Genomic DNA, 288,358 nt, shown 5'->3' on the forward strand with positions numbered 1-288,358 from the left:
TGCCGAGTGCTGCCGGCCTCCGTGCGGCCGCGGGTGCGGGGCTTTGCCTGCGGCTCGCAGCGTGGCCGCCCGTGAAGGGAAAGGCGGGAGGAGGAGATCCGCAAGGGGAGGAAGGTCGCCGAAAGGCGGTGAGAAGGAGGTGGGGAAGCTGACGGGCCCGCCCCCCCGCCCGGTTTGCAGAAGCTCCCAAGCGCTGAGTTGGTTTTGATTCTGACGAGTCGGAGTCGCTGTGGAGAAGGCACCCGGCAAGGGGCGGGGGCCCGGGGCATCTCCCGCCCGCGGTGGCTCCGCTTCCACGGCCGCCTCTCCCTCTGCTGGTTCTCCCTGGCGAGGAGAGGCAGCCCTACCGCGGCCGTGCTACGGCAGCCTCCCCCTGCGCACTGCCGAGTCAAGAGTTTCACTACGGCTGATTTTGATTTTACTTTTCCCCCTAAGCTTGTGCTTCCTGCTTGAGCTTCTGATCGGTTTCCTCGTCGCTATCGCGATAACATCTCTTGTCAACAGCAAATCCGCCACTTACTGTAGCTGTTAGTTACTAGTCTTCTCCACCTGAGAAAGTACCTGGACAAAGCTTTGCCAGCCATACAGCATCCGTATCCTGGTCATTGCTAATTGTAGCGACTGTCCCCGTTTAAATGTGTAGCAGCAGCGGCGGTAACTCCCAGTACACGTTGTTATGGCCACCGTTTTAACCCTGCCTACAAATAAAAAATCTGGAGCTGAAGAGCTGCTCTGTGTAATTTGAGACTACATGATTATTTCTGCAGAGAAGGGTCATGTAGAGCTCAGGTCACAGCCCACTGTAGTCTGAACTGACAAAAACTGTCGCATTTGCGGTATTTTCATACTGTTACAAACCACTCTGCTCATTTCCTGAGCAAACAATTTTACTTTTTTTTTTTTTTTCCAGTTTAACCATCTAGTTTATGCAGTCTGGTTTATCAGTTGTAATTTTCAATTTAATATTGTTGTTTGGTAAGACCTCAAATATATATTCTGTCATAGCATCCTACAAGCCTTAAGGGACATCCTACAATGTCCCTTAGGACAGGGGAGCTAATGCAAAAAGTCTTATGCAGGCTGAATATGTTCATATGAATATGAACATGCTTTAATATGTGCTACAGCGGTAGAAGTTAAAGCCAGACTGGACTTGGTTTCCCAAACTGACTGTTTCCACACTTGATCATCTGAACTACTGTACTGCTGTACAGCAGATTTTACAACCAGGGTAATTAGAAGAATAATAGCCAAATTTTGTGGATCACAAACCTAAAAAATTTCTTCTCCCTCACTCTGCACAGTTAGTATTAACCTTTTGACTGAGAATGGTGTTTAAGATTTGTGCAAGAGCACTGCAGAACGACAGTTTGTGAGCCTCTTAGCAGTGCACCTGGAAGAAGAGCTCTCTGGTTTCTGGCAGCAGCGCTGGCAATGGTTTAATGCTGCAGCGAGCTGCTCCTTTTCTGCCACTTCAGTTCCGTGAGCCGCCTCTAATTTAAGTGACAGCGCTTACAGAGGGAGCGCTGTTGGCACAAAGAGAGCGGGAATGGCTGCCCGGGGGTGAAGAGAGCAGCAAGACCACTCGCCCCTTTGGGGTACGCTTGGTTAGACGATTCATCTAGAGCGTGAAGCTGCAATTCAGTCATTTGAGCGCAAAGATCCATTTAACCTACCTGGGAAGTGAACTAAACACTGGGCTTGCCCTAGAACTGCGGCAAAACCCCCTCATGCATTCTTCCGCAATTGTTTCAGATGGGATGATCATTAAATGACTCCAATGGAGCAGCCTAATGGGGAGGCTGCAACTTACTGAATAGCTACAGTTGCTTACCAACACCATCCCTGGGACTCCTGGATCCCTTTTGGTTTATGTTTGTATATGAACGAACAAAACCAGTTTGTGGACAGCCACCCAGGCTTTTAGGCGCTACGGCGGTACAAATATTTAATAATAATCAGGAAACTTGAAGAAAATCATGCAAACACATTAAAATGGCAAAAAAAATATTTTTAGCAATTACAGATGACTTGATGTTCTCGCATCAAACAAATGGAACAAGAAATTTTCACTTGAAGGTGTTACAGAGCTGTGTTTTCAGCTGATAAGGATGCAATTCAATTACTTCAAATTATCAGGTAGAAATGAAATTCTAAAATGTGAAAAATGAATATGAAATTCTTCAACTGTCATCATTGTGCCTGTTTTGTAAAGCTAGTTGGTTTTTCCTTCTTTTGGGTGATTTGCAGAATATGGTATGAGATCTGGTTATTTTGACTTTATTTTTGTTACTGAATTCTTTATACAAATCCCTTATGCTCCCACTAATATTTTAACTACCTTCAAAATCAAATTCTCTGATGTTAGTCCAAAGTTTTCATGCTTTCTTCTTGCTTCAGCTTTTTATGTCTCTTTGAATCGATTCTTCATAGTAATCCCTTTTAGCTGTCCCTTACTTTTATCCATTTACTTCATCATTTCTTATCCTTTAATCTGCCTAACACTTTTTATCCCCCCATCTCATTAACAGTGTTTCAGTAGGAAGACAGTCTTTTTGTTATATAACTTTTCTTCTTGAAGTCAGTCCCCTTTTCCCATTTATTTTCAATTGTAAGATTCAATGCACATTTAAGTTTAAAATCACAATTTCTCTCATATTGAGCACAGTACTCCTTTGCCCATGACATCTGACATGCCTCTCATGTAATTCTAGTGTTTAAACTATAATGATAAGGAAAGTATCATTCTCAAATTCTTTACACAATGTAGTTAGGTATTAGCATAAAATATATAGCTCAGTTAATGGGAATCAAAAACTTTGGACAAAGAAAGCAACTTTCCACAGTCCTTATCCACAGAGCTTTAAAAATACATGTCTGTTCTTGATGAAAGAACAGTTTCTCTTCAGATCATCCCAAACAGAAGTGTAAATGCAGCACCCATGCCAGAAACAGATGTAGTTTTTGGTGAGAAGCTACAGGTTTTTAACAATTCTTTTTTTATTACGATCATTAGCATTGTCCAAGCTTCTTGAAACAAATTGTAAAATCTGAAGGGAGCACTCTATTGGAAGTTCTGAAGTACATAAAGTACTATGGGCAATAATTGCCATAGCATGTGCTGCAAGTGAAACCAACCACAGACTCAGACTTTTTTGAATTGTTGATACCCTGCCATTATTTTTGTTCTAAACATAGACATTAGATGCAAATCCTCTTAAAGTAAGGGATATTATTGAAGTGACCAAACATAGATAAAGCTAACTAAATGTAAGTGCCTCTGAACACTTTGGATTTGATATGCTTATCAATGGAGTACTACATGTAAAGGTTATTTTTCCAAATAAAATGGAAAATGTATTCTTTCTGTTTATTAGAGGATGTATGTTTAGTTCTCTAAGACCATACCTTGATAATATATGCTGTTTCTGCACATGGCACCACAGCAGCCATTTCATATATCATATCTGGGTCTTCAGTTCATACTCAGTGTTAAAAGGATTAAGACCTGCAAAATGGTAAGCAACCACAGCTCTCAGTAACTTCTTAAGCAGCAAAGAGACCTCAGCATCTCATATGATCAGACTGTTAATTGCTAGTAATTATCCATCCCTTTAAGCTTTCTAGCCACAATTTTAATTGCAGAAAAATATTAAGTTATTAGAGGAGCTGTAGGCTTGACTTTACAATCCCATAATTTATGCATAACTTCAGTCACCTTGGACTATTATTTCAGTAATATGCCCTGAAGCTGGAATTGCTTCTGATTCAATTGCTTTTCTAAGAATGATCTCACTTAGCTGTCTGGGAGTTCATGCTCCATTTCCATATTTGCATTAGTTGAAACTAGTCATATTTTATTTTACTTTCAGATCACCTTTTTTTTCAGATCTGAGATACAGGTATTTTTACTTTAAAAACCATTTAATTAATTTAAAGTACCCATTCTTATTTGAAGACTGTAATGAAATAACTTCTAGAGAAACAATTCAATTACTAGAAAGTTCAGTAGAATGGATGTATTACCTGGACTTTAAGCTTTAGCTTAAAGAGAAACTCTGCTAGAGAAACTCAGGTGCCTCTTCTTTTAAAGTACATAAAAACCCTCATTAAAAATAACGAAAATTGTACATTTTGCAGGGTGTATAAGTATTACAATAGTTTAAAATGCAATGCCAAAGTTTTGAGTAAGGCAAATTGGTCTTCCAGAGATGAGTCAATAGCAGAGGACAATTGCTGCAATTTGTAAACAATAAAAATGATGAAAATTTAATCTGGTAAGAGGTGGATTTGTTTTAGTGTTTTCTTCTTAAATGGCACTAATCTTTTTTGATCAAAATGACAGACTGAATTTGTTCTGCCAATAAGACCCACTCCAAAACAGATTTAGGGGAACTGGAATGAGCAAAGTTCATAAGAGAATAATCCCTAGCTAGAAATTTTATAAACATCTCTAGAACTTGAAGGAACTGGCACATTTTATGTCTCTTTTCAGTGTATTGTTATTCAATTTAATGTAGCACTGATTAAGAGAGACAATTTATTAAATTATGATATTTCTCTTCAAAGAGAAATTTGATTGGGGAAAGATTCTTACTTAAGTCATTTTTTCATACCACAGTCATCCTATGAAACTCTCCAGCAGAGCAGACTTTGAATCCAGTGAAGAACCACAACACATTTTATTTAAAACTCAGTTTTAATCTGGAGTCCTGTGTAATCACAGCACCTTTCCCTGTGGAAGCATTTGAAATTTGTTGGGGGTTTTGGTGTTGTGTTTTTTTTTTTTAATAGGGCCCCTGTCCCCCCCCCCCCAAACTGCATCACATCAGCTTACTGGAATCGCTGTTGTTGAGGTAATACAGAGTTTGGTGGCTGTCAGCAGCTCAGATCAGCCACAAAGCTAGTTACTGGAGGAGATAGAGCAACTTCTGCAACAAGGATTTCCATATTCCCAATTATTTCTTTTATAAAAATGAGCTATTTACTTCTCTACTATTTCCTAGCCACTGCAGTAACAGTACTACAAATAAGTACTACAGTATACAAATAAGAGAAAAAAATTAGGAAGAAGAGGTGAAGTAGTGACTGCTGGAGTCTATTTCTTTCCCTAACAGTGCCTGCTTACATCTACCTCATTTGTGATTTGGAAGGGATCCTGGTCCGTTCCAATTCTCTAGCAGTGGAAACTAAGACAGGATTTCTTGTTAATTCCAAAGCTAAAAGGAATGCATTGATATTGTTTCACAAATATATTATTACAAAGGATGAACCACAGGCTAGAAAGGCTAGCAAATCTGGAGTAGAGTGCAGAAATAACACGAAAGAGAGATGCTTTGGAAGGCAAGAGTACTTTGAAGGGCACAAATCATGTCTCTTCAAGAGGAAAATGCAAATGACTATTATGACTTCTAGTGTACCACAACTGAAGTGTTATTGCAGCTTCTCCACTTCATACTCTATGTGTGGTAAAAGAAGGTACAGCTTAGCATGAACAACAGGGCACTAGTAGGCTCAACACAATACCAAGAATGGTGCCAGTGTAGCTGCTAACATTAAAAAAAAAAAAGAACAGATGGGAACTCCTTAATCCTCTTTCTCATCGTCCTTGACTCTCTCCTAGGTAAACTGACATCTGTTGTCTTCACTCTGTTGACTGCCGAGTATCTCTCATCTCCCCACATTCCCAACTGCGAGAAGCAGCGTGGCACAGCACACCTGCACACACAGTGACTCAGGCCAGACATGCACTTACATTCCTCATTTTAAATGTAAACTTCACTACCATTCTAAAGCTTCATGTCTCATTGCAGCATCCAGGACTTCCCTGCTCAGAAGCATCACTAGGAAGGAAGCCTGTCTTGCTTTTATTTGGGCAAGCACTCAGATGAATATTTTTTTACAAACACGTGTAAACTGCCAAAGACTCAACAGTGATGACATTCATAGGGAACAGAAAAATTCTTTTCAGCTTCAATAATATCAAGAACATCTGAATATCACTTCTCAGATTCAGAAGAAATTCACAGAGGAATTAAGCACCCCGGCCGATTTCAGTGGCAGAGAAGTGTATTCCCAAATGTGGCATAAAGACACTGATACCTAGACTGCAAAACAGAATATGGAACAAGAATTTTAGAGTCGTCAAAGGGCATGAAAACCTTGGATAGAGAAATGAAAATTCTTTTTCTATGATCAAGATACAGATCTAGAAAAATCTCCTTGAAAGATGTATAAACAGGGAAAAGAGTAAAATGAGAATAGGTCCCAAATGCAATATGATACCATCTGAAGAGCGAGTCATAATGCAGAAATGTTAGTATAATTAAGTTAATGATGCAAACTGCTGCAAATAGGCAGTGTATGGTATGTATTCTGTTATCATTAAAATGCTGTTGTTTATGTAACTGGAAATCTTTGTGCTCATCTTGATAATAATTAAAAGAGAAGTTAGTTTGTTTCCCTACAATGTAAGAAGTGAGATGGAAGTTATGGTGACATGAATTCCTAGTTCCAGATCCAAGCTACAGAGGGGAAGAAACCAGAGGTCCTTATCCCATAGCCAGATGTGCTGCCAAAGGATTGCTGTGAGGCGAGACTGTATGTGGCAGTGCCACCTGGTGACCGATGCTGGGACGAAGTCCTCTGGAATTATTATCTGGCACAGAGATTTATTGTATGAAATAATAAATTTTCCTTACTTTTCCAAAGCTCATTATGTAAAGTGCAAAACTGACATTGACACTTCCAATTTATATAGATGTAACAATATTTGTAATGTAAACACTGACAGAGTATTTGGCAACTACAGTATTTACACATATCAAACAGAAAGGGTTCTTGAACAAGGGCAGCTTTGTCATTTGTCATAGCAGGGAAATGCAGTTTTAGGGAAGAGAAAACCCAGAAATACCCAAAAATTAGTCTTCCTTCATGGAGAAGATCAGCGATCTCAGCTTCCTTACTTCCTCCCTTCCTCAATGACACAAAGTCATACATAATTAAGAGACATACTCCAGTAACTCAACTAAATGCCAGGTCATTTCTCCGCCTTCTCTCAGAAAAGCCTTGGAAACAAGAATCAAGAAGTCTTTCCAAGCACCCAGGACTGGGTATGAGGAATGCTGAGCATCATCCTTCTGACTTGTGTGCTGGTTTTGCTGGGGAATAATTCCTTTTCTTTACAGCACCTACTAGGGGGCTGGATTTGTGAGATTTTTGTTGTTGTTGTTGCTGAGAAGTGGTAACATAGAGCCTTTTCTGCTTCTCACACCACCCCACCAGGGAGTGAGCTGGGTGTGCATGAGTAGTTAGGAGGGGAGAGTTGGGACACCTGATCCCAACTGACCCAAGGGACATCCAACACCACATTACATCAGCTCAGTATATAAAGTGGGGGGAGAAAGGGGGGGAACAGTTTGAGTGATGGTGTTTGTCTTCCCAAGTAATCATTACACAGGATGAGGCCCAGCTTCCCTGGGGATGGCTGAACACCTGCCTGTCCTTGGCAAGTGGGAAATGAATTCCTTGGTTTGCTTTGCTTGCCTGTGCAGCTTCTGCTTTACCTTTGAACTCTCTCTACCTCAACCCAGGAGTTTTCTCACTTTTGCCCTTCCAATTCCCCCTGCTGTCCCACAGAAGGGGGACTGAGCAAGCAGCTGTGTGGTGCTTGGTTGTCAGTCGGGGTTAAACCACAGCACCTCATACACTAAAGAGCCAAGAGCAGATCTGTATGAGTGTGGACACTGCTGTACAACGAAAGCAAAAGTAAAGGAAGTATTTGGCCAAAATTTCACAGTGACAAGCAAATCCAGTCATGAGCTGGCGGAGTCTCAGGAAGGAAGCACTGCAACAGCATACTGCAAGCTCAGGTCAAGGCACTCAGGTCAGGTACTGACCTGCAACAATCCAGCTTCCTAATGAAGCAAATGCCCGGCAAGTTATCAGCCCAACCAACGAGTGTGAAACTGCACTAAAAATCCATCTGGGAAAGGAGCTCTGGCATGATCAGCCACAGAATCTTGGACAGGATAGAGGCTGCTCAGTTTTAAGTGTTTCCCCCCCGGCCACAGTCCCTAGCCATTAGTAGAGGTTCTTCAGAGATAGGGATTTTTTTTTTTCTCTGCAGGTAGATCAAATGACTCAAGACAGGTTTTTGTGTTATTCTAGTACCCACAAAGTCTTAACAGAACCAGCCTGCATGCCTCTGCAGAGGAGGGAAAATTAGCCTCTCATTACACCTACAGCCAAGAAGGTAATAAAACATTCAAAAAGGGCAAACAAGAAAAAGAAATATTCTTCCCCCAATTTATCAACTCTCTACCTTTGTTTTTAATTCAGCCAAGGCTGAATGTGTCTTCTAATAGTCAAACAAAGTGCAAAGGCTTAAAAAGGGGAAGGTAAAAAATAAACGGGGTGGGCTCACAATGAACAAGGTCACATACCTTCCAAATGTGGTTAAAGAAAGGCAGAACAATTTTATGGAAGGAGAAATCGAGACATGCTTTTACTTGGCCAAAGTGTGCAGAAGCTGAATATATAAAACACTAGTGCACAGATATCCTCCAGCCATTTTTGCACTCCTTCTGTGGAGCTTTCTACAAAAATAGCTTTCTGCAAGTGGGCAGGTGTCTTTGAAATTCATGGAAAAAAAAAGTGACGTGATGAAGACAACAGTCATGGCTAGGACATTCCTTCATTATTCCCTGCCCTGAATTTGTTGATTTGTGCAAAACTCCACCCCCCTTTGCTTCCTCCTGGCTCTCTTCTAGGCAAATGTTGGAAAAAATTAAAATGTTTACTTGTCTCCTAAATAGAGTTAAGGAAAGAAAATCACTTAAATGCAATTTCCTGCAAAATTTCCTTAATCTCATGTGTCCTCTGTCTTTTCTTGGTTCAATACAACATTTTGTCTAGCTTTAGGTAATTGATACAAAGAGTCCTTGCAGCCTGCAGTTACCCATCACTGGTACCCATCACAGAGAAAGACTGCATATGTCTGAACTTCATCCTAATTTAATAAGAAATTTAGTCATTGTCTAGTCCTGAACTTTACTCACTGCTGTATTTACAAGATAGACTTCCATGCAGTAGGCTTAAAACAAAACACAGACTAGCTTTGTCTTTATTACCTACATGTTTAATGACTGTCTGTGGACTTACAAAAATATTCATGTTATACAATTTCTATTCATCAACAATTAGAATTAGGAACACATAAGGACTCCTGATTCTCTTTGAAAAGATCTGGTTTCTGCATATATAGACAAACAAATCACCAGCTTGTCTGGACATATGATATTGTTACCCTTAAAACTGTTATGGTTTTCGTTTGGTATCCTTTTAATAAAACACTTAATTCGTTCATTACTCAGTAGAGGAATTCCTGCTGATAGTGATGAGGACACATTTCAAAAGTTTGAGTACATAGCCAACTTTAAATCACAACTCTGAAAATTCTCAAGACAGTAAATTGATACAGTATTCATGTCCAAGCATCTTCCAGCCAGAATTACAACCTGCTGGAGTGCAGGGCCATTTAAAAAAAATATTCATCAATACTTCTAGGATATCTGACTTGACAAAATAAAAGCCTTTAGAAAGGCTGACAACTTTCTCCTCTTGCTGATGGAGCAAGCAAAAATGCTAACTGGGAGTTTCCTCATTACCTTCCAACATCTACTGAATTGTTAAGATATGATTAATTAAATCTTCTTTTCCATGCAGTTCCAATGAAGGCACAAGTATTTCCAGCTATATGAAGAATTTATGTGCATCAGAACCCATAGGAAGTTATTTGTGAGGCTCCAGCTTTACTAAAAAAAAAAAAGGCAACCTTATTTTTTTTCTGGAATTCTTGCATTGATGTAAACCAAATAATTCACTAGGTCAAAGCATGACAATGCTTTCCAGTTATAGCAGCCTTGCCCTCCAACTTCTGCAAATTAAAAAACAGCAACAACCAAAAGAAACAAAACAAAACAAAAAAATCAGCTGATCACTTTTCCATACACATTTGTTAGCTGTATGTTCAGCCCTGAGCCCTTGCAGACATACAAGGGAAGAGGCAAACGGGAAGTGTGCTCCCAAGAGCATTTTGTGACACTGCGCCAGGAGGGTCCCAGAAAAGGCCTCTGCCCTCCCCAGCCACAAAGCAAACACCTCAGATTTCAGCCAGCATAAAGAAAGTATCATCCAGATCCACAGTCATGGCCGAAAACTTCTGTCAAAACCAAGACTGTTCCACTTATTCAGGCTTCTAATCAATCCCAGGTACTGTTTTTATGCATCATGCATAATGCCTAAAATAGGGGCATTCCTGAAAGGACTGTAGCATATGCAGCACGCACAGTGTGCTGCAGTTTATTTTCACAGCACAAAAAGGCAGGCATAACCTGTATCAATGACTTTCAGCCAGCTCTTAAAAATGTTAATTTAAAAAACAGATTTGAGTTAATCAGGTAGAGTAGATGTTTGCATTTTAAGTGGGCCTGAAATAATTTGAGAACTTGTTCCAGTGAAGCTGGTACTCAGTCTCTACCAGCCTGATGCTGAAGCAGAAACTTCAGTCAGCTTATCAGTGTGAATTATCTTTCTTCAGATTAACTTGCTCTACTACACCACCTGCACATCTGGAGATGCAACACTATTGCATTTTTTACATCCCCCAATATTTGCAGTATGTTTTGTTTTATGGAAAATTCAAGGTAAAAATAATTAAGAGAAGAGCATGCAAGAACATTGGATTTATCATTCCCCTTTAGAAATGCCCCCACTCTTCAACATCAAAGTCAAAATTTTGTTTGTTAGGACACTTCTTAGGGCAAGTGTGCAGAATACAGTGCAGTGGCTGCCTGTTACAATGCAATATGGAAAGAAATCTTTTTGTGCAAAGAAATCTTTTAGTGGATGCCTGTTACAATGCAACACGCAAACAATCTTTTAGTGTGGTCCCTTCTCTGATGTGCTTGGCTACCTCTCCAGCCTGAATTCTCAAGTTTCCTCTTGTCCTTTCTAGTTCAGAGGTTGAAAGGAGGTAACTACATCAATATTTTAATTTAATTAGAAAGAAGATGGCTGACCAAAACATCAAGCAGAATGCTACAGATTAACAATGAATCAAATGAAAAAGCAGAAACCCATTAAAATACTTTGGAATTAATTTGCCTTTGTAGCTTTATTTAAAATTGACCTCTGGGCTTCATTTGAGAGAATTTTGGGTCTCTGGAAAAACTTAATGCATTAATTCAGTCTTTATAAGCCTAGGTGGTTGGAAATAAGTATTTGAAGCTGTTAAGACAAGTACATTCTGCAGTTATTAAAAGACTGGAAGCCAGATCTGCAAATAGCTGCAATCAATTACCTGACAATGCTATTCTTCAAGAGTAGCTGTATGCTAGTTACACATAACTTCATATTCTCCTTATACGTAATACTACTGTTGAGTCCAAGCCCATCCTAATTTTACAGACAAAAATATTAACATGGAATTTACACTTCTTCCCAGTAAACATTTTCAGGTGTCTTGCTGAGTTTAGTGTCTAGTTTCTTACTCGTGGCTATTAGGAAGTCTACAGAAATGCTTCTCCATACATGTCCTGATCTTTTGTCTACCAGGAAAAACACATGGACATGTTTTCATAAACACTGCAGAGCTGACTTCAAGTAATCAAAAGCGAAGAGATCTTCACAGCGATGCAAGGGTGATGCTGACCAGTTCCTGTCAAGAAGACAAGGATACATACCTTGCTGAACAATGGCACTTTATTCCCTGTGCAAAATGGAAAGTTTACTTGATCCTTCTCCAACATGTCACTGGAAATAAGAGTTCCCTTCAAACTGTTTCAAGAACAGATGCCATTTCCTTGAACTGTCTGATGAAGTTCTAAAAAGCAAGAATTGAGACAAACTTCAGTTGCTTGAAGAAAAGCTCAAACTAGCATTTAAGACAAAAACACACTGTCCATATTTCTCACTTCCAATGTACAGCTTGAACTGAAAGTTTCTGGGTTTTTTTTCTGTGGACCAGTTGGCATTTGAACACATTAATTACAAAATCTACAAAGGGGATGCCTTAACACCACGGGCTTGCCTATTAACAGGGAAAGATGCTACAAAAGAAAAATAAAAAGTAGCTGTCATGCCATAAAAAATAAAATAAAAAACCCTTTCTCACACAAATATTTCTACTGCCAGCTGAAGTAATCCAGACTTTCAAATGTAGCATTTATTTCTTGAAGTAGCTGAACAACAAATTATTAAATAGGCTTCAACCAGAATAAATACAACATTTCACAACACCCAAGGATTCAGAATATCCTTCTCAATTTTCTGCTGATCAAATTCCAATGATCTATTTAAGTTTGTATGATATTCTAGGTGATGTACTGACCCTCTGAACAGGACTGACAATACAAGGGCCATGTTTATGAAAAATTAAAATTACGTACATTCATAGATGGAGACATAGCAATTAAGAGTCAGTGGTGATAAAGCAGACTGAGCTCCATTCCTAATCATTAGCAATTGTTAGGCTTAAGCTAAGTTTTACATTTTCAGGCTGGGGAACAGTTCTGCAGATCAAAAAAATTTTATGAATTTTTAATATGGCTGATGCCAGAATGATAGCTGGCAAGCTCTGAAAGATTTTATATCTTTGGTTGTTAGTTTATTTGTAAGAGAAACGATCAATTACTGTTAAATTAACATTTTCAGCTAAGTGATATAGAACTAAATACTATGAAGTAAGTATTTAGCTTCCGTGTTTTACAGTTATTTAATGCTTCGTGTTTGCATGACTGTGAGTGTAAATAAGCAGCACAAAGATATGCATCAGGGTACACAGCTGACCCTCACAACGATGGCACTGATGTTTTTAGGAGACTGAACATTCAAGTAACACTCACTACAAACCTTGAACTGTGGGATTGTCATTTCAAAAGATTTGTCTGATATTTGTCCGGCAGGGTCCGCCACTGTTAGTGTCACTGTGACATACGGGTACTTCAGAGACCTGCATGTGTCAGAGCTCATGGCAACTCCAAGTTTCCACTTCATATCCACAAACTACAAAGATGAAAATCATTGGAAATAGTATCAAAGAGAGAGATCTACCCCCCATTGCTATTCACTTGGAGGGACAGTTCACAGACAATATAGGACATCTAGAGATCTTACCCAAAAGGAAAACAAACATGAACATTCAGGTGAATGTTTAGTGAATACAAATCATCCGCCCTTCCCTTTAATGGTGAATAAATAAGTAATTTAATAAGTTATTTCACTTTATCTGTTTTCCTTATTCAAGTACAATCAACAGTCAAGTACACTCTTCTTAAAATTCTAGTAAGAGGAGCTTAAGCCACAGAGTTCACCCAGCTCGTATATCATGCTTGGGGTTTTTTGTCATGTTTTCTTTGTTTTACAAGTTTCTAAATCAAAACCGAAGTTTATAAGTCTAAAGCAAATAATCTATAATAGCAATAACAAAGTAAACTGATGGCATTTCATAACTGCATTTTAGATAAATCAAAGTACAACAGATACGTTTCAGACAAATAAGTTATAATTTTTAGCCTTTCATGAAACAGGGCCTTTGGAAGTTTATACCAAGCCTCAGAAAAAGATTCTCCTTTCCTAATCTCAAGCTCTTTTCACCTGCTGTCAGAAAAAAATAAATCTTAAAATGTAAACAGATTTCTATTTTTTCAAGTAAAAAGGGAATGCTGGAAATTGACAGAAAGCATCCTTTAGAATAATGGTTAAATTTACGGGAGAAAAAGAATAAGCAGTCAAGTGCTAGTATTAACAACTTTAAAGAACAATTTACACTTAAAACAGATTTACATAATGAGCCAATACAACAGTCTGCCAGACTGAATGCCATTCATCTTCCCTAAGAGTACTACAAAACATGAATTTTTTAAAAGGTACAATATGTGATTTCATCATCCAAACAATAATATTAGAAAACTGTTCAGCATGTAGACAACCTTCACTGTATATGCTACTTTATCTGGGTAGGTATCTGGCAACATGTAACCATACACACAGGTAGAAAAGCTTTCAGCAGGCTATCCACCACTGCCTGCCTGACAGCACAACACAACACACACAGCGAGACACTGACATCTCTGACATGTTCATCATTACTCAGCTGCACTTTGTCCTTTAGTTACCTGTCCCACTGTGGCCATATTTCGTGCATCTTCTGACACAGCAATGGCTTTGCCCTGCTCGTTCCACACGTGACGAATAACCTGAACTGCATGTTTTGGCAGCGTGCTGACGCCACTGCCCAAGGTGGTGACAAGTTCTTCTGTAGAGAGGTTGTTTCTGGCTGCTGTGCTGTAATAGATACATCCGGAGATCACTGCATCAGTTTCATTCTCCACCATTTTAATACAGTTCCTCATTCCACCCCAAAGAGACAGTTTGTATTTCTACTTTACGTCTACTTTAAAACAATTCAGCAACCCGTGATTACTTTTTTTCCAGACTGTTACTGATCTTTTGTATCCCTGTGCAAAAAGCATGACCTTAATATGGCTTAACATGCAGAGGCCCAGCTTTGCTGGGCTCGCACAACATCCAACATCAAACCAAAAAACCCACAGCCTTCAAGTGCTGTAACAGCTGGAAGAGGGCACAAGTCAGTGAGGGGGGTGTGTGTAGAGCAGTTAAACAGTATCATCACTTTAGGAACAAAACCATTTAATTAAACACTCAGGAGGTGGAACTGAAGTACCACCAAAGTAAGTAAGGACGGACTTCTAGGTCTTGGTACTAACAGGAGTCAAATGATGCCATAAGTCTGAAGGAAAATTGCCACTTGATTTCCTCTACAGAAACAAGCAATCAAAAAATCCTACTCTATGTTTGTTCATGCAGGTTCATTCCTCTTAAAGAAGCATTAATACAAGAGACAGTGAGTTGGTCCTCCAAGTACATGGTTGAACATAACTTCAGACATTCTATTTTATAGATGGAAAAGTAATATTTTAAATTTCTCCTAGTATATTTTCCTGAATTGCATTAATATTACATAAAATGTTTAGATACTAGACATTAAAAGAACAAGATCTTGAAAATTTTATCTTTCTAAAAATAGAAAAAATTATGAACTAAAAATACTACCTAAAAACTCAGCTCATGGCAGAATGTAATATTATAAGCTCTGTATCCTTTAAAAAGGCATCAATGCTGATTTCTGATGACCAAGAAACAAGAAGTTTTTAAAATACACTTTTTCCAGGCAAAGGCCCAGCTGACTTAGCTTTATGTGAGCTTAACTTCCTCTATCTTGCGACTAGTTGTAGAGCTTGCAGACAGCATCTTGGAACAATTTCCTCTTTATTTTTTAATTACAAAAAGTGATACTATATATTAAGTAACTATACTTTTTGATGACATAAACTAAGCCCAGGTGTTCTTTTCTGTGTACTGAGACTAACAAACTTTTGCCCTTTTGCCAAATCAATTCATTTTATACCCACATTTGATATAACTTTTCAATACCACCATTAAGTTGTGATGGAAGGAAAAAAGATATGGTGCAAAGTAAACTATTTTGTGCTTACCTAAATAGAAATGAAAGAATGTTGGCTATTTTTGCCAGGTCACCAACATTAATGTCAACCCCCGATGTTTGAATTCTCTAGAAACAGAATGTTCAAACAATTACAAATAATAAATTACACATTCATAAAAGCATCTTTGTATATACACACACACAAGAAACCCCACGTCAAGCTGGGAATTCTATCATTAACAGCAGATACAGCTACTATTCTGGCTTACAAAGGCGGGTGTGCCAGCTTACCTGACACAATTCAGCTGTATTTATACCCGGGATCTTATGGTTCAGATGTTGAATTATTTGTTCACACTGTGAAAAAAACATGTTTGAAAACATTGTTGATACAAAAATGCACAACAAGAAGAGTGAAGACTGCAGAGTAAAGAATGAAATAATTGAAATGACTGGTTTTTAAATTCCATCAAACCCAAGGAAAGAAAACGAATCAAATCAAGACTTTAGTTTCTACCTCATTATTGCTAATTAACACACTAGTTTCACATTAACTGTTCAAACGCACACTGCAGTAAACAAGCTAAGTGTTTTTTAGATAAGTTGCCTTGACATATCATTTAAATGATAGACAAAAATAGATTTTTGGAAGTCTTCTGTGTTACAAACATAAATTTAAATCAGACCCATTGCTCTTAGCAGATCTGTTTTATGAGTCAAGTCAAGCTACCACATACCTAAGGTTCCTTTTGCATCACACAAAACTCGAAAGAGCTTAAATAAAAAGGCTTCCTGGAGTGCCAGAAGCCCTTCCCCATCCCATTTATCGCCCTACTTACCAGCTCTGCAAAAAAGTCTTGAGGTATTAAACGAATCTTGTCTGCTGCACCACCACCATCTGAAAAACAGTAGCGATCAGAAGCAAATTCCTAAATAAAATGCTACAGTAATTAACCTAATCTTTCTCTGAAAAATGCCTAGGCCATCATGCACGCATTTACCTTCACTTAACGCAATTAGTTTTAACCCACACGTACCTAGAGAGAGCCCCGGCTGCCCGAGCCCCCCCGTCCCTCACCGCGGGTCGCCCCCGCCCTCACCCAGCGCCTCCAGCGCCCGCCCGAGCGCGCCCGCCGAGCCGCCGGCCATGGCGCCGCGCGCCCGCCGAGCCCCGCCTACCGCCACGGGGCGCTCGCCGCGCTGATTGGCTCCGAGCGCCCCAGAGCGAGGCAGCGGCGCCGCGCTGATTGGCTGCGGTGCGGAGAGCACGCGCTGCTCCCGCCTCACGGACGGCATGCGGGAGGGGCCTCGGGGAGGTTGGGAAGTGCAGAACCGCCCCGGAGGGAGTGACGCTCGCTTGGAGCTACAAGTATTTTGCTGAGATTGGTTTGCTGATAGGGTTATCTTGGTGCTCGTTGTCAAAGGTGCAGGCACGCAAATCATAGAACCACGGAATGTTAAAGGGCTTGGAAGCGGCCCTAGAGATCATCCAGCCCCAATCCCCTGCCGTGGGCAAGGGACACTCCCACCAGCCCAGGTTGTCCATCCAACCTGATCTCGAGCAGTTCACAGATGGGACATCCACAACCTCTGTGGGCAATGCATTCCACTGCCTCACCACCTTCGCAGGACAGATTTTCTTCCTAACATGTAATCTAAATTTCCCCACTTTCAGTTTGTACCCACCCAATCCCCCTTGCCCTGTCACTACATTTCCTGGTGGAGAGTCCCTCTCCAGCTTCCATGTGGGTCCCCTTCAGACTCTGGAAGGTTGGCATGAGGTTTCCACACGACCTTTTGTTCTGCGGGCTGAACAGCCCCAGCTTCCTCAGCCTGTCTTCGCAGGGAGCCGATGCCTGTTCTGTGTGCGTGCTCTGCGCAGGGTAACTTGGTACTGAATGACCACACTTTGTACAGGTGGACTGTGGAACCAGCCCATACACCTTCAAATAAAATGTGCGGTTGGGGGATAACTTGTGTAGGAAAACTATTCCTTCAGCTTTACGGGGAAATAGCCACATTTTGTAAAACTACAAACAGAATTGTGTTCAATAAGCATTTCATACTAAGTTTGGACTGTGACTGGAGTGCTAAGGCAACCCTGACCCTTCAGCAGTTTCACTTGCAAAAATAATACTTTTACACTTCTCTAGTATCAGTTTCACATTTGCTTTTAACCTTTTTCATATATATAGAGAGAATAATATTATTATCTCAGTAGATCTATTTGGAGGCTGTGACAGTAGTAAAACATTACTGATCCCACAGTAGTGCTGACTAAATGTATATATTTTCAGTAAGTGTTAATGAAAGAATTGATGCCTATATAACTTAGATCAAAGTTACAAGGTGCTTATATAGCTTGAGTTATAAGATATCAATATAACCAAACTCATGGCTTTTTATATATTTATATAACCTGATACCTATATAACCTGATATCTATATAACCTGAATCATAGTTTTTATACATATATAACCTGAATCATAACTTTTTATACAATGTAATAGCTAGTATATTTTAACTATGTGCTTAATGCTGAATAGACAAAAAAAGAAGAAAACACTTGCCAGGTGGATAGCTTTAGAGATAGTTTAGTATAGTACTAAAGAAAAATTGACAAGTGCAAAGCCAATTAGCCACAAAACAAAGAATTTAGGCCGGTTAAGACCAGCAGGCCAAGGAACACTGTAACTGCACATGCTCTGAAGACAAAGCTGAAAAAATCAGATGCAATGAAGACCTTGGAAGCCTTCATCAAAGACCCCTGACGACCTCTGAACTGGGGAGGCACAAGCACAGTGCAGAAGAACTATCTAACAACCATGAGATCATACTATGTAGATTAGTTCCAGTGTGTATGTGGTGATGTTGCAGTGATACCAAGCAATGCTTACTGTATAAATACACCACAGCACTTGACAAAGGTGGGTGAATCAGGTGGAGAAATCCCCCTCACCACCAGCGCTGCAATAAACAAATACCTGCTCTGTAGACATCGGGCTATGGAGATTTATTTCCAGCCTGTCTTTCAGGCATCAGAATCTATAATACATTTCAGGAAAAGATTAATCATTATGGAACATGGTGTGTTTTTATGAGCTTTCTACATTTATGACCTGTCTGATCTTGGCCTCTCCCTTCTAAACTATCTAATTAAGTGTGCAGATGATTTTGAGTAATCTGCATTTTTACAATCTCACGGTTGTCAGAAACTAGCAATGTATGCATTAGTGAGATCTGTCTCTGATGCCAAGGACTTAACAATCTCTTTTTTCTTAACTTACCTAACTCTAATACATACTTTGTTATCTAGAGAACTTCACATATTATTTTATATTACAATTTCATTAAGTCTCTTAATAGTGCCCTAAGTACTATGACTAATATTCATTATGGTATTTTCTTTCTTACTTTCTATCTCCTACATGTGAGGATGGGAGGTGAAGTTTAATATCTTGGTGGTTATGTAATTACAAAATCATTTGCTGAAATTTTAAAATATTTTGGGGTTTTTTTCATCAGCATATAAATATGCATTAATTTTTTTTTTAATTTGGAACAGAAGGTGGTGAAATGTGAATGGATTTTGGCTTGTCTGCCTAACCACAGAGTTAAACTGTGCATCTTTAGAAAAGTCTACCTTCTGGAAGTGTTCTCTATGAAATTTTTCATGGCAGAGAATGCAGATGGAGGCTGAGACGGTAATCTGAAATTACAGGCCCATCTTTTAGCTAGAGAAGGACCAAGAACTTCATATGAGGAGACACTGTACAGAAACTAGAAGAGAAATGTCATGAGCTACAAGTAGATTGTATAGAGAGATGCTACAGTATACTTGATAGGCCAAAGCAGAAGCTTCAGGCATAGGTATGCAGCATTACCATAGTCCTGCTAAGTGATTGCAGGGGGTGAAATAAGAGCATCGTTAGGTAATTTACTTCATTTAGTACACTTAACATTTACAGAATAGGACATAATTTGTATCAAAACCCTCTAAAGAACTACACCAAGTTCTTCAAAAAGCTCTTCAGGCACACAGGAGAAAACATATCTGTTAACTGACCTCCTCCAATGCCTGGGCCCTGAGCTGTGGGCTATCCCTAACACTCTGGCCTTTTTAGCCTCCTGGCACTTGGGTACTCCCGGGTACCACAGTACCTGGAGACACCATCTGCTCCTCATCCTGCACTCCTTCCTCCTCTCAAGACACTCTGATTTACCTGTGAGCTGGCAAAGTTTCCAGCTTTCCTGCACCCTCTCCACTCACCCCAGATGTAGATTCACGCTCAGCTCCTGTTTCCCATTGTCTCAGGTCTTTCTGCTCACAGACTGCTGGGCAGCCTGGGAGGTCCAGCTCACAGACTTCTAGAAAAACCTTGTCCAAATGTTTGCTTCTGAAAGCTCAAGGCCCTGTGCAAATGCCGCAAGGGGCTGTGTAGGTCAGCTGCATTTGTAGAGTGGTGAGCAGCAGCAGTTGGGGACAGCTGGGGCTGAGAAATCATTGAATCAATTAGGTTGGAAAAGACCTCTGAGATCATCAGGTCCAACCTATGATAAAATATTCCAATGTTGCCTACACCATCGCATTCAGTGCCATGTCCAGTCTCTCCTTAAATGCTTCCACGGATGGTGACTCCACCACCTCCCTGGACAGTCCACTCCAATGTCTAATGACCCCAACTTGGCTACAGTGTCTTTCCGTACAGTTGTAGAGAGTGATAAGGTCTCCCCTGAGCCTCCTTTTTCCCAAGTTAAACAACCCCAGCTCCCCCAGCTGTGCCTCATTAGGATGTGCTCTCCAAACCCTTCACCAGCTTTGTTGCCCTCCTCTGGACTGGCTCCAGCACCTCAATGTCCATCCTGAACTGCAGATTCCAGAATGGACACTACTGGAGGTGTGGCCTCACCAATGCCATGATGTGTTCCTTTATTTTTAGCCTTTCTGGAATAAATTGAAAGAAGGCATAACACTAAATCTGGTATGTGCACATATATAAAATGTAATCACACTGTATATGTTCTGTATGTATTAGACTGTGCTTCATCTTAGCCAAGAGGTCAAGCAATGCCATGTTTTATGGTGCTGAGATGGGAAGTATGATGGGATTTGCAGCTATAGAAGGCAAATGCTGGCTTTAATCGTGTTTAACACATCTTGTAGTAATTTTCTGCAGGACATATGGCAACCTCACCACCCAAGTCCTTGCTGCCACACTGAGGTCTTCTCAGGCAAGATGAAGCTGGGGAGCAGGCACCGATCTTTTCTCTCTGGCAGTCAGTGCCAGGACCTGAGGGAATGGCCTGAAGTTGTGTCAGGGGAGGTTTAGGTTGGATATCAGAAAAAGTTTCTTCACCCGGAGGGTGGTTGGGCCCTGGAAGAGGCTCCCCAGGGACGTGGCCAGAGCACCAGCCCGGCAGAGTTCAAGAATAGTTTGGACAATACTCTCAGGCACGTTGTGTGACAAGGACTCCTGTGACTCTGTGCAGGCCGAGGAGCTGGACTCCATGAACCTTGCGGGTCCCTTCCAACTCAAAATATTCTGTGCTTCGATGGCATGGCGGTAATTTACTGCCACTGCTGCTCAGCAGCTCCTCTGACTCCCTTTGTCCGCCTCGCCCCGTGGCCTGCCCCGTCCCTCGCGGGCGTATTTCCCTGAACGCTGCCCATACCTTCCCGCCGCGGTGCAGCTTAGCTGAAGGAGGGGCCGGGCTGCCGGAGCGCTTGGCGGGCGCTACCCACACGCCCGCGGCTCCCGCCGGGACGGCTCCAGCCCGTGTCGTGCCCCGACACCGAGCGGCCGCGCCCCCCGGCGGCGGCGGCGCGCCCCGCAGGCCGCGGCGACGGCGCGGGAGAGGAACCACCCGTTGCCCCGCTGGGAGAGTCCATTGCCGGGGGAGCCAAGAGGGCGAGGAGGGGGGGATCTCCCGGGCATCGCCGCGCGGAGCACTCCGGGGACGGACGGCGGACACCGCCAGGCGCGCCGCCTCGGCTCTCCGCGCGGAGCGGCGTGGCGGGGCGGGCGGGCGCCGGGGGATGTTTCCTCCTTCGCCCGCCCCCCCTGTGAGGCGCGGCGCGGTGACGCGGCCCCGGGTCAGGGCTGAGGCGCGGCGGCACCGTGAGGCGCTGTCAGAGCCGCGCTGAGAGGGTCCGCCCAGCTCCGCACCGGGATCCGCCGCCGCCGCTGCCATGGAGCCCCATCGCTGGCTGCCCCTGGAGGCCAACCCCGACGTGAGTGCCCGGCCTGGGCCGCGGGGCGCTGCCATGTGCGCGGGGGGCTGCCCGCCCGACAGCCTGCCTGCTGTGCGGTGGGGAGGGAGGATGGCGGAGGGGAAAGGGCAGAGGGCTCCGGGCCGCGCCGGACCACATCGCCTCTTAAGTGGTGGCTGGTAGTGGCAGGGATGGAGGAAGGTCTTATCGCGTGGATCCGACTGGGTCTTAACTCCCTTCTCTTTTCTGCTTTCTTTTCAGGTCACGAATCAGGTAAGAAGCTTTTATTTGAGGTAACCTTTAGTGTCTGCAGCTTTGGGCCTGTCTCCTTTCGTTTTCATGTAGTAAAGGCTCCTTCTTGTCCAAGGGGAGTTCCCCCTTGCTTCCCCACGCGTGCCTGCGCTCAGTCTTCTCATGTCGGACCGTGCTGGAACCTCTCCCGCAAAGATACTACATGAAAGAAAAAAGAACAGTAAAAAGAGAATACTTGTGGCCTGGCTATTATTAATGTAATGAAATCTCTGATGTTTTTCAAGGTGGGTTTTAATTCATTAATTAGCGATCAAAACATTGATTTATGGATAATACGTGCCAGGTGTGGACCTGTACATGGTGGCTTTTGGGCATGTACGGATCTGCTTGCATCACGGTGTTGTAATCTCGTTCTTCTTTGGCTAACCATAAAAAATAATGTAATTTTACCGCTGCTTATTCACGACAATATGTTCATGTAGGGTTGTTGCTGTTTTTGTTAGCGTGGTAGAACCCACACTAGAGAAAGAAATCTTGTTCTAGTACACAAAACAATGCTCCGACTAAATAAGATCTGGCTGAAAGGAAGTCACACATACTGTAATCCTGCATCATGTTCTCAGTGACAATTTTGAGCAGTGTTAATGGTCAGTTGTTGATTTCAGCAGGCCTGTTGATAATGTTAAAAATGGTGTTTAAGCCAAAGGGCTCTGAAACTTTCAGCAGCAAAATTGTATTCTTAACAAAATATTGTTGAAATATTTTATAAACTAGGAATTTTTCTGTGTGAAGAATGGTTTTCTTGGGCTTTTGTTGTTGTGGTTGCTGCAATATACAAACTACATCTGCGGAAAGTAAAGGGTTACTTGATGCTGGGTCATTTTGTGCTTTGTAGTTTCATAGGGCAAATAATTTTACAATTCTTACAATGTTGCTGCTGTGGAGCAATTTGAGAAGTCTATAATCCCATTCTTCTGAGTTAAAATTGACGACCTTTCCTGGGAACCCATCTTGAACATGCTTGAACATGTTTCCTCTTTTTTTTTTAATTTTGAAATTCCGAGACTAAATTTCAGTTTGCAAGAAAATAAGTGAATGAATAACTAGCACCAATTTCCAATTATCTAACTTCTTCTGACTTTCCAGATGTTGAGATGAGCTCATTATGGTACAAATTAAGACCACCTTTAAAGCAGAAATTGAGGAGAAAAAATAGTGACATTTTTATATCTGAAATATCTTGTATGCCTATGTGTTTATGTTGTATGGAGAAAATCCTAGAGGAATGTCAAATGAACAATTTTAGGTATGTTTAAAAAACATCTCTTTTCGCCATTGATTTTGCATTGGTGATGGATGTATCAGTTGTAGATATCATGGATAATAGGAATTTGTACGCCACAAGGATTTTCTTGTTACTGTTTCTGTGTAGAAAAGGCCACTTGAAACCAATTAGACTTCCTCCTTCACTGCACTTTCCAGTCTTGACTGAGCAGGGATTATTATTATCTAGTCTGAGAGATGTATATTTGAAAAAAGAAAAAAAAAAAAAGCTGGGTGTTGAATATGAATGCACCTTGCATTATTAATTGCTGTTCTTTTAATCTCATCAGTGCAGTGGTGAACTGTGTAGCAACAGGGCTGTTAGTCATAAGTTATTCATATCCTGCTTGTGTTTAAAACAACAATAACGGTATTTTGAAATTCTAATGAAGTTGCAAACTAATTCTTAAAAAATCCTGTTAATTGCAAGGATGGACCTTTCTCATGGTACTCTGTACTGTGCTCTGTAAAATATTCTAGAAGTTTTTAGCATTAAAAACCCCAATGGTGTGCCTCCACAAACTGTAATATTTGTGTCTGGTAGTCATTTAATACATGTATTTGGACAGACATCTAGCCAATTGTTTCTTCCTCGGATTAGTTGTTGGTTTTTTTTTTTTTGGTTTTGTTTTGTTTTGTTTTTTGGGTTTTTTTGGGTTTTTGTTTGTTTGTTTGTTTTTTGTTTTGTTTTGGTTTTTTTTTGTTTTTGGGGTTTTTTTTGTAGTTAAGTTTTAGACTACCCCTAATGCATACTGCTTTCTTTAGTGTTAAAATTATTGCTAGGTGTGGTAGTGAAGTCTTAAAAAAAAAAAAAATCCAGTGACCTGTTAGATGCATAGATTCTTAGTGTTAGATTGTAATTAGAACTATCATTCCAATTCAGCAGTGCTTACACTGTTTTGATTATTGTACCAATAATATTCCCCTTATTAACAGTAACTAGTAAGGAAGTGTACTAAATGCAGATTCACTTGCTTTTAGTATGTTCTCACAGCACTGTGTCTTCTCTGGTTTTGAAATTGTTTTGAAATGGTTTTGAAATTTGTAAATTTGGGACTTTCAGTCTTAGAAATTCAGATGTGTCCTGGTTTAGGGCAGATTTTGGGAGGAGACTTCTGAAGGGTCTCCTTTAGAAAGCAGGTTTCAGCAGCCCTGCCCCCAGCTGGTTCGAGAGAAACAGATGATGGGGATACTGGAGTGTACAGTCACCTCAGGACAAGATGATAATGAAAAAAAATAGTATTTCTCTGTTAGAGGTATGTGAAGTCTTTCAAAAATATCTCAGAAGTTTTTCTTTATCTGAAAGTGTTTACATTATAACACAAATCCATGAATTTGTAAATCCTTAGAGATAGAGCGTTTCTTTGTGCATAGATATTAAAATTATCTGAAGGTTCAGAAACTGGCTGATGAGGGTAAACAGGAATATTCTTTCTTAGCTTTAAAGATTTCCAGTGGCAGTGGAAATCTGCCACATGTCTGTAGTGATGTTTTCAAGAGAGGACAGTTGTTCAGTGCAGCACACAGTGAAGCCAGGAGTTAAATGTACCATACGGTGCTAAGTGATTGTCACAGGATTTTTTTCTCCTTCACTTCTACAGTCTGACAGAATGAATTGTTCTCTACCTCTGATACAGAAAGAGTTGATGATTCAGCATTTACAAAGCTCCATTTTGTGTTCCGTGATGACAGGGAATGGTTTCTTCTCTCTGACCTTCTGTTGGGGCACCTGACATGACCAGTGCCACCCTCCTTCCTGGATATCTTATGGGATTTTCCTGAGAGAAAGCAAGAAAATCATGTTTATCCATTACCATATATATGGTGTTTGTATATCTTGTTCCCAATTTCTTCTGGGGAAAAAAAAGAAAAAAGGCAGCATGCAAATTTTTTGGAGTGAAAAGGTCAGAACACAAGCTAATTGTTCTTTGTCATAATGTTGCTTCAGTCTGGCTTGCAACCCACTACTGATTGCCTAGGAAATGTAGATAAACAAAAGTGTTGGTGGATATTTTTCTTGATGTCCCACCTTTTTCCATTCTTTTTTCCCTTTCTTCATCTTACAGATTCTAAAAAATATTCCTGCTTCCTGGATGGGATAACATTTCAACTCATGCCTTCATTATATCCAGATAAGGATAGAGTAATTGACTGCCTCTGATTATGAAGCTCAAGCACTGGCTTCAGCGTCCAGCTAGTGAGTGTTGGCTCTGGCTTGAGTTTCTCTTGCCTCATAGAGCGTAGTTGCTGGTTCTTAGTCACCTTCCAGTATTATTTTTAGGACTTGGGTCCTACTTTTTGGGGGGTGTAGGGTTTGGAGTTTTTTAAGCCATTAAGGTATTGAGAGCCAACTGCATAAAGAAAATTATTTTAGCTCATGAACACCATTGACAGCTGTGACTTGAAAGTTACAGAAACAATAAAGCACACAAAGCTTTAGAACAAATGGCAGAAGCTGGATTCAGCCAGTCTTTATTTATTTATGGAATACCTCTCTTCAGGGTGTCAGGCAAATATAGAGAAGAATTAAGTATATTGGATGCAGGCCTTAGTTTTCCTGAAAGGTCTTTTCATTTCCTGGACTCTGGAACACTATCCCACAAGCTTTCCCAAAGAAAAGCTGTAGTGATCCAAATAACTGAACATGCGATGTGCACGGTTCCTGAAGTGCGTTGAGAGGTAGCACTCGTAGGTGAGGTACTGCCTTGGTGTGAAAAGATGTTGGGTGTGGAGAAACACAGATGTCCTTCTAAAAATGGCTAATTAAGCTTTTTTTTTCAGATGAGGGAGTGGAGTTTAACTCTTCTGTGGTATGCAGAGTGAAAAATAGTAGAGATGGTGTACATGCTTGGAAAACAGCCTGTTATTAGTCATGTAGCCTCAGAAGGTGGGAAACCAGGATTCAGTTTGTGTCTTTCTGTAAAGACAATATCCCAGAGAGCCTTTCACAGAGCCAGCAAAGGAGGAATGTTGAGCCTGTGATACTGCGTGGCAAAGAATAAACACAAGGATAGATATGAAGGAATTGTAGGTGACCACAGTGAGAACACCTTGTGAATGACTTCTTCCGATTTAAAATAGCTCTCTGTGAGTTTAAATAGGTAAAAATGTTGCACAGGGAAAATTGTAACTTGTTTGGGGTTTAGAGTACTATTTATCTGAAAAGGTGTAAGATTGCCATAGCTCTGTCTTTGTATGCTCTTCAGTAACTGAAAGCTGAGAAAACCATGTATTTTATTGCTCAGTTTCTTAGTTCTTGTTACAAGGAAACCTTTACTGTCTTGAAGACAGGATGGGGTGCGACAAAGTTGAAAACAAGTGACAATTGTTTGTGCCTTATACAGTATCTTGCTGCACTGAAAATGCTGTTTCCCACTTCAACATTTTCCTTGCTTTCCTTGCTTTCCTTCCTTCCTGACTCCATCAGAGTCCAATGGTTGAATCCAGTGGTTGTTTCAGTAAACTGTAAAAAAAAAGAAATGTGTATAAAGCTTATATAGAAGAGTGGATTGATCCAGCTTGTCCCTGTTATGAGTAACTTTTTGGATCATGGAAACAGGTCTGCTCAATGTTTTTCACAGAATAACACAGTATTCTGTTTTGAATTGGTGGCTCAGTATCCACACCTCAGGGCTCTGCTGGAAGCATTTTAAAGCTCTTGCTCACTGAGTTCAGAGGAAGCCCAGGTCAGCTGGTTGGTCCAGATTTCTGTGTGCTTTTTTTTTTTTTTTGCCTTGCTGCCTGTGGGATGCTCTGGTTCAATGTGTACAGCAGTGCCTGGGCACACTGAGTGTTAAGTTTCAAAACTGCATTATGGATATGTGAAAAATACATACCTCTCATTTTGAAGAACAGGAACACTAACTGTGAGTCAGTGTTGCTCCTTCAGACACCATAAAGTAATGAACCCATGTGGAAGGATAAGAATTTTGTGGATGTAAATTTTCTCATGTTTTTGATAAAAAATTGCAGTGGGCTGTATTCTTTGAACTTTATTATGGTGTCCTGAAGTACTGAAACTGAGGATATTAAAGAATTTGTAATAAACTTTGATTTTCCCAAGGAAGTCTAATATAATGGATCATCTCTTGTTTGAACAAGATCATATTGTGGCCATTCTAAGTAAGGACTAGTGGTCAAAGAAGAATCATGCAGCTTATGTAAGTTCCAGCTATCTCTTTGCTCCTGGTGTGCCTTTTGGCCTGCTGCACAGAACTAAAGTTTTTACAGCTGCTACATATGACGGAAATGACGCTGTCTCTAAGGTGTACTGAAAAATTATTCCTCCATTTTAGTTCCATAAATGTCATGATAAAAGAATGAAGAAATATATCCTTATAGTGCCCCAACAATAGAATAATGTTTGGGTGGTTCCCTTCTGTAAAGGAATTTCACTTCTGAAACAGACTTGGTTTTGTTATATGCTTTTAGAAATGATGTGTAAAGAATTAAAAGCAAAATATTATGAATTTGTATTTTTAATATAGATTAATAAGAGTTAGATACTTTAAGAAATTAATAATTTTCCCTTTCTTGATGATGATTCAATCAGTTACATTTTACTCAGTGTCTTAGTACTATTTAGGGAAAAATTACCTTCAATTCAATAAAGTTAAAAAAATTCTTGTGCTTTAATGAAGAAGTTAGAAAACACTGATTGTCTTAATTGGTTTATTTACATGTTGTTCTTCCAATTTCCTAAAGCCATAGGAACACTTCGTTTTTGCAGGGGAAAGTCTTAGCTGTGGTTTTGTCGTGATATAGAGATACTTTAATGCAGTCAGCAGAAGTACAATAAAATGTAGATGCTGTGGGTGTTTGGTTTACATTTGTGCTTAGAAGAGGATGACAACAGTTCTTCCCACCAAAGCTCTCTTGACTTTTGCACCTGAGAGTCTGGATATGTTTGTGCATTTTGCCAGTTTTGTGTTTTCATGGTTCCAACTTTTATATAAATACCACAGTAAAATGTGGAAAAATCCAGGTCTTGAGTATAATGCCTTAGTATTTAAAATGTGACAGTCCTGAACTATTTGCAGATGCTGTTCAACTTTAATTGCACTTAAGTTTCAAACTCCTATTTTGTTTCAGTTTCTATTCTCATTTTGTTTTTACATGCAAGTGACAGAGTAGAAAAGCACATTGCTGCTTAGACGATTTTTCAACTGTGCATTTACTACATAAGTTTAGAATAAATTTCACCCTTTCATTGTCTTATCCCACTTACCCTTTCTGGATCTCCATAAGCCTGATAGATCAAATCTTCCTACTGGCTCTGTAACTATGTTGGCAGAAGATTTTAAACTCAGGTGAAAGATAATTGCTCTGTGCTTTTTTCAATGCCATCAGTTAGGCTGAAGCAGTGGTACCAGCAATGAAAACAGAATAGCTTATGCCACATGCTGTTTAGGTAAAGTGCCTGCTGTAATGTTTTTGCTATAATCAACATTTAGACAGATTTACAATTTGTGATCATTTAGAATAGAATGAGGTAGGCTGGAAGAGGCTTTTGAGTTCTGCAGACCAACCATGCTCTGTTCAAAACAAGTTGCTCAGCAACCTGTGAAATTCTGAATTTCTCAAGACACAAATTCCAAGTCTCCTGGACAGTTTGTGCTACTACTTACTATGCTTGTTATTTTTAAAATTTATTTTTAAATGCCTTTCTTATCAAGTTCAAATTTCTCTGTGTTTCAACCTTTTGTTTCTTGTTGTTTTACTGTGTGCTGCTGAGATGAGACTGTCTCCATCTCCTCTGTGCTTTCCCTTAGCTAGTTATAAACAACAGTAGTCAGGTGAGAAAGAAGGACCTTCTGGAATACTGGGGCAAAAAGGACAAATTCATGGGAAGTGCAGATAAGGGTGAGGGGTGTAAAGTAGTTTCTGAAGTGTTTTTTTGTCTATTGGTTAGCTGGACCAGTGGAAAACCAGGAAGTGTTTCTCAGCAAGGTCTTTTAAGATAAGAAGCAAAGAGACAACCAAAACTATGACAACTATCTGTAAAAATAAAATTATAAAAAAGTGAATACTAGATACAGATGTGTGGGGGGTTTTGTGCTGCTGTTGTTGTTCTTCCTGAGCTCGTCTAAGACTTCTATATAGCCAAGTATTTTTCTTTTTTTCTTTTCTAAGGTAAAAACTCAAAGAGCTCTAAATTAAGAATTGTCAGCGGAGTGATAAGCAGTGTCTTAGAAAAAGATTGTGATACTCTCTTGTGCAGATCTAGGAAATATGAGGCTGCTATTTTATGTTACCTTGCATACATAGTATCAGTAAATTAAGAGAAAGTGAGCAGCTGAAAATGGGTGAGCCCTCAAAGAACCCTAACTGTTCATTATAGTAGGAATTTGTAGAATAAAATTGTTTGGATAGTCCCTAGATAATAGGAAAGGGGAAAAAGCAGAGATCTCTCGCATTTTTAGACAGTGATGCTGTCTAAAAAGCATACTGAACTTCCTGCTGTCCTAAAACAGGAATGACTTTGTCTTCCCATGCTGCCGTCTATTGTTCATCTGTTACCCATCTGTCACTCTCTTGCACAGGGGCTTATGCTGCACCGTTTTTAAAATCTGCTTAATAATTTTCACAGGGATATTTCTGTCTTTTTTTCCAGGCCTGAATGAAACCCTCTCGACACACAGGGAGATATCTTCTTTGCCTTTTTTGGTTTCTAGATTCTAGACTAGAGTTGTTAGTCTGGTTGTGTGTTAAGATCACTGCGTGTCATACTAAGCCTATGCTCTTGCTGTTCTCTGTAGTGCTGACCATCAGTTTTCATTGTCACTCACGTTGTTTACTGGAAGTTAAAAGTTCTCAGGTTGTAAAGTTTCTAGGTGGTATGGTAACATGAATTATGAAAGGTGCCCTGTATCCATGGAGATTTAGTTCCATTAAATTCTTAATTCAGGAGTTTGAGTAAAGCATTCTTGGGTTTAGTTAACATTTTCTTGACTTGGGGTTTAAAGGTGTTGGTTTTATTTTTGTTAGTTGGTTGCTTAGTGTTTTGGTTTTTCTTTTCCCCAGTGGTGTAGAAAAGGACAAGAGATTCTAAATAACTGTATTTGTCCACTAACTTAATGGGATCCTTCATAATTTTCTTTTCTGGTTTGTGGGGTCTTTTTCTAGGTGAGTGTTTTGGTTTGGGGGTTTTTTGTTTGTTTGTTTGTTTACTTGTTTTTTTAGCATTTGTTCCCTTATTTCATATAATACTGCAAAATATCAAATGATATTGTAATGGAAAATGGAATTTTTTCAGTTGTGTTGCTTTTCCTGTAATAAAATGATAGATTAATGGCTGGCTTAGTAAGAGAGGTACTATAAGTACAATTAATATTTTAATGGATCCATACATGTAGTCTCTTCTCTTTTGAATTTTTTTTTTTTTTTTTTGCTATTCACAAAGTGGTAATTATCTTCACAATATAGAATGTTATAATAGAAGCTCAAAATACACTGTCTTCTGTTTCACCAGTTACTAAGTACTTAGCACTTCCCCTTTTCCCCGTGTTTATTCAAAGATCTGTATATGCCACAGTGTACAATTAGTTTTTTCATATAATTGTGAATGGCCACTGCGTGTGTATTCTAACAACAGTTCCTGAATTCAGTGAGGTTCTTCCAGACTGACAATGAAAAGATTTCAAATTGTCTTAGATCATCTCTGTAGTTACTAATTCTGCAACTGTTGTGATGCCTAGTTTACTTGAGTACAAAAAGAATATCCAATTAAAAAGTGAGCATCCAATCTTCCAGATACATTACTCCATCATAGTTTGAACGTATTTTTCCTGTAAAAGGCACACCTACTGAAATGTGTATCTTGTGTGGTTTTGCTCGTAGGAGCTCCAATATGAGCATGGTACCAGGTATTCTGAAGTGATGGAGTCAAATAATACCACAAGTTTCTTCATATGTGCTCTGATGATTTCTAGTTAATTTGAATATTAAATACTCGTCTGTTTTGTGACAGAACACTTTGAAAATGGTTAAAATGCTTTAATGCTTCAGTAAATAATGTTGGGAATGTTTCCACTTCTCTTCCATAAAGACTATTTCAATACATAAAACGTGGGGATTTTGTGTGTGTGTGTGATTTATTCTGCTGTATTAATTAAAATTTTTTCTCTTTTATTCTCCTTAAATTTTAGGAAGCATGGGGTTTTTAATGTATTTCACATTGTGGATACTCTGTTATGCTTCTGAAAAGATAGGCGTTTGAGTGTGCTTGTTAATGTTATGCTTTTTTTTAATTTTATTTTCCAGTTCCTGAAACAGTTGGGTATACATCCTGACTGGCAATTTGTAGATGTTTATGGTATGGAACCAGAACTGCTTAGCATGGTGCCAAGACCTGTATGTGCAGTACTACTTCTCTTTCCAATAACAGAAAAGGTAAATGTTTATTTAATAATCAGTTAATTGCTTTTGTCATAAGTGAAATGGGAATGGAAGTTTGAATCTTGTACTTTGGTGTTGTATTAGAATCAAGATGAGACTCAAGCTTTATTCAAGAAACTTCTTCATTAAAAATAACACCAAAATGCTTCTTTAAGAGCCTTCTTTTGATGACCTTACATGTATATGTCTGATTTCTTTTCAAATCAGAATGGGAAAAGCTGATGTAGAAGCACAGAGAAATATGCCTCACACTTTTCTATTACAGGCAATTTAAGATATTTTTATAATAAGCACTGTAAAGTGGCTCAGTTGTCTAATTTTAGCAGAAAGCTACAGTAGCATAAGGAAAATAGGAAATAGGGTGTAGCACAATATGCAACTCCTTTCTGAGTTTTTGTCCTGTTACACTGACAGTCCTTCAAACTTAATCCACTTTCGGTTCAGTCAGCAGTATTGACATGGCTTTCACTTGAACAGATGGGACATATTAAGACAAAGGATAATTTCTCCCCCGTCTTTCACTATGTTGGACTTCAAAGAACTTACTTTGGTTAAACTTTCAATGTGCTCATTTTGTGTCATCACATGTTTTAATGTAGTGTGATTCATACTGATCTTTCAATTTATAACAGTATTTCATGATTGTGATAAGGTCAGCCAAAAAGGTTGAAAAGAATCTGTCCACAATTCATTCTTTTACTATGTCTCTCAGAAAGAATATGTAGCATGTAAGGACAAATCACTTAGCTATTGAAGCTTAACTTCTACAACAAAAGGTGTTTAAATAGAGAGGAGTGACAGGTCAGTCTTCCTGCACATTATGTCCTGTAAACCTCTGCATTCTCAGTTTCTCCAAAGCAGCTATGCAGGCAGTACTTTTCAAGCTTGACTTCAGCCACCTTGATAGTTTTGAGCTTTATCAAACTTTCAACTCTCCTATCTTCAGGAAATGTCCTTTCTGTCACCTTTGAGGCATTGTTTTCTGTGTGCTGTCATTTCTGCCTGGCTGTTTGAGCTACAGGTCTGAGCACCTTTTGTGACTGTCACTTTTCTTTTGACTCCCTGCTTGTGCAAACCATATTTTGGATCATGCTATGGGAGCATTATCCCATGGGCAAGAACAACCTTGCTCTTGTTCCAGGTGTGTCTGATTTCATCCTAAAGAAATACATGAACAATACAAATACATGAGCAATACAAATACAAACAAAACCAGCGAAACAAGAGTTTTGTTGCTCTGTTGCATCAATCAGTCAAATCTGAGAACCAGCCAAGTGTTCAGCATGGTAATCCTTCTGAAACATAAGGACACAAGTGTTTCTATCAGCTATTTAGTCTGGCTGTGTGGGGGATGAGTGTTTCATGGGAGGTCCCAATGTTCTGAAGCTTTTGTTGGTCAGTGTGAACTCCACAAGACCCTTGAAAATTATTTTGTATTTCTAGAGTAGTTTTTCCCTCCTCAGCCTCCCTTTCAAAATGGCCTTTTGATGACCTCAAATTACACTTTTATTTAATTTATGATTTATTTGCTTCCTGGCTGTGTCTACATTTATGAATGTGCCTTTGTAAACACTTTTCTCACACGTCTGTCTGTTCTGTCTGGAAGTTCAGTTGTTTTGTGGTTCCTCTATATCACTTTCCTTGAACTTGCTTTTAGGGCAAGCTGCTCTTGTTAGCACACAGATAATTTTAGGATTGTTGTCCATTTTAATGTTGTCCATTTTAAATGGCTTTCTTAGTCTGCATAGTAGGTTGTAGACAAAGTTAATATTGTGAGTGTTGGCCATTCTGGGCCTAATGAATGAATAGATCCAAATGAATATAAACTATGGGATATAGCTTTGGTTAGGAGGAACCTCGTGAGGTGATCTGGTTAACCCTTGCTCAAAATTGTGTTTTTGGTATTCTCAGCATTTATATCTCAGCATCTATATCAGCTGTGGATTTTATTTTGGTTGGGAGGGAATGAATGGCAGCTGTATGGTTCATCTCTCTAGTCTGAACTTTTTGTCCAGTTAAACTCCATGAAATTTTTATTTCAAGGCTATTTTTGTTAGCTTGTAAATAAACCAAATTAAAATGTTTTATAATGCTCTTGCTATTACTTAGCCTTTTCAGAACATTGAGACAACCTGCAAATGTAGAATATGATGCTGGAAAAGTTTTTTAGTTTTGTTTGTCACTGACAGTACAGACAGCCCAAAGGAAATTTCTCAGGAATTTGCAGGAAGAGTTCCTTGCAAAAATTATGCATTCATACTTGACTTTCATCATACTTGTTTGAAAAGCCTGTCTACTTCAGAATTCTTTTTTTTTTTTCTGCAAAAATACCTAGTAAAGACGCAAAGGAAGGAGCATTGTCTGAAACATTTGTGGATTTATTTTTTGCTTTTTCTCTTTGAAATTAAAATTTAAAGAAAGAAAATAAACAAAACCCTCAAACAAATCCTGTCAAAAAACCACAATACCCCCCCCAAAAGAACCAACAAATTGCAGTCAGCAACAACAAAATAAAAAACACACACAAAACCAACACAGTGCTACACAGTGTAACAGATTTTAGTCAAATATGAGCTTTATAAAACAAGTACTTTAGTTTGTTCAGTCAAAGCAAATTCTCTTTTTGCTACAGAAAATAAGTTTGCTTTATGAATATGGCTTTAGAAGGACCTGTTTTGGTGCCTTGAGTGTTATATAGATCTTATTCTATACACCTGGGATAAATGAAATGTAACAGTGCAATTTTAAAAGAATACTTCATGGTGATTCGTCACCTGAAGTATTACAGTTTTCTTGATAGCCCTTTGACACCTCTGTCTTTAAAAAGCCTTTAGTTGCTTTGGAGAGAGATGGTGAGATGAGCCCAGATCAAAGAAATACTTTGAAAATTTTTGAAGTTATGTTAGATAACACATATTCAAAATGGTGTTTCAAGTGTGAAGCCATTGGGTTAAGAAACAGTATTGAGCCGTTCAGGTAAGTTCACCTACACTTGTTGGACCATGTGTTAAACATTTCAAATGTCAGTAATAATTAGCTGTTGTGTTTTGTAAATTGTTTTGTCTTGAATAATGTAGCTAATTGTACTATTTGTGAAATGTCTTTAACTTTCCTTCTAGTATGAAACCTTCAGAACAGAAGAAGAAGAGAGAATAAAAGCTAAGGGACAAGATGTCAAATCATCAGTGTATTTCATGAAGCAGACCATTAACAATGCTTGTGGAACAATTGGGCTAATTCATGCTATTGCAAACAACAGAGATAAAATGAACTTTGGTAAGATTTTTTTGGGTTTGATTTTTGTTGGTTTTTCCCTTTTTTTCCTCAACTGTGGGAAGCTGTGGAGGGAGGGGTGTGTTTCGTACTATTTTCTCTAAATATAACCATTCATAAAGGCTAAAGGAGTGCATTTTTACCTATAATCACAAAGTTAATATTTTAGACTAATTTATGAACTAAAGCACTTGAAACATTGTAGAGTACAGCAGGCAGCAGTTAACTTTGCAGTAAGCCTTCTGCATCTTAAAAATACAGTGCAATTCTATCTTCAGATCTTTTGTTGGATTCTGTAAGCTGTGAATAAAGTTGGAATAAATGTGACACTAATTATGTATTTTTAATTTTTTTTTTTAAGAAACTAATTCTTCACTGAAAAAGTTCCTAGAAGATTCATTATCTATGACTCCTGAAGAGAGGGCCAAATACCTAGAAACTTATGAAGTTAGTATCATGTGTTTTTGCTTTTATTTAAAATGATGTTAAGAATTACTTGCATGAGCAGGTACTGTCCTTGGGGGTTGACTTGGTGAAGCAGCTAAACAAATCTGATTTTACAGTGAGCTTGTGATCAGACAGTTGCTACAAAGGAAACTCTGCTTTGGTATTTTAGAGCATTCCTGCCTGCCCATAGCTCAGTCAGCAGAATGGATTTTGTCAATGTTCTCATCCATATTAATTCCCTGGCTTAGTTTAAAATTACTTTGAAATGCATGAGAAATGTGTGTATAATCTTTTTTTTGTGCGTTCAGGATGTAGTTTAATGGTCAATTTAAGCTGATCTGGGGCTGTTGCTGAAAGGATACTCCTTTTACTGCCTCTTTTAATTTGTGCCTTCTAGTCATATCTCCATGTCTTTAGCAGTTGAGGCACACAAAGGGCTGATTTGGCTGAAATAGGATCTCCTTCCCCTACCATCCTAAACCATGAGATGAGCTAGCTGATAATGTGTTTAGCCACATCATTAGTGTGTTTGAAAGGATGTGGCAGAAACATCTGGCCAGTGGTGGATGGAGAACAGTGCTGTTGCTCCTGGTGGTAATGATGGTCCTTTCTCAAAATGAAAATCTTGATGATTTTTAAGTCAGAGTTCACTTTTTGCATATTGTGAGGCCCTCAGGAGTATGAGTGTTAACATCTGGCTAAAGGAAGTAGTAACAAACAGAAACAGCAGAGATTTTCGACATTTTGTATGGAAACGTCGGACACAAAATGACTGATCAGAGCTTCTAACTAAATTACTTTTTCTGCTCAAAATGATAGATAAAAAAATGCTCGTTGTGTTTTCTGTGTGTAAAAGTGTTATTACAAACTCTCAGATATTTGCCCTGAATTGACTGTTAATGAAACTCAAGTAGTGGTCTTCTGAGATTCTTGGAGGTGGAGATTATTTGTTTATCTTTCTGAACAAAAATAGTTACATCTATGCAATTGATAAAATGAAGTGCAAAAATGGTTCTTACAACACTGAAAATCTCTCATTAAAGGTCTGATTGAAATGTATTTTAATTTTAGGCCATTCGTGTCACTCATGAATCCAGTGCCCATGAAGGTCAGACTGAGGTATCCATTTTTTTAAAAAGTCTTCGTTTATATCTACTTTGAGTTGCATATAATTGTCATGAAAGCAATCATATATTAAAGGTTTACAGTGAAATTGAGATTATTGCTTGGTTTTCAGTATTGTGTCGTTAGTCCAAAATTAAGTGGCATTGCTGCGAGGAAAACCAAGCTTGAAGCTTGGGGGCTTTGTTTGTTTGTTTGTGGGTTTTGGTGGTGGGGGTTGTTTGCATTAGGTTTCTTCAGCTCTTATTGAACATGAAAGATCTTTCTAAACTTCATTTCAGAGTAAAACAGACAGTAACAGAAACTTGAGGGTTTGATGTTGCACATTTGTAGGTAAGGCTGTAACATGCATAGTAACCATACAAGTGTAATGAACATTTTATGAGAGTTTGAAAAGTTACAATCCAGGAAAAGAATTAGTCTAACAGTTGGTTTGCAGTTGTGTGTGTGCTGTTTGTATACAATACAAATTCAGATAAATTCTTACTCATATATACATTTATAAGCATTTATGCCCCAACAGATTGTATTATATGGAAAAAACAACCTGAAAGTTGACAAAAAAAAAAAACCCTGAAATAATCATAAACTTGAACGTTCAACATTTTTCTGCTTCAGTCATACTAAGTCAGTTTTTCATCTTCTCGTTCAGATTTCAGTATCTGTTCCACAAAAAAACTGATTGAAATGTTCCTAGACTACTTTGTTTGACTTTAAGAGAAACAATTATATATTTGGCCGTGGCTCCACTGATTCATCCATTCTCTCCTTTTTAAATGCCGTGGGTGACGTTTCCTTTTTTTTTTTTTGTGCAGTGTCTTCTATACAATGTAGGAGAAAGCAAAGTAGTCCTTTCTGTTCCCCATTGCCCTGTCTGGAAATGGAAATGATGAGAATGGGTTTAACTATTTCTGTTATTGATACTCAACTTCCTTGGCGGTATTTTCTTTAAAAAAACCACACCACTCTCTCTTCTTTCCTCGTTCCCTAAATTAGTTGAGGTTCTATATTTCAAGAAGCAGCACAACAAATTTGTATTTTTTTCTTTTCTAAGTAAGAGACCTAAAAATCTGGTCTGTTTTTTTTTTTTTTCAAATGAGTCCATTTCTAGATATTCTTGGCCAGGTCAGAAAGAGTGATTATTCCAACAAATTGCTGGAGACTGAATCTTTTCCTAAGATCCTTGTGAAAGAGAAACTTCTTTAGTTATTTTAATGTACTGTGAGGTTCATGTAAGAACGCAATCTGTCTTTGCGTTCTTCTGGCAAGTATTATGGAATGATTGGGAAAGAAAAATGCAAGGGCTGTGTGTTTTGAGAGTCTTCATGAAGATTCAGGAAGCACCTAAGTGATGATGGAATCTCCTAATAATGGACAGTTAACTTCTTGAACTTCCACTAATTAATTTGTTTCCTGATCAAGATAACCACAATACAAAAGATTGATAATTGCATGGAAACATGAAGACTTTTCTTCATCTTCACATAATAAAAAATTACTAGATTGTCTTAGCAACCATGCCTAAACACAGATATTGAATAGCTAGTTTCCTTGCCAGTTATTAATTATTCCATTTTGTATAACTCTGTCTGTAAGCAATTCAATATGGATATTCCTTAGACTGAAAAAGTGAAATAACTTTTTCCTGTCTTTTTGTTTCAAAAGTTGAAATAGTACAAAGACTGAATACATTTCCCGGGATCATTTTTCAGAATAGTTCTCATCCATCAACCAAGGAGGGAAGAAACAAACAAGTTTTGTTACTGGAACATCAAATTGCCTGGAAATCCTGTCCTACCAGCTGATAGTTGAACAAGGCAGCAAGGCCTCCACATTCATTGGTACCGGAGGACTTGCTTTACTTTAAAGTAAAATTCTTCTTAAGTGAAACAAAATATGAAACATGAATATGCTGAGAAGTGTAACTGAGAGTTGAAGTGAGTTAATCTCTTCTTCCTTCCATGGGTACATTTTAAATGTCACTGTGTACTTTCCATGTAGTGTTTGAAGGGACTGATAAACAGCAGGATCTTGCAGGTGCTGCATATGCAGGTCATAGGGGTTTTTGACTTATCCTGTGGGGTAAGTTGAGGATTTCTAGCACCTTTTGGGTAAGAAAGAAAGAAAGAAGAGAATCCTATTCCTCCTGCATATCTGTTACTTGTTACAATTACTTTCCTGAGAATTTAAAGTTCCTTTAAGAGCACTGGAAAGGAATATGGTTGCCTTTCTATGACTGGGGTTTTTGATCTCCATGCAATCAACTGTCCAAACAGCCAAGGCATGTTGCATAGAAATCTTTCCTTTGAGTAAAGTGGCTTACTTAGTTGCTTGATGATAGTAGGTGCTGTATAATTAGTTCTTTTGAACAAAAAGTCCTTCCTAGGTCTCTTACAGATTTAAAAGTTAAGAAAACATGCAGGCCTGCTTTTTCTGAGGATGACTAACTTGGCTTGTGTTCTTCATGAGAAATGCCTGCTCTGTGGGTAGTTCTGTCCCTTAGATAGGTATTGAATACTACTGTCCATCATATTTTTAGAAAGTCATGCTTAAATTAATCTGTGTTAGACAGAATGACTTCCAAAAGTGGGATGGATAGCAGTCAATACCACTGATCTGTTTAGGAAAGAAGGATGTTCCCTTCCACCATGCAAAACACACCATCATACAATTGAGATAAAGTTAGATTTCCTGGAATCATGAGCTGCAGAAGGTTTAAAAATAGCAGAGTACAGGTAGGTTCTCTTCTCATAATACTGTTTAGTGGGTTTGGTTTTATTTTTTTCTAGGTTCTGATATTTCAGATATTTGAGGATTCAGTCTTTAATACTTATGAGTAAAGTCTTTATTTGTTGATTGCCCTTGACAGTCTTGCTATGTCTGCAGATTTGTCTTATAATCTCAGTGACTACTTAGTTTTTACAATATGCTAATGCATTTGCTGCTTTTTTTCTGTTTCATGTACATAAGTATTTCAAACCTCAAAATAAAACAAGTCAAAATCAGAAGTAAGAGCATAAGGCAGTGCCATCTTCCTAGTATCTGTGTATTCTGTCATCTTGTCTGGTGGGTAGGATTTGTTTCTTAGTATAATCTGTAATCGTAATGTTTTTTCTCCTAAATTTTATATGTTTAAAGAGTTCTTCTCGGGTGGGAAAAAACCCCACGCTTGGCAAGGGATTACTTCTGGTGGGCTTCTAGATTCCAGATGGTGACTGCTGGAATTTACAGTGATCAGTCTGCTTGTGGGATGTATCACTACTGTAGGATCTGTTTGGCTGAACATGAGGATGAATTGCTGAGCAAGTGGATTGAAGCTGAAAACTACAGAATGTTCTGCCTTGATGGGTGCTTTAACAGTTTTCCCAAGTTTGATAGATGTGATTAATTTGTTTAATTAAAAAATCCCCCAGAAGCTACTTTTCTTGAAAATAAAAGAGGGTTTTTTTCTTTTAAGAACTGTTAAGCAGTTTTCATTTTGATAATTCATTTCAAGTGTGCTAATTAAAAAAGTTGTAAATTTGCACTTAATCCTTCAGGTCAGGTTTTGGACCAGGTTCTGTTCATACTTCTGGATTGTGTGGCTCTCTGTCTCACTTGATTGCTATAGTAGAGCAAATGAATAGCTAAAACAGTCTTATGGGTACTTTTTATGGATACTTCTGTGTAAAAAAATGTAGGTCTGTTTAAAATTACTTTGGTAGCAAGCAGTAAGATCTGGGAATGGTTCCACAGAAGAAGTGTCTTGTTGGCCTCAAGGGTGGTTTGATTCTGGTTTGGTGTTCAAGTGCCATAATGAGGGCAGTTAATGTAAGATTCCTGTAACAGTATTTCTGTTGAAATTTATGGTGATGAAGCTTACACCTTCTCAAATGACAGGTATTTCATATCCAAAGCTGCCGAAAAATAAAGAATCTGGGTCTTTGCCTTAGAGCTTCATAGATCCAGTGTACTCTTTTCTGTGTGAGAGTTCCTGAACTGCAGATCTTGTTGAGGGCAGAATTGGTGCCAGACACTCAAGATCCTCTTTATTCTTCCATGAGTCTTCTGCTGAGCCTACACTTCTATTTATAATATCTAGGATGTCTTAAGATGTGGAAAATAGAACCTGTTTCTTTGCAGAACTTTTAATCTGATCCTTATTTTATTGCTTTGTGCTGAGCTGCCTTTGAGTTTTTCCTTTTGTTTTGCATTTGGCTTTTTTTCCCTTGTTCTTCTGATACCTCATTGAGCAGTTCATAGGCTTTGAAACCCTGTACTGCCACACACCTTAACATTTCTAATACCCTCTTACAAGAAACCAAAACCACCCTCTCCCTTTCAAAAATATTAAAATGACAGTTTGTGGATCTGCATTAGCTGTCTAATCAACAGTGAACAATAATAACAAAGTTATGGCAATATTTGAGAGAGGAAAAGTACCAATTTATAGCAGTGATCAGGATGAGGTTCACATCTACCTTTTGTTTGTATTGCATCTTGTATTCTTTACTTTCAAAACAATTGTAATTGTTAGCAAGTAACAGATTAGAATATCTGAGGGGAACATTTTTGGGAAACAGGAAAACGTGTTACTAAATGAAGTAGATTTCCAGCTCTAGAGTCTTTTGCAGAGTAAATAAATTTTGAAATTGAAGTTGGGGAAGAAACTTATTTTGTATCCTACCTCCTCATTTGCATTAGTAATATAAAGTTACTATATAGTTGCCTGGGAGGGTAGGAGAGGAGGAAAATGCAAAGGCACACTTTGTATAGAAATAAGCCAGTAGAAATTGTTTAGTTCAATTAAACAATTTGATATTTCAGGGAAGTTATTCCAGGTATAAAATATTATCTGTACCAATTCTTGAAATAAATGACCTTTTTAATATGTGACTATAATAATATGAATAGAAGATACTTTTGATCTGCTCTCATATTAGTGACATCTATATCCAGTACTTTTGCAACTGTGCTTCGTTACAGCTCAATTCTACAGTAAGGAAAATGGCAAGCTATGCCCCAGAAATCTTCTAAAAAGACTAATTTGCCTCTAAGCAAGGAATTAGATCTGGAGAATAATTCATATTCAATTTCTGCATTTCTCAAGGCTTTGACATGCTTGAACTCCTGTTTGAGTGCTATTTTGGTAATAGTATCTGAAGTTTTAATCAGCTTTGTGTATCTGTGGCTGTTAAAATCGTTCTGGATTGGCAGGTTTCCTACAGTATCTTCATGGGCTTCCCAAACAGCTTCCTGAAACAGCTGATCCTGTAGGCTTGTAGGAGCTAATGCTGGCACAGAGGGGTTACAGGCACACTCCTGGGAAGAGAGAAGAAAGTTTAACAGACGAGACTTAGATCAGCTTTTGTGAACAGCAAATACTCAAATAATTGTGCTATAAGTGATTAGCAGGCTGTTTTTGCATCATCAAGGTATCACTAACTGCTCTCAGTGGCTTTCCATATCAGTTTTTGATGTAAAGTACAAGTGATAGAGTGAACTTTTTACGATGTCATGTGGTACTTGTGGCATGTGGAACCACTTTTGTGATGGAGGTAAAAATTGTTTTGGACAGGGGAGTTTGAGCAACATTTATGCATTACTGCTTAGCAGAATGTGATTTGTGGTCTTTGGGAAGTTTACTTGTTTGTGTTACTACAGCATGGCTGTAGTTGGCAAAATGTTTCAATCAAGCAAATAAACACGAGTGATATGGCCACGTGAAATACCTGTGCTGGATATTGGTTAGAGAGTAGTAAGACCTATGCTGGATATTGGCTAGAGAGTAATAAGAACTTTTGATGTTGGAGCTAAATTCTTAGGGGACAATTAAGAGCTCTTACATGCATGTCTTTTCTTCCTCTTCCTCAGAGGCTGATGAGAATATCCATCTAAACAAAGTTTAACCTACAGTTTTAAGGATTAGTTGTTTAAGAAGAGGAGGATAGAAGAAAACAGAACTGCAGAATAAAATATATCGACTATTAAAGGAGGGCAGAGAAGACACTGCCTTTGTTCTGTAACTTCTCCTGTTTGGGTTATTTTAGTACACTTTCTACATCTCTTTCCCAACTGACAGCTTTGGCTACTAGAACTCTGTGTTGAGCGAAAGGAGGCTCAGAATTGAATGGACTGAGGTGCAGCATCTGGGCTGCTACTTCAAGTGGAAATAACGTTCTTGCACCTCATTAGACCTTTATCAAAAATATTGATTAAAAAATCAGCCTTTGAAGAAATCAAAACTGGTATTTATACCAAGAGAGTCAAATATCACAAATAAGAACATGTCTCAGATGTTCACAAAAAGCTTAAATACTGGCGCACATCAGTATGTTTACTTAGATACACTTCTTGTTCACGAGTATGATCAGGAATATTTTTAAACGTGGATTGAAGTTGTCAGCCTCTAAAAACACTACCACAGCTTGATTTCTTCTTTAACTCAAAACATAACTGCAAACTGTAGTCTATAAACTTGTTTCATGTGCCTGGAGAACTATAATCTTGCTTGGAATGCACGAAGTTAGACTTTGATCACAGTAACAGTCGTTAACATTGGCAAGAGCTAAGTAGAATCAATGCACTCTGTTCCCAACTGCTATAAAACTTGAACTTTCAAAGATCTCTGGTTCCCTGGGGCATAACAATTTATTGTTAGAAAAGAAACATAAAGAGCTTCCCTTTTGCTCCTGCCAAGCGCATATGGTAGGATTTTTTTCTTAAATTACCCATATTCCTTGATGTTTCTTCAGAACAATCCATAGTCTTCTAAAGAAACATTTGCATCTTGAGAGAATATAAAATCAATTATGTAACTGTTTCATACATGATTTTTAACTTGGCATTGGAGAACAAACATGTAATCTCTCTTGTAAAGGTGGTGAAGTTGCCTAAAATTTTAGCTATGGCTTTTTTTCTTTTACAGTCTACAAAGTAAAAGTGTAAAGAAAGGAGCTTACTAAACTCATGTGAAATGTCTTGGAAATTGTGCTTGGTTAGTCTGTGACTCATTGCATTGCCATGCTATCTAATGTGTTAGTGTTTGAGACATGCATTAATCTGATTTCTATACTGAGCAAATTGCTAATAAGGTATTAATACAGTAGAATTGTTATTCTGGATCTTATGCTTAACCATAAAATCTGCATGAAGGAATTCTGATTCATAGGATGAAACATAAATATAGAGGATATTCGCACCCATAAAGCCACCCATGGATTTAAATAACAAGTTTATGAGAAATAAATAACACAAGTAAAAAAACGTTTCTACAGTTTTGCACCCAACATCTCTACCAATCAACTGTCATAAGTTTGTTTGGTTTTCTTTTTCGTTTGTTTGGTTTTTTGCATCTCTCCAATCCATAATGCTTCCTGTGCTGTTCTTGCGCTATCTGTAAGAGACAGCAAGCAGCAGGGTATGCATGTGTGACAGGTGATGGCTGAGTTCACAGTCAACCTCTTGCCCTTAGGCAGAAGTGAAAATGATTTGGCTCTCTATTTTTTTTCTTTATCAAACCACTAATTCGGAAGGAGAAGATCAGAAGAACTTAAAATTCTTAACACTTGGAACATTTTACCAAGATGGCTGAAGCTAGACAGTGGGCTAAAACTTCACAGAGAACTGATGTTGCATCAACTGACCTTGCTCAAGAAAGCACTCCAAAAATACAGGATTTGGTGTGCAACAATGCTGTTTAATTTATTTCAGAAAAAATACCTTGTGAAGGAAAAACTATTTAATAAAAAAAATCTAGTTAATTTAGATTTTGCAGAGCTCCCTCATCTTTGAAATTTTTTTTTGTGATTCCACTTTTTTTGATCACAGAAGTCACCATTGTGATAATCTAGCTTGACTTTTGCCTAACATAGACCATAGAACTTAATTTTATATCTTCAGGGAGAGATAAATTACAACTAACTTTGGAAAGATTTTTTTGGGGTGCTCTGATCTCACCATTTTTCTTCTCTTTACCCATATGTCTAGCAAAGTAATGCTCTTGGGATATTGTCCATTCTTGTTCAACTTACATGGCAAATACTGTAAATATTTTTTTATAGCTGCAGAAGGACTAACCCAAGTGACTGGTGCAGATGTTGATCTGCTAGCAGATGTAGCCCAGTTTGGTCTGTAATCTCAGTTTCAATACATATTGATGTTGGTAATTGTAATGTTGGCAAAGCAAATAGGTCTGTGAGGACTGGAGTTTATGGATTTTAACTTCCTAAGAATTAGCATGTTGTTCAGGCTTTTGTTGCATGTAAGGAATATCTACAACAAGCTTTTCTTGCAGTCGAAATACACACAATGTCTCTAGTTCATGTGAATTCTGTGGTGTATTGTTGGAGATGAGCTCATGAAGCATCTTCTGCCTCTGTGGAATTCTTCTTTTGTCAGACTCCTCTCCTCTGTCTGGCTGCTTATCTTTTTATAAAAACTTGAAGGAAGTTAATGTCTCTCAAGATTTCACCACAGCCACCATAGGCTTGAAATACTGTTGAGAAATTTAAAACCCTTGTGAAGGAAAAAGGAGGAAGAGGATTTTTTCAGACAGTGTGATACATAGATTTACTTTGCATGTAAAAAACCCAGTAATGATAATGACTAAGGAAGAAGAACACTTAGTTTTAACTACAATGCAGACACTTTAAAATATTGGGTTTAATTCAATAATGAGCAATTATTTAAGAAAAGCAAAGTTATAAAAGGTGGTGGGTAAAAGTAATTGATAGCTACTACCCTCTCTGAGAATAATCTTAAAGCTGTAATAACCCTTACATTGCCCACTTGTCTGGAAAAGTTGTACATTTTATTGTTGCTTCAGCCTTCTCCCATCTCTGCTCCAGGGATTACTGTAGGGGATCTATATGGTGAACAGCATACTGGGAGGAGTCCCTGCACACTTATGGAACAGTGCAGCTGAGCAGATGCAGAATATGTGCCATGGCCTCTGATCCCAGGCTTGTACCTATGAAACAATGAACAGGACTGAAAGCATGCTATCTCCTTGTGTTTCCCAAGTTTCCAGACATGTTGTTATGCAGTTAAAGCCCATTTCATCTCTGTCCCGGTGCAGCCAGCGTTTCTTTCTACACAGTGACACAACCTCCAAATGGAGTAAAGAAAAGAAGCCTCTTTCTCAGCACAGGATGGGAGCTGACAGGCAGGGAAGCTTCCAAAGGGAAGAGTAGCATGGGCTTGAACTTTCCACTGCAAGGATGCTCTGAACCTGAATTTCCAGATAGATGAATTTCTGTAGCCACTAGCAAGTTAATCAGTAATATGTACTTTTTTTTAGAAATGGTCATGCAATACCAGATGCTGCTTTGTCCTGTCAGGTCTTCAGTGCATTACATGTGGACTGAAATAATTTGCTGGATTGGGTTCCACAAATAAGATGAGCAAACAGATCCCTGTGTCTAGAACCTGACAGGTTTGGGTATGAATTAAGCCATGAGCTCCTTGGGACTATCTAACTTAGGCACTTTTAGGTATGTGCAAAAGCATAGCTCTTGGTGCCTGGACCAACTTTGTATGTGATTCCTTTTAGATCTTAGATTTTAGTAACAGTTATATATAGGAGTGACTTTTGGACTGGGGCAGATGGTAATTGCATGAATATTTTCTGGATCTACTCCATGAAGCTTTTAACTTCTTTGTAATTTTTTTTTTTTTTTTTTTTTTTGCATTTCAGACAATAAACTTGATGTGCATACTGGTTTATGTGACAATAACATTCAATTCTACTTCAGGGCTTTTGTTTTACCAGTTCAGATATTTGACCTGTTATAATTTTCAGCACAGGAATATGCTCCTGTGATCTTTTCTTCTGGTGAAGTTAGACTAATTCTCTCTTTTCTGCAATTTCTAGCTGTTAATAAATTTTGTTTGAATAGTGTCTCAAGTTAGGATTTGTCTTCTGTATTTTAAATTAAATGTGAAATGTATGACTGTATTCTTTATTTGGAGATGTGTATTTAACATTCATTTCATAGTCATATTGACATGTAATTTTTTTTATATTCATTTGAAAACAACTTCAGTTCACATAGCCTAATTTGTGCTTAATATTAAAACAATGCATAGAAATTTCTGATTATTACAGCTTTGTTAATTAGCCACAATCCAGTATTAAGTTTGCTTTTCCAGAATTCCTGTATACCGTCTGCTGAAATTTCACTCTTACAGATGCAAAAGTATATTTTCCATGGAGAGGAAGTTTCTCGTTCTCTTAGTTGATCTCACTAGGGGATCCACTAGTACAGGAAATAAAGGATAAAAAGATTCAATGAATGAAAGTAAAAATCAGGACAAAAACTAACTAGAAATACTAAAATATGAGTTGCCCTAAATGGCATTCTATGGTATAAATTCAGTTTTGAAAACCTAAAGTATTTCTTGGTGTTGTTGCACTCAGGCAAGGGGTATTTTTAATATTTTCTCATTATTTTAGCAATATTGGCCAGAAGACAAATAAGTGCAATAAAGAAGAATGGTAGAATCATGGACTTGTGGTAAAAATGGTAACAAAACTAAAAAAAAAAGGCTCGCAAAAAAAAAACTTTCAATATTGTGGTCATCCCTGTACAGTTAAACAATTCTTACACTTGGTATTGTTCAAATCTTAAAATGGTTTCACAGTAATTATACAGGAGTCCTAAAAAATAGGATTTTTTTCAGAGCAAAAGTATACAGTTTAACAGCTTCTAGTCAATGGAATGCATCAGAGTATCATACTCTCAGCAAGGTTTTTGGTTTCATTTTTTTTAACTGTTTCTCAATAAAAAGATAGTCTAATTCAGATTCTTGGAAGACTTAGCAATCCTGTCTGTTATGATGGCAGCAGCTTACAAAACTGTAAAACATACAAGTGTCTCTTGCCTTTTGTCATGAACAGTCTAGTCAGCAAAACTGTTAAATTTCTGCCTACCAGCAGGTTCTAATCTTAGAGGTTCCTCCCTGCTTGGGAGGTCTGTGAACTATGAGGAATTCTAGAAGCAGTCTTTTATCAGTCATCTTTTGAAATTTTCTTAAGCAAGCTGAGAACAAATAGTTTTTAAAGCTATCTGATAAATTATCTAAACATAAAACATCTCATTTTAGATTAGTTCTTCAAGTGAAGAATATGAAAAAAACCCAGTCAGTAATACAGAGAAACTCTAATAGCCATTAAACCTTTCTGTCACAGAAGCATTGTCATTGCTTCATTCCTTTTTATTCATGTAGTTCCATTTTTGGATTGGAGGTTTTCTAGTTTTGTCCTCTTTTATGAGGAGCTGCTGAGATGTAGGGAATGGATCAGAATGTTTGAAATTAAAGGGAAAAACCAAATTGTGACAAACCTGTGGAAAACTGTGTTCTCTGGACAGGGTAAGAGACTTGGTAACATTCCATGATTGTCTTTGAGCTCTACAGTTTCTACTGTACTTGATGCTTCCTCTTCATGAAGCATTCCTAACCCTATCTTCCTTCTTTAAGGTCAGCAATATGGGAGCAGAAAGAACCAATTCATTGTCCCACTCAAGATAGGGAAAAAAAAAAAGAGAACTAAGATTAGTTGCTTCAAAAGTAATAAATAATACAGAGAAAGTAAATAGTTTTGACTGGCACTACAGTGACTTGTTTTGACTAATAAGAGTGAAAATATTTTTTTTTTAGAGAAGCTATCTAATGCTTGGTTTTCACAGCCCCTACTGGAGTCATTCCATTGAATGTATAATTTGGGACATACCTTAAGGAACAGCAGTTTCTGTTCTACCTGCCCATACCTGGCAGGTCTCAGGGCAGATCAAGTGGGGTGTCAGGGATGAGTTACTGTGTTGGCTTGTGGGTCTCTGCAGGATTGGTTCTAAGAACTGTTCTGTTGAACAGACTGTCAGTGACATGGAAGACAATACCAGGATGAGCAGATTGCAGCCTTCCAGGTACCTGAAGGAAGCCTTCAAGAGAGCTGGAGAGAGACTATGCAAGGGCATGTAGTGACAGGATGAAGGGGCATGGCTTCAAACTGAAAGACAGTGGGCTTAGATTAGACATTAGGAAGAAATTCCTTACTGTGAGGGTAGTGAGGCAATGGAAAAGGTTGCCCAGAGAAGTTGTGGATGACTCATGCCTGGAAGTGTCCAAGGCCAGTTTGGGTGGGGCTCTGAGCAACCCGGTGTAATGGAAGGTGTCCCTGCCTACAGTGGGAATTTTAACTAGATGATCTCTAAGGTAGGTTCTTCCAATCCAAACCATTCCATGATTCTGTGATTAAAATACACCCAAAACCTACAGGCAGTGGAAAAAGATCAAGAGATAGTAAAGAACAAGACATCAACACAGGACAATCTGGATAACCCATTAGATTAGCTTCAAACAAAGGAGTGTTTTTCTGAGACCAAATAAAAGCTGTGTAATTAGCACAAAAGGTTAACTTCATTTCTTGACAGAAGGTGAGGGGTTCTCTGAAAGGCTCCAGATAACACTGGGAATTTTTACATATTTCAAGATACTAGCGGATGAAATGCTGAAGATGAGCTCCCGGTTTGGCATCATGGCCAGGTGAATAATGTAATTGATTGTTCATGCTATATCATCAGTGAACAGGAGTAAAAAGGTTGCATTTTCATTTATTATGAATTTTAGTGAACTGGATGAATATGCTACTTATTGTCTCTGTAGCTGTAGACAGGATTGATTGAATTTTTTTCTTTGTTCTGATTTTTTTCAGTAGTAAAATAATTGTTAAGCTTGAATGTTTGTTTTTGTTTTATGAGTATGTTCTGATCCAAGCAAAACTTGAATTTGTTTGGTCCTGTGGCCTGTGTGGGACAGAAGATCAAAACTAAATCATCACAATGGTCCTTTCTGGTCTTAATATATTTACTATAATTTTGTCAGTTGGAGCTGAGAGTCATTTTTAATACTTCTATGGTCTTTCTTCTAATAGTAACAATTTGAATGGTTTAACATAGTCCTACTGCTTCCACGGATACTAAAGGGATCCTGAGTGTTAATGGCAGTACTGCCACTGGCCTGCTATTTTAGAAGAATAGGTGAAAAACTTAGGAAGTTGCATACCTCACCACGGTAAGCTTCCCTTTTCCTTTGCTTTCCTTTTATGTTAGACATGGAACACTATAGAAGCTCTGGGTTCTGTTACCATAGTTACTTGATTATCTTAAATCCCAGAGCAGCACAATCTAGCTTTCCCAAATTGCCAAAGAATTGTTGCTCACAGCTTTTGTAGCTGTAGACAAAACTGATTCTTTCTCTGTTCTTAACTCTTTCTTCCATTAAATGATGCTTAAATAAATCCCCTCTCTCCTCACTTTCCAACACTGTCTCTTGAATGAGTCAGTTAATTTGTGTTCATATTGTGAAGTTCCCTGGGTGTGAATAACCTCTAGCTTATCTGACTATAAACCTCAGATTTGAACAATGTCTTTACTTATTTGCAGTGTTCTTTCATCTTCTCATATGAATTCAACACATTCTTGATTCTTATCTGTGTGATTTGAGCAGTTAAAGGACAGTATACTCAGTAGTGGACACTTTTGCAGTTGCAGGGATGCTATTTCGAGTTTAAGTGGGCTAAGTATGTTCTTTTTTAATGTTTATGTAGTCGTCACCGTCCTCGCTGTCTTCACCACCATGCTCATCGCAGCCCCAGGTTAGCCACAGCAGAACGAAGGCCTCACCATTGTGTCACTCTGCATCCCTCTCCTGGGCCAAACGTAATCATGTAGGTCCTGCAAAGGCTCCCAGTCCGTCAGTCCGTCTGCGTCGGTGGCGGCCCTTGATACGCCTTCCATCTGTCGGGCTTCATTCTGTTGTAAGTGTAGTCCATCTTCAGTCTTTTCTTACTCTGACACCGCTGGCCTTCTGCCATGTAGCTTCAGTCTTCAAGACATTATGTTTTGTTGGGGTCTTTTCTCAACCATTCTTAGGATTTCTTTCTTCCTGGTTTATTTTTTCCCTTTCCACCATGTCAGACAGCAAAAGTACATCATTCCATGCTTTGCTGACCAGGCATTTTTGATTCCATACGTATGCCAAATCGTTTTCAAAGCATAGAAGAAATTTGCCTTTCATGAACTGGCTCTTTTTTTTTGCCATAGGCTCCACATGCACCCTCTTCTTTTCACTTCATCTTCATGATCTTTCATGTGGATCTGCTAAACCAAGGGGCTTCTAATTTTTTTGCCAAGTGATATTATTTCTTCTGTGTTTGGGACCTGGTTTTAGGGTCTCATATGAACCTAGTCTCCTTTTCTTTCATTAACTCTTGGTTAATGGTCCTGGTATTTCAGTAGTGATAAAATGTTTCCTTTAATCCCAAGAGTCTGGTTATTTTCTCACTTGACATCTTGTTTCTTAATCTTCATCTGGTTTATAGGTGAACATTGTAGTTGAAAGGGAAGATAAGAATCAGGAATAAGAATTTTCCAATAAGAAAAGCTTGTCATCAAGTACTTAAACTTTTTTTCCTTCTTCACTCACAGACCACAAAGGTATCTTAAAAATCTGGAAAAAAAAATTCTATGTACAGAGTAGCCAATATTTCTAAATGGCCTGATGGCCACCAGCAGAAACACTGAACTGAAAGAGTCTTTTAGTGCTATTTCATCCTGCTTTTAAGGAGTGATCACACTTCTAGTGCATACATGAACAGAAAAATAAATCTTGGTATGTAGAAGTTGAAGGTCTTAAATGCAAAATTGAGACATTGATTTTGTTTTTATCACTCTTTGATACTGATCACATCTCACCTGTGTTCCTGAAAATTCTCCTTTGAGATATGTGAATTTTTTACAGAGGTGAAATAACTGCTCTGAATGCGGTCCAAATCATTTTCTTTTTCATTCAGATGTCTTTGCACATATGGAAATTCTTAATGTTTTACTGCTATTAAAAATTAGTGTCAAATGCTTCCTCTTCTTTATAGCTTTTGTATTATCCTGATAAATATCTCAAGATGAGGCCTTTTCTCAGACTCCTTTCTCTTCATGTGAACAATAATTGCTTTTATTAATTATCTAGCTCTCATGTAATATTCAGAACTATGGAACATTCTTGATGTTATCATTTGGAGCTAGTTAAATATTTTGGGATTTGAGAAGATGTAAAGTTAAGCACAAATTTAAATTCTTCCCAACTCATGCTTCTTCCCCCTCATTTGTTTCACTGACATTGACAAACATTTGACATTTTACCTGGGGATTTTTATTGTTTAGCAAACCTTGGAAAATTCTATGTTATATTTCTGTAATTTGAAATTGGGATCTTGTTTGAATTTGATTTATCTATGCTTGCTGTTAAGAAAAGACTTACTAAAGGAGACTTGAGCTTGAGTGTGCCTACCTAGAACAAGAGCATTAATTGAACATGAGTTTACTTCAGCAGTAAATAAATGATGAGTTACCTAAAGATGAACATCACAGGATAAGCCTGTTGTCATTATAGCAGAAAACCAAGCTGAGAGTTTTATTAACTTCGCAACACATCTAAAAACAAGTCCTCATCCACTAGTAGTGAGCATTTGCTTTAAAAATGTTCAGAAAATTAGTTTAGCTTTCAATACAACTCTGTTTGGCAAAACAGAGGTTTGCTGCTAGAAGGTTTTAAAATATTATACATTCCCTGATGTCCTGTCTTCGTCCAACAAATGAAAATTGCAAGGCCTATACACAAAGATTTATCAGTGAATACTATATAGTCTGGTATGTATTGGTAACTAAATGTTGTTTTCATCTTTACACTTTTGTATAACATGCCTTACAATAAAATTAAGAACACAAAACATATTTGTAAATTAGTTTAATATGCAAGAAACCAGACAGCATTTTTGGCATTATAGCTGTCTCAGTTGGCTTGATAAAACTTGAATGACAAGGTGGTATTTAATGTCCTGTCAACAAGTATATTAGTACAGCTCTGATATTCTGCTAGGTGTACAGAGAGGCTGAACTGCTCAGCATTGCATGAGGCCAGTGTATGAGAAATGTATGAGCATTTTAGTACTGCTTTAATTAAGAAATTCATTCTCTTGAATTTAAGGGGAGGGGGAAATCCTGTCTGTGTTTAAAATAGAGTTGAACTTTCTTATAGTTCTGAGTGTATTTCTACTACTAAAACATTGACAGAAAAAAGATTGTTTCAAAATTTAGAGCAAAAGTTTTGATGCTGGGAAGCTTTTTCTAGGCTCCTTAAATAAAAGTACTTTTCCTAGTTGAAAACTTTCCTTGACTTCAATGGTAGTTGACCTTGGCTGGACACCAGATGCCCACCAGGCTGCTCTATCCCTCCCCTCCTTTGCAGAACAGAGTGGGGAGAAAATAAGAGAAAAAAATTCATATGTCAAGACAAAGGCAGTTCAGTAAAGCAATAGTTTTACATGAAAGTGGGAGAAAACAAAGATTTTATTGTGTACTTCCCATTAGCAGGGGATGTCCAGACATTTCTTGGGAAGCCAGTCTTCAGTATGTGTAGTGGTTGGCCAGGAAGACAAATGCCACAATAACTAATGCCTGCCCCCTTTTCCTCCTCCTTTCTCTTTGCTTTTATTGCCGAGCAGACTTCATATGGTATGGAATACCCCTTTGGTCAGTTTGGCCACCTGTCCTGGCTGTGTCCCCTCACAGGGTTTTGCCCACCCCTCTCCTGCTGGTGAGGGTGAAATGCTGGAGAGAGGGCACCGATGCAGGGCCAGCCCTGCTCAGCAGTGGTCAAAGCACGGGGGTGTTTTCAGCACCTTTTCAGCTGCCAGTGCAAAGCTCAGCACTGGGAGGGCTGCTCTGGGGAAATGAGCTCCATCTCAGCCAGATCCAATACATCTTTTTAGAGTACGTCTCCAGATGAGTTAAGAACATATTATAAGAGGGGTGAAAAAATTGAAAATACTGTTCTGAAACATTCTGTACAAATCTGATAAATTGCAGTAGATGTGGCAAATTTTTAAGATAAGCTAACAGCATGCTTGTTTAGTAATGCTGACTTTCCCTCAGTCCTTGTCATTTTCTCTTCCAGCTCACCTATTCTTTCAGTGTCTCTGCTTGCCTTACGTGTTGCTGCCTTTTATGTGTCAAACTCACCGCAGTATACTGGGTTTGAATAGATACATCACTGTTTTGTGAGAAAAAGCCAGAAATAATTTTGCTAAAAACTTGTTACCATCATTCCAATGGTCTTTGTTTTAGTTGCAGTACTTTAACTGACCCAAATGCCTTTCATAGTCCTACAGAGTATATTTGCCCAAGCACATCCCATGTTGCAAATCAGAAGTTACAGATGTCTGATCTACTCAACAAAAATTGCATCACTTTTTTACTTCAGAATTTATTTAATCTAAACCATACCTAGTATTCTTCTTTTTTGGATATGTTTTTCTTTGGCTTCTTGTAATTCCTTGTAAGTGAATTTGTATAGATAAACCTCTAAGGTTTTTTCTTCTCTTAAAATTGCAGTTGCTTTTGTCATGGTCTTTCAGTTGGATGTATCTGATATTTTTTTTTATTCCTGAAGGTTCTGCAAAATTGTCTCTTCCCTATCAGTCTTCAGTACTCTTCCATAACTTGACAGACTCCTGATGCCAGTTTCTTGACTTAACCCCAAGTGGCTTTTTTTTCCTTTCCCAGTCACTACCTGTATTGCAAAGCATTCTACTAAATTGGTTTGTGAGGCTTCTTACTTTGCTTGTTCTTTTCAAAATCAAGTAAGGGAATAATAAAAAATATAGAATATAATTGGAAGAAATTTTCTGAAAACTGTCATGTAACACTGAATCTGCTTTTATAATGCGGTCTTTCATAAATAAATTTTAAGCAGGGTGTGGTGGGGCTTGTTCAGTGGATCCCTAAGAGCAAGACCATTTTTTTCCCCAGTTGTAAGTTTGTCCTAGAAATGAAGCTTTTGGGAAAAGAAACCAGTTGCACATAAATTTGACAAACCATTTTGTCTTGACTTAGCAACATTTGAAGATCAAAGAAATTCAAAAGCATGAAAATTGAATACTAACTTTTAGATTGGTATAATGGTCTAAGTGCATTGCAAGATAAACTGTGCAGGTGATGAAACATACTTTATTAGACAGGCTGATACGACTGGGCAAACAGTGATATGGGATGTACCACCGAGTTTCTGAAGGTTCATGCAACAACTGGAAAGATTGATTTAGTTCATAAGGAGAGGGCAGCATGCAGTGGTGAAAGGTAAAACTAAAGGAATTTCTTAGTACAAGAAGGCACAGGAAGGGTTATCATTTATACTGTAAAAACTTTAGAAAGTGCCATTTTAATTACAGATTTGAAATCTGCTAGTGAAGAGAAAAAACATACAGAGGTTCTGTTTCAATAGCATGAAATAATGGGTATTGACCTGAGACAAGTCAATTGAAATTGAATTCTCACAAAGGTTAGCTCTTGTTTATTAGTCAATTTGAATATCCAGGTTTGCAGAGAAGGCAGTCAAATCCTCTGAAAAACTGGGACTCTGATATTTAAGTGCTTTTAATGTGGTTTCCAAAATTAGAGGGCTGACAACCTTTTGTCTCTTTTGTGTATGTGACTGAGTATTCATGAAAATATTCTCTATTATTATTATCATTGAATGTTACCTTAGTTCCTTGGGAAAAAGTTCCATTTGAGATGATGTTCTGAGAACCATCACTTTGAGCACTGAACTTCTTGTATTTTTCTTCTATTTATTTTTTAGCATGATTTTAGTTTGGAGAAATAAATTGGAAAAAATTACGTCTACTGACCCAAATTACCAAAACCTACTTCTTCTGCTATGGTTGCAACCATAACATAAGCTTTGTAAGCTACTCAGGATGCTAATATTTGTCCTCTTTCTGTCTTTTCTGGATAGAAGTATAAATTTCCTGCACTCAGCATTACAGCTCTTCAGAAAACTTGAAAAATGAGTCTTGAATCCCACAGGTTAGTTCCAGATCCTGGTTAGACAATCACATTATTTATTCCCGTGTCTTTGTTTCATACATACATGTGGTCCTTCAAATATGCTTTTTCCTTTTACACACTGGCTGGGCTTTTAAGTGAAAAAATCTAGAAGAACAGATCATCTCCACACTTGATTGATGTCTCTGTTACTGTGACAAGAAGAGTAATGTAGAGAAAATCCTCTGTAACTGTTCTAAGCAATACTACCTCGTGATGAACGTGCAGGCAGACTTCTTAAAGCTATGCTTCTTGTTCTTTTGACATAGACACTTTATTAGAAACTTGAAAACTTGGCCAAAGGTGTAGCTTTTAGAGGAGGCCACAAAAGACATCTCCCTGGAGCTGACATTCCCTCTTTTCTCCATTCCTTTGAAATTTAAATTCTTCTGGTTCCAGAGTTAGAATTTCTAGGGCTTCCCAGTGAAGTGGAAATTGGCCTGAGTAGGCTTTTCATGTGGTGTCTCTGTGTGTGTGAGTATGCTTGCACACATACGGATGTGTTAGGTGTTTTTTTCCCTAAGGAGGGGAGGGTGGAGGGATTTTGAATCAGATTCATCACTTGCTTGCTTGCTTAAGTTATAAGCAACAGAATTTTATAATCCAAAGATTTAGGTCATGACTATTCAGACCCTATTGTTTCTCAGTGCTTATGATTATGCAAATATTTTTCTGTCAAAAATTATTGAAATCCTAGTTTTTCAAGAAATGTAACAGATCAGCTTTAGTGCTATCTAGATTAGATGAAAAGAAATCTCAATGGAAGGAGACTGCCTACATTAGAACATATGGTAGAAAACTTAATAATGGCATGGCATTTTCATTCTCTCTGAGGTTGGGGAATTAAAAATGTTAAAACACAACATTTCTCACAGTTTATGGCAATAGCACAATGAAAGCATGTTATTTAGATTAGTCATGTACAAAAACTCAGCAGGATTCTATAGGAGTCTGTCTCTAAGTAAACTTTATGAAAAATCAATCATGCTTTTTTTGATGGCTTCCTTATTCATCTACTTTCTATGTATAGACTCAACATTCCAAACATGCCAATGGTGTCTCTCTAGAGAAAGGGTGTTTATTAGAGTTTGACAAAGAACATAACACCCAAAATGATCAAAAGGGCAACTATATCTTGTTTCTAAATGTGGTCAAAATCAACTCCTGAATGTCTCAAAGTTCTCTGAAATAGTGATGTACTCTCCTACTTCGTGTCACCTTGAGCCCAGGTAGAGTATGTTGAGATGTAGGCTTTAAATTGTTAAGCCACTTCCTCCCTAAAGTGACACTAACTGGTAGTGGTCTTTCCCCTAACCCTGAAATTTCCTAAACCCATATTTCTTAGTTGATATGTTTGACTGATAAGTGAATAGCTATGAAGGGATATGTCTATGAAGGGAATTAGGTGACAATGTGGGATTTGACAAGCATGCTCAACCTTGCCTGCCTGCACACTTTTGTAGCACTACAGTTTAGATGTCTGTAATAAGTTGGGTGAACAATAGCAATAACAAGAAGGTGCTATTGGATGTTACCTACTGTCTTGTGTGGTTTTATAGAAACTCGTGGTCCTTTGAAGTTGGCAGCTGGGGTAGTCAACTTCTTGGGGCTGTTTGGTTGTGCTGGGTCCTGGCTCTGTTTGACCTTCTGTGAAACAAAATTATCAAAGGCCATTTCACTTAGACTGCTTGAATTTCTGATGAAAAAATCCGCTTGCCCCTTTGACAGATGCCTTATCTTCAGTGGCCACAATGTGTTTTCTCCATCTTGGGCTCTCTGAAACAGTGATGAAACAGGGTATTTGTGCATTTCACACTTTTAACTGGTCATGGAGACAAATCTTAAATGAGAGTGAGGGGAAGTTGTGTGGGGTTTTGTTTTTATTTTTTTTTTTCTCATTTTTGAGCTTGCTACACAGAATTTCTGTAAGTTGTTGGCAGTTCCTCCACAGGGCTGCATTCTTTGGCCTTCTTGACGTATTTGAAGGACTTGCGGTAACTTCTTGTCCTTTACTCTGCTGTTTTGGTTGTTTGCCAAATTTCTTCAATTTATATCATCTTTTAAATAAGGTATTTTCTCATAACTATCATCAAAAAGGAAACCTTGAACCCAGTCTTTAAAAGATGAGATTCTACAATTTATTTTACACTCTAATCTGTTTCTAGCAAGTTTTTACATTTTTGGAAACTTTTTGAAAATTCATGTAAGCCTAGCAGTAATTAAAAATGAAAGAAAATTACATGAAATACATTTTCACACAAGTCAGATTCTTGACAGTGAAGAAAACCTGAAGTCCTTTTTCCCATTTATATGGGAAAAACAGCATGACCTTAAATTGTGGATCAAAGTTCAGATGCAGACTGGACAGACTGACAAGGAATTAATGCCATCAATTGCTATTGAACACAACAGTGGCAATAGAGCTTCTGGCTCAGAAGTGAGGCCAGATCTTCTGGCTCACAGGTTCAAACACCACTGCTCAGCGGGTGCTGGGAACGTGTGTTGGTGGAGCACCATGCTGAGCATGCCCACAAACTTCTGCAAAAGCTTTTGTTGCCTGCTGTAGTTGTCAGTGCAGTACTGGGCTGGGTAGTCTTGACTAACTGACATTGTTTATGTCATGTCACTTGGCCCTGTCACTGTACTTCAGTCCTTACTGGGAGTATGATAAGTATGATTACATGAGTATGATGCCACTTTGAAAATTCAGTCTGAGCACCTCTGGTTATTCTCTTTCCTCCCCACCTAAGATGTGTTTGTTTTGATTGCCTGTGAAGAGGAAACTGATTAACTGGCGATGGCTTACGAGGAAAAAATAATTGTGACCAAGTGAATATTTTCAGTTCTAAAATATTACCGGTTCAGAGTAGAGTCTTGCATCACCTTGTTATGGGAGATAGGTTAGTGAATGATTTGTTATTTATATGAAAGTCCATTTTTGATGTTTATGTGTTTGCACTGATTTTACTTCTAATTCAGTAATGAAAAATAGAGCTTTTATGCAGAGCTATAATCAGAAATACTTCCAGATACTTTACTGCATGGACTCTTACTGATATATGCATTGCAGACAATTTCTTTGTATTGCAAAATGTTCCTCACTTGACTTCTGCCATTCTGTATAGATCCAGAATGTGCTTCCCAATTGTGATTTCTTTTGTCCAGATGTTTTGCATGTTATGATGATATGTGTTCATTAATCACATAACGATAAGTTTTAGTAAACACAATTTCTTTTTGTCTTGTTTTGTCTTGCAGGCACCAAGTATAGATGAAAAAGTAGACCTTCACTTTATTGCATTAGTTAATGTAGGTGGTCATCTCTATGAATTGGGTAAGAACACTTTTTATCCATTCTCTCCATTTGTTACAAACAAATGCAAGTAGTGATGCTGTTAACTGTCAAAGTTTTAGAGAGATTTCTCGATGTTATGTAGGGCTTGGATTCTATCCAGCTGCACCTTAGGGGTCTGGCGATTTCTTTCAGACAACTGCAGCCTTCTTCCCATTGGTGTTTTGGGCTTTGTGTTTGTTTGTTTGTTTGTTGGGGGGGGTGGGTGTGGTTGTTTTTTTGTTGTTGTTCTCCTTCCCTCAACTCCATCCTATTAAGATAAAATAGTACAGAACACTAGGCTGCCTCCAAACTTCTATGGGCATTTATAAGGTCAGGGAGCAAGAAAAATGAATAAACACACAAAATTTCACGGGACATTTGTTATATTTATGTTCCTGAACTGCTTGTGGAAGTATTAAATTAACTGTGTGCCACTTCAGAAATGTTAGCCATATTATTAAGTAGCGTGATAGTGTTTAAACTCAAAGTATCTAGTCATGTTACTTAGAGATACTAATATTCTGCAACTCATTTGTAATAGTCTGGTCATTTTTTCCTCTACCTTTTGTGGTCAATAGACAGCTGTGCAACAGTAGTCCTTATTTTTTGAAATACAGGTATTTTCCTCCTCTTCAGATTATGTAGCACTTAGTTTTGCTCAGATATTTTTTAGTGACTCCAATCTTAAATATGTTGCTGGGCAACTAGGTTTCCAGCAGGCTCTTCATAAAACCAGCAAGCAGATCAGCATTTTAAACCTGCAAGTCACTGATCTTTCCTAATACAATTTTTGCAGTATTTTATGGTGGTGAGATTTTCATATTTTGAAAATCAGCATGTAATTAAGCAATGCCCTTAACAGGTGATAAGTAGTCACAACATGGGGCATAAGCAATATATAAGAAGTGCTTATGTTAATATTAAACTGATCTAAGGGGTATTACCAGGGATAACTCATAACCAATGGGCAGACATTTTTGTATTTTATGATACTGTGTATCTGTCAGTGGACTAGATCAAAATGTAGGTTCTGTAGGATGCAGTAAATATTTTATGGCTCTAAATTTCAACATAATGGATGACTTGCACTTTTTTTGGATGTGTGCTACTATTCTTGTGATACATTTTCCTTGTCCATTAATTTATGCTGCTTAAAAAGCAGACTACATACTATGATGAACATGTTTACCTATTTTCTGTAGGTGTGATGCGAGAGAAACCCCATTTGAATTTTTCCTTAAAATAAAAAATTAGAAGGAGAAGAGGCATTTAGCTCTGCTGTACAGTGGAATGTCAATAGTACTATTTCTTTTGTTCTTGAAATAACTTCTCTCTGTACCAGTAGAAGGAAGCAAAAAACACCCCAACTTAAAGTAGGAAAATGGAATGTTTTTCAGCTCATTTGGAAGAAGGTTATTCAGTTGATTCACTGGCTTCAGACAGTGGGCGGCATGTGGGCTTTGGCATGCAGAAAATGCTAAGGCAGCACATGGATATTAAATGTATATGATTTTTTTTTAATATTAAAAACATTATTTATAGGCACATGAAATTAAAATGCTGTTCTGCCAGTATGGACATTAAAAAGCCCCAAAATTAAGCAACAATATTAGCTTGTAGCAGTGCAGGGTATTCAGTTCTGTTTCCCTGGCATTTTCTGAGGGTTTTAACTTGTATCTTCAGTCATGGTAGTTACAATAATGAAAAACATCTTGTTCATATAAATCCAAAAGTTTTCTAACATCAAATCTATTTTTAGTTATGGAAAATGTAGTTTGGAAGTGTTGTCAACTTTGGTGGCATCTTTGGGGTGGAAAAAGCCTTTTACAGGGAAGACAGAGCCAAAAGTGATTTTGGTTTAGCAAATACTTAGGATACCCTGGTATAAGTTTTCATACTGCTAACTCTTTGCAAGTAACCTGTAGCATATTTATATGAATGAAATTATTTTTTAAATGTTGAGAATGACAAGCATTATTCTATTGGAAATGCAAAAGAAAATCTATAAAAAATAATTATAGCAACCCTGTTTAAATGCTGTGAAAGTACTTAATACTTAGAACTGTTGGGTTTTTTGCTAATTTATTTTAAGTAACAGAAATATTTTCAGTGATGCCAGACTCTTCTGAATGGTGGGTTTGCAACTCTGGTCTGTTGTGGAGTCCCTGATCACAGCTGTCAAACACCTGTCAAACAGCAAATACAGCTGTCTGTCTGCATAAATCCATCACATGTAGCTGAAATTTTTCTGCTCTGCTTTGAAAAACTGAAGTACTATACCAGCACTAAAACTACAGCAACTTACAGCTTTGAAGTTTTCAAATTAAATATTGAAAAATATTTCATCGTTTTGATTGGATTATTTTTTAAAAGCAACAGACTGTATATAATGATATTGGTAGAAGCAGTCAGCAGTGGAGAGACCAAGGAACAGCTAGGTGCATGTGTGAACTTTATGAAAAATGAGATAGCAATTTTGAAAGTGAAGTACAAAAAATCTGTTTTAATAGTTTTAACTGGAAAAATGAAGCTGTTATAATTTTATAAATGTGTTATTCAATCCCACCTTGTCTTTCAACAGATGGGCGCAAGCCATTTCCAATAAACCATGGTGAAACCAGCGACGATTCTTTTTTAGAGGTATGGATAGAGAACCTTCTTAAATGGGGTTATACAAAATTCTTGCTGTTATTTCCACAAAATTTATAAAACAGATAAATGAAAATACCTATACAAGTCTAGCTGTATTTATAGTTGGATGAGGAATAGAGTGAGTGGGATGGTGAGGCAAAATTACGTTTGAAAAGAGATACTTTGGAAGACTTACATTGTGGCTCTGGATGACAGAGTATCGCAACATGAATGTCAGAAGGGTTGACTATAACACAAGATCAGACTGACTTTTATCTTCTGTGCTTAGATTTTCATATACTCCTGCACCTTTCAATCATTACATCTAACAAGAACTTAGCAGATTGAAAACATACAATTTTTCATTCTCATTCCTTTGGTTTATATTTTGATAGGTATCACACGACACAGAAGTTGATTTCCTTTCTGACCCTCACTAATAATCATCTTCTCCATTTTCAAAGCTTCTTTTGAGTGCTTCTTTATGTCATGAGCTGGGAAATTAATTGGAAAGGGGTACACTGAGTTGGGAGGATAACTGTCATCCCCACAGAATGATGCAAAATTGGAAGTTGAGAGAAGGCAATGCTTAGATCTGAGTTTTATGATATCCAGACTGGATTAGCATCACAAAAGGAAGAAACCAGAGAAACTAAGACAAACAAAACCCAAAATCATTTTATAGTTTAGCAGCATAGACTAATATCTGTAAAGTTTGCAAACATTTTGTGCTTGCTTGGACAGAGGAGGAAGAAATTGGATAAAGCTTTCCTTATTCCGTATGTGGCTTTTTCCTGTTTTTGCTGATAACATGTGTTCTCCAGATTGCTAGATGAAGGAACTACTTAAAATCTTTCAGTTACCCCACCCAGCTTAGATTCATTTTGAAACAAAGGAGAAATTTCTGAAGGCAGCAGTACTAGTTAAGGCAAACCTCAGAGATGCATTTAGAAAGTCAGACAAGCAACACATCTGCTGCACAAAAATCATCATTGCTAAGGTCCTTCATTGGTCAAAACTACTGCTCTTTTAGGCTGCCCATATGAGCACTGCAAGTAATCTTGAGTAGTGGTAACTCACATCAGAAATACAGTTTATGTAGTTTTATCACACTATTTAGTAAACGTGTATGGAAAAATCCATTTTGAGCATAGTTTGGACTGAGCATATCTTCATATTTCAATTGAGTTTTGTTTGGTTTTTTATAACAAATATGATTTGTACTGTTTTACATTTGGAATTTCTCTGTACTTTTTTTCCCCTAGGATGCAATAGAAGTTTGCAAGAAATTCATGGAACGTGACCCGGAAGAATTAAGATTTAATGCAATTGCACTGTCTGCAGCTTAAAAGCCTTTTACAGTGAGGCAATTCTATTGCAATGCATTGTAAGAATAAAACTGTTGCCATATGTTAATAGTACAAATTTTGATACTTCCCTAACATCTTGACTAATTTTAGCATACGTGGAATAAACTTTGCATTTGTCCTCGCTATACTTTGCTGCTTGTTCCTACAGCAACTTTGGGTATTTCTGTACAGGCATGCATTTTGTGTAAGATTTCTATGTGGTGGGTTTTTTCCCTTCCACCCCCTTAAAAGTTTTGGGAATTACTGTGTGTGATTTTTCCTCGTAATAATGATGTGCTACTTCAGAGCAGGATTATCATTTGTATCATGCACAGGTAACATTCTGAGTGGAGTATGTGGTATGGTAATGGCTGAAAACTTGGAGTATGAGGCTAACTGCATCTTCTATTTATAGAAGCACGAATATTATGAGAACTTCTTCAGGTGACTCAAGTGATAAAGACATTTCTTTCAGTGCATTATTTATAAATAAGTATATGGAAGAAAATAGGCCGGAAAAGGACTAATCTTACTGTTGGTGAGCACTAACATTTTAAAATTATCTTAATGTTTACATTTTGAATAAAACTTCACTTTGTTTCTCAAGTCTAATAATGTTAATAAATTGTCAAAAAACTTTAGTTAAACCAGTATTTGCTATTTGTATAAGTGGAAAAAATGACATGGATTTTTTCCCCTGAAAAGGCACATTAGTAATTCAAATGGTAGGACTGTGGAGGGCACATACAGGTGAATACAGCAATGTGAAGTACTCACCTAATTGAAATAAATGATAGAAAAGTGATGATTGTTGTAATGAAGTTTTGTTTAGCAACAACAGAAACAGACTGGAGATTTTAAGGCTGCCATGATAGTCGTATACTTTTCTCCCCTGTAGGAATATCTGTTGTAAGTTTGTCAGGTGGCATTACTGAATGCTATGTGATAGCCTTCCCCTGTGCCATCCCTCCCACTCCACCCACTGATCTTAAGGTACTGTTGACCAATTTCTATACCTGAATTAGCAATATTGTGGTTGTTTGATTTTTTTTTTGTTTGTTTGTTTTTGGTTTGGGGTTAGTTTTTTTAGTGAAGCAATCTTAAAACTTTAGGATTCTTGTGAAGATTGGTTTGGGTTAATGTGCATGTTTTTGACATTCTGGAAAAATATTCCTTATTCACTCCTTTGAAGTAGAATAATTTAGGTTTGCTTCCAATCAAACCTGCTGCCCAAGGAAACTGGACCCTCCATGTCCCAGAAGGTGCTTTCATTCTCTATCAATTGTCATTGCAGGAAAAATGAATGGGGTTATGCCAGAAGCACTCTGGCAGAGTTTTCCTTCCTTATAGAAAAGAAAGAGGCCTGGGAGTCTGTTTTATCACTTAAGAATATCTCTTGCACTCTAAAGAAAAAGCTGGGGTGTCTGTCTAAAACATATCACCTGTAGAGTCCAGTAACAATGACAGTCTGTTTTCTATAAGTGAGCTGGTTGGAAAAGCAAAGGAGAAGAATGACACTAATGAGCTTCTATTTTTGAAGCTTTTGCTTTTTCACCCCAATAAAATGCAGTATCATTAAGACTTGCTTTATGTTGCCATGCTCATTAGTAAAGCCCTGAAACTTGCTTTTAAATAAAAATCAGTGGCTTTAGTAACCAAACCAGCTGTGTTGTCTTCTTGCTAATATCAGCAAAACCAAATAAAGGTTCTCACCACTGAATTGGGGTATTGCATATTTTAAGCTAATGGTGACTTGGGGGATTGCCTTTAAAGTAAGCCATAGTTAATATAGATAAGGCCCTTTTAGGATAGGGAGGAGGGTGAGGAAAGAGAGAAAGTGTAGTTCAAAGCTGTTAAACAAGCTACATCAATTGTCTCTTCTAGGGAAATGGTCCCATCATACATGATCTTCAGTGCTCAGAAGATTTCAGTGGGTTTTAGTAATAAATGGTGTGTGTCTGGTTTTTTGCAGCTGTTTATTGCAAAATCCCCTCAGAAGTGGAGCTCCTTGTTGGGTACAAGGACTGATTAGACAAATTCGGGACAAAGGATAATAAGGTTAGAATAGTAAATTTGGGGTGGGATTTTCTGTGGTCATGCTGAAACATACATCTTGAATCTTAAGTAAAAACTTAGAAATAAGAATTCTTAGTATTTTGGCAATATTGTAGTTTTGCTTAGCCTCTACATAGTCTTCAAATCATTTGTTCTGCAGGGTCAGGTTTCCCTCTTTTATTTTCAGCAGTAATTTCTGGTTTATTAACATGTAAGATGGTACATTTTAGTGAATTTTGAGATGCCAAAGGAAGAGCAATGCACTGGTTTTTATGCTGAACTGTATCTGCTCACTGCGTGGTGCCTTGGTAGAAACTGTGAAAGACTGCCCTGCATAAATACATCTCACCCCGCGTCCCCGGTGTAACAGCCTTCCAGAGCTTGTGAGACCATGCTTGGCACAGGCTTTGGCACTGCCTCGAGGAGCGCAGGAAGTAAAGGGATCTACAGGCTGCTGGAATATCCCTGTCATTGACAGAACCCATATAACACGGATAAAAAAAGGGAGGTATGAACACTTGGCTGACTTGTGAAGTCGAGCAAGGTCCTGATTGGAGGTTGATAAACTCTGCAGACCCCATGGTGCTTTTGGCTCTGCAACGCCCCAATGTCTGCATCGTCGCCTGAGCTGTACAATCTCTGCTTATTAGCTCAAGCTCCATGGGAAGAAAATAACACTGTATTTTCTAACTTGTGCAGCTCTGCCAGAGCCTCGACACTTGTGTGGAGAAGAGTGGCTTGGCCATGGGCATGCAGTGCCAGGAAATCCCTCTTCAGCCTCTGCAGTCTGGGCCGGCTGTGTGTAGGAGGGAGGAGATGATGCATGCTCCGCACTTACATTAATTTTAGCTGAGTGGAGCTGGTGTGCTATTAAGCACCCAGGATTGTTCAAGCTCTTTTAAGTATATTGGTGCAAGTTTTCCGATGTTATTTACAGACATTTTGTTAAGAATTCATAATTTAATATCCAGTACAATGCCCTTTCAATTGTGGCTGCATGATTCAGTTAAGGGAAGAAGAAGAAAGTTGTTTTCTGACATTGAAATGTATGTTTTGGAAAATAAAGACACTTAACAGCCCACATTTACAAAATAAATATGGTCTCTTCTTAAAGAAAGAAGCTTGCCTTGGTAGAAAATATTATTGTGTCAAATATTTGTAGAGCTCTCCTTGAAAAGAATATGACGTAAACTGCTGGTTGACTTATCCCTAGGAGCACACACATTGAAAGGATTTATTTTTGTCAAGTAGAACAATATTACTTTTGCTACTTTTGACTGCAACAATTAGCAGTCATATCTGGTATATGTAATCTTGCTCTGATCTAGGACTCTGGTGACTTGCATTGTTAGCGCAAAGGAATAATAGAACTATTTTGGTTGCTCGGGCTTACATAGATAATTTATCTGTGACAGTTAATTTAAAATTCACTTTGAGAATGAGATTTGGAACTTTTTTTACTTAGCAGGGAACTTCGACTTGAAAGTTGCTGTGATCTATGCAGTCTACTTAAACACTTCATCAAATTACATGATTACTCAAATTACTTGAATTACTTGATCTAAAACATTAAACGCTTCGTTTGTAAGAAAAGTGATTTGACTTGTTATGAAGTGAAATAAAGCAACCAGAAATAAGTGAGAAATGTGATTTTTTTTAACATGACCTCTTTTGAAGCCTGTTTTATAGAATTCTTAGTTATTTTCTCCTACTTAGGAACAAGCACTGTATTCTTGGATGAAGTGAAAGACCTTAAAAACGAGAAAGGCTGCTGTAATTCTCCAGAAAAATGTTTGGTAACCTCAGGTAATGCAAACTGATACCAGCCAGCAGCAGCAGCTGATACATATTTTGACATTTTTAACCTTTGTAATCATGGATGTTAAATAGTGAGATGAGAGGGTTGTTTTCTGATGTTCAGGCTTCCCACTCGAGAAAAATGCAGATTCTTCATTTGTATTTTGTCTTGTGGCTGATCTGGCTTGGAACAGGAAAAAAGGGTAAGAAAAAACCCCTCAAAATTACTGCTTCAGTTATCATATTATTCCTTGCTGGCTCTACAGCATAGATGTCTCAAATCATACCATGGTGAAGAGCTAACTACATAACTTCTGTGCATTTGTAACTTTTAATAAATGTCAAACATCTCCCGTGGAACTTATTTCAGCCAGAGTCACTGCCTTTTCCCTCCTGTGTGTAACACCGGCAACACTGATTTCCATATACTGCAGAAACTGATGGCTCATAGCTTCTTGGCTCGTTCATCTCCTAAAATTCTTCTTCCACATTCTAAGAGGGTTTTTTGTAAAACAGATGATGTGTTCCCAAGTAAACATCTCAGGAGAAATTAATGTGTGTGTAGTATAAGTTTCAAGTTATCTTTTTTCAGTAGTCCTTTAAAAATTACATATGTTCTGCCATGGGCTAAAAAAGCAAAAGCTGTGTGCAGCACCTTGGTTTCACTTGGTTTCACAGAGAAGACATGGAAAGAAAAAATACTACAAAAAGTTCAAGTAGGAAAAGATCTTAGAATCATGAAGGTAGGAAAAGACCTCCAAGATCATTGAACACAATATTAAAGTAACATTCACCACTAAACCATGTCCCTAAGTACCACACATTTTGAACACTTCCAGGGATGGTGGTTCCCCTACATCCCTGGGCAGCTTGTGCCAGTGCCTGACTGTGCTTGCACAGGCAGATAAATTGAAGCAATTTATCCTTATATCCAATCTAAACCTCCCAGACGCAACTTGAGGCCGTTTCCTCTTGTCCTGTTGCTTGCTACCTGGGAGAAGAGATTGAGCTCCACCTTGGCACTGCCTCCTTTCAGGTGGGAGAGCTTAAATACAATGTCAGAATGAAACCTAGTACTCCAAAAATCCCAAACCAACGCCAAAACACACCAACCTAATGCTGTTGATTAGTATTAGAGAAAATGGCTCTTCCTCCTGATGCTTAACTTTTCTGCATAGCACTTGTACTGGAAGAAAGGAATCCACCGTGTTCAGCCAGCAAACCATCTCCCTCCTGGTTGCCGTGTTTCGGTCATCGTGGATGACCCTGTGCTGCAGCGCAGCGCCATCCCAGCCTGGCCTGGTTTGCGGGCACCGCAGCGGGCAGAGCTCGGCTCAGCTCCCACCCAGGTCCGCGGCCGAGCCCTACTGACACCGGGCTTTAGCTCTGGGCCTGGGATAGCGTCTGGGGCGGAGGAGTCGCGAATAATCTGCTGCCGTGAGCCGGGGACAGGGACATGAATGAGCCCAAGCAATGGGTAGTGTGGGCTAAACCAGAGTTGAGGCCAACGGGACAGGGGAGAGAAGCGTGGAAGCCGAACCGTGCGGCCCCAGCTCAGCCTGGACACCTCCGCCTCAGTCACGTTGAACTAAAAGCGCTGAAAACAAAGTGTGGATCTCTCATGTCTCCTGTAGCTGCGGAAAAGGGTCCCTAACTTCGTCCCCAACCGGGACAACGCCGCAGAGCGTGCAGCCGCTTCCCCGGGATCGCAGCCTGTGGCTGCCGGGGAAGCCCCAGCGGCGCGGGAGTGAGGGAGGCGGCCCGGGGCTCCCGGGGCTGCCGCGGCCCCGCCGGGGGGAGGGCGGCGGCGGCGCGCTGGGCAGCCCGGCCGGGCGGGGCGGCAGGTGGCGGGGGCCGGGGCGGCGAGGCCGGCCCTGAAAGGTGCGATTGTCCCCAGCTATTCCTGGTATGCGCCGGGGCGGGAGTCGCCGGGGGCGGCCTCCCCCGGCCGGGACGCGAGGGGCGCCGCGCCCCGCGGGAGGGAGCCGCCGCCGCCGCGGGGCGCGGCCCCTCCCGGGCGTCCGGCGGCCCCGGGGGTCCCGGCGCTGCCACACCGCCCGCGGCTCCTCGGATTCCTGCGGCCGTGGAGCGCCAGCGAGCTCCCGGGAGGGGGAGTTCCGCGGGGAGGAGGCGGAGGGGGAGGAGACGGCGCGGGCAGCGTTAAAAGGAGGCAGCTGAATGACAGCGGCCGCTCCCGCGCCCCCGCCCCGCCGAGCACCGGCCGCCCCCCGCTCGCTCGCTGCTGGCCATGGACGGGAGAGAGGACGCCGAGTGCGACTTCCAGGCGGCGTTCAGCGAAGCCCGGCGATGGCTGGAGGTGAGGCGTCTCTCGGTCCTGCTGGGTGCCAACCCCTCGTTATCCCCGGTCCCCGGTCCCTGGTCCAGGCCGGGGTCCCCCGCAGCCCCCGCACGGCGGAGCGCGCAGCGCGCTCCCGCGGGGCTGTCCCGCCGTCCGGCAGCGGCTCCAGAGCTCGGCTCTTTGTCGGCAGCTGGGGACTGCTATTTTTAGAAAGTATCGTGGCAACTTGCAGAAATCTGTCTGTGCAGTATCGCCACCGCCCCCTCCTCGCAATCCAAATTAAAGGCTGGCTTGGTTGCCCTCCTGTCATTAAGGCTTATAATTTCTTGCCATCTTGTAAATTACTTCTGTAGCGCTTTGCTCCGAGACAGCCTGAATTAAAGACACTGCTTCCTGTCTCGAAAGAGTTCAGGACAGAGAGCAACCTGAAATTAACACTCATTTTCTTCTCTCCTATTTTTAAACATGATTGTCTGGCTGCACATAGCGCTTGACGTAAATATCCGTGTTTCTGTCTCGTTACCCCGAGTCCCACAGGTGCCGTACGTGCTAAAGCCTCGGGAGGGAGGCTGCTCCTGCATGTACCTGAGTAGGACCAGGGCAGCATCGGCTGAGCAAGCGAGTCTGATGGCGTGGAGGCTGAGAAATGTTAGGAATACTGAACAGCCTCCCTTAGAGTTGTGGTGTGCTGCTTTAGATAAATTTTAACATATTAAGCTTATTTCTTTGCGCTTAGTCACTTAAGATGAAATTTTATGTTGTCAGAATCACTATCGCAGTAAGTTTGGAAGGAGGAGATATTCAAAAAAGGATGTTTGTTACTTTTTACCCCTCATCTTTATGATCTTGTCAAGACCCGAGTTCAGGTTTTGTTGTTTCCTCTGTAAAACAATGACATCTAGTGCTTAAAATCTATTGAGAATGTTGAACTGAGAGCACCAGAAGCAAGGGTATCATAAATGACCTCCACAAGTGTCAGTTTTGTGTCCTCTGTGAATGTAGGTAATTATAGCAGCCCTGGCTTCCCCATGTGTCAATTTTGTAAGAGCTAGCTGTGAGTTTAAGTAATTAAAGCATTCCTCTCTCACGTATACCTTTCTTCCATTGCTTTCTTTAAATTGGCAAAGCTTAGTTTAAAAAGCTTCATTAAGGTGATGATGTAATGTTGCCTTTGAAAATCCTATTTTAAGGCTTTGGCGATTTGTCTTAATTATTTATTAGATTTTATATGACACTGGCTGGTTGTACCATTTCTACAAAAGGTTTTGTGTCTTTGCCTGCCAGTGGCACGTGGGAGCTCTAGCATAGGGATGTGAGTATGAAGTGTGCACTGTTTGAGTAGTGGGGGAAAAACATATGCTTAGCTTCCCCCCTGCCCAATCTAATTTGTGTGACTATGCTTTGATATGTGAAAGCTGTTCTCATTTTAAAGCAACTTTTAAATTTATCCCTTGGAGAAACATTTTATTGTAAAGTGAGTAACTTGCAAACCTTAAGGTATTGATAAACAGGATGCTAGGAGTTCCATAATGTTAAAGGAAAATGTAAATATTTGTTTCCCTATGGAATGAAGTTTGTGTTTCAGAGGAACCGTTGTGTTTCTCAGCTCTTTACATCCAGATGGATTAAAAGCCAAGACTAACCATTTCCGTTGTTGCATGGAAGAGTAATGATATTTTTAGGGTAATGAGGCATGTCCCAAGGTTTTGTGAATCTTGGTGAAACAAAGTGGTGTATACATGACTGAGAGTGAAACTTGGTGAGTCCTAATGATTAAACAATTAGTTTTGAAGATGAGGCAGATTTTCAAATATTTACGAACTTGAACTTCTGATGTTTTGATAAGGTTCTGTATACCAGCTTCTCCCTGACATTAGAGGAGATGAAAGCATACAGACACTAACTACTATGCATTCACAGGAACAAGCCAAAATATCTTTGTAAACTGTTGCTCTTTCCCTTTGCTAATGAAAGCTTTGTTAACATATTCCTTGTATTGCAATCGAGAACTCTTTGGACTCAGACTTAAAAAAAAAACAAACCTCCAACCTTGAAGCTGAGGGCTTTTTAGTAACAGGAATGAGCAGCTGTATTTGTCAGATCCCAAGAGGAGTAGAAAACACCCCAAAACCATCAAGAAATGTTACCCTGTATGTTTTTGAAGTTTTCGGTGAGAGAAAACTGTGTCCTGGTCATGTTCCTTTTCTGTCTGTTCCCAGCTGAATTCTCCATGCTGTAGGGCAGCCACTGGCTCATGGGAGCTCAAATATTTGTTCCTAGCTTTTGTGTTAAAAAAGCCCAAACCAACCAACCAAAAAAAGAAAAACAAACAAACAAAAACCCCAAACAAACAAAAACCACAAATAAACCCCAAGCCTGCCCGCAACCCAAAAACAAAAAGTGCAAGAGCTTGATTAACAATAATAACAAAAATTGCATCTGATATCTGGTGTTACATAAAGAAAGACTTTGTTCTTTAATTCAGCTTCATGTTGAGGCATATTTTATGATAATGCAGACAAGGAAGGTCTGTAGTCTTCACAGTGCAAAGGCCTCTTAAAGTGTGATCCTCAACCTTTGTGTTTCATGTGTTGGGAATTGGGAGGGGATATTGCTTGTCTCAGTTACATGAGTTGGAGTCACTGGGTGAGCTGCCTGTTGAGGATGCTTACTTCTTTGGGGCAAAGAATGGTCATTTTCTGTGCAAAACTCAAGCTCTTCTCAGGTGTCCTCTGTACAGAAGCCAACACTGGTTAGTGGTGTTGGCTTCTTGCATCTGAGACTTCTGGTGATTTCTGACCTCTGCCTGGAGCAAGTGGTGCTGATCAAACTCACCCAGCCTTCACTTGGCACCTTAGCTGGACAGATGGTACATGCTGAGAATAAAACATTGGAATACCACAACTTCGAAATAGTTTCTCAAAGAAGAAAAGACCGAAGAGAGACCGCATCACATCCCCTCATGAGGGGAAACAGAAGGTAGGCACTGATTTCTCTCTACTGACCAGTGATGGGACCCCAGAGAATAGCATGAAGTTGTGTCAGGAAGGTTTAAGCTGGATATCAGGAAAAGGTTTTTCACACAAAGGTGGTTGGACACTGGAACAAGCTCCCCAGGGAAATGGTCACAGCAGCAAGCTTGGCAGAGTTCAGGAAACATTGGGACAATATTCTCAGGCACATGGTGTGACTTTTGAGGCTGTCCTGTCCAGTGTCAGGAGTTGGACTCAATCTTTGTGGATCCCTTCCAGCTCAGGATTTTCTCTCATTCTATGAAAGGTAGAGCTTGTTTGCCAAAGCTAGAAATAGCTGGGTTAAAATTGTTTTACTGTGTTCTGTTCCATATTATAACTTAAGCAAGCCAAAAGCTGTTCCTCCAAACCAAAGCATTCTTCCTCCAGCTATTAAATATCCCAGACTGCCTTCCTGCCTCAAGATGTGGGAGGGCAGTCTGCCTCTCTCTTTCTGCAGTCACCCTTGTGAATGAAGGGGAGACACAGTCCCTCTCCCCCAACACGTTTCACTGTTTTAGGAGTGATGCTCCTTGAAGTGTTCGAGAGGAAAGAAGTGTGTGCTGTTTTCTTGTAAAATGCCTCAGCTTTTTATTCTACCTCTGTGTTTTAAACAAATTCTAAATGTCTATGGTTTGAAGCTGTTTGCTAAAGCAACTTGAAACCTGACCCACAAAGTCTGTAAATCTTTAGTTAAAGTGCCTCGGGGCAAGTAACACTTGTTTTTTTTCCCCCTGAAGTAGTCAAATGTACAGATCCAGTCTGCGGGAGGGTGGCCAGCAAGCGTGTGCCTGAATGAATTGCTGGAGTGAAGCAGCAAAGCTGTAGGAAAGCATGTGGAGCGACTTCAACAAATCCACTGAAGTGAAAAATGGGTGTTCAGCCAAGTAACTATTAATACTGAAAATTATTACAGCTCTTCTTGTGCTGAATTTCTTCCTCTAATAACTCCTAGATAGTTGTAAGTCAGATGTTCTGAGAGCTGCTAATTTCATCAGAGTGTGTTGAGAGCATTGGAATCAGGACCCTGGAATCCTGGAATTGTTCCTCATGCAGGGACACTGCAGGACACGTCCTTCCTGTGCTAACACTGCCCAGCAATGATGGAGAGAGGTGCTTCCCCACGAGAATTGCTATAGCAAAATAAGGGGTTTGTCAGTTTTAATAGACAGTGTTAGCAGAAGAAAGCCCAGCTTATCTGGATGGCAATGAAATACACCTCTGCTGCTCCTGACTGTCATGACCATTAAATAGGTAGTGAAATTGCCTAATTATTTATTTTGAATGCTCTTGTGTTTTGACAGCTGCATGCATTATTGCATTACAGTGGATGTTAGAAAATTATTTGGGGCCTTTTATTTTTCTTCTTTTTCCAGAAGAAAATGATTTTGTGTATATATGTGTGCACCCCCTGCCTCCACCCTCTCAAAGCTGCTCAGAATATTGAAAAAGCAGATTTGCTAAGTAACTTGGTAGAAAGAGTCTGCTTGAGGATAAAACTTGAGAACCAGGACAACTTATTGAAATCTTTTGGTTTGGACCAACAGTACAGCAATCAAATTCAGGGAATAGTCTCTGACATGTGGTCACCAAATGTTTCCTTTTTTGAAGCTGTTCAAAGTTTGCATCTCTCCTGTATATTTTCATGGCTTCTGCAAATGCAGCTAGAGGTCTAGCAGTGATGTTTCCCTGTATTTGCATAGAGATCTTAATTCAGTGATTATTTTGTTCTGTTTCTCCCCAAGCATGACTCTAATGCAGTCTGGTATGGGAAGAATAACTGTAGAGAGAGAAGACTAATTTCACTGTTCAAATTTCACTGTTCAAATACACTTCTTGTAGGTACCTTTATTTAAGTTGAACTAATCATATGAAAAAAAGGTCTTTTTTTCTTAGTTCTGGGTAATGTATTCTTAGATAGTCTGTAGAGACCCAGTCAATATCCTGAATAGTGCTAGAATGAAAGATGTGTGAATGAAAAAGCAAATCTATATATATTCTATTCCCTAAACCATGTTTAATACTGGGTAATTCTGTCAAGTCATAAAACCTGGGTGGGCTGGTTTCTGGAGAACTTCTTACAGCACAGCTGCCAAAGTCCTGGCTCATATTTACATTAGGGGTGTATTTAACCCTGCTTTAGGAGGATGCATCAATATTTTATTACTGTGTGTATATTCTTGGCAATGAGTATTTCATGGAATAAATCTAACTGTATCCAGTTCATGTACAAATACTAATTGATGTATCAATGTACATGTTGTGAAATAAATACTGTGGGTATTTTAATCCTGGAAATAATGTTCTCTCCATTGCCTGCAGACTATGAAAGTGCAGTGGTAAAATGCCATATAATAAGGCTAGCAACAATGTGTTAGAGGGAGAGGGTGACAGTAATACCCTTTGATCTGGCTGAACCTTTTTCTCTCTGTTTCTTTGTCCCCTTGCTTCCAGATCTCAGGAAAGGTGTCTGTAATATGTTTGAGAGAAAAATGGGACTAATTTTTGCTTCAGAGTAAAATCTATTTCCTGCTTTCTGTAAGCTTGGTTCATATATTTTCAAGTCTCTATTTGGAAATTCTCAGGGATTATCAAAAGTCTGTCTTCACATAGTCCTGTGTGATGGGCATGCATAGCTTTGAGCTGAGTTCACAATGTAGTTTCCTTTATGAAGTTTCTCTTTGTTGTTTTGACTGTTGTTCTAAAAATTTGCATGGAAGCAGCATCTGCAGGCACTTTGAGAAAGAATGAACTTGTTGACTATAGCAGAGGGTATGTCTTCTATACTGGGGAAATGTCTTGCATCTTAAGGGGAGCTACAGATGATTCTGACTGGACTTTTGTTTTCTTCTGGTCTGTATTTATTGGTTAGCAACTAGAGTTACTTGTGGCATTACTTTTGGTTTTTTTCCTCTTGTCCTTTTGTTTGTTTGTTTTTGAGCTGTGTCCTGATCCTTTCTGCAGTTTTGTGAGGTCAAGCATTTTTTCTGCCCATAGTTTAAGGAGAAGGTGAGATTATAATGATTTCCATGTTTAACATGCTTTGCCCCCTCCTCCCCCACTACTATGGACTCATTTTTAGCACCTTTTCTTTGTCAGTAGCTTTTTTTGGTCAAATTTTTAAAGTTTTTAATGAGCACTTGTGCATATTACATTAGACAGTGACCTTGCTGAGCTTTGGAAAACAATTGGGTTTTATTGTGTTGTAAGAACCAGATACATTCCAGCTGTTTCTTGTACCTACCACTCCTCCACTTTAAAGTTCCTTTATCCACTCCTGCAGGACATTTTTTAAAAACAAAACAAACCCCGACCTTTTCTGCTTAACAAGACTAATACAATTCTTAACTATCATTTTCTCAACGGGCTTTCCAGCTACAGCAGTTTAATGAAAAACAGCATGTGCTCTCAGACCCAGTGTACTAGAAATGCTTCTGCTGGTCTAAGGTGTGCTTGACACACCTCAGTTATTATCCAAATTATCTTGGGAGAGGAGTGTTTTGGTTTTGCTGTTTTTCACATTTCTGAATACTGTCAATCCAAGTGAAAATCTAACTTAAAAGGAATGTAGTGAGTAGGTTACTTTAGAATAGGTTTTGTTGTTCTTCATGCTGTGAGTTTCTACAAGGTGTTGTGAAATTAGCGTTTATTATTAGTGCTAATTTTTTATTTTTCCAATGAAAAGAAAGATGTATGGATATGACTCAGAGTACTAGCTTCCAATTGGATACTCAGCTGTAAAACTTTCACTTGTGTTATACTGAATAGAGAAACCTACTTTCAACAGTGTTTTCCATTTGTGGTACAGAACATCTGGGATTATCTTAGAAGGGCATGAAGTTTCTAAGACTTTCTTTATACTTTTTTCCTGGTGTTGGCACATGTTGTGCAAATGTTGGCACATTTTTTTGGTACCAGCTCATGTGAAAGTTCTCAGTTTTGTTTCTGGATGTGATTCAGCTTTCAGTTGTTACTATTAGAAAAGAACACAGTATACTAACTTCGGGAAATAGTTATTACTGTGTTGCCCAAAAAGTCAAAATCCTTGTAACGTATTGCAGCTTTAAAGGAGTTAGCGTAGCTGAGATCAGTTCAGCCAGCACAAACAGAGAAATCTGTTGTTTGGGCCAAGCAGTCCTCCTACAGTAGATCCCACGACAATGTGGTTTTGTGTTAGTGCTGAGATGTTATCCCAGCAAGGTGTCATTGAAACTCCTGTCCTTGGCCTGTGCTTCCCCTGCCTCCTGTTGCTGTGGCAGTAGTGTTTGTCTGCTGCTCTGCTGAGTTGGCTCAGGGGAAAATCAGAGTGTTTGGGGGTATTGGTATTTGCTTGGCTCCTGAAAGGCAAGTAGGGCACCAGTGCTCCAGCCAGGCAAGAGGCAGTTTTGATGGAGGCCTTTTGGTAGCAGCTTGCTCTTGGGTTGCAGCTGGCAAGTGGGATGAAGAGAGGCAGGCACCTGAACTCAGACAAGCCATGTCTTTCCCTGGAGGTTTCTCAAGTCACTTGCTTCTGCTCATTGCCTGGCTCTCTTCATTACATGACTCAGGACCTGTTCGCTAGGTGCCCAGGGTCAAGGTATAAGCTAGACACCTGGATTAGGGAGGCTGGCTTCTAGCCATAAATAACCTCTTCAGGATGAATTTCATAAGGCTTATAAATACAGTTGGAGCTATTTTAAATGGAAACTCTGCCAGGAGTTTCTGAGCCAAAGCATTTGAAAGTATTTGATATGCTTATACACTGACTTCTGCTATGGAAGAAGCAGGACTTGTGTCTCACTGGGGCTGTGTTGGTTGGGAGACACTCCTCCATCTCTCCCAGCAGTTCTACAGTCATCAGCACCTGCCCTTCACAGGGGCAATCTAATCCCAAAACCCATTTCCAGTGTTATTTGTAAATTCTTTCCTGGAATTGCTTTATTGACCCTGCTATTTGTTATTTATTTATTACTTTTTCTTTCAGGAAGGAATCGAGAAGTCTAGCTTCTGGAGTTTGAACTGAGATTTTCTGTGTGGTCCAACAGCCATGTCAGCTAATAAATCAAGATGTGATAAAGAACAGAAACAAGTGTGGGATTTTTTTCTGCTTACTTTAAGGAAGTGGATAAAAAAACAGCCAGTACACCATGGGGCTCCAACATGCCTTTTGTGCAGCTGGTGTCAGAATTTGGGGATGCTGGAAGTGGTGAATGGGTGCCAGTGATAACCACATAGCCTGGGTCAGTCATGGCAGTACTGTGTCATTTGCTGATGCCTCAAAAATATGACATAAGTATCCTATTTCTATTAGTTAGTATCTGTTTGACATTGAAGGAAGCAGAATGTTAGACTTGATGGTCTTTAAAAATCTTTTCCAACCTTAATGAAGCCAGATGTCAAAGTGGTTGTGGAGGAGGAAAAAATCAAGACCCAGGTTTGACACTGCAGCACTGGAGGAGTTTTGTTGCATTTCCTGTTGCACTGCCTTGAAATGCTTCTTTGTAAACTATTTAAGATTAGGTGAAGCAGGGGACAAAGGCATTACTTCATTTTTGCTCTAGGAAAAACCATTTTTTCCTTGTGTCACCATGCTCTGTTTGCCTTAACAGTGCCACTGACACTTGATGCACCTGTAAATGTAATCCTAAATGAAATGGCCAGACATTCAGGTGTAGGTTCTTTTGCAAATATAAGGGGTTGTAAAAAAGTGACATTGACTGTCTTAACTAACTACAGGGGTCTCACCTTTGTGTATATGTTTGTATGGGGGGAGTGGTTTTGGTTTGATGTCTTTTTTTTTTAATGTCAGGTGGGCATCTTCATTGTAAGTCCTCAACATTCCATAAAAAGGCTGCTTGTAGTTGATCTTATTCAGACTGAATGGAAATGGAGTGAGGATGAAGGCGTGAGCTCCAGGTACAGATGGATATCTTTCACAGACATTTGCCTGATGCTGTGGAGGCAAAAAAAAATCCCTGATATAATAAACATCAACTCGATGATTATTCAAGAGGGTATTGCTTCACAGCTACAAGTCTTATGTGTGGATGAAGTTTTCAAAGACAAATCCCCATTAAAATGCACAGACTGGGTTGCTCACTAATGACCTAGCTTTCATGTGTCTGATAAAATCCCAAAGTCCTCTGTGACTTTGGGGTAGGTCTGGCAAAGTGATCTCAGACTCTCTCAGATCTGCCTGTCAGCTGTCCGTGGATAGGGCTGGGAGCTGTGTGCTCTGAAGAAGTGACAGAGAAGAGAGGCTTGGAAAGGGACGAGAAATGTGCACCTAAAGTTATTTGTAAATAACTACTTTTTCTTTCATGAATTTCATACCTTGTAAGTATTTAAATTGTGAAATTTCATGGAATGTGCCAACTTTTTAAATCTGTTGCTTTCTGGGTTTTTGCATTTGTTTTGCATTTAGCCATTTAAAAGATTGGGGGAATGCAGTCTCAGACTATTCTAAATTTCTGAATGTGTTACTACACTTATTTTAAAATGAGTATCTCATCTGCTTTATTTACCATGGAACATGGAAACCTACTGTTATACCTAACTGAAAAATGCTTGTATGTTCATGCTTATGGTTCCTTTTCTTTCTTCCCTTTCCTACCTCCACAGCTAAGAATTTCTAAAATTGGTTTTTTCTCCTTAGTTGGCAACAAAAATCTTGTATCGTTACATTTTCCAGCAGAATCTTCGGTCTTTCCTTATAAAAACTCTCTTCCTTTGGAAATGATAGTAAAAATGTGAATGTTCTTTCCCTAAACATATTTAGATATACTATAGTTAAAAAGGATAATACTGTTAAATCTTGTGATTCTCAGTGTAAAGGTTAATTTTGTCAGAACAGGGAATATTTGCCATGCACATTTCAGCAGCAGGGTTTGGTTTGGTGTGTGCAGGCAGGTCTCTTGCAGGACCCGAGCTGCCTGGCTGTGGTGGTGAAGCGGCTGGAGCAGCGGCTGGCAGCATCTGGGCAGATGTGGCCGGGGAGATGGCAGCAGCTCTGTTTCCTGTGTCTGGTGCATTGATGGGCTCAACGCAGCCCAGCTGTGCAGATTTCCAGTGGTGACTCATCTGATTATTTTCTCTTCCCTCTGTGATTAGCCGAGGAGGTAGGATAGAGGAGGATGTCTCTCTGGAAGTAGAAGACATCTTTGTCGTGCTACATTTCCAATATGGGGGAATAAAATGTGGAAAGGATGTTGGGGTGTCTCAGCTGTTTTTAAAGGTATGCCAGCTTTCCAAATCCTCCTTTAATTTTTTGTTGTTTCCTTAGAGTGTTATCCCTAACCCAGCTATGCTGTGGCTGTAGCTTGGCCATGACTTACCTTTATTTTAGCACTGTTCCGCAGTACGGGAACAGGTGAATCTTGTGCACACTCAGCTGAACACACACTGCTCCTGGGGGCAGGATGTGGAGATTAAATCTCCAGGTTCTGAATCTCCAGGTTCTTCTCATCTCAACCTCAGTGTTTCTACACTTGAGTAAAGAAGTGTGTCTTTTTTTTTTTTTTCTGGAGGCAGGAAAGATGCATTCCCATTTGGGCTGGGACACTTTTCTGCAGACTGCTAGTGGAGGCAGATGTGAAGTACACCAATTGTATGAATTTTTTAATCTATCAATGCATGTAATATTGTTTATGTTGTATGCAGTGGTTTTAAATTTTGACAGATATGCAGATTAAGACTTCCAAGTGCTTTGACTGTGTCTGCCTACCTGATGTAGGCTGGGAAATGGAAGCAGTGTGGCTGCTGTCACACAGAAGTCCATGTGAACCAGTATAGGTCTTGCAAGAGTACCCACAGCATTATGCAATATAAATATCCTTTAAGATTAGGTTGCTATGCATTAATTGCAGCCAGACATAGCTCATTGTTCTCTTCATCTAAAGAGCCTGGCTCTAGCTCACTTTTTTTTTTTTTATGTTTTGTGAGAGAAGATTTGAAGTATGAAACTTGCTTCAGTGTAACAGCTTTTATCTGTCAGGAAGACCTGTTTATCAAACTACTAGTACATAGGTGCCTCAACTATTGTAAAAATACAATGGCTGTTCATCCTTTCAAGAGCTTTATAGTCTTAGTTAGAGAATGCATCATCCTTATCATGAGAAGTGTCTGTTGGAAAAGCTGTTCTTGAGAAAGCTGCTTTAAACCCGCTCATGTTTAGAGATTTGTGGATTTCATATGTCCTTTTCTTTCCTTTATAAGATGCCATATTATAAGAATTAAAGTCCTTGTGTAAATGTTTGTATCATATATCCCCTCCTGTCTACTTTAAGGTAGTTTTAATCCTGGTATTTGGAAGGGAAATAGGAACATAAGGGACATGCAGCTAAAAATCCATCCCATGTCTGGGACCATTCTGATAGTGTGGTATATTGAGAATCTTTGTGTACAGTAAGGAGGACTGTGGGAATTAAATGTTATTGTAACACCAGCAATCAGGTACTGAACACAGCATGGTGGTGTTGTGTTCCTCAACTTAGTAAGAGAAGTTGTAGTCATCTCAACTTCCACAAGCATCTCCTGTTCACTGGCTCAGTTTAAACAATCATGGGGTTTTTTTTAGCATAGTTTTTATGGTCATGATGCTCTCTGGTTTTCTGCTAAGATAAATCTGATTTTAATATTGAATTCTGAGCTGTGGTTTTATGGGAGGTGCTTAGAAGTAGGCATGAAGTTTCAGTGTGAACTAAAAGTTCAATTGCTTCCTGGATATAAGTTCCAGGACATTTTCTACTTTACACTGAATTTGACCAGGATCTGTTACAGTAGCTCCCAGTGATCACTAAAACATTGCCTCTGCTGTTGTTATTTCATTGCTACATGGAATTTATGTGACGTGTTTTGGAATAGTTACATAGTGCACTTCTCTCTATTTAACTTTTTAGCATAATTAGGCTACAGCACTGTCACAAAAACACAGTTTTGGTAATGTGGCATCTTTAATGACTTCTGGAACATTGCGTAAGTACTGTTAAGTCATAGCTGTCAGGTTGGAGTTGTGAAAAAAATCTCTGAAGCAATGGCTAGTTTCAGGGAGAGAATTCCCCAGCAGTCAGAAAATTGGTATGATGCTGTTTTAGGCCTTAAAACCTCTTGCTTCTATTCATATTTAGTGTCAATGGGAGCTTGCAGATGATGCTTGTTGCATATATCACATGCTGCAGTCACAGATGATGGGGTAACTGCTGCATAGAGCAAACGAGCAGCTCATGTTCTCCCTCTGCATAGATTCATTACTCAAACCAAGTTACATACATGCAGTCTGGAAATACTAGAGGTCTTTGATCTTTAAAACTTAATGTTTGAAAATGTAAATGATGTGCTCCTTTTGATCTGCTTCTTAAATTAAATGGTAATTGTGAAAATTACATTTGGCAGTTTTCCACTTAAGGGTTTGTACTTCTCATTTCACACTATGTTAATTTTAAGCTGTACGTCCTTGCTGGGTTTCTGTCAGTGAATTCTGATAAGGGGGTGATCCTTATGTTTCTGCGTGGCCCAATTATCAGCAGCGAGTGTATTTGGTGCTAAGACTTTAACATGCAATTCCTCTCAACACAGCTGCCAGGGATTCCCAGTTCTGCCTGTATGTCCATGACTAGGGTAATGTGAATCACCAAGGCTGAGCAGGAGAAAACTGAGAGTTTGAGCTGCGTGTGCCCAGGACGGGAGGCTCTGCCTCCTTCACCTGAGGTGTCAGGGAATGCTTGAGCACGTGCTCCACTGCAGTCTGGTGATGGGTCCTCACAAACATCTGCTGATAGCAAAGCAGCAGAAGCTTTTTATCTGTGTGCTTCTGTGCTCCTGGACTACTTGCTGTTGCCTTTCCAAATTACTGGCATCATCTAATCAAAAAACTACTGGATAATTTAGGGCTCCTAAAATGTTGATGAAGCTCATGCAAAGTTTGTTCTTTTCCTTGCATCAGCTTTCTAGTGTGTAGAGGATTCATCTCTTATTTACCATAAATGATGATAAAGACCTCTCTGCCTTTGTCCTGCTTTCTTATGAAAGGGGCCTTTGAAGTATGAGGGCCACATCAAACTACAGTAAGTAACTCACAAGGTTATTCAGAAACTTATCCATGTAATAGGTTCTTTTAAGCTCCTGTTGGTTTAACGCCAACTCGAAATCAGCTGCTAAACTGAAATGAAGTTGCTAATTACCCCCTTACTAAAATCACTTTGTGTACTTTTCAATTATTAATATTTGTTTGACTCTGCAGAGATTAAATTTGTGGGGGAGAAGGTTCAAGGTGGTTAGTACTGAATGTCTGCCACAACAACTTTAAGATGTATTCATGGCTGAAGGAGGTTTTCTATGGGTTTTTGTTTTATTTGGTCTTTTTAGGAGGAGGTAAAGATTCTTTGTTGCAGATCATAAACAGTCTGTGGAGTGGGGTTTTCTGTTTTGTATATCATCATGTGGACCTTCTGCTGTAACTCGTGCTACACTCCCCATATTTGTCTTGCTTCCCCTTTCCTGTTGATTGCCTTTAGGGACGTTTGCATTGAGTTCAACATCATGCTGAATTAGCATGTTGCTGATTTTGCTGATTTCTGTTTGTCTGTGTGCTGGCAGATTTAAGCATTCATCTCCAGGAATTTGCATAGGATGTTAAACAGTCTGACTGCTCTAGTGGCGCCCATCAGAGTGAGGAAATTGCCCAGCTGAGGTGAACAAGAACATTGTAACTCAGACCTGCTACAGCAGCCTGCCTGTGAATTTGAATTTTTTCTTTTAAGCACAAAATAGAGAGAAAATATTTCCAATTAGTGATAAAAACAGTTGCCAGGTAAACTAAATTTTAAGTATTTTTGAGGTTATGGAAAGCATTTACCTTGTGTTTGTGCTTCAGAGTAACCTTTCCTTATTAATTTATTTTTAGTAAATAATAGACTTCCAGATAAGTTTTCAAAATGAAAATGAGCTGTCACATATTTTTTAACTTGGAAATTGGATGTTTAAATCTTACTTTTCTTTGTTGAGGTGTGGAGGATTTGGGATCATACTTTTTCAAAATTTCTCCCTCCCAAATCATTCCATTAGCTTCTGCAACCTTTTAGGTAAGGAAGACTTGTAGAATTATGAAACCATTCCCCCTCCCCCCATTCACTTTTACATGTGAATTAAAATTATCTGGTCAAAATATTTGCATGGGGAGCAGAGGGTGCCACAGAGGCCTTCTATCCCTTCCTGCTCTTAGGACAGAGACCCCCACCAGAGAAAGCTGGCTAGGAGTGAGACTGTGCAGTCTGTGCAGTACCAATTTAGAGATATTATTTTAAAATATAATGTGATGCTGAAGTTTTTGTTTTCTCTGTTCCTTTGTAGTGATTAAACTAATTTGAAGTCAAATTAAAGCAAGTCATTAATTAAAGTAAGGAATTTTTGAAACCCAGATTCTTTCTTTCTCAGACTTAAAGAGCTTGAAACAAGTGAATTCCACAGGTGCCTAAGACCAGAAAACTTGTATTTCTGGTGAATGATGAAGCCAGTTTTAAACCTCTCTCACTGCTCCTTTAAGGCTAGCCCAGAAGTAAATAAAACAAAATAGAAGACCTTAAGCTTCAGACCAAAGCTTTGACTTTGAATGAATTGCTCAGGATGATAAAAGAAGAGGTGGGTGTGTTTTGTTTCATGAAATTTAAAAAACAAACAAACACAAAGTAGTGTCTGCAGTCAGGAGAGCTTCTTTCCTGGAGCCAGACATTCATAAACATTTTGGAGGTCTTCACTTGTCCCAGTGTAATTTCATTTTTTGCCCTGTTTGAGGAGTCTCACAAACTCTTCGGAGTGGAAGGTTTTTCTGGAGACCAGAGCTACAGAGCTGCCATGGCTCTGTAACCCTTCGTGCAGCCTTCTGTGTCAGAGCCAAGGACTTGCTATTTCCTGTAAAACTCAGTAGGAACAGGAATCTGGCAGTACAAGTCTCTTTCCTTTTTAAGGTGTGAGGATCCCATTTCTTTTGTAAGCAGAAAAATAGTTAACCAGCATTATGCCTAGTTGTATTCTTCTTTCCCTCCTACTGACAGTGTAGGAAAGGCTTGGCAGTGGCATCTCGACCTAAGCTTGCTCCTCAGAGACTTGGTTACCAGCAGAAATCTTGTTTGAAGTCTTGGGAAACCGAAAGATTTAAGATTTAAGCCAAGATTTAGGCTTACAGAAAAATAAAAAAAAAGTTTTCCTTATATGATCTGTACCTGCAGGAAGCCATCAGATGTCCTTCTCAACTTCATGATAAATAATACATGCTGGGGTTTGGTATTAGATCTTAAATGGTGTTTAAACACTCATAGTTGGATAAAATGGGCTTAGACAGGCTCTGCTTTGTTTTGGTGCTTTAGAGCTAATCATTTACAAATTGCTGAGCTAAGGGACACAAATTAATGACATTCCAGCATCTTAAAATACCCTTTACTATGTCATACTATGACATACTATGAAAAAGTGTATTTTGTGTTCAGATGCTGTGAATTTCAGAGATGTTTTATTAATGTGAAACAAATAGAATCAAGACAGAAGCTGAGTTGCTGTTTTGTGTCAGTTACTTTGTTGTTCTGTGTATTTTTGAGTAGCACAGAGATCTTTATGATGTTTGCAAAATTACTTTTTAGTAAAAAGCTGCAAAGAATTTTCTGCCATAGCATTTTTCCTGTGTAGGCTTTCTTACTAATTTTAATGGAGTTATGGGTATCACAAGTTTACATGCAAAAAAATTGACTGGATGTCAAAATGTTTACTTCTTAACCCAATTTCACATTGTGCTAAGTTTTCAGTTTTGTTAAAAGTAACGATGTCTTCTGTTGCAGAATGTTGCAACTTTCCAAGGATTCAGAAGATATTTTGCAGGGATTCTCAACTTACCATTACACTGCTTATGAAGGAAATCTTTTGTTTCATAATAGGATGTTTTCAAATAATGCTGAATATATGTTTCAGAATTGTTTTATTGTACCCTTTGTTTTTGGTGATATGTGTTTTGGGTAGTTACATTGTAGCCTTCTTCCTGCATGTAGGTAAGAATATTAACAAGCCTTTTGATTGTTTTGTTGGATGTTATTTAATTTTAATTTGTTTCTTCAAAATAATTAAATGGAAGATGGGTAATTTATTTTATTGACCCCAGATCTATCCTTTGACATTTATTGATAAATCTAATACAAAGACTGACAGACTTTTCACAGATATATCTTTTGACAGAGATATATATCTGTAGGAATTTTGTACAGTTTAGAGTGGCCTTGGCTATTACAATTTTTTGTCCAAACAAAACCTTGAAGGGCTAACTCTGATTTGCTAGCTTTTGACATTCAAATTTGATTTTTTTTTGCGGTTCTGGTGCCAAGTGTCTTACCATGGAATATTTAGTCATCAGGCCTTGGGGCTGTTTCAGTTTGCCAGGTTTCTGTGTAATCTCCCTGAATTGAGCAGTAATGCTGTTGCACTGGATTGCTGGAAGCAGCAGTGGAACTGGAATTATCCAGGCTCTCAACTTTTCCAGCACACATGGGTATAGACGAAGGCAGGAGACCAAGGTGCAGCAAATGTCACATCCCTGTTGCAGACCTGGGCCAGGGTCATGTGGGGGCTGTGCTGGACACTGACAGTGTGGGCTGGAGGGAATGGGGCAGAAACAAAAGTGGCTCTTCTCATCTTCCCACTCCCCTATTTCTCGTAAGCAAACATGAACAGCACTTCTTCCAGGTTTCTCTACTTTTGTCCTGTGTTTCTTCTGTTTGCACGTCTGGCAGCAAGGCTGTGTTGAGGTTTGCATGTTCTTCCTTGAGGTGGCAAAAACTTGATTTTTTTTTTTAATTTTCTTTTTTAATATGTATCTAAAGTAATACCTTGAGCAGGTGGATTCATGTGCCTGTGACCAAATGCTATGTAATGAAGTCCAGACCTGCTTTTACTTTGAATATTCCCTTCCAAAAAAAAGTTATTTTTCTTATGTGGTTTCTGGAGGCTCTTCAAAGACAGCCCTGCTGTGGTTGTAACCATTCTTTCCACTGGTACCTGCCTTAGTCTCACATAACTCTGTCATTGCAGGTGCCCAGGAGGAGCCCTTTGTCCTTTAGAGCTTGTAGATCAGTCATTTTTACTAGCTCAAGATATTGTCTGTCAAGGAAAGGGAAACCAGATTTTTTTGTTGGTGATCTGACTATCACGTAGTCTCTGTGGAAGTATAGAAAGTGCCAGTGATGCATAGGCATCCTCAGCACCACCAGTCTGCTCTCCCCCATCTCTGCAGGCATCTCCAGTGGTTCCAGGGTCACTAGAGAAGCGCACAGGTGGGTCACCTCTAAGCAGTGTAACATTAATAACCTTGCACATCAGTTTCTTCCTCCCTACCTCCAGCAAGTGATGAGATTTAACAGACCATACAAAAGTATTGATTAAAGAATTTATTAGAGGGCATAAATGGGATGTAGCCTTCAAATTCTAGTAAATCCTAGCCCCCTATGCCTCTTGTGCCACAACACTAGAGTCACAGAGTCTGGTGTTTGGGTTATATGTGGTTAACACACTTAAATGTTGTGCCCTCAGAGTTGGCAATTATCCTGATCTGAATAATTACACGTACTTGTGGGAGTAGTACTTGTGTCAGTCCCCTCCACCATGCGTATACAGTTTTCCTTTTCTGCTGCTTTAACAATGCCATGTCATAGTGTGCATTACATAAACATTTACATTATTTAAATTTCTGCTTTGACACTTAGAGTGTATGTCCTAAAATCAGCTGATTTATTTGTAGAGTTTTTTTGCATCTGGGTTATTGTGTGTTTTGAGCAGTTGCTGCAAGTACCTCATTCCCAAAACACTACCAAAACTCTCTCTGAAACTCACTTTGTTCTGTCTTGTGCCTTAAATCATGGAGATACAAAAATGCTTAACTAAGAATTTTCCTGGCTTTGGTATTTAGATGATAAGACTGAGTGTGTAATAAGTTCTTTTATGTAGAAATTGAACGTATGGCACAGAAGCTTAGGGGTCACATAGTTCATGAGCACTCTTTTGTAAAATTTGATATTCTTATACCTAGACCATTCCTGGCATATCTCTGTATATTTTAGCCTCTTAAAAACTGATACTTAACTTGCCTGCTTAACTTTTTCTCCCTAATGCATGCCAATCTGTTTTTGCAGCAAAATTAGTGCAAATTTTGCTTTGATAAATTTGGAAAAGAAGTGTTTTCTCTCATCTCTTTGCAATGATTAGTCCTCGTACTCCTAAGTGTCTTTTCTTGAAGCACAATACACAAAATAGCATGAACCAAACTAAGAGTAGGACACCTACTGCACCAATACAGACTGGTGAATAACCACTTAAAGCAGTGTCAATGCATAAAAGGGTATGAGGGTGACTGACTACAAACTGACATTGTCTGTTGAAAAAAAAAAAAAGCTAACATTGTTCTGAGATGTACAGGAATATCCTATTCATATGTTTGGTTGCCCTGTTTGAAGAACATGATTTTGTAGCCAACCCTGAATTTTTTTCGCCGAACTTTGCACCAATGCTCCAACTTAGAACTTGAACAGGGAATTTTTGTCTCATGCAATGTCTCAGGTTGAGTTTGTAAATAATATGGTGGTTGTCCATAACTTAATTCTGCTGAGAACACACTACAGTTATTTAAAATTACTTCCACCTTAGTACCCTATCCCAGCTGACATTAGAAACCGCTCTTGACATGTGTGGCCTTCCTATTTTCATGTCATGGCCTTTTAATCTCCTTACCTAGATTGCATTTCCATAGTCCTTAAATAAAATAACAAGGCTTTTTTTCCAGTTGTATAACTTCAGTTCATCTATAGAACACTTGCTGCTTCTCTTGTGTCAAACCAGTTTATTTGCCAAGGCAGGGAAAAAACACTTTTCATACCAAAGTGTTCCTCCCTCTCAAAAAGCTATGTCCTTGTATTGGTGGTGAGTCAACAGTATTTAATACCCTTCTAGAAACTAAAGTCGGGGAGAATAGTCTAAATGTTTTTCTAACCCTTTTTCTGATTTCTTTCTCATGTCATCACACATCAAAAGGGGATCTTTATTTTAGCTTTTTTTTTTTCAGTCAGTGAGACCTTTCCAGCCCTTTGAGTTGAAGATAATTGTTAATGGCTGAGAGCATGCTCCAGAACAGACAAGAACTTTAATTATTCAAATTCTTCCAGGCTTTGCCATCTCAACACTTATATTCTCAGTGGTTGTTTTCCCAGTCCTATGCTTCTCTGAAGCATCTGCCAGCTCTTTAACTGAACACCATAACTATCTTTTCATTATCTATTTACTTTCATCATGCCTGCTCTGTCCTTTTTTTCTTCTAGTAGGACCATAGAATTTCTTCTGTATTTTGTCTTTCGTTACTTTTTAATGTAAACTTGCCTGACTCTTTTTTTGTGCTTGTTGTGTGAATTTCATTCACTTCTATTTTTGTGAACTGGTTTCTCAAACTTCCTGTTTAATCATGCTATACTTCGGTTTAGGCTATTCAATGTCTCATCATGTTTTTTTGACAGAATACAAAACTTAACTAACCATAGTACTTTATTTATTCTTTTCAAGGGTATTACAGAATCTGACAGATGTTCAATCAAACCAATAAAGCCCTGAGACCACTTGCAAGATGCTGCTGGGTGGTCTCTATACAGAGAGCACAACTAAACCTTCCTCCTTATATTGTCCAAAACTCTTACATTTATTAATAACATTTTTGAATGGGAAGCTGAGGTGTTTTAACACATCTTGTTTGAAGAAGGTCCATATTTTTATAAAGTCAATTGCAATGTTAAATCCTACAGGACACTTGTGGTAGTCTGTGAGACTCATTGTTTAACATCCTTGCAAACAGTCTAGGTATTAGTTACTGGAGGTGCAGTAACACTTTGGGGGATCCACTCTGGTTCAGTTTCCAGCAGATGATGGCTTTAACTGGGGCAAAACAGAGTGTGTGAGGATGTTTATTGAAATAGGGAGTATGTGCATGCTAATAGGCTGTCTCAGGACATCTGTATGGTGGAATTGGGTCCCATGCTAGGCTTTAATGGCTGTTAGTTTTGTAACTGTAGTTGAGGATCCTTTAGGATTCGGTGGTTTATCTACATTATGCAGTTACATTTCCTGCATTTACTCCAGTAAAGGTGTGAAGGCAGATTTCTCTCAGCAGAAGCAAAGTATTCAAGTATTTAAAAAGAAAAAAATTACTTATGCATGAAGGTGAAAATAAAGTTGTTGCATGCAGAACAATACAAACTATTAATTTTAGTGTTGCTCAGAAAGAACACAGTTAATGGTGAGAATGTACTGAAAAGAACTGAACAAGACTATTTCTTATGTTCAGAACTACAAGAGGTAGGTTCTTGGCATAAAGGTGAGCTGGCTGATTTTAGCTTAGGGTCTCTTCCCTACTTAGACATAAAGATAAAATTAGCATTTAGTGCTGAAACACTCATTGTGCACTATGCCTTTCTAGTCCTTAATCGAAAGTCTTTTCTGACTGGGAGATAGTCTGAATTCATACTGCTTATAAATATTTGATCAAATTCTTTATCATCTCTCTAGCTATAGGGAATCAGCAAGTCTTGTGGAAATGATATAGGCTGTACGTGCAATTTTATTTTGAAGTGTAACAGGTGTTATGATGGGAAAGGGAGAGAAAATGTTCCTTGAGCATTTGTGATAAGTACAGTACGGGTTCAAATGTTAATACTCAAAATAAGATCTGAGAGGAGACTTCTTATCCAAAAGGGAAAGAGAAGTTTCAAAACAGAGAATCATGATGGACACCCTCCCTTTCTTCTTTTCTGCTCAAAGTGTACTGTAACTTAAAAAGTGGTGTTTTGCTGCTTTCAAAAGTTTACCAATCAATATACCATCGTTCATTCAGATTCACACTTTCACTGATGTTAATGTATGGCATATTTAGAATATGATTTCTTTCCTAACCAATACTGTCAAAATTCTAGAGTCCTAGACTCGTACTTAATTTAGAGCTTGCTAGGCTACTGTAGAATAATTTGGTGCTGAAAGTGCAACTTACACTGGAAAACAAAAGTGCTGTCTAAAATTAGTATGAATAATTTCAGATCAGTAGCAGTCTCTGTTTTGGTATGTGCTGGGTGTTGTTATTGGTATCTGTCACAAAAGCCTGAAACAACTCATTCTCAGAGAGATGCTTTAAAGTATGTGTATTTATGTAATAGTCGAATGATGCAGGTTATAATAAGTTACAGAATGGTAGAAACATGAGGAGGAGGGGAAAAGTGTGGAAACCTTGTTTCATGGTGTGAAATAGAAGTGATTTTCCCATCGTGGTTTTTTTCCCTGGATAATTGCAGATATTGAAAATTCTTGTTCAGCTGAGGGCAATGTTTTAAAGAAAAAATTATTGTCAAAATAAATTCCACTTTATAACAGCAGAGGTCAGAATATGTCAAGAGATATGAGATCAGTTTTGCAGTGACTCCCAGATGTTGTATGAATTCCCACTTGCTATCAGCACAGGCTCTCAGTCTGAGGCACCAGGCGTATAGAATACTGTCCTGCATAAGATGCATGACCTTTTAGTAGATTGTTCATGGGTACATGCCTCTAGTTAAAAAGGCATTGCACACACTTGTCTCTGTGGAGTTATCACAAGTTAGACTTGTGTTCAAGTTCTTCTGGATGTGCATCTCCATAGGTTGTGTAGTGCAAACAAAGAAATCTTTAAGCAACCAAGTATTTTAAGAAGCTTGGTATATAGGCACAGGAGGAAGTAGTGGGTGGCATTTCTCCTTTCTGTAATGATTTCTGATGCAAGAGATCTGTTTATGAAAAGATGTGTTGCTCTCCCTATCTGTGTTTTTTACCATTTAATTATAGAGAAGGCTAGAACACCTCTGCTCTAAATACAAAAGCATTGGTATCCTCCCTCCCCACCCTGCAAACTCGCTGACTTACCTGGGACGTGTCACTGTCAGGCTGGGGATGCTGGGTGGGATAGACAACTAGTTTAACTCAGTGGGATAATTCCTTTGTTAGTCTGTAAATGCTGTGCAAGTCATGTTTGAATGCTTCAAGTTGAACTTATATCCAGCTTCTTGTTCTAACAAATGATCTGAGTATGTATGACAAATAAAACACATGATTTTGTGATGCACCCAAAACCAGAATTAAACCTTGCATCAGAAATAGCATCAGTGGTACCAAGTATCATTCCTTTCTCTCTGGAATTTTGAATTTAAAAATCCTGAGAGACATCATTCTGCTTTGATAAAGCAGTGGACCCAATGTTAAAAGCATTTCTCAGTTTTGGTTTGTTTGGGTTTTTTTATGGTAGGAGAAACATCTTTGTTATTGAGCTTTAAATAAAATGGTAAAAATAATTGTGCAGTAATCCCAACCACTTACTAGATAAAGCAGCAGAAATTGGCACAAGTCCATGCTACATGTATGGAGTAAAATGTTTAAATTGGGGGCAGTCTGTGCTTTGTCTGTTGCTAGGCAAAATTTCAGACATTCTTGGAGCCTGCATGCCCTGGAAGACAGCTGGTCACGGAAACCATTGTGGCGCAAACCCAAAATGCTTGAGGCATCTAGCCTATGGTAGGAGAAAATCTCTGTCTTCCAGGGCATAGATAATTCTGTCTATGAAAAACTGTATGGGTTACTGATGGTATTTCTCCATTTAAAGCCTTGTTATTTTTAAAGACAAAACAAAGTTAAGCTAAAGACAAAAAATGCCCAAAGAACAGGCATCTGTTCATAATCTAAAAACTAGTTACAAGGTACAAACCTATTAAATGAGTAAAAGAGAGAGTAGTCTTTCAAGACTGTTTTTATAGCTCTGGATATGTTTTCTAGTGCAATTTGCCTGCTTGTGTGTCAGAGCTATTTTTGTGTGTGTTTTGTGGAGCTTTTTAAATCACTGTAGATGTATCATTAGTGGAGATAATGTGAACCAGCCCACTGCTGGTTGAACACTGTTTTTTCTACACAGGACTTAAGGCCAGAGTGTGTCTTTGAGAAAGGATGTATTTGCTATATGCCAGATAAGTGCTTTAGTGCACTGCTGACTTATTTTCCTCTGAATAACAACAAAAAAGATTTTTTTCATCAACATGGAATTTTCTAATGATATAAAAAGGTGGATATCAAGGATTTTAAATGCTTAATGGGTTGAATATGGAGACTGTGATGTAAATTTTTGCCTCTCCCTTGCAGAATATGGAATTGTTTACAAAGAGTCATGAACATTTCTGCAAGGATGTCATAATAAATACAAGCAAATTATAATTGTATTATGTAATCAGGGGGAGATAGACTGCTTTTGACTAGTAATTAAATCCTACCTCTGGGCAGTGTACGTAGCAACTCTGTGTAGCTGCTATGATATGTCTTACCTTGGATTCCTCTGCACACCCAAGCAAGGAGACAAGCACTCTGTCAAACCAGTTTAGCTCCTCAAATAATGAAATAACTCTGCATTTGCAGAGGAGCAGTAAAATGGCTGGGGGAAGTGTCATGCTGGAAGTGGTTGAGTAATACTTGGGTTTTGTGCAATGCTCACCCTGGATCAGAAGTGGAGTGATGAGTGATGATGTTGAAGAAGGAAGGGGGAAGTGTTAAAAGAGTTCATGAGAGCAGCAGTTGTTGCTCATGGCTTCCCTTCTGGACCTCCATGCTCTTCACCTTAATTCTTTAATTGCAGTGCAGCAATTATCCCTGTGTGGGGCTGCCTGTGACTGGCAGCTGATAGTGCGTCTGCTATCTGTGATTTTACAAACCATGCATCAGAGATCCCTGGAGAATAAGAGTTGATTAGTGATGCTTGGCTTTAATACTCCATCAGCTTCACCAAAGTGTTCAGATAGGGAGGACACATGACAGGGAAATGTGGTGCTTAAAGAGGGACTTTTTTCAAGTCATTTTAAATTGTGAAATGGGATGAAGTCCTGATTTTGAGTTTGTTATTAGCCTGATCCCTGATTTCTGGTAGCAATGACATCTGATTTTTTTGTAAAGGCAAATATATCTTAAGCAGTGAGGGAGTTTGAGGTGGTTTCTTTTGGTTGTTTTTTTTGTGGTTTTTTTTTTTTTTTTTTTTGTTTTTTTTTTTTTTTTTGGAGGGTGGTGGAATATAAATTTAATTATTAATAATGTGAGGTTACTGTTCAAAGTGGCAAGTGGCACTGTGCCTGCTGTGAGATGATGAAAGGGTGTTGAAGGTGGTGTAGCTACAGGATCCTCTGAAAAGCTGAAAGCTGTGTGTTCAAGTTCAAGAACATGTTCATTTCAGAGTTCTCAAAGTATAAAGACACTTGACTCTGTTGCTACTTGTTCACCAAATATTCCCATATATTTAAATGCTCTGAAAGGCCAACATTCATATTTTGGAACTCTTCAAACACCTAATCAGTGACAAGCATTGGTCAGCAAAACTTGCTGAGCCTTAACTTTATTCCTTTGCCCAGACTGATACTCTGCCTCCTCTGGTTGTTCTCCAGTCATCTTCTCAAATGCACACCATCCTTTTGTGGCTCCCTTGGACTTCAATTTCCTCTGCAGCCATTCTTCCTCCTCTGACTGCAAATACTTAATTTCTTTGCCAGAGGCGATTTCTTTCATCTCCTGCCAAGGAGAAGGGCTGCACATAAGCACAGATCCTGTGGTCATGAGTGGTATGTGGTGTTTCCCATTAGATGGTGCTGTGCAGCAGTGGCAATGGCCTCTGCTGGGATTTGGGAGCTCACACCTGGACTGCAGCACCCCCACCAGCCTTGGGAAGAGGAGCATTTGAAAGTCTTGTTCCCAGTGTAGTGACTTGGTCCATGCACAGTGCCTTTCAAATAGCCTGGTATAATTAGTTACGTTTATATACCTTTCAACTCCGTATTTTAAAAGTTCCTAAAAAACATCTCAGCCAGGAAAGCTCTGGAAAAAAAAAAGTATTGGTGTCAGTGTTTTATGTAGCTTCTTTTACTGCTTACCTACTCTCATATTATAAAATGTAAATGTAGTTTAGAAAGCCCTCAGCTGCCAAACAGGAGCTTTGCAATCATGCCTTTAATTTTTTTTTAGACAGGTAAGATCAGTGGAGTTCTTTTAAGCTAGCCCTACCCCCGAGTTATTAAAATTCCAGTGAAGAGCATAGTATTTCTCCACCTGAAGTCAGCGCTAATTTCAGTGACTTCCACCTGATTGTTTATTTCTACATAACTGGTGATAGATAACATTGAAATTTCTGAACTGCATTGTTTGAGACCTGCAGTAAATGCCAAGTGGCAGAGTTTACTGGGACGTGATGTTGTGACTTCTTTTCCAGGGTCTGTGCATGACACTAATTGCCTTTATGGTGTCTTTGACCCTGTTAAATGTTCGTTTCCGCACAATTTCTTTTTTCACTGTCCATCTGTTTCCTTGTTAATGAGCTAAGAGAACCTGGTGAAATGGCTTGGAAACCAGTGTGTGCAAGAGAGAGAGAGATGTAACAGTCAGGGGGTGTGGGGACAGGAGGGAGAGAAGGCTGTTGGTTCTCCAAACCCCATGTGCAAACGGACAGAGAGAGAGAGAGGGGGAAGTGTTGGTGAGTGCTTTGGGCTGAAGTGGGCTCAGTCCACATCTCAGTATGTATGCTGCTCAAAGTACTGCTTCCAGTAAAGGCTGAAAACTTTGAAAAGATTGTCAAATCTTTAGTAATAACAAGAAACTACTTGCATGCATGAATAACCTTGCTAAACATGGGAAAACAATTGTATCTAAAGCATTTCCCCTTTGTGTGCATTTTCTTTTATCTAAATCCTTTTTTCCTCCCCCTGCTGAATGTCATTTCAAGACCTTGTGGTTAGCTCCCTGGTTTGCTCCTGGCACCAGTGCTGGTCTCTGGAGAAGCAAGAAGTATTTAAAATATATGAAAAATCAAAGTATTGAATATACCCAGGATCAAGACAGTCAATTTGTAAGAGATAACTGTAATCTAGGGCAGGAGCATGCTCTGCTCTTCGCCATTTCATCTGGTATCTCTGTATGCCTCTGCCACTTATATAAATAATCCCAACAGAGACCCACTTGCAAAGAGTTTTAGCATGTTTTTCTTATCAGTGTAAGCAAAGACATTGTTTTCTTTAAGGTCTTTCCTGTAAAAATAGATGCCAGTGGATTGAGAGCCTGTGTTGAAATTTGCAGCATAGACTCCAACCTGGAATTATAATAGTCGTAAAACTGAATTTAGGAAATACAAACAACCAAAGGCTTTTTGTAGTTTGCATTTATCTTTTGTTTTCAATGAGCAATAATAAATATTTAGGAATTCAATTACAGTGAAATGGAGACATTATTTAAAATACTAAATTTAAAATAATAGATTAAAATGTTAGATAAATGTTATTTTATTACATTTACAGCAAAAAGAAGTCGAATCTGGTATTTGCTTTAGTCCTTTATGTTTTCCCTAGACAAATATGATTTTTATCATAACATTTTATCTGCTAATATTGCAAGTAATGCCTTTATTTGCATTGAATCTTTTAAAAACAATTTTATTTTTTCTTGTTCCTCTGAAAGAAAACTGCTGCAGTTGTCATAGGCTCTTTTTTTCCTCCTTTATCAAAGGAAATGATACAGACAGATTGTGCATAGAAGCCTTTGGGGCAGAATTTTTTATTATTGCTGTTTGAACTTGAAGTTCTTTGTGAGGGTAAGTGGCTCCCCATCCCATCGGTCACATACTGCCTGGCTGCCAGGGCACTGCATCACTGGGTCTTTTGGTATGCTAAGCCTCTCAAGAATCTGCACAAAATCTGAATGTTGTCCTCTTCTTGTCTCCAGCATGCTGTGGCTCCAGCCCTTCTCTGATGCTTGGACCCCCTGTTTTAATTGACATGCTTATTTTTGGGGAGGGGGAGAGGTGGTGGGATGTGTGAGGGAGTTACATGGAGGTGGGGTTGGGTTTTTGAATATATATTTAGTACTATATCGAAGCACAAATAGCCTGGATGATTGCAGGACACTTCATAAATGCAGACCCTTCACATGGGTGTGAGGAAGACAGTGGGAATAGGGCTCTGGTGCAATTTCAGGACAGCAGGAAGATTGTGGCTTTCTCCTGTGGCTGGACTGCTCAGCCAGCCGTACAAAGCCTTGTGCATCTGAAGTCTTCTCCCAAGTCCTCTTGTCTAGGCTGTGTTTTTGCTGATACTCTTCTGGGATTTTTGTTTCAACATCTGGAGGGAGATATTGAGAACATACTGGTGCTCTGTCCAGGACAAGATTTTTTTGTGGCCCTAGTGGACACTACACAGGATGTAGCTATGCACGTATTCATTTATCCAGCTGCAACAGCTATGAATGGATTTGTCTCTTGATTGCTTAGCCCCCAGCTTGGAAAGGTGTTAACAACTTGAAGTCAGATAAGAACCAGTGCAGTGCTGAACATGTAGATGTTTCAGAAAAATCTATAAGAAATGGTGTATGGGGTGACTGACTTTTATAACGGACAAGTTCAAAATTTGGCTAGCATGAGAGCACCTATATTATAAAACAAGGTCATTAAAAGATATCTAAGTAGTGGAACTGGAATTTCTTGTTATAATTTCTTCTGTTATCTGAGTTGATGACTTTGCTGGAAACCATACTGTAGTAGTTTAAATTTTGGGGGGCTCCCGGGGAGGGTCCCCTGGAGACCCTCGGGGGTTGTGGTGTTCCCGTGCTGGCAGGCAAAGAGACTCAGACGCCGGTGGGGTGCTGATGAGGTGAGGGTTTATTCAGAGTCCCACTCCAGGCAGGGAGCATGGTCCTGTGGGAGTGGGGGAAGGGAAGGGGAGAGAGAGGGGGAAGGGAGGAGAGGGGAGGGGAGCGTCCAGAGGCCTCCAGGGGTAGAGGGGCAAGAGGGGCAGAGCCTTCTGCCTTGGCATTCTTATCACAGAGGTTCAAAGGGGCGCGGTAACATTCTCCAGCCAATGAGGTTACAGATACAGGATACTGCAGGGAGGGTACAGACTTGGGATAAACCATACATTTCCCAGGGGTGAACCAGAGCAAACCATTTCCATAAAATGCATTTCCACACCATACCTTCATAATTCTTGTTCCCTGGGTATGTTTAACTATTTTCTCTGTCAGAAAGAAGCACTGAAGTGTAGTAAACCACTGTTTTACTGTGAATTAGTTGAAAAAGACAACTTTGAATAAAACAGGTTTTTACATAGTTATGGAATTCAGTGCTTGTTTTTTGCTTATTTCAGGGATGAACACAATATTTGGATGTTTATGTCTTCATGACTGCTTTACCCTTTTCTCTGTTTAATAAGAAATATTTGTGGTTAAGGGGCCCAATGGCACCATTCTTTTACCACAAACTACTAAGCTAGTATGGAGCTCAACTGGAAAATTTTAAAATACTAATATTAATATTCTGTTGTCTTGGGAAGGTGAATAAATACCCACTTTTATTTAATGGAAATTAAATATGAGAAAGTTAATATGTGGTTAAAGTTGAAATCAGCATGCATCACTTGAGGTGGCAGCTTTAGAGCTTGTGTGCATTTAAATGATGTTTATAGAATTAATAGTTTCCCAAGAAATCTTTCTTAAATGATTTTTATATTGTACCTACAAAATTAAAGACAAAATGTCAATGATTTGTTATATTCAGAGATGTCTAGTCACTCAGATTTCACTTTGCATTGTAAGCATTGCTTTACTGTAACACCTACCTTCATCTAGTTGATGCTGTCCATGTCTGTTTGTACAGGAACATTGTTTTTTCACACAAAGCAATGTATGGTGGTTTTCCTAGTTTGACACCTGTCAGTACAGTCATGAGTATAAACAACAGTAGGCTTATTCATCTTGCTTTCTTTTGTGGGATGATCTTGTTTGTGAGGGGAAAAGCTTGACTGAGTTGATTGATCCCAAATGTTTATCGCTGCTGTCTCTGCAGCATTGTTTCACCAAGCTGGACGTTCTGTGAACCATTGGAAGGAAAACTTTGCTTTCATCCTTCAGATTGTGTTTCTACATGTGGTTTGACAGAAAAGCTGAAAAGAGCAGAGGATAAACATCTGATATGCAGAGATCTGTGCTTTTCACACCTACTACACCAGTAATCTTTTCCCTTCTTGCTGACCCCTTATTGTTTTTCTTCATCTTTTGGAAGAATGTAGCCATATGTTATTTCAGGAGTCTTGGTATGTTTGTCCAGAAGGCATACCACAATAAGACCCCATCATTATGTTGATGATAGAAAATAACAGTTAAGACTTTTTTTTTTCAATAATGAACCATTTCCTTTTATAAATATCTGTTCTGGTTTGCTATCAAAGGCAGTTTGGGCTGAAGACTGAAAAATCTCTACATTCTGTGAAATGTAATGATGCCTAGGGATTTGGGGTATGGGGTTAAACAGAGGAGTACAACCTTGCATTGAGCCATAGAGAGTGAACTATTCCAACTGAAAAACATTACTGTTGTGGAAATAAAGAGGAACATTCACATGGTCCAGCATAAGTGATCAATGGCAAAATTATTCATCTCCTTCCTCCTTCTTACTTTTGCTGCTCAGTTAGATTACACAGCACATTTATCTATAGATATTTTTCTTAATCCAGCCATCCCAGTTCTTTTCCTCAGTGGAATCATGGATTTTTACTGTGAGCTGTGTCAAGAGTCTTGCTCTTGACTTTCGGGCAGTTGTTAGGTTGGGCAGTGTCATCAATTCAATGCTGGAGAGCTGACTGGGAGAGCTTCTGTGGGTACCAGCTTCTTGAGCACTTGTTGACTGACCCCTCAGGAGATTCTTGGACTGTGGATTAAGTTGTTGATCAGAAAGGAAGATAGCAGCATTTTTCCCAAAATGACCTTGACAGCTTTGCACCTGGCATCCCTGCTGCCACCAGAAATGAAATGCCAGTAGTATTTTCCCCATGGATGGGAGCTGTGTATGCCCACTCTTTCTCTACATTTACCTGGGGCTCAAAATTCAGGGACACAGATCCTGCTGGCCTCAGAAATGAGCTGCACTTTTCTACTGTTGACCTTGAAAAATCTAGTAATCGCTATGGTTGGGCTGTTTGCTGCAATGTGAAAAGTTTTCTGCCCAAATGGCTGATTTTGAACTTGTGTTCAAGACTGTGTGCAGCACCTTATGCCCTTTGGGAAGGATTTGGATAAAGCAGGAGAAAACTGAGGCAATGTTATGGTTTTTTCGTTTGGGTTCTTTTTAAAAAAAGAGGGAGGAGACTAAAAAATTTGGGAGGAGAAGACTGGATGGGAAGACTGCAAGTGCCAGACAGCACAAGCTATTTACTTCAAAGCATAATGACAGCATTTTCTGGTAGCTGCCACACACACCATTCAAAGACAAGCTCATGTACTGCGTGGCATTTTAATGGAATTGCAAATACCCGTGAAAAGGGGAGGTAGAACTTAGGGTAGTGCATAAGGAGAGGGAAAAAAATTCTTACTGCCTTTTTTTACTTCTGTTTTTGATGTTGCTCTTCTTGCGTGATGGTCATGAAAAATCTGTGATGCTGAGGTATAACATGTTTTGACGATTGAATATAAAATGCAGTAGACTCAAAATACTACTTGAAAATGTGTTGTGAATCTACTTCCAGACCTGGCCGTGCTGTACAGATGCCAGCACACTGGGAGTTGCCTGCATGCCTGCTTGTTGGCTGGGTGTAGCCTACGTATCTCATTATGCATCTTGGAGGAGCAGTACCATTCTGCTTTGCATGAAGGTAGTTATAATCAAAGGAGTACTGTAAAGGGAGGAATACAGCACTGAGGTTATTTAAAGACGGAGCCATTTGCCATGTAGTCTCATCCAGATTTTTGGTAATGGGTAGGGAAAAGAAAGGCCATTGGAAAGGTAGGAATTCAGACATTCATATGTGTGTGGGGTGATCTGCTCAGGCAGACATCGTGACAGGAACTGGCAGGTGTAGCCAAAATTCTGTACTGGGGATGGCACCATTGCATCACTGTTGCATCACTGTCCCAGTTCCCAGAAGTCAGACAGTCCTCTCTTCAGCATGCAAGATTTGTCTTTTCTTGCTGCAGGCCATGCTGGGTACCTGAAATTGATAAATCAGTGTTGATCTGAATAATTGTTTGCCTCATGAGATCCTGGCATAAACCTGCCTTCAAGCAATTGCCACCATGTGTGGTTCAGTATCTTGAATCTTCCTTCCATCCCTAACCTACATCCTTCTATCAGGGAGCTCTGTGCTTCAAGCTGATGCAAGCAGCGTTTCTCTCAAGTTAATGCCCAGGGTCCTTGCATGGTTTGAGGTGGTGTAGTCTAAAGGCAGGGTGGCAGGGGAGCTCTGAATGAGCTGAAGAGAGCAGGCTGGATGGCAAGTACCTGTGGCAAGGCATTGCTGAGATTACAGGCTGGGCGTGGTACAGCACTGCCTCCTTGTCTCTGGGCAGCTAACACTGTTGTGATGGAGAACTGGTCAGCCAGCATGCCTGGGTATGTGGTGTGATTCTTGCATTGGATGGGGAGAGTCTAACTTGGCTGTTTCCATCACAGCAAAGTTAAACTGAGAAACCTACTAGTCCCTTGGCTCTAAGTTTCATGTTGTGGTAAACATTGACTGCCCTGTGATACTGTGATTGAGCTGCCTTTTTGCTAAAGCCATTCAGACCTGCGTAAACCATGGAAACAACTTGATATGAACTCTGTTAGTGTGGTTTTTTTTTTTTTTTTAATTAAAAACTGAAAAAATATTTCAACTTTGGATAAATTTTAAGGCAAAGAAGCCCTACCTTATTATCAGCTGCATTTGGCCTCCGGTATAGCAAGCCAAAGAAATGCACTCAATGATTATTTTGGTACTTAGGCATATAATCAGCATATTCTGTGTTATGTGCTTTTTGTTCAGTCCTTGATAATTTTGATGTCATGCCATGCTCAGAATGGTTGATTTTTGGTTATTTCTTTGTGATTTGTCTTCACCTACAGGAATCACAGCAAACCTGAAAACAAACTAGCCCTCTGTGTATAAGCATTTTTAAAATGTCTAAATTTAAATAAAGATTTGATTTGCATACTCTTTGAAGAAAATTGGTTGGACTTGGTAATTGTAAATTACCAAAGTATTAGGGGACTCTGTCTATCAAAAACAAAATTAAACTTTTTAATAGCAGCAATTGAATTTGATTTGATTATATAGCCTTTAATTATGTTATTGCTCTCATTCTATCAAAAAAGTAGTGATAGAAGCAAAATCTATTCAGCTGAATGGAGGAGAGAAAAGAGACATAAAAAATGGAAAGGGATGTTGTTCAAAGATGGATAGGAATCTCTCTGGTAAGGTATTTTCTTTATTATTTGGTGGCTCACACGGCTAAGTGGTTGAAAAATTGTCCAAAATCAATTATGCCTATTACATAAGAGTACCACACCCAGTATAAGCAGTTTGCATGAACAAACAGTGACTCAGAAATCGCAGACATAGTTTAAAGATGTAATATCTTAGGGTGGGATTCACTTTGTCTTACCTAGGTTTTTAAAAGCCAGGGAACTCTGAGCCAGTTTGTGTCTTTGCATTTTTTTTAATGATACCTGGTTCTTGGGTAGGCTTTCATAGTTACAGCTAAACTTGAAGCTCTGCACTGGGTATAGGCCAGATGAAAGTCCATAATGAGAAATGTCCTCAGTCTCTGTACAAAAGCAGATTTTAAAATGCAGCACTTCTGTGGCATCAACAAATTCAAGTTGTTGTGCAACTTGGAAAACATTTTGGTTTCAAGCATCATTGTTAAATTGTTCTTTGAGAATACCTTCTAATTACTTAATTATTAGTTATCCTTTGAAAGTCAATATTAATGAAACCTAACTTGGCAGAACCAATGCTTTTATTTTAATACCAACAAACCACATAGTTGTCAGACTCAGTGGGTCACGAGATCGGTCTGACAGCTCCATCCTGTATGGCAAATCAGTGTTATTGCTGCAGCGGCTGCACAAATACCTTAGTCAAAATGCTTCCAGTGTAATGTCTTCTAGTGTAATTTCAAGAGGTCTGCAAGTCTAATAGAGGCATTTACAGCCTTGTACTCAAACTGGACTCTTTCTGTTCAAGGGAACAGGATTATGCACTGCAGCATGGCATTCTTGTGTTCCAGAGGGGCTACTCTGAAGTTTGACTTGTCTTCAGTTCTTCAGTGGCACATGTTCATTGTCTCTCTCTGAATGATCTTTGAGGAGTGTGGACCTTAGCTACATACTGCAATTCTACTACTTAAAAAATATAATTAAAAAAAATAATTTTCACTGTGTAGGTTAATTGAGAGTATAGAAGACATTGCAGGTTTGGGATGGGCCCAGCTCTTGTTGAAGGAAACACCTCATCATCTATTGCATGCATGACTTGCCAGTAAACTCTCTGTAAACCCAAACATTTCAAGTGTGTGGTACTGTAGATGTCAGTGACAACTCCAAAATAAGAACAATTTTAGGATTCTTAAGAATTGATTGGAGTTTGAAACATAGCTGTAAAGCTGGACTCCAGTCCTACAGCCTTTATTACAGTACAGTTCTAATGTATCACATGCAAATGTCAAATTTCTAACTTGCAGAATGAAGGGCATAATTTTAAACTAGGTATTCCTACTCCTCATATTCCTTACAACCTAAGGAACATAAATCTTTAAAGTTTCAGTGCTGTTATGTTACATTGGCTAGCTTCCTCAAAGTCATTACCACTAAGTATCCATGTTTGGAAACAAAATACCATACCATATATGAGAAAAGGGTAATTTTCAGATTGTGTTTTTAGGTGATTATTGGCAATTATATTTCTAAGATACAACTTCTAGTTTTCTGTAGGAACAGATTGTTGTTATATGAATATTGTATAAAGTGTAATTCTCCTAGGGGAATCGCTATCATCCTTTCTTTCCCTGAATTTTGAAGTTTTTCTTAACTCGAGTTGATGTGCCGTCATTCATTTTCTGTCACTATTTGTTACATTTTAGGAAAAAAACCCTTAAACACAAAAAAGATTTTTGTAATATCTAATTTTCTTCTAGGAAGATTGGATTTGCAGCATTTGAATAAAAAGAAAACCTATATTAAAGCTAATTACTTAATTTGCATGATTTCTGGTATTAGTGTACATCCCTCTTGGAATTTAGAAAAAAAAGACAGGGTGATAATGTAATAATTTAACATATCCTAAAAGAGTTTCATCTTCTCCTTTGCTCTTTTTACTAAGCACAGCTCATTTTTTTCAGTATTAGTTTCCTTAATTACTGTGGTAACCAGTAGCTTTGCTCTGGATGCATACAGTTTCCACAGCACTTTTAATTGTGTGCCTGAAGTCCTGCTCAGGATCCAGGACGGTCAGGATCCCCAAAGGATGGTTCATAATTAGCTGGTGGCTGAACATGGTGGCCTCTAAGCTCAACTAAATGCAATTTCTAGAATTTGGTTTCTGTTCCCAGCTGGCGTAGAACGTCTCTTTTGGACTGATGGCAGAATAATATGTCCTTTTTTGACTTGCATGTGGGTTCTTAATCTGGATGCTTAGAAGAAATCTAAATCCAAATTTGGTCCCTCCAGGGAATGTAGACACAGGGGGGATGTAGTAGCGGCTCCAAGTGAGTACAGGCTTGAGCAAATGCTTTGTTTTTTGGGGTTTTGGGGTCTTTTTTGAAAACTACTTTGCTGCAAACTATAGTCAGTTCTTTTGGTTTTGGATATCTGAAGTCCTTTATAAGACATTGTACTTGTTTGCTGCTTTTTCACTCTGGATATACAAAGGAGTCCCATTAGTATAGTCCTGCCACTTGCCAAAGAATGGGAATTGATGTGCACATGGTAATGCAGACTTGGAGAGCTTCTTTAGTCACACTGCCTTAGGTGCAAGTGGCACGAAAAAACCACGGTATTAAAATACTTTGTGCTAGATATCATGGGTATACACGCTGTAACATGAAGTAGGAGATAAAAGACTTGCTCTCTCTTTTGCATTTCTGTTTGAAATTTCTTTCATGCTTTTCAATGTGACTGGTATTGCTTTAGAAAATAATAAGTATTCCCACAGAATTTAGCTGAAGATTGATTTACACTAGAGGAAACTATTTTAAGATGTTGGATCTGACTGTTTTTGAGGCATAAAGAACTGGCTTTTAAATACTTGCTTCTTTGAAATTAATGTAAGGAGATCATAGTATGAAGTGTTAAATCAGGGTTTATGGGTTTGTTTTTGTTTGCTTTTTTTTTAGCTACTACTGATATTCTCTTGCTAGTCCTGATTTTGTCTGTGTCTCCAATTAACTCTCAACTCTTATTCTTATAGGCAGTCACCAGGCAAAGCTTTGGAACCGAAGACTTTCGAGCAGCTCTAGAAAATGGAGTCCTGTTGTGCGAGTGAGTATTGACTTCCCATATAAAAACCCTTCAGGGTAACATCAGCTGGCCTCTTTTCTTCCTGACCTCTGATTTTTTTTTTTCTTTGATGTACCAAAAGTATTTTGTAGTAAATAATTTTTAGGTTTTTTTTTAATACCTGTTGTTTGTCATGGGAAGTAAAAGGAGCTTTTGGACATACACTTTCCAGAACTACGTGTTCTGTGTGTTGTCCCACACACTTCTTTGTGTGATACTGAGAGGATCATGCTGGTTTTGATTGATTATATTATTTTCGGTTATAATGTCCAGGATATCTATTCAGCTCCTGCAAGCTGAGGTGGCTGTGGCTGGGATCAAAGCACTCTGTTACCCCTATAACCACTGTTGTTGTTTGGGTTTGGATTTCCTACAACCCTGCCCTTTAGTGTTGATTCTATAAATTCTGAAACTACCTACTGATATCACAGAACTTTATATTCAGCTTGTTTAGGAGCACTTTCTGTAAGAAGCTTCCTTGTGCTTATATACTGTAGCCTTGGCAGTGATGGGACTTGTCTGGTTTCGTTGCTATACTGAGTCAGAGGTGTAAAATGTCCACTCATCAGGTCTCATCCTGAGAGTACGTATCTGTAATTGGCTTGGTACTTACTGGAACAGGTTTCCAGGACTGGAAGTGGTGCTAATCCCTCAGTATTTTAAGGAACAGCAGTTGTAAATGTCATTAGAAACCCAGTGCAAGAGAAATCTCATTAGACAACTGCCTGAAATGCTAAAAAAAATAAACAAAAAAACCTCCCACAAATCTCAGAGCCGCTCTAAAATCAGTTTAGGAAAGCTAACTTTCAGAAAATACTTATGAAAGTTAAATTCACTGAGCTTCTTTTCCTGTACATAATTTTTTCCTTCTGTGAATATTACGATGTTTTCTCCACTTGTCTTTATTTTGCTTTGGACCCTTTGCCCTTCCAGTCTTATCTTGCTAGTTGTTTCTGAAGGTATTTGTGAAATGGGGCATTATTAATTTTCAATAATATTGCAAAGCTGCATGTTTTATTTTCATTACTTACATAATTAAATGTTAATGAGTGTGAATGTGGTAATAAGAATAATTTATACTTTTAATAAGAAGGTATTTCTTCAGGTATGTGTTTAGTGGGATGTGTATATTGTATTCAGATGTTTAAGAATTGGCCATTAACTGATACATACTAATCTTGGGATATCTTCATTGTTGACACTTATTTGGCAAGACAATGAGGCTCCATCTGCCAAATGCAAATCAAATTTAACTGTAATTAATGCAAGAAAAACATCTTGTAATTTCTTCAGCTGAGCAGCTTGCCTTAGGAAGCATGCAACTTTCTTTAAAGCAAAGGGTGCCTTATTATGTACTAAAATAGCTGTTCTCCTATGTCATCATTTTAAATCTGACATACTTGAAGTCCAAGGAGGAGTGATTTTCATAGAAATTCTGTGGAAACAGGGAAGAGCAGATGGCAAAAATTTTCACATGTCCAGTTTTCGCCAATGAAAATATAGTGCAAGACCTCAAATAATTGAGACAAACCAGAAATTACATTGACCATTTCCTTGGTTCACCTGTGGCAGGGCTAATTTAGGTGGATATAATATCTCTGTAGATTGTATAGCTGACTTAAACCATAGCAGATAAGACCTCTGCTTGCACCACATGCTCCTATAGCATCCAGTCAGTTGTTTGTCCTGCTCAATGACCAAGTGCACACGTTGGCTGAGCGATCAGTAGTTGACAAAATAAAGCCATGTATATTTTGCCTGTTCTAGTGCACATACACTAGAGAAAGAAATTCACTCAAGTTTTTCTGGTCACATGCTACTTCATGTTCTTCGGTAAAATAAATCCAAAATTATGCATTTGAAATATTTAAAAATAAAAAATAAAAAGGAGGAATGCAAACTTTTTCGTTATTCCACCTCAACAGGTCACTTTTTTGGGTGGGAAAAGTAATCAAATGTCTTGTTTGCTGAGTAACTCAGTGTTATTGAAAAATCTCAGGACCTGAAGCTCTTTTTATTTTTTTCTGGAGGTATCTAGAAATGTACCCTTCATTCCAGCGTAAAGGGGTAAACTGTTCTTCGTGTTTATTTCCCAAATACATCTTCTGCTTGAGCAAAAGGTGCTTTTTCCCCACACAGAGTTTTAAACTCCAGGTCTTGTCTTTGCATTGGTGTGGGTACATCACAAAGCCTCGTTCATGCTTTGTGTGGGAAAAGGGTTCTGGCCAGACAAGCAGCTGCAAGAACTGAGAGCAAGTAAAAAACTCCTCAAAGGTATAGAGGCAGATGAAGTCTGCAGGGTGTCCTGAGGTCCCTGTGTCTACTGACCCTGTGGTCCAGTGTGTAATTTAGTGAACCACAATATTTTCCTACCTCCATGACTGAAAACCTGGTATAAACTTGCAAGGAATCCTATGCCTTATCCTTGCTGCAGGATAAGGTATGCATTTGGGCTTATGTATTCAACAGTGATGTGTTAGTCTGTCTTCTCAGCTTAATTATGAATTTTATGTGAAGAGAGATATCAGGCACAGTCTCTTCTGACTAAATTAGAAAATGACTCGTGCATATAAATTATCTATGCCAAAAATGACTGCTGCACACAGCATACTGGACTTGGTAGCATTATGAAAACTGATTTTATTTCTCACCCTTACAGGAATATTAGTGCTATCACACTGAACTCTGAAAATCAATATTCTGGTACATTTTTGACATCTGCTAAGAGCCTTTATGAGAAGAAAATCTATAAATAGGAAATTTGAGTCCAATTAACATCACCACCCATGTAGTAGAAATACAGATCCTTTTCTGCCCACATCTCCTCAGGCATTTTCTTTTCTTTTGCACTTTGCTGTTCCCAGAAACTTCTTTGTGTGTGACTTGTTTCACTTTTTCTTCTACAATCTGTTCTTGCTTGTCACTTCTTGGGAGTGTTAATAGGTTCAGCTCAAACTCATTCAAATCATGTTAAGTGAGGACTACATGCAAAGTATTTCTTACTAAGCATTGATGCTCATGCTTAAGTACAGTAAATTATTTAACAGAAAATCATATGCCTTTTTTTTTTAGTTTGATTAACAAGATCAAACCTGGCGTTGTTAAGAAGATCAATTGTCTGCCAACTCCAATAGCTGGCTTGGTAAGTAATGGCATTGACTCTAATGTCTGGGGTATAAACCAAGTGATCCTTGTTTTTGACGAGTTCTCCAAGTTTTAGTTCCATTTTCATTTTTGTTCAAAATTGTACCATTTCTATGTTATCTTAGACCACAAAGGATACCTAATCTGTCATTTGGATCTGTAACTTCAGTCATCCTGTCACTGCATGAAACTTCATCATTACCAGATGTGTCAAGCACTGGCTCCTGTGCACAAACCTCTGTGGCATTACTTGTCTCTATTTAAAGGCCACTATCCTATCTTACATTCAGAAGCCACTTTCCATATCCCTTTCTTAGGGAATGGGCAGAGTAGGAAATGTTCTGTTAGTTAAAGTATTTTTAGAACCTGTTTCACTCCACCCACAGCAAAGCCTCAGTTGCGCTAAAATAACTCTGATGATGCAAAGACCTCTCTTCAGGCTTCAGCTGAGGGATTTGCCAATGTTTTGGCTGTAAATCACATTTCTGGGGGTAGAGGTGGGAGATGTATGTCATAATTTTCACAGGAAATGTAAAAGATTTTCTGTATGCTGTTTGGAAAATTTGCTGCCCATAGACTAGGATAAGTTTTGTAGCCATTTAGCATCGGAAACCTTTCTGTGGGCAAATGAATTCAAAGAATTCCATCTTCCATCCCTTTTTTTCACTACGGCAACCTTGTTGGCTATATCTGTCAGTTAGGGTGTCAAGGCTACTTAGTCCTGCCGTAAAAACTATTGGTCTCGTGTTGAAAGATTCAAGGTGAACAGGGACATATGTGTGATTCCTGTGACAAATGGAAGATCCCACCTTATGTTAAACATGCAAGCTCAACATTAGAAAAAATTACCTGGTTTCTTAGTAGGAGTGGAACGCAAAACTTCTTTAGATAGTTTTATTTATATGTTTTAATGGGATGAGCCAACAAAGCATTGGCTTTTGCTTGTCAATCGTATAGCTCATTAGAGAATGTGTAGTTAACTTGGCTGGAGGTTGTATGATTAGGTTAAATTGCCCTAAGTTATTGCACAAGCTGAGAATGTGCATTTCCACATCAAATGAATGTAGAAAGTATTACTTGCCTTTGTCCCAGACAAGCTCAGGTATTTAGGCTTGCGTATAAGACTGCTGCACATTCTTTTCCTGTGAAGCATACAAAAAAGAATTCAAATGAAACCAAAATAATTCTGGGGAGGACAGCACAGTTATTTGATCAGTGGTTTGATTGCCTGCGTGGCCTCTGAAGTAGCCATTAGATTCAAACCAGAAAACCATAAGCTAGATTTCATTTTTGTGGTGATTTAAGTGTTGTCTTGAATCAGAACATCAGAACTGCAAGCACTCTTGTTTTTATAAGCATATTTTATTTCCAGATGTAAAAATGCAGAGTATTCATTTGGTATGTAATGTATACCTTACTTGTAGTGTATTATTGTTTCTTGAAGTTGTTTTTAATTCCTACAAGTCTTCAAAAATAAAAGAAAGAGGTGGAAAGTTGAATGATTCTTGTAAATCAGGCTCACCCAACGTTATTGTTAAAATACGACTTAAAGATAGTTATTGAGAGAGCTGGTGTTTTGTGTTAGACTGTGGAAAAGGTTTTACGTAAACACTTCAGTTTCAGAAGACAACAATGAAGACCATATTGGAATGGTTTCAGAAGATGGTGCTTAGGGTGACAAAAGTAGAAGACTGGTTTTCACAGACTTGAGAGGAACTTTCTCAGTTATACTAGCTTTGAAGAGCCCAGGTTTCATCTCAGCATGTAAAACTCAAACTAAAAATTATGGGGATTTACATTTATAAGAAAGCAGACATAGATACCTGACAGGCTCAGGATACTGTGGTTGAAAGGATTTAGAAATAGAAGAAGCTTACTAGGAAATTCGGTGGTAGGGTTACTTGACATGTTCTGGCAATATTGTCATTGCTTGTAACTTGCTTCCCCCACAGATTTTCTTCTAATATTTTCTGTGGCTTCATAAATGTTACATAACTTCAGTGGCTCTCGCTTCTGCTACCTTCAGTGCCTTTGAGTCTCACACTAATTGCTCCCCAGCAAGTTTTCCTGAGATCTAGAAATCACTGTTAGAAGGGATGAATTTGTTTCTCATTTATCTCTCTTTAGCTCTTTTTTTTTTTTTTTTAATCCAGATGGAAATTTTAATATTGAGAGATGGCAGGGTTTTATTCTAAAACAAAAAGAGATCTGATCATGTTCTTTCTACAACTTCTTCATACTCTAGACTCATATCCTGAAATCCATTTCCAAAACATTTTATGCCTTTATTGACTAATTAGCATCCATTTCTCTCCTGACTTTTCTGATTCAAAGGAAACAAACCGCCCATGGTTTTGAGAATTTTGTGGCAGTCTGATTATCAGAAGGAAACAAATGCTTTGAAAGACATCTTGTTTCTCTTCCCCCCCTTCTTTCCCTCCCCTTTGTTTTTCTTCCTCTCCAGGAATTCCTTGAATTTTGGTTTTGTTCCCTAGGGAGTTAATATATTTTATTTCCCCATAAGTGTGTTGTTTAAGCATTGTGTTCACTTCAGCTATTTGACAGGCTTTTTCAGCAGTACAGAAATACAGTGTTGAATAGATGTCTTTGGTTGAATCTCCAGAAGGGTTTTGTTATCTCCCTTCTTTGAGTTTGCGGTTGTTTTGAAAACAAATTGTTTGAGTAAAATAGTAAATGAAGGCCCATAGCAATAATGGAACATTCCGTTCTATATGGAATATTGTGTGCTGGAGGGTTTTTGTATTGAGTTAGTGTGAGGTGCTGCTTTTAATGAAGTCAATGCATTACTGATTTTTTATGTCTTGTCTTCTTTTATGACACCTTACTTATCATAAGATCTAATAGGGGCTTTATATTAGTAGGAAAATTTTACACTCAGATTAAGCCTTAGCTTTACCTTTAGTTTGATTATATGACTGCCTAGCGATTTTTTAGGTTTGGATTGCAGTGGTTCAGGTCTAATCATGATGGAATGGAAAAATAAATACATGTGGTTTTGAGCACTAAATACTGAAGTGAAACTTGTCATTCAGTTTATGAAAAATGCTTAATTGGTACCAGGAAAGTTCAAAAAATTGATTACAATTCTCCCCAGTTTGGCATGGTCTGGGAAGTCTGGGCTGCAGCTTGTGTGGGAGGGTTTATGCAAACTGGGAAGAGGAGTTGGATCTGGCTATAACTTGGTATCCATATAACAACTTTTTGCTCCAGCCTCACTGCTCTAGTTCTCTCCTGAGGCATGTGGGTGAGATGTAGCCATTGTCTTCGCTGCATTTACCTGTTCACTTCTGTTCCAGTTTGGAAAATGGAACTGCTGGGGCTAAGGCAAGTTCCAGAGTGGTTGTAGAGAAGCTGTGGTCAGCACAGGTAACTGCAGAAATGTCCATGCACCTCTAATGGTGGTTTCCCCACACACAGTGAGGTGTGCTGGCTGCAGGGTGCTAAGTTCTAACTCCAGCAGTAGTTGCAGAAAGTTGCCACTTGCAGCGGGTGGATTTTTAACAGCACATGGCAGATTTTGGAGCCAGTCATGTTCCCATAGATTTCCTGACAGGAGTTAGCTGAGATGTGGCTGTTGGGTTTTTTTTTGCTTTAATTTTGACTATTTTTTAAAATGCCATTTAGGACCTTTGCATTAAAATAGTTTCTGGAAAATTAAAATTTAATTTCTGGTTATATTTCGGACTGTCTAAAATACACAGTTTGTATAAAGAGCAGTGCATGTATTTTTCCCAGTACAGTAGGGGGCAAGCAAACCAGTAGACAGTAGCAGGTTGTAAAGCCCTCAGGCATTTCTGGGGGTTGTGGGAAGGGTAACAGAAAGGTCAGAGGATTGTGGAAGCTGAGATTTCATTATGAACAGTAGAAAAAGGGCAGACTGCACTTCCTTACTTTAAAGATCCACGTTTTCTTGTCCTTATTTGTGTGAAACAGGGATGGTGTTTAAAGAAAATTACTCAAATTGATAAATCTTGCTGGGTTCAGATCCTGCAAAGTAATTTTGACTAGAGTTCTTGGGTAGTAGGGCTGGTAAAAAAAAATGAATGTTTAACAAAAGCAAACCCAGAGGAAAACTTTTTTCTCAAAAAATACAGGGTTTTCAGCTTGAATCCCAGCATGTGAAGATGGTTTGACTATAACCACATGACGGGGGGGATTTTGTGGTTTGACAGCATATTTTCCAACAAGGCTTTACTAAGCAGTTTCAGAGGTGCATCTCTGGCTTACAGCATCCTTGTTCCCCAAAAACTTACTGTTTTCAACTCAGTTGACTGAACACAGAGAATCATAAACTGGAATGAAAGTCACAAAACACCATGAGACAGTGGGAAGAGGAATGAGTTCCATATAGTTTATGCAAGCTGAACATATCTGTCAGAATAATACATTGCTTGTTGCTCAGGAAGAATAAGTGTACACTCTTCAGCAGGGCAGAATTTTAGTTAAGGTACATTTCCAGCTGAGACCAGATGGTGAAGTAAATTCTGAGGTAAGAGCCAGTGTCTCCTTTGGAGAGGGACAGAGCATGGAAATGTTGCTTATGCCAATTTTTGCCTTGCAATATCCCAGTTTGGTCTTCTAAGACCTTCTATTTTTGCTTGCAGCTCCTGTGAATAAGGTGGATGTGCAGTGCTTTGCACTGTGGTTGGGAAGCTTTTTCCCACATCAGAGACACGAGGGCTGTGATCATCCAGCAGGGCAGAATAGAAAGCTGTTGGATTTTTCAGAGCTGTAAATGAAATGACATTAGCACTTTTGTTTCAAGTTAGTCTGTGATTTCAAACAAGGCGCGATGTTGCTAACTCAGACAGTCTTCAGTGTGAGTGCTGGATAAGTGTGAGCACAAAATGTCATCTTCATAAAGTTCTTCAGCTTTGGAAAAGGGATTTTTAATGATTTTTTTGTTTCCTGTTCACACACACAAAAAAAGTGCACCTCTAGACAGGCCCAGGTCTGAAAATGTTTATCTGAAATACTGTGAAATGAGATTCTTTTTTCTAGTGGGAAATTAAGGCTCCTTTGTGGTGGAGAACATCTTGATGCTTTTCCATGCAGATTTTTTCCAACATTTTTTTTTCCTGATTCAACAGGAAACATATCCTTCTGCCAGCTGCTGCTCCAACATCATTGCTTCTCTTCAATGCAATGTAATGTGACACCATTCTAGAATGTGCTGATTGAATGTATCAGGAGGTATTAATACCACTTGCACCAAGGCAACCACCTGAAACAGTGTTACTTAGGTCATTGGCATATACCTTCTAAAGCAGGAAAGTAGGGAATAATAAAGGTAAAAAGAGAGAAATGTGATAGAAAACTAAACTAAAATGAAAGGGGAGATAAAGAAAGGGGTGGAGAACATAAAAAATAAAAATATCTTTCTGTGCCTTTGTGCCTAACACTTTGTAAACCATGGAACCGCCCTGGTATTTCCTTATCTTTTGTCATCAAGGAGAGCTGGCCAAAATTTCCTTTTCTGTGGGAAAATTTTCTTGACAGGGTGATGGGGTTTTTTGGTGATGAGTTGTTGTTTTGTTTTTTTTTTCCCTTGTGTTGCAGGGGAATGGTATACAGATGACATTTTTACTTTATTTTAGGACACTTTCAGAACAATTTTTTGGGAAAACTTCACACTTGTACGTATTAGTTCAGCTGTATGTTTTATTTAGGACATAGCTACAAACTTCCTTCTCTAGATTACTTAGAATCAAGTTGTTTGTGTTTTCAACCTAAATTTAAGAAATCTGATGATACATGAGAGAATTTGATTTAAATTAATTCTTTGTTTTTTCAAAGCACCTCTGCTTCCAAAGTTCATTCCTTTATGCTGATTATTTTCTTTTGCTGTTCACCTTCTAGTCTTTAGTATAGCCTTTATGTTGGTAGGCACTTTCTGTCTTCTTGCATTATGTATTTTTTAATAATTATTTTTTCATCCTAAACTCCTGCTCTGTGAATTTGACTAGTATGGGCTACAATAGTAATAATGGTATGTTGTCTGCTATGAGAAATTGATTGTAAAGAAACTTCTTTTTTCTATTCCTCATGAAAAATGAGGAAGGGCAAGTACACAAACACATGAAGAAGTTATATAAAAACAGCTGTTGTTTGCTTTGCTTCACTACCAAATACCAGAAAATACAGACTTAAATTTCCTGGTTGTGCAGCAATTAAGTCCAAGAATACTTTCAAGAAATGGCTTAAATCATTTTGGTCAAGATCTGACTAATGAGCTGATAAGCATTTGATATTCTCTGTTTGTTTTTCTGACCTTTTTTGGATTTTTTTTTCAGCGATGAGGGAGTAATACTGAGTGAGAGGGAGTAATACTAAGTGATGTGAAGCATTGCTATTTATTCTGAAGATTTAAGTCACCTTTTTGAAGAGTAACAGAACACATCACAGCTAATGGGGCTGAGGGCTCTGCTTTCAGTCCTGCTTCCATGGCCCTCTCTTGTGGCTGATCTCGGTCATGGGATTTTGATTTGTCAGTGGCATGTACATTCAGAGGTACAGGGTGAGTGCATATGCAGTCCTGCTAAGAGTGAAGTCCTATTTGATATCATTCATTGGGAAGCTGATTATTCAGGTATTGTTTTTCATAAGGCAAGGCACAAGGTGATACCTATATTTTTCTGGAAAGTTGTTAATTTAAATGTGTAAAAAATCCCAAAGATGCATCATTACCTGTGTTCTGGATGACTATGCTCAACAAGTTGTTGAGAAATTCAGAAAGACAAGTATTTTAAGATATTTATTACTTGACATAATCCTTACATGAGGGAAAACTTCTGTTTTGCCATAGCAATTGGTGTTTCTTATGAATGAACTTCAATATATCTAAAACCAAAGGTGAAGAAAGTGAAACTGAGTATGACCTATCCAAACTCATGCCCTGTACCCAACATGCTCTCCTTTATAAGGCAGTTTATATGTTCAATACAGGCTCAGGAGCACATTGGATTGTAGGAATGAGGCCAGGTTCCTCTTTATAGTAGCAATTTTCTTGTTCAATATTCCTTTTATGATGCAGGTAAAAAAACTTCTCAAAACCATTGTTTTCCTTTTTCTTGTGGGAAGCAAGAGATTTGTGGGGAAAGGGAAACACTGTACCTATCTTTGAAAAAGGTAGGAAGGAGAACCCTGGGGGCCACTGACCCATCAGCCTCACCCCTGTGCCTGCTTAGATCATGAAACAGCTCCTCCTAAATGTTCTGCTGAGGAACGTAGTGAATGGGGACATGATTTGGGACAGCCAAGTTCTACCTGACCAACCTGTTGGCATTCTTACTGAGTGATTGTATCAGTGGACAAGGGAAGGAATGCAGATTTCACTTATCTGGCCTTCTGTAGAGCCTTTGATACAGTCCCCCAAAATATCCTTCTGTCTAAACTGGAGAGAGAGGTGTGATGGGTGGATTGTTTGGTGGATGAGGAATTGGTTGGACAGTTGCATGGAGAGCGTATTGGTCATAGTTAATGTCCAGAGGTAGATTAGGGACAAGTGGCATCCCTTAGAGATTCTTGCTTGGATAAGTTCTGTTTAATGTCTTCATCACTGACACACCAGGATTGAGGGCACCCTCAGCAAATTTGCAGATGACACCAAGCTGAGTGGGGCAGTTGACATGCCTCAAGCATGGGATGCCATCCGGGGGGACCTGGACAGCTCAAGAAGTGGGCCCATGGGAATCTCAGCAGGTTTAACAAGGCCAAGTGCAAGGTGCTGTACCTGGGTTGGGCCAACCCTCCAGTATTAATACAAGAAATGAGAGCAGCCCTGCCCTGAAGGGCTTGGGGGTGCTGGTGGGTGAGAGGCTGGACATGAGCCAGCCATGGGCACTGCCAGCCCAGAGAGCCAAACGTGTCCTGGGCTGCATCCAGAGCCCCGTGGGCAGCAGGGCCAGGGAGGGGATTCTGCCCCTCTGCCCTGCCCTGCTGAGACCCCACCTGCAGGGCTGCATCCAGCCCTGGGGGCCCAGCACAGCAAGGACAGGGACCTGTTGGAGGGAGTCCAGAGGAGAGACACCAAGATGATCAGAGGGATGGAGCAGCTCTCATATGAAGACAGGCTTAGAGAGTTGGGGTTATTCAGCCTGGGAGGAGAAGGCTCTAGGTTTCAATACTTAAAGGAAGGTTATGAGAAAGATAAGGACAAACTTTTTAGAAGGAACTGTTGTGATAGGACAAGAGGTAATGGTTTTAAATAAAAAAAGGATAGATTAATATTAGATGTGAGGAAGAAATTCTTTACTGAGAGGGTGGTGAGGCATTGGAATAGCTTTTCCAGAGATACTTTATCCCTGGGAAGATTCAAGGTCAGATTGGATGGGATTTTGAGCAACCTGATCTAGTTGAAGATGTCATTGTTCATTGCAGAGAAGTTGGACTAAGATTATGTTTAAGGTCCCTTTCAACCCAAACCATTCTATGATCCCATGTTATTAGTATGAGAAAAAAATCTTCACCTGGGAATTGACACAGCACTGTATTTCAAATATAGCCATCAAATAAAGTGCTAAATTTCTCACTTAGTGTATCTTAGAAAGATTTTGTCAGTGCTCAGAAAATTGCAATTGGAAATTAGTAACTGTGTTTCCATTGGCAACTGAAACTTCTGAATTTTACATTACTTCAAACTCCTAAGCAGATGTTTTTTCAAGTTTGGGAACATGATGGCCACAGTAACTTGGATGAAAATTCTATTTAAATAATAAAAAAAAAGTTTTGGTTTTTTTTTTAATGTTTTTGTAAATTTATGAAGCACTGTAGAAATCTGATTTTTAAACAGTAAAGTTTAAGAAAAGTCTTGCTTCTTCTTGTATAAGAAGTTTTTAATCTGTCAGATTTTGGAGTACTTCACAAAGAGGTTTTTACCATTGGTTCAGTTCTATACCTAAAGATAGTAGAGTGTGGTTAGTGAGCGTTTTAGTGGCTTTAGTGCTGAAGTTAATAGGCAAGTCATAGTAGGGTGGGGACAAAATCTTCACTTTCAGTCTGGTTCTCTCATTGGGCCCACTGTAAACCAAAAAAAGGTAAATTAGCAGATGTCAGGAGTAGTGCAAGACCTGATGGGCATGTATATGGAACTATAAATCACTTTTGGTAGTCTTTCTGCTGTGTTACGGGACAGAGGAATGTGGCCTGTATGGAAATACCTCAGACAATTAAGAAAAAAGGATTGTGTGCTAGAAAGGAAGTATGGTTATTAATAGTTAGAGATGACATTGTTCTGCAGTCTTTCAATGCCTGATAGTGGGAGTATGTAATCTCAGCAGTGGTTTACTGATGTTTTGTGCCCCTCTGCTAGAAAACACATGGTACATTTCAGCCTTAGCTCTGAATTTCCTTTAATTGTTTTCTGTTGCTGCCTAAACACTTTGAAATGTAGGGTGTGGAGAAAGAGGAGGTTGATGCAAACTCTTTGAGAAATTTTTAGTAGCTGTTAAAGACATCAATCAGGCAGAGTGAAACCCAGACATGGGGTTGAACTTGACAGGTCTCCCCAAGACATGGTGGTTCTGCTACTTGCCCTGGCCTCATGTCAGGGGGACAGCAAGTGCTGTGCCTGCTGGTTGATCTCTGAATCAGAAGTGGTATTTTAGGATGCTTTAAATGAGATCAGGTCTTCCACATCAATGCTTTTAGTGTGCTACTGGGACGAGATGTCAAAATGCTAACTAATTATTAGTTTTTAAAAATCTTGTCAACTGACTATAAAATAATATAATTGGCAGCAAGAACTTTTTCATATGGAAAATTTTCATCCTTCTTCCTGCTCTAAACCAAATCTCTGAAAAAGTATTATACTTTTTGCCTCAGCTTGCTGTCACTTAAAATACTTAAATATGGTTGCCAAATTGAACTGCAAGAAATTTCCATTTATCAATTCAATCAGCTGTAGACTAGTGTACTCTGTCATTTGTATGCTATTTTTATTTCTGAAGTAACTGATGACTGTGTCTGTGTTTGTCAAGAAACATTCCTTCCTAACTGGAAAAAAAAGTCAACCATGTAGAAGTAGTACACACCTTAACTCATACTTGGGACATTCGTAATCCGATTTCTCCTTCCTTTGCCAAGGAAGTGCAGATTTGAGATTCCTTGCAGCACTCAGTGTTTATTTGTGTTAAATCTTCATAAGCTGGACACTGGAGTACTTCTACCCCCCACCCTCCCCACCTCTGGCTCGTCAGATATTTATCAATGTGAGGTGATTAAAATTCATGGCAGTTTTCAAAGAAAGTAGATGTTAATTGCAGCGGCGATAACTTTCTCTGCGGTATCGGTGGTGGAGCTCTGCAGCTATGCTACTCACCCTTCTGTTTGGTACAAAGCCCTCACAGCACATCTCCCAGCGCCTGTCTGAACACCTCCGCGCCCATGTGTCTGCTGAATCACCCTCCTCCAGCGAGGGATGGGAAAGAGCTATTAACACCACCAGCAACAAGTGCTGCCAAACGCAGGGCACTGAGCTGCCTCGGCTGGGCTGACCAAGCTTGCTGTCTGCACGGCAGGAGGGTGGGGACGGGTGTGAGGAAGCCTGGCACTGATGCAGGGGTTCAGGTGGGCTCTGAGGCAGGTCATCTCCAAAGCAGCTCATCGATCCAGGGTGCTGGGAAGGCTTCTCGACAGCATGGGATAAGCCCTCGTAGGGCAGGAAGGATTAGGATGCTACTCCTGTTAGGAAACAAAAGATGCCTGTATCTTGAAGGAGGCAAAGTTAGAGAAAACTTCCAAATGCTCTTTTAGGAAGAAGGAAGTACTAAATGATTGTCCAAAAATCAGGGGCTTCATGAATTGAGGATCTGAGGCTCTGTTTCAAGTCCTGTGTATGAAGAAGCTGAATTTCACCTATATCATCAAGTTGTTAACCTGTGTGAGCAAAACAAAAAAACCCTTATGTATACAAATAAAAAAAAAAAAGGAGGGGGGGTGGAGGAGGAAAGCAAGCTCTGCCAAAACTTTGTGTTTCAAGAACAAGAGATCTTTACTTCTTTTATTACTCATTAGGCTTCAGGGGAGTTTCACCTTTAAGTGGATTACTGTCATTCCAGTTCTGTGTAGTGGGGTGACTTGGCATTGGAATATTTAGCAGACTTTGCTCGCAGAGTCTGTTTTGTATAAACTGTTCAGGGTGTAAAGCATATGGTTTGATTTTTTTCTTTTTTTTTTTTTTTCCCCCTTTGACTCTGATTGGAATGCAACTAACTGGTGGGAAAGTTAAGGCTTGTCTAAACAAGGAGATAGCCCAGGCTAGTTCTTCCATACTGGCTTTCCAAACCTATATGTTCCTTACAGTGTGAATCAGTGTGAATGCCTGCAATCAGATGAGCTCTTGGACTTGTCTACCAACATGCTGTACTTTTGCCCCTGTCCATTCCAGATGGCCTTATTTGGTAGCAGTGACATCCCAGAAACACACCTGCACTTTACAATCTGATATTCACTCTCTTATCGATATACGGCTCATTCGGTACACATTGTTGCTGTGATATACGTCTGTAATGTCATAGTGAAGGTTATGCTGTAGCACAGTTGGAGATAGGAGCCTGGGAGGCATTTCAAGCCATTGAAGGCAGTTGGTCCTTTCTTATGTTAAACACCTTAAAAGCTGTCAACTCAGAAGTCCTGTTTAAAAAACACAACAACGCACATCAATTTCGCTTGTGTGTTTTCCTTAATCCAGTTACTCCCGTTGTGAAGAAACTGTGGAGCTCAGTGCTGCAAGAGGCTGCAGGCAATGAGGTGGGCTGAGCAGAGGTGTCTTCTGCTGGCCATTGCACATGGTGGTGGGCAGTTCCAGGATCTGAATAACAAGTTTTGGGGAAGATCCTTCAATACAGACCTTGCTCTTACAGAGATTTGTAACCAGTTGCAGTCAGTGCAGATGGAATTGGGGTTTGGGAGATGGATGGACTTTTTGTCCCAAACCAGAATGATTCTTTCCCCAATGCTGTGGTTTCCATAATGGTTGCAATGGTGAAGGGAAATGCTCCTCCTCTTCCTGGCTGACCCACAGTTATTGATACTGGCAGCACCCAGGTAACCACAAAGTTTGTGCACAAAGTTTCATTCCTGCATTCTCACAGCAGGAGCACCTGCTTTCTGAGAGGAAAGCTGGCAGTGAATCATTAAAGGTTTAGTATCTGTAATCATGCATAGAGCTGGGGTAGGGAATCCCTGTGTCAAGGATCACAGTAATTTATTGTTTTACCCAGTGTGGAAAAGCAATGAAGGGCGTGCAGAGGGGAGTGGCAAAGCAATTAACGCAGTTTCTGATCTTTGGCCAACACAGTGCTCTGTGCACTCTGTTATAGGTGGGATAATTTACTGAACAGAAGCCCCGGGTCACTCTAAGTCAAACTATGTCTGCAGGATGATTGTTTTAATTACTATTTTTAGTTTTGGGCCCAAAAAGGGAGGAAAAGAGCAGTTTAGGTATCCTATCCACTCCTCCTTCTGCATTTGGTTCAAGGTTGAAAATGTTGGCCTTCAGAGAAATACAGAGAGCTGTAGCAGCTGGGATCACATACTACAGATAGGATGGGTGGGTAGTGGGCACTAAACATCCTGACATTCAAGGCCAAGGTAGTAAGGGGGAGTTCCTGGCTCCCAGGCCTGTGGTCAGAGCACGGGGTTTGTGTTCAGCCCTGTTCCCTCCCATCCTGTCACCCCTTCTGCCCCCACCTGCACCCGCAGCCGGAGCTAATAACCGAAACGCACCTCCGAGGAAGAGCAAGTCACCCAACTTGTTCAGCAAGCTCCTGCCCTGGGTTCTTTCCTTTTACCCCACCTCGGAATATAAACAATGTGTAGCTGTGCGGTGATGCTGCTGCCAAATGCAGCTCTAAATTCTGGATTAAACTGATTTGAGCCAACTGCAGTGGACGGTATGATGCTGTGTCTATGCAAAATATTTTCTACTTTGAAAATACCTTTTTTTAAAAGGAAATTGCCCTTACTGAAGGGAATGAGGGTGCCAGTAAAAGAGGGTTTGTCATGAATTTGGAGTTGAAGGAGACACAGCTTTCAAGATGACTAAATGTCTTGATAAATACAGTACTAAGGAAAAACGCCTGTTAAATGTGATCTACTCAAATGATTTTTAGAATTATGTAGCCAAAAGAATGCATCAGTCACTCTTGAAATGTCAAGAGTTTTTGTTGCTAGGGACTATAGGTACTTGGTGGGTTTTGTCTTTTTTTTTTTGGTTGGTTGGTTTTTTTGAAAGCCTGGAAGCTGAAAACAACTTTTGGCACAAAATCATGGTCTGGATGATGATGTAACACTTAGTGCAACTATGCTTCATGGCCTTGCAAGCATAGGGTACCATCCCATTCATACACTGAAAACAACTGCTTAAAATCCTCCCCAAAACCCACAAAAAACATACCCAAGCACCCTCCTTGCCCACTCTCCACTCCAAACTAGAGCTTGAATAGCAGTAGAAATAAGGGGTTTGGCTGAAACAGTGAGTATTTGTGTCAGAATAGGAGACAACCTTGAGTTGTCTCCAATACACCTAGGAAAAACAGAAAAACACCATGTTAATTAAGCTGTTTTTCTCCCTGTTGCCAAGTGATTTGAAGCATGTGCCATGACTTGTATGCCTACGAGATTTCATTGTGTTTTGGTGCAGGGATTCAGAGAAACAGTTAACTAGGGAGAAGACCAGGTTTACCACACAGCATGACTGCACCCTAAAGAAAGCAAATGTATTTACATACTTGTTTAAATTAATATTCTTAGCCCACCCAGATATCATGATAATGAGGGATTTTTAAAATAAAATTGCAGCTCTATTACACAAGCTGAATTTAGTGTGATGTCATGTTGCATGTAAATAGTCAAAATAAGAGGGTATTTACATGCTCGTTGGGGAAGACCTCTTTTGATTAACTTTTATATTAGTCATATTTAAAATGTTTTTTCTGTTTTACACACTCCAAGCTCTATGTTCCTTTTTAGGTAGGTGGCTTTGGGGTTTTCTTCCTACTTAAGGTCAGCCTCTTCTTGATCCTTTTTGCATCTTTTGTCTTTTCTCTTTCTTTCTTGTTGCTCATGCTGATTTATTTTTTCTGGTTTAAAAGTGCTCTTTTCCTAGGCTTTTTAGATGTTGAGGAACCTCTGTACTTCCCCACCACCAGCATCTCACCAGCACTCTGTCTTTCTTTTCAACTCCTTGCCAAGGTGACATACATTAGGAGCTGATCTAAGGTGCAACACAGAACCACTGCCACTGCATCAATTTTTTGTTCTTTTTTTTTTTTTTTAAGTTGGTCTTTAAAATTGTTATTTTTAAAGGAAGGTGTCCTTATTCCTGTGTTTCCCCATAGAGTTACCAGCTTCTTTGTGGTTTGGAGGATAAGGGATGGGGATGAGGAGCCCTGCAGCAGTGGCCCTGCTCTTCCCCTCACATTCACCTGCTCTGGCACAGCCTTCCTGCCCCTGACCTAGGAGCAGGAGCAGCACTGAGGACCAGCAAGTGACGGAGAGGAAAGACTCAGCTCTTTCCTCTCCTCAAGTCCATGGAGTTGCAGGAGTGAGAGGCAGTCCTGCTCTGCTCAGATGCTGGGAGAGGGTGTGGACCACAGTCTCCTTTTCAGTGCAGAGATGACATATTGGCTCCTTCAAAGCATTGGTTAGAGGGAAATGCTTCAACAACAGGCAGAGGGCAGGGTTTGTGTCTAATGAGGCCCTATAGGGGCCAGAAAGTGTATGATATTGTTTGCCTTTTCCCCGAACAGCAGTGTTTAAAAGCCTGCTGGTGGATGACCTGTCTCCCACTGGTAGCTCCGTCTTTCCCATGTTATGACTTTGCAGAGCTTTTGGGTGCTGTTCACTCTGAAGTTTGAGGCAAAAATGGAATACTGAAGGGTAATAGCTCTATCTAGTCAATGTTCTATGTTGTGCATTTAATATAAAGTCTGTACAGCTTGTGGAAAACCCAAGCCATGCTAGGAACATTTGAAATGCTCTGCTGTTCCATCATGCACACCATTTGGGGGAAAAAAACCCAGCCCTTCCCACAGTCCCATTCAAACCTCCCCACCCCCTCTCACTAAGACACTTAAAAGTAGTAATAGCATACCAGAAATGAATTACACTTGAATTTTGTGGTTTAGACTTCAGGCTTTATTTTTGTTGTGATTTAAAACCTGTAATTCTATGATGCTTATTCCAACTTCAGATGCTCGGGGAAATGCAGTGATTGAGTTCTCTTTATAACATGAACAAAAATTACCTTGATGATTTTATCCCTGTTAATTCAAGAGCTTTCTCTAATAATGGGCAGAAACTTATGTTTTCTGCAAAAATGTATTTGATCTGCCCAGTGATGAATCCTGGCTTTTGAAAGGGGCAGCTCTTCTCTCCCCTTCTGGTTTTGCTTCTCCAGCTTCTTTTGCTGGCACTAGTATTGCCTCTCATGATCCACTTTATTGGTGTAATAGAATCAAATTCTCTCATCTTCCCTTATCCTCATAATCCTTTTTCTCCGCTAATTTTTTTCTTTCTTAAATTTAAATGGCCTGCTTGTGTTTACAGAAATTGAGAACTCCTTGGTGGCAGAGGAGGGTGGTGGACACGAGTATGAACCTTTTTCTCTTAAGCACATCTTTTCAGTGACTTTTGTCACTGGAGATAGGTCTGGTGTGTTGTGCATCTCCAGGATTTTGAGGTCTGGTTGTTTAAATAGAATCATTTTTGTGAAGTGTGATGAGATTCAGATTGCAGGATGTCCTTTGAAGCTGCAGTGGCTATGACTGTTAGTCTTGTTAAAATACAGTTACATTGGTAGAAGGAATAGTGTAATGGTTTCTATATTTGAGTACATTAATCACTGAAAAATGTTCCCTTTCACATTTCTAATGATAAATTTAATTGCAAGGTTGATAACTTGTCTTTTTTTTCTTCCTACTTATTTCTGTGGTGCTATTTAAAATGGATCTTCCCATTCATTATTCTGGTAGAGTGTAAAATGGCTGCTAGCTATTTTGGGACCTCTGGCTTTGCTGATTAACTATGATGATTAGGGATGGTCAAGAATAACTTAGCAAGGACAATATTTAGAAGTGCTGATTTGTTTGAATGATACCCTTTTTTGTCACTATCCAAATCTGATAAATAGCCTATTGGGTGTGCCACCTCTTGATGCTGTGAGGATCATTTCCAGGTCCTGACTGCAAAACAGCTGGTGTTGGGGCAGTAACCTGAGATGGCAGGCGTGATCAAACTTCTGGCTTGGGAGCTGAGGGAAGGAAGATTTTGAACCATCATTTTTATCCTGCACATGTGCACTGTAACTAACGGTGTTCTGCCTTCCATGTAATCTCTCCCTGCTTCTGATCCTGACAGTCTTGACTCCTGTCAGCAGGGATGTTCTCAGGGGCTGTAAGAGCTATTTATCAGGGGCTTGATGCTTGACAGGTTTAATTGCTGAAACATCTTCAATTCTCTCATGTGCCAGCAGTTTGGTGATTGTGCAGCCAAGCATCCACTGATGAATAACACCTTTGCTTTGTTTTTGTTGCTCTCAGGGTGTAGATTACATCTATTTTTCTAAATCTGACTCTTCTTCCTTGTTTACCTGCACAATGTGCTCATTTGCAGCCCTGTGGTTGACAAAACCCATTGGTCTGGGAGTCTGCACTGAATTATTGTGGTGACTGGTCAGACCAATCAGACTGTGTTGCCCTCACTGGTGTTGGTGTCAGTTCATTACCTTGGAGTTACTCATTCTTTCTGCCCTGCTGCTTTCTTCTTGTGCCTTATGTGCCAGTTTCTTAGAATCCCTGGTCCCCTGAACACTGACCTGATGGTTGTTTAGCAAGTAGTTCCTCTTCTTGCAGTGGGACTTGCAGTGGGAAGTAGCCTGTGGCTTCTTCCATGCAGAGGAAACAATGCCTTTTCAAGTCTTCACTCTTTTGGTACTAATGTGACACTCAAATATTAATTGAATAAAGTTGACACGTCTAGCCAGCTTTCCCCATATTGCATGTAAAGAAAAAAGGGGAATTGCATGGAAAGGAAAAATAAATGCCCCTTCTGAGGCTCATCTCCCAGCATGAAGCTCTTCCCTGGGCAAATGTGCAGGCAGCCCCCTGGGCACTGCAGGGGCCGGTGCGTGGACGTAGGTGAGGCTGCCTGTCCTCTACCCTTCCCAGCTTCCTCCTCTCATCTGCCACCACGTCGTGTCTCCTGTGTTTGCCATGGCATTGCAGCCCCCACTGTGGCACATCTCATCAGGCCTTGGGGCATAACCTTCACGGTATGAGACACCTGGGATCTTTCAGATGTGGTAACGCAGAGCCCGCAGCCTGCATGGGGAATACCTTGCTCAAATATTTTCCTTGAATTAAGCCGTGTTTACAGACTGATAAGAAATACTAGAATCCCAGGGACCTTCAAAACAGAAGGTTGTGGGGATTCTTGGGTTTGTTTTACTTTCTGTATTAGAAGCAGCTGTTATTTTCTTTGTAGCTTGTTTTTTTAAAATGAATTTTAAATGAAGGAATAACTGTTACATCCAGTGATTATGTGTCAAAAAAAAAAGTTTAAAGCATATTAAATTGCTAAAGCAGAGCTTCTCTATACTATGAAATTCTGATTCCAGCACCTTGACTTACAAACCCTTAATGACAGGGCTGTGTGTAGCTAATGAATTAAGTAACTTCGTGTACCTTTTCCTTTGGCTTGCAGCTGAAGGAAGCAAGTGCGCAAGAGGGCACATTCTTTTGTTGTTGATAGCATTCCGCCTTAACGAGAAGGAATTTCTTGCCTATTGCCCACTGTTTATGAAGTGGAAAGAGATCACAAGTTGTATAATCTCTCCACATATCATTAGATTTACTCTTTTTTTCAATGTTTCCCTCATGGGTCGGTCCATCCTGCAGCAGGTGCAGAGAGTGGGTGCTGCACTTATATTTTGTTACAGATGGGTGTGAAGTTGGGGATGGGGGGGTGTGGGGATGTGGGAAGGGGAGGAACGCGAAGGAGAGAAACCCCCCCGAAGTGAGGCAGCAGCAGCTCTGAATACAGTTTGGTTTCTGTCTCTCTGGAGCTCTGCTCAGCAACCAAACCCAGACTCCAGGTGCAGTATTCCCTCATCAGTCTGTGAGCATAGAAACGAAGCGTCCCTCCTCTTCTTCCTCCCCTGCCAAGAGTTTCTGGGTGGTGAATGTCAGTAGCTGGAGTTATTTTTAAAGGCAAGAGGTGAGGCTTGTCGTGCAAAGCTAGGAAGAGGGCGTTTGTTTGCTGAGCAGAGCTGACATCAAAGTGGAGATTGCTGCCTACTGGTTGCCTTATGCCAGGTAATCTTTAACGTACCCCTCAGTCCCTGAGATCGCAGCCCAGCCTGCCTGTGTGCATGAGAAACGAGCAGTGTTTATGATCCAGAAGATTGCTTTTCCAGTATTATTTACGTGAGCTGGACTTTGACATTTAAAGGCTCGCACTAATCATCTTGCAAAACCTGCTTAGTGCTCTTAACTGAGCAACTGCTTTCTACTTCTCTTTGCAGGATAATATAAATGTTTTTCTGAAAGCGTGTGAAAACATTGGACTGAAAGAAGCTCAGCTTTTTCACCCAGGAGATCTTCAGGATTTGTCCAATCGAGTTACAGTCAAGTGAGTGTTGCGATTTTGTTTCCTCCTTTCCCTTCTCCCTCTAAGCTCTTTCACGGTCTATTTTTTTTTTTTAATGTTTGCCTATGGAAAATTCTTTTTTTAATCTATGAGCAATTCTGAATACTGTGGTGAGGGCTTAAGTCTTGTTAAAGCTAGTGGATAAGACTTGCAGAAATGTAATTAACAAAATGAAGTATTATTATAATACTTACCTTACAAGCAAACTAATTGTTGATGAATATTTACAACATTTAAAATGAGATGGAAACTGTTCAGCTTATTTTAGACTTGGAGCAAAATTGTTAAGTATATCAAAAGCATCACTTTTCTTTAAGATTTGTGATGACCAATGTAAATCTGAAAGGCTGAGGTACTTGTGATACTTATCCAAATGAATTTGAGGCTTAGGTATGGTGTTTCTAAAGCACTGGTGGTCTTGCCACTCCAAGTATTAATCAGATTTTGTCTCGGAGTGTCACACCCCCTGTCAAGGGGTATGTGTCTGTGTGAATAGAAATTAGGTACTGAATTGCATGAAGAGTAATTGGCATGTTTATGGAGGTGGGAGTTTTCCTGTGAAATAGCAGTGACTTGGTTCTGAAATATATTTAGTGGATTTTCATATTTCAAGACTGCTGTGTCTCCTAAAAAGAATTTTATTGCCAGTTTCTGAGAGATTAAGGTGAAACTTTTACTGTATAGACAGGTGTTTTAAGATAAATGAGTCGAGGTAAAAAATCATCTTAGGCCAGCTTGATTTTTACAGTATGAACTATTTTTATTATATTGGGACAAAAGGCTGAATTTACTGTCTCCAAAAAATAAAAGCTTCAGTGGGTTTTGCTGAAAACCTGTCAAGTTAAATATGAGGGATTGATTCCTGTCTTAAATGACCAGTTTTATCAAAGAGGAACAGGCAGTAATCCTTCTGCAAATATAAGAAAAAAACCACTGTGAAATGACATGCAACTGCTTTAATTAAGAAGAAATCTCTTGTAGGTGGATTGAGTGGTAGCCTGTTGACATGCTCTCTGCCTGGTTTCAAAATGAAAGTTCATACTGTTTTGAGGTCTGATACGTGAGATGGCAAATGTGTTTTCCAGTCTTTGGCTCATACCCGAAATGTAATTTCTCACTAATCTGGTGTTTGGGGACTTGGCGCCCTTCCAGGACGTTGGTATTCTCTCTGCTGGTTCCTACGTCATGCCAAAAGCCGGAGGGTTGGTAACCTCTGCTGTGCTCAAATTACCCACAGAGCCCTAGCAGAAGTTATTTTGGTGGAGGTTTGCTCCAAGGGTACGGCTGGGAAGGGTTGGAGGCGGTCAGGAGCTGGTGTTCAGCAGCGTCAATAGCGCCAAGCTGGAGCCCCGGGGAGGTCGAGATAGCAAACTGTTGTGCAAGGTGTGTTGTCCAACTCGTCCCGACGCTAAACCGCAGCACCCAAGTGAGGTCAGCCGTGAAATTCATCCCGTGGGTCTGCAACCGAGGCTTTTTTGGGTCCTTTCAGCACCGCCAGTTCCCTTCCCGGCTCTGTGAGCAGAGAGTAAGGCTGGAATTTGAAGTTGTCACGAGGCAACAGGGGTTTTACATCGTACCTTCTCAGCAATAGTTTAATTAGTGTTTTTCAAAAAAGCAGATTTAACTATTGAGTACTTCTTATGGACAGCAATGTGGGGGGTCTGGGTTAGAGTCAAAAGAGCTGCCAGCCATACAACCATGTTCTTGTAATTTGTTTCAGTATGAGTTTGCTTCTCCACACATTATATATCATATGACAGTCCCACTGTGTGTATTAAATGCTTACACAGTAATTCAAAACTTCTGTATCTGGGCATGCTGTAAAGTGGTGTCCTAACTGTACTAGCACTTCTGGTATATTTAGGAGGTTGGAAAGGGATGGGAGGAAAATTTTATTCCAAGACAGGAAATAAATAAGTTACATGAAGATAACTCTCTCCATTGAAAAGTTAATTATAGAAATCAATTTATTACCCAGAGGGCAAGCTATTCTTCAGAGGATTTTCAGAGAGATTTATATTTGTGTCAGGAGAGAAATGCTGTCTGATCAGGAATTTTATCTGATGTCTCTTTTTATTATTTAATAAAAATAAGTAGTTTCATACATTCAAGATGAGTTATGTCTTCAAAACTTGTAGGATGCCAGGCTGCAGAAAAAGGGTACTATTTCTTGCTTTTGTGATATCCTCTGTTAACTGTAGCTTCATGATTAGAAGTAAATAGCTTCTTGTCACAAAGAAAGAAAATTTCTCATCTGCTGACTTATTTAAAAGATTGCATTTAACTTTTGGATTTCTAACATTCCTAAGCAAATTCATTTTGCTGCTATCACCTGAGGGCAATTGCCCACATCTTAAAGCAGCTGTGATATGTTGTATGGGATAACATTAATGTGTGCCTGAAGCAGTGTGTATTTTGACACCACAAGAGGACTGCTGTGTTCTGCTGTTGCACCACTGTTAGCACAGGTTTTTTTATCTACCCAAAACAGAGAAAATAAACTGTTGCTCAGAAAAGTTAGCTTAACAGGGTGGCATGGCAGAAAACACGGTGCTGGAAGGACACTGTCAGGTGTGACAAGGTGCTTGATTTGCCTTGGATGTGGAAAATTGGTCAGAGGAAGGTACCATTAAAAGGGTGGGTCTGCTTCTGCTGCTAACGAGGACACAAGAGTTGTCATCTTATGTAAGAGCAAAACCAGTCTTTCACACTGTCTGGGAGGTTGCATTTCTGTCCCTGTCAACTCGTTCAATTGATCTGACACCTCCTGCTGGGTGGGTCCTCAGGAAGAAGACCTACCTTTTGAAGTAGATGAGCTAGCTCTGTGGTGTTCCATGTGCTTCTCCTGTCTCTGCTGCCTGGCAGTTATGTGTGGTATCTCCTTTCTACCTTGTGGGGAGTCGTAAGCCCTCAGGCTGTTGGCATCTCAGACTGCCATCCTGTCCCGCCTAGGCAGGCTCCCTTCCCAACAGGAAAAGTTATTTGCTCCTTGTACTTCATTTCTGAGTGTGCTTGCTGCCTTTCACTGTATGTTGGCTGACAGCACTCTGTCTAATCAACACCACCACAAAGCCATTCAGAGTTACCAAACTCTGTTATGTGGTGCAGTCTTCTTGTGTCAACTGAGTTAAGGTCAAGACCATCAGTTTCTCATGAACAGAATCTGTTCTGAGAAAATATTCTTTCTATCTGGTGAGGAGGCTACAATTTTCACTTGCATTTTGTTTTCTCTTGCAACTGAGATGATGCCCAGGCATGATGTGAAACCCTCCTCTATAATTACTAGAAGTAATCTGGGACAAGAGAAGCAAGAATCCTCTTACATACCCAGACTTTCAGTTCCAAGTGATTATGTGATTATCCTTTTTGCAAAGAAAAAGCTCCTTAAAATTTTATTGTTTAGAAGTTTGTGTGAAAAAGGCTGGCTAAAATTACTGGTTGCTGCTCCAAGCCTTGCAAAGTTTATGCTTTGCCAGATCAGCAAGATTAGTAGTTGGGTGGTGTGGAAAAACGGTCCTGGCATGGATGGTTTCTTTTCTGCCAGTGAAAATGGGAGTGTGGATTAATGTCTGAGATTTATAGTTCAGTCTTTCTGTAAATCTGCAGAAGTTATTGCTCACTGGTATAGTACACCAATATGTCATGTGTTCCAAGAAGGATCATCCAGATGGACTTATTCTTCACATACCCTGTCTGGCAGTCATATGCATATCCTCTTGTTCAGTAGCTAGTTAGTTGTGTAAATGAATATGTGTCCCTCTTCAGTTCTTTTGGTATATTTGATTTTTGTTTTTCGGCATGGGGTTTTATTATTTCTAATTGGAGATGTTGTTTTAAAACCTAGCAGTTGGTGAAGGTTTTAAAAAATTCATTTATACTAATGAAGATTGTCTTAATACTTCATTTAATTCTGTTTTGATTCTGTCAAACTAAGAATGTAATACAAGCTTAGTGACTCTCAGTTGTCAGCATGGTTACTATTTTAAAATGTTAAGTACTTCCTTACCCAGCTTTTTAGGGATGACACACCCAGTTGTTCCCAGCTGTGGAAGGGCTCTTAATAAAATCATACCATGGAGTTAAAAGGGAGAGTTCACATAGGCAGACAGCAGACCTCAATTCTGATGGAGTTTCTCAATTATCAGTTTTAAAGGAGGCAGCCTTAACACTCAGACTGAGTGTAAATTCAAACTTGTCTTCGAAGCAAATTAATTCTTCTGCATGAAAAAATTTATAATTCTATAAAATGAGATCTCCAGTTGAAGAATGTCATTAAATTCTAATATTAAATAAAAAAATGGTGGGTTAATAGATTAAAATATTAAGCTAAGAAAAAAAAAAGAAAATTCACTGCAAAATCCTAAATAGTAAAGTTTTTTTAAAGCTACCACAGTCCTGAGTTTTGCTGTTGAAGTTTTACCATACTAATTTCATTTTTCAGTAATAGAGCAAATTAAAATATCTGGCTGCCATTAATATTATTACTACACTCTTATATTTAGAGTATGTCTTGAATGAAACTCAAAAACTAAGGCCCCACTTGGAGCACGGTGTCCAGCTCTCAGGCACCCACCACAGGATGTATGTGGACCTGCTGGAGTGCCTCTGGAGGAGGGCCATGAAGATGAACAGGGAGCCCCTCTCATCTGAAGACAGGCTGAGAGCTGGGGTTGTTCAGCCTGGAGAAGAGAAGGCTCCAAGGAGGCCCACCAGCACCTAAAAGGGACCTAAAAGAAAGATGGAGAGGGACTTGTCACAAAGATGCATAAGACAAGGGGTAACAGTTTTAAACTGGAAGAGAGTGGGTTCAATTTTAGATATTGGGAAGAAATTCTTTACTGTGAGGGTGGTGTGGCACTGGAATAGATGGAAACTGTGGGTGTTCCATCCCTGGAAGTGTTTGAGGCCAGGTTGGATGGGGCTTTGAGCAATTTGATCTAGTGTGGGAGGTGTCCCTGCCCATGGCAGAAGGGTGGGAACTAGATGATCTTTAAGGTCTCGTGCAACCCAAACCATTCTGTGATTTTTTTCCCAGGACAGCTGGAAGTACCTCATCACACTGCAGAACCTGGTATTTAGATAAGCCTTCATCTTTTTGCTGGCCTGCACTTTTTCCACATATTCCTTATCAATCTCATAATGTGTTAATTCTATAATTTCTATAATTTCAGTGATGAAATTGCCTCACTTGGCCTTTTGGATGCAGCCACTAACTGAGCAGATCTAATAGGATTCCTAAAAATAAGAGTGAAACAGTAGCAGATAGCTGAAAGCAGGTGTAACTTCTTCCAGTGCTATGTTTAGTCCCTTAGCAAATTACTGTTTTTGTGGTAGGAAGTAGCTGTACCCTATTTCCCCGTATAGTAGATAGTGAATTAAAAACCATTTTTTTCTAATAGTAGTTGATGTTTCTTATGACTTGAATGTTCTTCCTGTCTAGTCCTGGGGAATATGCTGCATTTCCTGATTCCACTTGTGTTTCCTGCTCAGGGTACTTTTTTTGCAGGGTAAACAAAGGCAAAGTGAAATTTTTGTTCTGTGGGATGAATGTTAACCATTTCCTCAGACCACTGAAGAAAGCAATCTACATAGAAACTCCTGAAAAGATGATCTTTTTTAGTGGAAAACTGTTGTCAGGGCTCTTGGAATTTTTTTTGGAGAACTTTAATTGTAAAAGTAATACCACTCTTCAGTCTTTGGAGCTGTTTTTTAAGTTTGCTTTACCAATGTCACTCAACTCTTTAAACTGTTTGGCAAATCAGCTGCCTGAAAGCTTGAGGTGTGATGATGAGACTTTTTTTGGGTTTGTATCCTATTTTGTCCTTCAGGAAGGGCTGTCACATTTTGCTCAAAGGAGACAAAGTCAAATACCCTGAAAATGGATACTTGAAAAACCAAAACAAACAGAAGAAAAACCAACAAACAAGACCCCAAACAAATCCCAAAACAACACTGAAAGGAGAGAGAATGCAGATCAATTTGTGGACAGATCGTTAGTTCAGTGTTGGTGTTTTCTATAGATAATACTGAATTTGTGTTCTTCCATATCTGATATATTTGCTTAGATACTATATCACCTTGGTTTTTTTTCCTCAAGAATTCAATGCTTATTGTAAGAGAGTATGATAGAGCTGAACCTGAACTTGCTCTGCTGATCTTTCCAAGAGACATGCATTTAATCAGTTGAAAAACTTATTTGCTAATTTAGCCTCAAAATAATAAAAAAACCCCAACCAACTCAAAACACTCATACAACATGGAACCACCCTTTCCTGCCTTTTTATTCTGTGTAGAATAGAAAGTTGTGAGATGGATGAAAGCCAAGTGCTTCAGTGCACAAGGTACCAAAATGACTGGACCAAAACTTGTAACAGCTTAAATTCTCTTGCTTATACCTATGTGACCAAAGAGTCAATCATCCCAAAAGCTTCACCATTTTAGAAACTCTCTAAATGAGGTGAAACAAATAAGAGAGAGCTTTTTGTGGGTCTTGAAAACTGAAATGCAAACCATTTAACCAAAAATTCATTAGGACAATGGATGCAGCTTTTCCCCCATTTATATTCAGGGAAATAACATCTTTTACACATATGGTTGTAATAGGCCTTTATTGCGGTAACTAAGTTTCCTAGTGACAGTTCCCTTGAAGTGGAAAAGTGCAGCGCCCTCACTTCAGATTGGCTCTAGAAATTTTCTACAACTTTGTCAGTGTGTAAATTCTCTTTTGCTATGGGCATTGCCAAAGAAATGTATTTGCTTCCTGGGTATAGCTATATTCTAAATATTGAATTTGCTGTATTTTCTTTTTAAATGATATAACTAATTTTAAGATCAGCCGTTTCACATTTCACTTTTTTAGTCCTTAGGACAATTATACAGAGATAAAGAAACAATATGTTTTCTTCAGTCTTGTGAAACTGATGTACTTAAGTGTAAAATATTTGTGTTTGTGTCACTAATCTGCGCGAACTGTAAATCATTCCAGTAAAAACGTTGTAGGCAATAAAATATGTTCCAGACTTTGGACCATACTTGCTAGGAATTTGCCTCCAATTCTTCAGTGTAAAGTCTGTAAAGTGTTAGGTGTGGTACTTTTTAATCTGTCTGCTTTTTTTTCCTGGTCATTATGAATGATATTTAAGATAGATCATTTTTGCTGTTGAGTAATTTAACAGTTAATAATTTACACTTCCTTTGTGAGATTATACTTTTGGTAGTGTTGGCTTTTACTGTTTACCTATTTTGTGAAGATGATTCTACTGTAAGAATGAAGAGCCCTGGAGTTCTGTACCTGTCCCTACACGTGTACAGAAGGAGTTTGAACAATTTGGAATAACAATACATTTAGCATGTTAGTTGTATCGAGAGCAGTTCGGGTATCTCTAGTGACACAGAGCCATAAGCTTATGTTGGAATTCAGGTGGTTCTGCTGCAGAAGTGAATAATTCGCTGAAGGAGACTGCAACAGCTTTCTGCTGAATTGCATTGGTTTGTTCAAAGTCTTCATTTTTGATCCTATTACACTTCAAAAGTATCTCTGGGATAACTTTTTCAGGAGGTATGGGGGAGGGACTAAAAAAACTATTATTACTGAAGGCCTTTACAATGCTTTTTCAATGTTTGTGTTAACAGAAGTGTCTCTGGCATTTTAGGATTCACATGGGAATCTATCTAAATCTTAAATACCTGTATTCATTTTAATCCCCTAACTTCCCAGGACTAAATGCAGTTTATAAAACAATGCACGAGAAGGAAGACAGCATTTGTGATGAGTCGCAGTGATTACCTCACAAAAGAAAGTAAAGAGAAAGCCTGCATTTTTGGTGGTGATTCTTCTTTCCTCCATACAAAAGAGTGTTTGTGTCTGATGTTGAAAATTGAATGACTTAGAAAAAGAATAAGCTTGTGTTAGTTAACATCAATTACACACAAACATGTATGCAAGTTCATTATTGTATTATTCTAAATTGTATTTCACTGCTAAATTGCTGAAGTTCAGTTAGTTTTTCTGCAGACAGCTCAACAGGAAGAGCTTCTATATTTAAATAGTGGGGGAAGCTGACTTGAAGTTTTCCATGGATACAGAAGTTTGCCGGTTAACCATACTCTGTAAACAGAGAAAGTAAAACTGAACAGTGTATTGACAGTTTTTGATCATACTTCCTGCCAAACCCTACTTTTGGCCATTTTTATTCCTGAGCTTTCAGAGATTTCAGTTCTAATTATTATTACTGCTTAATTTGAGCACTTATTGTATCCTTTACAGTGACTTTAATGAGCCTTTTTTTTTACTTTTTGCTGTGAATCTTACAGAATGCAATTGGCAATGAAATGACAATTTCAAATATTCTTATAAACTGCATTTCAGAGGGTTGCAGGGTTGTTTTCATGTCGTCACTGAAACCAATTAAACAAAATAATGTCTCACCACATTGTTAGATGATAAGAAGGGGCGGAGGGTTGGAAATAAAGAGCCCTAGATAGCAGCCAAGCTTAACCACACAAAGGCATGTTTCTTTTAAATGATTGAGATCTCTTGTCTGTAAGAAACAAAAGGGAAAAAAACCCCCAATAACAAAACCAAAAGAAAACACAACTGGAAAACTGCTCTCCAGACTGAACAAGCTGTATGATCAAGCTCAGCATCTCCAGCCTTTAGCATCCTGGTGATCTCCACTCAGTTTGCTCCAGTTTATCAGTGTCTTTCCTGTACTGTGTGACACCAAACTGGAGACAGCGGCATTACAGAGATGGCATAATAAGTGCTGAGGAAAGGGGGAATGATGAGGTCTGTCAGCCTTCTGGCCATGCACCATTTCGTTCAGCCCTGGGTGCTGTTGGCCAGTGGTGCCAGAATGGGCTGCTGGCTCAGGTTCAGCCTGGCAGGAGCGCCAGGCCCAACTCCCCACCACACTCTGCAGTTGCAGGAATTAAGTCCATCCAGGGGGCAGGACTTGGACTTTGTGCTCATTGAATGTCATATGAGGTTCCTGCAGAGCCAGTCCTCCCAACAGCCCTGCCCTCCAGCTTATGTGTCCCCTCCCGAAGATTTCGTCTGCCTGGGGAGGGAGTGTGGCATCAGAACCTGACTCAGAAAGCAAAATTTTGAAAGCTGCTGCAGCTGGTTTCTGGGACTAGAGTAAAAGGTTGACTAATGCTGATGATATTTCCTCTTTCCTTTCCCTTCCAGAAAAAACGTCCTGCAAATGTAAACATGCACACACCTTTGAACTCAGTATGTACAGATATGCATCAACTGACGTGAATTCCAATGTGTTATATGATAAAATATTTAACTGGGGCGGGGAAAGGGAGTCCAAGTTCAAAATACTTCTGCTCTTGCAAAGACTATTAAATTACAGACAGCCACTTGTTCCCTGTGAATAACCACAGAAATACTCTTGTCAGATTTATGATGCAGTAATATATTCTTTTTAACTCTGTGATCTGCTGTTGTAAGATGCCCTCAACTGTGATAATTTTCAGGGCTGAGGGATGTACTTGGTAAAGCACTAGCTAAAAATGCCTGAGCTACAGAAGGCTCACTTTATTTATGTGTGGTTTGACTTGAAGCAGGGATTATTTTCTGTGCAGTTAGAGACTTACTGTACAAGTCTACAACTAATCCTAATCTGTCCAAATATACCAGTGCTAACTACTCTTGTAAACAACTTTTAGAAGTAGTTTTCAGATATTTTTTCAGAAACTGTGCTCCTTTTATATATAAAATAGAAGGAAATCTGGGTTACTTTTTTGAGAACAAGAAAATCAGAACATTTCATTTTGTATGAAATTGAGTTCTGGAATAGCTAATACTGCTCAGGCCTGAGATAAAGGGGTCAGAAGTTTGGTGAAGGCAGTGTTAAGTGCCAGGCAAAAAAAACCCCAACCCAAACAAACAAACAGAAGTGCAACCAATCAAACAAAACAAAAAAAAAAGACAAGTACTAACCTTACTCCAGGAACAAGTATTAAGAATAGAAAAAAAAACAATTTCACTGTACTGTGCTGCTGTGGTTGGTCTGGCATTTGCTAGTATTGTAATACCATATGAAGCTTTGGACTTAGATCATTTTCCCTTTTCTCATTTTCTCACTTGCCCAAATTCCCCCAAAAGGAGATCTATGGAACTGGAATATCTTCACTCTCATGGCATCTCTTTGACTGAAAGTAGGAATAATTTCCTCTGCAGGCTTAGTTAAGCACGCTGAGAGTCCTGAATAAGAGATGATGGATGAAGGGGAGAGCTGGACAAAGTTGCAAGCTTAAAACAAACAAATAAACAAAACCCCCCCTAGCAGATGGTGTGGACAAGTGATTCAACTGGTCACTGCATGCCACATCATATGAATAATCAATGAAGTGGCAGTAGGCTTCCTTGCCAACAGATGACGTGGATGATCAAAGTTTACTTGTGCTCAAGGGATAGTGGAGAAGTTTAAAGAGGGGAAATCTTTTAAGAGTTATTTTGTATGTGGAAACCACATCTAGCTTAGAAAGTCCACAAGGGAGAAGCATCTTTCCTGCTCTATTTTTGCTCTTCCTTAGGCAACCACTTGGGATTACATGGGAGGATGAGATCCTGGGCTAGATATAGTTTTTGATCTGGCCCCATGTGGATATTCTTGTGTGTGGTTTTGGAAAGGTTGCATACATACAGTAAAAGCTGCTTTTAACTTCTGTAGCTCTATGGAAAACTCCAAGAAGCAAAACTAAGGGAAAAAATCAAACACAAATCATATGGAAACAATTAATTCAACTTGATAAATCAATCAAGCAATCTACCATTGTTAAGCTTTAGCAAATGTGGAACATTGTATATACAGCTATCTGAGAAGATGAATAAAATCATGGTAGGTCTCTTAATCCAGACCATTATCTGACTGTTTCTCGATGTGACCAGGTTGTGTAACCACAGGGAAAAAATGTTATCATTAATTATTAGCAATTTAACATATGATAGTTTTCCATTAAGCTATTGGAAGTTTCTTAGAAAGCTTCAGAAGAATAATGAATAAGAATGGCTGAAAGTCTGTTGAAATAAGTTGGTACATGTATTTGCCTGTGCTATATTCAGCATTGTTACTTAAAAGCTACTTTTGCTCTCAAAAGATCAGTTAATTTAAGAGGCTTTGTTACTGATTTGGGCATGGGAAGTGTAACTGTAAAATCACACATCAGATGGTTATGTAGATGGTACACCCACACAGGTTGAATAAGCACAGAATAAGATGCATTGGTAATGATACTCCACTTGTCCTGCAAAACCCTCTCTCTCTGTGTGCAGAACATTTTATTCTTTGAAATCTGAGCTTGCCTCTGGTATTGAATGTTGGCTGCTGTTGAGAAATCATACAAAAGTCACTTAGTGCTGGTGGTTTAGTAGTATTTGCCATTTCATTGTGATATTTTTATTCCCTCAAGAGGAACAGAATCTCTTGCAAAAGGATAATTTTCTTTTTATAAACAACATTTTGTCTTTCTGAAGCATGTTCTTCCTAGAGCTCTAAGCAAAGTCCTTACTTTAATTCCATTTTCTCTAATACCACTTGAATAATTTGTGAATGTATTCAACAAGCTAGTTTGATAAATAACCGTTACAGAAATCCCTAGTTATCCAACTTATGTACTCAGTCTGGCATCATGATCGTGACCTAAATGACATGACTGCATTTGTCAATTACTTCTGGTTTTTTGTTCAGTATTGTTTTTTTCATTGCTAGGATAAGATTTAAATGCACAAACCCAGGCAATGGTGGCAGGAGTCTGAGTGCTTGAGTTTTGCTTTCTTGGGTGCCATGTGAGCAATGGGTGACCCAGCAGCTGCTCTCAGCGTGCACGAGGCTGCCAGCACACGACTGAGGCAGGTGCTCCGTGCTTGTGCTCTGTCAGGTGCAGGCTGATGTTCCTTGTTAAAATTCCTTACTTTAACAGACAGTGTGAGTTTTATCAGGAGAACAGCTGGAACGAAGGACTGCTACTTGGTTTTCTCAGAAAGTGTGTTTACACAGTGGGGCACTTGCAGTGAAAGGGCAGACAAGGAGGGGGAAGGGAAGTTGCACCCTCAGTCAGTTGGCAGATGACACCAATCCAGGCAGGAATATTGATCTGTGGAGGGTAGGAAGGCTCTACAGAGGGATATGGACAGACTAGATGGATGGGCTGAGGCCAGTTGGATGAGGTTCAACAAGGTGAAGTGCCAGGTCCTGCTCTTGGGTCTCAACACTCAATGCTTGGGGAAGAGTGGCTGGAAAGCTGCCCAGCGGAAAATGACCTGGGGGTGCTGGTTGACAGCCAGCTGAGCATGAGCCAGCAGTGCTCAGGTGGCCAAGAAGGCCAGTGGCATCCAGGCCTGTGTCAGCAAGAGTGTGGCCAGCAGGACCAGGCAGTGATTGTCCCCCTGTGCTCAGCACTGGTGAGGCCACACCTCAAATCCTGTGTCCAGTTCTGGGCCTCTCAGTGCAAGGGAGACACTGAGGTTCTGGAATATGCCCAGAGAAGGGCAGTGGGGCTGGGGAAGGGTCTGGAGCACAAGTCTTATGAAGAGCAGCTGAGGGAGCTGGGGATGTTTAGCCTGGAGAAAGAGGCTCAGAGGAGGACCTTACTGTGCTCCACAACTGCCTGAAAGGAGGGTGCAGCCAGGTGGGGTTCAGCCTCTTCTCCAAAGTGACAAGTGACAGGCCAAGAAGAAATGACCTCAAATTATGGCAAATGGCCAACCAATTGATTGGTTTAAAATTGGGGTTTAGGAAAATTTTCTTCAATTAAACACTTGTGAATCATTGGAATGGGCTATCAAGGGCAATGGTTGGTAGAGTCACCATCCTTGGAGATACTGACGACACTTGTAGATGTGCCACCTGGGGACACGGTTTAGTGGTGAACTTAAAAGTGCTGGGTTAATGGTCAGATTCAATGATCTTAAAGGTCTTTTCTAACCTAAATAATTCCATGATTCTGTCTGAATTAGGATTCAGGAAAGATGGAGAAGCAGTGAACACGCAAAATTTCTTCTTGTCACCTGTTGCCCAAGAATGTGTTTGTGTGGTTCCCATCATTTAAAAATGCCTTATTACTGTCTGATCAGTCGGACGAGGGGGAGAGAGAAGTCTGCTTTCATCTCCCAGGGCAGGAATCTTTTTGATGGACATGTACCAAAGGCGCATTACTTATAGAAAGAGCTTTTGTTTGCAGAATTTTTGTCAGGAAAGCAAATATGTTCAAGCTCCTAGAAACTGTTTGGTCAGGCTTAATTGCGTGTAGGTTTTGGCGTTCAGCATTTAATGGAACATGTTACTGTTATTTGTGCATCTGCAGTCACAGGAGAGACTGTCCTCCTTAAAAGCTAAAGTAAGCAGCAGTGAACACAGTGGAAGGGAACTACTAAACTTTGGAGGTTTTTTCTTACCTTCGCACATGAGGGAGTACTCCAGCTAATTAGTTCAGGTTACTTCAATTCTTGGTAATGTGACTTCTTTGTTAATGCAATTTTAAATTATGAAGACTTCCTTCAGTTTCAAAACAAGTGCACTGAGATTTTTTTAATGTATTTTTTACTTTACCTGTGAAAAACCCCATAATCTGCTTTTACTGTAAATGAAGAGGAGGTAGCATCTGCTTGGTTTCTAGTTCCTTCTAGTTTGTAGGTAGTCTGTGTGCCACCGCTGTTGTTTTGGAAGAGCCTTCAGCTAATTTGGGATACTGGTAAAGATGCTTTCCTGCTGTTTTCATTCTCTATTGCTCAGATGTCTCTGCCAGGCAACTCACAAAACAAACAGCAACACCAGGTCAGCTTCAAAGAGTGTGCACTTTGAAGTAGAGAGGGGATGACAGTTATGAAAGATTAGTCTTTAATAGTATTACAAAAGGTAGCTGTACAGGTTTCTCTGCATTTGCTTATTAAAGTGTGTAATGCCTCAGTCTTTATGTACAAAAAAATAATTAGTGGGTAGTTCTTAGAAAACATTACCTTGTACTTTCCCTGGTGGTAGAAGATACAGCAGAGATTAGCTTATGGCCTGAATTTGCAAGTGTGTGACGTTTTTGAGTGATGGTCAACACAGCAAGATACAGGAAAAAAGAGAGGCGTATAAGACACTGGGTATAGGTGGTCAACTTAGAACTTTAAGAAGAGAGACGGCAGAAAAAGTTGTCTCAATAAATACAGCAAGTTTCAATCCATTCTAATCTTTGTGCCTGCAACAAAATTAATAATTACCTAAGAGAGTAAATACTATGTTATTGTGTTCATTGGATAATTATATGCTTAATTTTTTAAAACGAATATTTTTTTTTGCTTTAACTAAAGCTCTATTACTGCTGGTGGTTCTCACTGGCCAATCTTCAACTTGTGAAAGAACTTTGGCAAGCCTTGGTTGTACCCATGAAACACAGAATCCTCTATGCAAGCTAAAAGTAGCAAAAATAAAAGCCTTTGTGAAGGAAGTAGAATTTAAAAACAATTTTTATTTCTGTAAGCTGCTCTGTAATCATGAATGTGTCAGTGAACTTTGAGTGGAATAGGTATGACACTCAAAATGAGTGCATATAAGATTTTACGAATTGAAAATCAGCAGAGACTTAATTTAAATGTGCATTTATGTATTTTAAATGGCCTGTTTACTTCACATCCAATCTGTTGATTTCTATGCTATCAGCATTCATCAATTTTAATGTCACTACTTAAAAGGAGAAGAAATTTGGGGGGGAGTTTGAAATGAGAGTTTGTTTTTTTCTCTTTGCAAAGAATGATGTCTCTGTGCTTTTCATTTGTTATTCTTTTCCTCATGGCTTTCCTTTTTGAAGGATTGCACAGTTTTTTTGGTAACTTTATAATGCAAAAAAATTTCAAGTATACTCACCTGTGTACCTATCCTGTGTCAGGGTTTTTCCCTCAGGGCCTTAAGTAATAACTATGTTACTTTTAATAATATTTCAAGTAATTACATGTTTGACATTCTGTCTGGAGTTCATGTAACAGTTCTGTATTTCTTTCCCTAGCAGAAGCTTCCACATATTCTTTCCTACCTGAAAAAAAACTTGTAGTGCATATTTTTACACGTGTTCAATGTGCTGTTTTCTAAGGGAAGAGCTTTAAACGCAGTGTGGCAGAAGGCTTCATATTGATCTTCTTTCTCTCTGAGCAGTAAACATCTGACTATTGGAGTGGTTCTGAATCGGCATCTCTCAATAAATCAGCGTCCAACAGATGGCTGATTTGTTATGTCGTGAACTGCTTTTGATAGTACTGATTTCCGTTACTAAAAATGATGCTTGCATAACTTACACGGCAGTATGAGCTATTCTTTAGTATCTATCCTAGGAAACTTGTGTACTGTCCTACTCTGCCATAAATGCATTTCCTTGAAGATGAAGACTGTTGTATGTCTTTGTACCTTCACTTGCTAAAAAAAAATTTACAAAAGGGACTTCTATTACATTTATTTTTAAAATATATTACGGTAGCAGGTGAAGTGGACCACTAACTGCATCTACACTGGAGAGAAGATAATACATTAAGAACGTTCCAACTGTTTTTTCATGGCCTTTTCCACCTGTCTAACTTTATGCAGTAAGAAAGTGGTAGCCTATTGACTAACGCTTGCAGTGTTGTGCGGGTAATGTGGTCAACAGTTTGCCATCTGGCAACCCAACTTGATGATAATGCTCAAGCTTATCATCCATGTGTACTATCTGTGGGTCAAAGGGTGAAGGTATGTTCATCCTGCTCTTTTCTCCTGTACTTTATTGTGGTTACTTTCCTGTCAAGGAATAGCTGGGTTATTGCTGGGATTTGGCAACCTGTTCCTGAGCCATCAGCAGATATTGATGTATCGTCTCCTCATTGGAGGATACTGCTGGGTATTCCTCCACCACAATGAGTGAATTTATTCTTGTAGCTCTGTTAGCTGGAAATAAAAAGAAGGAGGAGAGATCTTGATAATTATTCTGAGTCTCACTGTTGCAAGGTGCACGTTTGTGATGATGACTTTTTGTGTGATTCTTCTGCAGTTGTAATTTGTTTCAGGTAGAATTAAGTTTAATCAAGAGGAGAAACATCCCATTAATTTTATTGAACTCCTTTTAGTTTTTCATCTTGTCTAGATTATCAGTCCTAATTTCAGGATGATGGTAAATCCTTGGCTTTTCACTGAATTTTAAAACTATGACTATAGTGACAGCACTGTTGCTGTTGGGATTTCTTAATAAAATAGGATCAAACACTTGAGATCAAAAGAGGTACTTCCATAGACAATTCCAAGGTAATAGGTCTGGATGTAGCAGCTGCTAATGCAGCATGCATACTGTCCCATGGGAAGCTGCAATTTGCAGTAAAATGGAGCTATTGCCATACTTTTCAGTTTAACTATTAGTTTGATAATCTTCCCATTGATTAAATGCAGTAATGATTGTGCTTCACAGAGGTTTTGAGATGCCCTTAGTTTTCAAAAGCTTTGGATTTCTAGATGAGAGTCTCAAGGTTTTTGTTAATCTTCCCTTGGTGAAAAAGAGTGCCTGTTTTTCATGTAGAAATTATGAGGATTGTTGGACAAAGAATTTGTAGAATAACCCAGTCAAGAGCCTGAGTGTTGCGTTTCTGTTATTTTGGCTCTGTAGTTTGATTGACTTCTGGGAAGGATAGCTTACAACCACCATGTGTGTTTGCAGAAGCCCACTTCCCCAGTGCTTCATCTCGCTGGGCAGTTGGTGAAATTCTGCAAATGGCTAACTGTAATTTCCAAGACTTGATGCATGTAGTATCTTCTTTCTCATGAGAAGGAAGATTCCTAATTTAGCATTTGCTCATGCACTCGTTAAAGATGTTGGGAATATTGCCATGGCCTTACTTGGAGCAGAATTTTGTTCCACTCCTTCCCTACCAGCAGACTTAGTTGTAATAGCTTGTTGGAGCATTTTGGTGATGTCTTAATTGGTGTATTAAGCCTTTTTTTCCCTCAGTCATCAGTTTTGTGATACAAATTACATACTTCATGAGTACTGGTGAAAGAGCGGTGTGAGATCATCTATAGTTCCCTGGCTAGGATTGTTTTCCCATATCATTAATTTTCTTCAAGTTTTTATTCTCAGACTCCTCTAACTTTATGACAGAAACTCCTAAGTGACTAATAGCACATTTGCTTTCAGTTGGTTGGGATGGTCAGAATGAATGTAAACTCTCCAACTTCAGAGGTATATGGTCAGACTGGCTTAACTTTTCTCCTCCCCCAACCCTCATTTTTTTTTGCCTCCCACACAAGTTTTCTAACATTCTGGCATAAGAAGTATTTGGACTTTTACCCATTCTCTCACTTTACAGTAAAGAAGCATTCATTTTTCCAGCATTAAAAACTTGGCCAGAAAACCTGGCCCAAAAACTTTAATGTTTTGAGCAAATGTTTAAAAATACCCTCTGACTTGGCTGCTCCAAGTAGCCTTAAAGCACTGTTTTCTTTTGGGGTGGAAAAATTGTTTTTCACCCAAAAAAAGCTAATTAAAAAAGGTAATATTTATCCAGTATTATTGATAGCAACAAATTGAATTTAGATATTTCAAATGTTCTAGAAATAAATCTGAAGCTGTAAGAAACCTGAATCAAAATAGCTGAATCCTTAACGAGTTCTATTAATTGTGGATGTTTCAAGAGCTGAGGATGGAAGCTGAGAATTGCAGGAGATATGGAAAATAGTATATACTTGTCTTAGATCTTGTCTGTTCCCTAAAAGAAAAGGGTATATTTTTCCTTAAGTGTACTACACTTGGTGAATTCTGCATGATGTTTGTTTCTTGTTTTTGTTTGAATTTTGCTGCTGATTCACACCATGTCTTCTGGGAGAGCTGGTTCAAGGGAATACATTCTCTTCCAGTATTTTTTTCTGTTAACCTTGCATAGATTAATATTTGACTTCGCATTAATTGAGGAGCTCTGTCCTGGCTCTAAATGTTTTTTAAAAATGCAGGCAGATCAAGAAAACATGGGAAATAGTAAAGTTCAGTCTTATCTGCATATCTCATTCCTTTTGGAAGCATTTGATCACCTTAAGTTAATAGGAAATGGACTTTAATAGACAGCAGTCAGGTTCAGTCTGTATTTCATACTCGTGTGCTCTGTGTGATGAGTGATGATGTTGTGCTCTGTGTTGCTAGGGCAACACAAAGAAACATAGAGAAAATGCGGCAGAATTTCAAAAAGGAAGCATTATAATTTTTTTTCAGTGCTTCTTATTTGCTCGTGAAATATTTTGCCAGAATATTACTGAGAAAACCCAGTAGTTTTTAAAGCTTTTTGTCCAAGTGTAGAGACTAAACTATATGATTCAGTCATGCAGTAGTGATTTACTTCTAGTTAAGGATAAATGCAGCATCACTTCATCTTGTTTCCAAAATCTTTGTCATGGACTAACCTGCTCTTACCTTGTACCTCCATTTCTTCATCTTTGCTCTGTATCTCTATGAATAAATCTAATTTTTTTTCAAGTCCTAGCTCTGACTCTTTCCCAAAAGCTATGCTTTTAGTAGTCCCCCCTTTGAAATGCAGAACAAAAAAGCATTTATTTTTTAATAGTATAGCAAATGTTTAGAATGAAAAGAGGATCTGGCATATACACTGGCCCTATTCTCTGTCCTCCTGTGCAGCAGTTTGGCCAGCACTACATTGGAATTGCTCTAGAGGAAAAAATGAGCCATTGGAAATCTGTGAAGTGACTCTCAGGTGCTATAAATTCCACGTATCCCCAAAATGCAGGGGGTCTGCCTCTTCTCCAGAAGATATAACTATCCCTCATACATATAATATATGTGGCATTTATGGGTCTTGGCTTCCCTGAGGAGATTATGACTGGCGTGGACTGAATCCTGGATTACTTTATGGGCCAAGAACAGGGCATCTGTAGCTTCTTCTGGTTACTCTGAGTCACCTCTGGGCTGAATTGTTTTCTGAGTATGTGTTATAGCAACAGCAGCCAAGAAGATGCCTACTTGGACTGGTGAAACTGGATGCAAGCATACTTGTTTCTTGTGAACACAGAAAATACCCAGTACAAGTTATTGTCAGTCATCTTTTTCTTTATCAGAGGATACATTCATTGCCAAATATCTGATATAAATTATGCAGCATAGACTTGAGTTCTGGTGCTTTTTTTCTTCTTTTTTCATACCCTGAGGAACTGAGTAAACCTTGCTTTAGAGTGTTTTAAGTTGTGGTAAACTCTTTTGCTTATGCATAAGGCACTTCTGCATCATTGCCTGTTTGCTTGACACAAGGATAACAAAGGATTACATTCACTGCATCTTTCCCTGGGCATGGACCAAGGGAGGAGGTTGAATGAAGAAGGTTGTTGAGGTGGTTTTTTCCTCTTCCCAGTATACAGAGGCTGTAAAAATATCTCTCTCTGAGCAATGTTGTATAACCTGCCAAATTCTAGCTCTTCCTGAGGGACCACCTCTGAATGCTTCATCCAAATTGAACAATTGTGTTAATCTGGGGGTTGAGTGTAGAGAGTGCACATAGGCAGTTGCTAGGAGTAGTTGGTAGATGGAAAATTTTTTACCCTAATTTACCTTGAAGTGACTTGTTTATCCATACCTGGAATTGGTACAGACATGTCTCATCAAGGCTTACGGAGAATTAATGTGGTCAGTATTGAGGGCTATTCTAAAAGAATACCTCTAAAATCTGTGTGTGGAAAGTGGGGATGGTGAAATATTCCAGTTAGGTGTGAGAGTTGGGAGTAAAAAAAGACAATGGCTTTGGAAACACTTCATAATGGCAAAGAGGCATCAGGCAGTAGAGAAAATGAGTTTTGGCCATGTCTTGAAAAAAATTGTTGTGAGTTGGCATGGTTGCTGCAGCTTAGCTGAAGCAAATAATAGACTTTATACATTTTTTTCATAATGCCCTTGAACTATTTTTTAGCAAGCTAGCAGCTGTACATTTTTGTGGTTTTGAATATATTTCTAGGAACTTACACAATTGATCTTAATTGTCTGATACTTTTCAGTGACTCCCCAGATACACCAACTATTTGTTTTGGAAAGATAGTTAGCAAAATTGCATGTTCCCCATCTTGACTTCTCTTTAAATTAATCTACAAAATGTATACAATATGGTCTAGATTTGTAGAAGGGAATGAAGGTCATAGGATCTTTAAAACTAAATGCAGGAGAAGTAAATGTGGATAATGATCCTAATGATCAACAGGATGAGCTCAAGTATGTTGATTCTTGAGGTACAAGGAAGGAAAAAGGTAGAGGGGGAACATTTAATTTAATCCTTGTGCAAAGGTCAACTGAAATATGTACAGGTTTTCAAAAAAGAAAAGAAAGGCAGCAAGAAGATAAAAGGAGAGATGCAGCAAAATCATATGCTCCAAAATCTAAATATCAAAACCTGGGAAGATGCAAAAACCTATGGCTTATGTAAGTACTGTATGCATTAAAGTGCTTTTTTCTCTTGAGAAGAAATTAATGTCACCTCTGAAATTAAAACGTCCTCTTGAGTGTGAACAAAGGGACCTGAGAACTCCTAACACTCTGTGTGAGCTGAGAGTCAACTGTACAGCTTCTAATACTTTGTGCAGAGAGTCTGTCTTTGTTCATAAAAGTCAGTGGATGTTCATATGTTTCTTGGCCAAAGTGTATGGCATGTGACCTCTAGATTTCAGAAATAAAATACCTGCTGGGTGGTGATGGGTTTTTTGTTTTGTTTTTTGTTTTGTTTTTAGGTGCCGGTCTAGATCTGGCATTAAAAGTGACCACCATAGATTGGCAAAGCATTCTAGTTTTGTCCTGGTAAAACCAAGCAAACAAAACAGTGCAAGAGATACACAGTTTAATCGCCTGTAATTAGTGAAGCTGATGAGTTTTTAGAGGGGTTAGGAATGCAGTAAGAAAAAGTGACAAAAAGGGACCAATCAACAAATCTACATTAATTGTTATAAAATTTTGAACATTTTATTTTGGAAAAGACCTCAGAGATCATCCAGTCCAACTTTTAATTTTCTTTAATAGAGCTTAATATTTGAGCAGGGAAATGCATGATCCTATCAGCCTCCTTTTTGCTGCAGCAACAGCTTGCGGTGATTGCTCCATACCACTTGCCCTGCTCACCCTTCCAAAATGAGCCAGGGAGTGCTCAGGTTCTCACTGAGGCTCTTCTGCTTTTTTCTGGGAGATTTATTTTTATTTTTTATTTTTTATTTTTTATTTGATAGGCGTGCCGTCTTCCCTACAGGATACTAGTTTTCTCTTTGGGAGAGCCTCTAGATTAGACTGGAATACGAGGAAGCTGGCAGAGATGGACCACCCAGGGAGGGGTCGGAAAAGAGCATGAGGAAATGGATAATGTTATCGTCTGGTGACTTGCTGGGGTTGATGCACTTTTCTAGAAGTGCCTGGTTTTGTTTTGATAAGGGATTTCAGAATGGTGTGGAGGCATAATGGGTGAGATCAACAAGGAAGCACCATGCTGAAGAGGTAGTGTGAGAAGACAGGCTCTGAAGCCATGGATGGTGATGTGTTCCCATGGAGGGTGTTGGCTGGCTCTGTTCCCTCCCTGCCTTTCCCTTCTTGAGCATTTCTCCTCCACCCCTCAGCATTAGTAGGTGGGGGCATGGGGTGGAGACAGGCTACTCATTCATCAGGGCCCATGGAGTTCCTTGCTGTCAGACAGGGGTTCCATAGGGGCACGGAGAAATGCTCTCTGCTCTCGTTTTATACCTGAATCTGTGTGCTGCTATGGTGTGAGAGGCACTGGCTCCAGTGGATGTGTTGCTATGGAAAAGGTATGTGCTTTCAATAGTCAAACAGAAAGGTGTGTTTCCAAAAGCTGTTCTCTGACTCTGCAGCCATAGCTGGTTTATTTCCAGCATTCTCGGCAGTGAACTGTGACTCTCAGGGTTGAATATCAATTTGCTAAGAATCCAAGTGCTGGAGGAATGTCCTCATGTTTCTGTACCCATGCAGCAACCACATCTTCCATTGGAGCCTTTCTATTCTCAGCAGCACGTGGGAATTCAGTGAAATCCGATAACAGCAATATTAATAGCAGCTGAGTAGGTGGCCAAAGAGGTTGAAATTTAGCAGGAGCCCGCTGCTAGCTGGACAGGCAGTGTTCATCTCCTGCACGGCAATACCCGGCGGGGGTCAGGAGTCCTCCAAATCCTCTGACATCTTCCTCAGAACCGTAAGTGAAGCTGGTCGGTGTAGGGCTAGAGTGCCTGGAGCTTGGCAAGGAGTTGGGGAGTGGGCTTTTCTGTAGTCAGCTGATCTGCTGCAGCTCCCAGGCTCTTCCAAGCCCTTCAAAAGGCATCTTGGAGATGTGACTGCTGCCTTGATGGATGGAAGCTCAAAGGGAGAGTACCAATACTTGTTTTTAAACAGCAATCTGCTCAAGTTTTGTGTTGGTGAGATCTGTAGTTCAGAGGAAGGGACAGAAAACAGGGTTGGCAGCTGTTGGGGTTTCTGAAGTATTCATCACCAAGGGATGGGTTTGGCACTGGGCAGGGTGCATTTGTCACTGGCACATTCCTTTCTATCAGTAGGAGTGTCTCTGTTCCCTCTTTCACCCTTAAATGGGTTCAGATTTGTCTTATCTCTTTGGACAGGACCACATGTATTCTTGGCAGCTAACCCTCATTTTGGGGAGGAGGAATCTCTGTTCAAACTTGCTTCTTTGTTGGTTGGTTTTGGTTTTTTATTTTAAATCGTCAATTGATAACTATATTTAAAGATGTTTCTATATGAGAAACAGACCCTTCTCTGAACAGGATGCTTTAAAACAATCTTCCAGAATATTGCTCAGGATTCTGGTATTTTGGATATGGTCTTGAGCTCCACATTGTTCTTCCTGGAAAATAATAAAGTGAAGTGTTAAAGTAGATTTGACATTGTGAGTTGCCAGTTGCTGGAATTTAATATGTGTTAGGATGTGGGAAAACAAAACTGTATTGTGTGTCAGAAAAACAAAATCCAAACTATTGAGTTTGTTGTTTCAAAGTTTTGAAATAAGTAAAAAAAAAATATATATATATAGCTTCTTAAAATGTACTACTCTTTTGTATGGAGGCACTGGAGAGGTGTCTGTAGCTGTCAGTGGATATATTTTATAATTGGCTGAAGTCTAGTTCACAATTTCTTAAAAGTACTGTGGCCTGCTAGCTCTTCTAAGATGTATGATTGCCTACAAATTTTTATTTTTATTTTAATTTGAAATGCCTCAAAACACATTAAAATAATCCCAGCAAGCTTTCATCACTCCTTAAAAAGGGGAAGCACAGAACACCTCTGTTTCAAGGTCATCACATGGGGGTTCTCATGATACTGGTGTCTGGAGCAAAGTCCTCCTCCACCAAGACCCCTGCCTGCAGCATGTTGTCCCTGCCACAGTGCTGGTGCAATTGCTTGTATGAGCATGATCTAAAACAGACCAGCAAGCCATTTCAGAGGTTGAAAATGTATATTAGGAAAAACCCACAGAAACAGGTGTAGCCCTCTGGCAGCATGGAACCACAGTGTGATTCAGGGTTGTGTTGGCATAACCACGGGGGCAGCAAACAGGAGTGGCTGGAAGAGAGAAGGGGACCAGGAAATCCTTCAGCTGGAGCTGCTGCCAAAGCCTTTGTATTGCCAGGCTAGGGCCTTGGTGACTAATTCTGCTGTTTAACCTTGAGCAAACAGTGGAGCTGAGAGTAAATTCCTTGAGCTGTGGCTCAGCGTGCTGATCTGCCGTGTCACTTTGCTTTATTCTTGTAGAGGGGTCTTTGTTAGAGAAATATCTGTTGGTCCATATTGGCTGAAGTGATGTTTGTCAGTATGTGTTGTGTTCAAATGTAACACAGGTATTTAGCCCCAAGCCTTATCACATGCCAACAAGTGAAAGCTGTTCCTGTCCCATTTGTCTTTCTTCTGTTTGCTGAGGGATTGACGTAGATGAGATGATTTACACAGAAGGTATTATTTCTCCACAGGTGGTTATTTCACATCTTTTTTCATCAGCATTCAACTCAGATTTATGCGGCTGTGCTTCACAATTACTATCATAATATCCCCCACGTGTTGTTATCTCGTGGCCCTTAGACTTTCATGTGGTGATAAGGAGATCTTCTCCAGGGTGGCTAATCTTGAAGTTGTATGTAAACTTTTATTAATACCACTGCCAACATTTAAGGTTCGTGCTTTGTGAAGTAGGATTCTACTTTTACAGTTTTGATACCTCTTTGTTACCTGGAATTTGCTGTTGAGGTTAGGATAGGTAGATTGGTGTTGGTTTTCTTTTAAGCTTCAGAATGAATGCTTAAATGCAGAGACTGTGGCAGGAGCAGATGAAGCATTTATAATAATTTTTTTCCAGCAACATCTTAACTGCTCTGCTTAGCAGCTTTCTTTGCTTAGTTCAGACATCTTTAGCAAAGTTAATGAAAGGAGATACAAAAAACCTGTGGGAAGACAGAGAAGTTAATGTTTAAAAATACACGAAGTGATTTAGTAATTAGTGTTGCACTGCATTGTGGGGAGGAACTGAATTCTTTCAGCAGATTAGTTTTAAGATGCAGCCTTGGCTGTGCCCTCCTGAGCAAAGCAGCAGCCCACCTAATAAGTATGCACTTATTCAAACCAGAAATTGGGTTACACCAATATTCATAAAGGGTATGATTAACATAAACTATGACAACTTTGGATGAAAACAGGAAAGAGCAGGCTTCTTTCACAGTACCCAAATGTAGTATTGGCATTTATTTGCATTGATGAAGATGCTTTAGCAAGTGAGCTACCCAATCAGTTCCTAAGTTAGCTGTTGTATGAGAAATGTCTCTACAAGCAGTTGTGTGCACACTCCAGTGCTATAGACTTATGTTTAAAATAAGCTTATAAGTGTCCAAGAGTGCTTAAAAAGCTTAAAAGCTACACTGCTGAAGTTCTTGTACTCCATCTTCTAAATGGTTTATCCAAATACAGTGTGAGAAACTGAGTGCTGGAGCCCTGTGTATTTAGAGCCAGGATTGCAGAGGGGAGCTGGAGGTGGGAGCAGGAGCTTGCTGTTAGGTAACAGTTTGTCAGAAAAGTTGTAGAGTCGTGCCTCTTCTTCCAGCAGCAAGGAATTTGCTATGCTTGTGGATGGTGCCTCTATCCTCTCCCCTCCTATGAACCATAGTCATTCAGAGTTATACACAAGACCCCAGGTGAATTATTTGCATAGATTGCACAGTGGTTGCAATTTTATAACACTTCATGAAGAACTTCTGCATCATAGAATCATTCCATATTGGATTTTCATTTATTACAATTGCGTTAAAAGCCTTGGGTTTTTTTCTGTTTTGATACTCACTCACTCACTCACTCACTCAAAAAAAAAAAAAAAAAAAAAAAAAAAAAAAAAAAAAAAAAAAAAAAAAAAAAAAAATCAGGAGGAAAAGTTCATTCCTCCTAAAAGCTCTTCAGTTTTTATCACTCTTCTAACCAATAGATATTTACCCAATAAATATTTTAAATGGAGTCCTGGCAATGGCATGTGCAACTAAACACAGATGAGGTTGGACAGGTTGTACATATAAAGGCTTTAAAGGCTCTTATTTCACACAGAGAATGTTAGCAAGCAGATCCAAACTACATCTTCTGCAAGTTGCATGCCTCAAAGGAGAGGTAGCTGTGAAATTTGTAGCTCAAATATTAATTTTAAGACCTTCCATTAAGGTAACAACATGTCTTCTTTAATCAGGATTTTTTGTCCAAAAAAGAAATTATATACCTATAATTTAACACAGATTCTAGGACAGTACATTCATTATTCAGGATCATCCTTTTCCTTGGTTACGCTCCATCAAATAATTAATACATGCATATAAAAATGAGGAACAGTGCTAGATCAGCAGGGTTTTCTCTTGGTTTTTTCCTTCTCTTCTTCTGCTCTGACTGTGTCTACCGTGACAAGTTATTGGAAAGGTTTAGAAACCAACAGATGCAATTCAGAGAAGGAGAGCAGTAATGCTATTGAAGAAAGTGAAGAAACTTCCCGAATGAAGAGTAAACAACTTGTCTGTTTGTTAGCAGAGTAAACAGGAATGAAGCAGGGTCTGTCATTCAAGTCTGTGAAATATCTCCCTGCTTGCATTTTTGGTGTCAAACTGACTTGTTTACCTGAACGTCCTAAGTTTTATGTTGGTTTTAGTCCAAGTACACAGGCCTAGTGTATTTATGGTTATTCCAGTAAGGAAATTTTATTGGAATATCAAGACAGCTAAACATTGCTCCTGTTGCAAAACAGAATTATCCCAGAGAACTCAAGGACAGCAGAAGTGGACATAATTGTGTTCAGTCTTGTAGCTTTGGTCTACATGAAGGCAGGCAGCCTTTTGGGTACATGCTCCTCCCAGCTAAGAGTAGAGCTTTCCACTCCTTACTGGGCTGCTGAAGTTTGGGAGCAAACTTTAAGGCATCCTTAGCAAGGGCCTCCACCTTTATAATTGCAAACAAAAGCAGAAATTCTGCTAACAAAAGGAATTGAGGGTAAAGAATTATAATCTTTAAAATACTCTCCACTGAGTCTAAGAAGTGTAATGTTGATATAAGAATAGTTTTCCATTCTCTGCTTGGGAAATCAGCTTGTCTCTAGTAGCACCTCAGGTCACAGCTGTGGTGTGCCCTGCAACATGGACACTGGCAAAAAAATTAGCCTACTGTATGAAAAGAGGGACTTTTTTTCTTCAAAAATAGTCTTGAGTGAATTATCAGTGTTATCAGTTGATAACAATGGGTTTGGGAAAGGATTAAAAAACAAACAAAGTGTAAATATTTCACATTAAAGGAGGAGGGTTCTTCCTTATCTGTGGGAAAGAGGTCACTGGCTACAAAGCCAGAAGCATCTCTGGCATGAGATACTAAGGGAGATACAGGCAAGGAGTGTGCAGGTCAGACCCATCTCAGGACTTTGTGTTCCTGATAGCCTGATTTCTTTATGATGTGAGGATGGGCAATGCAATTAGAGCCACTGAGTTGGAGCAGGTGCCCTCAAAATAGGAAGAAAGAGGAGACGGGAAGGGCTGGGGTGGTCTGTGTCCCTGACACAAATTGTCATGTCTCATTGACTATTCCATTTCCATGAAGAATGATGCTTAGGCTGACCGGGCCCTGTCGTCATTACACTAACTTGTTACTGTTTCCTGAATGGTTTATTCTCCTTTTTTTTTCCTGTAACCTTTGTGTTCCTAGACAGACAGAAAAAGGATAAGTACCTTGACACATTGTTGGTCTGACATGTAAGAGAGCTCTGAATAGGTTTTTTTCACTGCTGTATATGAAGTTTCTGCTTTTCTGTTTGAACCCCATCACTGTTCTGTGTGTGAAGTTTGCAGCTGAACCAGCTCCAAACCAACATCGGGGGCAGGTGAAGAGCTGTTCTGGTGTTTTTAAGCCATTTGCTCTTCCATAACAGCTGGTGCTGCAGGCAGCAATGTTGTTCAACCATTGCAGTCCATCCTGAATATTTATACCTGGGGACCAGGAGGCTTTTGAAGCCTCCCATTCAAGAAGTTTCTTCTTCTTGCTCTTAAAATGAGCAGGAGGAGAACAGGACCACTATGAGTGTCTGTTGGTATACTTCCAAGGTGTGCTACAGACTGGATGTATATATTAAAAAGTTCCCTAATGTTAGTGATTGCATATGTATTTAATATTTTTTGAAAAATGTATTTTTATAAAAGAACCCAAACCTATCCTTTCAGCCCTACATCAGCTCTCTCCAGATGTCCTGGTTTCAGTTTCCCATTTTTTGGTTTGAAAAGTTTACTCTTGGCTAAAGTGTTCTCTGTTGTCCAAGGCAAATAATTTAGAAAGCAGTACAATTTCAGATGGAATTGAAAAACTGAGGTTATTCAGGCTGGAAAAGAGAAGGCTCCAGGGATACCTCGTAGCAGCCTTCCAGCAGCTAAAACGAGCCTACAAGAAATCTTGAGAGAGACTTTTTATAGGGACATGTAGTGATAGGTCCAAGGGGGAAAGACTGAAATGAGAGGGTCAGTTTAGATTGGCTATTGGGAAGAAATTCTCTGCTCTGAGGGTGGGGAGGCACTGGCACGGATTGTCCAGACATGTGGTGGATGCCCCATCCCTGTAAGGGTTCCAAAGCCGGGTTGGATGGGGCTTTCAGCACCGTGGTCTAGGGGAAGGTGGCCCTGCCCATGACAGAGGAGTGGAAGTAGATGATCTTTAAGGGCCCTTCCAACCCAAACCATTCTATGATTGTCATCTCACTGGCTAATAGAGGCTATATTTCCCAAAGTCTTGGGAAAGCTTGTTTTCTACTTCTATTTTGTTGGTAACTAAACAAGAGCTAATTAAAAATGCCTAGAGGCTTTCTGTGCACCTCTCAAAACAGAAACTGTAATAGATAGATTGACTAGCTTCTCACTTTACATGGAATGATTGCAATAGTACAGACTTATGACTGTATTTAAAGTGAAGTGCTTCTTATTTCTTTTGGATCAGTCATAGTTGCATATTTTATATTGACTGATAATTGGTTTAGAAACTTTTTACATCTTGAATAATAATTGAATTTTAAGTCAGCAATTGTAAAATATTTTGTTTTCTTTTCTTTTTCTCAATCTCTGCCCTGCTTCAGACCGGAGGAAACCAACAGAAGAGTGAAAAATGTAAGACAGTTTCACATTAATTGTGATTAATTATTTTTAAATGTTTCTGTTTATGGTACTATCATATTTAACTTATTCTTCAACTGTTGATTTATATGATGCAAATTAATGCCATTCTACAATGATCTCTGTGTGCAGCATACTTTCCCAAGTCATTGTAATAATTAAAAACAGTACCTATATCTGCTTACTTGAAATATATGAGAGGCATGATGATAGTCTTTAATTGGTTTTTTTTGGTGTCAATCATAGCTAATGCTGTATGCAAGATTTTGCAGTTCATTGTGGAAACATCTCTAATAGCATGCTGAGATTCTTTTACACTGGCACATGGCATGAGAGGAAAGTAATTAAGTTTGTATTCAGGGGGTTTTTTTCTGTTTGTTTTTAGGTTTTGATTACGTTATACTGGCTTGGGAGAAAAGCTCAAGGTGACCCTGATTATAATGGTCCATACCTCGATCTTAAAGCTTTTGAGAAATTATTAGGGCAAGCATTCACTAAGGTAAGAAATCCAAAAAAGGAAACTAAACAAATAGCCTGAAGTTTGTAGTTTGTTATACTGTGGCAACTCTAAACAGTCTCTTGAGGGTTTCATTTTCTTCTCAGTTTGGAGGACATAGTAGTTTATTTGTTTTGCTTGCTATCAAGTTCTTTATGACAGGAATGGTTTTTAGCTTACATTGGTTCTCCTGCTACCCATATGAGTTTCAGAATCCATCTGCTCTACTTGATGTGCTAGATTCTGAAGAGCCCTATCTCAATCCTCTTTGGCTGAAATGAAAGACATTTAAGACCTTTTATCAAGTCTCCTGGTTCAAGTTGTTGTATGTGTTGTGTGTTTTAGAGTTCTGTAGTAGTCTTTGTTGAAGTTTGTTTGTAAATTCAAAATGCTCATGAGTAGCATTTGCACCCTAAATTATTAAAAGCAACCTTTCAAACTTACTCTTGTAGGCACTTGAAGAGTCCAGCCAGCTGAGCAGAAGTGGCCGAGATAGTGGGTACGGTGATATTTGGTACGTTGACCGTGGAGAGCCTTTTCCATCTTCAGCCACTCATAAAAGAGACGATTCCTTTGATAGCTTGGACTCTCTTGGCTCAAGATCCTGCACAAGCTTTTCATCAGATATAACCTTGAAAGGTGGCAGTGAAGGTATGTTTTCCTCTCTAAAATCTTTTGTTGACATGTGTCTTATGAATGTGGGAGAAGACAATGTATGGACCTGGTAGTTGGATATCCAGTATTAAACCAGCTTGAAAGTCAACTCTAGTTTTGCTGCAGTTGCATTTTGCTTAAGCAAATATTGACCTTTAACGGTTGGTAGAAAAAAAGGACTTCTCATACAGATTTTCCTAGGAGGCCTTGCTGAAACTTCTGCTCTCACTGTCACATTAGGGTGTGTGTATGTCCAGGGTATATTCCCAGACTTCTGTAAGGGAAATAGCTGAAAATTACATCTGGATGGGATCATCTAAAATTCCTAAGTTGCAAAAGTCTCTTGCCTTGTTCTTAGGGTGACTGTGTCAAACCACTCTATCTTTACTTCATTTGTGAATATTCAGTAAGGTTATTCCCACCTAGGTTAAATACTGAATAGTATTTGTTACTTTTAGTAGTTTGTCATGAAAATAAAGGTAACAAGAAGAGAGTGACACTGGATCCCTGAAGCAGCAGTCTAGCCTGTGTTTCAGAACCAGAACCAAAGAACCAAAGTTCAATTTGTAGTCTTAAGTCACAAAAATTGTGGTTTTGGATTGTGTGAAAATCATTGAACAGAGGCTCCATGGAGCATTGCTGATCTGTGAAAGGCAACATTTAGCCATGTTACAAATGTGATGTACCCTGGGCTTCTACTGGATGTTAATCTGGTGAGATGAGCACATTGCTGTTAACTCATCTTTGTTAGTAAATTTATCTTGCAGACACTATTTAATTAAAAATTTTCTGTGCTGTTATTTTGTCTTCAGTCTGGAGCCCAGCACTTTGTTTCCTGCAGGGAGCAGTGATAATGAAAGAATGGAACAAATGCAGAAGGATCATGCAAACTAAATTGAGTTTAACGGATCTTATCACAGCTTTGCCACAGACTTCTAAAAATACCTCTCCTAGTGTCCTGTCAGTAACTCAGCAAATTTGCAGCTGAAACATCTCAAATACAGAGATAAATTGATTTTAGAGGACTTTGATTCAAGTTTTAGCTCCAAGCAAGTGTCTAGAGAATGATGTTTGTATCTTCCCTTTTTTCCACTTTCTTCTAAGGTTGTGACAGTGACACAGACTCGGAACTGCCTTCCAAAATGCATGACTCCCATAAAGATGACAGGTCTTACCGTAGGATTTCTGTGATTGAACCAAAACCCACCACTGACTTCAATCGTTTCTTACCCAACAAAAACAAGCAGACAGCATATGTGCCAGCACCTTTAAGGAAGAGGAGGACAGAGAAGAATGAGGACAACAGGAGGAGCTGGGCAAGTCCTGTTTTCACTGAGTCAGATGGAACATTTTCAAGGTACTGATGTATGGTTTTAGTAAAGTGGGCTTTGATTTAGAACTTTTAAACTATGTTACTTCTTTATTAGTTAAAGAAAAGCTTCTCTTGCTGCAATAAAAAGACAAGTATTTGATTTTCCATGTTTTATCGAGGGGGACGTTTTGGTATGGTTGTGTGCTTTGGTTTTTGGTTTTGGTTTTTTTATGGGGTTTTTTTTATGTTTGAGTAATGTTTTGAAGCTGGTCAGACTCCAGATGTATTTAAATGGTCTTAAATGCAAGTTCACGAGAGACAGACCTACGGTTTTAGTTGGTTGTTAAAGCTTCCAAAATATAGTGGTGAATTTCAGTTGTCCGGCTTCTTGATGCATACAGATGAGATTAGTGGGCAGTTCTTGAATTTCACCATTGCCTTCATGACTTCACTGTCTTCATTCTATTCCTGTTTCGGTCAACCTCAGTGGACGTGAAGCGAATCCTGTAGCTTCCTGCCAAAATAGCAGAGCAGAGTGTGGGCTCACAAATCCAACTTCCCTCCAGATCATCCATGAGTATGACAGTGGCTCTGATTCAGAAGATGAAAGAAGGCTGCCCGACGTTGTTTTGGATGACTTAGCAAATCGTAGATTTCTAGTCAAAAAGAGCCCTGTAAGCTCTGCTGCACCTGGACATCATTTCATGTTGCACAATGACTCTCCTAAATCTTGCTCGCGAGAAAGTTATCCAGCTGGTCCACTAGCTGCAATGCTTGAACCACTGAGGTCAGAGATACTAATCCAAGATCCAGTAACTATTGCGCTACCTAAATCGCAGCCCTTAAATAACTCCATAAAGTTAGTCTTCTAATCAGCGTTTTAACGCAGCTGATAATTTGATGTGCTTTTTCTGTCAGATTTTGTATTTTTGTCAGAGGAGATAGGGTGTTGATATAACCATTTAACTTCTTTTTAAATTTTTTTTTATTTAATATATCTTATTATTTCTGGTGCTGCAGTGATGAAATTGAGAACTAATATGCTTCATTCACAAGGCTGAGCTCCTGAGCCAAAAAGCATGTCTTTTTGCATTCCTTAAGTCAAGTTGCTCCTAAAATATCTTAACTGATTGGATATTTTGAACAGTAACCAGAGGAGGCAGAGGCAGTTGGATACTAAAGAGGAAAACAAACCAAGAGTTAACAATCCTTCACAATTATCTGGGTATTTTGATGAGGACGAGGAAGAAGTAGGCATCCCAAACATTGAAAAAGATGATCTCTATTTTCGCAAGCTAATAAGTTCTTCAGCTCCAAATACAGTTGTTGCTTTTGACAAATTTCTTCCTAAGTTTTGGACTCCAGAGGAAGAACTGCTATGGAAAAAAATCAAGAAATCCTCTTTCAAACCCTGGTATAAAGAGATTCAAGGGTTCAGGTGCGTTTTCATGCATGCCTGTTTCTCTCCTGTGTGCAAAGCCTAAGTAAAGTGTCGTTCTATGACTTTGAATTTTTAAATTTTCATTGCCGATGTAGCAGCAGGATATGTTTTATTATTTTTTCTTTAAAAAAAAAAAAATTGAAATACTATTTTTGTTATACTGTTGCACTGTTGCCGCTGTGCATTCCACTCAGTGAGTACACTTCCATGTTTTTTCTTCTTTCTCTGCTCATTCTTTGTGCTGTTGCGCAGTAGAAAGAGATCAGACTCTGAGGATGAGGAATTTGCTTACAAACAAAGCTGTACCATTCTTGCTAATCAACCAAGATCAAGTTTTGACTGGAACAGTAGCTGCAGAAGGGATCAGAATTATAAGCCAACTGCTGAATATGTGGGAAGCTCATTGTCACAAATTGCAGAAGGAAAAATCTTGGAGTCATCTGATCAGCCCAGGTTGATACTGCTGCATGAGCTGTTCTCTTGATGCATCAAAAAGAAATGGCTGGATATGCAACAGCTAAATGAAATTAAACCACGTCCCGTGATGTTGTGCTTTCTTGGTTATTACTGTTTTGCTGTTTTGTTGAGTTTGGGTTTTTTTTTCTCTTTTAATGTAGCCCCGTAAATTGCTGGCCTTCTGAAAGATGTAAACATGCTGCATAGGGCTACTGGCTTTGTGTGTGAGCATGTAAGCGTGATGTTTCTGAGCAGGTTAGGATGCCAGATACCTTTGCATTGGTTGGCGTGTGCTGCTCTACGGTCAGTGGTGGTGAATGCCAAGTGGTGTTGTCATTCTGCTTGGGATACTGCAAGTCTAAACCAAATGTATATTGCAATACGTTGTGATCTGCTTGTCTCTTGCTAGTTAATGATATTTTTACTTCCCTCCTTTTGTTTTATATGCTTCAGTCAGTTTTCGTTACTTCAGGCCCTGCAAAAATACACTGACTACGTGTCTTCTGAAATGGAGACCAGAATTGATCCTACATCTGGCCCTAGGCTCATAAAATGTAGAAAGAATGTTTCCTTTATACCAGGAGGCAAGCAAGGAGATGAGGAAAATGGATATCTATATCCAGATTTGGAAAACGATGATTTGTTCGTTCGGAAAACTGGGGCTTTCCATGTGAATCAAGTTGTTCTTCAAGACCCCCGGTATTTAAAGAAATTCTCTGAGCAGGAGCCTCCTCTAGAGGGTGAGATAGTTCTGCAACCCAGAGAGGGGGAAACTGTGATTCCAGATTTGGAAAAGGATGACATGATTTTTCGTAAAGTCCTCTCTCAGAAAAAAGAGGTGCCTTTATCAGGTGCTCCTGACAAGTATCACCCAGCACTGTTTCCAGATCCATGGAGTCTTCCAGAAGAGATCCGGTCCAAATTTCTGTGTTTACTTGAAAAAAACACGATACCAGAAGAAAGGAAGAGCAATGGCAGAGTGCTGTCACCATCTTTGCACCATAAGAAGGATGATATGCTGACCCGCAAGATTGAATCTTGGAAAGTGGGAAGCAACGTCCAGCCAGTAAATTTTATCCCAGGTCCATGCAGTGAAGAAGACTGGAAGAAATGGGAAGCAATCAGGGAGGCCAGCAAAGTTAGACACAAGAAACGGCAGATGGTGGAGAGGTCAGGTTGTGTTCCTGCACAGATTGAGTGCTCTTGAACCCTTCCCATTCAGAAAAGCATCATCCTGTGCTGAATCATTCATAGAGTGCCAATCTGGTGTTTGTTCGTGTCGTCCTTGAGCAAGCTTTCTATTTGCTTTGAATAGAAGCTCATGACTGCAATACCATATTTTCAACAAAAATTTATAAAGTTTTCTAGTTTTAGGCTGCCACTTGGGAGAAAATATGTTATCATTCCCTCAGGGCCAAAGTTCTGCATAAGTTTCTTTCCATGGTTGAACAGGAATAGTGATTATTCAAAAGTCTTTGGAGGCTAGAAATATTTTCTTTTATTCTATAAGATAATAGGTGAAAACATTCTGAAACACATGAATTCTTTAAAGACAAAATCTGGAAACGTGCATTCTGATATTCTTGCTTGCACCTAAGTTTAAAAATGCTTGTAAACTGGCCTGCTACAGTTCTTAAATGATTAGATGAGGTGGAAAAAAAAAAAGTGTTCTGCCTGCCCAAAGTCATGGTGCATGCAAGTTGTGTGTCTATGTAATAATAAAGGCCACCATAGCATATTTTATTCTGCCAATACTATCCCCCAACTTTCATACAGTCTCAATTCATTCTTTCCCCTAATTCTTTCCAGGTATTCTCAAAATTTCTCTTGTCTAACTGAATGCTGTTTCTTAAGTACTTCCTATCTCTCCTTTGAATTTTGTATTTACTGGGGGAGAATGGGGTTCCAAACGTTTACTTACCTCTGAAAATACGGCATTGCAAGTTGCAGCTCTCCTAGCTGTGCATCATTACTTTGTGACTAAGACACTTCTGTGTTCCAGTTGATATTTTGATGTTGCTGCATTTAATTTTTAAGCATAATACTGTTAACAAAGTTCGAGCTTCACTGAGAAATCTTTCTGAAGTGCTTGGAAATATTGCATGTTTTAATAATTCATTCAGTAGAGTTAAATAGCTATATTATATTATATATACTCATATTCAAGAATACTAAAAATCCTCTTGAATTGCCCTGGATTAGTTGTGTTCAAGGATTAATGTGCTAAACTTCCACACAGGGTCTTTTATTCTGGTACACATCAAGTATTACTTTCAGATAGTATCAGAAATGGTTGCAGTAACAAGAGAACAACCTCTGTAAGCCACACATTTTGTTGGGACTCAAGCTGGCATTAATTATAATTTATTGAAATGAGTCTCTTTTGAGCATCATGCTTTTCAGCAGTGCTGAAGTGGTGCACAAATAATACAAGGCTCTATTTGTGCAGTATTGCTAAATGAAAAGTGTTGGAAACCTGCAGGCAGCCTTGTCCTGACAGTTCTACCCAACTTTGCCCATCATACAAGTCTTGGTGTGTTTTTTGACTGGTCCAATTCCTGATGTGCTATTCCACGCTGGCTGGTTCCCAACCTTTCAGTTTCCCCATCACCTAGTGAGAGTGCTGGTCTACTAATGGTGTTGATGTTATTATCAATATCAAGAACTGAATCTTTTCTTTTTTTGCTTTCTGATTTCTCAGACTGTTTCAAAAGCTTTCTGATGAGCAAGGGTAAGTTTTGTAAAAGCTTGAAAGATCGTAATGCTGGTTTTTTTGGCCTCTATTCATCTTTATGCATGCACAGTAGCTAAAAGCTTATGCTGAAAACTTGTGCATGATGCTTGGTTGTTCTTTGCAATTTACATAATGAATATAAGAATAAAAGCTATGTATATGACAAAAGTTCCCTCTGCTGTCTCGTGTATTCAAGTTATGATTATCAGGCACTTTGAAAATCAGCTCTAATGTTTTATTCCTGCTGAAGTGAGAATTTTGTTATTCTGTATTTAAACAAGGCTTTAAAACATTCAAAACATGTAAAGGAATATTAACAAATATTTTATCTTGAAGGCTGTACAACTAGAATCTGAAAATAATTAACAGCATTGGTATTTATCATGGGATTGGTGAATGATCTGGGGTCATTTTCTATTTTCCAGGTTATTGAATGCTCAGTAGTAAACTTATAGATTTGTGTCATGGGAACTTAGATGTTTATGATGAACTGCGACTCAAAGACAAATAATTCTTCCACTTATTGTGTGATGGCATGTTAAGTATTTGGGAATGCATGGTGTTCTGATGATTTTTTTTTTAAATTTAAATTTATTTGTTTATTTATTTATGTCTCTATTTTTACCCTGAGGCAAACCTAGCAAATGACTAAACACTTCCAGAAGTGCAAAATGTTTCAGAAAAAGGTTTTAGGAGAGGGAGACTCAGAAGACTCAAGTCAATAGTTAGGTTTTTCAGTTTAGTCTGAAATTAAAACTAAGATCCAAATCCATGGAATATACTTTTACTCAGGTTATATTTTCTTCAGGTCAAGATTTTCTTGTAGTGTTGCAGGCAGATGTAGTAATTCAAGAGAAAGAAGTGGAAACTATAATTATGTACATTTTCTTGAACTCATCTGGAACAAATTTGATACACCCTTATGTAGTATTTTGTTACCCCAAAACAGTTCTACGTGATATAACTTAAGCATTAAAAATGTGGAAAAGAACTGTACAAGAAAAGAGTTTCTGCGATAGCAACCAGGTGATTTTTCTGAATTTGGCACTCTTCTCATTCAGAAAATGGATAAGCAAGCACATATGACAAGTTACTGCCCAATCCTTTATTTCTAAAGGCCAGAGGCCAGTCTTATGTTACCAATGAAAGCAAGTTCAGCCTCTTGGGAGGAAGTGAGAGTCTGATTTGTTAGTTCAGAGATCTCTTGGAATGCAACAGATTAGAACAAGGCTCTCTGCTGAATCTGTTTTGATTTTTATCTGATTTTCCATATCAGAGAAGTGCCACATTTTCAAGTCCTGTTAGAATTTAGTTACATCCCTCTATAACTCATACATTGGATAAATGAAAACAAAGGTACTTTTGAATATTAAGAAAGAAAAAAAACCCAAATCTTCAAAACCTAGCTTTCCTTTTGTATTACACTATTGAACCTTATGATGAAACACCTGCATTTTGCTTACTGTCTCAGAGGGTTGTGGTCAAATCTCATCAGGAGGCTTGTCCTATATCTGAACTAAATGTTATGTTATATTTATCACTGTAGTGTGAAAGAATAAAGGAAAAAATAGCATGTGGTGGGGGAGAGCATGAAAGGTGAGCTTGACAAATTTATATTAAAGGGAACTAGTAGTGTAGGGAGTGCCTGGGGGAAACTATAGCCATGTTGAAGAAGTTAGCAGGAAGATGGCTGTGTTATCCCAACTTGAAAGGAAAGCATCAGAGGTTTGGGGAGAGTCAGCATGGTTAGAGGGGCCTGTGACATGCATGAACCGAGCATTTAGCAGTGAGTGACTCTTAATCTTTTGGAAATGTGCATCAACAACTGATTTGATTTGATGATTAGCCTAAGCAAGGAAAGAACAGGAGGTGATACTGGGACTGTTACAGGAGAGAAGTCAAAGGATGGGAATTTGGACTCCAGGGTAGGGGAAGCCTTTTGGATCAAAGAAAGAAACAAGGTCAATAAAGAGAATAACAAGTTAAAACAGAAATAGCAGTGTTCTGTGAGGAGCCCAATGTGAATGATCAGTGTGGAGATGTACAGAGCTGCCTGTTCCCTTAACCTTATTTTATTTGCTCAAATGACTAACTAATGACTTGTGTGTTGGCACTACAGCACATCCCAGTCTTTCTCATTCAGCTGCCTGTCTGTTTCCTGCTCCATTCAAAATAACACTCATGAGCATTCAGTTCTAATATAAATGTACTAATATAAATCCTTCTCTCTCTCTGAAGGTTTCACTTTTGTAAATGAAGGCTAGGCTGTTGTAAAGCTGAGTTCTCTTTTCCCTTTCTAGGAGTAAATCTTTGAATGATGTCAGTGCAGACGAGCTGCAGACACTGCGCAAAATCCGTTATGAAGAGCTGCAGAAGATAAAAGAGCAGTTACAGGAGCAAGATCTAAAGTGGCAAGAAGTAAGGGCTCCTTTTCACTTATCGTGGTGTGTCCTGCTTGAAAGGGCTGGGTGTCACCTGCCTTCAGTATCCCTAGCAAACAAATTTTGGCATGTGTCTTCTAAAACAATTCATCTCATGCAGCTACTAGAGTTTGTGGGGATGCCTGTTTAATGCAGGACTGAAATTATTTTAAATTTTGTCCTAAGTTTCTGATTAATGCTTCAGGATAAGACTTGTGTGTATTGTAATAAAGCCTTCAGGCTTGATTTCTGTGGACTTAAAGAGAAATTAGGGCATAGTTTCTTGTGTTATCTGCAATTTTTGAATACTTTTTTTGGAGAAATGATTGGAATGTCTGAGTATTTAATCCTCTGAGAGAAAGGGGAAGAAATAATACTTCCTTGTGCAAATTCTTGAGGCTTCTGTCCCCTGATAATTCTGTCTTAAATCCAGCTTGTAAACTGTATGGTAGCTTTGTACAGCATCATAAGCATATCTAAAGACTTTTCAATTTATTAAAATCTCTGCTTGACAATGAGTATCAGCAAGAGGCTGACATTAAGAACAAAGCACCAAACGAGGAGTTCATAGCTATTTGTTTAATGCATCTCAGTTCTAATATTCAGTACTTCCCTTAACTCAGCTCTGGTATTTCATGGACAATATTGCCAGTTCACATTGTGGTTTTACAGAAATGAAAAAACTACAGAAATATCTGTTTCCAATTCAGAATTTAAGGCATAAGTTCTCAAGCTAGTGTATCAGTCTAACATAGTAGTGATTTGGAAAAATGATGATATCCCAAAGTCTAAAGCCCTCAACAAAGAAATACAGATGGAATTTGCATTGGTTTTCAATTACGTGTGATTGGGTGAAGTATTTTGGAATAAAATTGAAAATGTTAAGGGGGAAAAACAGGCCAAATGATATACAATCCAATAATTACAATGGTTAAATTAAGGAGGCAGTGAGCCTGAAATCCTAACTAGAACATGACAACTACTTTATCATTTATGGGACAGGTACATGAAAATGTGTCTGTGATGCAGACATGTAAATAAAATCAGGGCAATAAATAGCATGCAGTGGGATGCCTCTGTAAGTCTGTGAGGCCTTGAGAAAATCTGATGGTATACATTCATATTATTCTATTCTATTCATTATTCTATATAGGATCTAGCAAAATGGAAGAATCGTAGGAAGAGTTACACTTCAGAATTGCAAAAGAAAAAGGAAGAGAGAGAAGAAATTGAAAGGAGAGCATCTGAGGTGTCTGGAAGGAGTACCAAGTCACTGAAAGAAATGCAGCAGGAGAGGTAATGGTCCTAATGGGAGTATTATGTTTTAAGAACGTAAATCTGAGCATTTTTATTCCTTTGAATTTTTGAGACCCTTCTACCAGCAAGTTGCAATTGATTCTGCAGAGATCTTGACAATTTTAGTTGCAAAATAAAGTGTAGAAAACTAGGCAATTGAAGGGCTGAATATGGTTTTCTAATGCTCTGTTTGCACAGAATGTTAAACAGTTTTCTCTATAAATGATATTTTACTCTGCTATCCATAAATAAAAGTATTGAGAAGTCAACACTTGCATTCTCTTTGCATTAGTTTAAACAATAGCACTGAACTGGATGATTGCCTTTTCTACTCATGGAAAAAGTTAACTATTTCTCTTCCTTTTACCACTGAATTTGGTATTTTTTTAGTCACTGTGGAGAACTGCAGCCACTTAATGTATGTCACAGAACTGTGAACTTTTACTTGATTTCCCCTTCGTCCCTAATTTTTCCTTTTGGTATTTATTTTTTGAAGAGTAAAAGGTGTAAACTGCACAGTACCATTTCTAGTGGTGGCAGTCTTATATATCTATCTATCTATTTATGTATCTATCTATCTATCTTCTAATGCACATAAGACTGAACTGAAGGTAATATGCACATGACATGTATTCATAAAAGAAATAAGTCTAATCTTTTGGATTTCTTTTATTTTTTTTTTTACTTATTTGTGAGGACAAAAATTCATTGCTTGGATGCTAATTGTATTGAATGTTCGGTATCAATAAAAATCTTATAACTGATGTGCTAAAGATTATCCTTGTACTTGTTGTTCATTTACAACAAAGGAATGAATAACAAAAAAATAATAATTAGCTGAATTTCAGGGCACTGTCTTATTTAGGTATCTAAAATTCAGCATGGCATTTTCATAGAGCAGGAATATCAAGCACAGTTACACAGTTCAAGCAGTTACAGGACTATCTTTTTCCTGTTCTTTCCTAAATAAATCTGAATTTCTGAGGATGTGTAACTTGAATGTATGTGTATCTATATAATTTATAGCTATGTGTAGCAATATAATTTTCTTGGCAAATATTTCTGTCATGGTGGCAGCCTGATAATGTGATAGTATGGCTGAGTATTATGAGAGTGTTGAACTGGGAGGAAGATAGATTTAAAAATATATGAAAATGCTAATATATTTAAATGATGCTATTCATTTTTATTTACAGGAGATGTATTATTTGGCTTATGCTCTGCTCTAAACATTTACTAGTTGAAAGACTTTAGGCCTGCCTGTTTGTTGGGTCACTTTGGTATTTTAACAGGCTCTGTTCCCATAGGGAGGAGAGAAATCAGGACTCCTATGAAGAGCAGAAACAGGAACCTAACTGGGCCTATTCACTGAATGATGATGTCTTCAGTGAAGAAAAAGCACCTTCCACAGCACCAAAAGATTGGTCAGCAGCCAAAGATTACCGTTTGGAAGAAGATACTGCCTACAGCACGAAGGACAGCAGAAGTTTGTACGCCACACAACCACCCAAGGAGAACGTGCCGGAGAGCTCGGCTGCTCGCGAAGCTGCTGCGCCGCAGGAGAGCCTGGCGCAGGAGCAGAGCCCCGCTCCTTTGTCCACTCGCTACTCAGTGAATGCTCAAACTGGGTCAGCTCAGGTTTCAGCTTCTCTCCCGAGAACTTACCAGAAAACTGACACCTCCAGGTTAACATCTGTGGTTACACCAAGACCTTTTGGTGTCCACTCAAGAGGAATCTCGTCACTTCCACGGTCGTTCACGGTAAAATTCCCCTTCATTCCTGAAGTTTGTAAATGTGGGGTCTTCACTACCTGGGGGAACAGTAGTTTTAATGGTTTAGTTTTTTTAAAAGGTGCCTCCTGTGTGATGAGGTCTGTGTTACTAGAGCAGGCAGGTCTGTCATGGCTTTACATGTTTACTTGTGTTTCTATGCTTAGGCGCACTCCTAGAATTAAAACTGGTACCTAGATTTGGTAAAATATTCTTTTTATGTAGGTCTCCTTTGTGTGCTTTATCAAAACAACTGTCATTGGAGGTAATTATCTGGAGCCAGGTTAACATAATTAAGTGTTAAAGATACATTTTTCGAGTGATAAAGTTTCCACTGCTCTGCTGACTTTGTTGAAATAGAAATTTTATGCTAGGCTGAATTTTGTCTATGCTATAAAGCAATGAAACAATGAAATTGATTCCCCCCAGCCCCATTACTATGATGATTTTCAGTTTTCTCCTAAATCCTTATTTGTTTCAATTTAAAAAGTGCTAAGAATGTGAATAATTCTAAACAGATGACTTTAAAAATTTTATGTTAAGAAGTCTAGAATATTTGTTCAGCAGACATTTCAAGACAAAAAAACCCATTTTTCTAAATAGGTGGTTAGCAGTGGGTATAGGAGCCAGAATTTGCTTCAAAGGGGGAGGTGGTTTTCTTTGATATAAAGATCACTGAAAGATTTAAAGATTTCCTTTTTAAAAGCATTTATTTACCAAGTTGTCATTTTTTTCCTAGATGGATGATGCTCAGAAATACAATGGAGAAGTAGAAAAAGCTAAAAGAACTCAAACTTTGTTCACCAGCATTTCCTTTTCACAACCAGACTCTGCACATCCTCTCTCCACTGGTGCATTCAGAAGTAGAGGTGAGGAGGGAGAGGAGGAAAAAGGTGTTCAATCAGCACCTCCTCCTAGTTTGGCATTACCTTTAAAGTCCCAAGACCAAGATGCTGGAAGCAGTATTCCTAAGCCAGGGTATGGCATTCATCCTGATTCTCTTTCACTTGCATCTTCTGCAGAAACTGCGAGTCCGACCGAGCCTAAGGATTCAAAATCCATGGTAAGTCTGGAAATAATGTGATTACTTGGTGTAACTGAATGCCACAGCAGAATAAAAGAGAAAATATCTAAAAGTGCATCTAATGCAAGTATTCTTCTGCTTGTAAAAGGACATCTCAGAGACATGCTATTTCCTCTGATTTAATTTAGGGGAAAGAGAGTATTTGGGGAAGAAAAAAGTATTCTTTTGCTGAATTTTTCCCTGTCCTTTTTGTCGTGTGCTTAATTTTATCATTCTAATTCATAGTAGTTATTCTACATATCATTTAATGCTTGCAATTTTTTTTTGACGTTTTCCAAATTAGCACATTGTGCATATAATCAGGTGTGACAGATGAATTATCTGTGATGCTGTAGCATTCATTTGCACTTTTAAACTGCTGGTGGAAAATAGAGATCAGTTTTTCAAAGGTTGGCCATAAACATCAGTATCAACTATGCTTTTTTCCGTCTGCTGTGGCTTGTGCCTTTTTGGGGTTTGTTTGTTTGTTTGTTTGTTTTTGTTGTTTGTTTTGGTTTTTGTTTTTTGTGGGGTTTTAAAAATTTTTTTTAGCAATTCACTTGAGTCTAATTAATGTTCGTGTTAATTTTGAAATAAATCAACATCTCTCTGCATGTGTTTATTGGGTAAGGGGTTGGGTCTTTCAGTGTTCTTTTTGAAATATGTATTTAAGTGCTATTTCCTCGAATTGATTGCATCTTTCACCAATAATAGCTTTAATTTTTGATACCTTTCTGTACTATCTGATGATTCAGTTCATAACCTTTGACAGATTTGCATTCCTGATCCTGCTGTAAAACTTAATTGTGCCAGTTACTTGGGTCAAGGTCATAAGACCTTGGATGCAGATTTATGAAATCACTTCCCAAACCACTTTTTTATAAATTCATTCACTTCCAAACAATCTTCTTCCTAATCACTTGTGGAAAAGAAATACATTGCAGTTTAATACCCCTGGTGCCTCCTGGCCATTGTAATGAATTTGTCATAATTTTTTGAAACTATGATTGCAATACAAGGAAAGAGATCATGACCTTTTTTTTTCCTGTGTTGTAACAAAAACAGGCAGAGGAATTTGTTTTAATCAGTGAAAACTGCCAGATTTGATATAAGTTCTTAGTATCTGTTTAAGCAAGGCAAATGAGAATAGCATGTATTGGGTCCATTTGTTTTTCTCCTGTCATTAGTTGTGAGATCATAAATTTTTCCTCCTACAAATGAGTAATATTGGGGGGTATCTTAAAAAATTTTTAAAAGTTAAAAATAAATCGTGGTTGTGTTATGTAACTTTACAAACTCTAAGTTAAGGAATGCAAGTTCTATCTGATGTGTTTGTAAATCATTGCCAGAGATATTGATATAGTTCACTAGTCACCAGGGCCATAACACCAGGTCTGTGGAACACAGTTTTAGAGTTGACCTATAAAAATGGTAAAGTTCAGTGTACAAAGTCACATTACTCCTCTGGCAAGAGATAGATCTGAAGAGTCATGTTGGGATGGTGGGAAAAAGAAATTAAGACCAGTAGTAATTTCCAGGAGCACACTCAAACTCTAAAGGTTTGTATGTTCTCCAGCCCAGTCTGCTAACCTGTTTAGTAGAGTCACTTTTATACACTCACCTAAGGACTTGGGTTGTATGGCAGCATTTGCAAGCTGGTAGCTGTGTTCTGAAGAAAAGACTTAATTTCTACCCTGGCCTGTAACAAGGAGTGTTTCCCCAGGAACATTCCTGTAACATGAGGCGATACTTTGGGATGAGGTCGTGCAGTGTTGTTTTCTTCTCTACCAGAACTCAGGTGCTGCTGAGGCCACCTCTGGCTGCACCTCCCTGAGACTCTGGCTGGCTGCATCTGCTTGTGCAGTGCTCACTGTAGCTGCCTGTTGCATCTTACCAACATAGGAGCTTGGAGGAATTGGCATAAGTTTCTAGACTTTTAAATATTTTAAGTTAGGGAAAATGAATCTGATTCTTCAGTAAGGCTGGTTCACTAGGGAACTAAAATGTAGGCGTACATTTAATGCATGTGTGAAAACGTGCAGGGTCCCTTCCATGCACATTTCGCTGGAATATATCTATTTTAAAATTGTTTGACAGAAAAATCTTTTTTTTTTCCTTTTATATCAATGTCAATGTCATGCTGATGAAGTGCATGGCATGCATTTGGGTACTTTAATAGTTTTTAATGAGCTCACATTACAATGTTAATGTATGCAACACATGCTCTTAATATAGCGTGGGATTGAAAGCGAGTGTTACAAAATGTTTTCCCATTCAGATATTCTTGTTCTTTAAAATGGTGATGTTAGATTTTGATTCAGATTCTGAAAGCATCTTGAAAGCCCATTAAAGCCAGAGATCTGAATTTAGCAGATTTTGCATTTATTTTTATTATCTAAGGTCTCTATTACAATATCCATAGCAAGGTGGTAATATTTCACACAAGATGCTTGTACACTCAAGTAAACCTATTTCCAGCATTGAGCCTAAAGGAAACTGATGATTCTCATGGTAGGACGTGCAAGAAAAAAATAAGATTGATTATGGTTATCTAGCTTTTTCCCATCTCTGATGCTCTCTGAGGAGTCAGTACAAGTCACAAATTCACGAGACAATCCACAAAGTATCATTTAGGGGTTTGATTTCCTCCAAGTTTTAAATTTTTTGAGCATTGTGTTTCAAAACATTTAAAATAATAGAAATGCAGAGTGAAATATGCATGTAGAGAAAATATAAATGTAAACTGAAAACGTACCTGTTGGAACAAAAAGCAAATGAGTTAGTTAACTGACTTCAATACTGTTTCCTTTGTCTGTGATGCTAATAATAGATGATTAAAGTGCAGATTGTGAGCAGCCTCACTTATTTAGAGGATAAGCTTTCCCTCATTTAGATTCCTGTGATACCAGATACTGTAGTGTCATGTTTTATTTTTCAGGAACAGTACAGTGAAATGAGAATCAGTATAAACCAGAGACCTGGCCACAGTCGCAGCTTTGGGTTTACAACAAACTGGAGTTCTTCAGGAGCCATTGTACAGACAGTTGAAGAAGGTAAATGTGTATATATACACAAATTTTTGTTCTTGTGTTTAGTTTGCAGAGGCTTCTAAATTAAGGCATTTGCTGCTAGGAATGCTGCAAACATTTTAAAACATCAGGTATAGAACTAAAAAATCAGTACCTAGTTTGCTAATGTATTTCTGTAAATCCTCATCTCTTAAACAGATTGAATTCAGAAATACCAAAATGCATTTTCCTAATCAAGGAGGGTATAAACATGATTACTTGTTCACCGAGCCTCTTACAGAACAGTATTGATGGGCAAATACAGACCTCCTATATTCAGACTGTTTCTTTCAGCTAAGTTTAAAAGATTTCACTTTACATCGTTTGTAAACACACTCAGAGGAAACTTGGGAGTTAATACTCTTTGTTCAATTTCTCCTTTCTTAGTCATGCTGGATTTTGGAGACAGCTCATGTTTTTAAGTAATTGCAACTTTTAAATTGATTTCCAATGCATTTTTTTCAGTTGTTTTAATACTGAGGGAAAGAAACACTTTTGTCTTGAGATGACACACATATAAAGTTTATTTCTAACCTTTATTAATCTTCTGCAGAGAACAAACTCAATTTTCTTAATAAAAGGCAACATAACAATAAAAACCCAGGCAAATCACACATGATGCTTGTTTTCTAAAGTATGATCTTTCCCATTGCCAGTAGTACTTGAGGAATATTGAACTGCACCCTTCTTTTAACATAACACAAGATAATCCTGAGAAAGGAGAAATAACTGGAAAGTTTTAATTTAGTTAGCCCTCTATTATGCTTTCCAGAGAGGAAACAATACCATTTAACAGCAGTTAATGAGCACTCATGGATTTGTTTTTTTCTTTTTCAAATTCAAGAAGTGAAGAGGCCTTTCTCTAGATCTAGGTACTTTTCATTGCTAGATTTGCTGTAGGATAACCCTCCTTGAGCAGAGAGGATGGACCAGATGAACCACTGTGGCTCCTTCCAACCTGTTTCATTCTGTGATTCTGGAAATATTAATATTCACTTTGCCCGAAGAATAACTTTCCCTTTGCTTTCCCTGCTGCTAGGCTTTGGGTTTAATTTCCTTCCTTGGAGGCAGGGATCTGTCCATTTGCACTGCCAGCTGAAAAGGAGAAATCTGAGGGTAGGGAATGTTCCTGCTGGTCATTCACAAAGGTCCACATGGACTTTGTCCCAAGGAGAAGGTGAAGGCCTTGTGGTTGTTATCTTGGTTAAGCTTTATTACCATTCTTACAAGGAAGAGCACAAAGTATAGTTTGAGCTGAGAATGGACTCCATCTCAGTGTTCTCGTCTGTAGCCTGTGTTCAGCACTTTTTTCTTCCAACAACTGTCTCATCTTCTATCCTTATTCAATAGCTGTAGCTCCCTCTAAAGAAAGGAAGGATGAAAGACGTGGGTGACCCATTGAAGGAGTAATATATGCTTTCAGCCAGGCACTTGGGAATGTTGTATTTCCTATTTTTAAGGATAAGTCATAGGATAATTCAGATTGGAAGAAATCTTGGAAAATCACCTAGAGCAACACACTGCTCAAAAAATGTCAAGATGGAATTCAGGCTGAGTAGCCTAGGGCTTTTCCCATGTGGGTTTGGGACCTTCTGAGGATGGAAACCGCACAGCCTCTCTGGGCATCATCCTCCCACAGAAAATTTTCCATGCGTATCCAATCAGACCAAATTTTACCCCAGTTTATAACCACTGTTCTGTGTTTTCCTGCTATAAATTTCAATAAAGAGCAGGCTTTCCCTTCTCAGGAACCTCCTGGTATATACTGGGTGGGGGTGGGGGCTCCTCTTAGGTTCTCCTGCAGCCTCTCTTCTTCAGGCTGAACAAGCCCATATTCTTCAGCCTCTCCTCATGGGTCAAATTGCTGCAGCCCTGACCATCCCAGTACCTTCACATTTAACTTTCCCCAGTTTATTGATGTCTCTCTTATGCCAAAAGGAATACCAAAACTGGATGCAGTATTGTCAAAGTGGCACAAGAACTGCTGAATGAATGGAATGGTCACTTGTCTTGATCTGTTGGTCTTGTTAATCTTCAAACAGCCCCACCACTGCCAGGGGCTCCCAGATGTGCTCTCCCACCCATCAGTGCCCAGCCTGTACCATCTCTGGTATTAGTCCTTTTCAGGAACAGGACTCTAAGTTTGGCCTTCCTGAATGTCAGGTTCCTGCTCTCAAGAGCAGCCCTGCCCTCCAGTGCATTGGCCACCTTCTCTCTTTTGACAAGATTTGAAAATTTGATGAGGGCGTGTTTTACCTCCTTCTCCTGCTTATTGTTGAACACATTAAAGAGGGTAGGTACCTGGATACATCCTGATGAGATCCATGTGTAAGCAGCCCACAGGCTGAGTAAGAGCCATTAACCACCTCCCACACAGCCTGATAGCCCAGCCAGTCATTCACCCATCTGGTCATTCTGGCCTGTGGACAACACCATCCCAATTTTGATACCAGGATTCTGTGGAAAATCATGTCAATGGTCTTAGTAAAGACAAGGTGGTTTGTAACCACCTCCCTTCTCGCATCCATAGAGATCTAGTCAATTCATCATTGAAGATAACTGGGTTGGTCAAGTGTGATTTAGGCTTGGCAAATCCAAACCAACCGTTCTAGTCACATTTTTCTCTTTCTTGAGCCCACAAAAAGCTTCCAGGAATACTTTCTCTGCTTGTGTTGTCTTCCTAACTAGCTGTATGATTTTCTTGAGATGACACCCAAGTATATTTTTTACTACTTATAGATGAGACTCTATTCTACATATTCTATTCCTTAAAAAAAGCTAAGAAAACTACTTGGTAGGCAAAATTAACCTCTTATCTGTTCTCCAAAAGCTAAGAGTTAAGATTGTAACACATATTTCAGTGGGACCCATTTACTGAATATAAAAAAGAATAGTTCTCATTTTTTCCAGGAGTTTTCAACCTTTACATTAAAAATCAGGTAAATGGAAAACCTTCAAGTCATTAATCTAGACATTGTTCTGCCACCTTCCCCAGTGCCATATAATCTTTATTGTTTCAGTCTTTCCCCTTTCACTTTCCCTTTGCAATAATTTTTTTGAGATTGTGTTGATACAGGAGTGTATGTTTGATCAAACACTTGCAGTCATGTTAGACAAAGTAAATTTGACCCACATACTTCAAGTTTTATTTTTTTCTATCATTGAGATAGTGTTTATCTGTTGTAATAGCAACAGATGGGGATAGGTTAGAGATAACTTAGAACATACGGAAAATGAGTATTTGGTTGGTTTTGTTTTTACTGGGGACTAGCAAGAAAGAAAAACCTTTTACCTTCAGGAAAACCTATGAAAAACATAAAAAGAGAACATATTTTATATGATGAAAACTAAATCCTCTATAGGAATATAAAGAAATTATTGTTAATTACTATAGTCTTGGAGGAGCTGGACAGAGAAAGACAACTAGTAGCATAAAACTTTTGGCACCTGAATTTCTGGCCATTCACTGTGGGCTTCTCTGGAGGCGAATCAGAGCAGAAGCCCACTATAGGCACCCTGGTTTGCACTCTTGAGAAGCCCTTTTGTCCAGAGTCTATGGAGAAAGATCTGCTTGCCAAGTTACAGGGCAAAAATTGAGCAGTGTAAGTTGTTCTGGCTGTTTTAGGTCCAGATCTAGAGACTGCTGCTATTCATTCCATCTGTATGGTTGGAGTATGGTCTGGATATACCTTTCAAGTAATAGTATAGGAAGAACTGTGCAATGTTCATCTCCCTTCCTTTCCTAAAACGGAGCTGAGGTATACTGTTCACACCTCTGAGCCAGTTCTCATCCCAGACAAATTATTTGAATAGAACAAACACAACCTTTTTTGGTTACTGATGTCTTACTCTGTTACAACTCAAGATAGAAATTGTGAGTTCTGGTGACTTTGCTGCAGCCTGAAGCTTTCCCTGCACCATGAGCACAAGGCTTAGTCCAGATGTGGTTAAGCTATATGGTACTAAATATCAGACATGATTCCAAATGTTAGATGATGTTGTTGAAATTAGTAACTTCAGTATTAGTATCTTCGATAGTATCCTTAATAGTACCCTCCATTACCAGACTTGAAAATCCATGGTTCTTTAAAAACCTCCTGATTCCTAGAGATGCATTTTTTTTTCCAGTTAAACTAATGTCCACGTTTCTTCCCTTCAGACGAAAAACCCTACCTTTTCCTCAACAATACTGCTTAAAAGCAATTGGTACTGGTAATTGTAAATTAAGTTTTTAGTCCATATTTTAAGAATTATGCAGAAAGATATAATATGGAGCCATATTCTTCTAGCAGAATAACTAGTGTAGCTTTTTAGTGAACTATGATGAATTATTATTTGGTGCAGTACTAGGAAGCATAGCATTTCTGAATTTCTTACTTTCTCATGTGTGAAGCCATCTGAATCTGTAGTGGATGAGCCAGAATTACAGCAGCATTTTACTAATGAGTCAAAAGACACTCAGCATATGGTGTCTAAATTTTTCTGTCATACTTGTCCACATTTGTTTCAATAATGTTGTAGGGCATTGTTCTTGGTATATTTTAAGTAAGATGTGTGGATTTCACTACTTACTTTGCAAAATACTTCCACTGTGTAATTCAGAATTGATTTATTAACATGAAGGTTTATTGTGCAGCCATTAATGACATTTTTACTTGACTTTTCTATTTTCCGCTCTGCTAAGGGAATAATTCTTAATGGAAGAACCATTCATATGTCATCTGTAAAATCTTGCTTGGAGAGTCTGAGTTTCTCAGCTCATCCATTTTCTGAATTAAATAGAGAAAAAGTTTATGAACTGGTCCTCTATGTTCTCTGTCCTTAGTACAGTGAGATTGCCTGCCAATATGTAGCAGATGAAGAAAAGTATAAAGTGCAGCCTGTCTTGCAAAATCTCAGTAGATTCAAAGTCCAACTTGCCATGAAGTTTGCTCTTAATAGATAAAATAAGTAGAATCCAGAGAGGTCTAGTGGGACAGTACCCAGCAATATCTTGAGTCCAATTACCAATCAATTCAGAGCTAACAAACTATTCTAGCACAGCAATAAAGCAGCATGCTCTTGTCAGCAGAGCTCAGAAAATGTAAATGAAAATATGAGAAAGCCTGCTTCTACTGGAATTAACAAAGTGCAGGCTGGTTTTCTTTGACAAATAAGAGGATTACCCAAACATTGGCTGAATTTCAGCTAATTGTTGGGTATAGACATTGTGGTGCTGCCTCTCTCTCATTATCTCAGATTATAAAGGCGAGTTAGTGAAGGGAAGACTGAACACAGAGGTTGTCTATTAAATGGGCTAGCCAGAATCTGAAGACTTACAAGTCTGGAAGACTGATTTCTTTATTGTTCCCATAAATTCTAAATTGAAAAGCAACTTTGATACTGACTTTACTGAGCTTAAAATGTACATGTTAAAATGTAGTGAATTTTTCTAAGACTTTCTAAATATCCACCACTAAGTATATCTTTGAATGATTCCCCAATCCACTCTTTTCCAACCACAACTGTGATAAAAAGAAAAAATATGAATGGAGACATAATAACATTTTTTGTCCATGTTCTGCAGGCAGCCCTGCAGCACTTTGTCAGCTGCATGTAGATGATGAGATCATTGCTGTCAACGGCACAAAGGTTTCGCATATGGACTACAGTCAGTGGGAAGAGGCCATCAGCAGAGCACTGGAAACTGGAAACCTGGTCATGGATGTCAGACGATATGGAAAGAATGGTGAGTTGTTTCGTCAGGCAGATACTGTATGCTCTGTAAGGCAAATAAGCCTTGTCTCTGCTGTGCCTGACAGCTGAGTCCTTATTACCCTTACAGCAGTAATACGTATCTAAGCTAAGTAGTTTGCCAGCGTGTCTGTTGCATTTTAACACAACTTGGCTTTTTTAACCGCTTGTGCGTTAGAAATGTCGTGACAAGCAAATCTGCAAAACATTGAACTACTGACCTCACTCTTGTGCTCTGGCCTGTTTCTTAGAGGATGGACAGGTAAAATAAGGGTGCAACCAGCACAAAATGGAATCGAACTTTTTCTTTCCTACCATACCACAAGAATGAAGAGGGTCTGATCTCTAGAGGAGAATAATTTTTAAAAGCTCTCTGTCTCAATTGCCAGTTCCCTTCCTTCAGGAAGGAGGATCTTGTGTTCTTTTCTTTAGGGTGCATTTGAAGTGAGGTATAAGCTTGTGAGTGATGTAGCACCCGTGTGTTATGGTTCTGGCCATTGACCCAAATATTGTGGTGCTGTAATCTCTCCAGAATGGTACTACCCATTCTGGGTAGGGAGGGTTTCCATCCTGGCTTGACAGCCTTGTAGTATGTCTTGACTTGCTATGGTTTTAATCAGGAAACCCTTTCAAAGTTCTAGTAAAATTTTTGCAGAGTTGGAAGTGTGACCAGTGACTTCGTTCACAGTATAAATACAAAACATTGTTTTAGTGGGAACCTAGGTAAATAACTTACCAGCAAACTGGGGTAAAAACAGTGGGTTTCAGAAGAGACAAGAAAAAAATCACTTTAGAGGACCTAATACAACTGAAGAGCGAGATTAGTGGCAAAAAACCAATTGAATAAAATTTTCAGTAGGACAGGTAGGGAGATGAGAAATGATGGAGTATGTGAGAAGACCATCACTTGTCTTTGCCTCATCAATTTGCTAGTTTAGTTTAGACTGCCTTTTCTTCCCACTCTCTGTGCTTCCTGGTGAGCATGGACATGAAAATGAGCCTTCCCTGGATAGTGTATGAGTCTCATTGTACCTGGAGTGAGTAAAGATGAAAGAATTTTCTGTCTTTACTAACACTAATGAAATAGTTTCCAATGAATGCTAACTCCTCTAATGTTCAGCTACTGTAGCACATACCAGCAAAACATCTGGCAAACTTTTACCTGGCTTATGACTAACACTTGCATTGTTGGGGAAGGCGGTCTGCTATAAATGCCCTTTTTCCTATCGTCACAAATTCCACCTGATTTGTGTGTCTCCCTCTTCTGTGTGTTTTGTGTTATTTTAATGTTTTCACTAGCTCTTGTTCTGTTCTTTGACGTTACTGTCTATATTAATTTCTTGATCCTCCACATACCAAAAAGATTGGGGCAAAGACCTGCCTTCCCTGCCACATGTAAGGCATAAAATCCTCAATCTCACCAGTATGGCTACCAACATTATAGGTACATCTGAAAATAAATGGATTGATGCAACTTCAGGAGAAAAAGTTTCAAATGCTTCCACCGTATCCACAAAAAGAGATTTCTCCAGCAGCCTTCAAAGTTCTGTGAGTATGTTTTTGAATGTTCATAGGAGTAGTGGGAAGGAAGAAAAAATGTAATGTCTTGATAGTGGGAGGGTGGAGAAAAGAACTTGTAAATCTTATATTCCTTAAGCAATACAAGTACAAGTACAGGACCCTGCATCTGAAATATGGAGATGTAGCTATGTATGTATTAAGGTAAATAAGATGTTTTAAAGACTTACTACTATCTATTCATGAAAGAACACTGGTGAATGATAAATATGATAAAAACATGTGCAGACTATCTTTTGACTAAAACTATATATAGTGTCTATTCTTCAGAGAAGACTTTGACCTGAATCATTAGCCTAAATGGAAGTTGCAGCCCCAAAGAACAGGTGGATATGTGCTTTCAAATTACTTGTAAATAAAAACCTGCCTGCCAAGGAGCTGAAATTGGAAGATCTTGGCTTCTGGCATTTTCTTGCAAGCTAATGTTTTTTATTTCTGCAACAGTTCACAGCTGGTTATTGATTCCCTCAAATGAATGCAGTAGCATTATTATAAATTACACTGAGAAGTTTTAGATTGTTTTGTATCTTTCTATAAAATGTTATGAAATGTTTCATGACATATAGTTCCTGTCAGGAAAGACGCGTAGTTGGATAAACTTCCACAAATCTAATAAGCCTCTGATGCTTGTTTGTTTACTTGTTTATTTAATTAATTAATTTATTTCAGGATACAGACACAAAATTGATAAATGGAATGCAAGGAGATCTTGGCTCTAATGAACAAAGAGGTAAGCCACTGTTGCTTTTGACCTGCTTATTGTGTGGTTTGTGACAAGCACAGGCACTAAACCCGGGAGCGTTACACAGTGGATAAAGTGAGACCTTAATGCCAGACAGATGATCTTGTTGCATCCAAACGGGGTGTAGTTTGCTTCCACAGTTTGCCAGGCATTTTGAGAACTGACAAGAAAGCTGTGACAAAGCCCATTGTCTCTGCATTACTGCTTGTAAATTTAATGTGTGGTAGGGGTAAAGAAAAGAAGGTACGTGATTTATTGTAATTGCTACTGCATTGAATTGAGTTAGTATGAGTATGGCCTTATTTCACTGCCCAGGAAAAGTGTAGAGTACTCAGCTTTTTGCTATTTTTGTCTGCCTCTTTCAGTTCAGAGGTTTTGGATTTAATGGCTGTTTTCACTATTACTACTTTACTTTTATTCCTGGAGAACAATATTGATCATTTTGATAATAATTTCCTATGATGCTATGAGCAATTTTAGCCTTACTTGACAGCAGTGAGAGAAACCAGGTATGTATATTTCCTAATGGAATAATAATCCTTAAGTAGGAACTTTGTATTTCATTTTAGCTTGAATACATGGCAATTCATAGAAAAATTCCCCCAAGATACCGCTTGCCCTCTGGAGATGTTTCCTTGGCCTTGAATGGTCATTAGGCTCCTCATTCCAATTTGGCATCCCAGACAAGGATGCTTAAATTGGGCAGGGAGAATTTGGTCCAAGTTTGACACTTGTGCTATTTGTATAGTTTGACATTGTTAGTGATAAAATGGAATCCTAATTAGTATATGATGTAACCTCCTAAGGTTTTCCTTTGTGTTTCAGGGGCTTTTTGGTGGGGTTTTTTTGGGTTTTTTTGGTTTTTTTGTTTTTTTGGTTTTTTTTAAGTGATGTTGCAGTGTATGGATGGTCTAACAGAAGTTTCTTATCCAGTGGTTATAGTCATTAAAAAAAGGCACCTCATTGACTTGTTTGTATTCTTTGTATTTTTCAAATAGCATCTGAACCTATTTCTTTGAAAAACTTAAAAAGACGGTCACAATTTTTTGAACAAGGTAAATCAAGAGCTAACATTTCATGTACTTCCATGAAATTGTTCCTGCTGCACACTCTCCCTAACAAGTCTGGTGCTGGGTGCTCTACCTCTTCAGTGTTGTTTCTGCAGTTACAATGAAGCAACATAATTAATTTCCCTTCTTTCCCCAGGGTCATCAGGTTATTCTTACAATTCATGGGTCTACCTTTGTGGTAATGGGTCTTTGCGTGTTCTCTTATATCTATAGCTGTTTAAATCTCTTCTGTGTTGTTCATACTTGTTTTTTTCCACTGGGTAGAAATAAGAAGGGTGGCACTCTCTGTTCAGGTTTGCTACTACCTACAAAACAAGAATAATGGTGAATATTCCAGCAGGTGTTTAAAGAAGATCTCAGAGCTGTTCATGAAGTATTTAACTCTGGGTTTGAGTTGCAGCTCTGTGCTTTTGTGTAAATTGGTGTAAAAAGGCATCTGATGGCTTTCCACTATGTGGACGGTGATGTCACAAGATCCCAAGAAGACCAATATAAATTTTGAATTCAATATACTAGCATTTTTAAAAAAGACAATAAATGAGGCACTCAATTTTGGTTTTGTAGGTTGTTTTTCAGCATTTTGCATGTCACAGCTCACATACTTCCACTAATGTTGTATGCCTTATGCTGTCTTCGGGCTATGTATGCCTTGTTGTTTTGCTGTAGCCTGAAAGAGTAAAATTCTGTCCTGCTGGAAGCTCAGTTGAGTTTTGCCAATGACTTGAGCAGGGCCAGGATTTTGCTTTTAGTGGCAATGATTTCTGGTTTTTGCCAGAAGCAGTATGTGAAGTGCCACAGCATATATCTGTGTTTGTGGTTCTGTTTGCTTTTAAATGCTTCTGCTGTATCTGCAATATTGTATCTGCAATATGGTGGTATTTTATTGTCAGATGTTTGTTGGTGTTGGGTTTTGTTGTTGTTATTTGATTTTTATTTTATGGCTGGCATAAATTTGGTTTTTCTTTTAATTATTTTTATAACAATATTTGAGGTATTTGACTTGTGCTTGAGGGGGAGGACAAGGTTTTATTTCTAGAGTGCATGTTCAGTACAGCTTGTTAATTTTAAACTTTCAACACTTTAGTTTTGCAATTACTGAAGATTCCTCTGGAGTTCAGCATAAGCTTACAGGGGTGAGAGAAGAGGGGAGCAAAAATAGGTGCTGTCTCTGCTTCCCTTTAATATCTCCTGGCACAATTGAAATAGATTAACCTGATTGCCTGGTGACTGTGGCTGTTGTGATCTGACAAGGAAGACAAAATTGTGTATATATAGAATGGATGCTAACCTGTGACTCATTAGAGTCTTTTGTATCCTAAATTTGATTTTTTTTCCACTTCATGTGATTATACTTCAGAAGACTGTTGCAATTTTTTTCTTTTATGCTTTTTTTTAACTGAAATTTGGACAGCTAGGTAACAAGTATACTGTCAACAAACAAAAATACTGACGGTGCTTAAGAAATGATTACAATTAAATTTGTGTTTCTCCCCATTTTCTCAGCTTTTAGCAAATCAGCATAGTACACATCTCTCTCTAATAATCATCTTGTCACAGGATGATTAAGATTAGGGCCAAGTGTGATAGCCTCAAATAGCTGAAGGTTCGTGGTGAATGGTGACAAGTTCACTGAATCCCGGTGTGCGTTTGGCAGTAGGAAAGAGGGAAGCTGGAGAGCGGAAATACATGGTTTTGTGGTAGAGAAGTTGCCTGTGGATGTCAGTTGCTCTTAATTCATGCCAAGGGCAGTAGATGAATAGCTTCTTTACCCTTGTGCAGTGTTCTGGGTATTGATCATGCTAAACAGTTGAGTTTCACAATAATAATAGTAATAGGAAAGATATTGTAAAGAACCTTTGTGTTATTACAGTGGGAGGTGCACTGCTAATTCAAACAGTAGCTGATGGCACTTGTAAGCATACAAAGCTTTGAAACAATTGTGCACGTTAGTTGAAAGCATCTAATAAATTCTGCCCTCTAGAAAGTTCAGCAGGGCAAATACAAGCATGTCTTACTAAGAAAAAGTTAGTCTGAAGCTCAGACTTGCCAGTTACACAAGCCTTGCAGCAGTTTTTTGTGGTCTAATGATTTCTCTTTTTTTGCCTTCCAAATCTCCCAGGAGGCCCAGAGCCTGCAATGCCTGATGTAAGTACTATTTGTAAACTCCTAGTTGGTTGTATAATCCCAGTCTTTTCAAGAAGCTCTCTGCTTTCTATTGCTTTTTATACTGCTTTACAATTCTGATCAAATCTGAGAGTACTGGCTAGGATTTCCTTTTTCAAGGCATGGTTGCTTTCTGTCCATTTGAAGAAAAGGCTAATTTATGTCTTTGTCACTATAAAGCTCTAGTGTTGGTAATGGCTTCTATTTCTCACTCTAAAAAAATCTGTTTTAAAATGTAGAGTGTTGATTACATAGAAAGAGGATAATATGATTTAATTTCTGTGCTATATTAGCTCCCAGTCCCATCCATCAGTGCTCCGAGTCGTCGGGTTTGGGATCAAGAGGAAGAGCGAAAACGACAGGAAAAATGGCAAAAAGAGCAGGACCGTTTGTTGCAGGTATAATTAATCTTCATAATCCTGGGCTGTCAATCCCCCGTGTGTAGCAACAAGGGAAGAAAAGTAGCACATGACTCCTGCAATTTTTCTTACTGATGGCCTGGGGAGACTCTCAGGTGCATTTTCTAGCCTGCACAGTTGCACACAGTAGGAGTTATTCAGAAAGAAGAGGACAATGCTTTAGTGAGCTTTAAAAAATCAAACGCACAATATGTATTCACTACAGCCAGAGGTGCTCAATCTTCCAGGGCTGATATGTTCTTAATGACAACAGAATTTAAAGGAAAAGTGAAGAACTAAGGGGTCTTCACTTTTGAATAAAAAGTGTATTTTTTTCCCCTTAAGGAAATTGCCTCTAGCCTGAGTTTTACCTTCAATTAGCAATAGTGCCTTGTATTCATATATGAAGAGGAGGCAGCCAGTACCATAGGTGCCTGCTAGAATCCTGTCATTTAGCAGTCAGCTCATCAGTTGGAATCAAGCTGATTTCCAGGGCCTCTGAGTCAGAAAGCTGAACCTGCTAATGCAAAACCACCTCGATGAGCAGTAGCCAGAGCTGGAGTGGTATGTTGCAGAGGGAAGGGGCATTGTTTATAGTCTTAGGAGAGCACAAAAAAACTGAGGATACATTTCTGGAAAGATCTCAGTTCGATGAAGTGTAAGCACATTCAGCCATGTTCAGCAAGACACATGTCTGCAAATTAATTTGAAGTTTGTTTTCTGAAGTCTGATGCTAGGAGAGACATCAGTGAATATAATTTATTCTGCACAAGCTATCTTTGGCTGTATTCAGCAGAAAATTGTGATATCAAAGTACAAGCATAGAATCTCTCTTGCTTTTTGAATGTTTCATCTGTTGTTGTTCCTTGTAACTTGCAAACTCTGCAGGGCAGCAGCTGTAAATTCCTAAACTTATCTGTGGTCTCTGTTATGATTTGAATGTTCCATTTGATGGCTGAAGAGATGGCTTTAAAGAGTGTAAACCTTGTTTCCCCTTTTCTGAGAGCTGACTTAGCCATCTGCCATCACTTCTCTTTATTTCTCCTTCTTTAGTCCTCAAGTGATAAATTTGACTAGAGTAATAATGATCTGTCTCATCCCCATGATCCTAGTAATGAATTTCCAAATAACAAAAAAAGGAAGCAAAGTCTTTCTTTGCATATTTTCCAGCATCTTAGAAAGAATACTTTTGACATCTTTAAATATTTTGGTTTTCCCAAGATAAAAGTGGTGACTGACAAAACCACCAAAACGCCAAACCACCAAACACTTATCGTGTGCTTTGAGCAATGCTTTAAGATGTTGTGTATTGATTTATTACCAAATCTAGTCAAAAGACAAATTTCAAGGTCCAGAAATTGGGTTTTATTTAAGGTAACATTTCAAAAGAATGAGAGTTCTTGCTCACTATTTCACTTAGTGATCTCTTTATATTTACCATATTAATGTGCCTAATTCCAAGTTAAATACAACCACTCTATTTTCCCATAAATACCTTAGATAGCTGGGGTTTTTTTTTGTTCAAATGGTAACTTAGCTGGAGGACAGGAACTATGAGGTTGGCTTTTGTGAGACTTAGTGTGTAATAAGCCTGGAGACTAAAAAATCAATTACAGGGCTCGTTTGGATTGTATTTTAGCCAGGATTTCATTTGTGGCAGACCTAATGTTCTAGTGGAGCTCAGGGATGTTTTTTGTCTGGTCTGTCTGGCCTGTTTAAAAAAAAAACATTAAATTCCACTGTACATTTTAATGAAAATTAAAATATACCGTGTTTCTTATTTGCATGTTTAACTTCAATCTAACCTAACAGGAGAAATACCAACGAGAACAAGAGAAACTGAGGGAAGAATGGCTACGAGCTAAGCAAGAAGCAGAAAAAGAGAGTTCCAAGTATTTTAATGAGGTAGGCTGTGAATAAAGCTTTGCTGACTAGTTTCATGAGGGCTTTTTTTTTCCTTATACTAGATGCATGCAAGCAGGCAAATAAATAGGTTTTTTATGTCATTTATCTTCTCATTTTGGAAAATAAATTGTTGTCTGTGACTTAGTAAAAAGAGTTTGCAAAAATGGGATAGAAAGAATAGGTGGGATGTATTGATATATGTGGAATTTGTGTCTCTTTGTAATGAGCTGGTTAGGTAACTATCACAGCATACATCAATTATTGTGATCATAAATGGTCACTTTTGTTGTTTATTTGCCATGATGCTACTTGTTGGAATTCCGCTTCAATGCTTTATCAGGAGGCATGTTTGCGAGTGTTACTGGCAGACAGTTCATCTAATAAATTTACATACCAAATCAACTTTAGATTTCCAGTTACGTATTTTAAAACACTGAGCGTATGTAGTTTCCGTACATGATGACTTCTGTGGCTGTTGTTTATGGGAAGATGAACAAGTTTTTTCCTGAGTATGGGAACTGTCTGAGGTATCTCTTCTTTACTGCTAAGTGAATGCTGCCTCAGGCATCCAAGCTACATCAGTTATGTTTACAATCATGAATAAGCAGATCGTAATTTAAGGCTTAGAACTTTAATAAGAAAGCTTTTTGAACTGTTAGAGGACTTCCTTGTACAAGAATGTAAACCATTTTGTATTTTTTCTGTCATTAGAGGTTTTGATGGACCCATAAACATTATTTTTTCCCTGCAACTAAAATATCTTTTGACCACTGAAAGGCCTTTTCTCATTTTTGAGAGAAGAGTCATAGAGTGATAGGTCTGAGGCTTGACTTTGAAATGCTAGGAGAATGGAGGAGAGTGGGAGATTCCTCCACATGAGGATTCATGTGAAATTCACGGTTCTGATATAGATTGCAATGTATATCTTTGTGTATACACTCTTAAGTAGGTCTCAGGTTTCTAAGTCAAAACAGTAGGGAGAAATGCTATGTATCATGGAAGGGTTTGTTTTCCATGGGTATTTAAGTGGGGAAGGGATGGCTTGACATGTAAGTGATACTTTGGAAAGCAGAATGTTTCACATAGCTGTGGGCACGCTGCCCGTGGCGCTTGCCTGCTTGCTGGTGTGTGAATTGAAACTCCTGAGTTAGGAGAATGTGAAACCAAACTGCATCCTGCATCTTGGACTGCAAGTGCTGGGGATGATTTTTATACATTCTTACCTTACAGAATAAATTATCTTTTCAGAGTGAGCAATCTATTTATAAAACAGGTCCCTTTCCTAAAAACATGATTTTCTTTTCTTTGGTACAGGAGCAGACTGTTCTGACCCTAAATACAACATCTGTCACTTCTCAGGCTCCACCAGTGTCCAGCTGGAGGGCAAGCCCTGAAGCAAATGCTCCTGTGGAGCCGGAACGAGATGGAGAAAACGAGCTGGCAGGGAGCTTGCTGCATGAGGAAGAGGGAAGGAGGAGGCTTCAGGAGGAACAGAGGATCCAGGAGGAAGCAACCAGGCATTTTGAGCAAGAGCGGGAACTCCAAGAGCTGGAGCTCGAGAGACAGCGTAAAGAGAGGGAGCAGCAGTACGCTGAGGAGCAGAGGCGGCAGGCAGAGCTGGAGGAGCAGAGGCGGCAGGCGGAAAGGCAGAGGGAGGTGTCAGTGGAGGTGCCTCAGTACCAAAGGTGTGCACTTGTGCTAGGGTGTACTTTCTCTTCCTTCTGCAAGTTCAAATCAGTTTCTAACGGGGCTGTGTCTGTCCTGAACATGCAAGGATGTTCATGTGAGATTCATGCTGCAATCAGTAGGCGCAGAATACCATACAATAGTCTTTCTCTCCAAAGACAGAAGGATCAGGCATAACACACACAAGGTCCTTCCCCAAGAATCGAATACTATATTACCCTACTTGAGCTGGTTTTGGGTTTTTTTTAATGGAATGTGTAAGCACAGTAATTACAGCCACATGAAAGATGATCTGAAGGACTTAATGAGAAAATTTTGTAAGAATTGTGCACAAGCCTGTAAATTGAGAGCCAGTGACTCAACATACAGGACTTCCAGAAGAAATACCAAGTTAACACTTTTCCAACAAATGTGTGACTGGTTTTTCCAGATTTATCTCTCATTTTAATTCAACATTGTAACGATAAAGCTTAATTGCAATTTAACTACTGGGTTAATTTGTCAGTGAGGAGTATCTTGGTATATGAGTGAACCGTTACTGGCTTACATAGCCTGTTAGAAATATCCACTGCAGATACATATTTATTCTCTCATTACCTTCTTCAGCACCTTGATTTTAAAAAAACAAACATATAAATCCCCACCTATTAGTTCTCAAGTTTGTGTTCTTGCCCAGAAGTTTTCAGACTGTTACAGGAGATTAATCTGTCTGCAACTGATTGAAACAGTAACTTTTCCTGGTTTTGTCTGCATTTACCTTTCTGGCTAGTGTATGACTTGTGACTTGTGGTTTCTCTTGAGATTTTTCTCCTTTTATTATGTAAGTAGTTAGAGATGACTGAAGAGAAGACATGGTATCACGCTAAGTCTTAGGAGAAACTAATATGATTTTAAAAGTTGCAGAGGAGGTTGTAAGACCCCGAGATACTTTAGTTTAATCTCAGTGACTGTTGCTTGATATGCCTGCTGACAAAAGCAGAGACACAATGCTACAATGGCTGAACAGGTTCTTCCTGGCAGCTTTACAGTTTTAGCTTGTCCCAGTTGCAAGATAATAGGACTTTGTGCAGTAACTTATTAAGCTGCTGTAATATCTGCATGTCTAAATCCCTGGTACATTCTTTAGTCCACGGGGATTTCATTGCTTCTGAGGTTGCTGCCAAAGGATGTATTTTGCTAAACACAGGTGGGTTTGCTTAATAGTAAAGGAGCAAGTTCAGTGAAACTGGGCTTTCAAATATCTGGTGTCAAATATTTGTTATAAGATGATATCCAAAGATAAGATATGAAATCTGAAATGTTATATGAACATGGGCAAAGGCATGATACTTGCTGCAAAGTACAATGAGAGAGGGGACAGGCAGCTGAAGAGTGTTGTCTGTGGAATTTTGTGAGTTTATAAACTGCACCTGTACACTCTTCTAGACTAAAATGTAAGTTTTAGAGAATTGCTGTGCTTAGACAAAATTTTCCTCCTGGCTTTGAAATGGATGATATAATCACTGTTGTATACTGGTGCTTGTAATTTTTGCAGAACCTTAGTCTTTGGGATTCTTTTAACACATCTGAACTTTCTCAGTGTTCTCTGGGGATACTTATTGTTTGCTCAATTTCGAGAATTTTTATTTAATATGAATTTTATCTTTATTTTGCTTCTAGACATTACGAGCGCTATGAAGTATCTAAAACAATAGAGGATCGAGCTGGCCATCCTCTAATTGACAGGTAATAAGAAATTGAATCAATATGTAGTTGAGACATCCTTAGCAATAACAATTCCAGCATGGTCGTGTTTGGATTCCGTGTCACGTCACAAAAGTGTAATTTCAGGCTGTTTTTCTGACAACTTTTCTTTTTCTGCCTCCTTTTATCACTTGTATTCCTGACTGTTAAATTAAGACTCCTTAGATCTTTACCTGTTTGGGGGGGTTGTTTAACTGTTTTGGGTTTTTTTCCCTTAAGGAATTATTTTGAATATTTCCCTTATGAACTATTTATGTCTATGTATGTCTTTTTCTGTATATGAACATAATGCTTCTTTTTTTTCCAATAGGCATTATGAGCATTACGAAGTTTCTAAAACCACTGAGGAGCAACCTGGCCAGTCATTTGCTGACAGGTATGTCTGATATTGAACCTCAACACTGACTGTAACCTCACCATTTCTTTGTTAGAAAACTTTTAAAATTCTAATAAACTTTAGTCATAGCAGCTAAATGTGTATGTTGGATTGTTGCTGGGTTTTGCGGTTTTTGTGGCTTGTTTTCATACTGAAAAAACAAGCAGCCAAACTTTTGTCAAATTATACACTGTGTTGTAAGCAACAGTTCGTCAGTGGGATTCTATGGGGAGAGACAAAACTGTGAGGAGGTAAATATGTGGGTGGTACTAAACTTGTGGCTGGAAAACATTTTCAGATATCTTGTGGTTGTGTCATAACGTGCTCTACAAACTAGGGTGCAGTCATCCCAAAAAGGGTTGTGCAACTTGAGAGAATAAACAAGGAGGGAAATAAGAGGCAGCAGCAGCATATCAGGGAGATAGTGCATGTTGCTCTTGTAATTTACACAAGTTATTTTTAAGTTACAATCTCTTGCTTTACAAATCAAGCCTTTGTTTTGCATCACATCTCACAGTAGTTCTGTAAGATGAGTTCTGCTGTGTATTTGATCACTTCCCATAGCTGAAGTGAGCATACGTCTCTTACATAAAGAGAAACTCCAAAAATTACAAGATACAATTAATGGATCTATTAATAATGGAAGATCTAGATCTAACTTCAGAAGTAGCATGCACTAAAAAGTTACATCTTATATGTGAGGAGGACAGTGCATTTTGCTTCACTAAAGGCAGCAGTGAAACTGTGGCATCTTCTTAAATTAATAACAAAATCTGTCCACACCATAGGACAGACAGTAAAAGCTTAAGGAGCAAGATGTGATGTTGTTTATGCTTCATTTCTGTCCAGATAAAGGAGGAGACACCTTCAAAACATGGCTCTGCAACCAATGCTGTATGTGTAAACACATTACCATAGCAGCTTTGAGTTAGGACCAAACAAAGGATTTCTTTTTAAATCCTTTCTTTGTGAGTTATTTTAAACTAAAAATTGGCTGTACTACTTGAAAAATAATACAGCACAGAGGTGTTGCTGAAGCTTGTACTCTGTACTGTCAGAAAACTAACTTTTTGCCATTTGTTGTCCTGTACATGACATTTGTTGAATGCTATTTGTTGGCTAAAACTCATTAAAATTTATGCTGCTAGGTATAATCAGTGAACAATAAATTTTTCCAAAAATAATCTGCATGGAGGGTTTGAGGAGATGTTTTGCTTAGTCTATAACAGTGCTGAAGCATGATTTAAGTTTCTTATGAAGCCAAATCAATTGTAAATCTGCTCTGAAAGTTCTTGCTTCTGACTGACTGTAGTTTTCATAAAGCTTGCGCAGAAAAGGACTTGGTTTTTTACATGTTTTTGTTGAAACAAATACAATGATCAGTTCCTCATACCTGAAGCACTGATGACTTTCAGTACAAAATTTTAACTTTTAATTGGTGATATCTATTGACATCTAAATATTGATATTTTTTCCCATAATACCCTCTTGATCTTTAGTTATTTTTTGCCTCTTTGTTTTAAGTACAGCATAAATTGTTCATGGGAGGGATGGTAAAAAAAGAGAGGACTGGTTCTATCATCTGCAATGATAAGAGCTTTGTCTGCAATGAAGTCTTGTAATTAAGATAGAGAAATTAATGTTTTTATATCCTTAGGAATAAGTCAAAGTCAACTACAGAATTGAATGAATTCAACACAATCAGAAATGGTAAGTAATATATAATTTCCATTATATTTCTTTATTGGGGGCAGGTAGGGAGGGAGAAGAGTAGTGGGAAAAAAAAGATGTGTACATATAGTCATTCTAATAAAATTAATTTCTAGAGCGCTTTTTGAAAGCTACATTGTAAATTAATACTATGCCCCAATTTTATGAACTTTGAACAGCAAGAGGAAAATCATACAGTTAATGTAAAAGCCAAGGACAAATATGATTAACTACCCTCCTGAAGACAGTGATTACAAATGGTTCTTAGATGCCTCAATTTTAATGACTGATTTTTACATGAGATAAAATCTGTCATGCAGTTATATCATTGAAGATATGTGTAGTTTTGATACATTGACTCTGTCAACAACAACAACAAAAAAAGCTACACATACCAAGATGATGAATGTATTTAATAAAACTTTTTGTCTTCTTAATTTCAGTTAGTGTAGCAATAGCAGAACAAGAAGTCAGCTCTCGTTATGTCCAATAGCTTGTTTCCTGGACTCCAGTTCAGTTATATGACTTTGGTTATATTAGAGGAATAATGTGCAAAGTAAGCAAACCAATCTTATAAATATACAGTCAGAAATGCCTGCAAGCTACTTTTGTGTCTAAAACACGGTTAAAAAGAATAATCACAAATAATCAAAGAAAAGCAGATGTATCAGACGATATATTGCAGATTAAAAATGTTGCTTTCATACATTAAAGCACTGTTATTGAAACTAAAGAGAAAATAAACTTCCACAGTATTTTATAATGATTATCCATACCAATAAATCCAACAGCAAGACTGAGTCAGAGCAGCATTTAAAAGGACTGAAATTTCAATTGAATGACTTGTTGCTGCGTAATTTTCTTAATTATTTTTACTATAAAGAATAGAGACTGGATCTAGGAAACAAGAAATTGTTGCCTTCTGATATGTCAACACCTGTTGGAGAAAGATTGCTTATTTGTTTCCCCTTCCAAATTTTCAAAGACCACTGATACCATAAATTCCATTTCAACTCAGTAGGTAACACATAATCCAAACATCTGAAAGATTTCTCTCTCCCCTTTATATCTGTATAAAACAATATAAATCAGTGTTGTTAGTCACTTGAAGAAAGAAATTGTTGTAAACAGAGATAATTTACAGAAGAACTCTTAAAGAGAAAGAAGTTATCCCATTTTTTAACTATGTATTTTATACATGGTTCAGTTTGTATTGGAGGAAGAGTCCAAATTATGTCACTTAGAAGAAGTGATACCCTTTTAAAAAGAGGACTGTGTACACAGAAATTTCTATGCATATACACTCAGGAAGTGAAGGAAAATGTATTTAAATTAAGTATTATGTAAAAGGCTACATTATTAATGGAAATACAAACAAAAAAATTTAGTAATGTTGTATTGACAAGTTTTACCCAGCTGTAAAAGGGAACTGGAATAACTTGTGAATGGAGTGATGAACAATAGCTCTTGGGATTATAGCCGGATTGCTGACAGGATGCTAACTGCTTTTGTGCCTTGAGGTGCCTAGCTGATGTTTGCACGTATTGTCTGCACAGGTACCCAGAGCAAGTATTCAGAGAGGTCCTGGAACTTGGGTGAGTCACAGAAGAAGTCTCAGAAGGAGCAAAACCTGTCTGCAGCGGAGTTGGAGAGACAGCAAATCCTTCAGGAAATGAGAAAGAAAACATCTCTACACACGGACAGCAGCTGGATTAGGCAGCGCAGTGCCAGTATACATAAGGAGCCTGTTAGTCTGTACAGCAGTAGTATGAGGAGGTAGGAATCACATTAAAACTCTGTCTCTCATCAGAAATTTTTCTTTGGTTATTCTGGACTTTAGCTTGTATTACAGAGCATAGAAACAGAGTCTGTGAAATGCCACAAGGTAGACTGCATAGCAGCACAGATAAAAGAAAGAAGCGATATTACAGCTGAAGTTGAATGGGGTTTTTTGCAAGTAAGGAATGTGGATGTGACCTGTAAATAACTCAGCTGCTTACTTCTTGATTGGTATAGCAGAAATGGAAATCAATAGTGTGCCTTGTCATTGACACATGTGTTTAAGAATTTCAGCATGGCAGCCTGTTTTGGAAATGAATTATTGTGGCTAAGAAGTATGCCTTTTTAAACACAGAAATATTTCATGAAGTTTGGATAGTTTATTTTTGCTTTATTTAGTGTATGAATGTTGGATTTATCACTTAGGCAACAACCAAGTTATCAGTCAGGAGAGTGTTTGGTTATTGGGCCAACACCTTGTACCTGGGTGATACTATCCAGTCTGGGTGGATTGTTATTTTCAATCTGGTATCCCTTGGAGAAAACATAAACAAAGCTGGTATCTGAGGTCTGTTGCTGTACAGTGGATTTTGATACAGTTCACCCTGATAAGGCTGCAGTGAAGTGTTTTGCTTTTATTAAGTAGCTGTTAAGTGCCACTTCTTGTGCCTCGCCTGTTTTTTTCCCATGAGAACTACAGCTAGGCATAAAGGATAACTTGCTAGTCATACATTTTAAATCAGTACATGAAGAATATTGTGAGAGTATGAGAGTGCTCAGAGTCATCAAGCTAACATACTCATCGTAGAAAATACTAAAATGCTAGGATAATGGCTTTCTCTTAAAAAAAACCCAGCATATAGCTCTGTTGCTCCATCTGTACTGTCATTTACAGTGGAGGTGCTTGTATCTCTTTTACAGAGGAGAGTCTTTGGACAATCTTGATTCTTCAGGAATGAGGTCATGGAGGCACCACTCATGGCTGAACCAGTCTGCATCCTCGTCATCTCTGTCTTCTAGTCAAGATTTGAGTCGCCCCGTGTCTACTTCAAACCGAGCCTACATGTGCACTCCTTCCTCCAGCAAAGCACCTCCCATGGCCACCTCTGCAAGAGCCCCCTCCACATCCCAGACAGCTCCCCGGGCTCAGTCTCCCCTCTCTGCTTCCCAGTCAGGGTCCCAGACACGCAGCAGGTGAGTGGGTGCCCTTTTTCCAGGAAGGTAAAAATGTTGGGCAGCACTAAAGGACAGACTTTGTCTATCTGCGGGGCCTGTAGAAGTATTCTTGCCCATAACACTGATTAACAAGTACCTGGAGTTTTCTAGCTGGAGGGGACAGTGGAAGTATGGGCTGATATTACCTTCCTACTCCAGTCACTCAGAAAATGCCCCAGGTTTGTCATCACTGCTTGACATTGGTTAAGGAAACAAAGGAACTTGGATAACCAATCTGCAGTCCCCAAGCTGAGCCTTGGTTACCAAAATGATTAGCAAAAGCCTGTTCCAGCTGGCATTTCTGACATTTATTTTCCTTGGTTTGTTTTGACAAAAGATTCCTGAAACCCACGCTTTATGACCCTCATCTTGGTCTTTCCTCCTCACTTCCTGGCATGTGGTCAATATCATCTTGAGGAGCACTCAGGAATGCTCATAACCCATGACCCTGAAGAATTACAGAGTAGGATGTTGATTTTAATCTCAGAGGAGAAAGCAAGGATTGCAGCATATTTTGAAACAAAAATGGAATTCAGCTGTGGTAGGGTAGATAACTGCTGTTTTATGTACTTGAAACATTTTAAAAATACCTTGGGATAGTACTCCACAGAATCATCCCACACAGAATTACAAGTGTTATATATAACTGAACACTACTTCACTAGCTCTTACACTTTCAGGCACTTAGTGATAAATTGACCTTTTTTTTTTTTTTTTTCTTTTTTTTTTTTTTAAGTTAGTCTTTTACATTCTTGATGATGTAAGAAAATTTCCTTCTTAACCATATTTGCTTATCTTGTTCTCACTTCCATTTGCTAACACCTTGGTAGATCTATGGAAACAGACCTCCGTAAGGCTTACATTCAAAGAGTTAACATAATATTTTATGTCCAGGACTAGCCTTCTTTTATCTGACAAGGTGCAGATGGTGGGACCTGGAAAGGGCGCTTGTTAAAACTTAGCCCTCTGGGGATAGCTCTCCACAACTAAGAAGGAAAGAGCACAAAACCTGTGTTCTTACACTGCAGACTTAACAGTACACTTTTTATTTGTAGAAGATATTTTATACAATGAAATACGTGCCAAGAATGTGACAGAATTTCTTTACTTGTTCCTATGTAAATTTTATCTAAATTATAACACTTCAGCTTTCCATGGCCTTCAGATCTACTCTAAATAATATTAATTTTCAGTTTACTTTCTTCAAGCAGCCCAATAGTCCAGTTTTTACCCATGTGTTTGTTATTTTTAATCTCACAAAGTATTTGATAACTCTTCTTTGTCTTTTAAACATTTTCAAGCTGGTTTTAAGATTTTTCATTCTATATTTAGGTCAGTCAGTGGGAAGAAAATCTGTTCATACTGTAATAACATTCTGGGCAAAGGAGCAGCCATGATCATTGAGTCTCTTGGTCTTTGTTATCATTTACATTGCTTTAAGGTGAGAGCTGGGAGTCACGTCGTGAAGGAGCAGGAACTAATCAGGAGCACGCATGGCTACTCAGTGTTATGCTCACAGGGGTTCTTACTAATCACCTGCTTTGCCCTCTACTCTTGACAGCGTGGTGCATGCATATTTCCATGAGGCAGTCCCATTTGCAGGCATTTAGCACTTGACTCTGGAGGTGTTTCTTAAATGCCAGAGCTAACAAGTAGGACTTTGATAAGTAAGATGAGCACACTGACTGTGAGATCGAAGATCTCCATCTTTGAATACATGGCAAAATACCAGAAAATGCTGAACCACTTCTCTCAGAGAAAGCAGCTCCTCTAAAAAAACAAAAATCTCAGCCTGGACCCTGGCAATTGAATCATTTCAAATGACCCACTCTTTCTAAGTTAACCTTAGCAGACAATGTTCATGTGGTGTTTTCCAAGTAAAGGCGTGTTGGAAGAGTTCAGTGTGGCCGGATAAAACCCAGAACAAAACCAAAAGGTATCTTTGGTGCTACTCATCCCTAGTCACAAACTAAGTGTCCTAGCTCATGCCCAGCACTGAGACCTAGACCTACTCACATGCTCCATCAGCTTGGGGCATTTGCAGAGCTGAAAGAATAAATGTTTGCCTGCAAAAGATAGCAAAGTAGTCCTGTTCCCCTGCCCTCAGACTAGATGTGGAATTAAACTATGACTTGGAGGTGCTACTTCTTCCCTGACTTCAAGAAAGACATTTCTGTGTCTAGTTCAGAACACTTGTCTTCTGTGCCCAGCTCAAGTGCATCACCTACAGTATTACTAGGGATTGACTCTAAGCTCTTCCTGGTCCTGCCTAGCTGAGCAGGACAGACAGAACTAATCCAAAGTGATCAGTTGCCATTCCCTTTTCTGCAGGACATGTATTCTGTGTGAGACAATCCACGTGTAGCTCATAACCTACATAAGAAAACGCCTAGTTTCTGTTTTTCAAATTTCTGAAAATTAATGAGCTGTTGAACAGATTGCCATCCAAAAGATTCATTACTTGGTTAAGCACGGAAACTATCTGTCCTTCGTAAATTCAGTAAGGGGAGTATTATGGTTTGGATTACATTCCTTCCAGATGTGGTCCATATTCACAGCAAGTACATGTTCAGCCACCACAGCTAAATACTTTAGTGTTACCATGGCAGCCATCAAGCCTCTTTTGTGTTTATGCAAGAAAAATTAAATCAGCCCCATCTCTCCAAATCAGAACTGGTTTCAATGATGTAAACCCAGGAAACTGGGAGTGTCTGAGTATTTTCTGCTTCAAGTGCCAAGGGACTAAGGACACCAGCAGCATGTAGTGCCACATGGAAATCTGCAAGTAGCACACCCAGGTGTTCTGTGCCAAAATTCCTGTTGCCATCTAGAGAACAAATTTTTTGGTGCCAAACCAGTTTTAGCTTTCAGAGAAACCAAAGTTCAAATTAGATTTAATGAACTAATCTCTAAAAACCGTCTGCTTTATGTTTGCTTACTTGGTGTATCTCTGCTATTCATTGTCCAGTCGTCGCCTTAAAATACTTCCTCAGGGTTGGTTGCATTTTGATCTACTAATCATTGTACATTTGCTTCTAGTGATTGTGGGGTTATGGTTCAGGCTTTGCTGAGCTTAATCTGAGCTGCTTTTGAACAGAATTTTTGTTTCTTAGTATTTTGGAAGGAGTTGCTAATTTTTCATGTGTGATACAGTGTGTTGCCTGTGGATGTGACCTTGGTGGATCCCGCTCCGGAGCTGAAGTCAGGATCCGAAACAACAAACTCTTCTGCAACGACTGCTATATCAGATTTAAAAGTAAGGCAATCCAACTGCAGTGTGCATGACTGTAGTTCCTCTCTGTGCTGTACAACCTCAAGTGTTTGCACAGCTGAGCCGCTTGATAGCTTTCATGTTTAGCTTTAAGTTAGTGAATAGGTTCAGCAAGGTTTCGTTGCCAGTTTCTGTCTTTTGTGGGGTAGTCATTCCTAACTTCTAACTCACTGGTAGCTGATTTTACCAACGTGTTGTTATTACGCAGTTTCAAGCAGACAACGTGGTATAGTCATCTTCCTTCCTTCATAGATCTGAGAAAGTGGTGTCAAGGAGCTGTCAGGTGCTAAACAGGCTTGTCTTGATAACAGAGAAGCTTTTTTGAAAAAGTGTCTACATTTTCTTAAAAAGTAAGCTGAAATATGTATTTAATTCAGTCCTAATACATACCTGGAAAGCAATTAGTTTGTCTTGTGCAGATGGCACAAATGCTGGTTTCTTTTTGTGATGCTATTATTATTGGAATTATAGGTCTGTAATTGGTTATTCATTTAGGTACAAGTTCAGGAGGAATTGATTTACTTACAGATCTTAATTAAAAGGTGCAGTATAATTTTTTTCCTTCTTATGGTTTGCAGAATTCTGATTTACTGGAGCATGATGTTAAGGCTTTGTATAGTAGTATTTAGGTCTTTTTTTCTGCTGTCATAGATGATAGTAGACAACCTCCTAATTATGATAAGTGTCAGGAGTTTTATACAGCTCTTTTTTTATATAGCAAATGTGGAATTCTACAGGATGATAGAGATCAGGGAAGGGAAATAATTTCTGAATTACTTCCTAGGAAAAATATCCATGTTTCCTTATAAGCCCGGCACATTTTTCTCACAGGGGATTGGAAGGCAGTGAAGGGAACAGGATATTCATGCTACAGTGTTTGACCAGGAACTGGGCAGCTGCTGGCTGTGAAACCTAGCTCAGGAAAAAAGAAGCTCTGCATCTGATGCTGTTGCTGTTTGCAGGCTCATTTTGACTTCCATGAAGTCACAGAAATGATTATGTGGTACCCAAGCTAAAAGCAGAAAGCACAGCACCCCATGAGGGTTATAGCGCATTCACAGAGGTTAATGTTACGTGCAAGGATGCCACTGTGATTGGTGGAAGGAGGAAGAGAATCACTCCCCTCCATCTGGAGGTGATCCAGGGCACTGGGTCATATCATGTCTAAGTTAATGTTTGGAGACTGTATCCCCTTGTTGATGACAAGACTACACTGAAGTGATTCTGTTCCTATCTGAAGCACCCAAATATGGGAGAGACTCACTCTGGAGCTTGCTCATAATATTTTTATCTCTGTCTTTTCTTTTGGGGGAAAATATTGCTGGATGAGTTGGATAAGTAATTTTATTATGGATGAATTGCTATTTAGTCTCTCTTTGACATTACAGCCCATAAAGTCTCAGCAGTGCCTTTCAGAAGCAGAGCTGATCTGTGAGGAAACGTTTCTATTCCCTTCCCTTCAGACTGCATCTTCTTGGGCCAGTGGGCACCTCAAAACATAATTGTATGAGATACAAGTAAAATCAGGAGTTGTAAGAACTTATAGGTACAGAACAGAGTATTCAAACTAGTGATTAGTAATTGAAATCAGCTATTGGAATAATACAAAAACCAGCTATGCAATTACTGCAGTGAAAATGTATTGACCGCACAGCACTGGCCTGTGATGCAGATTACTATTTTTTACAGTTGACATTTGACATCACCCTGGCTAATTATTTGTTCATCTGGAATGTTGAACATGTTGGCCAAAAGGTTTGATAAACCATAGTGTTATTAATATTCAGTTTGCAATTTTATGTAATTTTATGTGATATTTGTGCACATTTTTGTGTTAATTCAGTGGTTTAAACTTGGAATGTTCTAGTGAAACGCCATGTATTGGCAGATACTTTCAAAGATATACAGAGAGGAGAAAAAATATTCTTTATATTGTTACAGTTACTTAGCAATTTAAATTTCATTACTGAAGGGTAAATTTAGAAAACTATCACTCTGTCTCTGTGCTAATACTGAAAATAACTTAATAATTTGGTAAGGTGCATGTTCTGTGGAATATGACTTGGCCTGAAATATTTGCAGTGCTCTAATTTGATTCAACTCAAATTTGTATTGTTCATTAAATTTGGATTGCTCGATTCAGAATGTATACTTTAGTGTGTTACCATTTTCAATAAGTAATTGAAACTTTAAAATGTTTTTGACTGTTAAAGGACTATCTTAAACTTTAAAATGTTAATTATTAGCACAAAAATACCTCAGTGACTAGACTTTACTTACAGTTTCTTTTGTCTCTCCCTAACAGCTGGACAACCAACCTGCATGTGAAGCAAATGAAGATATGAAACCACTGTTGCAGATAGAAGAAGAGGTGATTGCTGCTGATGTAGATCTATAAATATACATATTGTGTGTATGTGTGTTTTTTTTCTAAGAGTAACTCTTGCTTGTCTAGTCTTCATAGCAATACCTCGTATTCTTCATATAAGTATTTTTATTTATAAGAAAGTAATTGCAGTGAGGAAATAGCTGGGAAAAATGCTTTCACAGTTTCAGCTTCAAGTACCAAGAGCACAAGAGAGAATAAGTATATTTTCAGTAATAACTTCAAAATATTTTTGAGGCTTATAATCAACTAGTTGACTTTCCAATGGCATATGAAGAGGGTATTTTGTTTCTAAGCTCTTGAAATGAGCGTTAGAGAAATAGCTAATATAAATATATATTTGCAATTACTGTCTTTATTTTTGACATAACTGAAAGTGAATTCTCTAGGTTAATATGAAGCTGCATTTAAATGCACACAAATGTTTTTGCTTTCCATATGCTGGTTTCTAAAATTATGTGCTTTTTTGAAACCTAAATACAAAGAATAATCTGTTTGCTCAGTGGTGTTGGCATAATATTCTGTGGAATCCATTTAAGTGAGAGTTTTCTTTTCCCACTTGGAAATGTAACTGTCACTCTTTCCTCTGCAAACTGAGTGGAGAGTGGTTGTTGAATTACCATGTATTTGTAAATAAAGATCTGATGTTGCATTTATTAGAAGTTTTTGTCCTTTCTGTTCAGCTAAACATGTCTAAGGTATGGTGTGGAAATGTAAAATTGTTTGATTTTCATCTTGGGAAAAATATTTGTTCTGACAGGATTAAGTTGTTCACCTAAATATATGCAAGAACAATAGTTCTTCCTTTTCTCTTTTCCTTTGTAGTCAGTGTCAAAGTCTGTGTACAACTTTTTCATCAAGCTCCTCATGCTCTTTCCCTTAAGCACTCAGTACCAGTGGTGAGACTATATGCCCATCCCTGAAAAACTCTTGAAAGTGGTGGACATTCCTTAAAATTTCTCTACCATTGCTAGAAATGAAGTGCAGACAATATTTTTGGGTTAGGTTCTGCTCCTCTTGAAAACACAGCTGGAATGTGCACTGTGTTTCAGTGGTGGCTTCCAGATTGTTTTGGTCAGTGGCTTCCCCAAATCCTTTCATGCCTGGTTATGTACCCTTCTGTGTCCATACCCTTGGAGGCAGTGAAAAAACATGGGCTCTGGATCAGAGGAATTTGGGGTAGCATTTTGTGGGTAAAACTGAGGAAGAGGAAGCTCGGAGGTGTAGGAGGGCTCTTGAGTGTGAGCTTGGATATGGCACCATGAAGAGCTTCAGTGAGGCTGCAAAGCAGCTTAGGGTGCTCCTTACTCTCAGGGGATTTTGGGGTGGGTGGGTTGTGTAGGAGAGCTCACAGATTGGGAGGAGAGGCTGTGATAGCTGGAGGCAACAAGGGAAGATCATGCTGGTTCGGCATACTGGGAGAACTTCACCTGTGCTCCTGTAATTTCTCATGCTTGTAACTGAATGCTGCTTGCTGAATTATAAAGTACTGATCATTATTTTTACTTTTTGCTTTAAAAATTTTCATAAAAATCTAAAATGTCTTATCAACCAAACTTGGCCTTGCTTTTTCGTATTCAGTTAAAGACTGGTAAAGATATTTTATTTGGTTTTTACTGTTGTGGTAAGAAATGACATGGTAGACCACAGATGAGAGCACTGGGATGTGAAGACCCTAGTCATCAAGTACAAACTGTGGAGGCAGGGATAGTCACACTGCCTATTCACACAGCTCTCTGGAGTCGTCTGTGCTGCTTGTGGAAGAAGCTTTCTTCCCTGAGAGATATTCAGAATCTGATTTAGGTACTGTGCAGATCTGGCTTTCTGTGGAGGCACATACCTTGGATGGATATAATGTGGATGGTAGTTTTCAGACTTCATTTAATGTAGACAACATCTACGATAATGAACCACTGTGCCCCTGCCCCACAAATTCCAGATACCTTCAGTCTCCACTACCAGCCCTGAAATACACTGAGAGACCTTTTTTTTTTTTTTTTTTTTTGGTCACAAGTCAAAGTTTCTGGACTTCTAACCAATGAATTTATCTTAGCCTATCCATGACTCCCCCTCTCCCAGCACTGTGTTATGCAGCAAAACTGTGAGAAAACTTAAAGATGGCAATGCTGATTTTTGCATCTTGAGCCTAGTCATGTTTCCCTGTCCATGGGAATCATTTGGGCATGGAAATTGGCTAGTGAAAAACGGAAGGAAAGAAAATTCAGCAGCCTTGTGGTCTGCAACACTGCCGGACTCATGTCCCGCAGCCTAGAATGGTATGCTCTGAGCTAGGCTGGCTTCTCCTAGATGGTGAAGTACTTCCATGCAGGTTCCAACTTCATTTTCCCACAACACATCTGCAAAAAGATGGGGTTATTTCATTAGCTTGCTTGTGCACAGATGGGTGGGATTTGAAATTTAGTGGGCCTCAAAGAGCTAAAATTGAAACTCTTGAAGAGTTGGAGCTGAGATTCCACCCATGTTAAAGTCCTGGTTTAAACAAGGCTCCTTCAAATCTGCATTTGCTAATTCACATTGGTAAATGTGAGTGACAAAAATTCTTTTGTCCCCTCCTTCCCTTGGAGGGGAACAGGCAGAGGAGCCCACCTAATGAATGTTGTATTTGTCTGTTTTGATCGTTGCTGAAGTATTTGGAGCATGTTGGGCTCTCAAGTTCAGCAAACCTTGTAATCGACACAAGATGGCAGTGTGGAAGTGCACCTTGCACATCAAAAATTGCTTTCCGTGATCGTAATCTCATATAAAAGGGTTTGTGTTTGCTAAATGATGCTAAAGTTGTGACGTAAGTAACTTTGTCTTAATCTTGGCCCTTTCTCCCCACCTGGTATCATGGAAGTGTGATGTGCAACTGAATCTGAGACATCTTCTTGGGTTCTTCGTGTTTGTTGTTTTTCTCCTATTTCATTAATTAGCTGCTGCTTAAAGTAGTACAAGGTGTAGGGATAGTGGAAAAGAGAACAATTCCTGTGGGGAAAAATTAACTAGATGATTTCTAGTAGAGGTTTTTGCTGTATATGGTTGGATTCCTTTTTAAGGTACTGTTCAAGGAAGAAGAACCAATTGCCCTCCCTCAGTTCATCAGCTGCAGAATGCTGTTTAAGGTTATAGCCCTCAAATGCGTGGGTCTATAGGAGAGCTGTGACTCTGCACTGCTGCTAAACTCAGTACTTTTAGAGCTGTGTGCTCTGTTCAATACTCCCAGGTGCAGGGTGCTGCTTGGGGTGTTGCTGTCTGGGACACCTACCCAGGGCTGGTCTGGATGTGGTGCAAGCCTGGGAGATACACGTGCAGCTGCCAGGGCAGGTTTTGCAGGATGCTGTAGTACTGTTGGGAGGGCAGCAGAGGTTTATGAGTAAACAACTGAATGAACATCACCTCCTTACAGCCAGTGGTGCAAAGGTGTGATTCCATGGGCTGGTGAGAACATATCCCCTGTTTAGGTGAGGTGCTTGGCCTTCTAAGCTTCACTGACATCAACAGACATGCAGACTGTGGTTCACATGTAGACACCTGCATTATTGCACACCTGTTTACTTAATGCTTATTTGGCTTAAAAGAAAATAAATCCAGAAATATCTGAGAAACTCTTGTTCTAGATAAATCTACCCTCTCTTTAGGCTTGCAGGCTGTCAGCTAACTCACTGCAGTGTAAGTCTGAATACAGTAGATAACAGCTCTGTCACAGGCCAAGGTTTAGACAGAGTGGCACTATTCTATTTCAAAATAGAATAGTATTTTAGAATAGAATGGCATTTTCTATTTCAAAAATAGAAAATGTTTTCATGTGGGTTTTGTCTAATACATAAGAACAAATCAAGTGTCTTGGAGTACAATTCAAGGTACTGCATATGCTGTTAGTTTTTATGAGAGTTTCTTTTAGAGTTTTTATAACAGGAGATTTGTCAGAAATTTCAAGATTAATTACCTATGAGTTCACCTGTTCAGGCAAGCTGTCACACCATAGGCAATGCTGATTAGTGGCAGGATTTATGCAGCAAAGCCCATTTTTAGAGCCTGATGTCTGAGTTTGGAGTTCACACTGACACCAGAAATGGTCAGAGCCAGTCTCGTTATTTTAGTAAAATGCTTTCCAGGTGAATCCCAAGGGAGGGTTCAAGTGATAAGTTCAACACTTCCCTTTGGTAATAGCTGTAGCATGGCCTAACCTTGTCACTTATGGAGGGAGAAAGTGTTTGAAAACTAACAGTGTGAGCTCAGTGTGAGAAGTGGTATGCTTGCAGCAGTGTTTTAAATTCCAACCAAGCATTTGTAATGGATTAGCAAAACCTGTGCCATGGCTGTAATGGAAGGCTTATTAGCAGCAGGCATAATTACATAAAAGAGCAGCTTCATGCTGGAAGCACTTCAGCATTTTCATTTTAGCTCCATGCTTCTTGGTAGCTAGGGGGACCAACATAAAACAACATATGAGGATGATGTAAAGTGCTTCCTCTCAAAAGGGATGTTCTGGGGTGAGCAGTAGGGAATCAGTTTATTGAAGCTGGAGAATTTTTTTAATTGGTTCAACCAACTTGAAACAAACGTGCCAGTTAAGCACCTGCTGTAGGCAACAAACACTCCAAAGACCTGCTTCATTGTGCAATGGGAATTACTGGGTTCTCCTTAACAGCTGACATTGTATAAAGAACCAAAACACATTTTAAAATAACATGTACAAGGATATATGTACCTACAGTTTCTCTTTATTGTTCTCAAGAGAAGAAAAAAAAAGCTCAGGCTGTCAAATGGGCAGTTCATGAACACAGTCCTGTGAGAGCTGCCCTGTGTTTGGCACAGTGTGCCTTCCTAAATGGCCTTCTGCAAGTACCCGGGCCAGACCAAATGTTTCTGATTCCCTGAACTGGAATTTGTTCTTGTCCTCAGGCACTCAACCAGATGTGCCATTTACTGCTGCTTCAATTGCATATGGCCCTTCTGTGCTGGAAATTCAGATTTCAGGGTCAGACCAGACTACTGCAATATTTGGTCTGCCTGTATCGCTACAAAGTTCAGAATCTCTCACTCAAAAATTCCCATATTGATCACACAACCGTGTGAAGAGTGGTATTCCTTGCTGGAAAGAAGCTCTGCATAGACCTGAAATATGCAAATGATGGAAAATCTACCACATGTCAACATAAATTGTTCCAGTGGTTAATTAGCACGCTTAAAAAGTTAATTTCATTTTTACTTATTTTAATGAGCTTTCTAGCTTATGATTGTATTTTTGTTCATTGAAGTTGATTTAGACTTCTAGAGCTAGGTTAATTCTTTGTTCTTTCTTAGACTGTACATATGTCCTTTTTATTTGTTTTTGTTGGCTTTTTTGGTTGTTTCTCATACCTGTAGGTAAAGCCTTATTGCTCACATTAAACACAAAATGCAAGATTACCTCCATGGGTGGACACTGTGGATTGAAAGACCTTCTTTCAGTGAGCTGCAACACAAAACTTCCCCAGGAGAATATTTAGAACACAGGAGTAACAATCATGAAGAGCATTTTAAAAATCTGAGTCTGTATAAGGATTTATTTGCATAAGGCAAATATTCAGATAAGAGCTAGTGTCCATAAGAGAATTTTGCTGCATGGCTTTTCTGGCATAATTACTAAGGTTTTGGGTTGTCTTTATCAGAATGACCATGCCCGAAGTCCTGTGTGGTTCTGCTAAATTTTCCTGTCTTGGGGAAGCACATGTAAGAGATTTCCATGCTGATGTGTCTCAACAGACAACAGGACAAGATGACATTCCATTTTTATTTCTCAGCATGAAGTGTCAGCTACAAAAAATTAGTTCCTGCTATGTTTGGCAGATATTGATGTGAGGGGTCCAGCTTGTGGCCTTTCACCAAACTCTAGCTCTGCAAAGATAACAACTGCTGTCTTTTGATGCCCATGTAAACAAGATTCCTGCAGAGAAACTCTGATTTTGCTTTCATGTGATACTTTAAATAAAATTAGTTCCTGCTGAGGTAACTATCTATGAGATATATATGTGTTGCACCTCGCTCCTAAAGCCAGGGGTTATACCAGCGTACTCCTGTCTACATCAAAAGCAAATCCCAAGATGGTTTAGGAAAAGCCCCAATGCAATGGAGGAAGTTGGTACATAAGCAGCCTTCAGCCAGGCACAGCTTCTCTGTGAATAAATCACAGCCATCAAGCACAGCACACTGCAGAATGGCAGACATGAGTTGTGCTATTCACAGTATTCTGTGCAAAATGCATATTGCAAATGTGCATGTATTTCTATCAACAATTTCAGTGCATACAAGTACTTTTGGGTCTCAGCAAGTAAACAAAAATCACTTATTTGCTCTTTGTTATTGAAATAACTGGATTTTTTGGCTTTTTACTGGTGGACTCAGTTCTTTTGTGAGTTCTGTTGCCTGTGACGGTTCATGGCACATCTAGCACCTGCTAAACGCAGTGTTTTGTGTTCCCACTCCCTCTGTACTGTGTCAACTCAGCCATAAAGGAGAGGTAATTCTGAACTGAAGGTTGCCCCTGTTAATTTACAAACATATTTATGTTGTTCAGACCTTCTGTGTTACACCAACCACCTTGGTTTCACCATCATCTAACCATTTCCAGTTCACCTGCTTCTTCTAGTGATGTTGTGCAAAATGGAAAACAAAAAGTGGGCTGATAAACACCAGTTTGGTACTGAAAATAAGAGTAGATGGCAAGCAGGGAGGGATATACAGGCTGCAGTATCCCTTTAGCATTATTACACTAATGTCCTTTTTGGTTACTCACTATAACACTTTGTAGCTACATAGTGTTACCACATAGCATATTTCTGGTATCATATACACTGAACATCCTCTTAAATCCTATTTCTCTGTAACATCTCTGACTTGAAGCCAAGAAAGCTGCCTATTCAGAAAAACTGTTTATATAATCTTTTAATCCTCATGTCTTTGCCAGATCATGAATTGCTCATAAATCTGGATTGCCTAGAAAATGCCAACTGAAGGTGCTGAATTGTTAAGCTTGTAAAACCAAAGTATCCCTTCACCCAGCATTAGAAGCATTTGAATTATTCCCTTCAGTTTATCAAGGCTACGATCTCTGAAATATGTCCATAAAAGTATCAGGAGATGTAGAATCCCAGAATATATGGGGCTAATGTGTATGTCTCAAACAGCAACAGCTGATGGCTGTGGAGCCAACCAAGAATTGTTAGTAATGACCTGCTGTGAGAAAGAACATAATGTGGCTGGAGAAGGGGGCCATGCAGAGGTAGTGCAACACTTTCCAGGATAAAATCCTTGTCCTAGTTCCTGAAGATAAGCACAACAGAGTACAGTTCAAGTGCAGGAACGAGAACGGGCATGGGCTGTAGGGAGGGATCACAATCACCAAAGAACCCTGAAGCCCTTCAGCCCATTTCCAGAGGAGAGGGCTATGCATAAGTAATTTGCACAGAAAGTGAGAAATCTATCTTCAGAGCTGGGAAATCTATCTATAAAAAGATACCCCCACGAAACCCAGGCAGCATCCCCAGGACCCTGGACATCTCATCAGCTGGACTGACACTGAAACCAAGACTGGTTCTTTCTCCTCCTCCTCTCCTACTTTTTTTCCTCTCTCTTCCTTATCTTACCCCTTTATCCAAAACCCACTGCCATGTGCTTATACAGTAAATCAGGGACTGACATACGCATTTCCATGCCAAGTGTGTAATTTACTAATAAAACTTTGAGTCTTTGGAGCCCCTCTGACTTTAGTCATTCTTTTCAACCACAGGCATCTAGAAACCTTGGGTGGTCCTTTCCCCATAAGGCTGGGACATCACAATAGGCGAGGGCAAAAATGCTCCTTGGTCACTCCTTCAAGAAGCAGATTTTTACCCTCACTGGTTTTCTCAATCAAAGTATTAATTTTTTTCTCTCATCAGTCCTGCTTCATGCTTTTTTTTTTTTTTCCCATGGTAACAACAATGGTTACCCTATTCAGCAAATGCATTTATCTTCTGATCAGCCTCAATGCCGAGGCAGCAAAACAGGTGTGTTTGTAATCCTGTTCTCTTGCATGTAGATCCACGGCAACTCTGATTCCCACAGAGCCTCGTTGGTTTCAGGCAGAGCACTCAATGCAGGTGAGCCTGGGAGTCGCCTCCCTCTCACCTCCCATGAAGGAACAGGCTCTTTGCAACACCACTGCTGTTCTCCAGCGTGGGAAAAAGGCTTCCCCGTGCTGCCCACGGGTGTGTTCTGCTGTTCAATGAACTACAGTGGCTTGTGTGAAAGGAGAGCCTGCACTGCTGGAGATTTACTTCACTGCTGTCCAGATAGGGCAGGAATATGACTGAGATCAGCAAAGCCCATTAGTGAGGCTGTGAAGTGACAGCCTTGGCTGAGCTGGATACCATAAGGGATATGCTGCTGTAGGGAGTTAGAAAGATTAGCAGAACTGCACTGGTTTGCCTCAGCTGGGAATGGTGTCCATGGTGCAGGTTAAATTACAACTACCTTGGCATTCTGGTCTGTAAGTTTTTGTATTTCCAGGGGCTTTTCTGGAAGCTTGAGAGAGAAGCTGGAGATTCAAGAGAGTGGTGAAAAAATGTGCTGTAATGCTGGGAAGATGTTCAGTGCTCTTGTGTTTTGTTGGACTAGAAATTTTCTTTGTGATGTTCCTGAAGCCTCTGATTTCAAACTAAATAAATGGCAGTTTTTATAAACCCAGTGAGTTTTTTTCTTCTTAAAGCAAGAAAGAAGGGGACCAAAAGAAATAGCTTTTAAAAAATTAAGTTCTTTCTCCTCAGTTAACAGAGTGTGAAGACTGTTTGATCCAGAGGTTAGCTCAGTTGTGTAGAGCCCAGTGCTAATAATGTCAGGGTTTGGGTTCAATCCCTCTATGGGCCACACACTTAAGAGCTGGACTGGAAGACTCTTGTGGATCCCTCCATCCCAAGGAAGGGATGTGATGCTAGGTGGATGATTACTTTGGTTAAGTAATCATATATCATATATATTCTATGATAGATGATTACTTAACCAAAAGGTATGCTGAGGTTGAATTCTTTCTTAAATTATAAAATTAATTTCAAGCAATCAACTGGTCTTGGACTCTTGAGTGATGGGTTTGTGATCCCACACTACTTTTAAAAAGAAGTTGAGAGTAGTATTTTCTAATTTTTCTAGTTGGGTGTTTGTAAAATGGATCAGTGCAGCTCTACTGAATATTTTCCACATGAGGACTTAAGTTTGAATTATCCACATGTATTTGTAGCACCCGTGAGCTTCAGTGTTCAGCCTACCAGCCTGTGAGGAGTATGCTTAGAAGGATGATACATGTTTTGGTTTTGTTTCAGATCTAAGTTTCACCAAAATCTGAACATTTTTATCTTCAGCACTCAGTTTGTCTGTGTAGAAGACAGTCACTTCCACACAGATAGGGATGGGGAGGTTGCACTGCAGTACATCAACTCCACCAGTCCTAAAAGGGACTCAAACCTTTAGGGAGTCAAACTTCTTTGCAGACAAATCCCTCTCTACTGGTCAGATTTAAAGGCCTAGTGTTTTTCATCTGCCCGTGTACTAAGTCCTGAACCTCTGAGACATGTATCAACTGTTAAAATGGGTAGAAAGTGGCCTTCATCTGCCAGCTTTTCAAAATAAGACTGGACAAATAACAGCCAGTGCAAATAAATGCTGGACAAGTTCTGCTGTCCTCTGGCACTGGAGTATGAACTTTCTTCATTCTGCCAGTATGGGATTTGCCCTGTGGATTGCATTGGGCAGAATTTGATGTGTTTACCTAGTTATCTTCTAACTAGAACAGCACTCTGCTGTGCATTTTCTTCACTGATGTTTCTGGCCAAGAGATTGGACACACTCTGTACTGAGGATAATGGTTTTATCTTCTCCATGCTCACGTTCCAGCACTAAAGTCAGATTTTTGTATTCCTGACAAGTGAAATGGGAAGAAAACTGATGTTCAGCCTCTATCAGCCTTTCCCTGTAGTGTCAGTAATAAATGGCAGTGTTTCACTTGCCAAGCAGCAAGCCTTGGTCTTGTTGAAGCCATGCTGGAGAGTGAAATGTGGCAGTCTCCTCACTTTCCTACTGCACTCTCAGGCTGTCTCAGTGATTATTTACTGCCAGTCATGTTGCTGGCAGAAGAAGTGATATCTCTTTGCCAGCTAGACCACAAGTGACTTAATATTTGTCACTTCTTTCCTTCTGCCCTGCTTCAGCAACACTCTACAGATTCAGAAAGGGGTCAGGTCCCTTTTCTGTGTTCACTGTGCTGAGGGGAACTCTTCCCCATTGACCTTAAAATTAAGTCAGGTTGTAGGTTTTGTAAATCACTGGCTTTAAATGCAAAGAATTTTTGGATTCTCCTGATTTCCACTGGCTGTGTAGTCTTCCACCATACAAAGGAAGTTGTTTATTTTCAGCAAAATCCACTTCTGCTGTCAAAGACTTCCAGGGAGCATTTAGAGTAATTTAGAGTAAAGGAAGTACAAACACACACCTGCTTAAACTGAAAGTGGATAGATTTAGATACAAGATGTTCTTTATTGTGAGGGCAGTGATGCCCTGGCACAGGTTGCCCAGAGAAGCTGTGAATGCCCCATCCTTGGAAGTGTTCAAGGCCAGATTGGATGAGTTCCTGAGCAGCCTGATCAAGTGGGTAGCATCCCTGCCCATGGCAGGGGAGTTGGAGCTAAATAATCTTTAAAGTCCCTTCCTACCCAAACCATTCCAAGATTCTATGAACTGCTTAGTAGGAGAGCTGTTCATCCCTAATATCCCATCTCCAAGAGGAGCAGAAATATGGGAAACTCCATGAAGGGTTACTTCCTGGTTTTAAGTGGGACTGTGGTTAGCGTGTTGGTTTATGTGAGAGTGTGGTGTGATAATATATGTTGACTGCAGGAATTTGAATAGCACAGATCATAGCAGTAAGGGGTGGACCTGTAATAGTGAAAGGCAATGTCACTGGTTGCAGTCATTAAAAAATATTTTCCTTATCCTTGAGCTGTGCCTTTGGTCATTAAGGAAAATAACTTAAGAGATAATGATACAATGCAAAATAAGTTTTTTGTGTGTTCTGACAGATAAATTGTCCTAGTTCTTGCCAGGACAGAGCTAACTTTTGCAATAGCTAGGAGAGGGCATGGCTATGACCTGGATGTTATTTGATACCACCTCTCCTCCTTACTTGGGGCAGGGGAAAGGCATTCTCTTCAAGGGAGAAGAGGTTCCTTCAAACAGGGAAAAAATGGCAGAGAGAGCCGTTCATGTAGTTTATTGTTGGGGGTTTTCTGTATAAATAGATCCTTTTCCATATAACTGGAGAAATCAAAAATTACTAGAAATGGAAACACAGAAAATGAAACATAAAGACGTTAAATGAAATTTGAAAAACCAAAAAGTCCTGAATTTAAGAGAAACCAATGAAAAGATTTGGCTCAATTCAATGCATTTCCTTTTCCTTCCATTCTGTTTCATCGGGTTCACCTAATTTCTCAATTACATGGATTTTCTCCCTAAGCTTTGACCAAGCTTGGCACTGTGGCTGAGGTTCCCTTCCCCATGCATGCCCCTAATGTGAAAGATGTTGTGGCCTTGCCATGATCCTTTTGGCATGTGTATTCCAGCTGCAGTGGGCCCAAACCTCTAGGTTCTCTTGCCATCTCCAAACTAACTGGAAGCCAAATGGCATCTTGTCTCTGGGGCTGATGAGCCCATAGCTCATAGCCCATGGGTGGTCCAAATTTGAAAGATGTAGGAGCAGCAATGTTGTGGCCCTGCCAGAATGGCCGTGGCATGCCTGTTCCAGCCCCAGAGTCCTTGGAGTTGTAGGTTCTCTCATTCTCCCAATGCTAACCCTAGCCATAAGCCTAGCCCCAGTTCAGCCCTGACTCTAATGGCAGCTTGGCACTGTGGCAGAGATCCTCCTTGCCATAGGTGGCACAGCTTAAAAAGTGTGGAGTTGGCAATGTTGGCACCCTGCCCTGATGCCCTTGCCCTGCCTTTAAGAGTGCCAGTGTCCCAGGAGCTGTAAGGCTTTTTTCTTGGATTCAATAAGTGTAGATTTTCTCCCAAGTTTCATATTTAAGCTCTCTGTTTTGCTTTGCATTCCTTGTGGCATTTGAGGCAATACCTCAGGCTTTGCAGACACATAGAATGATTAAAGAGTTAGAAATTCCTTTTAATTAATTTTTAATATTTTTTAATTTAAAGGAGGAAGGGGAGAATCAACACAGAGAGGCAGTACTGAAAAGGTGAAATCCTCATTCTCCTCTTAGTTAGCTTCAGCTGTTGTTGGGTTTTAGAATTTCAATTGATCCAGCCTTTCTGATTCTGTTAAGATCTGGCTTTGATACTCAGCTTTTTTTCTTGCATAAGTGTTTCAAACTTAAATTAGTCTTGCCCCTGTGTGTTCTGGTCTGATTCAAAACTCAGAACTCGTTAATATTAAAATAATTTTACAAGACTGCATCGATTAACAAAAACTGATACAAATTTTTTTAAAACAGCATCACCTTGTCTTTGCCTCTTCTTCATACTCAAAACTCTTGTCAGCCAGCATGAGTCTCCCCTGTTCAGGTTAAATTAATTAAAACAATTCAATAAAAGGTTTAAATTTATTAAAACATTCACAATCTTTTCCATAAATCCCATTTAAATATGTTTAGTGAGTGAGTTTAAAGGGTGTTCTTTGAAACTGCAGTACTTAATCACCATTGTATGCTGAGAAATGGTAGTGGAGTTAATGAACAGCTCAGTGTAATATTCAGTTAAGCGAACATACCAGGTTTTTTATTTGCTACCAGTCTAATTGAAGTTTAGTTTTCATTTTAGATTGAATTAATGTAATCATCAATTGTATTTTCTTTGCATGCATTTAGTTCGCTTCCCTTCCCTTTATTAGTATCCTAAGTCTTCTAAATTATGTTCGAAATGCAAGTTGTAACTCTAATGTGGTTGCTATAATAATACACATAGATGCCATGTGAGGCTGTCCAACTGTCACATAATTTTTTATTAATACTTCAGAATGCTCTGTGCATGTCTTAATATGATTGCTTTTTTCTGAGGGGTGAGGAAGTGCGGGGTTGCTCTTTAGTAAGACCAGAATTAACTTCTGCCTTTTCTTGATGGTTTCTGAGGTGCATCAGTTTGGTTACAGCTACTGGCATGAGTAGTCTGCTGGTCCTTTTAAAGGCTTTTGTCTGTTTTGCAGGTCTGCAGTTTACCTGTTTGATCACTCACAGGATTGACTGAATTCAGTCTTGGAATGGGACAGAGCCCTTCCCAGGCAGAATGTCTGGGGGTTTGCCCACGTGTGGGATCCACTAGAAGAAAAAGGGAACTTTACAAGGCAAATCTCCTGTTTCTAGCTGGGTTTAAGGACTGTGGCAATTCTCTTGATTTTTTCTGATATATTTCTATGGCATGTTACATAAATTCAGCTTCTGGCTGAATTTGGGTTTTAGATACCTACACATTAGTACTTTTTCACTTAGTTTCACTTTCTCTATCTAGTTGAGACCTAATTCTTGTAGCCAGTTTTGTCATAACTGCCCCTCCCTGTGACAGTTTTCTGCCCTCTCTGTAATGCAGTTGGCTTGAGTTTTCTGTGACCAGTCAGTCAGAATTGCCCCAATTACTTGAGGCCACCTGAATACTTCTCCAAAATATGTATGACTGCCCTCAGATTTAATTTACTTTGTTTTCCATGTTATTAAATATCTTACACCAAAATAGTCTGAAAAGGAAATTCTGACATCCATGAGTAGCTTCTTATCACAGTTCTTCCAGTCTTTCAGTTCATAGCACAGAAAGCCAATATGAATTATTTTTTCAGGTATGATGGTAAGATGCAGCATTTAGAGTTTTACTAAAGGACTGTATGAAGCCTGTATTCCCTCTACCTGCTTTCTAATGGTCACTTCTATCTCTGTGTACGTCAGATTCATTGTTTTCTTTTCAAAATGTACTCAAGTGGCAAATTACATTGAGCTATAAGCCAGTGAAGGCTATATATGTGCATAAATGTACTCTTTTATACTTTTCCTGTGCCATATTAATGAAATGCCTGAGTCAAATCATTAGCTCACTTCCTGACATATGTAAAAGTGGAGGACAGTGACTGTTGCCCAACTTCAGGGAATTATCTTAATAATTCAAGTTTAATTAATTGCTATATCAGAAATCATTGACAATGAAAATATATAGAAAATAAAATACCTGTTCTTATATTTTATAATTTGCATATTAAAATAATGAAGACTTTTTTTAGTCAGTCTGTGAGATTCATTCTTCAAGTATTTTGTCATGGAAACAATTTAAATCCCATTTACTAAAAATTTACACTTGCCAAATTGTTGTATGCACATCACAAAGAGAGAAGCTGGGAGTTCAGTATTATGAACAAAGGAAGTTTCCTGTTCCCTGTTGTCCCACATTGAAGGGCAGCAGCTTCTGCTTAAAATGAACCTACTTTTTGTTTTCTTCATACACAAAAACTGATGGATGTGGATTTGTCAGAAAGGATTTGGTCTTTCATTAATTTCAACACAGAGAGATTTTGGAAGGACACTCTTGACGATTTTCCAAAGGATCTTTTTCTTTAACAGTTTGATGTGAAACAGGAAATCAGCCCAAATGCTGCTGTTTTATGCTATTTTATGAAATAAGCATATTAAGCCATCTATGAGCTTTTTGTCAAATTTTGCAATTTTATGTATGAATCCCTTCATTTCTATTTTTAACCTTCTATTATTTGATTATGATTTTGAGGATCACTGAGATTCCTTATATTTCTTTTGAAGCAGCTGACCTATTCTTCCCTCTTTATCCTGACAGCTGTTGCAAAAACAACTCTACTGAGCCATAGGATGCTTTTTTAAAGTATGTCTGGTTGACTTTCAGGTAAAGTAAACATCTGTGCCACCCAAGTTTATCACAGAGCATCTCACTAAGTCTTGTGGAGGAGTTGCACCTGTGGAAAGAACAGATGGTTTCTTTACGATGTGTAACCACCATGCAGATAACGTATGGATTTGTGCCCTCAGATGTTTCTGGGCTTTCTTTTGTCCTGCAGCTGTTCTTAGGAAAAGATAACAATAATGCTTAGGTATGGACTCCTCCTGTAAAAGGGAATAGTTCAACCATGTCAAAAACTTCTTTGCTGTGAAGATGACAGAGAAATGGAACAGATGGCCCAGAGAGGTTGTGGGGTCTCCTTCTGTGGAAATATTCAGAAGCAATCTAGACACAATCCTGAGTAAGGTAGTCTATTGGTCCCTCCTTGAGCAGGGAGGTTGGGCTAGGCTGGTTGGATCTTCACTGGTCCTTTCCAATCTTACCCATTCTGTGATTCTGTGAGTGATCTGAATAGCCTTTCTCAAAATACTCAGTGCTTAAATGGCTTGATATTATTCTCTGTAATAATAGTTGGAGGTTAAACCCATGTGAGATTCTTGCTGTAGGAAAAATGCATGACTCCAGTGAAATATTTGATGAGTAAAGAAAGAATGCAATAAAGTCTCTAGCCTAAATCTCCAGGTCAGCCTCTCTGCTGGCAGAAATCTGACAGCTGTTTGGAAGGTCTGTTGCTGAAGGCACTCCAGCAATCAGGTATCAGTGGGTTGCAGCTGTTGTGCACAGATTCAGGTGTGCTGTGCTGAATGGAAACTTAGAAAATGGGAGTCATAGAGTTTACATGGGTGTAGGAGGAAACCTCTCAGAGAGACTAGAATGGAGAAAACTCTCATTTCTTCATTACCAAAAAAGAAGAAGAAGAAAAAAGCTGCTAGTTTGTTTACTGCCATCTGCCTTTTTTGACTATCTATCCACTAAACACAACTGCCTTTTCACACCACTTTTCCACCTGCAGTGCAGGCCTACGCGCATCTTTGCTGTGCAAACCCAGACATTGCTGGATACAATACTGCTGCCAACATCCCCTTGAAAAAATAGTTGACTGTGACGAAGAAAATCTCTGCAAGCTCACAGCTGTTAATTCAGCTAACTTCTGTCATATCCACTTGGTGCTGCCTGGTTCACTTCATATAAAGATGGGTTACAGCAATAACCTGAAGAAGTATATCCTCTCATGACTGATATCTCCCAAACAGCTGACTGCTTACTCTTGAAGTAAATTCTCTGCTCACAAAGCCACTGTCTTATTAGTAAGTAAAAAATATCTTGACTGATCACTCTCTTGATATGGTTTTGTGGTTTGTTGTGCAGAGTGATTCCAGAGTTTGATAATTCATTTGTTTTTTTCTTTCCTATTTAAAGTTTTTATTTAAAGCTCATTGCCATATAGTTCATTGCAGATCTTTCAAATAACAAAGTAATGATCATCACAACAAAAAAAACCTGTGAAAATACACTACAGGATAGCCACAATAGAAAAACATATTGTCTGAGGGAAAGAGAAGGGAAAACGTGTTTGTAATTGCAACAAAGAATTCTTTGTTGCTTATTTTGTTTTTGAAAAGTCTTGTTTTAGCTTTACCTCAAACCTGACACAAGCAGATAATTTCATGATAATTTCATGTTCATAAAAGAATGCAATTAAAGAGATGATAAACTTTCATTTATGGTGTTCAAAATATCTGAAAAGAATTTCCTTCTTTTCCTGCCTAAGGCAAAAAGAAAGGGAAAGGAAAAAAATTTAGAAGTTTTTATTAGGGTCATAATTTCTGCTTGTGCTGAAATGAGGCCAATTCTGTCTAAAAAATTGAGCTGCTCATGGCATTTGTTTCGGGATCTCTAACTGACATGGTGAAAAGCATTTACCTTATCCTACATCTTCCTCCATTTCCATGCCATTTGGTCAGTATCTCCTTGCTGCCACCACTTCTGTCTAGGTGTTAAGGACCACAACATGCAAAGGTCCTTTTTGGCATTACTAAGGAAAGGTGTGCATGTGTGTGTGAAAACAAGAATGACAGCTTAAAGTCAGACCCAGGCCCAGGGATGTAGTTTTCAGAAAAACCTACACAGAATTCCTCTGGGTGAAAAAAGAGGGCTGGATCTGCAAGTAGAGAAATGCCACGTGTTTTTTTCAGTCTGAAAAAAAAATCCCAAACCCACAAAACAGATAAGTACTAATATTTTTAGGCAAATTTCCAAAGGGGTTTCAGTGAAACTTCAGACAGGAGCGGTTTGGGTCTACATTGTTGGTTAAAAAATGCAGAGAGATAAATGCCGAAGGGTACCTCAGAGGTGTGGTAAGAGGGAACCCATAGAGTGCTACCAACCCCTGAATTTTTTTTATCCAACACAAGCACCATGATCACAGAGCCACTGAATACTCATGGTAGTTGCTGGGTCTTGCAATTTTTTCAGAGGTCATGGCACTATTATCCCTTAGAAAGGAACAGCTGAGAAAACAAATTTTCCCATAATTGAGCACTGTTTTCTGATGAGCCAGGCTGCTGTCTGACTCCTGTTGTATCCAGGGAAACTGCCTTTTCTCTTCTTTGTTAATACATTGCAAGGCAGTATAGTGATACTGGATGTTGACACTAATTTCTCCTTAGTGACTTTGACTTTAAATTTACCAGCCAGCCTACAAGAGGCTATTTTTTCTCTATTTCTGGTTCTTTGTGTCTTCTACTGGTTGCTTTTTGATTTGTATACTTTTTTCTTTGTGAATCCATGAATGGGTATGGTAGATGTATGGTCCTTCCCTTTTCCTACAGAAAAATCTGGAAAATACTGGATGAACTATGAGGATTTACCTTTTCTGGGCAATGCTTTGCAGACAAAGCCCAGCAAACATCATTTATGTTTATGCCATTTATTTTGACATGGCTCTTACTCTTTCACTGTGACATCAGTGCACCATCAAACATAACTTTTGCTTCAGCATGTATACAAAATAAATATTTTTACTGGGGGAAGTGTTCTATTTTCAATTCACACATCCTTCAGGATCAGTGAAATAGGAGTTGTTCCCCACTGACCTGGAAATACCTTTGATATCTGTTTTTTAATGCTTTCCTGTGAGTAACAGGTTTCTGTGATTGCATTGTTTCTTTCTGTCAGGCTTTTGTTGGCCTAACATTGGCTTAAAGCAGCAGAGATGTGGAAATCTCAAAACAGATATGTTTCTGGGGATTCTGTGAAAAAGCTGAGTGGATGGAGAGGGCCCAGATCAGTGCCTGAACTGAAATATTTTGATAAATTGAGATGGATCTAGGCTCAGCTGCCATGTGCCTTGACTGACATGCATTGACTGTGTGGCTCTCAAACATCTCAGTCTCTTTACGGAGATGTTGCAGGGCTTATGGATACACAGAGGTGTGACGCTGGAGGGGTTTTGGGGGCAGAAGGGCAGCCAGCAGTGGGGCCCTTCTGCTGCTTAAGGAAACTGTCATTTTTGAACCAACATGGAAATAACTTTGCAGTGTACTGTAAAGTCTTGTTAATGCTTTGCTGCCCATTTGTTCAGTTTTTTTTCCATTTCCTGCCTTTCACCCCAGTTCTTGTTTAAACCTGCAAATATTGCTTCTCCCTTCTTCATTTTAAACAGTCTTGAAGCCAGATGAGGCAATGTGGAAAGCAAACTCTTTTCAAATAATCTCTGAAGTTGTGTCTGGAAAGTATCAGTGACAGTAGCTGGCTGGTGTCACAGCACAGCTGATGTCAAGCAGAGAGGATAGCAACTGTATTAATCATGGATGTGAATACTTATTTAGACAGGTGTTCCAAATTTTGAGGTGACATTAACCTGTGTTAAAAGTATCTATCTATCTATCTATCTATCTATCTATCTATCTATCTATCTATCTATCTATCTACTCTGTTTATACTTATAAAAGTGGACACACAACCTACACTACATCAACAGGGTCCAAAAGCAGGGAAAAAAAGAGGAAAATATATATGGGGCTTTTTTTTTTAATGCTCTGCCTGTAAATACTTCTTTTTATCTTCCTCGCTACAGTAACAAGACTGCCATGAATACTAGCAATCAATGCAAGTACATTTTGGAAAGGATCTTGGACACACAGAGGTTTAGTCTACTTTGGACTGAATAAAAGCAATTCAGAATTTGGGACCCTCTCTTCTTCAAACAGATGTTTGGTGCATGTGAATGCCCTCCCAAGCTCCAGACTGACACACCAGTGGACTAACACATGCACGCCTGTTACTTGTCTGTGCTCCCACTACAGTCCAAGGAGAACTAATCTATACAGCCATTGGGGCTGATGGAAAGGGATGGTTATACACTTCTTTCTATACTAAATAGAAATAGTTGGGGTCCCAATTCTGTTGTTGCAACATATGTATCTTATACTGCTTGAACCAATCCTGGTGATCTGAGGCACCTGCAGGGGCGTTATAGATATGAGATGACTCACTTGAGACAACTGGATTACATCCCTGCATCTGCTCACTGAACTGCTCTTCAGCTCTGCTTGGCTGTGCTGATTAGATTTCCACCAATACCAAGGGTGGCCACTTCTGCAGGTTATCTACACTGAAATGTTTGCGTTCAAATCCCAAGGGCTTAATCAATTTACTCCATAGTCATGTAAGCTTTTTTATAACTGCAGAAGAAGTTCTCAAATTAGCAGGTCTCAAACTGTCTGGACCTTCATACGGCAAAGCCAACACTTCAAACAGTACTGAGGTGTTTGTAGAAATGAAGGAATATGAAGATCCACTGAGAGCCAGTGAGCTTCACATGTGAGCACTCAGAGGCTCTGCTGTTAGGAGCCAAATGTAAGAGATGTTAGATGGATCAGTTCTGCACATAAAATAGTTTGCACTTAAGCACTATTTTTATGGTTCTATGGATTAGAATGTGGTTAATTACCATTTCTCTGCCATATGCTTCTGCTGTTTCTGTATATACCCATTCTCTGATATTAGCTCGCTCATTTCCCTCTCATTTTTTCTTACAACCATAGAATTTGCTTCTTGCTTTGTTATCCTGGAGATGCTCTACATAACATAGCTGCCTTAAGCCATTTCAGCTAAGATTAAAAAGTTATGCTATAGCAAACTGTCAGAGTGAGACTGAGGAAAATGAGCTTTTAATGACAAGCATTAAGAACTCCCACAATATACAAGGCTTACTTGTGGGGACATGAGATAGTACTAAATTATCAATGCTGGCTTTGGGATTTAAAAGAATTCTACTGTCTTTCTTACTCATGAAGAATGAATCTGAGACCTGGGCAGCACTGAAACCCGGTCTTTGTGTACATGCTATGAAATCCTATCACCAGCAAAGTCAGTGGGCTTCTTGCCACTTATTTTTAAAGAAAACATGACAGCACCCTACTGCCATGGCCTTTATGTATCATGTACTTCCTAGGAGGCTTTTGTGTTTTCTGATTCTTCATAAGGCACTTCTGGCATGAACTGCTTGTATCAGGGCCACCAGCAAGGCAAAGCCTCACAAAGACATCAAAGTACAGGGAGCGTCCCAGCAGCCAGGACCAAATACCATCAGCCAGTGGCAGTCTTCAGAAGGTTTAGCAGGTGAGACATTTAAGGAACACAAGTAAAGATTGATTTCTTCAGTATTTTCACCCTTTTCCTTTTATCTCTGACATTTTCTCTTCTGCATGGCACATCTCTGTATGGGCAGCACAGGGAAGTAGATGTTAATTAATAAAATTGTCAGACTGACTTTTGGGAGGGGACTAAAGTCTGGATGCCTCCATGCTTTTTTTTTATTTGTTTGTTTTACATTGCTGCTTGGCGGGTGAGATACTTAAATAATTTGCTTTACAATCCAGGCATTGGAATATGTTAGTTTCAGAGAAAAACCCTTTAAAGTAAGCTAGACAAAGGTCAAGAAGCTTTGAACTATCACTAGTTGCTTTTGAAAATGCAGATCTCTACCCTTTAGAAAAAATAGCTGAAAACAGCTTGTAGGAATGAAGACCAGTGGTCCTGAATGTGAGGAACCGGGGACTCCCACCCCTATTACACCCGGTGTGACCAGCTAGAAAGCAAAGGCAAGAAGGGACGTGGTGTAAGTTTTTTCCTTTAGCAGCTGCTGTATGAAGCTCTCCTCTCTCCACCTCCGCCCGAGAGACAGAGATGCTGGGGAGCCCAGGGAAATCTCAGGGCAACTGCTCCCTCTGCAGGAAAAAGGCTGGAGGGATCCAGTGTTCAGGATGGGTGAGGAACCGTGCAGCGAGCACCGAAACACGAGCGAACGTGGGGGGACATGGCCAACAGGTGTTTCACGAGCAGGTTGTCCACGCACCCTCAGAATTTGCTGGAGGTGAGGTCTGAAGCCTCTGTGAACAGCAAGTCTGTCTGAAGGGGCGGCAAGCAGAGACAGCTGTGTTCAAAAACCACCCTAATATGGATTATTAAGTGCTGCTCTGCTCCTTTCTGCTTAGCCTGGCCACACAGCTCCCTGAAGTCTGCTGAGTGGTATTTTATCTGTCCTGGGAAAGATTTTGTTAGAGCATTTCCAGGGTTGACGACTTTGGCTGTTAAGTCAGGGTGATCTGTGTTTTATGAACTCAGGCATCTGTATCTAGCTGTTAATCCCTGATCGTGGTCTCATGCTTCCCACCCCAATCTGCTAAAAATAATTCAGAGCTGGCCCAGCCCAGCAATTTTAAGCCAGTTGTTGGACATAAGCATGTTTCCCTTTTTTATAGAGATTATCTGGGCAGAAGCCTGTGCTTTTTATATTGCCTATGTAAAAATAATTCATGGGTGTTTTATGGTCCATTTGATACTAAAATGATATTTAATATGGAATTTTAATTTTACAGCATGGACCAAAAGATCTGCATCTCCTTAATTTTGTTAATAAACATTTTATGAACTTCATGAATGTATCTCTAGAGTAGATACTAAAAGTTCAAACTTATAAATGAACCAGGTTTTAAAAAATCCCAAATTACTTGTTTGCCTAATTTACTATGTAAGTACTACGCTTACAACCTTCCTTAAAAACCAAGATAGAAATGGATTTTGTCGACAGATTGGCTTCCAATTTTCTGATCTTGTCACATGTTAGGAATTTTTCCATATGATTTACTCAATAGTAGCTGTTCTGCTAGATTCTGTTCTGTCCTATATTCCCCTATTGCTCATGAAAGTAGATTGAATAAATACAATCATGTTTTCTTGCCTTGGCTATGTGAATCAATTTTTAAAAAATACCCCAAACCAGTGCACACCATTGACCCCAAATGTTTGTCTATTAAGTTACTTTTACAAAAAGGATCATCAGTTTCTGATTATGATGTATTGAATAATTATACATTTTAACTCACTGGTGGCTATTCAGGATTTTTTTTTTAAAGAAAAAAAAGGAGCAATTTAATTGTTTTTTCTGATCTGAAGCAGGAAAGGAAACTGAGAAGTGACTGATGTTTGGGATCTTGTGAAGGTATTCCCAACATTTACAGTGAGAACACTTTAGTTACTCAATTTAGGTTAAAAGCTGAAATTCCCTGTAGAGTCATGGGAAGAGTTAACTCCAGAGAGTAATTTGAACCACTGAGATGATATATACATTTGCCTCCCTCTTTAGATGCTTTCCAGATGACTTTCTTCCTTCGCTGATTGAGGAGACAGGACTCTCCAGAGCAGCCTTTAAAATTAGATGATACAATGTCAGGAGACATTTCTGAGGGACAGTGAACCGTTTTGGTATCACTCTACTCACGATTCTCAAGGGCAGGGTGCTACTGCTCCTTCTCCCCCTGAAAACAAAAGTACAAATACAATAAATTGAGTTTTAAAAGCTTTTAAAAGAATATATATGTATATAATTATACATACATGGAACTACTTCTGCAGAAATATTAGACTGGAGGGAAAATGAGGCCATATTTTTGAGGTAATCCACAACATGGATTACATGGAATTCTTTTCATAAACAACATGGAATTCTTTTCATCAACTACCCAGACTCCAACTTATAATGAATATGGGAAAATACCTTTTCTTCTTGGAGAGATTTCTTTCAATACATACTTGAAGGAGATAAGAAGCCGCTTTTCTGTTGCTGATTCATTTCCCTCTTTGGTACAGAGCACTGAAGAAGCCCAGCAGCTGAATGAGTGGCATCACTGCAAGTTACTGCTTTTCGTGTTAGGGGACTTGAAAATGGATGAAAAGCACAAAAGGATTTGCTCTGTTTGTGAGCACGCAGAGGGCACTGCTTACAGTGGTGGGTTAGAGCACTTGGTTCTGCTTTTAGTTTTCCACTTCAAAGTACTCATCACCAGCATGAGTACAAACACAACAATTTCAATTGCTGCTTTGGCTGTAAGATCCTGGATGTCTTCTTTGTCTCCTTCTCCATCTCTGCCTTGAGATTTCTCCTGTTGTGATCTTAGGTGCTGAGGCTTGAGATATAGCAAATGTACTGAGATTTCAGACCAGAGGAATCTGTGCGCATTACTTTGCACATGTTTTGAACCAGGTGATAGCTAATCTCTTTGGGGTGGGACTGAAGAAATTTCTGATTTTTAATTGTTATTTACTATTATTTTGTCATTCTTAATAAAACTATCTAGACTCATTAATAATCTTTTGATGTTATTTGGGAATAACCTACCCTTTTAAATCTCCATGTTTGGAGCAAGCAGCTCAATATGGTATATACGGTTTATGTTTAAATTCTGTATTGGTTTATCAGCAAAAGAAACCTTCTCTGGCAAAATCAGGAGTTACCACGAAGATTTTAGAATGATATTAAAAATTAATTTTTTGTTTATTTGTCTTTACATGGATATATCCTAAAAAATTTTATACTTAGTGGATAAAGTACTAATCATTGCTAAACACACATGAGATTACATGCTGTAATAAAGGAAAGCTTAATGCACAGCTCCCTCAAATGACTGCAAATCTTTTCATTGATTTGAGTAAGGCTGAAATAAACATCTTACCTCAGCAAGACTGAAGATATTAAACAGCTCTTTACACTCCAGGTTGTGGACAGTTTATTTTCCTTACCTTCTATTTGGCTCATTTTAGATATTAAGGTTATTTGTCTTTCTGTTTAATATAAGTTTTATTTTCAGGCCTTGTGTCTGAGGAAGCTTAGGCTGTCACAGTGTAAGTTATTACTTAGTAATTTACATATGTTATTAAATAACATATTTAAGCAAATATGTTATTTACTTAGAACCCATCTATTTCTGTAGATATCTTAAAGCAAAGCTGATCATACATTTCCTTTTTTTCCAAAATCTAAATTCGGAGAGACAGAATTCTGAGAGAGTAAATCTGAATTTAAAAGTTTCCTTTAAATCCTTGCCATAACCCGCCTTATCCCATTTTCAACAAATTTGATTTTTAATGACTTCTCCTTGTTTAGGCACTTGCTGTCTATGGGTGAACTTTCTGATGGCTGATGGGCAATAATGGTACATCTTTCTGCTTTACTGTGGGTCTTCTTGAAAACAGCTTTGCAGCAGAAACAGTCTTTTTTGTCTTTCTGGTTTTTCAGGCTGATTTTAAGTCACTAGGTCTCTTCATGTTTTTTGTCCAGCCTTAGAACCAGTGTGTTTATTTTCCTCAATCTTTTTGCTTTATTTGAAGTGGTGGCGTTTAAACTGTATTTAGGGTGAGGAGGGACCTCCATGCAAGGTCTGCAAAAGGAAACTGAGAAAAGCAGTAGGTTTAAATCTACACTGTGATTGTCTGTCACTTCTTTGGAATCTTTTCATAATCAATACATGAAGAAAATGTCAAACCACTGCTAAATGCAATACTCATGTTACATCCATGCTTTTGCATGGGTAAGATGACATAAAAAGCCTAACAAGCAAGTACCTGTGCTCTGAATTTTTCTGCACAGAGTTGGACTCTGATCCTGCTGTCCTAGATGGGCATGCAGCAGCTGATATCTGCCAAGCACTAGTACCAAGTAACTGCCAGCGATTAATTTCTGCTGGATACAGATGTGGGGGAAATGAGTGGCACATAAACATGAAAACAGCAATCCTGATCCACCAGATCCTGCAGAGTATATATTGGCTTCTTATTACAGTAGGTTTTAGGACATGAAGAGTATACTGGCACTGGTTTTGAGTATCAGCTGCAAAACTAATGTCATCCATACTCAGCATTCTGCATCTCCATTGGATTGCTTTCAACATAATAAATTGACCATGATTGCACTAACCCTAAGAACCACTTAAGGACCTCTTCAGCCTGTAAAATAACTCATGCTGGTGTTAGTTTTTTGTAGTGGTGTATTGATGAGTTCTTTATAAGTTTTTCTAAGTTCTTTGTAAGATGGTTTGTTCCTTGCACCCGCCGTTTTCCCTTCCTGATAGCTGTCCCTGGAGCTCCCCCAGTAAGTGTTGGGTGTCAATCCTTTCCCCCTCCTCCCTGGAGCCTGCCTGCCACCTCAGAGCCCTGCCTCAGAGCTGGAAAGTTCTGTGAGGAGCTTCGAGTGATAGGCTCGGTTCGGGGAAAATTCCCTCCTCTCCCTTGGGTGTGCTCCTCGTTTGTGTCAGTCACCTTCCCAGCCCTTCTGTATCGAACCCAATTGGTTGTACCCTCCTCACCGCCCTCTGTACCGCCCCCCCGTAAAAGGGGCTCCCCCAAAAGGCCAAGGGTGTCTCGGTCAGAGCGGTCTTTGGGAAGTGTGGGAGTTTCGCCTGACCCGTCAATAAACCCCCTTGGCCTTACTCGGCGGGCTCCTCCCTTCATTCTCCGCCATCGCCTGCCGCTTGCCCCCTGTGCCCTCGGCGTTTCTCGGGCACCGAGCCCCGCTGGACCGGCCCGGCCTGCGCTGCTCGCCGGCCGTGCCTGCTGCTGGCCCCGCGTCTGAGCCGGCCTGGGCAGGGCGGGACCGCCTCCTGAGAGGCACCTGCGACAGGTTTGGTATGATTTTGTTTGGTAAATGCTTTGGGTGGTTTGGATTTCTGATGTGTCCTTGGCTGTTACAGAGGACTGAATACAGGATTATTTAAACTGCTCTTTTAATGGATGTATTGTAATATCTGGGTTGTAATTCATGTCATTGATCATTCTGCGTTAAGTAAAAACAAAATAATGTGGAAGATTAGAGCTGGGAGCTGAAGGTGTGTGAGAAAATGTCTTCACAGGCTGCCAGACAGCAGCCTAGTTTAAAAAATGTAGTATTCTACTGTGTTGGCTTGTCTGCTGTTTTGCTTAATATAAACAAAATGGAGGTGTTTTCCTTTTGCTCTGCATGGGATCAAAAGGCAGGAGAGACTGAAAAAGCAAAATCGTCATTGTGCACCTTTTTGTTTTGCTGAGCTCCGAGGCTCTTAAAAAAGCTGCTGTCAGAGCAGAGAGGGACCATTTGTTAAATATCCGTACGTCTCAGCTGCCATCATAACTACTGCAAATGTCAGTACCATGGCCTTGAGGTGACAAGGAGCAAAGATTGAATGGTATTTTATGAAATGATTTATAGTCACTAAGCTGGGCCCATGTCATGTTGTTTTGGGGTGTTGTTTTTTTGGGTTTTTTTTTGTTTTTTTTGAGGATGAACTACCACACCCAGAATACCACTTCTCTAAATTCTCTAAATTCAAATAAGGTTACCAGTGGAATAATTTCCTGACTTTGTACTGCAAAACCTGGATTGATAAAGTATGTACTGCTTTTGAGTTATTTTGCTTAGTATATAGCTGTTGCATTTTTAAATTTGCTTATGGTTCATTAGTATGGCATTTAAACCAGTAGATTTAATGAATTAGGTTTAAGGCCTGCGAGTTCATTGAGGAGTAACGCTTTCACTGCACTTGCCATAATGTATGATATACTAGTCTGCATTAAACTGTGAGCAGGAGAGTGTTGAGGAGAGGTTTGGGAAGCTTCAAAAGTTTTCTGTATTCGATTTTATGTCTACATTAATCTATCTGAAAGCTGTCTTCTTCTAAACCCAGTCTTCAGGTAGGAATAGATTATGAAGTTTCATGCAATCTCAGAACTGTTGCTGAAAACGAGCTTTATTTCATTTTCTTTCAGTGTTTGCATTGCAAAACATCAGTGTCTCTTGAGAGGGGAAAAAAAGCTTACAAGTACCCAGTTACATATTCTTCTCCACTCAGCCTTTTGATCTCGTCTGCCTTTACCATTTTCAAAGTGCTCCAAGAGGCACACTTGAGACTGGGATCTCAGTTCTCCTCGCATTTAAAACAACTTTTCTCCATTTAAGTAATTTAGTATGTATAGACATAGAAGAACAGAGTTTAGTCCTTTGTGTATTTGTTTCTTTTTGGGTTTTCTGTTAAATCGAGAGCTGACAGGATGAGTGTCTAAGCTGCCTCGCTAAGGAACAAAAAAGGAAGTGAATTCAAGTCAGGGGATTGAAGTGAATGACAGGTGAGCGAGATAAGTCAGAAATAGCAGTTTAAATGAGTGACAGGGGAAGATTAAAAGATATAACTGAAGGCAACTGCCAACAACCCATAGAATCTAGGACATGAGATGGTGCAGAATAAAGGAATTTTGGAGTAGAAATCAATTCAGACAAGGTAAGAGTGAAAGGGGATCTGCCATAGCATTTCAGTATTTTTTCCAATAGGAAAAAAATGAACATTTTAATACTTGACGGGGAAAGAGAAAAGAGAATGAATAGGCTTCTCTCTGACAAACAAACAAGAAAAGTGAGAAGGAAGGAAAGTAAAGTCTTTGCAATAAAAAGTAGAGTTCAAAAGGTTAAATGTTTATTCACAATGAAATGGAATTACAGTCAAGTATCATTGGAGGAGGCAGGATTAGATGTAGTTCAGAGGCAGAGGCATTGGGGGCAACCCAGAGCTGATTTCTGATTATCTTCAGTGATGTAGTGAGTAGAATAAAGCCGCCTCCTTCCTGTTTTCATTGAGCAGTCTGAGTGTTTCATAAATCCAAATGTAAGATCATGTATATACTTTATATATATACTTTTGGTAATACACTTGGGAAGGCAACATGTTCCACTGACACAAGTGTAAGAATTGCTAAAAAAAGATGCAAACCAAAAACAGGTGATAAATTTGAGGGAGAGCCCTATCCTTCAGCGCTGCTTCTTCCTTTCTGCCTAGGCCTGACAGCTAGAAATTGAATTAACACTTTTTGGAAGTTGTTGGCAGAAGGCGGAGATGATGGGCTTCTTAGAGACACACTCAGGCAATTTTCTCAACACACATCTGGGCACAGCCTGTGGAGAGCCCACATTTGAGCAGGCTGATCCTAAGGGACTGCTGCTCACGGAGGGGACTCGTGTCTGTGCAGTTTATAAAGGACTGGATCACATGGAAGGGACTCCATGCTGGAGTAGAGGGCAAGTGTGAGGTGGAAGGAGCAGCAGAGAGGTGTTATGGACTGACCACAAAATTCATCCTCCTTCCTCCTGCACTGTTTGGAGAGGTGGAAGAGGTAGAGATATTGGAATGAATAAAGTTTAGCCTGGGAGAAGAGGGGAGCAAGGGGAAGGTGCCGTTTTAATTTTGTCTCTGTTTCTCACCATCCAACTCTATTGAATTGGCGATGAATGAAATTAATCTTCCTCAAGTCTGTTTTGGTCATTATGATATTCGAGAAGTGATCTTCCTGTCTTTATGGGCTTTTCTATCTCATTTTCTTCTCCATCCTGATGGGGAGGGGGAGTGGGAGAGCAGTTAGATGTGTGCCTGGAGGCTGGCCAGGATCAACCCACTACAGCTATATATGGCCTGCAAATGTTGTGAGCCAAGAGAAGACACAGGGTCTGAGACTTGGCAGAGGTTCCTGGATTTCAAGAGTGATTCTGCTGACAGATATCCCAACCTGTGATTTTTAAGTCTCACACATATTGCAAACAACGGTATTCAGTTATTTGGAACAAGCTACATGAAAAAGTACTCAGGAGATGCAAGTTTGGGGTGTTTTGGTGGGGTTTTTTTTTATCTTGAAGGTGTAGAGATGTAGTGGAAGGCTAGACCTATTTTTGTTTGCACAGCAAACAACCTCAGCTCTTTTCTGTGGGCTCTTCCCTGTGGTTATTAAACTCCCTGAACCATTCTTCTGACTAAAACCTAACATCATTCTGGAATTTGCTCTTTTCTGTTTGAGCTCAGAATCAACATAATAGGATACTACTTTTCAAAATGAAGTGCAAACACACAAGTGAGGAGCAATAATTTTTTATTGTTCAGCAAGAATATCTCTGCCTCCCACCTGCCTCTGTTCAGCTTCTCCATGCATTCTTTTCCCTTGGAGATTTATGACACCATAAATAATAACCTTTTGTTAGCTGGCATTATAATTTTGTTATTGCTAGATTTCTTCAATTGCTGGGTTTCTGTATGTGTTGGACAAGTTAATGGCTAATTTTTTCCCATAGGGGCCTCAGTAAACTTGAAAGGAGACACAAAGGGGAGTGGAAAACAGGCCAGTCAAATGCTGAGTGCATGCTAGCTATCACTAAGCCATTTTAGAAGATTGCTGCAGAAAAGAGCAGTAGCATTAACTAAAAATCACCCCCTCCTTCTCTGCAGTCACCAACCTCATGTGTTACTTCTAAGAGCTGTGCAGGCTCGGGGATGAATTTACAAGAGCAGCAATTGCATTTTGAATGGGAAAAGCTGCATTTCTTAGTTCACCTCTGGAAGTTGTACCACCAAATAAACCTCCTCTGCACACCTATGAGAAGGTAGTGTGAAATCCGGGTTCAGCTAAAACTGAACTTCAGCCATCAATTATCTCCTGAAATTTCTGACAATTGCCTATCTGATCTTCTTTGGTGTGCTCAGCCCAGTTAACTTTGATAAGTGAGGACCTGGTACTTTTTTTGATGCTAAAGGGATAAAAAAAGGTCATGGCAGGATTATAATCAGAGGTGGAACATTGTATGGCAATAAGAGATATCCAGATCTTAACTGTGTCCTCAGTTTAGTAAGAATCACAGAAATGCCTTCAGGAGACTACATAGTCCAATAGAAATGGATCTGGTCTTACTGAACAGAGCACAGCATATGGGCTTTTGAGGATTTTATATTTCCCCAACAGCACTGTAATGTTTTGTGTGTTAAGGCTGTCTCTAGCTGTATGGATATTACACCCAAACTATTTGTTTTACAGACAAGAAGAGCTGAAAAATGTCACTGGATCCTATTAATAAGTGGGCTGAGGTAGGTTTTGACTTAGCCACTCCTTGTATGTTAAGAGACTGTACCAGTGGAAATGTTTTCTACTCATTGGAGTGAGAGTTTCTTAATTTGTGGTTGCAGCCTAATGGTGATAGGGGTTGTAAATATTACAGTGTTACTTATTTCTGGAGTAACCCAGTGGGATCACTGACCGAATACTGAACTTTTAAATTATGGAAATACCTTTTGAAAAGTATAATTAATGTAAATCTATGTAAATTAGAGTGAAATTTTAGCCCAGGAAGTAAGAATTCCTTTACAACCTTTTGGTTAATTGATTGGATTATCCTCTCAGTTACACTGCAGTAACTCAAGTTTCCCTTCAGTAACTTAAAGCAGGTGTTTGCCTCTGACATGGATGGACCACCTGTGGGAGCAATGGACTCGGACCTTGAGTCCCTGGTTTTACTAATCAACCCAAGTCCCAGCTCTTAATTTACCATGCTGAAGCAAAACCAAATCCACCAGAGACAACTCTCTCAAAGTTTTTTTTTTTGCTCTCTCTGAGCAAAAAAATGGTCAGACATTTTTTTGTTGGTTTTGCTGAAGAGATGAAAGAGCTCCATGAATTTTTTAATGAACAATATGAGATTGTTTCAAAATGCAAGTCCTGAGTGATTGAACTCAATCAGGTTCTCTTTGTAATATACTTTTCTTATAAATATACAATCTACGTACAATGTGCTCAAAAGTTATTAGCTCAGGGAGAGCCTTAAAATCACATTTCAGTGTCATAAGACAGGAGCACACAATTCACAAATTTCCACAATGGACCATAGATAATAATTAAAACTTCTAAGCAAACACAATTTTTAAAAAAAATTTATTCACTGTGTGTGATTATCTGACTACTATTAAAAGTATGCTTGAGTCTGTATATTCAGGCTTTGCAAACTCACCCCATTGCTATGTTGTGGTCAGAATGAAATTTAGCTGATGGCTTTTGGTGGTGGTTGACCTTGGCTAGACTCTAGGTGCCCACTAAGCCACTCTATCACTCCCTCAGCAGAACAGGTTGGGGAGATTACAAGATGGAAAAAACCTCTTGAGTCGAGGTAAATGCAGTTTGCCAACACAAAAGTGAAGGCCATGCTCTCAGAAACAAGGGAAAAAGCCCAAAGGTATTCCCTGCTTCCCTTAAGCTTCAGCACGCCTTGCACCTTCTCCAAAAGACAAATGTAATCAGTATCAAGTGTTGGCCTTTCCTTTTCCTTTCTCTTTGCTTTTATATGTGAGCTGACATCACGTGATATGGAATACCCCTTTGGTCAGTTTGGCCACCTGTCCTGGCTGTGTCCCCTCACAGGGTTTTGCCTACCCCTCTCCTGCTGGTGAGGGTGAAATGCTGGAGAGAGGGCACCGATGCAGGGCCAGCCCTGCTCAGCAGTGGCCAAAGCACGGGGGTGTTTTCAGCACCTTTCCAGCTGCCAGTGCAAAGCTCAGCACTGGGAGGGCTGCTCTGGGGAAATGAGCTCCATCTCAGCCAGACTCAATGCAATCTGGTTTATATTCCAGTTGGAAAAAACATATAGAGAGGAGATTCATGCAGAAATACCTCTTTCCAGAAGAATTTATCTATGTTTCTCAAGCTTAGCAATCAAGGTCGTGTTTATAGTCTTAGCGCCAGAACCATGTTGACACCAGCGTTGTGGTTGTCGTGTGACTGACTGTATCTTGACTGAAGCAAATGAAAGATTTCTGTGGCTATAGTTCTAAAATGGCTATTCTTACATATACCAGATATATATTCTCAATGTAATAGGATCTGAAATCATAGTATTATGAATTCATAACCAGATATCTGTCAAAATTACATCACTCACTGCAAAAAAGTTTCTATCTGGCTTTAAGAAAAACATAATGTACAATGCCTAGAGAAGAATTATGCAGAATTAAAGCAGGAGAGCAACAGAGATTCAATCCTCTGGGAGGATCTTTCTGCCTCTCAGATGATACTCAATATTTTTCCATTCCAAGTAAATACTAAGATTAGAATATGACTTAGTGTGCCAGGTGCTACCCAAATAAGTGTGAAAATGTAGTTAATACTCACACATATAGAGACAAGCTGCTAAAAAACCTGGAGTGGGAAGGTGTCAAAGCTTTGGGTTTGTGACATTCAGAACTATGTGATTTACCAGCCAGGGGCAATGATAAAGCACGGCTAAATTAACAAAGAGATGCACCCCTAGCTCACTCCAGTCAGGGGTGAGAAGCAGGGAACAGGTCTCTGGGCAGGTCCAACAGCCTCCTGCTGCCCTCCTTGCCTGCTCTTGAGTTGCCCAATGGGCAGGATTACTAGCCAGTGAAGACCAAAAGGATCCCTGTTAATGCAGAGTCACCTCATGATGTGAGACAACAGAACAGGCACAGGTCCCTGAGGTGAATTGGTTTTTTGAAGGATCCTGCCCCATGCCATTCAGCAGCAACATTTTGAGTTTAAGTGGCCCTCAGCAGCTTAAGGATAGCTAAGAAATAAATACATGTGTGTATATGTGTCTTTAAAATAACGTTCTTCAACGCTTATAATTCTGCACTTTGTCAGTGTAAAAAAAAAAAAAACCAACACAAGTTTAGGAGCTTTGTGTCATGAACAAGACAAATGTGTTCTTCCCCTGAGCTTTCCTCCAACATTATCCTGTGCAAGTATGTAAAAAAAAATAGATTTTGCTAGGATGCCAGAAACCATACAGTTAAGACTCCAATATAGATGCAAAGATTTCATGTGCTCTTGTTCCTGTTTGTATTCATTTATCTTCCAGAGCACATAAGGGTTAAATGCCATTTTATTTGTTTAGAGAGTCATGTGAAATAGACATTCTTGAAGATACAGAGGATTCTGGTGTATATTTCATGTGCTCATCATATATAATTAGGCTAATGGTATTGTTTTCCTTCTGCATTTTAACTCATAAGACATCTCTGGGCTGTATTGCCAAGATTTAAGGTGGTTTTGGGACAGAATTTTGTCTTCTCCATAAATTCTCAATTAATGCAGGTTTGTGTGTTAAAAATCCGCAGAACTTGAAGGACTCCTCTTGTTCTGTAAGCCCTATTGAGGTTGTGCTGGAATTGAATCCTTTGATAAGTTTCATTTTCAGGCAGGGCTTCATACCCCTGGGTGCAGCAATCTCAAAACTGGACACCCAACTGTGTGTTAATACATTTTGCCAGCTCCTTTTAATTTCTGTAGAGTGAAACATTTTTTAAGAGGGCCATTTCAAAGATCTGTGTTGTATATTCCTAGAAGACATTTTACGTCATCCCCGTAAAGATATCAGAGAGCATATGGAAAAACCTTCCTTTTCTCCATAAACTACACAGATAGTTGATTTATAAACTGTTATTTACTATTCATTTAGACATTTGAAAGTGAAACAGTCTGTGTCAGCAGGTATGGATACTTGCAAATCTTGCTTAATTTAACTCATAGTGTAAGGTACAGTGTAAAATTAGTATTCAGGTCAGAATGGTAGCTATTTCATGCAGGAATCTTCATTCATGAATCTCACAAAAACAAACCTGTACCCAAACCTTTAGCAAGACATTAATTTTTTACATTAACTGGTAATGTTTTTAACAGTAAGGAAACAAGAGCAACTGGATGATGGTCATTCTCCCACCCATTTTTCCACCCAGATATGAGTACAAAGTAAATTCAGAGAGGATGCAAATGCTGTAATATGTACCTCTGTTGTTGTGCTGGAACTTACACAATCTCCTGGGATTTCTTTATTAAAACTCTTTTAATAGATTGAAGAAATTATTTTCCGTACAACTGGTAGAACTCAGCATTTACTCCAGGCCAGATAGGATCTGTGATTCATAAAAATACTTTTGCAGAACAGCTTTTTTTCTTTGGAACAGAATCAATTTGCCATGGGAACAACAACAGAAATACACAAACAACAGGAACTTCAATAGTTAATTGTATGCATTAACTGTTATAGCTCTGTCTTTAAGTGATAATTGAAATTGTGTTGCACATTCAAATATTGTTAATGTGTTCTCATTAGCCATGTAGCTGCAGTGCATTTTCTTTCGTTGGTGGGTGACAATGAGAATGTGCTTCATTAGCTGGAAAAACTTGTTGACAGCTGTAGGATCTATGGAAGAATACAAATATGCATGGATCAAATTTAGATTCACAGGCTTGAATACTGTGCCACAAAAAAGCCCATGCTGAGGAGTTAAAATGAGACTGAAAGAAATTCTGAAGTAAGAGTGAGATTACCAATGAGTTTTGCCTGCTCTAGTGTTCTTTGCAGTGTGTACACAAAAAAAATAATTGGAAAATTACAAAAGAAGATTTTTTTCCAAAATGATATTCGGAGATTCCTTTTGATAAGATGCAGAAGTATGGAACTTATTCATGGGTGAAGAAACTAAATAAAGAGAAGAAGTGTGAGCAGTACAATTTTATTTTTTGATGAGATATGAAGAATGTGAAGGCATTTCCCATCTTTCAGTATTTTGAACTCTGCTTGTTTCCATGAGATCATCTATTTATGAGATCAAAAGGAGCAGGTGAGAGAAAGCAGGAAGATTTTCATTGCAGTTCCAGATGCCTGACGAAGATATAGACACTGTGACATGTATTTCTTGAAGAAGATTTTCAAATTAGGGTTAAAGATCCTAGAAATTTTAAATTGAGATTTTTCTGCACGTAAGTTCATGGATGTGTTATGGAAGTTTGCCGTACATCTGTACTGCAGAGAGAAAAATGCTTTATTACAAACTGTCACAGTATTATGTGACACATCTTTACAACCTCATTTGTTGCCAATGCCACGGAAGTTTACTCTGTTCTTTGGGGTCAATGAAATGTACAGGAGTTCTAAAGGTGCAATGTATGATACTATAGGATGGAAGAAACTGCTCTTTAATTTTTGGCATAAGATTTTCTCCATTGACATGCAGGCTAGCAGGAGGGGGTGTTCAGGAAGAGAAAGTGAACGTTTTTTTGAGAAATATCAAGGTAACAGTAGTGAAAACTCTTGTGACTCTTGAAAGTATCAGAACAAGAAAAGATACAGCTGAAGTGGCACCAAGAAACAGAGCTTCATCATCTTACATAATTCTGTGTGTATGCATAGAGAAAATACGTAAAGAAAACTATAAAAGAAAATACGAAATCATTGAGATGATTTTGGAAATAGAAGTATGACAATTGTACGTGCATAGAAGTTTTGAAAGCTGCCCTCTAGTCCTTTGGCACGTGGAGACAAAATATCACCCTATGCTATTTATCATGGTTATTTTATGTCTTTGCCTGTGCTTGCCTTCAGGTGTTTCCTACTGAGGTCTGTTATTTCTGAGCAGACACCAACCCTGGGTGCAGTCAGAGTGGGTAAATGCACAAAAAAGAGAAACAGATGGGTGGTTATTTGAGAACATATGCTCTATGTTTTCTGATAATGGCAGTTCTGCTATTCTGGCATGCTGCAGAGGGCACAATGGTGCATGTCCTCACGTAGAACTGTGTCACTCGAATGTGACAGACCAATTTCTCTCAGAAATACAATTTCAGGAGGGATTTAAGCTGTCCTGGGATAGCGAAGCTGTTACTTAATAGGGGCAGCACAATCTCCTGGTCTTCTACTCTAGCTCTGCATTGTGTATTTGGCTCCCACCACCTGTGCTATGACAGAACCGCTGTTCAGGGCATGTTGGAAGCCAAAAGTCTTCTCCTACAGAATGCCAGCTGACATAGAGACTAAATCCTCTGCTTCCAAGTGTATCATGATAGTCCCTGAACAAACAGCTTCTTCCCCAGCGCATGGCAGAACGGTGCTCAGCATGGGAGACACCACATCTGCCACCCACTTCTGCAATGGGAAATACGCAAGACCTCCATTCTTCATGATCTGGGAGATGTCAGGATGTAAGCACAAAAATTTTTGGAAATGCGCATATTCCTGTCAAAGGTGGAACAGGCTGAATATTGGAACATGTCATGTAATAGACAGTGCACAGGATCCATTTCTGTCTCTGCCCAGCTCTTGTGAGAAGGGAAGTACTGCTCCTATTATGATGCTCTCAGAAGCTGCACATCAGGCTGTGCAACAGAGGAACGAGAGGCATAGGGATGAAAGCACAATAAAAAACTTCAGGAATAGTGGCTCTACCTGCCTAGTTACCTCAACTGGGTTTTTTTGTGGTTTTTTTTCTTCTTTTTTTCTTTTTTCCATTTTTTTTTCCTGTTGCTTTTCTTTCTTTTCTGTTTTTCTGGAAGAGATAATTCAGATCTGGGTATGGTCCAGCTTGGCCTTTACTGGTCTTCTGAATCCCATAGGATGCCCTGTGGCTCAACAATGTATTTTTATTTTTATGTACTTTTTTTCCCAGCTTTATGTCATATCCACTGTTTTATATGGTGTTTTTTTCCCAGTTCAAAGTATCTAAAATTTCATACAGTTAAGGCATATCTTGCACATATACTGGCATTATTCTAGCACAAAAATAAGTAAATGAATGTGACACAAGGACTTGAAGAATTGAAATGGGGAGAGACTGCTGAGATAATCTTGAAGGGCTATATCTTACCAAAGGAACCAAATCTGATGAAATTTCAGAAAATTTCTGTAAGAAGGGTCTGGATCCTTCAGGGTCCCACCTGCGGTCAGGTGACTTTAGAGAGTTTCAGAATTACAGAACTGATTGTTCTGTGCATTCAGCACAGTCACAGATCTCAGATAAAGTCAGCCAGATTGACACAGGGGCTTCACCAGGCAACTGCTCCAGGTTTCAGTAACAGTTCTGAAAGTTACTGTGTTTGCAATTTCAGGTCAGCAGGGAGAAGCAGGTCTCAGCCCTCAGAAGAGGTAAAGTGCCCTAATTCGTCCTTCTTTCAGGTTTGCCTTTTACCTGGATTATTCTCTTCCAATTAGTTGTCCGAGTGTCTGGACAAACTGTTTTCTCTATGTCTACATATCTGTATACCTGTATGTGTGTCTAGATCTGTCTATAAATACTTTGCTTTGCTTTGTCACTTTGGATCACATGCTGTTAGCCCAGGTGCAGCAGTCATCCACATGCTTCTTAAAAGTCTGCAGACACCAGTTTTATTGGTGCTGCTTTTTCTGGCTGTGTTGACCTGTATCCCTCTTAGACACTGAATTTGGTAGTAATTCTGTGGAATCCAGAACTGTCTAGGAGTTCATACAGCTTTGAATTGGTCCACAGTTCCTGGTAACAAAATGAATGAACACTGCAGTTTCATACAGTCTGTAAAACCCAGGCATTATTGTGAATAATGACCATTTGTACATGTGTGTAGCATAAGCAGCATTTTTACCTCAGCATTTTCAATGCACTTTTATATTGATTTTTTTAATAATTGCCATGCAAAATAGTAGTAGACTGTATGCTCATTCATACAGAGAAAATACAGCTACAGTTTTTTGAGGGAAGGCCTTTTGAGTTTTGAATTTTAATAGCAGTCTGCTACATCTCTGCCACAGTCCTAAACTCTGAAAGATAAATATCAAAGTTAAGCCTTATTATTGTTCTCCTTACTTAATGTTAAGCTTCTCTCCACCATTTGTGTGCCCCACCTCCCAATAATGTATTTGTGGTTTTAGTAGGAAGATTACCATCATGTTCCTTAAAGAACCTTTGCTACTGTATAATTCAGATATGAAGAAATGAAAGCATTCTGTAAGAAATTGTCATGAAGACAATTTGAGAAGTAGCAGATAGAGCTCAAACTGATCATTAAAATACTGTGTTAAAAATGAATAGGCATCAGTAAATGTGCACTATTGATGGTGAGGTCTCAATTTTCATACAAATTTCCAATTCAGTACCTATTATTTCCATGGAAAATCAAAAACAACAACAACAAAGCAATATGAAAATGTTAAAAAAATTACAGTGCTTATTCTGTCATTAAATAGATAATTTATTTAAAGGGAATTCTTGGATATCTTAAGCTTGTAATTCAGGCTTATCAAAATACACAGGCCTGGTTATCTGAGATAAACAGAATATTAATTCATTGTGAGACCTTGTAAAAGAGCAAGGAGGTATATTTTTCCAGACAAAAACAGACATTCATGGTCATTCCCACATAGATTTCACTCAGCCTCAGACCCCTTTGAAGGTCCCTTCCTACCCAAACAATTCTGTGATTCTGTGGCTCACCACCACAGAGCACAAGGACGTGTCTAAGTGGTCTGTCCAGGGTCACTTGTGTGTGACAGGCAAAATGTACATGAGCAGTTCAGTCCTCATTATTTCCCACTGTTCTTTCCTGGCAGTGATGAAGTATTTTTACCTCTTTTCACAAGGCTTAGCATGATTATTTTGCTTGAGAATTTTTTTTTAAGCCTGCCTAAAACACAGCAAAGTTTTGTCAGTATTTCTTCATTTTGGGCCTCCTCACAGCATTACTCATTCTTTCTGCTGGGACAAGAGGAGCTGGACAAGCACACACACCTTCTTGCCACCTGCCTGTTGTTAGCATGCAGATGTTCTGCTGAAAGCTAGTATGTGCATTGGTTTTATCAGATTATAGACCTGCAGATCTTGATGAGAATAACAAGAGTTATTCTTGAATTTTAACCAGTCCATTGCCGTCAGCCATGTCGTTGGTTATTAATGCATGTTTTTATTTTGGCCTTTGTTCTATATTGAGTTCTTTGGTACTTTCAAATACTTCCATCACTTCTTCCTTCACACCAATCCATATTTCTCTTAAAATTTCTGTGAGTGAATGCTTTGCATCATTCTCTCTAGTTTTGATCTTCATTGTCGTTTTTGCAATATTCACTTTCCCTGTTTCCTTTTCCTCCAAAACTCCTTGACCCTCACCATATACCTAGACTTTACAACAGCTCACCTAATCACATTGGTTCCAAGCAGCCTCTTCATTTCACTAGTTGATAATTTTCCTCACTTCCATCTAACAGGCTCACCTTTTGTCTTGGAAATTTTTACCTGGGTAAACTGCAAAAAGCTGAAGTTAGCTTGGAAGTCAGCATTCCATTTACCATCTTGTTTTTTATAGGTGTATAATAAAATCTGAGGTGTATAATAAATTGGCAGCAAAAGCTTCCAAAGTAATTATATTTTCTGCACATTAACAAAACCACTGACAACTGTATTAACAACTGGATCATTAATTACTGAAATCTCTCTTAAAATGTTTGGTAAAACAACATTTTTCCACCATATTGTTGTTTGGTGGATGTTGTGTGTTCAAAATAAGGTGTTGATTCAGTGCTGATGTAATATTGCTTACTAGGCTCTCTTCTTCTGGATCATTAGACAGGAACAAGAACAGTTTATTATGTTGAAAAGAATTCTAGCACCGCATGGTGTGATTATCCTATGTCTTATCCAGTAGCTACTCCAGTATGGACCATAAGGTAAAAAATGCCCCGTGCATTGTGCAGTGTTCAGGGTTTATGTTTGCGATTCCAGTTCTTCAAAGTTCCAATTTAGTGTTTCAGAAAGGATCCTGCTCTGCATTCGTGGGTTTAGTCACATATTCCAGCTAATGATCTCTCCATTGTAGATCTTGTCATGTCAACACAGGTTTGTGAAAGATACTGTGGTTTAAATGAAAGCAGAAATAATTAAAGGAAAGCTAAAATATAGAAATTTTTAATGATTTGATAATCTCTAGCACCGTTATTGCACACATCCCACCATTAGTTCTACATACAACACACTCAACTGCACATATAATTATTCAAAGTAACTGAAAATAGGGGAAGAAAGTCAGAAACTTCACTTGAAACCGCATTGAGTTAAACCAGCTGTATCTATGTCCTTTTCAGTTTAATTTATATGCAAAACATTGAAAAGGTGTGAAATCACTGAATTACAAAGCAAATGAAGACTCTAATATATTGCCAAGGAAAGCTGGATGCAATATTTTTGATGTAAAGCTGTTGCTTTAGCAAAACTGAAAGAGTTGCTTCAGGTGTATGAATTCTACAAAAGTTTATATGAGGAAGTAATTGATAGAGAGTGAAAAGCAAACCTAGTAGCTAGGTGGAGTGCAGTACTTCTATTTTTGACAGCAGAAAGTTGGACATGTCTGGATGACTGGATAAAAAATGGCAAATGAGATTTTGCATAGACAAGTGTAAAGAAATGTACATGAAGAAAACCTGATCTTGTAATTGTGTAAAATGCAGGCTCTGATGTGGTCATTACTGCTGCAGAGAAAATCTCTGGAGTAGTGGCAGATGAATGAAAACATAATCTTAGAAGCAGTCGAAACAGATAAAACACTAGGAATCATTAGGAAGGAAAAATAAATCAATTTAAAGAACCTCATCATCTTCCTGCCATACAAACCTATGTTTTTTTCACTGCTGATACTCTAAGCACAGTTCTGATCACCACCTCTTCTGAGGGAGATACTGCAACTGGGAAAAAGGTATGAGAAATGAGAGAAATTAAAGGATGGGAGAATGCAAGTAAAGCTTGGCTGAGATCTGCAACCCATGAGTGACACAGAATGGAGAAGACTGTTTGCTTACTCTTCTACTGTGAGACCAAAGAACCATGAAATGCACCCAGTGGTAGCCAGACCTAAAGCAACTGCAAGGAGCAGGTTCTTTGTGCCATGAGGAGTAGACCTGTACAACTTCTTGCCAGGGAATGCAGCCCTTTGTACTTGGGCATCAGCTGATCTTTGCACAGATAAATGTGCATCTTGCCATCGTTACAATCATTTACTCTGCCTGTCCTGACTACTCCAAATCCTGCCATTTGGCTTTTCTTGAATCAGGTCCTTTATTTTGCAGACAGGAAATCCCATTTATGATCGATTACCTATTCCAACCCTTTTTAGTATTACAGTGGAGTAAGTTGTCTTTGCTCTTATTCAATACTTTCAGTTTCCACAGTGAGAGGTCACACACGCGACTTGTATCTTCAACTCTCTCTGAGTAGTTCATGATTATGGTGCTAGCTTTAAAGCAGAGTCAGGAGGTCAGGGCAGCTGGCTTCTGTTTGCAACCTAATCACTGAGGTAAGACAGTCAAATTACTCTCTTACATGCACTTAGAGTTAGCCTGTTTGTAGATAGATGTAAGAATAATCCTCGAAGTGGGAGAACAAAGATGTGCTGTGTCCCCAAGTTTTGCCCTGTTTTCCCAAGATGTTCTCACTGCTTCTAGGGAAAGAGGATTTTATTTGAAATCCAGCAGAAGCTTTGTGGGAAATGCTGCTCCTGCAATGTGCAGGAGCTGCGAGATCAGCTGGAGCTGTGAGATGCTATGATCTGCAGCCTCAGGGGGGCCGTATGACCCCTGAATTGTGCATCCACAATCCCTGGGCAGTGAGAGGGGGTCACAGAGCTCTGCTGGTCTCAATGCCTACAGCTTCCCAGTACCCCTTGTCAGCTGGATCATGAATATCCTGTGGCGAACATCTCGTGGGTCCTGGGTAATTGCTTGAGTTTCATGGATTTAGGTGTCTCTCTGCCTCTCACAATGCTAGCGTTCTGCTCCCATGGAAGTGAGCCATGCCCAGACCCTGCTGAGCCTTAACCCAGTTTATTCCCCTGAAACAGCACTGAAATCACACAAGTAGAGCAGTAATGAGTCTCTCACATGAAAGCCTAAAACTCTACCAGAGTAATTTGACATATAAAAGGTGGATTTGATCCAATAATCCAAACTAGAACTAGTTAAATGGCAAGTCCTTTTATGATTATCAGAGCCCCAATGACACAACTGGCACCTTTCTGTTTTCCTTTCTTTCCCTTTCTGTCTTTGGCAGTAGGCTATAAACCTCTTGCTGTGCTGTAAAAAGAAATCAGCAAAGGCTGAAATGGAATGGGGACTTCTGCTGCAAAGCAGTTTTATAGAGTGTCCTTGGTCTCCACTGCTAACTCATTAGAAAATCCCTGAAATTTTTTCAGTCTATTCTTAGGAAACCACACAAAGAAATCTACCTCAAACTTACAATATAAATGTTCACTAATTGTTGGAATGTATTTAAGCTAATAGATCTTCCTGGCTAACTAGGTCTGTCAGCTTGCTGAGCTTGTGTCTAGAAGGGTAAATAGAGCTGAGTCCAGCGGACGTTAAAATTTTGAGGACAAATGTTTTGCTTTGAACAAAAGAGCAGTAGGAAGTACTGTATGCAGGTCTTCCAGCTGAAGATAACACTGAAGTGACACTCCAGTACTTTGTTTTCTACATACTGAATTCCTTACATGATCACACTGAGCTGTTTGAAGGCCACACTGATCATTACTCCTAATGTGCCCGAGGTTCTTTTGTTCTAGGACAGCATCCAACATGCCATAAACTTTGCCTTTTTTCTGCTGGGTTTTTTTTTGTTTGTTTGTGTGGTTTTTGTTTTCTTGCTTTTTTTCTTGCTTGCTAGGAGGAGTCTAAAGGAATCTAAAAGGCTTATACTTGATGAGTTTTGAAATGTTTGGCAAGCACAGAGAAATTACATGTATTGTGGTCTTGAAGTGTTTTGGTGGTTATAATGCTTCATGTGACTGCAATTCAGTGATGTTCAATACTAGTGATCTTCTGAATTCTTCTACCAATTCCAAGACAAAAGAGTAGTGGCCTTGCTTCTGATCTGGAAAAGTCCTGTAGCTCATCTCTAGGCTACTACTTAACCACTTTATCAAGACACATGCACAGTATTACTGAGGAGTGAATGTTTTGCCTATGAAATAAATCAGACTGAACTGTAGTAAGCCTGAGTTTTCAGACAAATTCTCAACAGGAACAATTAGGAGGGCTCTCAGATCCCAGGGTATCAATGTGGAGACCATCCTTTAGGTGTCTCTGAAAGCAACAAATGGGTAAAACCAAAGCAATAGATAAACTTGGAGCCAATGCATTTTCACCTGAGGTATCTTCAAACACATAAACCTTGGTTTTTGAAGCAACATAAAGTCATTCACTAAACAACCCATGGGCAAGAATTACAGGATAGTTCTCATGGTCTTTGTGCTGTTTCTGAAAGAATGAGTATTAAAATAACTTGTGCACAAAGCTCAAAATATTGGTTTTAATCAGGCTGTTTAAAGAATGAGAGCAAATAGCAACATTAAAGAATAGGAGCAAATACTAGATGTTCTTGCAAGGTCTTTGTTTACTCCCTGTCACCTCAGAGACACTGATTGTAATTAAGGCAATCTCAAGAATACACAGGAATAAACCCTTTCCTTTGATATGTGACTTGTCTAGTGAGTGCTCTGTAGAAATTTGGAGTAGAGTCTGAGGAGAGAATGCAGCAACAGCAGTATTTTTGAAGAAAATTATTGCCGCTATGTAAGGTACCCGTGGATTTATGGCAGTTGTCAGTGTACACTTACTGAATGGAAATGATTACTAGATACTGTAGGGAACAACTAACTTCTAGACCCTGAGTGATGCTGGACATTATTCATTTGCTGAGAAACTTTCACTTTGAAAACACTGTTGTCTCCAAGACTAGGCAGCAGATAAACAAGACTTGAAAATTGCAGTTTTGACCTTAAGGAGTGTAAATTCTGCCTAGGTTCTGGCTTCTTTTATTTTCAAATTAAATTTATGTCAAATGATAGCTGTTGACTCTCTCAGGAGGTCCCTACTGTGAGAGTCCACTCTCCTGGACAGTTCTTGTGAGCCAGAAATCTTCAAGATGTGAAGAATGATGGCTTAAAACTTCCTGGTCTGAATTTCAGCTAAACTGGCATTCTCTGTGTACCTGCCATCAGAAGACTGAGAGAAGTACTTGCCCCTAGTTTATCCCGTTTATGCCTTGGATTATCATTCCTGTTCTTGTCCACAGGTGTATTTCTTTGTCTTTCTACCAGTCTATTTTTCAGAACACAAACTAAAAATCCCCAGCAAAAGCTGATTTTAAATGACTGTTCCCCTTTTTGTCTTCCCATATTTTCGGTAAGTCCAATAGAGAATTTTTGGGGTCAAAATGAAAAGGTTTTACAACTTGCTTTCTGTGTCAAGATTAGCATGAGCAAAGGAAGGACCCTTTTTATTGTTAGAGCTCTTTGTTAAAATAGCACATCGTGAGACAGCATGCATGTTTCATTGATTTTTGCAGTTTATTTATAAAAACAGTGCTTATTATTGTAACAGAGTTGTAAGCCAAACTTCTTTTCTATATTTAACTACAAAGTTTTCCCTATAGGGAAGAACAGATGAACGAGTTAAAATGTTATTTCTAGGACTTTTGTTACTGAGGAGGAAAGGTCTTCCAGGCCTTGGTCAACTCTTAGTATGGTTTCTATATATGATTGCCTTTAATATTCATGTTGAATGAAAAACTCTGAGGCAATGTATTGTGCCACCAAAGGATCTGTTTATGAATTGAAATTTTATTGGGAGAATTCAGTCCTGAAGGATGAATTACAGTAGCTCAGAGGAGGGCATTGTGATAGGCAGATAAAAGGGAATCAGGATATACGATTTTAGCCAAGAAAAGAAAGTCTGATTGCTTTGCTTGTTTGAACCGTAACAATTTATTTAGGAATATTATTAGTAGAATAGCAGTCCAGTTTATTTCAATCTAATTGGAGCTGTTTCAGAGGTTTAGAATTTCTTTTCTTCATCAGTTTTATGTAGATTCCAGTTCACACTCAGGCTGGCTTTGTGCTTATTCCAGATGCTGCCTCACTTTCATTTTACTGGGATAGCTTTCATAGTTTCTTTCCTCATGGAAGCATCCAGCAAATTTTCATCCATCAAATAAAGCACCCCAGTATGCTTCCTGACAGCCTATAAAAGACAAAAATCTCCCACTGATGCATTTTCAGACACAGTCCCTGAGAGAATTTTTCTATCTTAATGAAACAAGTAAGGTCATGATTACTCCAGAGATGAAAGGTCAGCCTGGTGTTTCCATACTGGTACAATTATATTTCTTACAAGAAAGAGCCATTTTTATGAACTAGTACATGTGAAGACAAAATAAGCATATTTTGTAAGCAATAAAGAGATTAAATATTCTAACTTGCATTTTTATACGGTCTTTATGTCATTATTTGGCTAATAATACTTTTACAGAGTGTACTAGAAAAGAAAATCTTACTTTTCCAATTGGAGTTCTGTAAACAGGTCAAGAAACAGTTTTCAGTTGTATACTTAATAGAAAAGCAGAAAAAGTGTACACACAGTCAAAACTCTCACTGTTTTGGGCAGATATTTTCAAATGGTCACAAGCACATTTTTTGCGCTTCTGTTTTTTTCGGGCTTAGGGTTTTTCCTTTTTCTTGTTTAAGCAACTGTCGCCTTTCCACTAGCACCAACATTCCTTCTTAAAACGTTTTTCTCTTCCAAAAAACATTTATCTCCTACTGTGGCTACCCTATAAATATCTATTGATCTCAGATCCTGATGGCTGTAATAGGTTTCTGTAGAGCAGTCTGATCTTCTTCTCTCTTGGTGAGAATTAAGTCCATCACTTTTACTGCTTTAAATGCTGTGGGGAAATCCACATCTTCAATTTCCTTTATTCACTCCATCAGCTTTCTGGGGCAAACCATGGACTACAATTTGCTTGCAATGTTTGTATCAAAGTGATAGTTGCTATCTGAACAAAGAAGTTTGCTGCCCCTCTGGCAAAAATGCTTTCTATCCTGTGGGAAAAGAAAAATTATAATTAAAAAAAACAAGCCCCAAATATCCAATGTCTTCTATACTATGTTTACTTGGTGTTGCTGTCAAGAGCATAGGTCAGTATGTAGGATATCAAAATTGCAGAGATTGACCCAGCTGAGAGATTGGTTGTCCCTGATGGAGAAGGTGTAGAGAAGCAGGAGAAGGAAGTCAGCATCATGCATGAGAATGAAAAGGAAGGTAAGTGACTTAAACTGTGTCAGATCAGAGGAGGAGTGTGGGGGTAAGAAAAAGATCAGACTAAAGGGCAAGGATGTTGACTCTATATCTGTGTGGATGTCTAGATGGACAGTTGATACGTTTTGCATGGACTGTGAGAACTGTGAATGCCGAAAGAGGCCAAGGAACAGCAAGGAGCAGTCAGCTAAGTGGCAAAATTTACTTGACCAAGTAGGGAGAAAGTCAAATGTGCAAGCTAATTTACCTAGAAGCCCTGCATAGTGGGTTGGTTGTTTCGGGCTTTTTTTTTTTTTTCCTTCTTTATCTCACTGCCTTTAAATGATCTGACTTTCCTTCTTGAAATCATTTCTGTTTGCCTTACATTAATATTCATGTCTTGTTCTTCTGTGTTATGTTACCTTTGAAGTGCCTATGAGTTTGTGCTTCTCATAGAAAGACTTAGCACTGGGAAATCTTGGTATTAGATACCCTTGAGAAACTGTCAGTTCTCTTATTTGCCGCTTTATGACAAAATATCAGGGTAGTAATGCTGAACTCCAGTTTGTTGTTGTTGTTTGTTTTGGGTTTTTTCCCTCCCAGCTAAATAGCAAGGTCTTTGTGTTCTAGAATCAGGTCACTCCTATTTTTTACCATATGCATCCAACATCTCTGGCCTTTACACACCACATCCTGTCATGCATCTCTTGAGCTGTTCTTTTGCCTTTTTGCTGTTTGAAGTGACTGTGTCACTTTGCTCTTAACACAGTGAACAGACATAAAATGTCTTGGCTCCTTATGATGAAGAGAAGCAGACATGTCCATGCCCTGGCAACAGGCTTCCTGCGGCAGTGCTAACAGCTTGTTTTCTCCCAGCTCTGGGAACTGCAGGGTGTGGAGGAGCAGCACTGGAAAAAGAAACTTAGGATGAAAAAATATCTACACTTGTGACAAAGGACATCAGAGAAATAAGACAATGGATAAGCAGGCAGCTATTCAAAATATTCCAAACAAACAGCCTCCCATCCTTTAAAGTAGGCAAGTTACCACATGATGTGAACATGAGAGCAGCGTCTGAACACAGCAGTGCTCAACAGGGCTCCAAATCCACACCCTGGGGACTGTAACCCAACATGTTCATAGAGGGTTACTCTTACAAACACCAACACCAGAAGCTGTGCATAGCAAGCATCAAAGGAATGTGCTGCTTTTCTTTCATTCCTGCCATTCATGATTCATGGAAAAGATCCTCTCCTTCAGGAGATCAGAGTAGTGTTTGCTACCAGATGTCTTGCTCACATAGGAGGCAACAGGAGAGCTTGGAGAAATCACCAGTTTTCTTATGTCCTGCTTAGATGCTTTCTTTTATTGTTGTGGGGTTGTTTTTTTTTTTTTTTTCTCTGTTCTTCCAGGACAAAGAATTGATGACTTAGAAAGCTGAGAGATCAGTACTATGTTGAACACCAGAGACATTTTTACAGGACTGAACGCTACTAAAATTTGAAAGGCTTACAATAAATTAAAAATAATGGCTGTGGTGTCACCTGTTCCTTCTCTACGTGTACGTAGAACCCAAATATTTGTTAGAAGTAGCTACTTGAGAAGACAGCCAACAATCAAAGCAAGACTTGGATGCTATGAAATAGACAGAACACCTGCCTGAAATAAGAATGTCTTTACTATATTACTACTTCAGTAAGATATACTCCAAATATAAGTCCCAGGTTCTGTATTTCTCCACAGTCAATATTTCTTCTAGATAAAGGCTGTCAGAAAGCACTTGCAATACCCTTTGAAGCCTGTATATGTAACAAGAAACTTTCATACTTCATAAAATTTACTGCCTCTCTGCAATTTCAGACTCAGTGGAGTCAAACATACATTTAAGAAACTCCAAATATGATTAGCAATCATCATGGCTCATACATTATTTATGGTGCTGTCATTATTTGCAACAATTTCAGGCATTCATACTCAATTTCACATGTTCTCAACTGGCAACTGATTTTAAATTACAACCCTTACTTTTGCACTCTAGGAGGTGAAATGAAAAAAAACCCAACTAATTCAATATCTGTAATCTGTGACTTTTTGCCAGCAGAGGTCATCCTAAAATCTACTCTATCCACTGGCACCAATGGACTTTCCACAGCAAATACAATTTTTGTTGAATACTGCAGGACTTAACAGATAAATCCATTGACTGTCAGGTGACACTCTTAGTTTAACAGTCTGAAGATGTCTAAGATGTTAAGAATAGCATAGGATTTGATTTATCATGACAACAGATATAGGTGTTTTACTTTGTATTTCCATTAACTATAGTAAAAAAACAAAAAACCTAGATATTATTGAATATAGGAATTACTTTATAATAAAAATTAATCTTACGTTAGAACATTTTTTGCATGCAATACACTGCTGTGTGTCTGAGGATGGCTTTTTGTTTAATCTGACAAATATTCTAGCAATACTGGAAACTATAGTTTGCAACCTTATTTTTTAGGGATAAAAGTCCTCATAATGCCCCTCAATTTCTCCTGTCCTTCAGATTGAAAGGAAATAACTCAGTAGGCTTCCGAAAATTCCCTTCCCAACATGTTTATGGGCCAGGAAAGGAGATGGCACTTTAGGCCAGCCTAATTGCAGCACAGACCAGACTCAGTGCCAACTGTTTTTTATAAAACATACCTCTAGGGTTGTTAATGGAGATGTTCTGCTTAGATATAACTCGCCTGCTTATTTATTTAAGGTGAGATTTGCATCTGATTAGCAACAGACCGTACCAACTGGAGTGACATGGGACTTTCTTAATTGCTTTCCACTACCTGGAAAATAACTAGCTGTTCATTCTGTCTGCTAATGTGACAGCTCATTGTTGTTGTGCTGTTAGGCTGGCAAACTCATTTACAGATGACGTCAAAATCCAGCATTTAAATAACAGAAAGGGAGCTGTTTCCCAACTCACACAGGAGAAACAAACCTTTTAAAATGGAGCTTTGGTAGGAATTGTCTCGTTGCGTGCACACAGAGCCGATGCCTTGGACAGCTTCGGGGGAATATTCTGTTACAGTGTCATGGGCTGTTTCTTCCTCAGCTGCTGAAGTGCCTGAGAGCCAGTCTAGAGTTCCTGTATCATGTTGTTACTGCCATGTGAATGAGAAAAGTCTTCAGAAGGTAAAGAAGAGAATCTGACAAGCCAGAAGGCACCTTCTGGATGTGTTTCATCCAATTCCCCTGCTCAAAGCCAGCATCAGGATTTGCTCAGAGCCACATCCAGCTATCTTTTAAGTATTTCTATGGATGGCGATCCCCCAGCCTCCTGAGACAACCTCTTCCAGTGTTTGAGCACTCTCATAGTGAAAATCTTTTTTTCATAGCTATTAACATTTTTCTGTGTCCCAATTTCTGCTTGTTGCCTCTTCATAGATAACTACGCACCTACGAGAAAAACTTGACTCTGCTTTATCTCCACCTGCTTATCTGGTATTGTTCGCAGCAGCAAGATACCCCACCAGACTTCCCTTCTGCAAGCTGAACATGCTCAGACCTGACATGATCCCCTTCTACATCATGTTATCCAGCCACAAAGCTGCCTGCTGGCCCCTGTTGCACTTTTACCTGAGTGTCAGTGTCTTCTACTGTAGAGCCCAAATCTGGACACAGTATTTCAGGTGTTGTCTCACAAGTGCTGAACGTAATCTCTTCCCTTATCCTGCTGGATTAAGTTCTAATACAGTCGGGACACCTTGATGTGGTGCAAAGGTATATTGAGGGTCATGCTCTAAGCTTCCAGCTGAAACACAGAGTCATTTCCTTCAAAGGTGATCTCTAGTCTGCCCTGCCCCATGAGGTTATCCCATCCCACATGCAGGACTCTGCACTTAACTTTTGGCTGAACTTCAGGAGGCTCCTCCTGTCAGCTCAAGCTGTTGAGAAGCATCATGCTAATTTAAATTGATTTGGTGCATTTAAGAAGAGACACCATTTCTTTAGTATTAAGGAGTTGGCTCCAACAGATTGCATAAGTCTCTGAAGACTCTTATTTGGTGTATGCTGAAAGCCACAGGAAATTTCACAATGTTCTTAGTTTCCAAAAACTTCACTTGAAACTCTATTCCCTTTTTCAGAGAAATTGCAAAACATGTTCATGCAAACGCAAACGTGTACTTACAAATGCTTATACATAATAATACCACCAATTTCTCTACACTCCACTGAGCTCTATTAGAACACCCAAGCCAGCAAGCAAAGACCCTTTCACATTATAAAGAGCTATATCCATTCTGCAAAGGGCTGTAGAGAACACAAAAATAAGTTAGTACAAGGTCTGTTAATCTTGACGATATCCTCTTGATTACAGCCTCAGGATTGTGAAGCTCAATTATTGCAAAATTCAATCATATTATTGGCTCATTTGATAGTCAGTTACTCTGCTGTGTATCTTTTGGAACAAGGAAAGTTTATCATGGCTTGCAACAGGGGCTCATGAGACTTTTGAAAAAGCTGGTGAACAATTCAGATGAAAATTTGAAGCATTAATAAGACTGTCTCTGAAAAGTAACAGCCACAAGATGCAGGTACACACTACAACTGGGATGACACTAGACAACTTTTCCAAGAATATGTTCAATATGAAGATAGTTTCATGTCCCTTATTTGCCATTGCAAAACCAGTGGCACTATCTTCAGTCTGAACTCACTGTGGACAATATGTGGAACTCGTAGGCTGAGGAATTTGTGCACCAACACCAACCTAAGTTGCCTGACATCTTGAACATTAAAGTCAGGCAAAAATACTAGTGATTGACAGTGCAAGCCTGGTTTTTATTTCTAGAACCTTTTATGAGTACTTGTCTTGCACATGTTTGTATAAATGTCAGCTAAATAAAAGAACCAATATCTCTTCATCAGCACAGGTTCATTTAACTTAACACACTGCCGTTGAACCCAATAAAATGTTTGTGTTCTGAGCTGTAATATGTCATTAAATGATGTTAAGAGCCCAGGAAAACAGATGTAGAACCTTTAGGGCATGTCAACTGGTGAAAATAAAGCTATAATCCTACTGCAAGAAAGCAATGTACAGGTTTGCACACATGAGATGAAGTTACAGAAAAACTAAAACTTGCATATTAGCATGGCTTCAAATGTGTGTGTGTGTTTGTGTATTTGTGTGGCTGAAAGATTCGTAACCTGACTGAGAGCATTGAAGTATACGAATTTAAAATTAGTGTCAATGCAGAAAGACTGTCTATGCAAAGCAGTGCTCTTTTAAAGCGGTCTGGGGAGCAGTAAGTGAGGTTCAGAAAACCCACTAGCTTCCCGAAACTTCATCAGCTGCCACTAGTGGGAATGGGATGCCCCCAGCCTTCCTTGGGTGAGGATTTGTCATGCTGTTTGCAGTGTTAAGGCAAAATCTGCTGGCAAGTGACCTTTCATCACAGAACCCAGCAGATGGCAGCCTACAGCCAGTATTTTTTACTGTTCTGTTTGCTGCTGTAATAAACAGAAACTCCTGATGAGATGTTTTTGTAGGAAAGCTATGATATACTTAGGTGCATGGAAATATGACAGTGGGTATCGGTACTGTTCCCTCTTGCTTTGTCTCTGTGGCACAATTGTGCTCAATTGTAATTTTTGTGTGGAAGGAATTCTCCATTTTTTCCCCATCCACCTGGTGAAATTTACTGCTGCAAAGTAGTCAGCTTCTCAAAGAAACTGAGCAGAAGCAGCTGATCTGGGGACAGCAGGAATGGAAGTTTTAAGCTGTTGGATGCTGCTAATTACAATTTTTTGTGAAGTCAAGAAGGTCCTTAGAACATTTTTTTTACTTTACATTGAGCTATTATCAATCTGCTTTAAAATAAATAAATGTGAAATTACTGAAGTAATATCTCCCCTCCCCTGATGCTGTGCTAGAACAGTGTGCTCTGAAAGGCTAAAACTGGGTGTGTACTGCTGCAACTTCAGGATCTCTGTCCTGCCCTTTTAGCCTAAATGCAGCGATGTCAGGTTAGCTAAGGGCATATTAGGTAGGTACATTAGGGTACCCTACATCAGGGTAAGCTACACTTACATTCCAAATGGCAGAGGACCTGAAAAATTTATTTACTGGTCACAGAGTGCTTTGAAAGCTGCTTTGAAAGGACTTTGAACTGTGGGCAGGTGGAGTGGAAAGGTGCGTGTGTCCATGGCTCATGCTTATCCACACGCATGAAGTAGTGGTCTGCAATGTAAACACAGTTGCTCAGTCTAGAAAATGTGATGTCAGGTCTGGGATCTGCTTTTTTGAGGTTTCAAACAGCTTCTGTTTCAAGTCTTGTCCTTTCTTCTCCCCTGATTGTGGTCTCCTTTGCCATCCCTGGGATCTAAGCACCAGCAAGAGAACATGGAGCCTCAGAGAAATTAGGTGTCAGGTTTAGATTAGGTGTTAGGAAGATGTTCTTTACTGTGAGGGTGTTGAGTCACTGGAACAGGTTGTCCAAAGAAGTTGTGGGTTCATATACCTGAAGCTACTCAAAGCCTGGTTGGATGGGGCCCTGAGCAACCTGATCTGGTGGGTGGCATACCTGCCCTTGGTGGCGAATTTGGAACTAGATGATCTTCAAGGTCCCTTCTGACTCAAATCATTCTTTGATTCTGTGATTGTATGAAATGCCTGTATGGGGCTGCCTCTGCCCACAGAGACACATCTTTGTGCTCTGTGGCACTTTGTGGTGATTCCTTGCCTTGCAATTCTTGCTTTGGTGTAGTAATTGGGTTCTGCAGATTACAAATGTCTTTTGTGCAAAAATCTTTACAAAAGCAGCTAATGCAGTAGTTGTTCTTCTAATATTCAACTGAGCAGAATTACTTATAAGTCATCACCTAAGGATATCAGAGTAGAACGACAGTCTATTTGTAAAGGATTTTCTTTGGATCAATAGAGAGAAAAACTGAATGTTTTAAATGTGATCTTTCACCACAATTCGATTTTATAGACATGAAGAGAAGTTTTATGTATATTCATTAGGTGAACTATGAGTCTACTCTTTCCTTTAATTTGCTGAAGAAAAATCTGACCACAGAGAGGTTTTTAACAGTATTAAAAAAGCCATCAAGAACATTGCCAAAAGGATATTTCATCAATAATTCAGGCTATCCTTTACATAATACAGAAATAATTCTAGGACTTCTAAAATGGAAAATCACAGTTTATAAATCCTGTTTCATAGGAGAAGTCTACTCTCAGTTGCTATCCATACAGAAAATGTGGTGGAAGTCACCTTTGATACTACTCACAGTCTGTTTTTAATGTGAGCTCTCATATGCCCTTTCCAGTCTTGAGATTTGCCTCCTTTTATCAGGAAATACAAAAAAAAAAAAAAATCATCTTGGACCCTCAGTTTTGCCTCTCTCTTCTATATTCTTGTGGTGGGTTAGTCCTGGCCCCCACCCAGTCAGTCAGTCATGCCCCAGCAGGATGGGAGAGAGAATCACAAGAGCAAAAGCAAGAAAACTGTGCTCAAGATAAAGGCATTTGATAAGTGAAGCAAAGCCATACAAGCACAGCAAAATAGGGAGTTCTTTTGCTACTTCCCATTGGCAGAGATGTTGAGCCACTTCCCTGAAAGTCCTGCCTCAGCACACATAATGCCTACTTGGAAAGACAAATACCATAATCACAATTGTCCCTGCATTGTCCTCCTTCTCCTGAGCTTTTATGTCGGACTGTAGCATTAAAGGCATTGAATATCCCTTTGCTCAGTGGTCAGCTGTCCCAGATGTGTCAACTCCAAAAGTACTGTGCTCCCCCCAACCTCCTTGCTGGGGCAGAGTGGGAAAAATAAAACCCTGATGGCAGTACAAGAACTGCTCAGCTATCACCAAAACATGGGTGTCTCACTGACTCTGTCTTAGTCACAATCCAAATCCAAAATAGGGTGCTATGAAGAAAATCAACACCAGTCCAACTGGACTCAATACGTCTTGTCTTCTCCAGTTCTTCTGACAGTGGATCAGCATTACACAGACAGGAGAAGATGAATAAATTCAAATGTTTGGTGATATCTCCTGTTCTGTAAGATTGTTACTGTGAAAAAATGAATCAGACTGCATTTGAGAGGGGTTTGGGGATTTGGGGCTGGGGTGGGGGGTATTTGGGGTTTTTTATGTGGTGGTTGGTTGGAATTTTTTGATTCCTTTTTACCTGCAAGGTGGAGACATGCACTAGTTGTCACATATCAGGACTAGAGTGGAAGTTGAGAGTATAATTAACTACTTTACTGGAGACTAATTTTTCTCATTATTTTTCTTTTAACTATGAAATAATAGAATCGAAAACAAGGAATATTAATGTATTGCAGTTAACTTCTGTTTGTGGAAGGTAGCTGAAGTGTAACTATAATAGAGAAATCTCTTCTAAATTCTCTAGTCCTGCAAATGCAACAGCTCAAATCCAGATCCTCCTCTCCAGTGGCATCGTAAAGTTGTCAATCCCCTTCAGAGACCAGTCATGTATGTAATAAATGCTCTGAGCCTCACAGCCCTATCTTTGAATCACCCCTGTCCTCCAATGTGTACAACCCCAGTCTTCATGTAAGTGTTGTGTTAGGCATGTCAGATTGCTAAGGCTTGGGTAAATACCAGAGTTACTAGATTGCATCCTTCCTCATCTGTCACTTTTTCTCAAGTTATGACTGTTGTATTTCATGTTACTGTAACAAATTTTAGCTAGCAGGACACTGTGTTCCCTAACATGTGCAGTAATGAAGAATTTAATTCCAATCAAATATGGTTGAAATTATTGGAGCAGAGATATTTACAAGAAGGTTTTTAGTTTTTACTGGCAAACCACTTTGTCAAAGTAGACAAGTCAGTGTGTAAGGGATACCAGGAAGAAAACCAGGGAAGAGAAGGAAGGATGAGGAAATGAGAAGGGTAGGCTGAGAATGGCAAATACTATTAAAGTTGAAAGGGACAGTTTTGCACATTTGCAATTTTGTTGAGGATTCAGAGTTTTAAATTTTCTCCTGTGGGTGCTAATGCTAAATTTTGTGTCAGGAAAAAAGAAAATACAAGTACATACACCTCTGTCTCACTGCACTGAACTTCATATAGGTTTTCACCTTTTGGATAGTGGCTGTAGAGGCTGAGCTTTTCCAGTGTGGTCAAGCAGAGTAGAAACTTGTTTTTATAATTGTTGAGAAAGCTGTTTGATAAAGGCAAAAAAATTCTTATTTACCTTGGGTAAAAAAAACCAGTAACAACATAATGGTTTTTAACCTTAAAATTCAGAAAATAGATGTGCCAGAAAAACAGCTGTTTCTAGCAATTACAGATTCTGCCGAAGTGTGACTGTAGATGTTGTGGTGTTGCCCTCTTTGTAAATGTTACCTTCAGGAAGCACTGTTTTCTTGTTTAAGAATATTAGAATATTTGTTTAACATGGTAACAAATACAGAACAACAATTTCTTAAAACTTATTTTTTCAAACATTGAACAAAGATTAATATTTTTTGAATGATTAATAATTATTGAAAGATTAATAATTATTTGAATGACATCTAGGGAGAGCCTGTTTTTTAGATTTGTACAATCAGTAAAGTGAGAGTTTACATGCCAGACACAGTGGTGTGCCAGTGAGATTAGTTCTTTAACGTAATACATGAGGCTTTGTTTCTGATGTCTGTATTAATCTATTTCATGTTTCATGATTTAGTGACAGTACCTGTTTCATTACCTATGTTTCTATGGTAATCAAATATCCCATAATGGCTCTGTTGTGATGCCAAAAAATGTTTCAATTTAAGATAATCTATTCAATTTCAGATCATTATGCTACAGTACTAGCGGGGATGACATTGCAGCTCTTTTGGTTTTATTAGGCTTAATTTGGACCTGAGAAAAGGAAAAAATCAACTCCAAAGATGCTGTTGTAAGAAGCCCTGGGATGTCCATGCATTCAAAAAAGCTTTTATAGCTGTCTGGCATCTAACTCAAATATATTTTGTGACCTTGTGGTCCTCACAGCTGTATGCAACAATTGATTTTTACTTCGAAAAAACAGCAAAGTCCTGCTTTGATTCTTGTGTCCTTGTTCTATCTTGTATGGATTTTGGATATCTTAAGTTTCCTGTATAAAAAACCAATGATGCAAGCTTTTCCTAGCATATGGGCTCTTATGTTTTAAAAATATATTTTTTGTTTCTTCTATTATTCTATTGTCATAATTAAAGAATGTACCATTATGTATCTGGGGTTCTAATAGTGAAGGACATAACAGACATACAAACTTGAGTCACCAGGGCTCTTGCAATCAAGATGTAATTAAGCATCTGCATAACAGTTTGGAGAACCAGGTACCAAATGTATTTTTCACTCTGTTTTGTCCAATCAGTGAGTGAAGCAATAGGATTTTAAAGGTATTTCTCAGCACAGTTCTCTCTGGTGCAAAAAGAAGCAGCTAGTATTTCAACAGAGTGCCTTGGAATCAGTAAGTTATATGCCTATTTTTTTACTCTCTATCTACTCTTTATTCCTCCTAATTTCCCTTGAGATTCTCTCACACTGAAAAACTTCTGCCCTGATACGAACAAACTGACTCAGGAGTTATTTCACTGTTGTGTCCCTGCAAATTCCTATTACGAAGGTACCAGCAAGCCTCCTGTTTTGACAGAATTAAGTAAAGCAAGAAACCTATTTATGATTGTTGCAACTGCAGCTAGTAAATGTGTTTTGCTACTAGAACATGACAAGATAAATAGCAGCAACAAAATTGAAGATGAAGAACTGAGAGAAATTGAGTGATTTTGCTTACATTGAATTAAGGATTTTTTTTAAAACAGGAGCAGAAGATGAAATTAACTGTGTGGATATCTGAAATGTACTCAGTGGTGTAACTACAACAAGGGCATACAGTACCCAGCAGATTGATTGTAAGTGATTGTGCAGTGAAGGCAGACTAAGTCACACCTGGGGAGTGTGGCTGATGGTTAGACAGTATCCCTTGCTGTACTGAGAACTGAAGTTGTTCAGTCTCACTAATGCTGCAGGACATACAATGCCCAGCTGGAATTTCTGGCCTGGCAGCTGAGCACAGACAAATGAAGGTAATGGTGGCTGAGATTTTTTTCTGAAGTGGAAAGAAAAGGAGGAAGCTAACTGCACATGCTCCTTGCAGCAGGAAATAGGTAAGTAGTTTGCATTTTTTTCTGTTCTAGATCTCCTGCCTAAAAATCCACAGTCTATTGCTCCTGACCTTTCCATTATTCCATCCAAACTGCCCTTTCTGTCACCTTCCCACTCCTCTCCTGCCCCCAGGGATAACTGAGTTGGCTAAAAAGACACTATGCCCTGCACCATTGTCATCTGTTTCTGTGTGAGGCTGCAAAACAACTCCTCTCCACCAGTGGTGACAACCATCAGCACTGGTGAGAACTCAGCTGTGGAGGAATCAAATCACAGCAAGAGTGTCCAGACACCAGGCAGACCAGTTCTGATTCCTGTCCCTAAATGACACACGAGAAAGAAGTGAACTAATAAAACTGATTGCCTCAGATATCCCCCATTCATTAAATACCCATTAATTTATTAAATTACAGAGAAGTTATTTAAAGAACAAACAAACAAAAAACTAAATAGGGAAAACCACCCCACTATAATATTGAGCTTTATATCCCACTGTTGTTTTTTATATGTGCCAGAGACTGGTACCAAGCTTTTTTGTATGAAGTAATCAGTAATGACATGCCAACCTTAAGCAATAGAGATGTTACGTCACATGCTGTAGCTGGCTCTTCTTCAAAGTTCAGTGGTGGAAGAAACCAAGGAGATGGGGACAATTGTATTATGTTGACATTGCAGAACATTGCAGGATTTTATTGCTGTAGTATCTGCAAATATCAGGAGTCAGGAATGCTTAGCTGTTTATTATTGGATGTCTGAGAATGAACTTAAATTCATGCTCAGTAATGAAAGAATGTCATCACAGAACAGACTCTGATTTTCTATGAACCTTGTTCTGTCCAGCTCTGCTCAATACAACAGCCACAGTTTTTATCAGCTGGGCATACAAGCAAGGGCCTTCACATAGCTCATCAATATTGTGCTATTTTCAGTCTGTTATGAGAGTACTTTTCTAAAACAGAACATTGTTATTCGTGCTTTGAGCATTTCTTGTGACTCGGTGGGAAGCTGTGTTTTTCCTGGAAAGAACACTGGTAATGCAACATTACAAAAGAAGATTCACCCATTCACAATCCTTTGAAACCCATCCAAGTGCAAAATTAACTATGATGTGCAGAACAAGATAATGAAAGATTAAATTTGTATTCTTCGCTATCCTTGAAAATGAAATACTGGCCTACTTATTGAGAAAAGAATGCTGTTAATAGAGCAGAAGTTTATCCTTCAAAGGCTGCCTTCTTTTGGCCAGCCAAAATACCCTTGTTCATCAATGGGAAAGAGTCAGAGCTTTCCCTGTCTCTCCCTTTAGGCTGGACATTAATCTTCTGTTCATGTCCTTAAGCCACAAAATTTAATATTGTCAAAATTCACTACTTTCTTTATAAGACAACACGATGCAACAAGTAAAAACACTTTCCATTTTAAAATCAGAAGATTTGTACACAAAGAACAAGTAGGCAACTCAAGCAGTGCCCACACAATGACCTGAACATGTTAAAAATGTGTGTTAAGAAATACTCACCTCTCCTGCGATTAGTATCATATAGCTTGCTATTTTTAACAGCTATACCAGTTCCCTCATTACTTTACACTGTCCCATGCACTCTTTGGATGTATTGTGGAAATTTAAAGTGCAGGAAATGGAAACAATTTCAATTGTTAGATTATTATGTTCATCGCAAGTGTAAGACTGAAGAGCTTACACTGAGGTTCACAACACAGAACAGTTTCCTTCTTAAGTGTTTTGCTGCTTTAATGCTAAAACTAACAGGAGGAGCTAAAACTTCTGAAAACACAAAAAAATCACTGAAGATGTTTCTCAACACTTACTGAAGCATTTGTGTGCAGATTTGTTTCTCTTTCTATAATCAGGGATGGAAAAGGAAGATGACAAATAAGCTGGTATGATCCCTATTCTGCAAGTGAAGATCTGTGATAAAAGCAGATATCCGGACAAGCAGCAAAAGACTGTGTACTTAACTGTCCTCTGGAGGTGAAAACTAGGCACAACCTAGCTGCTGTCCTATCCACACATTTTCTGTTTGTCCTGTGAGCTACTGTCACAGCTGCAGCTGAGGCTCAAAGCACCCAAGCAGCTTAGACATGCCTAATCACTTTACATTGTATGAGCACAAACTATAACAAGACCATAATATAATCTTTGACTGCACTTGCAACAACTGTTCAGGGGGACAAGTGAGCTGGGTCAGTTGAGGGCTTAGTCCTGTGTGTAGCTGACATACTACAAACATACACAGGATCACACAGAAAACTGTGGTTTGGAAAGGGAAGAGGCCACCAGAAAGGGCATGAACTTCATGTTCACTGTTCCCAGCTGCAGTATAATACAGGGTTTGCAATGAGTCATAAAAGTTGATTCACGAAGTGCAGCATTAGCTGTACATTTTGCTCCTGGAACTTGCTGAAGTTTCTACAATATGCAAAGCACTGTTTTATTCCTGCAGAAGATGATGACAAAATTGAATTATGTATTTTAAAAAAAATGCATTGCAAAGTCATTGATTGCAGTATTGCATTACTGAGAAGTGCCTGACCCGGTGTCATAGTGATAGGTGTCAATTTTACCAAATCAGTTCCGTGTAAATATGCCTAAAACCACTCCTTTGCTCTCTTTTTTGACAGCCTTCTTAAGTCTTATCTTTGTCCTTCTCAGAGAAAATGAACAATAGTTATTCTGACTCCTTGGGATTTCTCTCCTTTTATTTTAGGTATCTGTAAGGTGTCTCAAATTCCCAGATTCCTTTTATAGTTGCTGGAGGGGAAGGGTCCTTTTAGAGAGCATTGCCCACTTCGTTCTCAAGTGGATGTATATTTTTAGAGAGACTACCTTACTGCCCATCATTCCTTCTGGCATGACCTAAGCATCACCCTGTCTCTCTGTAATCTCTTGTTGAGATCATTACTGCTATGGGCAGAGACCATCTTTTGTTTTTGTGTTGGTAAAGGCATTATCTGAATGGGATCAAAATTGAGGCTCTGCATGTTCCAGGCATGGGCATAAGAACAATAAAAGAACAAAGTACTGAATATACTTCCAGATAATTATATATCTCCTAGCCGATGTCATCTAGTAATTTAAGGGTGTTTGTGTTTCCAGATGTAAGATGTACACATGGTTTAAAAATAGGCAGAATTCGGACACCCGGTGCTCCTGTGACAGGGCCACCAAAATTGCAAATCTGTGTGCAGGGAGAGTCATTTATAACTTGCTCTGCTATGGTTGATGAAAACAGCCGTAAGGTAGAAATTCCTGAAACTCAGAGAGGAAATAGTGGCATAAAAGGTTCGTAATTTTCTGAGTAGACTGTAATGACTAATCGTATGTCAGTCTGGCTGAATAATGGAAAAACTTTCTTCTCCTCAGGAAATTTGAATTTTTAGCCTGTCCAAGAGAAGTTTTATGAGCATGCTTTAAAAACATTAAAATACATTTCTGCAATCCCTACCCAATATTACATTCAGTCATTCATTTTAGTTTTATAGCATTCTTCATACAAGTGCCACAGAAAATTTGACTGCAAAGCCCATTTAATTAAAACACAGCTAAGTAAATAGGATTGGATTTTATAAACCACAAGACACCTATCATTTTAATCATATATGGAAATGTAGTCCATACACAAGAGTCATAAGTTGCTATCTGGAGAAACTGCAAAAACAATCCTGCTTTTATTTTTATGAATTTCACCAAAGACAGTAAAAGAATACATATTCCCTATAAAATATAGAGTGCTGGCCATCTGGTGCTTAATGTTCAGATATTTAAATACTCAGAAATTATTTTATGTGTGTAATGAAACAGGCTGTAGTAGTGGAGAGTTAAAGCCAGATGTCTATTCCTCTTTCAGAAAAAAGAAAGAAATGTTCCAAACAATATAGACTCTTCAACTTGGAATCTTCATCAGCACAGTAATATTACCTTCCATTTTTTTTTTTTTAGTAGGAATTGTGTCGGTGTTTTTATCACTCTGCGACTTCTCTGGATATTACATTTATGTATTCAGTGTGATGTACAAGAAATGAGCCAGATAATTATGAGTAAGCTGAACCAGCTGCAAATACAGATAAAGTATATTCATTATGCTGTAATAAGAAGACTGTGCATATATAAAGGTTTGTATACTGTGTGTCTGGGTTTTTCTAACCACAGTGCCTTCACTGTGAGACATGCAGCAAAGTTTTCATGCCTGCCAGACTGGTATTGCCGTGCTGGACTCCAGAGTGCAGCCTGCCAGTGGACTTCATGGCACGGCTTTGTGACTTCAGCTGAAAATCTGCTTGGAGTAGTGAATATCTCACAGCAAGGCGATGAGTGCTCAGCCACTCTAGCCCTGATTCTAAGAAAATTCATCTTGCTAGGAATAATAACACAATTTATTGAATGAATGTTTCATGGTACAAATGACACTTTCAATACAAATTACAAACCCTATAAACAAAATATAGGCCCCTTGTCTATGAAGGGAAAAATACTAAAACTACTGATTAAATTGTTATTTGAAAGGCAAATGGAAAGCTCAGTGCATCTGCACTTGACAGCTACTGTTGTTGTCATAAAATAATTTTGACATTTAAATGTCAAAAGATATGCTATTCTTACAAGACTTCAATTGTCTTTGATCATTCTGGTATTTCTGTCTGTGTCTTTCAGTGCTTTAATTTCACTGTGGATTTATATCTAATGCACTAAGTTCAACATTAACCCAATATACTTTGCAGTGCATTGGAAAAACCGTGATCCTTGCAACTTCTTTCCTTGCATACACTTTAGTCACGTCCTTCTTCCTTCTCTGACTTCCTTTCCACCACATCTTCCTTCTCCTCTATTTCCATGAGCTTTGTCCTCCAACTCAGATGTGGAGTAGAGAATCATCTCAGATGATGGGTGTTACCACACCCTTCTGCCTTGTCTGTTTAGGGTGCAGTTTTTCGGCAAGGACTGCAGGTTACATTGTCTTTCTCTGTTTCATCCTTCGACTTTATTTCAATAACCTGGATTATGAATGCTAATTAGCTTTCAGAGTTGAATATAGCATAACATTGTTTTGACAGAGATGGGTTTATACATTCCTGTGGGGGGAAAAGGTCAGACTTCAGTTCATGGAACGCTTTGTAAGTTTCTTGCAGTGAAGTTGGATGAATTCTTCCTCCCAGGTAGGTAGCTCAGGCACTTAAAGACCCAACAAAGATGTGCATACTTTCATGAGTGAAGAAAATGCTGAAGGTTACCATGCATGCCTGAAGACAGGTGAGAGGGATAAGACTTAAGGTCCCCCTCCAAAACGTTTATTTGCCTGGCTTTCTGGGTTTTTTTTTCAGAAAGAATTCAAGAGCAACTAGCTCTATCACAAAGGAACTTCACATTTACTGTTTGTTACACATTCAAGGAAAGTAAATTTCTGTCTGAACTAGGTCTCTCAGATGCTCAGGAGGATGCTCTATTTCTTTGTACTTTTTCCTTCAATACTTTTAAAAACGCTTAATCCAAGGGCATAAAAGGGAAGTATATCTCCTCCAATGTGTTCTCTTGTTAGTACTACTTATACAGCTTTCACCAACATTTCATTCCATTTCATTTAAGTAAAATATGGTCTCTCTAACCCAGAAGATAATTAGTAGCTGGTGGAAGCTCATTTGTAATTATATTGAGTTGAAACTAATAATTATTACATTACTTTATATGTACAATGTTTTTCCTCCCAAATCCCCTCTGATTGCCTCAGAGATGCCCATAAATTTTGCAGCAAATTTGCAATCACTGTTGTGGGAAATGGACGAGATTCCAGCAGCTCCTTGTTACCTTTCTTCCACTGCACAAAAATGAAGATACCTCCTCAGTTTGTGAGGAAACCATCCTTCTCTAACTTAGACAGTTTAATCAGAGACAGTTTATTACTGGGTTTCATTCTAGAGTATCTTGCTTTGACACTGACAGAAGTTAGTTGAATGATAGAGGTTTGTTTTAACATTTTTGTAATGGAATGAAAATTTTTTAGTAATGGAATGTTTCCTCAGGTCTCCTGTAGGAAACCTTCAGTCGTCTTAAAAATTTGTGGTGATAAACACTGGGGTGTGCTACTAGTTGTAATTCTTACATGGCTTTGGGGGAGACTGGCTATTTAGTGAAAGATGAAAGGAAAGCACTGCCACCAAGATGCACCTCTGCGAATCTCTGTGCTAATCAACACTGTGTATTCTCTTCAAAAAGGCAGACTTTGCCTCTTCTCTCTCAGTGCATTCCCCAAGGTCTCTGAGGTTTTGTGCAGAGCCTGGGGACATTTCTGGGGTTGCACTTTGATGTGTTAGCATAACTCAATAATGTCATAAATGTCACAGCTACAGGGGGGTGATTTGCTCTTCTGCTCTGACCTTCTGCAAAACCTGCTTGTTCAGCAGTGGAAAGAATCAACCTAGGGCATCTCTGTGAAAGAGCCAGGCAAGCCTAGGCTTGAAATTCCCTGCCTCTATGTGCAACTTCTCTTTATTAAGGGAAAACAGAAATTATCAGTCCCTAAACATGGCATCTCTGAATATTTTCCTGATAGTTCACAGAATTTTACTGGCAGAAATTTCTTTCCATGTGAACAGGAGTGGAAATTGACAGCAATGCGTGAACATTGACAACAATAAATGCGGATAACTCCTATGCCTTTTTTTTCTTTTTCTAGACTTTGGCTAATCTTAGAGCTCTCTACAAAATCCTTCCCCACTTGTCACTACCTTCTTTAAAAATGTTGACAACAGAGCTCCAAAAGCTTTTGCAGATGGTATGTGGAGAGGCAACAGCACCTTCCTCCTCCTGTTTGATACCATTTGCCCTACCAGCTATCACATTGCATTCATTCATTACCATGATGCATAATGGTTTTTTCTGTGTCTTTACATTGAAGAAAAAAACTGGCTTCATGTAACTGTGGAATCAGTTTATCCTTGAGTGGTTCTGACAGATGGAATTCATTTTGAGATTAAGACAGATCAATCTGGGCTGGTAAATTTAGTGCCCTGTGATGTCTGTGGAGGAGAATTCAGAATTGGTGGAGGTGTGAGGTTCAGTTCAGCTGGCCATCATGAGGGATACGATTCATTTGCACGACAGGACATTACTGCCACTTCCCGTGTCCTCAGCAATCTCATCTTGTGCTGCTCTAGAAGGGCAGTAGTCTCCCCAGAGGTCCACATGACACCAAGCATGCCTAGAGACATACCAAATGCCTCTGCAAACCCATGTGTGGGCAGCTGATTCATCCTCTAGGTGCCAGTTTTACCATGAGCTGAAATGCTTTCTGGGCTCCATTGCCTGTGATAGGATTTTAGACATCCTTAGGCACCTACTTGGCAACGTTTTAAGTTTCCTAGTCTGCAATTGACTTGGGCCCAAAGGCTCAGTTTAGTTGCCTGAAAACAGATATTTACTAATTCTTCAATCTTAGCTCAACTTGCCCTACTTTTTTCTCTTAATTTGCTGTTAGGGCAACATGATGTGAGACTGTACAGGGAGAGAAACTCTAATGGTTTTGATACCCTTAAGTGCAAGATGCCTGCAGTTCTCCCAGTTTGAGAACATTTAGCTTTAATAGTTAGCTTTTAATAGTTACAAAGTCTAAATTTTTCAGACTTACCAAGGAGCTCAGAATTATCCCATGAAGACTAGAAGATTTAAGTACTTCTTTCAGTTTTCTCCACAGACAAGAACCTGATGTATCTGTTGAATGCTGCTGCCTTCAGATTTTTACAGGCAGTGGTGCCAGCAGTGTCAGGACCAGTGCTGGGACTTCCCTTGCACATGGCATGCTGCATAAACAATGTTCCTTGGGTATTTTAACCTTCCAGGTAAATGACTCTGATCTTTAGGAATACCAATAGGGTCACCTTCTTTCTTTTGAAACAAACAATAGTGGTTCCTTGTGTCTATATCTGAGGCCAGTCATGTTGGTCTATACAGTAGAAATCAACTCCATGTCTCTCCACCAAATGCTGCCATAATCTTTGGTCTTTGTGGTCTTATTAAATAGTGCAAAATTACATTCTACTTCTCTCTCACAGTTCCTTTCAAAATAATGGCAGTGAGATTCTTAAGATTAATACTAGGATATGTGATAGGCTTTTAATTTTTACTTGGACTATGAATTATTTTTACTTAGATTTAAAATCAGAATTAGGAATAGTTTCGGCTTCAGATTTAGGTGTAGTAGAAACACAGAATTTGAGAGCTCAAAGATTTGAATTACAACTCCTTTTTCTAGGTTCTGAGATAACGTTCTGTAATGTTTTACAGTTTTACATATGAGACGCTTTCCTTTTTATTTCTATATTTTATTCTTTGAGATTTATTTATGAATGTCTACAACCAAGATGCTTGAGTGCAGGGAAGATAAAAGCCATTGTCATCAATGCTGCCACACATTCTTTTTCACCTTGTATCATAGGCTCTTTAGGGCATAATAGCATGCTAAAAGGGTACTATAAAGATGTTGTATCTGATGCTTCTGCCATTTCACATAAAAGCTTATGGGCTATACAGCTTAGCTGGTGGTCCCAGGTACATGTGCACTTCATTTCAGGAGGTATCACTAAGAAAAATTTATTATAGGTATAATAATTGTAGGAGAAAAAACATTGCTGTAATGGGAACTGCAGTGTTATTAGCTTCTTTAAATTCTTTTTAATCCAAGTTGTTGTCTTAATAGTACCTTTCATAGATGCATTAGATTAGCATACTCATGGTGGGATCCATCTGCCAAAATGTAAGACTCTAAAAATTAGACATACAATTCCAAGTTAGTCATCCTAAACTATACTGCCTTTTGAGAGATATACACACCTTCAGAGGAATATTCAGATTAAACTCTTATTTTATGATAGGCTGAATTGCTATTAAAATGTAGCTATCCCTCATTACCTCGAAGGGAACACAAAAGTACAAGCTTAGGTTCAGGTGTGCAATTTTAAATTAACTAGAATATTAAATGTGGACAGAGAATTCTTGATTGACTGTAACTAGTGATTATTTTGTTTCTATAAACATTTCCCCAGTTAATCTATTTTTATTTATATAGCACAATAGACATTAAATTTTTAGCATTTATCCAAGGAAAAGTAATAACGTGTGATACTACAGATCTAAAATACTGGAGTTTTATGGTATGGAAGCACACTGGCAAAGAACCTGATCTCAAGGATTTTTTTTCTTGAACAGTGTCACAAGGAAACAGAAAGAAGTAAGGCATCCTCTTTTCAAAGGAATGGAATTGACCATGCTTTCCCTAGGATTATGGCTTTGCAAGGAAGCCCAGCCCAGAGCTGCTTATTTGGCTTCATAGTTCTGCTAGGGTGCATGGTGGCTTTGCAGGACTAAATGCCATTTCCCGTCCCTGTTCTCATGTTTGTCTCACTTTTCTGATGAAAATGCAACCCGTTTTCAAGAACATGAGGCTGGCAAGCTGTGCTACTGTGCCAGGCATACAGTGTAACAAACAAAAGGAGTTATTTCCTTCAAAAGAGAGGGGGAGATGTGAAATTCTGGCAGAATAAGTGCTCTCTTACACTGATAAAAATCAGACTGTCTTTATCTTCATTCTCTGTGGTTTTACATATCTATGGAGACAAGACGAGGATTTTGGTTTATTCCTTTGCACTGTCAGCTAGTGTTAGCATCCCTAACTGATACTATCTTACTTCGTTTTCATGAAAATGGACAAAAGCATGTTCCTTCCTAATGAGCAGGAGCAGTTGTACTTTAGATGAACCATGGATGCTGCAAATTTTATTTCTGTGTGGTTTTTAGGTACAGGTCACAAACAGGCTATTTGGCATTGGTTTTGAGACCTGTAGGCAGGAACAGAGAGTAAATACAGACACTCATGGAGTGTCTTAAGGCAGGGAGAGTTGTCTGTGAGCTAGCCTGGGCCCTGCTGAGTTGCAATGTCTGCTACAGAAAGGCTGAATTCTGTTCTTTTTCAAAATAGTTATAGGAATATTGGTTAATTTTCAGTTTGAAGTGTGTTGTCATAGTTATGTAGTGAATCATGCTGCCTAAAAATACTTTGTAATAATGTAAGGTAGTTTCAATCTTATATAATGTTATATAAGGCAGTTGAACCAACAAATCTTCAAAGTCTTTAGTTCTTCAACTAGTTACAGATAAGCTATTTGGGAAAAAAAAATCTTTTTTCTTAGTTTTTGAATTTTTTAAAGCAAAAATATTAGGATAGGTGCTGACTTACTGCTGCCTGAAGAGGCCTAAGCTCTGCTCTGCCTTTGCCAACACTATAGCATTTCTGTTGCAAAACTGAAGTCAAATGCTTGCTTAGCTCATTGAACAGGGAGCAATTCCAAATGCCCAGGCTGCGTGGCATTAAATTTATGCAAAGTGTTTGTGATGGTATCTAAGATATTACAACCTTTGCTTTTTTTTTCCAGAGAAACATCTTCATGTTTATCTGGAAGACAGAATGCCTTTAATTACCTTTTCAGTTGTGTGTATTTTTGAAAGATTTTCTCCCTGTCGACCAGGAAGTAGAAAGTATAAATTAATTTATCTCAAAGTAATAATTTTGAACTCGGCTAGCCTGCTATCCTTGAAGACACATTTTATGGTCTGTTCTGTGAAAGCCTTAGAGACAATTCTAATCAAATAGCATGTTTATGTCTTTAAATAAATCTTACCCTGGTTTACAGCTATAAAATGCTGAAAGCAGAAGCTCTGTTAGTGTGAGAAGGTATATTTACCTTGAGACAAAAAAATATTTTCCTCTGACTAAAATGCACTAAAAGTCAGGAGCTGCCAGTTTTGGCACCCTAAATTAGGGACACCATTGTAGCCAGTGACAAAAAACCAGCTGTCTAAAAGGGTGCTCCAATAGGTGGGTTGCCAGACTGTTGTTACAACTGTTATTTGCCACCTTATTGGTACATTTCTTCTTCTTCCTCCTCTTGGAAAATGGTGATGGTGGTCCGTCCTTTTCCATAGGCAGATGTTTCACTCATCTGATTTCTCTGCTGAATACTGCTTTTAAATCCAAGTGCTCTGATCTCCCTGAAAAAACTTTCCCTAGGCTTCATGCTCTACAAGGATAGTGATGCTCCCTTTATGCTATAATACCTCTGATTTATTTTTTATCTTTTTTTTTCCCTGAAGATAAATATATACTTCATAATATAAATAACTCTTTAGGGTTGAAGCTTGGATAAAAAATCCTAGCTGCTAAAACCTTCAAGTAGATCCAGGCATTTTTATAAGTAGGAAGTGAAAGTGCTTGTAAAGTAATTTTTAGAACCAGCTAGTCCAAACAAATTTGGCCTCCTCCAAAGTAGTTTTTCAGTTTTTAGAACAGTATACCACTAGTAAAATATTGAAAACAATGTTCTGGACATTGTGTTCTCTCAAGAGCCTGATGCCTTGAAGTGAGGCCAGCATCATTTGTTTAAGAAGCTCAGATCTGGTGTTAATAGCGCAGCTGCTTCTCTGATAGATTATGCTTTTCTGTTGCCCCCTGCTGTTTTATGTTCCTTTCATCAAAATCTTTTGTAGTTGCCCTTCTTTTCCCCAGTAGATTCTGATAAAAACCCTGTTTTTATCTAGGATGGAACTACTCATGTTTTGCTGTTGGCTGGGGAGTGGCCTGAAGTTGTGTCAGGGGAGGTTTAGGTTGGATATCAGAAAAAGTTTCTTCACACAGAGGGTGGTTGGGCCCTGGAAGAGGCTCCCCAGGGACGTGGCCAGAGCACCAGCCCGGCAGAGTTCAAGAAGCATTTGGCCAATGCTCTCAGGCACATGGTGTGAGTCTTGGGTACGTCCTGTGCAGGGCCAGGAGCTGGACTCCTTGAGGGTCCCTTCCAACTCAGCATATTCTGTGATCATGGGATTTTTCAGTGACATGTGACTTTTACTTCCCAGCACAAACCTTCTGCCTCTTAGAAGATGCCTGCCATCAGGTTCCTTCTTTTCTGGCATTAGGTTACCAGCAAGGACACGCATCATCTCATAAATGATGATGCAGAGAATTGTCAAGTGTCCATAACCCAGAGGTACATACTTGTCTTTCAGAGCAAATAAAAGAAAATGTGCCTGGCTGTATGCAAAAATAGTAGAAAAGCAGGATTTGGGGCAGAGGGAAGGCTTTCAGTTGCTGAACGAGAAACCCATTCTAAGTTCTGGAGTTCACATTTGAGTGATAGCTGCAACCCCAGCTTGAAATCTTGCAAGATTTACCATGTCCTATTCCCTGAATGCTATGATCACAGAAGCTGAGCTCTTAACTGGTATAAGCCAATGCCATTTGTCCCAAAGTTTCATTAGATATTGAGGCCAGTAAAGGCCATTTGAATACAGGATATGCTGCTTCAGATGGAGAAATGAGATTTTTAACCTCTCACCCAGCATGGCTCCTTGCAGCAGATCGTGTCCTGATTATAGCTGTGCAGGGATCTGCTGCTTCTCCCAGCCACTCACAGGCACTCATTTGTTCAGGAAGCGTGTCTGGGAAATCTTATTTTAGGCCCTAGAAATGCCTCTTCACTGCCTGCTGCAAGACACATTAAAGATCACACCAGGAACATGGAAAGGATTGTCCTGATCTCCCCATATTACTGGGAATGCACTCCTGCTACTTTGTCAGGGCATAAGAATTCAAGCTATTTGGTCAGGTTTGTAGCTATGAAAAACGTTGCAGCATCACACTTCAGTGAGATACCAATAGCAAGAAAGTAGAACTAGATAGTTTCTAGTATGTATCCTTTTCTCACTGGGGTACTTGCCATGTCCCAGACATTGCAACATGATTCACAGAGTGACTAAGCAAGCTGCCTTACAATTCACTGAAACTATTACTCTCTCTCTAGAGAGATTATTTTCACGTTATAAATAATTAAAGCCCATGACTCATTGTCACATGATATTGTGGAGGCCAAAAGGGGTTCACATCCATCAGCATATGTTAAAATGGTTATCTGGATGCAGTCTCTGGTGTAGGAAGTGCACCCTTATAGCTGAATGGGAGGTTTGTCAAGGTCCATTCAGGTCTCTCAGAGTTACAGGACAGCATACTCTGTGAGTTAAACTTTGTAGTCTATTCAAGTCATTCAGATCCCTATGCATGCCCATTTCCCCAAGCATCAGTTACAAGCCACTTTTCAAGAGAGGCACTTGAGCAGAATTGGTCTTTAGTACTGCTCTATTTGGCTGATTTTGCTTTCTTTTCAGGATCAAGCTTAACTGCATTTGACAGATACTATCCAACAAAAAATTCTTACTGACATCAGGCAGAGTTTAGTTTTCCCAGCAATTGTATTTTATGAGTTGCAAGGCCTATATAGTGAAATGGCTTAAGGCTTGGATGAGCTTCAGCTGAATTTCTCAACATAAATCACTATATTTCAGAGATTAGAGCACTTCTTTTGGTTTGTTTCTGAGCTCCTAATTTGCTCTGTTCTTTGACATTATCATGAAAGAAAATATTTTGGAGGACATTTCCTAGCCCCCATCAGAGGAATGAAGTTCTGTCACGATGCAAAGCAGCAGTTGGTCAGATAAAGATTTTAGCTGAATTCCTGACTGCTTAGTTGTAGAAGATAAAGAGAAAATGATTGTTAATTTCTGTGAACTCATCATTTAATTATTACTTTCCAGGCACAGCTATCCCACTACTCTACTATCTTTGACCTTGCAAACATAGATAAGTGCTTCAGTGATTAGGAATTTCTTAATTTCATTATGTTCCAGCTTCCCATCTTGTTAAGAAGAAGAGGTAGAAAGTTTGCTTCGGTAACAAATTTTGGATCCTTAAATACAAGTTGATATAGGAAGTACTGTATAATCTCCTAGAGGAATGCTTGACCAGGTATTGTATCTGCCCACTTTAGGCATTGTGAGAATTTCACCTGCATGAGGCAGCTGGAGGGAACTTCCTGGTTCCATATGTGAGGTTCTGCCCTGATTACAGCTCCTCACCCTTTTCCTCCTCATCTTCTTCTTTTCTGTGTGCCTTCTTACAGGAAGCTTGAAGAAACACAGCTGTGCAAGGAAGAAAGAGGAAAAGTCAAGGAGAGAAAAGGCCTGTTTTTTCTCTTTATGTGTGTATTTTTCTAAATCTTAAGATGTTACAGTATTTAACAGAACATTTGAAATTTTTCTTGCCTATTCTTTGAGTTTAGGACATAAGATGTATTCATTTATGATCACGAAACGATCAGCAGGGGTCTCTTCCTGTCTGGTATATAGGATACAGGACACTAGTAAGACAAGTACATGGGGAATTCTTCTATTGGCCAGTGAATCCAACAAATATGAGTAGGGTGATGGGGTGGTTTTGCCTTCATTATTTTCATGGTGGGAGCATAACTAAGCTAACCTTAGAGTCTTTCCTTTTGTCGTTCCTGCTCATGTTCTTCACAGCCAGCCTCTAATCCTTCTTTGATCTTCCCTCTGTTTATTCCAAGTCACCCACAGGGCTCTGTGATTTAGAGCCAAAGTTTCTAGGGTTTAATTTCCCTGAAGGGTCCTCTCCAAGGTTATAAGTAGAAGACCTCTTTTAGAGAGGAGACTAAATGTAATCCTGATGCAGATAAATTTCTGGAAAGCAAGAAAGAGAACAGAAAATATGTTTTCTTTCCCACATTTTATTAAAGTGAAGGAGTTATCTGTTTTTTCCAGCCTAAAGTTTTTTCTTCAACAAATGTGACAGATGGAGGACTTGAAGAGTATGTATTGATGGCATATATAGTAAGTATTTTTTGAGGAACTAGTGAGTCAAAGGAGGCCTCTTAGGCAACCTCCACCAAAAAGCCATCTGATATATGGAAACATGCAGATAAACAAGCTCTGAAACTAAGTTTGCTGCCCTTGACCATTCTGTGATAGACACATCAGTCACGTTTTTATTTTTGCATCATTACCTTCCAGAAAACCTTTGCTGCACTTGCAGGCTCCTGCTCACAAAATCTTTTCATCAGAGAAGATGACATGACAGATTGACAGGTCCTGTTCCAGTGGAAGCTTGTGCAGTTTCAGCTCTGTATCTGTGCAGTATTTACTGGCTGTATGACTGTGCTTTCAGGCTGACAGCATCAGTCTCACCTGACAACCTCCCTGGTTAGCTTCACTGCCAAATAACCTTTCAAGTAATAACTTGAATATAATATATTCTCACAGCAAAATGGTAATTCATAAAGGTTTAAGGAACTGGTGACTTGTCCAAGAACGGCATTTAGAGCTGGACATTTTCATTGTAAGAGTAGGGGCTAAGAGTGGAGAGTATGGCAATTGTATTTATTTAGATGTGTATTGCAATTTTATTGTTATAGTTCAGATAGATACTCTGCTGAGGTATTTGAAAAGGCATCATTTGCATGTTGAAAAGATCCAATTTGCAAGTTTATGAGGAGGTTTTTTGTTGAAATGACATGGATAATGGCTTAACTCTTTATGTTATCAAAAATACAAAGGGAATGTGTCATGAGAGTACCTTGAAAAAGAAGAAAATAGCATAGTGAATCACTCAGCACCATTTCCAAAATCCACTGATCAGTTTCAACTGCTCTAGTTCACCTGAAATAGAAAAAAAAATGAAATGTAATAAATGTCTATCCCAACTAAAATAAAGAAATTCTAAAGCTATTTATTTCCTAAATAAAGGAACTATAAGGCTAAAATAATTATAAGACAATACATATATTTTAGTCCATAATTAGCGTAAGATATGGGTAGAAACTACTGCCCTGTACAGTTCCACTCTTTCCATGTTAGTAGCTTCTGTGGGCTAACCAACTGACACAGAGGTCATTGTTCTCATTTTTCCAGTATCAATAGAACATTAAAGCAGCACATCTGTGACTAGACAGGGAATGCTGCAGCTGAGATGAAATTTCAGTTTTGCAAAGGCTATGACCAAAGTCTTTGGCTAAGACCAAAGTTCATAAATTTAGCAAACAATCTACTGTGCACTAAATTTTGCTGAAAGGAGACAAAAGGAACTATCATGAAAGCACACAGGCAAGGAGCAGTGGAAATGGGCATGGCCTTTATATTTTGATCAAATGTGCATCTGATAATTCGTGTGTGAGAAGTTAATAGCATGGGTCAAATGCCAAATGTTGCAACAGTAATGTGTAGATGCAAGTACAGGTGAGCTGATTTCCTGTTGTGTTGCTCTCTGCAACTACCTGAAAGGAGTTGCAGTGAGATGGGTGCCAGTCTCTTCTCCCAGGTAACAAGTGTCAGGACAAGAGGAAATGGCCTCAAGTTGTGCCAGGGGGTGTTTATACTAGATTTTAGGAGGTTTTTTTTCAAGGAAGAGATTGGAACAGACTGAACAGGGAACTGGTGGAAGCACCATTCCTGGAAGTATTTGAAAAACATATGTGGATAGGGCACTCAAGGACTTGGTTTAATGATGAATATGGATGTGGTGATGGTTCATGGGTTAAAGGTCTTTTACAGCCTTAATTGTTCTGTGATTCTATCTGACCACTGTGTTGTTGGTACTTAGCTTAACAGGGAATGTGTCCTTTTGGACAATGCTAGTCCTGTACCTTTTGCTCTCTTTATCATAGAATCCTAGAATGGTTTGGGTTGGAAGGGACCTTGAACACCCCACAGTTCCAGTCCTGCTGTCATGGGCAGGGACACCTTCCACTAGAACATGTTGGGTTGGACCTCAAAGTCCCATCCAACCTGGCTTCCAACACTTCCAATAATGGGGCATCCACGACTTCTAGGGACTATAGCTGGGTTAAGGCAAGCACTCAATAATGTAGAGGATTGTGTGGGAACACTTAAAAAGATTTTCTCAGATTTCTGACTGCCTCTGTTTGCACCAGAAATATAAGAGACAAACTCAACTATTTTGTAACCAAATGACAACTTTTCTTTAGGTATCAAGATAAGATATCAAGAATAAGGCAGTGCTGACATTAAAGAAAAGAAAGAATTGTTCGATTTCACTTGAATTTGGGCTTGAATAATGACAGGAGCCCTAAAGGATTCTTGTTTTAACTAAATCACTTCTCTATGTCCTCCATGTAATTGACATCTAGTGCTGCAAGGTATGATCCTTCTCAACTCAATTGATTTCTCATTGACACTGTGTAAGACCAGATTTTCTTTTCCAGGAATTACTGCATCAAATAATTTTTGGTTGAGAGGAACCATAGCTCAAAAAACTCACATTATGCACAAACATACATTCAGAGAGGAAATCTGATGCTCCAAGTTAGGTCATGTTGCATAAGAATGGCTGAGGACAACTTCAGATACGTTTGAAATGGAAAGAACAGAGGTGAATGAAGTTTTGCGATTGTATTCCTTCTGAGTTACCTGTTGTTGGGAGAAGGAATGAGTGCTAAAAACCAGTCAAGGGGTCTACAGATTTGTGACACAGGTGCTGGATGAACAAAACCGTGGGGCTCAAGGAGCCAGTAGTTCAAAGTTCAACAGGTAGCCAATGGACTAAGGTATTTGCTGGGTTTGTTATGGGGCCCAATGCTCTTGATGACCAATCCAGACTATGTTAAGGAACATACCCTCAGCAAATTAACAGTGGACACACACGTGGAGTAAATGGCTGGTGAGAACATCTGCCATTTTTAGGGTCCTTGACCAGCTGGAGGAATGGGCTGACAAGGACCTCTAGAAGTTAATTAAAGATAGATGCAAAGTTCTGGAGCTGGAGCACAACAACCACTTTGAGCAGTGCAGACTGGGAACTGGCTGGTTAGGTCACAGCTTTGCTGAGGAGGGCCTGAGGTCCTCAAAGACAGAAAAATGATCATGAGTCAGCACCATGTCTGTGTAGCAATGAAGGCATCTGGGCCATGCTAGCAAGAGATCTAAGAGTGTGACTATACCGCTTTGCTGGACATTTTTCAGATCACATCTGGAGTTCAGTTTGCTTTTGGACTAGATGGTCTTCAGGGTATTCTGACACAAATTCTTCTGAGATTTAAAAAAAATGGAATTTGTAAAGTAACAGTTGAAAGTATTATTTGGCACAGCACCTTGGCATATACTGTTTTTTCTAAAAAAATTCTCTGTACTTCATAGATGGATTGATTTCTGCTTCATTATGTTTAATAAGATTTTTAGCTGAGGACATGAGATTTTTTTGGGGATGGATAAGCAATGTGAAACTGCCTTAAGGCAGTAACTTTAATATGAAGCCATATGAAATTTTTTGAGATAATGAAGAGAAAGAAGAATGTGAATAATTTATTTTTCAGTTTTGGAGCTTTCCAAGAAGAGGAGCTATTTGACTTTGAACTGAAGCACAAATAGGAAACATAACTTCATATTATTAACTATATTGGAGTGAAAATTAATGTAGTGTTATGCCTAGAATGTGCAGAATGTACAGTGTGCTTATGTTTCCAGATACTGTAGCAATGTTAAACCTTTATTTTCAGCTGGCTTGTTTTGACTAATTTTTGATTGTTTCAGCATGTTTGCTTTCTATCTGCATCTTTGCATCAAGAAAACCATCTAATCAAGGAAGCATCTTTGGTTTTGCTACTAGTATGGAATAAACTGTGGGTTTGCTATAAACATGGATTAAATCATAAAAATCAGTGGAAGTGTCATTTTTTCCAGTTTCTGCTGAAACATGCTGTTGATTTTGATGGGTTTTGAGTACCACAATTGGTTGATTGAGACACAAAGATACAGAGATGCAGAACTACAGATTCTTTAACAACTTTATGTAGAGTTTCTAGAAAATGTGTTCCATTACTTCAAAATCAATTTAGATTTTTTTTAAGTGAAAGACTAGTTACAAAAAAAAAAAAAAAAAACCAACCCACCACAAACCAAAAAAACCAATGAAAATCACAAAACCATCTCCAATAGTTCTCCAGCACTGTTTGCATGAAGTTCTTTGGTTGCCAAAATTTATATTAGATCTGACTTACACTAAGATATCTAAGATTCCTTGCTGTCTCATTATTAATGAATCTCCTACTATTTAGAAACCACTCATTCTCTTGAACTTTCATTGCTAAGACTATGAGTGGTTGTTTCATGTAACTTTTTAAGGAAAATGTTCAGACTGTGTTTTCAGGCAACTTGAACAAAAATTGAATTTGAACTTAGGGTATAAGATCAACAAGACTTGTCATAACACCAAAGTTCTCCAGCATACATCTGGTTACTCTGTTTTTCTGGAAAGTACATTTGACTCTGTTAAATACAGAGATGAAAAGCGGTTAAAAATCTGCAGGAGTTTAAGTTCCTTCTTAACTGGCTATACTCCAAACATAGTTTAAGTCTGTCAGTCTTTTTAGTCATTCAGACTTCCAAATGCGTGGATGAAGTAAGCAATGACTGACCCTCAGCAGTCTAATCACACCACTCTGGGGAAATTCTTATGTATCAGGAAAAGGAATCAGCTTGTTCCAAATCATTCTGAAGTACAACAGAAGCACCAGACTAATGGCTCATATGTGGAATATATTAGACACAAGCAAGAAGCTCCATTCTCTAGCGTTTCACAGAAGGAAAGAAAGTAAACAGAAATTATCTTTGATGACATAATCAGTGGGTGAAGGAAAATATAATAATTGTGGCTCTTTCCCTCTTTCTACTTGATATTTATGCACCCCTTAATTACATTCTCATTTTTTAATTTCTGTTGCTTTTTGTGAGAAATTCCTCAAAGTGCTACTTTCACTGGCAAATTTAAAATGCTAAAAAAAGCAAGTGGAGAAAAAAGAGAATCATTGTCAAGCACCGTCCAAAAGGCTTGTTATTATTTGTTTAGAAGGACATCTTATTTCAAAATTTCATTTGAATTGGTTTTATTTATTTCAAAATTAGTAAAAAGAGACCTGATACTAATAGTCTGCTAACTTGCTAGAACTTCCTCTGCCTAATACTTTTCTATTTCAGCTAGTACCCTTTGTTTTCCTATAGCCTACGCGTGTTAGAATTGCATAATCCACTCAAAGATCTAAGTATATACCAAGTATATACTTGGTATCCTGTAGGTGTTTCTGTATGCATGTCTATAAAGGGTAGGTATGCAGACATGTAGGAAGCTGAAAAATTTCATGCAGAAAAAAGCTTAGATGAAGTTTAGCAGAATATGTTCCTCCTTGGGTACCGCAAAGGAAATAAGCCATGACATTCACCATGGGAATAGTTCACAGCTGTGTCGGAGGAGGTTCAGACATGATACAAGGAACTCTATTTCTTTATAGAAGCAGCGGTCAAACACTAGAACAGACAGTCCAGAGAAGTTTTTGATACCTGCAGCCTCTCAGTGTTTGAGAAGCATTTGGACAATACCCTTAAAAACCTGCTGTAAGTTTTGGTCAGCCCTGAATTGGTCAGGCAGTTGGGCTAGATGATTGTTGTAAATCCCTTCCAACTAGGATTATTCTATTCTATTCTATTCTATTCTATTCTATTCTATTCTATTCTATTCTATTCTATTCTATTCTATTCTATTCTATTCTATTCTATTCTATTCTATTCTATTCTATTCTACTCTACTCTACTCTACTCTACTCTACTCTACTCTACTCTACTCTCTATTCTCTATTCTCTATTCTCTATTCTCTATTCTCTATTCTCTATTCTCTATTCTCTATTCTCTATTCCATTCCACTCTGTTCTTCAGAGCTGCATCCACAGACTGAGTTATTTCTATTCCCATCCTCCACTATGCCACCATGTAGCCTCCCATATGAATGTGCTAAATTTAGAGACAACTTCATGTTTTCCAATGTTCATCTAGTAGCTGGACTTCCAACCCAGGCTCGAGAGAGAAATGAATTGGTGCACAGCTTGCATATGTGAAAAGAAAGAAATGCATAGGAAGAGCAGACCCACTGCAGCCCTGTCTAGATTAGGGGATGAAATTCAGGGTTACAGGAACTTCCTCTAGAGTCCTTTGAAGTTATCTTGCTGTCTTCATTAACTCTCTAGGAAACTTCAACTCTTATTTTGGAGGGCTGTTTTGCTAGAAATTGTTCATTGGCTTGCTGTGTTTGTAAGTCAGGCTCACTGGATTTCAGTCTGGATGTATCTGGATTTCTGGGATGGTTTGCTTTGCTGTGTTAATTCCTGAAGTTCACACTTACTTGCCTTTTTGGCCTTACCACATTCAAATCAGGAGGTCAAAATTCCCTAGATAGGCTCTGCTCTCTTTTGTCCCTTAGTGGATCAATTGCTTTAACTTTCTGATAAAAAAGCACAGCAGCTTATGGCTGCTGGTAAAATAATTAAGGTTTCAAGGTCGAGGCCTGAGGAGTCATCTGATGAGTGCTGTAGGATTCAGCTGTTATGTAGAAGGCTTGGTTAATCTCTAGCTGAAGAAACAAATACTACTGCAGTAGTTCAGGGGCTGGATTCCTCTCCCAGATTTGTAACTAGGCTTCCTACATGGGGTGATTGTGGGGTGAGTAGGATCTGAGGAGATGCCACTTGAACCAGCTAATTAAAAAAAGTAAGTACAGGGGTATCTTGCTGCCATCCTAAGGGTATAATCTTGCCCTCTGTGTGTCTGGAGTACTCAGGCTAGGTGCCCAGACTGAGTCATAGAGATGTGCACTTGAGCAATGCACGTATGGCTTCCTTCCATGATGAAAAGTACACGAGTGAACTGATGCTTTGTATGTACAGACCTAGGAGCTGGAATCCCCATCTACACTAATTTAAAGCGATTTGTTGCTCTTACTGCAGGCAGAGTGCTGTGACAGGCTGCAGGGCACCCTGAGTTTGCCCATCCCCTTGTAAAAGTTGTGTTATTGAAAATACCCAGGATACCGAAGGCCAGATTGCTCAAGCTGGACCTTGGCCATATTGCTTCCAGTATTTAGTGTGGACAGGGACAGTCCTGGCTTGTGCTTGCTGTGGCAAGATTGTGACTGCGCTATGTACTAAGAATGTAGATGTGAATTAGGCAAAATGTGCTCAGACTCTAGAAAACAGAGAAGGAAATAATCAAGGGCAGGACTAGAAGTGTCTAAGGATATTCAAAGTAAGAAGTCAATTTATCTTTCATGTAAGGTGAAAACTGGACATTTGATTTCAGATCTAAGGTTTCCTTGTTTTGGTGCCTGAACCAGACATATGCATGTATTTTGGGGTTTACTTGATATATTTATTTAAACAAAAGGAATCAAACATCTTATTTCTAATTCAATTTAGCTGTGAGTATTCTTTTAGGATTCTTTGAAAATATTATTGGAAGGTTCAAAAGTCTGTGTCCAATTACAGATTTAAGTAACCCTCAGATACATCTGTGGTCCAAAATGAAAGCAATTTAAAGAAGAGTTTTTCTTCTCTGTCCCTACCCCATCTTTTCCATGCTTGTTAAGTCGGGTGCAGAAATGGTAGCAATTACCAATTTAGCAATGCACATAGCATGAATTTCTTTTCCCCTGGAAAAACAGGGAATGTTTTGGTACACTTATCTCCTTGGTCAATTGGAAATACCCTGCGATCAGTGGCTGCTGTGTAACTGCTAGGAATGGGCTGCTAAAACAACAGCAGTGGGTGATTTCCTCAGTCAGAATTGTCAGTGACATTGACAGTAAGGCCACTTGGCGTCAATTAGTATATAAATAAAATGTGGAGAAGGGAAAAAAATGTCACAAGGACAAATGCATAAAAATTCAAAGAACTTTTAAATGCTAGAGCTGAAATGGCATTAATTTTTATTTTTATTGCAGAAGACTTAAAGAGACTTTAAAAAAATTATTGGTAAGTGAGATCTGTCACATCTATCTCCTTAATTCTCTTGGTCTTGATATAATTATTCACTCTCACAACTCAATTATGAATTTTTAATACGACATTCAAGATACAATCTAAAATTGCTACCCTTGTCAAATCAGTAGAGAAAAGAACAAGCGGTTTATTTCAGTGGTTTCTGAAAATGAAAAATGTGCATCAGATGAGACCCCTGGTCATCTGGGAAAATTCATTAAAAACAAGAGTCGATGCACTGCTTTTTGCACAAGTTATGCCACACTTCAGTCTGGTAAACCTCCAGTGACATCAAGAAGAGCAGGTCAGGTGAAAAATTTTGAATTTAAATTACCTACTTTTATCTCTTCCTGAAAGCCCCCAAATTCTTAAAGTCTGATATGATTTTTAATAAAAGCAGCAAAGTTTAAGATTCAGACTTGAAAAGAATAAGCAGTAGAAGAGCTTCTTATTAGAACGTCCTTGCTTAGATACTTTATGAGAGCTGCAAGAAGTTTGCTGCTAATGAAAAGACATTTTGAGTAATCATTAGGAACTCCGTTTAATGTGGTGTGTGAATTCAAAGGGGATACTGAATGCTAAATGCAAGTGCTGTGCACCAGCTAAAAGATTGCAGACTACTTTCACTCTGATTTGGCTTCAAACTCTACTACCTTAAATTTGCAATTGGGTTTAGTTTGGTAATAGGAGCCATTCAGGTCAGAGGGCTTTCAGTATGTGCAGGGGTCCACAACTCAGAATTGCTGAATCCAGTGCTAAATGCGTGCAGATACCTCTTTGCTGGATAAAATGACTTTCAGTAAAAGTCTTTCCCTAAATTTATTCACTATTTCTGTGATTAAAAACATCTTTAGAAGCTACATTTTCAAGAGGCAGAATCAGCTTTCATGTGCAGCATATATGACCCCTCTGTCTACCATCATTTCTTTAAAAAGGAGCTATGCCCTGAGCCACAAGCAACTATTATTTCTACAAAGCTATATGTATGATTCTTAGAGAAAAATTGGACTCAGATAATTTTTACTTATGGAGTGAAAGGTTACTTTTCAAATATTTTCTTCAGTGTTAAATATCCCTTTCAACCATCTTTTAATTTGGAGACAAAACCAATTGGTCAGAAAATTAACAGTTTTCTATTATAAATGCACTACTTTAATATTTTCTGTGCTTCTGGGCTCCAGTTTTAATTTCATGCGAAAGCACTACATTTTCAAATTTATATAGAAAAACCACATGACATTTTGTTGCTATGGCAATATAGATCCCTATTTCTTCGTTTAGGAATAATAATAAAAATATAATTAAATCTAGTTACAATTTTGTTCCAACATTTCCTGAAGCTAGACTTTCATGAAGACATTGTATATACTCAATTTAAACAACTTTATTGCCTTCTCTAACAGGATTTTATGTTCTACTTGGGTTTCTTTTTTAAAGTTCTAAGCATTGATTTTAGCTTACTCTTCCCCATTGGCAAATATGAATGTATAAGTACAAAATGTGGGGTGTTTTATTAGGACAATCAAGCAGTGGAACATGTTGCTGAGACAGGTTGGGACAAACTTCGCCCTTGGAGCTCATCACAACAAATGCTGCTTGAAGCAAGAGGCTGGACTGGGATTATTCTGTAATTCTTTTCTTTGGGTCCATCTTATTTGCAGTTCCCAAGAGCCCGGCTTGAAAACATATCATGGGACTATGTGAAGAATTTTTTCCGAAGTCTTCTGTATCTGGTTTAGGAATGTAGCTGGCATTGCTGAGAAAGTTTGTTCTCAAAGGCTTCATCACTGTGCCTCATTTTACCTTAGTGTAGTTATTAGTTTTGTCTTATAATCTGAAGTCGTACCTTGACATTTTCCTTGGATCATTCAAGGAAATTCTTAGACCTGAAACACACCACATTTTGGTTGTTATTAGTCTTTAATTCAAACTCCAGCTAGAAATCAAGTGATGTAGTCTGATAGTGCCATTTGATGCTATCTCTTCTTCTCAAAGGAGTCAGACTCTAGGTTTAGACTGAACACCCTCAGGCAGAAAGGCACAGTGAAATTAGCCATGTAACTTCACAGAGTATGAACTGAGCACTGCCAATGTGATCTATGGAGCAGTGGGCACTTCAGAACAGACCAGTTACCAACTGAGGTTTTCTATTTGTACATATATATATGTATATATATGTATGTATATATATCTGTGTATATGATGCCTATATATGTGATATTTATATAAAATTATATTTAAATATATCTAAAACAGAAAAACCTCTGTTATTTTCCATATATATATTTATATATACACATATACACACCTCCTGGAGATTAGGGCCTCACAAGATTTTTATAAGGGCACTATTGTGCAAATTATTATTGTATGGTGAAAACCTCATTGCATGTTAAACTCAATTATAATATGTATCATTCACACTCCTAGATTCCCACTTAAGGTCAGTTAACTATAAAAGAGGTAATTTTTTTAAATTCTATTTTATTTTCCCTCATGGATATTCCAGATTAAAGTACTGGTTTTGGTGGTTTTCCTTGCTGTCTCACTGCCATATATGTATATGCATATAAAATGCAAAAATAATTTAAAAATACTGTATGCTTTTAGGCATGTATGTGTAAGTGCACGAATATATATATATGTGTGTGTGGATATATACACAACCATACAGAGAGCAGATTTAAGGAGCTTTTTTGCACTATGTTCAGTACTTTTAGGATTCCAGATAATTATTTAAGACCTTCAAATTAGAAAGATCTGTTAAAGGGGAGTTTGTCTTTATTATTCTGATCTGTCATTTCTTTTATGTAACAAGCCAGCTGTTATTTGAACAGCATCATTCATTTCCTCAATGGAATGATGACACTACAATCAACCTTCATTATCTTCACATGCTCTTATATGAGAACTAAGTGCAGAGGAAATACTTTGTAATTACTCTAGGCAGATTTCCCACATGTTAGAGATGCCATAGATGGGATTAATGAATATCGCTTGAAAAAGTTGAAGTAGACAAAAACAAAATTAGGCTTCAGTAATCGCAACATGCAGATGGGTTGAAATGCTAGTGGGAAAAAATCCCATCAGCAATTAAACTTGCTTCTTGGAACAGCAGATGTGCATAATCTCTTTACTGAATATTGAGCACACTTGAAAGAAATTAGTAGAAGTAGAATGCTGAAATACACACAGATTTGCTCAGGCAGGGCTGGGACAAGTGACAGGCTTGTACTTACTTTATTTAGTAGGCATCATGACTTGCCCCCGTCTCTTCCCAAAAGAATCCCAAAGTTCTGCTTGTTGATGAGTGCTATTCTTGCCACTTCTGCTGCTTTCTATTACGGAAAGCTCTTCCCACCTTCAGAGATCTCTTAAAGGACTCATCTAGGACAGCAATGATACGGGACAGATTGGCTCTTTAATCTCTGAGGGTTCTGCAATCATTGGTTCTGCAAAGGAGACTTCCCGAGCCCTATTTTGCAGCAATAGCAGAAAAGTGTCTCTGTTGGATTCCTCTCCAGATAATCTTCAAGATTACTTACTGGCAAGAAAAATACAGCTGAAAGACCACCAACAAGACCAATTTAGCCAGCTAGAGGATTTGCTCTGAGTCACCAAGCAGGAAGCTGCAATGTAGAGAGGTAAATGCATCAGTGAATAACACAGGTACTGGACCAGTTATTTCAATTTGTAGTGCTTGGTTCCAAGCCAAATCTGACTTGCAAGGTCCAAACAAAAGGTCCACAGCCATCACTGCAGGATGCCTCTTGTTACAACACCTGGGAAAGCAGGAAGGATAAATGAGCAAGGAGGCATGTTCACTGGGTTTCTACTTCTGCGAATTTTTCATTGACAGCTTTTATTCTCATACATTCTGCTGGTCAGTGAGCGACATCAGAGCACTTGAAGTAAGTATTCTAACTCCTCAGTTACTAAAAAGTGGATCCAGTCCCTTTTGGTTGTAGCAAGCAGAAGGAGTTGGCTATAACAAAGCTGTCATCTTCCACATTGTATGAAAGAAGTCCTAGACCTGACCCAATGGTTAAAAATACAACATTTACTGTAAAAAGAAGTTTTTCTTCTTTAAGGGTGAACCTAAAGTCCCTTCTGTCTCTCCAGTGATGTGAAGAGAGTGGTTTCTGTGGTTCCCAGACCACAGGTAAATCTCAGGCAGGATCCAGAATATGGCACTACAGACAGACATGATAGGTAGAGATGTTTGCAGCCATAGAAGCATAAGCATATAAAGAGGTGCAGCATTTTAGAAATAAATAGTTGGACCGAGTCTAACCTGTGGTTTGATCTCAGAATCTACTATAACTTCAGCTCACATCTTACCCCTAACAGTTATGAATTAGGAGAAATCTTTTGGAATTGCTTAGTTGTAGTCCAAAAGCACAGTTGTGTCCCTATAGGAAGCCAACTATGTTCTTGATTGCAGTTATAGTATGAAAATTACTATGCTTGTCACTAAAAGTCTGTATGGGCTTACTTTTCACTGTTATTTCCACTTTGAAGGACGTGGGAAAACATCCCTGCTACTGTTATGTTTGAAATCTTGCTAGGAACAAAAGGAAACATTTTATATACATACATATATATTGTTAGACTACATATTTATTGTTAGAATAATCAAAATTACTACAATCAAACTAAAATACAGCTAATAGTCAATTCCAGTAATATTAATCTTTATAGTCTGAGATAATACGGAAAAACCTCCTCAATAATGCTCCTAAAATTGTTTTAAAAGACAGCTTAGTAACATCTACCCTTTTTCCCAGAGCTATTCTCACTCTTGTAGTGTCTGTACAGACCTTACAGCAAATAGGTCCAGTTGTCCTCAAGTAGAGGGGTGTGCATGGAGGTGGAAAGGTCCATGACTGTTGGTGGTAGCCGTGCCCTTAGTGGAGGAGTGGGACTAGGTGATCTTTAGGATCCCTTCCAACCTAAGCCATTCCCTGATTCTATGAGTCGTAGATATCCTGCACTCTTTAGGAGGAGAACTACAGTGGTGGTAAGGGTACATTCCTCCTTGATCTTGGGGTCTCTCTGTGGGCTATTTGTATGTATTTTGTTAACAAGACCTACTTTTACTCACTGAGCATCACCCCAAATTCTTCAGCAGCTCTTGTGGACATGAAGGGCTGTTGTTGCGTCACCGAATCTGTTGGATCTTTACCACACAGAAAGCTGCCTTCCCAAAAGATAAAAATCAGGCACTAGTCCCTTGACCATTGCTAAAACTGGCTCAAGCTCAGAGAAGTCCTGAGTGCTTCCACTGTCAGTTCTGTGTCAAGCCTGTGGTCCTGTGTGACTAAATTACATTTATTAATGCAGAATTCCACTATGTTATTAGTGGTGGTGAACAGAATCTGTTAACCTATTCAGCAGTGACTATTCAACATGTGAATAACTGTGTGGGAATGGTGTAAAGCTTATCTCTGCCACCCTAATAAAATCAGTTTTTATTTCCATTTGGTTTGCGCAGCACCATTCTCCCCGTTCTACAGTCAACTCTCTTTTCATGTAAATGCAAACAGACTATTCCTAAGTATTCCATATGCTACAACTTCGTGAAAAATATTTAGAAATCACAACTGCTGTGAGCTCACAGCAGTCTGGTTTGGATTGAGCAAGTGCATACAATAAAAAAACCTGCCAGCTGATGTCAGGGATTTATGGAATTTTCCATAGGAGGAAGAAATAATCTAGTATATCATCTTTCAATTTTCTGTTTATTCATTAATTTATATTTAGGTCAGTATATATTAAATTGTTATGTCAATGCCCTTTTCGGAACCCTTATACTTTTCAGAATCTTACTTTTAACTACTGATTTGTGAATTAAACCACAAGAAATGTGTTATTAGCTTGATTATAGGAGTTCCACAAGAAGCTGATCTCCAGTCCTGGAAAAGGTCTTAACCACATGGAAACTGGATTCCTGTGAGTGGAACCCTCCAAACAACTGCCATATATAACTTGTTTAGTAAGTCTCATACACAGCTTCCCATCTCTGCACAAGTCCTTCAAGCATAGATAAAGAATTAGTTGCAGAGATCAGCAAATGGCTTTCATTGTTATTATTCCTACTGGCACCTAAAATGCTTAAATCGATGAGCAGGCTTTGGAACCGTATTTTCTCTTCTGTTTTCATTTTTGTTTTCAAAGTTTTGAACATCTCCAGATTTCCAGTTTAGACTCTGTATGTGGTTTATCTATTTCACCAGTACTCTTACAAAGAAAATCTTACCTTCTGCTTCAACGTGTGCCCCTCAGTCATTTCTGAAGGCCTAGAACTTGTGTGCCTCTCACACCTTCTTGTTAGCAGATTATGGTATACATTTAGGGAGAGATGATAATTTAAAAGAAAATCAGAACCATAGTAGATTTGGGGTTATTGTCAGTTAGCAATCAGTATGCCTTATGCTTCCTATGAGAAGACTTTTTAAAAATGCTTACAAGTCCTCCTTGATGGAGATGTTTTAACTCAGAATTTTCAAGCTGAAAGCCAGTTTCTGCCCAATAAATTTATTTCTTTTTAAATCAACTTGTAAGTGATTTAGTAACATTAATGGAATGGAGAAATACATTTCGTTTGCTCATGTTAAAAAATTCAGCCTCTATTTCTTTTCTTTTTGAAGACCCTCCATGCATGTATGCATTTGTGTGTTTTGGCAGGCAAGTGCCTTTTCTCTCTGTGGAAAAAGCTGCTCAGCTTTGGTCTTTGAAATGCCACATTTAGCTTATGTTCCAGAGATATCCTCTTCATACAGCTTTTCAGGATAAAGCCTCCCAAAATCCCAGCTGTGGTAGGTCTAGCATGTGGTTGAAAAAAACTATGCTTAAAGTCATTGTCGTGACCTATTCTTATTGTGCCAAGTCCAGATTTTGAATCTTGGAGGTCTTTTCTCTCCTGTGTGTTTGGTAGCAACTTTCTTGATGTGCCCGAGAAATCTGGAAAAATACTCTTAATTTGTTCATACATTAAGAGGTTAAAAGTAGCATTGGAAGGTAGGGGTGACCAAGGAATGGCACATAAAAGAGGGTGTGGAGCATGGGATGAGATGCAAGGTTGAAGATGGTGGCAGCTTGTATTGCAGGCTGTGGCAAAAGTGGGACTGGAAGTGAGGATTGAAATAGTGTGTTTGTCAAGGCAAGAGGTTGAGGGTGAAAGTGGAAGAGGTCATACAGAAGAAGAAAATTAAAGTCTACTGTGGGAAAAAAGAAAAAAAGAAACAGCAAGCTCATTAGGCATCTGAGAAAGAAGAGTCAAATTGGGAATTAGTGTCCCAAAGGAAAAATGTAACAGAGCAAGTAGGCATGGCCTGACACTGAGGCAGGGTTGAGGGGCAGGGAAAAGGGATCTGTGTGTAGTAGAACCATGGATGAAGAGCTAGATGAAAACAAAATCTGGCAAAAAGTCTGGGATCTCAAGATTCAGTATTGCTAAAAGGGAAGTGCTCAAAATGTTATTGCATGGCTGTGGGCTCAGGAGGTGGTCCTGGTTGGTTAAATGGGGAGAAAAGAATTGTTCAGACAAGGAGATTTTCACTTTTATTAAAAATTGGAGAAATGGGACAGACAGCCTGCGGCTATGATGAGACTGAGTGACAGAGAAGAGAAAGACTGCAGGTGTGGGGACAATTACAAATGGCAAGGTAAAATTAAGTTAGAAGGGAGTGAACAGAACAGCCTGTATGCAAGCAGAAAACTCCTACCATAGCCTGAATTTGACAAAAAGTTCAGTCAAAACTGCACAACCCATGTCCATGTATATATTCCATACCTGAACTAATATAAATTTGCAAGGTCACAGATCTCTCTTGCCTGTTTCATTTGTGCTTGTCACCAGGAGGTATTAGGTTAGGAAATGCACCACACTAACAGAATTATGATTCAGTTTCCTGATGCCTTTGCGAGCTCATATATTTCTATTTAACTTTGCACAGTGCTTGGTATTATCCATGTTTCTTGAGTTCCAGCTATTTTCTTTCCTGTGTCAAACCTGCATGAGTCACTAAATGCTTGTTACTTCAAATTACAGAGCTGGTAAAGTTCTGATTGTGACAGTTCAATTTCTTAAAACCTAGAGAATTGTACAAAAAAACCACACAAAAATACATGAACATTTTTTGAGCTTGAAAAATCGCTGTGCATGAAAATGCTTTTAAGTGCCAGAGCAAAACGTGCTGATGATGAAGAGGGCAAACAGTCTTACCTTACATGTCTTTGCTCATGTGGCTGAGGGATTTTTGTTACACTGTGCCAATATAAATTTTACCCGTGGAAAGATGGAGGTTCAGCCTAACTAGAACTCTGAGCACAGAACAAGCAACAATAATGTACATTACCAAGTTTTCCTTAGGAAAACTGTTTTTCAGATTAATTATGATCTCTTTTCACCTCTGTGGTTTAGTGGTTGATCAGATCTGACATTTAAATAGTGGTCTCATTCTTAAATTAAAGGACTGAGGAAGAATAAACTAATGAAGCATTTACTTTTCTGTCTCTCTTTTCTTCTTCTTCTGTGCATTCCACAAGCACAAGGTTTTATACAAGCTCAGTAAAGCAGTTGTGAACCAAACCAGGATAATTTGGTTTCGAATAAGGCATGTCATTAGGTGCTGGGTTCTTTGTTGTTTGTTTGGGTTTTGGTGGTGTTTTTTTTTTAAGAGTAATGGAAAATAGTTTGCAAGATGACAGCAGATGTAAAAGCCAGACTGAAGGTTGTCAGCACGGATGCAGCAGTGCAGCTCTTCCTGCCTTTGAGAAAGGTCAGTAGAATATGCAAACAGCTCTAGAATATCTACACAGCATGTAGATGTTGCCGAGGATTAGGGCAGGAGGGAAAGTAAAACACAAAAGCAAACAGAATATGCAAGCCCAAAATTCATAAATACATTTTACCCATGACACGGGGTGTCAGCTGTAGCAGACAATGCCTGCCAGTGGGGCAGGCCATCACACCTCACCCCTACAAGTGAAAGGGTATGGCTGACCTCTGCAGACAGCCCACAGGGAAGCAGAAGCTAAAGCCCACTGAAATAAATCAAAGCTCGTTTACTTCAACGTGCTCTGAATTGGATCCTAAGACAAGGCATCCCTCTGCTTTACGTGTTGTGTGTGCTACATGTCCCAGCAGGCTGGGATGAAAAATCCCTGAGAGGCGTTGCTGATTTAACAGAACTGCACAGGATTATGTTTATTTCAGGACCTCTTAATTTCAATCAATTTGTCCTAATTTCAACCAATTTGGAACAATAATTAGGAATACATGTCCCCTGTAGCTTCTCACAGAGAAATCCTAAAACAGATTTAGCCAGTTTAAGAGCTGAGTCACCTTTTT

At 39.0% G+C, this 288,358-nt stretch overlaps 3 protein-coding genes across 14 annotated transcripts; 2 read left to right on the plus strand and 1 right to left on the minus strand.

Moving 5' to 3' along the window:
* Positions 1–1,765: 1,765 nt before the first annotated feature.
* On the minus strand, positions 1,766–16,717 carry COMMD6 (COMM domain containing 6). Of its 3 annotated transcripts, none has more exons than XR_010079673.1 (8): positions 16,630–16,717; positions 16,369–16,427; positions 15,821–15,886; positions 15,579–15,655; positions 14,178–14,346; positions 12,913–13,065; positions 11,745–11,884; positions 1,766–3,508 (listed from the first exon to the last, which is right to left on the minus strand). XR_010079673.1 is itself a non-coding variant. In XM_063392228.1 (7 exons), exons 1-7 carry the CDS (start codon positions 16,676–16,678, stop codon positions 11,834–11,836), a joined length of 624 nt encoding a protein of 207 aa, XP_063248298.1. In that variant the 5' UTR covers positions 16,679–16,717; the 3' UTR covers positions 9,102–11,833. The 3 variants fall into 3 exon arrangements, 1 of the variants encoding a protein (XP_063248298.1); XR_010079672.1 differs by lacking the exon at positions 1,766–3,508 and adding an exon at positions 9,104–9,815; XM_063392228.1 differs by lacking the exon at positions 1,766–3,508 and having other exon boundaries at positions 9,102–11,884.
* A 4,732-nt stretch (positions 16,718–21,449) lies between these two features.
* Positions 21,450–63,430, plus strand: UCHL3 (ubiquitin C-terminal hydrolase L3). The gene is made up of 9 exons (XM_063392227.1): positions 21,450–21,762; positions 22,003–22,014; positions 31,579–31,707; positions 34,833–34,989; positions 35,348–35,433; positions 36,505–36,552; positions 58,734–58,809; positions 61,391–61,449; positions 62,706–63,430. The coding sequence occupies exons 1-9, from the start codon at positions 21,721–21,723 to the stop codon at positions 62,787–62,789; spliced, it is 693 nt and encodes a 230-aa protein (XP_063248297.1). The 5' UTR covers positions 21,450–21,720; the 3' UTR covers positions 62,790–63,430.
* Positions 63,431–68,600: 5,170 nt separating this feature from the next.
* LMO7 (LIM domain 7) lies at positions 68,601–199,908 on the plus strand. Of its 10 annotated transcripts, XM_063392238.1 has the most exons (32): positions 68,601–68,958; positions 104,237–104,307; positions 107,398–107,467; positions 126,014–126,120; positions 154,751–154,781; positions 155,173–155,286; positions 155,736–155,934; positions 157,042–157,294; positions 158,397–158,687; positions 159,600–160,316; positions 161,848–161,877; positions 164,181–164,298; positions 165,454–165,596; positions 166,904–167,357; positions 168,106–168,429; positions 171,368–171,482; positions 177,064–177,225; positions 178,675–178,778; positions 179,478–179,538; positions 180,549–180,605; positions 182,740–182,765; positions 183,077–183,181; positions 184,994–185,086; positions 186,401–186,771; positions 188,432–188,497; positions 188,826–188,891; positions 190,549–190,601; positions 192,158–192,377; positions 193,302–193,574; positions 194,928–195,036; positions 196,749–196,851; positions 199,172–199,908. In XM_063392238.1, the coding sequence occupies exons 1-32, from the start codon at positions 68,890–68,892 to the stop codon at positions 199,192–199,194; spliced, it is 4,998 nt and encodes a 1,665-aa protein (XP_063248308.1). In that variant the 5' UTR covers positions 68,601–68,889; the 3' UTR covers positions 199,195–199,908. The 10 variants fall into 10 exon arrangements, with proteins under 10 accessions (XP_063248308.1, XP_063248302.1, XP_063248300.1 ...); XM_063392235.1 differs by lacking the exons at positions 158,397–158,687; positions 159,600–160,316 and having other exon boundaries at positions 68,617–68,958; positions 168,106–168,235; positions 168,389–168,429; positions 178,594–178,778; XM_063392232.1 differs by lacking the exons at positions 158,397–158,687; positions 159,600–160,316 and having other exon boundaries at positions 68,612–68,958; positions 178,594–178,778; positions 186,446–186,771.
* The last annotated feature ends 88,450 nt before the right edge of the window (positions 199,909–288,358 follow it).

Source organism: Prinia subflava, chromosome 3 (assembly GCF_021018805.1).
Source record: "Prinia subflava isolate CZ2003 ecotype Zambia chromosome 3, Cam_Psub_1.2, whole genome shotgun sequence".
In the NCBI taxonomy this organism is placed as follows: Eukaryota; Metazoa; Chordata; class Aves; order Passeriformes; family Cisticolidae; genus Prinia; species Prinia subflava.

What these genes read in the sequence shown, in the direction of transcription:
- LMO7 (XM_063392238.1), top strand. Translation starts at nt 68,890, where the DNA reads ATGGACGGGAGAGAGGACGCCGAGTGCGACTTCCAGGCGGCGTTCAGC. An exon ending in AGCAGGACCGTTTGTTGCAG is followed by an intron (nt 183,182 to 184,993) that starts GTATAATTAATC and finishes CTAACCTAACAG; the next exon opens with GAGAAATACCAACGAGAACA. An exon ending in GGGTCCCAGACACGCAGCAG is followed by an intron (nt 193,575 to 194,927) that starts GTGAGTGGGTGC and finishes TTCTATATTTAG; the next exon opens with GTCAGTCAGTGGGAAGAAAA.
- UCHL3 (XM_063392227.1), top strand. Translation starts at nt 21,721, where the DNA reads ATGGAGCCCCATCGCTGGCTGCCCCTGGAGGCCAACCCCGAC. An exon ending in CAGAGATAAAATGAACTTTG is followed by an intron (nt 34,990 to 35,347) that starts GTAAGATTTTTT and finishes TTTTTTTTTAAG; the next exon opens with AAACTAATTCTTCACTGAAA. An exon ending in CCCATGAAGGTCAGACTGAG is followed by an intron (nt 36,553 to 58,733) that starts GTATCCATTTTT and finishes TTTGTCTTGCAG; the next exon opens with GCACCAAGTATAGATGAAAA.
- COMMD6 (XM_063392228.1), bottom strand. Translation starts at nt 16,678, where the DNA reads ATGGCCGGCGGCTCGGCGGGCGCGCTCGGGCGGGCGCTGGAGGCGCTG. An exon ending in ATACAGCTGAATTGTGTCAG is followed by an intron (nt 15,656 to 15,820) that starts GTAAGCTGGCAC and finishes TTCTGTTTCTAG; the next exon opens with AGAATTCAAACATCGGGGGT. An exon ending in ATTCTTTCATTTCTATTTAG is followed by an intron (nt 14,347 to 15,578) that starts GTAAGCACAAAA and finishes TATCTATTACAG; the next exon opens with CACAGCAGCCAGAAACAACC.